General features: G+C 48.7%; 5 protein-coding genes, 1 long non-coding RNA gene, 1 other non-coding gene and 1 pseudogene across 14 annotated transcripts; 3 read left to right on the top strand and 5 right to left on the bottom strand.

Annotated features, from left to right (window-relative positions):
* The first annotated feature begins 54,552 nt into the window (after nt 1-54,552).
* Nucleotides 54,553-62,127, top strand: Grpel1 (GrpE like 1, mitochondrial). The gene is given in 8 exon segments (XM_053743452.1): nt 54,553-54,614; nt 57,790-57,815; nt 57,818-57,886; nt 57,889-57,950; nt 59,426-59,474; nt 59,477-59,506; nt 60,531-60,788; nt 60,791-62,127. Coding segments are annotated over 8 exon segments (642 nt in total). The 3' UTR covers nt 60,877-62,127.
* Nucleotides 62,128-63,082: 955 nt separating this feature from the next.
* On the bottom strand, nt 63,083-76,662 carry Tada2b (transcriptional adaptor 2B). Its single transcript, XM_053743451.1, is given in 7 exon segments — nt 63,083-65,640; nt 65,643-65,813; nt 65,816-65,925; nt 65,927-66,094; nt 66,096-66,429; nt 66,432-66,576; nt 76,328-76,662. Coding segments are annotated over 7 exon segments (1,245 nt in total). The 5' UTR covers nt 76,598-76,662; the 3' UTR covers nt 63,083-65,593.
* A 471-nt stretch (nt 76,663-77,133) lies between these two features.
* Ccdc96 (coiled-coil domain containing 96) lies at nt 77,134-79,594 on the top strand. Its single transcript, XM_053743455.1, is given in 7 exon segments — nt 77,134-77,809; nt 77,811-77,949; nt 77,951-78,167; nt 78,170-78,535; nt 78,538-78,801; nt 78,804-78,866; nt 78,869-79,594. Coding segments are annotated over 7 exon segments (1,995 nt in total). The 5' UTR covers nt 77,134-77,168; the 3' UTR covers nt 79,174-79,594.
* A 3,858-nt stretch (nt 79,595-83,452) lies between these two features.
* On the bottom strand, nt 83,453-184,447 carry Tbc1d14 (TBC1 domain family member 14). Its single transcript, XM_047566317.1, is given in 15 exon segments — nt 83,453-86,044; nt 88,560-88,808; nt 95,790-95,799; nt 96,953-97,063; nt 98,988-99,115; nt 99,768-99,839; nt 103,918-104,012; nt 105,863-105,943; nt 110,708-110,814; nt 114,779-114,896; nt 116,416-116,498; nt 118,105-118,223; nt 138,800-138,920; nt 174,371-175,109; nt 184,291-184,447. Coding segments are annotated over 14 exon segments (2,082 nt in total). The 5' UTR covers nt 175,093-175,109; nt 184,291-184,447; the 3' UTR covers nt 83,453-85,978.
* An 8,375-nt stretch (nt 184,448-192,822) lies between these two features.
* LOC124995157 (small nucleolar RNA SNORD104) lies at nt 192,823-192,888 on the bottom strand. Its single transcript, XR_007110633.1, has one exon. It is a non-coding gene; the product is annotated as a small nucleolar RNA SNORD104 (small nucleolar RNA).
* Nucleotides 192,889-196,593: 3,705 nt separating this feature from the next.
* Nucleotides 196,594-279,815, bottom strand: Kiaa0232 (KIAA0232 ortholog). 8 transcript variants are annotated; one of them, XM_047567614.1, is made up of 9 exons: nt 279,565-279,740; nt 249,537-250,036; nt 231,895-232,032; nt 219,732-219,798; nt 218,533-218,614; nt 213,343-216,667; nt 205,144-205,252; nt 201,002-201,099; nt 196,594-199,017 (listed from the first exon to the last, which is right to left on the bottom strand). In XM_047567614.1, the coding sequence occupies exons 2-9, from the start codon at nt 249,678-249,680 to the stop codon at nt 198,832-198,834; spliced, it is 4,149 nt and encodes a 1,382-aa protein (XP_047423570.1). In that variant the 5' UTR covers nt 249,681-250,036; nt 279,565-279,740; the 3' UTR covers nt 196,594-198,831. The 8 variants fall into 8 exon arrangements, with proteins under 8 accessions (XP_047423570.1, XP_047423573.1, XP_047423571.1 ...); XM_047567617.1 differs by having other exon boundaries at nt 213,385-216,667; nt 279,565-279,737; XM_047567615.1 differs by lacking the exon at nt 279,565-279,740 and adding an exon at nt 278,727-279,250.
* On the bottom strand, nt 207,247-207,341 carry LOC124995137 (uncharacterized; annotated as a pseudogene).
* LOC124995111 (uncharacterized) lies at nt 278,906-287,416 on the top strand. The gene is made up of 4 exons (XR_007110613.1): nt 278,906-279,102; nt 281,742-281,839; nt 282,156-284,406; nt 286,754-287,416. It is a non-coding gene; the product is annotated as an uncharacterized LOC124995111 (long non-coding RNA).
* The last annotated feature ends 942 nt before the right edge of the window (nt 287,417-288,358 follow it).

Below are 288,358 nucleotides of genomic sequence, written 5' to 3'. Positions count from 1 at the left end.
CAAATGACCCACAATAGCCAAAGCAATCCTGGGCAGGAAGAGTGATGCAGGAGGTATCACAATACCAGACCTTTAACTCTACTATAGAGCAATAGGGGCTGGGGAGATAGCTCAGTCGGTAAAGTGCTTGCCTTGCAAGCATAAGGCCCTGGGTTCAATTCCCAGCACCACAAAAAAGAGAGAGAGAGAGAGAGAGAGAGAGAGAGAGAGAGAGAGAGAGAGAGAGAGAAATATTAACAAAAAGGACATGGTATTGGCACCAAAATAGACAGGTAGACCAATGGTACAGAATAGAGGACATGGAGACATACCCACATAAGTACAGTAACCACATACTAGACAAAGGTGCCAAAAACTTACAATGGAGAAAAGATAGCCTGTTCAACAAATGGTGCTGGCAAAACTGGAAATCCATATGCAGTAAAATGAAATTAAACCCCTATCTCTCACCCTGTACAAAACTGAACTTGAAATGGATCAAGGATCTAGGAATTAGACCTGAGACCCTTCACCAAATAGAAGAAAAAGTAGTCCTGAATCTCCATCATGTAGGCTTAGGACCATACTTCCTTAACAAGACCCCCATAGTGCAAGAAATAAAAGCAAGAATCAATGAATGGGATAGATTCAAACTAAAAGCTTTTTCTCAGCACAGGAAACAATCAATAATGTGAAAAGAGAGCCCACAAAGTGGGAGAAAATCTTTTCCACACACACTTCAGACAGAGCACTCATCTCCAAAGTTTATAAAGAACTTAAAAAACTTTACACCCAAAATACAAAGAACCCAGTCAGTAAGCGGTCTAAGGAAATGGGCAGATACTTCACAGAAGAAGATATATAGGTGATCAACAAATATAGGAAAAAGTGTTCAGCATCCCTGGTAATTAGAGAAATACAAATTAAAACCATCCTAAGATTTCATCTAACTGCAATTAGAATGGCTATTATCAAGAACACAAGCAATAATAAGTGTTGGTGAGGATGTGGGGAAAAAGACACACTCGTACACTGCTGGTGGAGTTGCAAATTGGTGCAACCACTCTGGAAAGCAGTATGGAGATTCCTCAGAAAACTTTGAATGGAGCCACCATTTGACCCAGCTATCCCACTCCTCGGTTTATACCTAACGGACTTAAAATCAGCACACTACAGTGATGTAGCCACATCAATGTTCATAGCAGCTCAATTTACAATAGCTAGATTGTGGAACCAAACTAGATGCCCTTCAATTGATGAATGGATAAAGAAACTGTGGTATATATACACAATGGAATATTACTCAGTCATAAAGAAGAATAAAATTATGGCATTTGCTGGTAAATGGATAAAGCTGGAAAATATCATGCTAAGTGGAATAGGCCAAACCCAAAAAACCAAAGGCTGAATGTTTTCTCTGATAAGTGCATAACAATATATAATGAGGTGGGCTGATGGGGGGAAGAGAATAATGAAGGAACTTTGGATGATGTAGAGGAAAAAGGGGTGGGAGGGGGTGGGGATGGAAAAACAGTAGAATGAAACAGAGTATTACCCTACATATATATGATTACATGAATGGCATGAATATACATTGTGTACAACCATAGAAATGAAAAGCCGTACCCCATTTGTATACAATGAATCAAAATGTATCTGTAAAAATAAAAAATATTTTAATTTGAGAAGTCTCACTATTTAAAATAAGACACACACACACACACACACACACACACACACATATAAAAAATCAATAGTTTTCCATCAAGAAATCTCCAGGTGTAGAGAGTATCAAACATTCAAGGCACAAATTATTCCTGTCTTATTCAAACTCTCCCATTTCTGAACAGTACTATTGGATTATTTTGTTTTCCATTGCTATGATAAAATACCTGAGGCTGAGTAATATATAAAGAAAAGATACTTATTTAGCTCATGTTTTGGAAGCTGAAAGTTCAAGGCCAGATGGCCCCACTGACATGGTCTCTGGTAAAGGCCTCATGGTGGGTGACATGGTGGAGGCAGGGTTCCAGAGTGGGGGAGCGCATGGCGAGGCAGGCAGACCGAGAACAGGGAGGGACTTGGGTGGCCTTCCATCAGAGCCTTCTCATGAGAACTAACCAGGGTCCCCCCAGCAGTACACTGACCTTCCGAAGGCAGCCCCCAACAACCTCGCACAAGGCCCCGCCTCCCCATCGCTACGCTGGGGTGCAAACCTTGGGGAGGCAAGCCCCACTAAACTGCAGCGAACAGGAGCAGCAGAACCAGAGAGGGGGACTCACAGCCTGAGTCACGCACGAACGAAGATGCAGAAACACAAGCAAGAGAACAGCCAGCGGAATCTGGCCTCACACTCAAGAGGAACGTGAAAATGCCTTGCCGTCAAGAGGGTTCATCCTGGGCGTGCAGGACAGCGTCCGTCACCCAGCACGATGGCCTCCCACGGTGGCAACACGATCAGAGCGCGACCATGCGGAACCAGGACTTGGCAAAGCTCGAGAGCCTTGTTTAAAACAGAACACTAGCGTCGGTGGGAACGGGAGACCCGTTCCTGACTCTCCTGCCCGCGGAAACCTTCAGCAGGCAGCTTCCCCCGGGCAACTCCAGAGGCTCCCTCAGCCAGGACCCAGCCAGAGAATCCCTGGCTCCTCAGAGCCAGCCTACGAGAGGTCCCAGCCTGTCACCGGGCAGGGAAAGGACGCGGAGCCTAGGACAGAGTGCGCCTCGCCTCACTCACCAGCAACAGGCTCCGGAGGAGCGGAGAGCAGGACGCTCTCAGGCTCATCTCAAGCTCCTCCCTGCAGCAGCTACCAGGGCGAATGGGAGCCAGAGGGAAAGCGCTGCCGAGAGCCAGACCCAGTGACGCGTGGAGGACCTGCAAGGAGAGACGCCTGACGAGCCGTGACACACAGTCAGACGCTCCCTCGCGCACAGGGCCGGGTCCCGACAGACACGCACAGCCCGGAGCCGCCTCGCTGAGGACGGGAGGGTCCACAGCACCCCGGAGCTCCCCCGCGGACCCACCCGGAGCCCCTGCGGGGCCGCCTCCTGTGCACTCAGTGGCATGTGGAAGATTCTCGGGAGGACACTGTCCTAGACCAAAGGCCGGGCCAGGGTCGTCGGGGGCGACGGGGCCAGATGCCCGGGGAGAGTCCCTGTCCTGTGTCCCTGTGGACAAACCGCGTCAGCACCTCAGCCCCAGGGGACGGGCGGCCCTCCCACTCGGGGGACTTCTCCAAGCTCCCGCCCGGCGCCCCGGGTGGCTTCCAGAGGCAGGAGCAGCGGGAGACGGGGAGGCGAGTGCGGAACCCTGGGGACCTAGGAAGCACTCTGGGGCCCGGCTCCAGCGGGAGGACGAGGTAGGGAAGCCCCAAGGCCTGGCGCAGGAGGGAGGGGTCGGGGACGGGAGCATGCGGCTGGGGCCAGCGGTCCAGAGGCCCTGGGCGGGGTGGAGGCCCTGGGCGGGGTGGAGGCCCTGGGCGGGGTGGAGGTCTCTCCCTGGTGCTCCTGGTGCCCGGCTGACTGCACGGCCAGATCCTGGCAAAACCTGTGGGGGCCGAGCTCCAGTGGGAAGCTCCCAACCCGAGCTTCCCACTGGCACCTCCCGTGTCCCCAGGCCTCCCCTCAGCTCCTCCCTGGGGCGTCACCTCCGTGCCCAACTTGGGTTCCCAGGCTGCATGGTGACGGCTGGACTCCTCTTGTCTCCTGACCAGGCCGTGAATGTCGCCCGGGCAAGATGGAGCTGGGGCCCAGCCCACTGTGTGACCCGCCCCGGCTGTGCCAGCCGCCTCGTCCATGAAATGCAATCAGCCAAAGCGCTTAACCTACGTGCCTCACTACGGAAGGCTGAGTGCGTTCAGATACAGGTTGCTGTCAATCTCTGTGCTCCCAGTCCCCAGGATCTCAGGCACACTTGGTGAAGGAATGACTGGCCAGAGGACTATGTCCCTTGGTCACCTCACCATGGACTCACAAGGCTGAAGAGTAGAGACCCTGAAACTGACTGCCAGGTTCAACTCCCAGCCTCCCTGACTCTTTGCTGTGTGACCCCAGGCGACTCCCTCAGCCTCTCTGTTCCCCATTGTAGGTGTGGTCATGTTTCATCCTCCCTGCTGGGGTGAACAAATGATTCATAAAGGATACATGATGGGCTCTCCGAAGTCCCTGTCTCTGTCACCATTCCTGGCACATAGTAGGTTTCTCATAAAATAACTTTCCTTCCTCCCTGCCTCCCTTTGCTGTCTCTAAAGGCTGGAAAAGGGAGGCAGGAGGCTTCAAGGTCACATGGAAAGCCAGGAGGACAGCAGAGTGATGAAGCCAGGGTTGGCCCTGTCAGGAGAAGCTGAACAAAGGAGCCAAGTCCAGGGAGAATCCAGCGAGTTGCCGTCAGCTGACTGGGGAGGAGGGTGGGGAGGAGGGAGGCAGGTGCCGCCAGAGGAAGGCAGCCTCCAAGGCCGGACCTCCCTCTCCCCGCAGCACGGCCAGGCTAGCAGGCGGGCCGGCGCCGAGACCCGGACGGGGAGAGAGCACCTGTGTCCCAGGCCTTAGCTTTGGGGACTTCCCTGCTGGCATGTAGTGGCCCCCAGGGAAAGTGGGGCGGAGGGACGGCAGACCCAGGGACACCCCTGAAGGCAGCAGTCCCAGTCCGGCAGGTGACATCCGCGGGGAGAAGGAGCACGTGCTGCAGCCTGGCTCCGGGGGCCCCTCGGTGGGAAAGCCACAGTGAGGGTCCCAGGACCTGTCTAGCCAGCCCTGCTCCGTGCGGGCGTGAGGGGCTGCAGAGGGCACAGTCCGCGTGCTGGGAGGGCCCGGCCTCGGCCAGGGAGCCCAGAAAGCAAGGTGGGTGGGGAGAAGCTCCCCGGGGCTCCCGGCCATCGTCCCGGATCCAGGACCCGGGGTGCGGCGGGGCGGGAGGCTGGGATTGGAGCCTCCCATGTCCAGCAGGTGCTGGGCGAGCCAGGCTCGCAGGGACCACCGTGGCCCCAGCCCCAAACATCGCGCAGGCCCACAGCGGGCAGCTCCAGACCAGCGAGGGGCGTGGGCCTGGAGACACGGCCGGCCGCCGAGGGCGCTTGGCGGGGCACGGGGCAGGGTCCCGAGGGCAGGGGAGGCGGGCACTCCAGCCGGGGCATGCGACCAAGCGCCAGGCCCCCAGTGACCCCAGCCGCACCCCTCACGGACCCCCAACGGGCCTGCAAGGCCATGGTTCTTATCCCCCTTGTACTGATTAGGAAACTGAGGCACAAAGAGGCTTTGAAATTTGTCCAAAGCACCTCTGCTAATGAAGTGGGGGGGCCGGAGTTTTACCCCCAAACTCCAGCATTTTCACCCTGGCACCGGGGACTGAAGCCAGGGCGCTCTACCTCGGAGCCACACCCGACAGCTTTTATTGTTTGACAGGGTCTTGCTAAGTTGCTTAGGGCCTCACTAACTTGCTGAGGCTGGCCTTGAACTCACAATCCTCCTGCCTCAGCCTCCCAAGTGGCTGGGATTGCGGGTGTGTGTGTCATCACCACCAGCACTGACCTTGAACCTGAGAGCCTCCCTCCTTAGCCTTCCGAGTGGCTGGGATTTCACACCAGCACGCTCCACCACACGCTGCCCAGTGCTCTCAATGAAAATGCCCTCTTACCCTTGGGCAATAGGGAGTCTCTGAAGGCTACTGAGTGAGGGAGTTGCTCTGAACGGGGCTGGGTGAAGAGATGGTGGGTGCGATGGGAAGTGAAGAGCTGGTCACGACGCCCTCCCACAGCAGCAAGGCGCAGTATGAGGTGGCAGAGCCAGGGTGCCACGCGGAATCTGCAGCAGTGGCAACAGCCGTGCCCTCCGGCGACGGGGTCTGTGAGCCTCCTCCACCCGCACGTCTCCTGCCTTTGGCAGGGCAGCCTTCTCTTGGCGTGGCCTCCCAGCCTGGCCAGGCCTCCAAGCCCCACACGGTGCTGCTGCCTCCCACTGCCGGCAGAGCCCCTCCCTGGGCCCCACGGCCAGGCCCGGGCCGTGCTGACCTGCAGGGCTCGCTGGCAGGTGCTCCCAGAGCCCCGCTGCCGGGTTCCGTGGCACCTGGCTGCACAGACTGGCTCCGGGCCTCCCCGTGCTGGGGTGATGACACGCGGGTGGCGCGTCCAGAGACGCTCTGGCTGCCACGGCAGGGACGCTTCCTGCACCCATGGCTGGAGGCCAGGGGTCCTGCAAAGCCCCGGTGCACAGGGCCACCCCCAAGGAGCCACCAGCCTGGAGCATGGACGTTGCCCAGGTCCTGAAGGCCGCGTCCGGCGAGACGCAAGCAAGATGAGCGCAGACACCCGGGTCACGGCCCGCACAGGGGCACCGCGCCCAGCTTGGTCCTGCGTGGCTGGGGTGCAGGGAGAGGCAGGGGGGGCGCGTGAGGCCGGGAGCTCAGGAAGGAGGCCAGGCCGGACAGTCTCCACCTCAGCTCGCCAGATGTCCACCAGCCGTCGCCAGCTGCAAGGTTCATCTCAAGGATGTGCCTGGGCCGGGCGTCCAGGCCCAGAGAGGACGGACATCTTCTGAGTCCCCACTGACCAGCAGCGAGCTGCTCAGCTCCGGCCACCCCCAGGCCTGTGGAGGGGATGAGCCTCCCTTCCCAGCTGCCCGGCCACCCTGAGCTGGGCCGCCCCACGGCTCCACCACTTAATTCTTAAAGCCCAGCGACAGCGACCCGGTGCTAAGGCTGCCGAGGGAGGCTGGGGAGGCTGGGGAGGCTGGGGAGCGACTTCCGGCCTCCTTGTGCTGCACTGACTCAAAACAGCTTTGCCAGCTGAGGACCTGCGTCCCCTGAGATCAAGTGACCGGGACCCTCCAGGCACTGAGGAGCGGCAGAGCGCAGCCCTGGCTCTCAGGAGGCTGCAGAGGAGGGTCCCCACACAGGCCACCCAGCCACGCCCGCCATGAGCCTCTTCCAACCTGGGCAGGGGGGCCCTCCCGGGGAGGTGCTGCCCTGACAGCCCCCATCACACGGGTGGAGCCAGGCCCGGTGCTGGCACTGCTCAGCTCGCGGGCGGCCGCCTGCACCTGGCAGGGCCCTCGGATTCCCCGCCCGCCTCCTCTGGTGGGCACAGGCGGGCAGGTCCCAGGAGCCTCTCTCGCCTCCCCATCCGCCTTCCTAGATCATGGCCGCAGCCGTCCCCGGACACAGCACAGCGCAGAGGACACTCGGGCAGGGACTGGTCTGCACAAGAGGAGGACGGAGGGGACATGTCACCAATGCCGGGACCCCAAAGGGAACATCAGGTGAGAATGACGTGTCCACGTCGGCTCCCTGCTCATGAGGAACGGCCACTCTGTGACGGTGGGGGGGTGACGTTGGGGAGGTGATGGGGGGTGACGTTGGGGAGGTGATGGGGGGTGACGTTGGGGAGGTGATGGGGGTGACGTTGGGGAGGTGATGGGGGGGTGACGTTGGGGAGGTGATGGGGGTGACGTTGGGGAGGTGAGGGGGGGTGACGTTGGGGAGGTGATGGGGGTGACGTTGGGGAGGTGATGGGGGGTGACGTTGGGGAGGTGATGGGGGGTGACGTTGGGGAGGTGATGGGACGGTGATGTTGGGGAGGTGATGGGGGGTGACGTTGGGGAGGTGATGGGACGGTGATGTTGGGGAGGTGATGGGGGGTGACGTTGGGGAGGTGACGGGGGGAGGTGACGTTGGGAAGGTGATGGGGGAGGTGACATTGGGGAGGTGATGGGGGAGGTGACGTTGGGGAGGTGATGGGGGGTGACGTTGGGGAGGTGATGGGGGAGGTGACGTTGGGGAGGTGATGGGGGAGGTGATGTTGGGGAGGTGATGGGGGGTGACGTTGGGGAGGTGACGGGGGGAGGTGACGTTGGGAAGGTGATGGGGGAGGTGACATTGGGGAGGTGATGGGGGAGGTGACGTTGGGGAGGTGATGGGGGGTGACGTTGGGGAGGTGATGGGACGGTGATGTTGGGGAGGTGATGGGGGGTGACGTTGGGGAGGTGATGGGGGGTGACGTTGGGGAGGTGACGGGGGGAGGTGACGTTGGGAAGGTGATGGGGGAGGTGACGTTGGGGAGGTGATGGGGGAGGTGACGTTGGGGAGGTGATGGGGGGTGACGTTGGGGAGGTGATGGGACGGTGATGTTGGGGAGGTGATGGGGGGTGATGTTGGGGAGGTGATGGGGGGTGACGTTGGGGAGGTGACGGGGGGAGGTGACGTTGGGAAGGTGATGGGGGAGGTGACATTGGGGAGGTGATGGGGGAGGTGACGTTGGGGAGGTGATGGGGGGTGACGTTGGGGAGGTGATGGGACGGTGATGTTGGGGAGGTGATGGGGGGTGACGTTGGGGAGGTGATGGGACGGTGATGTTGGGGAGGTGATGGGGGGGTGACATTGGGGAGGTGATGGGGGAGGTGACGTTGGGGAGGTGATGGGGGGTGACGTTGGGGAGGTGATGGGGGGTGACGTTGGGGAGGTGATGGGGGAGGTGATGTTGGGGAGGTGATGGGGGGTGATGTTGGGGAGGTGATGGGGGTTGGGGTTAGGGTGACGGGGTGACAGATGTGGTGGGGCTGTGCGCCTGGGGCACATCGGAGAGCTCTGCACTGCCTCCGAATCTCGTGTGACCCTAACACTGCTCTGAAAACCGTCTGCTGGACCCTCCCGCCCAGGGCTCCTGCCAGGCCGACCTCCGCCTCACCGGGAAGCCGAGCTGGAGGAGGCTCAGGGACGCGGGGACTCCCTGGAGGGTTCGGAGGCTGCGTGTCCGGAGTCCTTTCTTCTCGGAAAGCACCTCGGGCTGCCAGCGGCTATGCGGCGCCTCGGACCCTTGTCCTGCCCCAGCCTCCGCCCCAAGCCCAAGGCCCTCGTGGAGGTGCGCCAGGGAGCCGGGAGGCTGGAGCCCCGGGAGGAAAGCGAGGTCTGGGAGGGAAGGAAAGGCACGTCCCTGCGCAGCGGCCACACTCGGTGCTCCTTGAAGCAGAGGAGGCTGCAGACCTCCTCTGGGCCCTCCAACGCCAAGAGCTCCTCCTGTGAAGCTCCGCAGACCCTGCCACGCGCGCCCACTTCGGGGCCGCCCTGAGCAGTGCTGTAATTGGATGTAATGCTCCAAATCCCAGGTCTGCCCTTTAGCTGGCCAACATGAATAAAGCTCCTACTATGTGCGATCACCACTCGGACACTTCTGCACCTGCCACCGAGCAGCCTGCATACAAAACTGCCTGAAGGAGAGGACCCAGACCCCAGCTCTGCCTCCCAGTTCGTCAACCACGCTAAGGCACCTACTACGCACACAACGCTGCCCTGTGTACTCGGGCAAAGGAGTTAAACTTGTGTGACTCATTTCCCCGTCAAGAGGATGAATGTATAAATGCAGTCAACTGTCATGACGACTAATGAGAGCAAATAAGATTAAAAGATTTTAAGAAGAGAATGAATTTCCTTCCTGTTCTAGAAGAGTCATTAGCTCGGAGAGACTAGCCTAGGAGGCATACGGGGAAGAGTGTCACTAACGAAAGGCCTTGGTGGACAGCCTGCTGCTTGGGAGGACGGGAGCAGGCCAGCCAGGAGCCCCAGCGCCCAGGGTCAAAGAACATGGGCACTGTTCTTCACTGACATGAAGTCCACACGAGACTCCAACACCAGCCTCAGGAAGCCGAAGCCAAGCAGAGCCGCTGGCTCGTACACTGTGCCAGAGTCGGTCCTCGGCCCACGGCCTGGGCAGAGTTGGCCAAGGGCCTGCTGCAGCCTGTAAAGCGAGCAGGGGCCTCTGACACACCTGCCTCGTTACACATGTCCTGTGGCGCTCTGGTGAGCTGCCATGATCTGCCCCAGAATGAGACCCATCAGACACCTGAAACCAACTTAGGCCAAACTCTGCTGACCCCGGCCTAGACTGCTGAAGCCATTCTAAAGACCAGGGAGGGAGAAAACAGGTCACCTTCCTATTATCAGCCACTAAATTTTTAGAGTAATTTGTTACCCAGCATTACTGCAGTGATGGCTGACTGATACATACTGACGTCGTGGAAAGTAATGGCCTTGTTAGAGGCACACCAGACGGGCTCATGCGAAGGCCCTGGAGAGCAGGAGCAGCCTCTGGGAGGAGGTGATGCCTGCACTGAGCCTTGAAGGGCACGTGTGAGAAGAACGCCAGGCCAGGTTCCCACAGAGCCCAGGGAGACAACGAGCTTGCAGAGGAGCCGACTACAAAGAGCCCAGGATGCCGGGGTCCAGGGACCGGATAACCTGAAAACAGCCCAGCCAGAGCCCAGCAGAGCTGGGGACGGACACTGATTGTGACAACTGGATCCTGAGCAGGCAGCTGAGCCTCCTCTGTCCTGTCGTCCATCGTCCCTGGGCTCCGGCTGGGTGGGGAGGGGCCTCCGCGTGTCCATGCATCTCCACAGCCACCAAGGAGTGGGCCCTAGAGACAAGGTCCTCCTGGGCCACACACCCTGCTGCCTACCTGCTCCAGGGCAGGCTGGGCAGACCCACAGTGGGACGGCTGTGAGCTCAGACGGGTTCAGAGCTCCCTCGGCCACCCGACTCCCTCAGGAAGTCCTTCCCACCAAATCCATGCACAAAGTCCCGTCAACACCACACCCCAGCCTGGGCTCTGAGCCTGCATGTCCCAAAGTCCCAGAGTATCTGTGCTGCTATGCCTGCTATAGCAAAGTGCCCCAGACAGCAATTTGTAAAGGACAGAAATTGATGTCCTCCATATGCTCCTCCCAAACTGAACCAGGAGGACATACACAATTTAAACAGATCAATATCAAGCAATGAAATAGAAGAAGCCATTAAAAACCTACCATCCAAGAAAAGCCCAAGACCAGACGGATTCTCAGCCGAGTTCTACAAGACCTTCAAAGAAGAACTCATTCCAATACTTCTCAAAGTATTCCAGGAAATAGAAAAGGAGGGTACCCTACCAAACTCATTCTAAGAAGCTAATATCACCCTCATACCCAAACCAGGCAAAGACACATCAAGGAAAGAAAATTTTAGACCAATATGCTTGATGAATATAGATGCGAAGATCCTTAACAAAATATCGGCAAACCATATCCAAAAACATATTAAGAAAATTGTACACCACAATCAAGTGGGGTTCATCCCTGGAACGCAAGGCTGGTTCAACATTCGTAAATCAATAAATGTAATTCATCCTGTCAATAGACTTAAGGATAAGAATCATATGGTTATTTCAATTGATGCAGAAAAAGCGTTCGACAAAATACAACACCCCTTCATGCTCGAAATGCTAGAAAAAATAGGGATTGTAGGAACATACCTGAACATTGTAAAAGCTATTTATGCTAAGCCCATGGCCAACATCATTCTTGCATATGCTAGGTGAGTGCTCTCCAAGGGGAGCCATCTCTTCAGCTTCCAACATCATTCTTAATGGAGAAAAACTGAAACCATTTCCTTTAAAAACAGGAATAAGACAGGGATGTCCTCTTTCACCACTTCTATTCAACATTGTCCTCGAAACTCTAGCCAGAGCAATTAGGCAGACTAAAGAAATTAAAGGGATATGAATAGGAAAAGAGGAACTTAAGCTGTCACTATTTGCGGATGACATGATTCTATATTTAAAGGATCCAAAAACCTCCTCCAGAAAACTTCTAGACCTCATCAATAGACCTCATCAGCAAAATGGCAGGCTATAAAATCAACACGCATAAATCTAAAGCATTTTTATACGCAAGTGACGAAACAGCTGAAAGGGAAATGAGGAAAACAACCCCATTTGCAATAGCCTCAAAAATAAAATAAAATACTTGGGCATCAATCTAACCAAAGAGGTAAAAAATCTCTACAATGAAAACTACAAAACATTGAAGAAAGAAATTAAGGAAGACCTTAGAAGATGGAAAGATCTCCCATGTTCTTGGATATGCAGAATTAATATTGTCAAAATGGCCATACTACCAAAAGTGCTATACAGATTCAATGCAATTTCAATTAAAATCCCAATGACGTACCTTACAGAAATAGAGCAAGCAATCATGAAATTCATCTGGAAGAATAAGAAACCCAGAATAGCTAAAGCAATCCTTAGCAGAAGAATGAAACAGGGGGTATCGCAATACCAGAACTTCAACTATACTACAAAGCAATAGTAACAAAAGCAGCATGGTATTGGCACCAAAATAGACAGGTAGATCAATGGTACAGAATAGAAGACACGGACACAAACCCAAATAAATACAATTTTCTCACACTAGACAAAGGTGCCAAAAATATGCAATGGAGAAAACATAGCCTCTTCAACAAATGGTGCTGGGAAAACTGGAAATCCATATGCAACAGAATGAAACTAAACCCCTATCTCTCACCCTGCACAAAAATCAACTCACAATGGATCAAGGACCTTGAAATCAGACCAGAGACCCTGCATCTTAAAGAAGAAAAAGTAGGTCCAAATCTTCACCTTGTTGGCTTAGGATCAGACTTCCTTAACAGGACTCCCATAGCACAAGAAATAAAAGCAAGAATCAACAACTGGGATAGATTCAAACTAAAGAGCTTTCTCTCAGCAAAGGAAACTATCAGCAATGCGAAGAGAGAGCCGCACCCTCTGGAGGGAGGGACACTGTGCCTGCGTGGCGGAGGGGCAGAAGGGCCGCAGGCTGCATGAAGCCTCTGTATAAGGCCTTAGTCGGTTGTGGCCTCATGGCCTCTGGAGGCCCCACCCTCAGGACCCACACGCTGGCCATGTGGCCTCAGTAGCTCAATCTGGAGGGGACGTATTCAAGCCATCGTGGTCCCGGCCCAGCCCGGCCTGTGTCGAGGTGACTGACACCAGTTCCTGAACGCAAGCCCTCCCTCAGTCAGTTGGGCGGTTGTTGGGGGACAACCATAAATGTATGTCCCCCCATACATGTGGGGACAGCCAGGGCACCAGCCCCACCCCTCCGCCAGGGCATCGCCCCACCCCTCCCCCAGGGCATCGCCCCGCCCCTCCCCCAGGGCATCAGCCCGCCCCTGCCCCAGGGCATCGCCCCTCCCCTCCCCCAGGGCATCGCCACGCCCCTCCCCCAGGGCACCAGCCCCGCCCTTCCCCCAGGGCATCGCCCCTCCCCTCCCCCAGGGCATCGCCCCGACCCTGCCCCAGGGCATCGCCACGCCCCTGCCCCAGGGCATCGCCCCTCCCCCAGGGCATCGCCACGCCCCTCCCCCAGGGCATCGCCCCGCCCCTGCCCCAGGGCATCGCCACGCCCCCAGGGCAGGAAAGCACTGGTCTTTCTGCTCAGGAAGGCCCTAAGGGCAGGACGCTGGGGACTGGGACTGGACAGCTGCAGCAGGCAACTCACTCCCCGGCTCCTAGACGCTCCTCTCAGGTCACACACCTCTCTTGGGACGTCTCCAAAGCAGCCCCGGGGCCAGGACCTGCCAGTCAACATTCTGATTTCCCTCCACTCTCCGCACTCTGCGACCCATACAGCCCACGGTCATTGTCCCAAAGCATAGCAGGGGACACCCAGATCCATTTTTGACCAATGCGTGACGTGGGCCACCAGCTTTCCAACCTGGGGAGTCCCACTCCCCCCAGCCGTCTCTGTTTGGGGTTTGCTACGTTTTCTGTCCATCATCTGGAATCCACATCCTCGTCAGCCAGGGCTGCACTTCACGGTCTGAGCCCGAGACAGGACTGAGCAGGGCTGTCACCCCCCACAGCACCGTCCCTGGGGCTCCATCCCGGAGGAGAGAGGGCTCTGGGGGGGCGTCCCTGGGGCCCTACCACGGAAGGCAGAGGCCTCGACCCCCACTCCTCAGGGGCGGCCCCGGCTGCAGCTCCCTGCAGCCAAGGCCGCTCTTCCCTGGAAGCCACCGTCAAGGGCTGGCAGGCAGGGAAGAAGGGCTGGGCGGGGGGCCTTTGCATTCTAGAACTCTCTGTGGACTGGCCGAGGCTGGCCGGCCGCATCCCTCCCAGGGACCCTGCGCACTGACCCATGGGCGCTGGCTCCCAGAGCACCCAGCCAGAGACACCCAGACGTGACTCGGCAGCCCAAGGGGTGTGGCGGGAGCTCCCGGCTGAGCATGGGACGCTGGAAGAAGGGTGGGCGGTAGGGACAGACCCGACAGTCCTGGCTCGTGGAGAACCACACAGGTGACCACTGGCCGGTGGGCTGCTCTATCGGCCCCTCCAGCCCTAGAGAGAGAGGCAGGGGGCATGAGACGGAGGCCGGCCGCAAGGCGGTGGTCCCCGTCCTGCAGGACCACAGCCCTGGCTGGCGGGCGCCCCTGCTGCCGATGTCCCCTCTCCCTCTCCTGGGCAGCTGCCACGTGCCCGGGCCGGGCATCTGTGCCTGGAGATGAGAGCCCAGCACACCCCATAGAGACTCTGCCAGCCGGCGGGGGGGGGGGCAGAGGAGTCCGAGGGGCTTCAGGTCATCACGCGGGCAGCGAAGACCCTCAAGGCCACGGAGAGGCCGGAGGGTAAGTGGGGCTGGGAACAGGCTGAAGGCTCTGAGCTCAGCCGAGAGGCTGGGAGGGCAGCAGGCACCCACCCCTGGACTCTCACGCAGGCTGTTTCCTCCCTAGAAGGCTGCAGAGGCTCCCCCACTGCCCTTTCTCAGGCAAGAAGCAAACTAAGCAGCGGCAGTCCCGGGCTCCTTCAGAGGCTCCAGGGTGTGTCCAGGGACCCAGGCTTTTCCTACCATCTTGCTCTGGGATCCTCAGCATGTAGCTTTTCTCCTTATAGTCACAAGATGGCCGTCCAAACACCGTACATCACGTCGCCATTCCAGTCAGAAAGAAAGGAAAAACCAAACATAAAGAGGTTTCGAAAGACCCACCCAGAAACTTCCACTCATGTTTTGGGAGCTAGCACTAGGTCCCATGGCCCCCCAGGCAGGGAAGTCTGTTTTATTTGGGTACAACACTGCTCCACACGAAATCATCCCCCTTTTACCTGTGTGCACAGATGGGAAGCCTCAGAACAGAAACATGAGCTCAGGGAGGAGGAAGCTGGTCCCGATGAGAGGCCAAGGGCAGGGAGGAAGCCCCGCCCGTGCCTAGTCCTCAGGAGGAGAGAACTGGAGAATGCGCCCAGCAGCCATGTCCGCAGGGCAGCCCGTGCCCAGGCCTGTGGTCTCGAGAAGGCAGAGGGAGGGGGGTGGACCCCGTGCGCCCCATGGGCAACCTTCCCCAGGACCAGCGGCTGGCCGCACTCACGTGGCACCCAGAGTCTCTCTGCTCTCTTTGCCACCTGGGCCTCCCTGCCTCCCCGGATGCCCTCATCCTGGGAACCTCGAGGCCAGGTCCAGGGAGGGGCTGCAGCGGAGCAGGGGCCTCCCTCTCCTTGCGTGGGATTCCAAGTCAGTCCCCAAGGAGAGGACAGAGGCCGCGATCTCTGGTTTCCTGTGGGGTGTGGGTGCCACAGGCTTTGCCGACGCCCCTGCCTCAGACGCGGCTGTTTGGGGGGCCCTGGCGGCCTTGGTGTGACTGTCCTCCTGGACTGTCTGGTGCCACTTTCACCCTCGGGGCTCAGGCCCTGACTGAGACCCCCACGGCTGCAGCGAACCCGGGGTCCCCTGCGGGGCGTGAAGGTCAGCGGCAGGGTCGGGGGAGGCGCCGGGTCCTGGAGAGGGAGCGCTGGGCCCGGTGGCCTTCGGGTCCCCTGACGAGAACGGGCCCTCCTTCTCCAGGACCCCGCGCCTGCCCCACCCCGCACTGACCTTCACGCCCGCAGGGGCCCGTGCTCGCTAGGCGCTCGCCAGCCACGGTGACACACGCGTGTGCCCAGGCACACTCTTGCACACCCACACCCACAGACACCCCGTCCTGCCCAAAGTCACCAGCTCACATGTGCACGGACAGAGGCCTCGCCCGTCCACGTGATGCCGCATTGAGGCCACCAAGCCCAGAGGGGGCCCAGAGGGCTGGAGGACCTGAGGTATGACGCTCACAGGGAAGAGGCCCAGAAGAGGCCAGGGCAGCAGACGAGGCTCGCTCACTGGTGCCAGGCGAGGGAGGCGGGCTGACCATGGGAAGAGGGATCCAGGGCGAGGGCGGGTCCCCGCAGGGTGCCCCGAGGCTGCCCGGCTAGGGCGCAGCACCCCCGTCGCCCGTCTCCAGTCTCTCTCCTGACGAGTAGCCCAGAGCTGCTGGGGCGCAGGTGCCTGGACCCCGGCTCAGGCGGGGAGGGTCCCCGGGACCTGGGCGAGGGGCTGGGATGTCATGTCCTCCCAGCAAGCCGGCAGAGCAGGCCAGTCTCGCTGGGCACCTCCCTGAGGCCAGCGCACAGTCCGCGGGCAGGAACGGGGAGCGGGGATGGCCGGCTCCGTGTGCGGTTCACATCGTGCTCCCCGCGGGACCCTCCGCTGGCCTCCTCCTCTCCTGGGCAGAGCGCAGGGTGCCCGGGACGTCGGCTCTCAGGGCCAGGCTGCCCATGCGTGCCCGTGGGCTGTCCGGGCTGCTGCCTGCCGTGACTGGACCTGCGGCCTTTCGCTACATGGAGAGGTGGCGACGCACCCAGCAGGCTCCTGCTTGGGATCTTGAATCTGGTTTGCTTCCCGGGCTGGCAGGAGTGCCACCCTCTCGGGTGCCGGCGGCACTACCAAGCTGCAGCTCCCAGTCAGCCACCGTCCCTACTGTGCACTGTGTTGTCAGGCTGGGACGTTTGGTGGCTTGAGGGGCAAAATGCATCTCAGTGCATCCCAACCCCACGATGGTGCGGTTCGGATGGCCGTCTGCACAAGCCCCTCCGTACAGCGTGGTCCAGGGCTGCGGCCCATCCAGGGAGGTGCTGTGGGCCCGTATAGGCGGGGCCCTGTGGGGTCCTCAGCGCCCTGGGGGTGGGGCAGCTGCCCCTGCCTCTTGCTGTGACCACAGGCCAGCCAGTATGGTCACCCGACCTCAGACTTGACCCTCAAAGCAGGACAAAGCTCCTCCCTTCACAAGTAGCCTGCTGACTAGAGGCGGCTTGTGAGGACGCAGCCCCCACCGCGAGTCAAGGAGCACCTCCTGAGAGCCCTCCTGTGCAGCGGGCTCAGAGTCCCCAGGGGTAACCCGTTCCCTGCAAGGCCGCTGTGCTGGCGGCTGACCAGAGGGCCAGAGGGAACCCCCCACTGACCACGGCTGTGTCCCAGAAGAGATCTCGGGCCAGGGCCAGCGGAGAGGGAGACCGGCTTCTCGGTGCGCACCTTTTGTGATCTTGGATTCGGACCACGTACAAAATCAACTACCTAATTTTTAAATAATTATTTCAAAAATGTGACTGAAAACATTAGAAGAAGCTGATGTTCAGGTCTTCCAAAATTATCATAAAATTAAACTTAAAAGTAAATTCCGCAGTGAGCCCACAGCCCAAAGGCAGGTCCCTCTGAGGGCTTCGGGTCCTGGGTGCTGGCTTTCGCTGAGGGCCGACCCTCGATCCCCTCCGTCACCAGTGAGGAGACCACGCCCTCTTTCTTCTTTTCATTTCTTGCTCCTGGGGACGGGGCCCGGGGCCTCCCACGTGCCAGGCTCCACAGTGAGCTACGTCCTCACCACTTCCGTTTTAATTTGCGACAGGGTCCTGCTGGTTTGCCCAGGCTGACCTCCTGAGTGAGTGTGAAGACAGGTGTGGACACGGTGCCCGGCCCGCGGAACCACGAGCTCTGAAAGGGAATACTGACCTCAGCTGGCTCATTTCTCCTCCCCGCAGCACAAAGCCACGGATGAAGACTTACGCCTACACAAACACTTGTACACCCAGGTTCACAGCAGCACCTTCACAATGGCCAAAATGCAGAGACCACCAGTGTCCCCCATGGGAGAGCAGGTAGACACAGTGTGCTCCATCCACACAGTGGAATACTACACAGTCAGAAAAAGGAGTGGCAGTACTCCGCTCCAGGTGGAGGAAACCTTGGAGGACTCGTCACAGAGGACACGAGTCCCATGGTGCCACATGTCCAGCACAGACAGATCTCATGAAGCCAGAAAGGAGAAGTGGTTGTGGGTGCTGGGGGTCCAAAGCTTTGGGGTGGTGAAAACGTTCTAAATGGCTGCAAGATGGTGCATACGCTGCAGACCGCGGAGCACCCCGTAAGTGGGTCCGTCATGCGCCACAAGGAAACTCCTCAAAAAAACTGTTTAAAAGTTAAAAGCAGGGACAGGGCGCCCAGCTGGTGTCTCCCATCACCCAGCACAGGAGGAAGTCCTTCCAGCCCACGTGGTCCAGCCTCCGCCCTGGGCCTGCCCGGCCTGCAGCCCTGCTGGGAACCTCCTGCCTTGCCGTCCCTCCTGCGGGAACGTCGTCAGCTGAGGCGCCTCTTGCAGCCCTGGTTCTCAGGGCCCTTCGGTGTCCTGGCCCCAGCGTCGCCCTGCCCTGCCCCTCGCCCCCCACCTGCCCCTCACCACCCACCTCCATGGCGCCTGTTCTGCGCACGGCGGCTGCAACTTGGCTCGGGTGTCCTGGTCCCTGGCTGTCCTTCCCCCGCCGGGGGCTGGCGGTGCGCTGGCTGCCAGGGCTCCCGTCGGTTCGGTGTGCGACCTGTCCCTGGCACTCAGGGTGGCACTGACAGCCTGTCGGGGACACAGAGGAGCTGGCAGGAGCGTTGGCAGCAACAGAAGCCGGGTCCTGAGCCCCGAGGGCGGGCGATGACTCACCGTGCCCAGGGCATGACGAAGGCCCCTTGGCGCCCGCCGGCATCTGAACTTGGCTGGCAGCGTCGGGTGGAAGTCTGGTTCCTTCCCCGAGTCGGGTCCCCGATGGTGCGTTCTCAAAAGAATCGAAAGCAGGGTCTCGAAGACACACGGACGCGTTTGCAGGCCTCTGTTCACACAGCATGGGGGACGGTAGCTTGGGGGACTCGTGTGAAGGCGCGGGGCCTCTGACACAGGCCATCGCGGATGGGCCTCAAGGACGTGCTGCGCCCAGGGACGGCGTGCCCCAGGGCTGTGTGAGTCCACCCTGGGAGGCCCTGGAAGGGGCAGACCCACGGGACAGCACGCAGCTGGGCGGTGGGGGCTGGGCGCGGAGCTGGTGTCTACTGGGGTCAGAGTCTCAGTTTCACAAGCAGAAGGGGTTCTGGAGACGGACGGGGGGACGGTGGCACAGCAGCGTGAACTTCCTTACACCACCAGACACTTGGAGACCGTTGAGATGGAATTTTTAGATGGAGCATTTTACTGCATTTTTTAAAAGTCGCCTGGAAAGCTTGGCTTGAAATGCACCAACTGGCTCTCGCGAGCGACTTCAGCAAACCACCCAGGGAGCCAACTCGGGACTCATTTGCCAGGAAAACTGCTCTTGGAATCCCGGCAGGAGCCTTGGCCCTTGGAAAACACCAGCGGGGAATCCAGTCGGCTCAGCAAAACCCCCGCTGTGACACCAGAGCAGCCAGCAGAGGAGGCCTGGGCTGGGGTCCTGGTCTGGCCTGGGAGGGGGCGGCGGGCCTCCCACTGACGCCGTTCACCGGTGACGGTGACGAGTTCCGCTCCCTCTAATGTCGAAGTCTGAGCACTAGAGAACCTCGCGAGGCAAGCCTATGAGGCAGGTGTTATTTAAAGGTGATAATACAGACAGCTCCCGGGAGGGAGAAAGGGCCATGGCTGAGGTGCTAGAGTCCCAAGAAGTGAGCGCATCCTACATCTTTTATAGGCTGAGGTCTCTTTTGCTCTCCAGTTCTCTCCCCCTTTATCTCTCCTTCCTACCTATGTGACTAGGCCTGGTTTTGCATTAAGTGAGAAGCCATGGGCAGGGGAGGGCCAAGGTGATTCAGGCAGGTAAGGGCCCAGGGGGCATTAATTAGCAGCTCCTTCCCTGCAGTCCTTCATAAGGGCAGGTAAATTTGGTAATCAATGGGCTCCAGTGATCCTTGACATTCCATTCTTCCAGGGGCTGTCTCCAACTTCCAGAGGCAGGTGGCTTCATGGCTTCATTTCCTCCATTTGACCCGATCCCCCATTTCTACACTAACTGCCTGTCCTTAATCTGGCTTCACCACCCCACTCTAAACAGGAGGAGACCTGGACTCCCCAGGCTTCTGTGCCTCGCCAAGAACGCAGAGCCAGGGCCAGCTCCCCGGCCTGAGCTCCACACCTCCCAGAAGCGGCCAGCATGAGGCCCGGAGAGCCCCGAGTCTCTCAACGAGGGTGTGGTTCGACTTTTTCCGAAGCGTGAGTTTATTTAGTTCTGTAATCTTCTTCAGATGGATAAACAGGAGCATCTTACTACATGAGAAGGTCGGGCCCAATAAAGCAGAACTGCTCAGTGTCGATTGCCAGTCTTACGTGGGCGCCATTTTCATTTAGTGTTCAAATAACCCTTTTCATTTAGTGTTCAAATAACCCTGGGAGGGGCACGTGGGCTCATCCTAGAGATGGGAGGGGGCCGGCGAGCTTAGGTCATTGTCCAACCCCGAAGCAGGGAATTAAAAGGAACCAGGGCCTGGCTCCAGGTTCAGAGGCGCCGGCAGCTCCACCTCCTTGTCGAGACCCGGCCTCCCACCCCTGACGTCTCACCGCTTGGTGCTCCTCGCACCCTGACAGGCACCAGCAGGCCACCTCTGGAGCCCTGCTTCCCTGAGACCACAGCACAAGGACAAGTGTGGGTCATTCAGCCCTGGGCCACCTAACCCCAAGCCCAGGCCTTAACCAGTGCTGATGGGGGAAGGGAGGGGGGTTGGGCAGACAATTGTCACACGGTAGGGGCCGGAGTGAGCCTCCTGGACTGGGGACTCCCAGGAAGGGACTCTGCATGCAAATTCGTAATGGCCAGTTTGGGAGCATGACCTTCATGGGGGACGCTTTGTGGCCATCAGCAGGAGAGTGGACAGAGCGGCAGCCCCACCAGAGAGGCCTATCCTGGCAGCCCCTTCGGATCGCCCACCCAACCCCATGCGGAGCATGACCGTGACACTTATCGTGACTTCTGGTCCCCACACACGCTTTCTCTCCTGCAGACATCCTAGGTCACAGACTAGAATCTCAGTAGCTTCTGCCGAGGACTCACCAGAAGGTCCCTGTCAAGCGCTGGAGACTGGAGTCGTATCGAACAATGTAATAATGGGACGAGAGTGCCAATAGTTTGGAGAGACCCCAAAGCAAGGTCCCCAAGACTTCACCAAAAAGATTGGCATGACTGGTGCTCCGGAGCTGGTGGCAGCTGCATAGTCTTTAGCTAAGACCTGGGCTACGATTCCTGACTCACCGACGTAGAGCACTGCCCACTCATTTTGCTGTAGCCCACGTTCCAGGCTGGTGGAGTTTCTGGGTCCGCAGCGTGCGCGCGTGCACAGGAGGCCGTCGGGTCCTGCTGAGGTTTCTGTAAGCCCACAGCCGATCCCAGGCCCACCAGATCCCACTCTCTGGGAGCTTTCCCTGAGGTCTGTATCACACCTCCAGCTTCAGCACAAAGGACAGCAGGGCCAGGAACGGCCCAGAACAATGGCATGGTCCCACAGTTACCTGGTGGCCCAGCGTCTGGTTTTATCGGCTCTGGAGGGCGCACCACTGCTTGCCTTCTTCCCCCTCCTCTCTCCACGGCCCCACTGGCATTCCCTGGGCTCGTCTCCCATCTCCAACTTGCCTCCCTGCCCCGGCCTCTCTCCCCTAACCCACCTTCCATGCGGTAGCCAGAGGCCACTTTCTAAAAGGCAGGTCAGGCCTTGGCAATTGCCTGCTGGAACCTCCGATGGCCCCTTTGCTGTGGAAACAACCCAGCCTAGTGTGAGTTACAGGGCACTTCCGGGCCTGGCTGCTCTTTTCCTCTCTGAGCTCAGCTCTTTCCTGCCTTACTCCCGAAATGCCACATGAATTGGAGAGATTTTGACCCTGGACCAACTTTGGGCCCTTTCTGAAAACCCATCGACTTTGCTTGCACACAAAGCTTTGTCCCAGGGTCGGCTACCGGGGACCCCACCTCAAATGGACTTGAGTGAGACAAGAGGTGAGGCACTCAGCTGCCCCTGGAGCCTTTGCGTCAAGCCCTGGGTCAGAGGCGGGAGTCACCTGAATGGCAGCATCCTTTAGCTGAGCTGGGGATCACGATCCCAGGGGTAGGTGAGGACCTTAGGCTCAGGTGGATGGACACACGCCAGGAAATGGCAGGCTGGGTGGCCCTGGGAGCCTCCTCCCCGCTGAGCCCAGCTCTCAGCGCGTCCTCTGTACTGAGAGGGAGGGAGGAGGCCGGCTGTGCAGGCCCCTGCAGCCCAAGCCTCCGGGCCTCTCGCGGCAGGGCGTGGGAGCGGGGCCTTCGGCCAGGGCTCCATCTGCACTGTGAGCTGGCCAAGGGAGTGTGGCCCACCCGCGCTCTCTGGCATCCTCAGGTCTCGGCTCCCTGTCATGTCCTAGGGCTGTTGGCAGAAGAGCCTGGCCCTGATTGGACCTTGGGGTCCAGGACACGTGTTGGCGGAGGGTCTGGAAAAGATGGCGGATGTTCATTTTCTCTCCCCAAATGAGCAACCGTGGCTTTCTGGCCTACCTCGGGAAGAAGCTGGCCAGCCTCTGCACACAGCACCCCTGAGAAGGGCCCTGCAGCCCCTCTTCAGACACCTGGGTCCAGGCTCCGCGTAGGTGGGACATGGGGGGAGGCTGAGGGTGAGTCTTCGCTCAGACCCGCCGTGGTGGGCCAAGGATCGTCGACTGTTTTGCTCTTCAGTCTGCAATCTTCTTGGCGGATCACTACAGGCCCTGGAAATTCTCATGGTGTTTTTTTTGTTAAGAATCTTTTATAACTTGAGAGAGAAGTGGGGGTGGGAGAAGGAAAGAGATGGATCAATCTTCCAAGACACCCTGGGATCTGTTCACGGTCAAGGCCGCAGGGAGGCTCACAGGAGGGGTCGGTAGGCCCAGGTCTCCCACTAAAGACAGTGAGGCCACAGCAGGAGGATGGCTAAGTTCAAGGCCAACTGGCACGGTCAGAACCTGTCACAAAATAAAATAAAACCCTGTCAACAGGGTGGAAGATGTAGCTCAATGGCGGAGCACTAGCCTGGCGCCCACTAAGCCCTGGGTCAGGTCCCTACCACTGTGGGAGGAGAAGCCCAACAGCACACCCATGGGCTTGGCAGACTTACCCAGTGCCTTGGCCCTGCCCCAGGCACCCCAGAGCACCCTGCAGGGCAAGGGGCTGAGCTGAAGTACGCCCTACAACCACAGCAGGCCAGGGAGCCAACCACCTTGCCCCATGCAGAGGGAGGAGCAGGTCGGGAGCAGGGGTGGGCTCCAGGGGCACCCGGCCTGCTCGGAGCTGCTCTCCCCAGAGGTGGGCACTCCCCTGGGCTCTGTAAGAACCCAGAAACCACTCCGGACACAGGAACTCACATAAGAGGGTTTATTAAGTGTCTCCCTGCAGGGTAAGAGAGAAAATGAGAGGAGAAGAAAAATGATAATGGCCATCAATTACATCATGAGAGAGTGAGAACGAGAGGGGCAGAGAGGAGAGGTGAGACACCCTTTGCTTAATAAACCTCGGATGTGAGTTCCCGTGTCCAGAGTGGTTTCTGGGTTCTTACAGGCTCCTCGCCCACCATCCCACCAGGCTCACCTCTTTCTCCCCACAAGCCAAGAAGCACTGTCACCCCTTTACCCAGGTGGCCCAGGTCCCTGGGGAGGCCCGAGTGCTCCGCTGGCCCCGGCGCCCCGTTTCCCTGTGCTCCACGTTGTTTTCCTTTGAATATTTCCAGGTTATGACAGCGACCCATGTCTGACTTCAGACCACGCAATATGGAGAAGTGCGTGTGGAGCCAGCGGGTCTCCAGCCCACAGCCCACCTCCTGCACACCAAGTCCCCTCCCTGGTCACCAGTGTCACAGCTGGACCTCGTGGAAACGCCCTGGAGCGGAAGGAGCTGGGGGACGCTGCTCTGCAGGACACCATCACCAGCTCAGCCATCGGGCCGCCGGCCACAGCTCCGGGCCGGCCCCTTGCCACCAGGAACCCACGCAATCGTTTTTCTGCCTTTATTTTTTCTGATCTCATTAAGTTCCCCAAATGTCATGGTCACCCCTGGGAATCTTGGCACGTGCCTGGCCCTTCCTCCCCCCAGCTCCTCCTCTCGGGGACCTCGGTGCCTTTCTTTAAGCTCTGACACTAACGAACACTGTGCGCACACACACACAACCCACCCACTGGAGCATCACCTGGGCCAGGCAGGTGCCGGGGCTGGTCCTGGGGCACCTAGAGGAACGGCAGGTGCAGTTCTCTGCACCCTGGGGACAGAAGGGGGCACATCCCAGCTGTGCCCTCCTCTCGGGGGCATTTGCCATCTGCCTCTTTTCTCTCTGTTGAAAAGTTTGCTCCAGACCCAGAACCAGAGCCACCTCTAGGGAAGCCACCCAAACACCCCCATCAAAATCCTCCTCCTCCTCGGGGCTCCCCAGGCCGTGCCACACCCCAGCAGCTACTCCCTGCGACACAGGCTGCAGCTGGGCCAAGCACACCTCCCAGACGCCATGCAGACTGCCTCGGGAAGCCTCCTGCGCATGGAGCCTCCAGAAGCATGGCCCACAGCGTCCAACACAGCGTCCCCTCGCCAGGCTGCAGGCAGAGCTTAGTGGCTTCTTTCCGGGTGACATTCAGGTGTTTTGTCGTTTCTGCCACACCAGCTGCCACAGACTCCCAGCCTAGGGGAGCATCATGACCTCCACCTAAGCTTGGTGTCCTTAGGCCAGGCTGTTCTGAGACCCGTAGGGTCCAGTTCTTCCCTGAGACTCTCCTGCCCAGTGACCAGAGCTCCTGTTATGGGGCGCAACTTAAGAACAGCCCGATCACCACTGAGAATCCAAATTTGAGAGTCTTTATTAAGCTGGTCGCTGACTGTCTCACACAATGCCCCCAAAAATGGCTATTGGGAGAACAGCCCCGACCACAGGGTTGTAGGAATTTTTATACCAAAAATCACATCAATCATAAGTGTCTGTTGCTATGATTCAAAATTATAAAACATCATGAGATCATCGACAGAGGGGGAGGTGGGTCAGAATGACCCTTACCTAGGTACAAACTAAAGAATGGTTGCTGACATCCACACAATCACCGTTCACATGGTACATTGTCTAGGAGCAATAGGAATCAAAAGAGAGCAATTCTTTAATAGGAGTTGCCATTATATATTACTAAACATGTCACACCACGTAACTGATGATGGGCACAGAGGCGGGTGTTCCCATGGGAGAAGCTTATTTCCTACATAACATGGGATCTCAGAGCAAAATGGAGTCTGTTTAGCCATTTCCCTTAGAGTCTGGCCTAGAACATTCTCGAGGAGCAGATCTGTCAGCCCATCGCACTCCCAGCCACTCCCCATCCCAGGTTAAGGAAGGAGAGAAGGGATTCGGGGGCCTGCCAGCCCCAGGCAAGTGGCAGTAGGCGAGCGCAGCTCATTTGCATCTGCCAAGGCTCCAAGGACGGGCAGAAGGTCCCCTCTGGGGCACAGTGCAGATCTCGGCCCCCCCAGAGGGCTGCCCTGGGCCCCACCACACCCGCTCCAAGTTGCAGAGAGCAGCTTTTCAAATCCAGGAGGTCGCAACCCTGCCTGGGGCTCTGCTCCTCCAGGCACAGGTGGGTTCATAAAGCCTCAGTCCTGCCAGTCTGGAGGCTCCTGTCCATGTAGAGAAGCCACCAGCATCAGGGACAGAGCAGCATGCAGGGCAGAGCCGGGAGGGTGCAGGAAGCACACGGGAGGCCCGAGACATTCATTCACCACCAGCCCCACCGGGTGACTAGTACGCACACCTGCCAGGCCCTGGGGATCCCACTGTGGCCAAGTCACCCACCTCACTAGCTGACATTCCAGTGAGGGAGGGGATCAGGTCAATAGCTAAGCCAGATCTCAAGTGCAGCCCCTGCAGAGGCCGGGAAGCAAGCCCAGTCCCCGAAATGCAAGCGCTGGCCGGGCCTCTGCTCCGCCACGGGTGGAGTCTGGAGCAGGTGAAGCCAGTTCCATCTGCATGCAAATCTCCCCCAGGAAGGATGGGCACATGGGAGGGAGGCAGGGAGGCCGGCGGGAAGCTACTGCAGCCGCCAGGAGAGAGAGCAGCAGCGGGGAGAAAGTAGGGCTGGGTGGAAGCAGAAGCCAGGCTGGTGACACCTGGTGCTGCCAACACGCACCCTCCTCCAAGTCAGACACCCCGGACTGCCACTGCTGCCTCCCCTAAAGGACATCCCCAACGGCACCCTGTCTTCCTCCTAGCCCGCAAAGCACGGGTCAAAGGTCAAGGTTTAGAGCAGCAACACTCAAAGAAAGAGGTTCTAGAGAGAAAGTAAAACAAAGATTTTTAAAACACAGGAAAATCCTTTTCTTACCGTGGTGGCTCCGTCCAGCTGTGGATAAACAGGAGCTGTGGTGTCCATGACCCTGGGGTGTGGAAAGTGGAAATGGCAGCTCAGTCCACCAGAGCTGAGGTGCCTGGAGGGGCCGTGCTGGCTTAAAGGGAGGATGAGGGCCAGCCGTGGGGTGGCAGCCAGGAGGCGGCAGGGCGAGGAGGTGGAACCTGCTGCCAAAACAGCTGCTTGTCCCACGTCCCACAAGCAGGACCACGGCCTGGACCAGGTGATGAGCATGTGCCTGGCCTCACTCCCACAGGACAGGTGCTGCTCTTCCCACCTCCACCTGACCTCCCCTGACTGTCACCCACTCACAGGGAGGGAACAGGCTCAGCCGAGCTTCTAAGCTGGCCAGGTGGCCTCACTGGTGAGACGCAGACGGGACCAAGCGCAGCTGGCCCTCAGGTGGAGGCACAGCCCTGCGCACCAGGGCACCGTCACCCATGCAGGAGGACCCAGGAGGCGCAGCCCACACCTGGTTAGCAGGGCACGTGCAGAGCCATGTGCATGGCTCCCCGGAGACGCCCCACACAGCGGTGCACTCACGTGGCACGCGCGCGTGAAAACTCACATATCACCTAGCACACCCATGCACACTCACACGTGCACCCCAAACCAGAGAACAGCAGCTTGTCACAGGGAGTTTGGCTGGGAAAGGAACTGGGGAGGTAGATCCAGGAAGCCACTCTGGTCCTAGGACAGCGGCCCCCAGGGATCTCCGAGGTGCTATGCCCACCTCCCCTGGAGCCTGCGCCTGCCCCTGCCACTGGGGCTCCAGCGCAGCATGTCCCGCTGTCTCCAGGGTCCAGCAGAAGCCAGCCCCAACCCACTGCATCTCTGAGGGGGCCTCCAGTCCAAAGCACGGAGGGACAGGGTCCTAACTAAGGCTTCTTAGGAACCAGAGTGGGACTGAAGAGAAAGGAAGCCACTCTGAGCAAGGGGCAAGAGCAGGGCAGCCAGGCACCGAGCGGACTGGCACGGAGTGCGGCCTGAGGCTCAGGACCCAGCAGAGGCCAGGCTGCAGGAGCAGGGTGTGGACTCACTGTGGAGCAGGACACAGGGCTTGGGACTGGGGGCTCGGAGGTCATGCACGAGGGGAAGGGAGAGTGGGGCATATGGGAGTATCTGAGCCCCGTCTTCTCCAGAGTCCTGCCCAAGTCCCCCAGCACAGCCTTAGGCTGCTGGTGCAGCACCTGAGAAGGGGCGGAGGAAGGGGGTCCTCAGCACTGCCCAGTGCTGCACGGTCCAGCGGACACGGCGCCCCAGAGAGGGAGACCTGGTGCAGGGACCGTCTTCACTGCAGATGCTCCCGCGCCCAGGTACAGAGAGCGGTGAAATGGGGGCCTGGACGCATTGCTCCTCAGCACCCCGAGACATCCCCAGAGCCACCAGGGTCCTCCAGGGGTGCGCGTCTGCCACAGACGCCTTCCCAGCCAGGAATAAAAATAGAGGGACAAAAAAAGTCCTTCTCTTCCAGCATATTGAATGTGATTTCTTGCACTTCTCTTTCTTTCCTTCTGTGACGGGCTGACAGATCTGGTGCCGTGGGGATGTTCTAGGCCAGACTATAAGGGAAATGACTGGACAGACTCCATTTTGCTGAGACTCCATGTTATGTAGGAAATGAGCTTCTCCCATGGGAACTCCCCGCCTCTGTGCCCATCAGTTACTTAGTGTGACATGTTTAGCAATACAAAATGACAATTCTTATGTGATGAAAAATTGCTCTTTTGATTCCTATTGCTCCTAAACAAAGTACCATGTGAACAGTGATTGTGTGGATGTTAGCAACCGTTCTTTAGTTTGTACCCAGGTAAGGGTCATTCTGACCCACCTCCCCCTCTGTTGATGAGCTCATGATGTTAGTCTGTAATTTTGAATCATAGCAACAGACACTTAAGATTGATGTGATTTTTGGTATAAGAACCCTACAACCCTGTGGTCGGGGCTGTTCTCCCAATAGCCATTTTTGGGGCATTGTGTGAGACAGTCAGCGGCCAGCTTAATGAAGACTCTCAAATTTGGATTCTCAGTGGCGATCAGACTGTTCTTAAGTTGTGCCATAACACTTCTTTCTTTCTTTTCTTTTCTTTTTTTTTTTTTTAATGGTACCGGGGATTGAACTCAGGGGCACTCGACAACTGAGCCACATCCCCAGCCCTATTGCTTAGCGACTCACTGCTGCTGAGGCTGGCTTTGAACTCGCCAACCTCCTGCCTCAGCCTCCCAGTCACGGGGATTACAGGCGTGCTCCCCTGTGCCCAGTTCTTTGACACTTTTTGAGGAGGAGATGAAGGGAGGGGGCTTGTCACTGCTGGTGGACTCTAGGGCTGCCCTGGATAGGGGTCCGAAGTGCTGGGCCAGGGTGTGGGGGAGCAAGGGGGTCAAGGAGGCAGAGAGGCAGACCCTGTCTAAATCCCAACAACCCGGAGACACAAAGGGCTTCAAGGACCCCTGACAAGTGGGCCATGGCGACTCCCCTGGGGCTGCACAGGGTGAGAGGGGCCTCGCGGGGCCTCACGGTTGTGTAAGCTTCAGGGTGAGGCCTGGCCCGGGGCAGACTCTAGCTACCCAGCCCACCACTTCCAGCTGGAGGAAGGGCGGTGGGATGGACTAGGAAGGCCCCTGGCCGGGAAACTAAGATGAAGAGACGCGGTCCCTGCGGGGACCTGTGACAGGGGTGCCGCGGCCCAGAGCGCCCCTGGCTCCGGACCCAGCTCTTGCCCTCGGGCTCCAGCCTGTGGTCACTCCCTCAGGAGGCATTCCTGGACTGCCCAGGTGTTGACGGCCCCTCTGCGCCGTCCTGATCACGCAGATGTCTGCTTTCACCCCGGCTGAGGACGGAGGGCTCCCAGGAGGTCTGAGGCTGCCCTCTGCTCCCTGCCCTGCTGTTGAGCTCGCCTCCTCCTTGGCCCTCTGGGTTTCCCACAGACCAGGATAATTGCCCGACTGCCAAGAGGTCACGCAGTGCCCTGCCGCTCCTGCCACCCCTGCCGCAGCCTCCTCTGGGTTCCTCGCCAGCCTTGATTCGCGGGCACACGGGGCTGGGGTGCAGGAGCCTTGAGGCGAGCAGTTGCACCGTGGCGGTAAACGTGGGGCTGCAGGGCTGGGTCTGACTGCTCCCCCAACTCTGCAGAGTCCAGTCAAGATGGTTTCAGTGTGCTCCCCCAATTTGTCTTGTTCTGGAGATACCTCGTAGACATTATTTATGTTTGGAAAAATCACTGCAAGTCGGTTGTGGCGGCAAGGCGCTAAGCAACTCAGTGAGACCCTGTCTCTAAATAAAATACACAGTAGGGCTGGGGCTCAGTGGTCAGGCGCCCCTGTGTTCAATCCCTAGTACCAAAAAAAGGGGGAGTCAAAGAGCCCCTTGGAGAAGCTAGAACCACGAAACTCTTAGAAAACGGGCGGGGGTCCCTCTTCACAGCCTCACACTCGGCCTTGACAGCAAAAGCTCAAGAGACGAGAAAGAATGGAAACATCTGACTTCATCAAACTCAAAACACATGGAAGGAAAAAAAAAAGGTGGGAAGAGCCCCCAGGACGGGAGCGGGTTTCCAAGGCAGAGTCTGACCAGGAAGCTGCATCAGAAGAGGAGAACTCGGTAACTGACAAGAAGACAACCAGTTTAAAAACGAACGTCTAAACCGAGACTTCTCCAAGGACAATGTACACAGACAGCACAGGGAGAGAGCTAGGCAACGTCAGCCACCGGGGACTGCCAGCGGAGACCACCACGGGACACCACCTCCACCCACCGACAGGGCTGGAATGGAGCAGTCAGACCCAGCAAGCACCGGGGGCCACAGAGACGCCACCCCTGCCACCTCTGGAGGGGTCTGGCCGCCTCCAGAGGAATCTCCACCGGCGCCTCCGGGTGCCTGGCGCACCCCGAGCAGGCCAGCACATGGACACAAACGCGTCCACTCAGACATTCACTGCAGCGTGAGCCACATCTGGGCACAACCCACACGTGACGGGTAGCAAGGCGTGGTCCGTCCTCAGCTGCTCCACTCCCCAGTGAGGAACCGCCGGCCACCCGGACGCACAGCACAGGCCAGACGGCCTTCAGCACGCCACGCCTGCAAACGCAGCCACCACCAGGGCAGGCGTGACAAGATCCATTCGTGCAAAACACCAGAGCAGGGAGATCTACAGAGACAGGAGGTGGGCTCAGAGCCGGGCCGCCGCATGAATGGGAAGAGCTACGGAGCGTGGTTTCTTTTCTTTCCCATTTTCTTTTTCTTTTTTTCTCTTTCTTTTTTTGGCACCAGGGATCAAACTCAGGGATGCTCATCCACTGAGCAACACCCCAGCCCTTTTTATTTTTTATGTTGAGACAGGGTCTCACTAAGTTGCTTAGGGCCTCGCTAAGTTGTCCAGGCTGGCCTTGAACTTGCCATCCTTCTGCCTCAGCCTCCTGAGTCACTAAGGCCACCGGTGTGCGCCACCACGCCCACCTGAGTATGGTTTCTTTATAAGGTGAGGACAATGTTTTAAGATCCATCTTAGTGACAGCTGCACATATCAATGAAACACTAAAAACCACTAAACTGTACTTGAATTGTGAATTGTATCTCAGTAAAGTTGGTATTTTTTTAAGTTTAAAGAAATTTATAAAGGTAATCTGTTAACTTCAACCTTCACCTTAAGAAGCAGAAAAATAAAACCAAATGAAACCCAAAACAAGGAGAGGAGAAGAAATAAGAAAAATCAGAGTGGGAACCAATAAAATAGACACACAAAAAATCATAGTGAGAACTGATGAGCTCCCACCTGGTCCTCGAGGTCAACAGCACCTGCTCAGACAGATCAGGAAAAAGGAACCCAGGTTACCAGGGCTGGCACTGGTCAGAGGACGGGGGACACGGGAGTGGCTGGCCACGTCCTGTGGTCATGCTGTGTGCACGTGGAGTGCATAACAAGTCCCGCCGCCGTACAACCACAACGCACCCCTTAACACAAGGGAGACAGACCACCAGCATCGGAATGCGAGGAACAGGTCTGAATTCTACGGATGGTTTCTAAGCAACTGTGCCACAGATCTGAGTCTCAGGAGGAAGAAATCAGAGGTGACTAGAAATCATTCTACCTTTACAAAATTAAAAACCACTCTTGTGCATATTTCAGGTTGTTTCAGGGAAATAATTACAAAGTAGTGTACTGCTGAGTGTGGCGTCCCACCGCGGTGACGGGGATGAACAGGCTCGCCTTGGCTCAAGGTCTCTGAGGGTTCAGTCCACGGTCACTGGGCCTGGCTGCTTTGTGTCCGTGGCAAAACAACATCAGGGAAGAGCACGCGGCCAGGAGGCAGTCAAGGGAGGACGAGAGGACGGGAGGACGGGAGGACGGGAGGACGGGAGGACGGGAGGATGGGCAGGCCCACCCTCCTTAAGGACACACCCCCAGGGACCAAAGACCGCCCACTGCCCCCGCCTTGACTGCCGGTGTGGTGGTGCACCCCTCCTGCTGAGGCAGGAGGATCTCAAGTTAAAAGCCAGTCTCAGCAACTCAATGAGGCCCTAAGCAATATAGTGAGGCCCTGTCTCAAAATAAAAAATACAAAGAGCTGGGGACGCGGCTCAGTGGATGAGCGCCCCTGGGTTCAATCCCTGAAACACGCCCCCTCCATAGCACCCAGCTGAGGACCATGCCCTCAACACGCTGGGGGACACTAAGGTCAACCACAGCGTCTTACTCTGACGTCTCTCATTCCCGCCAGGCTCGGGTTCTGATGGATTCACCCCAGGGCCCCAGCACCAGCGGGCAGCATGTGCGGTGAGCCCTCAGTAGTGGCTGTGGGGCTGCAGCTCTAATCGGCAGCAGGGGCAGAGCGCCCTCTGGAGGCGACAGCCGTGATTGACTGGCGTGCCACCAGGCGTCCTGAGCACCTACCTGCCTCCCCCTGAGCGGCGGAGAGCAGAGAACTGGGAGTGTGTGTGGATGGTGCTTCGGTGCTGGAGTTCTCGGGACTTTAGGGCGATGGCGTTCTGCACATGGGAGGGAAGGAATGGGGTCCAGAGGGTGGATGTTAGGGGTTGACTGGTGCCCCCCAAAATGACAGGCCAAGGCCCCAGCCCTCTGCACCCATCCCTGTCAGTTTACTGGGAGTGAGGCCACCACAGATGGACTGTTCAGAGGCCGGCACCCTGGAGTACGGTGGCCCGCAGACCCACCTGGTATCCTTACAAGGAGACGTCAATCCGACCAGAGGGAGAAACGCGCCTCCGTTGTTTCAGCCACTGGGGTCCATTTGGTAGGACTGTCACAGCAGAGCACTGCAGACCCGGGGCTTCGACAAGACCCGGCAGCCGCCCTTCCGGAGGCCGCGCCTAACTTCAGGGTGTCGGCAGGGCTGGTTCCTCCCAGGCTGTGGGAACAACCTGCCCCAGGCCTCCCCAGTTCCCGGGGGTGCGGGTACCCTGGCGCCTCGGCTTGGGGAGCTGCAGCACACGCTGCTCTCGATGTCACACGGCCCCCCCAGGCGCACGCCTGCGCCCAGGCTTCTCTCCTTTAGAAGGACAGCAGCGTGTTGGATCAGGACCCAGCCCAGTGGCCACATTTTAACTTGATGGCCTCAGTAAAGCCCAGATCTCCAAATAAGGCCGCATCCTGGGGTGCTGGGGGTCAGGACACCGACACACGAATGGGGGCACCAGTCAACCCGTACCACTGCCTGACACCGGGGTCCTTCCACCTGGCTGAGTGGCGGGGGTCTGCCCTCAACCAGTGCCAGCCCCCACCAGAGGACGCCAGGCCGGTGTCCCGGACAAGAGAAGGGAGCGCCTTCTGCTGGTCACTCTCGGGGCCAGAGCCAACGGGCTTCAGGTGTCGTGTGCTCAGGCATTTATGTCCCTGTGCTGTTCAAGGGAACAGAGGGCACCTGGCTTGAGACGCAGGGCTGGCACTGGTTGAGGGTAGGACGCCAAGTTCTGGGGTGGCCATCAGGCCAGGAGTCGAGGCCGGGTGCTTTGCCCTTACCCTACGACCCCTGCCTCAGTGCCAGCTCAGGTTCCAAATCGAGTTTTCCATCCTAATGGTAGATTTACAACGTGGACAGCTGACAGTTGATCATGCTGTTTCCGTGAGAGGGATTCAATTTGTTGGTTCCAAGTAGTTTTTACTACTTGGAAGAAATGAAAATCATTCCTGCGAGTTCCCAAAGAGGCCTGATGGGCTTCCCTCCCAGGTGGTGGCCAGAACTGGCTCCCACCCACTTCCTGCTCTAGCAGAAAGTTGCCAAGCCCACTGCAGGGGTTTCTTTCACATCACTGTGCAGCGTGGCCACACAGCATGGGACCGGCATCTTCCACTTCCGGGCACACAGTCCAGCTGGGCACTTCCTCGCTGTCGTGCCAGCACACCATCCACCCCATCTCCATCTTCCCAGGAGCAGCTCTGTCCCAGCAGGCACTGAGCCCTCAGCCCTGGTGGCCGCCCTCTGTGGCTTTGCGGTCCCAGCACTTCACCTAAGTCAAAGCAGACAGCAGCTGCCCTCGCCAGTGTCCTCAAGGACGTGCTGCAGCCGGTGACCGTTTCTTCCCTCCCACGGCTGCGCCCAGCCATCGTGTGGTGCACACAGTATCCCCTCACCATCTGGAGGGCGCAGTGCCCCCTTCTTGGCGTGTGCAGCCGGCGCTGCTGAGCACGGGCGCAGGGTGGCTGCTGGAGCCTACTTGCAGCTCCTCGGGATCCACGCGGAGTAGGACTGCTCCTCAAAAGTCAGTAGCAGCGTGTCTAACTCCCAAAGCTCCGCAGCATTGGCCAAGGAAAGGGCAGCCCGTGGACCCCGTCTGACCCTGGAGGGCCTGCAGCCCCATCCCTGGGAGCACAGGATTCCCTGGGGACCCTGGGGAGGGCAGGGGATGTCCCTACAGCAGAGCTCACTGGAGGTCGGTGGCTTCAGTGCACAAGGTCAGAGTCCAGCCACTGGACTGAGAGCAGGCTGACTTCAGCTGGAACAGACTCAGCCACAGGGATGTCAAAGGAGAACGCGGGTGCAGAACAGGCAGGGAAGTCCCGCAGGAAATCAGACACGGATCATATTTGAAAAATAGAATCACACTAGGTGTGAGACCCCCAGCGAGGGTCACGCTCACAGACAGAGACACAGCAACATGCACAACGTCCACGCAGGGCTCCGTGACGTGAGGCCCCGGAGTGGAGGGGAGAGGCCACACCACACGGCTGTAGGAGAAAGCCCAGCTCCTCCTGCGGCCTGAGGAGGAGGCGTGAGCAGTGACAGCCATGAAGCAGATCTGGGGAGGCGGAGGCACACAGAGTAGGGCGTGGCTGCAGCCTCCAGTGGCAAAGGTGTGGCCTCGGGCCACCAGCCTTGGACCGCCGAGGCCGCAGCAGCCCAGTCCTGGCCACCTGCACACACAGCAGCACACGGTCACTTGCCACCGATCACTCGCCAAGAACTGCTGTGCACACCTCCCCGCCGGGCATCCAGGTGCGGAGGAGAGAAGTGAATACCTGCAGTCCAGCTCTGGGGACACTGGGAGAAGGCCTCTCCCACACCTGGACACCTGGGTGTGGCCAACAGTCCCCGCCCCCAGCAGTGAGGGCCATGGCTTGCTCTGGTCAGTGGTCTACCAGTGACAGCGACACGTGTCCCTTCTAAGGGAGCCTCCTCCCCCAGGGCCACCTGCCCTGACAGACCCTCTGTCCACTGGGCTCCTGGGTGACCGCATGGGGCAGAGCCCCAGCCCACCACTCAAGCAAGACACGCCCTCTGTGGTCGCGAGTGATGGAGCCCACAGGCCGGCCAGGGGTCACCAGGGTCCTCCTAGCACACTGGGTGCCTCACTCCAACTGCACAAGCATCATCCTTGTCTGAAAAGGGGAGTGTGACCCTCGCAAGGCTGTGGGATGGACCGTGCCGGGGGCTGGCAGGCAGCAGGCACGGGGCCCGGCACTCTCCTCTGCCCTCCGCCCTCTGCCCGGAGGTTCCAGAGCCCAAACGCCCCTGGAGGCCACAATCCCCCTGAGAACCCTTCGGCCGGGAGGAGCGACCCCTTTGGCAAGCCTGGGATAGAGGTCACTCTCCAAGTGTGCAGAGGCTGCTGCAGAGGACGCCCGGCCAGAGGGCCCGCTCAGGGCCAAGCTCCGCCCTGCGGCTGGGACCTGTGAGGACGTGGGTGGGCAAGGTGGGCGTCTTCAGGTGGGCTCCCGGATATGGCAGGGCTCCTTGAAGCAAGGGCAGCGCTGGGAGCCTGCCGGGCGCGTCTGTAGGTGCCGCTGAGCTGCACGGCTGTGCGAGTGTTCAGTTTGCTTCAAGGTCTCCGGGGCTGGGGTGGTGGCAGGGGATGAGCACTCACCCAGCACCATGAGGCACGGGTTCAATTCTCAGCACCGCGTATAAAGAAGTAAAATAAGGGTCCACTGACAACTAAAAAAACATTTGGGAAAAAAGGTCAGGTCGTTGCAACAGGGTAGACACACACTCTCGCTGCCAGCTCCAGCCCAGGCGGGGTGTGCGTCGCCAGACTCGGGCCCAGCAACACAGAGCTGTGAAAAAATCTAATTAAAGTAAAAGGCACGCCACCAACGTCGACCGGAGAACTCCAACAGGGCAGTTATTACCTGGCTGGCCCGCGAGACAACTCTTTCGGTTTCGCTGCATCTTAGTAGAGGAGACCAAGCCACCCCCCAGTCTGACCCCCATGTGCCCCATTCATCTTCTGAATCGCTCCTAAAACCCTTGCTGCCCCGCCTACCAGCTCCACGGGCCAGCGCCAGCACTGGGTCCGCTAGGTGTCCGGGCGGTCCTGGGCTGGAGTGGGGGCCTCCCATCACGGTTTTAATTTGCATTCTCCTTGGGACAAATGAAACTGAACGCTTTCCCAGGGTCTCGGCAATCTGGTTATCCTCCTCACACAGCACCCCACTCTTCCCATGGGGCTGTCCGTCTTTTCCTCAATGAGAACCTTTCCTCTAGTTCTCTACTTTCTGATGCAAATCCTTTCTGGAGAATTCTCCTGCTGAGTTTCTTTATACTTTTTTTAAATTTTTTTTTTTTAGTTGTAGATGTACACAATACTTTCGCTTTGTTTCTATATTTATTTATATTTAAATGCGGTGCTGAGGATCAAACCCAGTGCCTCACACAAGTCGGGCAAGTGCTCCACTACTGAGCTCCAGCCCCAGCCCCTCTGGACGCTCTCTTGATGGTTCAGTCCAACGTGTCCATTCTGGACCTAATGGCTAGCACTGTTCTGAAGAGTCACCACAAAAGCAGGAAAGCTTTACCTGCTCCAGGTCACAAAGATGTCAGCCCAGGCTTTCCCTGGGACACCACCTTTTCCACCTTGCACGTGGACCTGCGGTGTGCGGCGTGAGGCAGGGTAGGATGGGCTTTCCCAGCTGAGCACCCGCTCACCCAGTCGTTTATGAAGACCACCCCTGCACACCAGGGGCCTCCTTCTGGCTCCCACTCCACACGTTCTTGAGTGGGAATGTGTCGCCTCAGAATTCACCTGTGCACGTGTCCACACCAAGTGTGCAAAGGCAGAACTTTCGGACGTCCACTGTCGGGGTCAGAGTGAATACACCAGGGCTCCCTGGAGACAGCAGACCAGCACAGCCACAGAGGAAGACGAGGACGCGAGAGGATGAACGAGACACACACCACACAGGACCGCCATGCTACAGCACCCTGCGAGGTCCCGGGACACCAGGGGGTGGCGGGACGCGGCTCCCAGTGCAGCTGAACAGCCCTGGCGCTCCTCCTCCCAGGTGTGCGCACTGTGAATTAAAATACTTCCAATTAAAAGACAAACTGTCTTCAAAACATAGTGTATACCCATTGTATTTTTTAAAATTGAACAATATGTAGAGTTCAAAGAAGAAAATAAAACCCACCCCTGAGGCCCCTACCCACAGGTCACCACTAATGGCCTCAGGTGTCCCATGTCCCGGGCTCCTGATGCCACTGAAGCTCTGTGTGGGAACAATATCCATCCCACGACTTCCACAAAAGCACAGCGATGGCTTTCTGCACCAGCAGACACAGCCCCAGCCTGCTTCTCCACACTGGCAGCCTCCACTCTGTGCCGGGACCAAGACGCTCTAGAGAGCGGTGGGTAGGTTTCTGAGCGCCGCCCCACGCGCTGCAGGAGGGGGAAACGCACATCTTCAAGGCCCTGAAGGTCCTGCGTGCACGTAGACAGGCCTCGGAAAGGTCCCGCCAACCTGCGCTGTGGGCCAGGCAGCCCGGGCAGGAGCAGCTGCCACTGGGCAGCAGAGGTGGCAGAATCCCAGGCAGAGTGGCCACACAGGGCCCCATATGCCCACCCTTGTTGTCCAGGCACAAAGGTGGAAGGAGGTTGTTCTCACACCCGCAGAGCATGCCACCTCAGACCTCGCAGAAGCCGTCACACTGCAGCAAGACGGAACAGCCAGACCGCGAGAAGCCTAAGAAATCACTGCGAGTACACAGCTGTCCCGGCAGCAAGTTCCACTCACCCTCCCAAAGCAGCGGGTTCGGGCAACTGCTCCGTGCATGCAGACGCTCCGGCTCCCCCTGCTGCTCGGTCACAGAATTCCTTCCTTGGCCCAAACCCTCTTCAGTCCCCTTCCCTTCCCAGCAGGTCCTCCTCAGAAACAGCAAGCAGCCCCCTCATCCGGCTCATCCCAGCCTCCACCCTGCCTGGAGCCTTGCTGTGCTCTTTGGTAAAAGGAACTTGGGTTTTACACGTGGTGTGAGGCAAAGCCCTGGCAGGTTGTGAGCATGAGCCAGGTCTGACTGATGATCCTATGAGACAACTGGAGCTGGGGAGGAGGAAGCTGTCAGGTGCAGAAGAGCCAGAGGAGATGAGAGCTTGGTGCCTTCGTCCCTCCAAGAGAGGCCAGTGGAGTGGAGTAACGCAGCAGCCCTGGATGTGCAAGAAGTGAAGGGTCTTGGCCTTAAATACTGGGAGCCTGCAGTAAGATAGGAGAAAACTATGTGCAAGACAACAAAACCTTTCCTAAGAAGAACTTTTACAAAACAGTAGAACTTTCAAATTAAACCCAGTGAACTCAGGGACAAGGCAAAGATGACAGCCATCACTGCTAAAATTGGACATTAATTAGGGGAAGGGGAAGACTGACTGACGCATACTCAGTTACAGTGAAACAGCAAGAAATAAGTACTGGTGCTCTATTGCACAGCAGGGTGACCACAGGTAATAATTCAAAAAAGCTAAGAGGGTGTTGAATGTTTCCACCACAAAAACTGATAAATATTTGAGGAGACAGGTATGTGTCCCCTGATTTGAATGTTACACAATGCGTACACATATGGGAACTTCACAATTTTTATGTGTCAACCAAAATAAAGAAATAAAGATTTCTAATCTTTAAAAAATTAAACATTAAATCAGGGCAAATGCAATAAGACAAGAAAATGAAATGAGATGGAAGCAGCAGAAGGGAAGATACAGAGAGCAACAGTTGACTACATAGTTCCTTGAAAAGTAAGATGACCTGCCTGAAAATGGTTTAAAATAACAAGAGGATTCACAAAGTTCTATTGCATTTAGCGATCTATGGACTTACCAAGAAGAAAGGTGTGACCACAGGGTGGCAGTAGCACAGTGCTGTATGTGGGTGGTGACTGGGCTGGGAGGGACTCAAGCACCAAACCGAGAGGGGAGGGGGACATGGAACCTGGCTGCAAAGGAGAACAGTGAGGGGCTTCAGGTACAGGTGAGTCCCTGGGCTAGAGCACCCAAAGGGCAGCAGACACAGGGTCTCTGACAGGCCTGGGCTCTCTTACCTAGGGTAGCACCTGACTGTTGTTTTGGGGGCAAAGCAAGCAGGCTCTAATGGTTACAAATACACTTCTTTGGGCTTTACTTATTTATTCATTTATTTGGGGAGGGGGGTGTCAGGGATTGTTTAATCACTGAGCCACATCCCCAGACCTTTTTTATTTTGAGACAGGGTCTCCCTAAGTTGCTCAAGGCTTCACTAAGTTGCTAAGACTGGGTCTGAACTTGGGATTCTCCTGCCTCAGACTCTGGAGCCACTGGAATTACAGGCATGTGCCACTGCACCCAGCTGAGCTATATTTAAAGCAAAGGTGTGTAAAAGTTTGATTTTGCTGCTGGCAGACTTTGAGCTATAAAGATTATAATTAAGACTGCCGTGAAGTCAATAGCACAGGGCCAATATACAGGGCCACCTTTACCCCGTTTAAATAACTTGAGGTGACCGGGTGTAAGATAAACATGCAAGTACCAAAAGACTCCCTATACACCAGCAACAACAAACCCAAGGGGTAATGAAGCAGCCAATTCAAAAAGGCACAAGACCTAGGTCAGCCTAGGGCAAGTCCAATGAAAAGCATGTGCAAGAAGACAGCAGAACCTTCCCTAAACAGTTTTTTAAAAAATCTGAATAAAGGACAATGGTATCATTTTTCACAAAGAAACTACTTCATATTATAAAGATGCCAATACTCCCAGTCAATAAATTCATTTAATCCTGTAATAGTCAGAATTCCAACAAATTTTCGCAGGACTGAGAAACTGGCCCTAAAGTTTACCTGAAAGAGAAAAGAGAAGGTGTAAGCAGAAGTTTGGCTTTCATGCAAGGAAAAAAGGCAACAACCTAAACATGCTCATCAACAGAAAAATGGCTAAATCATTCAACAGGATTTACAGGCATGGAAACGAGGGTTTTTTCTTTTTTCTTTTTGTCTTTTGGAACTATGTATTTTTTAGAAACAAAATGTAGGACAATGGAATAAAATGACAAATCTACTTATCTACACGTGTGTGTGCACATACCCACGCGTGTACATGGAAGCCATGGACACTACACAAGGACTCCTACCCTTTAGGGAAATGTTCAGGGCCAAAGGGACAGTAAAAATACAGGTCCTCTCTTAGCAGCTGACATCCAACAATGTAAACAAAGGCTAAGAAAATACTCTGAGAACCCAGACAAGTTTGTCAATGGGTTTCAAACTCTAACAATGGCCTTTGGCTTATCCTGCAGGTGCGTTCAATTACTTTGAGAGTGAGCTGCACCCTTCTCAGAAGAGTGAATCACTGGAGCAGCATGCAGGCAAGCCGATGAAATCAGCTGCACCCCAGCTGGATGACCTGGTCTCAAGCTATCCCCGCCAATTACCCCAACTGAGGCGACGACACTCCAGCAGGCGTGACAAGGACAAGCCCTCTTGGTGGGAATGAAAAGACATTAACAAGTTTGTTAATTATGATAAATTAAGAAGTGTTAGCCCAGGAAAAGCAAGAAAGTCCGGCAGCCTTTTGTGATCAGCGAGAGGAAGTTTTCCCAAAAGTATAACAACAGAGACTCTTCTCTAGGGAAGTGGCTGTGTTATTAGATCAGCATTTCCTCAGTCAGCCACAGATATCAGGCAAAATGTCAAAAACTCCAGATGGGACCCCAGACTAATAGAAACCAATGATTAATTTCTGCCTTTGTGGTCTGCAACATCAGCAATCTGAAGGATGGTAAGAGGGACCAGGAAAGGCAGCAAGCCCACATTTGGCAGCCATGATTGGCAGTGACCTTGGAATCTACAGGACATCTCAGAAACTGGAGAGGCCATGCTGACGATATAGCTCATCTCGCTTGCCTAGCATGTGCAAGGGCTGGGGTTCGAATCCCCAGAGCCCCGGGATGGGGAGAAGAAAAAAAAAAAAGAAACTGGAAAGGCCTCAAGAAAGACCTCTTGCTTTGAGTGCAAAGATACCAGACGCTGGCCAAGGATTCCCTTGATGCATATGTGAAAACCCCTCAGACAACCCCCGGCACTGGAGGACTGACTGCCCTCAGTCTGGAAAGGGGACCAGTCAGCTAAGCAACTGAGGACACTGGGGTCATTGCCAACGTCCCCCTGAAGGATATCATCACCACCTCCAAGAAGCCCTTGGACATCCTGGGTAAGCCAATTCAATTCCTTCTAGACACGGGGGCCACTTACTTGGGTCTAACCACTTAGGCAGGTAAGCCTTCCTCCTGAACCATCGTGGTGGTAGGCATAGATGAAAAAAAAAAAAACTAATTTTTTTACTCTCCCTATATCATGTCAATTTGGGGGAAAAAACAAAACTTTTCATGCATGAGTTTCTAATAGTTCCAAACTGCCCAATCCCTCTCCTGGGCAGAGGCATCATGTGAAACAGAATCATCTTAAAACCTGGTTAGAGAACTCAAGCTACTCTCCTAGCTGGAGAGAGCACTTCTGTGCCAAGAGTCACTGACTTACACGTAAATCCACTGGCCTAGTATAACAGGAAGGGCAACCAACGCCCACCCAGGACATATAAGGGAGCCCAGTCTTAAAGGAAGAAACCAAAAAAGGATTGCAAACCATCGTAGATGAGCTAGCTAAATATGGACATCTTAGACCTTGCCAATCTCCCTGCAATACCCCCATTCTGCCTGTCTTAAAACCCAGCAGGGGTCAGGCACAGTGGCACACACCTGTAATCCCAATGGCTGGGGAGGCTGAGGCAGGAGGATCCCAACTTCAAAGCCAGCCTTGGCAAAAGTGAGGCACTAAGCAACTCAACTCTGTCTCTAAATAAAATGCAAAATAGGGCTGGGGATGTAGCTCAGTGGTGAAGAGTCCCTGAGTTTAATCCCCAGTACCCAAAATAAATAAATAAAGCCCCAGCAGGGAATACCAACTGGTGCAAGACCTGAGACCTGTCCAAGAGGCTGTGGTCCCTGGACACCCTTTGGCTGCTGACCCTTACAACTTACCTTCCCAGACAATAGGAGGCACACCTAGCTCACTGGGTGGAGCTCAAAGACACTTTTTTTTTGGTCCCAGGCACCCACTATCCCCACACCTCTTTGCTTTCCACTGGGAAGATCCTTTTAATGAGGAAAACCAGCCATATACATGGACATAAACTCTCCCTCAAGAGTTTAGGAATAGCCCTCATTTCTTTGCCTGAGCCCTGGTAAGGGACTTAAGGGATCACAGTACAAGCGGGGTAGGATCCTTTGGTATGTGATGACCTGCTGGTATACAGTCTAGCAGAAGTCTCCAACCATAATACTAGCAGGTATTTAATTTTCCAGCAGAAAGGGGATTCAAGGTATCTAAGGAAAAGGCCCACATCTCCCAAAAAAGGTGCCAAGCTTGTGGTATATACTAACCCCATGCAGCAGGCGCCCTTCCAGAAAGGACAAAGGCCATTTGTGAATCAGGGCCACCTTCCGCCAAACACAACTGCACTATTTTTTGGGTATGGTAGGTTTTTGCAGAATCTAGATTCCCAACTTTAACCTCACTGTAAAACCTCTCTATGAGGGGACCAAAGGACCAGATCTAAGCCTACAGAGCAGGACTCAGAAATCAATATGGGTCCTTTAAATCCCTAAAACAGGCTCGAAGCCAGGCTTCACCCCCAGGAATACCTATTTTGACAAAAAATTTTTATCCTCTATGTGGCAGAAAGAAAAGGAAGAGTTTACCAGGGTCCTAACTCAAAATCTGGGCGACCAATCTAGACCCTTAGCTTAATTATCAAAGAAACAAGATGGAATGGCCAGGGGGCTTACAGAGAGCAGAGACCACGGTTCTCTTAGTGGGGGAAGTCACTAAGATTTCCTTAGGACAGCCCCTTAAGGGTCCAACTCCCCATCAGGAAAAGTCATTCCAGAAACAGGGGGATTCTCATGGGTGACTGCAGAAAGGCTCACACAATACCAGGCAGTACTCCAAGATAATCTGGAGGTCACTGTCAGGACTTGTACACTCAACCTGCCTACCAACCTTCCAACCACCTGTATAAGTGGTTTTCTTTATTTTTTTTAATTTATTTTTATTGTAAACAAATGGGATGCATGTTATTTCTGTTTGTACATGGAGTAACAGCATACCATTTGCATATTCATACATTTACATAGGATAATGATGTTTGATTCATTCTGTTATTTTTTCCTTCCCCCTTACCCCCCCACCCCTCTTTTCCCTCTATACTGTCCCTCCTTCCTTCAGTCTTGCCACCCTCCCACCTCCCATTATGTGTCATCATCTGCTTATCAGCAAGATCATTCGTCCTTTGGTTTTTTGAGATTGGCTTATCTCACTTAGCATGATATTCTCCAATTTCATCTATTTACCTACAAATGCCATAATTTTATTATTCTTTATAGCTGAGTAATATTTCATTGTGTATATATATATATATACCACAGCTTCTTTATCCATTCATCAATTGAATGACATCTAGGTTGCTTCCACAATCTGGCTATTGTGAATTGAGCAGCTACGAACATTGATGTGGCTGTATTTCTGTAGTATGCTGATTTTAAGTCCTTTGGGTATAGGCCAAGGAGTGGGATAGCTGGGTCAAATGGGGGTCCATTCCAAGTTTTCTAAGGAATCTCCACACTGCTTTCCAGAGTGGTTGCACTAATTTGCAGCCCCACCAGCAATGTATGAGTGTACCTCTTTCCCCACATCTTCACCAACTTCTATTGTTGCTTGTGTTCTTGATAATTGCCATTCTAATTGGGGTGAGATGGAATCTTAGTGTAGTTTTGATTTGCATTTCTCTTATTACTAAAGATGGTGAACATTTTTTCATATGTTTGTTGATCGCTTGTAGATCTTCTGTGAAGTGTCTGTTCATATCGTTAGCCCATTTGTTGATTGGGTTATTTGTATTCTTGGTATAGAGTTTTTTGAGTTCTTTATATATTCTGGAAATTAGTGCTCTCTCTGAAGTATGAGTGGCAAAGATTTTCTCCCACTCTGTAGGTTCTCTGTTCACATTGCTGATAGTTTCCTTTGCTGAGTGAAAGCTATTTAGTTTGAATCTATCCCGGTTGTTGATTCTTGCTTTTATTTCTTGTGCTATGGGAGTCTGTAAGGAAGTCTGATCCTAAGCCAACAAGGTGAAGATTTGGACCTACTTTTTCCTCTATAAGATGCAGGGTCTCTGGTCTGATTTCAAGGTCCTTGATCCATTGTGAGTTGATTTTTGTGCAGGGTGAGAGATAGGGGTTTAGTTTCATTCTGTTGTATATGGATTTCCAGTTTTCCCAGCACCATTTGTTGAAGAGGCTATGTTTTCTTCATTGCATATTTTTGGCACCTTTGTCTAGTGTGAGAAAATTGTATTTATTTGGGTTTGTGTCCGTGTCCTCTATTCTGTCCTCTATTCTGATCTACCTGTCTATTTTGGTGCCAATACCATGCTGTTTTTGTTACTATTGCTTTGTACTATAGTTGAAGTTCTGGTATTGCGGTACTCCGTTTCATTCTTCCTGCTAAGGATTGTTTTAGCTGTTCTGGGTTTCTTATTCTTCCAGATAAATTTCATGATTGCTTGCTCTATTTCTGTAAGGTACATCATTGGGATTTTAATTGGAATTGCATTGAATCTGTATAGCACTTTTGGTAGTATGGCCATTTTGACAATATTAAATCTGCATATCCAAGAACATGGGAGATCTTTCCATCTTCTAAGGTCTTCCAAAATTTCTTTCTTCAATGTTTTGTAGTTTTCATTGTAGAGATTTTTTACCTCTTTGGTTAGATTGATGCCCAAGTATTTTATTTTTTTTGAGGCTATTGCAAATGGAGTTATTTTCCTCATTTCCCTTTCAGATGTTTCATCGCTTGCGTATAAAAATGCTTTAGATTTGTGTGTGTTGATTTTATAGCCTGCTATTTTGCTGAATTCACTGATAAGGTCTAGAAGTTTTCTGGAGGAGTTTTTTGGATCCTCTAAATATAGAATCATGTCATCAGCAAATACTGACAGCTTAAGTTCCTCTTTTCCTATTCGTTTCTCTTTAATTTCTTTTGTCTGTCTAATTGCTCTGGCTAGAGTTTCAAGGACAATGTTGAATAGAAGTGGTGAAAGAGGACATCCCTGTCTTTTTCCTGTTTTTAAAGGAAATGGTTTCAGTTTTTCTCCATTAAGAATGATGTTGGCCATGAGCTTAGCATAAATAGCCTGTACAATGTTCAAGTATGTTCCTACTATCCCTATTTTTTCTAGCGTTTCGAGCATGAAGGGGTGTTGTATTTTGTCGAACGCTTTTTCTGCATCAATTGAAATAACCATATGATTCTTATCCTTAAGTCTATTGACATGATGGATTACGTTTATTGATTTATGAATGTTAAATCATCCTTGCATTCCAGGGATGAACCCCACTTGATCGTGGTACACAATTTTCTTAATATGTTTTTGGATATGGTTTGCCATATTTTGTTAAGGATCTTCGCATCTATATTCATCAAGGATATTGGTCTAAAATTTTCTTTCCTTGATGTGTCTTTTCCTGGTTTGGGTATGAGGGTGATATTAGCTTCTTAGAATGAGTTTGGTAGGGTACCCTCCTTTTCTATTTCCTGGAATACTTTGAGAAGTACTGGAATGAGTTCTTCTTTGAAGGTCTTGTAGAACTCAGCTGAGAATCCGTCTGGTCCTGGGCTTTTCTTGGTTGGTAGGCTTTTGATGGCTTCTTCTATTTCGTTGCTTGATATTGATCTGTTTAAATTGTGTATGTTCTCCTGGTTCAGTTTGGGAAGAGCATGTATCTAGAAATTGTCAATGTCTTTGGTAGTTTCTATTTTGTTGGAATACAGATTTTCAAAGTAGCTTCTCATTATGTTATGTATCTCAGTGGTGTCCATCATGATATTTCCTTTTTCATCACGAATTTTAGTAATTTGAGTTTCTCTCTCCTTCTCTTTGTTAGTGTGGCTAAGGGTTTGTCTATTTTGTTTACTTTTTCAAAGAACCAACTTTTTGTTTGTCAATTTTTTGAATTGTTTCTTTTGTTTCAATTTCATTGATTTCAGCTCTGATTTTAATTATTTCCTGTCTTCTACTACTTTTGCTGTTATTCTGTTCTTCTTTTTCTAAGGCTTTGAGCTGTAACGTTAGGTCATTTAGTTGTTGACTTTTCATTCTTTTCTGGAATGCGCTCCATGCAATGAATTTTTCTCTTAGTACCGCTTTCATAGTGTCCCAGAGATTTTGATATGTTGTATGGTTGTTCTCATTGACCTCTAAGAAATTTTTTATCTCCTCCCTGATGTTTTCTGTTATCCATGTTTCATTCAATAGCATATTATTTAGTCTCCAGGTGTTGGAGTAATTTCTGTTTTTTATTTTGTCATTGATTTCTACTCTCAGTCCATTATGATCTGATAGAACACAAGGCAGTATCTCATATTTTTTTGCATTTACTAAGGACTGCTTTGTGGCATAATATATGGTCTATTTTTGAGAAGGTTCCATGTGCTGCTGAGAAGAGAGTGAATCCGCTTGTTGATGGATGGAATATTCTATATGTCTGTTAAGTCTCAGTTATCGGTTATGTTATTGAGTTCTATGGTTTTTTTGGTTTGTTTTTGTTTGGAAGATCTATCTAGTGGTGACAGCAGTGCATTAAAGTCACCCAGAATTACTGTGTTGTGGTCTATTTGATTCCTGGAATTGAGAAGGATTTGTTTGATGTACAGGGATGCACCATTGTTTGGGGCATAAATATTTAGGATCATTATTTCTTGCTGATTTATGGTTCCCTTAAGCAGTATGAGATGTCCTTCTTTATCCCTTCTGACTAACTTTGGCTTGAAGTCCACTTTATCTGAAATAAGGATGGAAACCCCCGCTTTTTTACTGAGTCCATGTGCGTGGTAGGTTTTTTCCCATCCTTTCACCTTTAGTCTGTGGATGTCTTTTTCTATGAGATGAGTCTCTTGAAGGCAGCATATTGTTGGGTCTTTCTTTTTAATTCATTCTGCCAGTCTATGTCTTTTGATGGATGAGTTTAGGCCATTAACGTTCAGGGTTATTATTGAGATATGATTTGTATTCCCAGTCATTTGGGCTTATTTTTGGTTTTTAACTTGACTTGGTTTCTCCTTTGAATGGATTTTCCTTTAAGGTAGTTCCTCCCTTTGCTGACCTCCATTGTTGTTTTGCATTTCCTCCTCATGGAATATTTTGTTGAGAACATTCTGTAGTGCAGGTTTTCTATTTGTAAATTCTTTTCACTCTTGTTTATCATGGAAGGATTTATTTCATCTTCCAATCTGAAGGTTAGTTTTGCTGGGTATAGGATTCTTGGTTGGCAACTATGTTCTTTCAGAGCTTGAAATATGTTGTCCCAGGCCCTTCTAGCTTTTAGAGTCTGGGTTGAGAAGTCTGCTGCTATCCATATTGGTTTCCCTCTATATGTAATCTGATGCTTTTCTCTTGCAGCCTTCAAAATCCTATCTTTATTTTGTATGTTAGGCATTTTCATTATAATGTGCCTTGGTGTGGATCTGTTGTGATTTTGTGCATTTGGTGTTCTGTAAGCCTCTTGTATTTGATTTTCCATTTCATTCTTCAGGTTTGGAAAATTTCCTGATATTATTTCATTGAATAGGTTGTTCATTCCTTTGGTTTGTATCTCTGTGCCTTCCTCAATCCTGATAATTCATAATTTGGACTTTTCATGATGTCCCATAGTTCTTGGAGATTGTGTTCATGGTTTCTTACCATTTTCTCTGTTTGGGCTACTTTATTTTCAAGATTAAATATTTTGTCTTCATTGTCTGAGGTTCTGTCTTCCAAGTGGTCTAGTCTTTTAGTGATGCTTTCCATTGAGTTTTTTTATTTGTTTTATTGTTTCCTTGATTTCAAGGATTTCCATTTGGTTTTTTTTTTTTTAGAATTTCTATCTCTTTGTTGAAATGATCTTTTGCTTCCTGCAGTTGCTCTTTCAACTGCTTATTGGTATTATCATTCATTGCCTGCATTTGCTTTCTTATCTCATCCTTTGCTTCGTGAATCATCTTAATCATGTATAATCTGAAGTCCTTTTCTGACATTTCTTCTAACATACTGTCATTGGATTCTACTAATATAGAATCTAGATTTGTTTGGATCATTTTCTTCCCTTGTTTTTTCATGTTGTTCATGTATCTTCCCCTCTATCAGTGCAGATCTGGGGTATTGCAGATTTCCCCCTATAGGTTTATAGTGGCCCTATAGGTTTCCAAAACCTTTTCTTTAAGGGGAAATCAATATTAGCAGTGCCCAATTCAGACACTATGCAATCCTAGACCAAATAGCCCCTATGAGGACAATAACAATATTGTTATAATAAACAGAGTAAGTTCAAATATTATCTTCAGTAAAACAAACAGATTTGCAATAAGGTCTGCAGTTTCTAATGGAGGATAAAGAGGATGCAGAGGGATGTAGAATATAGCTGTTAATGGGATAAGAAAAGAATATACAGAAATTCTAGATAATAGAAAGGGTGAGAGTGTAATCAAGAGAAATTGGATGTTAGCATGCAAAAAAGGGAGAAAGAGACTCTGAGGAAACAGGTAAACAAAAGGAAAAGAGAGCAAGAAAAGTAAAGAAATACAAACAAATTTTTTCAATAAGGAGAAAAAAGAAAATCTGCAGTATAACAGTCATATAGTAATGAAACCTCCCAGTGTTCAGTAGCCTGATGCATGAGAGGTACCTGACAATGAGCTTCAAGTCTCCAGCAGGTGTCTCAGGATGGGATTTGCCCCACCTAAAGATGGGTGCTACAGCTTCCAGGATTATCCAAGATGGCTGCTCTGGCTTCCAAATGTGTTGGCAAATGGGGAGTTGCAGCTCAGGGTGTGGACATGGTCAGCAGGAGGTCCTAGAGGTGGGATGCAGTTGGTCAGGCAGGGGTCTTGGAGGTCGGGTGTGTTTGGTGTGGTTGCGGGATCCCAGAGGCCAGGTGCAATCAGTTGGTCTGGGGTCCTGGTGATAGGGCACAGTCAGTTGGTCTGGGGGTCCTGGTGGCAGGGAGCAGTCAGTCGATATGAGGGTCCCGGAGGCAGGGAGTGATCAGTCGGGCTGAGGGTTCCTGGAGACAGGGCTCAGTCAATCCAGCCAGGGGTCCTATGGGGCCTGGCTGTTGTCTCAAAATGGCGGCAGCCACATGTAATCAAACCTGCAGGTACTGTAACAGTGAACTTCCAGGCAACAGCAGGCAGCTGGTGCTCTGCTGGCAGTCTGCGATCAGTTTGCTGACTGTTGTCAGATGATTGGGAGGTGAACCTCATGCATTGGGTGATGGATAGGTGCAAGGCAGGCAATGGACAGGAGAGAGGCAGGCAAATGCGGATGATACGTGCCTGACAGTGAGCTATCTGGACTCAAAAAAGGCGTCGATATGCTGGCAGACTGCAGGTGATCACAGCAGATAAATGGGGTAAACATCAGGGGATCAATAAGCAGCAAAAACTGCCTCACCAAGAAACAGATATCCTCTCCTTGAAACCAGAGTTACAGAGTGACAAGGAACGCAGCCTCCCTCTAGTCCGCCATCTTGGATCTCCAAGTCAGCTTTTTCACAGCTGTGACTAAAAGACCTGACAAGAACAATCAGAGGAGACAAAAGGGCTCATGGCTGCAAAGGTCTCAGTTCAAAGGCAGCTGGCCCCATTCCTCCAGGCTCAAGGAGGCAGGACAAGAGTGTGGTGGAGAAAAGTGGCTCAGGAAATGATCAGGCAGGAAGAAAGACTCCACTTACCAAATACAAAATATAGACCCCAAAGACACGCCCCCAAGAACCCACCTCCTCCAGCCACACCTTACTGCCTTCAGTTACCACTCATTTAATCCCACCAGGGGATTAATTTGCTGATGGGTGAAGGCTCTCACAACCCAGTCCTTTCACCTCCAAGGCTTCTTGCACCATATCACATGTGAGCTTTTGGGACACACCTCACATCCAAACCACAACACAGACTGTGCGTGCAAACAGGCTGTCTTTAAGACCATGCCATCTACTCCGACTTGCCGGACCAACTCCTCCCTAAACCAGAAAAGTTTACTGATGGTAGCAGTTTTGTCCAGAATGGCCTGAGAAGGGATGCATACCCCGTAGTCAGTTTAGATAAAGTCATTGAGGCTCGCCCTCCGCCTCAGCAACTTTAACTCGGAAGGTCAAACTGATGGCCTTCACGCGACCCCTCCCTTATAAAGGAACATGCCACACTCAATATGTGCACCAACTCTCAACACGCCTTCACAGCGCTTCATACCTGCTTCATGCCCGCAGCCGTGTGGAAGGAAGGGGCCCCTGACCCCCAATCAAACACAAAGAGCAGGTCCTACAGCCCCGGGAGGCAGTACGCTTCCCAAGGGAACAGCGGTCACCCACTGCCAGGGCACCAGGGAGATGCAACAGAAACACCCACGCCAACGGAAAAGCCGCTGGAGCAGCCGGGCTGGCAGCTTGGAGGAGGCAACAGTCTGGCACCACCTTGATCCCCTTTCATGGAGAAAGGCTCTGCCCAGTCCACACTCCTGAGGAAGAGGATGCCGGGGTGGTCAGAGCTCAGCGACATGGGGTGAGTGGAAGAAGGATGGCCTACTGGACCTATCTTGTCCCTGTGAGGGAAGGCCCTTGAGGGCCTACATGAGTCCTTCCAGAGAATCCACTCTTAATAGCCACTCAACAAAATAACAGATACACGAAGAAAAATCTGTAAAGCTTGTATCCTCTGTTCTTATCCTAACCCCGGCCAAAGCTTCCCCTCATTAAACCCATTCAGTGCAAGAAGCCTACCCAGGCAAGGACTGGCAGCTAGATTCCACCCATGCGCCCACCTGCTAAGGGTTCCGGGTTTTACTGGTCCTGGTGAAAACTTGTGCTGGGTGGGCTGAAGTTTTTCCAACAGGGGCTGAAAAGGCCATGGGGGTGGCCAAGGCCTTATTGAAGTAAATGCTTCCAAGGCTCAGGCCTCCCCAAAGCTGTACAGTGATAAATAGACACTCTATCATGTCTCAGATCCTTTTAGGGATTGTTAAAGCTCTTAAATGATTATTTACACTGTGCTTGGAGTCACCCGTCATCATGAAAAGAAGAAGGAGCAAACCAAACTCTAAATCATACCTTAGCAAAATTGCACCAGGAACCCTCTGAGACCTGGGTAACGATGCTACCCAGCACTTACCAGGATTCAGAAAGCACCCAGGATTAGACTAACTGAGTCGCTATGAGATGCTACAAGGGTGCCCTTTCCTATCCAGTGACTTATGGCAGGCCTCCCCTGGTCTGTAGGAATAGAATTTTCAATGGGTAGTGGACCACTAGGGACAGACTACATTTCTAAGCCTCCTCTGAGGCTGGGTATAGCCACATGACTGAGTTTTGGCTACAGGATATAGAGACTGCCTCCTGCACAGCTCCCAGGAAGGGGCATACATACCATGTCCATTCCGATGCTTGTTTCACGGGAACTGAGACTCACCTGGGGCAAGTGCCACAAAGCCCTTGCTCTTCACAATGATGCAAGTGTCACTGGCACAAACACAAAAGACTGGGATTCACAGAGGTCTACTTCACCTCTGCTCATCAGCATCACCCAATCCAGTTCCAGGTCTGTGACCAAACCAAGGGCAGAAGCAAAGAGAAAAAGAGCACCCAGGGGCAATGGGTGACAAATGTGACAAGTCCATTTTGGTGCCAAAGTCCAAAATAAGGATAAGATAAAATGGGGAGAATAAAATAAGGCCTGCCTCACAGGATTATGATGTGGTTAAAGTGAATGAAACCAGTTCCCACTCTGGGTCTCACAAGGTCAAAATCAAGGCGGTAGGTGGGCTGGGCTCTTGCATGTAGGCCCTGGGGAGAATCTGCTTCCAGGCTCTTTCCGGTGGGTGGTAAAGTCCAGCTCCTGTGGCTGCAGGAATGCAGGCCTAGTCCCCTGCCTTGCTGCCAGGTGAGGACTGCTCTCTGCTCCTAGGGACACCCACAGGCCTTCTCACATGACCACTTTGAATCTTACTTTGCCCTCTGCTGCCAGCTCAAAACTCTCCCTGCTTTTAAAGGCTCAAAAGGTCCAATCCACCAGCTCATCTCTGAATCCCAAGGTCAACCGACTTGGGACTTTAATTCCAAGTTCAAAGTCCCTGCACCAAAGCACCTATACTAGTGTTTGACTAAGTAACTGGAGGTGGGGCTGTAGGGCTTACAGTCCGGCTGTAGAATCTGTCTGCCACGCCCATTGAACCCATGTCTTTCTAAATTTACTTACTTCGAAGTCCAATGAAAGGACTAATACTGATGCCCTTCTGAGAGATCACAACACAGCTCCAGCCAGCAGCCAACACCTACAGGAGAAAGGCTGGGTCAATGAGAAGCCTCAGAAGCTCTGTCAATCCCTACTGGCATCACTGTGTGCCAATCACCTAACTGGGCTCAGCTGTCATGAGCATCACACCCACGAACAACATGTGGCCAGTCATCCACATGACCTTTGCCTAAGGACTGTTTTTCTTTTTAAACACCATCCCATCCTTCCTGGGGCACCCCAGGCTGTTTAGTTTGCTCTTCCTGTACACCACCTCCACCCACCCTGCCGGGCCACCCATGCCAGCTGAAGGACATGAGCCCAGAATGATGACCCAGGAGTCTTCTCACACAGGATGGACACTTCATCCCCAGCTATCGTGAGTAAAGATAACTCAAATTGTGAGGTTCCTGACCTCAGAAAACAGCTCCATTTGGAACAATTCCTAGTGTGGCCAAGAGGTGGCAGTAAAGGCAAATCTCAGAGTAGGGGAATCCCATTGCTTTGGGTAAGGATACAGGTCATGGCTGGGGAGCTAGCTGGCCTGGACTGAGGTGGTTCAGGGTACCCCAGTGTGACAGAACCACCAGGAAGACCCCTTCCTGTCTGTCTCAGGACACAGTGGCTATAACTCTGCTGATCCTTCTCTACACTCTAGGATACCCACCTGAGTCCCATCTCTTTTTTAAACCTCACAATAAATAAGATTCCAGTTTTACAGGGAAGCAGATTCAGGATGAGAGCAATTAGGTGACTTGATTATAGTCAATGAAAAACACACATTTTAAGTTTATCCCAGAAAATTTTGAACATATTCAAAAAAAAAAAAAAAAAAAAAAAGAGAGAGAGAGAGAGAGAGAGAAAAAGAGAGAAAAGTTACAACCCTCATAGTATCCAGCACCCAGTTCTAACCATTTTCCCATATTTTCCATTTGTGGTTTCTCTAACCTCATTTTTTTTTCTACTGGAGTATTTTTAAAGCGAATTCTTTGATGTCAAGGACATGTTTTCAGGTCATCAGGTCATTATGATTCCTTCACAAAAGTAGCAGTAAACACAATATTATCATCTAATATCCATCCATATTCAAATTCCCTCATCACTTCATAACGTCTTTTCTACAGATTTGTTCTATCATCATTCGAATAAGTTACATACATTGAATTCAATTATGCCTTTTAAGTTCATTTACTAACAGTTCCCCCACACACACCCAAATTAATTGACAAATAGAATATCCTGCATTCTGGATTAGGCTGTTTGCCTCCATCTACAGGTGGCACAGTGCCAGGCAAACAGTAGGTGCTCAAACAGCATCAGCTGAACGAATGTTTTCAATGAGAGCAAAGGAAATGAACAGCGGTGGTTCTCAGAAATGGAGCACGGCAGGCAGTACTCTGGGTGGGAGGCCGACCTCGCCTCCTTCCTGGGGTCCTAGGTCTTGGCACTGAGGATGCACTGAAGAACAGGTGGTGCGAAGCAGAAGTCAGGTAAGAGCCTCCGTTGGGCCACAAGCTTAACGCACAGCAAAAGGGATAGTCCTCGCCCAGCACCTGTTTCTGAGACTCTTCGGGGGGTGTGGCAGAGCAACACCGGTATTTGAATTTATGAGCCTAGTGGGTCCCAAAAGTTTTCCTGTATTTTTCCTATTTTATGTTTGTGCCTTACTGAGAAATCAGAAGGTGACGGGTTCAAAACTAACACCTGTAGTCCCGACACCCTCCCTTTCTCCCCCACCTCCTGGATAGGCGCGCCAGGAATGCGCCTCCCGGCTTTGCATGGCCTCACTTTACGAGCCTCCCTGCCTCCTTCAGCTAGCGGCGCTCTTGGTGCGTCAGCCACAAGCCCAGGCGGCATTCCGCGACCACAGACAACCAGTATGGGAGGACTGGGACACAGGCAGTGGCTCGGGCGGAAACGCTCCAGCGACCCAAGCGCGCTCCGCCCGGCCCTCCGCCCGGCCCCGTCCCCCTTTCCCATTGGTTCTTCCCCAGACTTGCCCCGCCCACGGAGAGGCTCCTCCTCTTGTTCTCTTCACCTTTCACCTCGCCTTCCGGGGCTCCAGCGGGAAGGGGTTCAGACCCCGCCCACCACGGGGGGAAGTTGCTGCGCTCCGCTGTGACTCGCAATTATTGGTGACTATTGTCTGTCAATCACAGCAAAAGCGGCCTAGGATTGGCTAAAGGGAAATAGGGGCGTGGAAGTCGGAACAGCCCCTCGGCGCATGCCCGGCGCGTGCGTGACGGAGACGGCATCGGCAGTCATGGCGGCTCGGTGTGTTAGGCTGGCGCGGCGCAATTTCCCGGCTTTGGCGTTTTCTCTCAGGTAAGGGGCGGCGGCCTTCCCGGGGCTGAGGGAGCGCGACTTCTCAGCGCCGCCTCTGCCGCTCCGATCCTGACCCTTCTGGCTTCATCCCCACCGCTGGGGTCCCCGGGCCTGTGTCTCTGGTGCGGGACGCGGACAGCCCCCGAGGCCTGCTCTGCGGCCGGGGTGTGCCGACACTTGGCTCGGACACCGGGAGCTCGGACACCCGGCCCCCAAGCGTGGGACTTTAGGGCTCCGGAGCTGCAGTACAGAGGGGTCCTGGCCGAGGGCGTCTGGAGTGGAAGGCTCGGCGGCCCTCCTGTTCGTGTGGCCCAGGGCCCGCAGCGACCTCGCTTAAGTCTGCTCCCACCGCTCACAGGCACCCAGGCAGCCTCAGCTTCTGCGGTTGAAGAAACAACCAGAGAAACCCGATACTTGCCCAAGGTCACGCAGCGAGGCACAACCCAGCCGTGTGCGACCAGTACTGGGACTGTGGCTCGCCCGTGCCCATAGCTGCAGTGTGCAACTCAAAACTGGCACTAGCTCAAGAAAGTTTCGTTGCCCGACTCACGGGCATTTCCGTTCTGCCTGAAATTTTCTAAGCAACCGAGAAGTCTGAGGTCAAAAGAGCAACAAAAGCCAGGCGCGGTGGCGCACGCCTGTAATCCCAGCGACTCGGAGGCTGAGGCAGGAGCATCACGAGTTCAAAGTGAGCCTCAGCAACAGCGGGGCTCTAAGCAACTCAGTGAGATCCAGTCTCTAAAATACAAAATAGGGCTGGGCTGGGGCTCAGTCGAGTTCCCCTGAGTTCAATCCCTGATACCAAAATAAATAAATAATAAATAAATAAAAGGAGCAAGAGCCTGCCCTGCAGTGGGCAGTTGGTATAGACAAACAGACCCCCTGCAGGTCAGAAGAGCCAGCACTTCCGCTGTTTTCCTTTTAGCCTGTGGCTTTTGGTTTTTGAAAGACCCACCTCAAAAGTGAGTCTAGCAAATATATAGATTTTTTTCTCATCCCTTGAAAAATTTTCCTAGAAGCAAATTATCGACTAAGTCAACAACTAAGTCCAAACCTTGGGTAGAAGCTGAGCAGTGTAAGGACTGGTCTTTTTGAACCAGGAGCTCCCTCACCTGGTGAGACCAGCCAGGTGAGCTGAAGATCACTGCAAGTGACAAGGACTGAATGCCATATTAATAGAGATAAAACACCATGGGAACAATGTGTCAGGCCTCCCAGAATACTTCAGTAAGAAGGCTTTTTAAAGCTCAGGACTTTGTGGTTTTGTGTCTGGAATTGCCAGAAAAGTCCCACCAAGTCAGCATCATTTCTGTCTCTGAAATTGTGACTTTGTGGAAAGGTGTTCAACTGGAGAGGCAAGAGAGCTGAATGGTGATCACAGCTCCCACAGTGACTCAGTTTTCTGAGACACAGGCCAGCTTCTACTCTGGGCCCTGTGTCTTTCCTTCTCACACATGGTGGTTGGACCCTCTGTTGGCATCAGGAAAGGATCTGCACACAGCAGAGTCAACCTGTAGAAAGGCATTGAGACTGTCACATTCAGGGGACAACTCAGAAGGCAAGCTTCACAATAGTACCCTTACTCTATAAATTCCTAATATTTTAAAATTGGAAAGCAAACATGTAATAAAGAGGCCATTGCAGGCTGGGGTTGTGGCTCAGTGGTAGAGCACTTGCCTAGTGTGTGTGAGGCTAGGTTTGATCTTCAGCATCACATATAAGTAAATAAAATAAAGATCCATTGGCAACTAAAAAAAAAATATATATATATATAAAGAAAAAAAGGTTATTGCTTTCCCCTGTGGTAACAGTCTACTATGGACCCTTCTACTCCTTTCTCTGAGCATAAGAAACATGAATACACGTACAGCATCTCTAGTTCCTCTTTAGAAATGTGTTTTGTGTTCATGCACTGCACAACTTCCAGTGAGTGACAGACCTCATACAGGACAGTGTTCTTTTCTCAGGATGTATCCTGTCTTTAAGTGATGCATGAAGTTGTATTTCTTATTTAATAGAAGGTACACAAAAGCATCCAAGGGACAGCTATTTAACTCATCTTTTAGTAGCTGCATGATGGTTCAGATTGTGGAAGCAGCAGTTCATTCAGTCACTTGCAGCTTGTCCCTGTACAGTGTTGCCATAAACATCCTTTTATGTATATCCCATGTACTAATAACTTTACTATTCATGGAGGTAGTTTTCTTGAATCAGGGAAGAGAGTTCAGTGTAGTTTATTCTGATCAGACTGTGGCATAATTAGAGCTTCTACTGATCCTGGTGAAGAAACCTGGGTTTTAAGACTGTCACTAATGGCTTTGTGACCTTAGGCTTGTCATTGAACCTTTTCGTGTGGAGATCAGATTGATAGTACCTTAAATGTCCTCCAGGATTTGTTTCAGTCCTTTCTTTTCCCTTGTACATGTCTCACGTTCCTACATCCACACCTTCATCCAGACAGTGCCTGCTTCTTGAAGTGCCTCTGTCAGTCCACCCGGCTCTTGTGTGTGACTTACTTATCCTATAGATAAAGGCTTTTCTTCTCCAGTCTTCTGAGTCCCTCAAAGCACTCAGATTTTTATCACTTTTAAGCCCCAAATTATAATTCTTTGTGTGCAGACATCTTACCTTTTTTGCACAATGGAGAGTGCTTTGAGGTAAAATCTCTGCCTGGTCCATCTTTGTTAGTGATGTCAGCAGTAGGTCTCACCTCTGACAGTGTTTGCTGTATTAAACAGGTGGGACCTTAGTGTCTGGATCTCAGAAGACACCTTAGAATGCAAGACAGGAGGTTAGGTACACATGTCAGTTTAAGGATGTATCACAGTTGGTCTTACATAGTCATGGGTCACTAAACAACAGGAATACATTCTAAGAACTACATCATTAGGTGATTTCCTTGTGTGAATGTTATACTCAAGCATATGATATAGCCTACTACACACATAGGCTATATGGTATAATCACTGCCACGTGTGCGGTCTATTGTCCAGAATGATGTTAGGTGGCATATACTTATATATGTGTATATCATTTGTAGTTTGCCTTTATTAGGTCTGAGATAGGTTTACTCCCAAAACAGCAAAGAGTTCAAAAGTATCCCAAATCTCTAATGCCCTGTGTCTGGAATCAACAAGCAAAACCTGTCATTTCTGATGTGTGGACTTTTCTGCAGGCCCTCTCCTCGGTTGTTGTGCACAGCTACAAACAAAAGAACAATGGCCAAAGCCTGGAAGAGGACATGGGTCACAATGAGCAGAAGACAGAGCCTCCTCTACAGACAAGAACCTCCTAGAAGAGAAGGTCAAGTTGGAAGAGCAGCTGAGAGACACCATGGTGAGGATGCGTGGCTCTTGTGGGACACGGGCGCTCCTGAATTGTTTCTTGTGTGGTCCACATAAAAGGTCCCGTATTTCACTGGTGACAGACCCAAGCCAGAGCATTCAGTCTCTTGTCCGCTGCCTGCAGTGGGCTGATGCAGCAGGTTACTACCACAGCGGAGAGTAGAACCACATCTTGTGTGGCTCCACTTCTGACGTGACAAGAGCCTTCACATGCTAGATTTATTACCTTTAGAAGGCCTTCACAGATGAGGAATGCTCGATGTGGTTGAGCAAGTTGGGGTGGGTGCTGCTATCACAGGGAGGTAGGAGTTGTGAGATAGCAGCAGGCGGGATTGTTACTGCTGAAAAGCACAAGTAGCAGTGTCAAGTTCGGTTTTTTTTTTTGTTTTGTTTTGTTTTTTAACATGCATATTTTTTCTTTAATTCACATATATATAATTGAAAAGTATAAATCAATGATATTGATATAGCTTAATAAATGTAGAAATAACATCTGTCATGATATGGCTTTATTTTCAGTTATGTATGTTACTGAATGTATGTATGTATCAGTTATGTATGTATGTATTTTTAGTTATGTATGTTCTTTATGGTGAAATCCATTCATATGCAAATCAAATTCTTTAGAAATTTAAGATTGAAACATCAAATATTTACACGCAGGCACTTTTACATGTTCTTAAGAGTAACTGTTTACAAGTGAGGAGACTAAGGCACAGATCAGCTCCAAGGGAACACCCTAAGCTCACTTGCCTGCAGCTCCAGAGCCAGGGCTAAACGGGGCAGGTTGCCCTGGACCCTGAGCTCTTACAGCCTCTGCTCTGAGACTGTCTGCAGCCTAGGCACAGCCTGCAGTGTGGAAACCTGCACAGAGTCCTTCAGTACATGTTAGCAGAAGGCACTCGGAGGTGGAGAGCTCATGGGAGGGGTGATAAGAAGTGAGGGACTTCCCCGAACTGCCCTGATTAATTATTAAACAGTGAGCATGTGAACGGAAGTCCTTTACGCAAACTGGAAGGCACAGAGGTGCATCCACACGGTCATGTCCCCGTGGGATCAAGGCCTCAGCTTCACACCCAGTCCATCCTTGCCTCTCCTGGAAGCCATGGGACTGGGCATAGGTACGCTCATCCCACCCACAATCAAGGCTTAATATTACCTGAGGTTAGACATTCTGCTGGGGAGACTAGTGTCCTCCTTGGGGGTGAAGACTTTCCTCCAGTCTTTTCACCTCTGTGCACTTAGCTCGTGAGGGAAACCCTTCCATCACTCCCTACTTGTTGAAATGCTGACCCAAGTATAAATTGATCTAACTAAGCTGTCCTGGTTTTGTCTAATATCTCTAAAAGTAATGACAGATTTTATTTGTATCTTGACTTGGAGTTTGTATATAGTCATAGTCAATTCAGGATGACTTTCCTACTATTTGTTCCATATCTGATTATGTAAACCTTTTTCCTTCTTTAGGAAAAATATAAACGAGCTTTGGCAGATACTGAGAACTTGATGCAGAGGAGCCAAAACTGGTGGAAGAGGCGAAATTATATGGTAATTTTAAACATTTCGTGGTATTGGTCCCAGGAGGAACAAAACAGTGGGAGAAGAGGGGTGTGCACCTGTATCAAGAACAAGACTGGGTGGCGGGGGGCATCTTGAAAAACCTCTCTGGTTTTCAAGATGAGTGAGTCAGTAAAGGTGTCTATGAAGAAGCAGAGATCATGCAGTTGTGCCAGTGTTTAGAACTGCGAGTGTGGTCCACACAGCAGGAGTCTTTAGCACCCTCCCTGTGCAGACCTTGGGGAATCTATAGCCAGCGGCAGACTGGCACACTTGCTGAGTGTGTCTCCTTCACCATTCCTGAGCAGCGGTGCCACTTCAGAACTCCTGATGTACAGCCTGCACTGTCACCATTGGTGTTTTTGTTACTGCCTTCCCACTTTGTAGTTGAGGTAATCGAGGCTTAATCACAGAGCTGTTAGTCATGGCACCAGCATCATGTCCAGCACTTCCAGCTCTGGACCTAAGGCTGCCATAGGAGTACTTGCTGTGAGTCACTTCAATAACTGGCAGGGTGGTGTCCTCATGTTATGGATGAGGAGCCAAAGGCTCAGCTTGGGAGTTCCTGTGGTTGCCCAAGGACAGGTGGAATGAGGGACCAGATGGAAGCAAGAGTGCTGCACTCAACACAGAAATGCAACCCTCCTGGGAATACTTTTTCTTGGGTCACCTTGGTTCCTGGTATTCTTCCTCCCTTTTGGGTTCCCCTTGGCAAACTTGCCTGGCCTGAGTACCAGGCCTCTTTCCCCTCTGGCCTGCACACTAGGGGACTTCCACACTTCCACAGGTTTAATGGCTTCCACGCCCAGGTCTCTGTTCCAGCTCAGTCTCTCTCCTGAGTTTTAGTCCCTTATATCCTGCTTACCATCTTTGCTCAGAAGTCTCAGAATATTTTAAATTTAGTCTTCCCTTCCACTTGGCTTCCTTCTTCCTCATTGTAGTAAGTGATACCAGCCTGTGCATGAAGCACACGTGAGTGGATAGGAGTGTGAACCACCTTCTTTAAATTTGTCAGGCATCCAAGGCTTTTGCAAGGACTTGCTGGAGGTTGCAGACATTCTGGAGAAGGCAACACAGAGTGTTCCGAAAGAAGAAATTCAGGATGACAATCCTCACCTGAAGAGCCTGTACGAGGGGCTGGTTCTGACCGAGGCTCAGATTCAGAAGGTGTTCACAAAGCACGGCTTGCTCAAGCTCGACCCCCTTGGAGCCAAGTTCGACCCTTATGAACATGAGGCGCTGTTCCACACACCAGTAGAGGGCAAGGAGCCGGGCCAGTGGCGCTGGTTAGCAAGGTTGGGTACAAGCTGCACGGGCGCACCCTCAGGCCTGCCCTGGTGGGGGTGGTGAAGGAAGCATAGCTGCCTCCCACAGGGCCTCTGGTTTTTAAGTCACTTGCTATAACTCCTGAAAGGCTGGTCTGTCTTTTCTCATCTGGGAGCCCAGCCTTGATGGAAAGCTTAAGTGGCGACACAGAATCAAGCTGGTTGCAGTTGCATTCAGGAGCTCTGGTTCGGGAGTCTGGTTTTTTAGTACCACGTGTTCAGTAGCTCCATATCTTCCAGAAGAGGGCAGACGGGACCTCTAGAGTATCGTGAATAACACTGTATCTGCTCAAACTTGTGGTTACAAAGTACTTTAAAACAAATAAAGGTCTTCAGGAACTGCCTGGCTGCCTGGCCGCCCATCTGTGCCATCCATCACCTGAGGCTCACCACAGCACTGAGTCCTGGCACCCTTGGCTGCTGCTGGGTTCACTCTGCGAAGAAAAGGCCAGAAGGGGAAACATGTTTCCTGCTAAAAAACAAATTTGATGCCTACCTTTGCGAACATACAAGTTCATTATAATTAGTATCTAGATGCCAGGAGGTCGACCTGGCTTTTCTGTGGAGATGGGAAGTGAGCATGTGAATTTGAACCTTCTCACCACCTTATTTTTCCAAGTGAATTTAACAAAAGTAATTCCTTTTCCCCTGTTTTGTTCGTCTCAGTTGTTTAAATCTATTCAACTAGTTACTAATGACCTCAAGGTATATTCCCTATTAAGATGGACCATCTCAGTGAGAACCGCATGCCTGATATACTTAAAATGTTGCTGTTTAATTTTTAAATTTTATTTAAGAGGATTAAGCTTAATATGTTTATTTTTCCTACTTTCTGGTAACAACGTGGTCCTTTGGTGGTGACCCTTGAGCCGAGGCAGGCGTGACTTAACTCTCCCCTTTCTCCACTCCATCCCTAGAGCTGGCTGCCTGGTGTGCAGGTGCTACCATCTGGGAAAGGAGCAGCCCTTCAGGCTCAGACCCTGTCACCAGAAGGCACACTACAGCAGGGGCTGCGACAAAGTACTCCAGAGCTGTAGTCACACACAGTGACTCTAGCAGAAGGGCCTCTGTTCCTCATTTATATTAATGTCCAGATCTTGGAGGAAGGTTGAATGACTGGGGCATCTCTTAAAAACAAAAGGAACTGACCTCTTACCTTTGTTAGCTGAAAGGGCAATATTGGTAAATCCATTTCCTGTGTTTAAAAAAAATGGGGCATAGTTTATATATTTTGCTAGTAATTTTGAAAGGCAAAAGCAATAATCCCATAATTAAAATCTCAATTTTTCCTACCTGCAAACAATGTTTTCCTCCTTTACCTGAAGTTGCTTTGTGTTACTGGTCAAATATATACCTGGGAATGAAGGCAGCCTAACACCGGAGAGAACCCAGGCCTGGATCCACCCGAGCCTGTTTTTATGCTATATAGCTGTGTGCTCACCATCCACGAACTCCTGCAGAGTGAAGCCTGACTGACAGACAATGTTCAGACTAGTCTCTGTGAGTATGTGCAGCTCCTCTCCCTTCTCAGCTACAGCCAGACCTACTAAGAAGCACTAAGCTCATGCCCTAAGACATGCAGTCAGCCCTGTGTCTGTGGGGGTCACACTCCTCAGGTCAACCAGCTGAAGAACAAAAGTACTGAAACAAATTCTTTCTGTGCTGAACACACTTCTCTTGTCCTCATTTCCTGCACAACAGTCTGTACGAGCATTTACATCATACTGGTATTATAAGTCACCTAGAGATGACATAAGTTGGTAGGAGGGTGTGCATCGGTTATATGTGAACATTACTTAAGGGACTTGAAGTCCTCAAAATTTAGAATACTGAACATGGTGAGTGTGGGGCATCCTGTAACCAACCCAAGGGATGACTGTAGCTCAGATACAGCCAGGTTGTCTTCAATAGTTGATTCAGTCATCCACAATCACACTAATGGGTGATTTAATGACGAACTTATTCACATTGGAAATGAGAAATTTGTTCAGCTCTATTCTAGTAGTGTTTGCAGCCTGGGCTGAGGTGTACAGTGCAGGCATCAGAATTGAGTTCACAGCAGACCCATTATCAGCCCAGCTCCCATTTGGGAGTGGAGGGCTGGCTTGGTACCAGAGTACACTATGGACATGCCAGGTGCACCATGCCCACAGGTGCATGCTCAGTGTTGGCTGCATTTAAGGCTCTGCAAGGATGCGGGCGCGGAGGTTCGAAAAACAGTAAGAAGCAAGCAAGGATACTGTTCTGTTCTCAACTTGTTTAATTGTGTAAAAGGGTAATAAAACGGTAGTCAGAGTTGTAGTTTTTAATACATTCTTGGAATGTTGGCCTCCCAGCGAGCATTATTTCAGATAGCTGAAAAATTACCTATCTTTTTGGACTTTGGTAAAGACAAGTTTGTGTAAATTTTGAAAGATCTACTTCATAGAATTATGATAGCTAATTTATTGTGAGAATTAAATATAAAACGTCAGGCTCCAAACTAATGCCGAGGTAAGAACTAATGTGACAGAGACAGCTGGAGCAGATGGGAGAAGAGTGCAACCATCCTAAAATTACTTTCCCATTGTAAACAACATATTAAGACTTTGACATAAATGAATTATACATTCATTATGGTGTTTTAAACAGTCAAGCCTAACTAATTCTTCATACCATCAAAAAGATATACATATATATATATACTATGTATATATACTACAAAACCTGCTTAAGCACAAGGTTTTCATTGGACAGCTCTTGGCCTGGGTCATCCACATTTACAGGATCCTCTGCTTCTAAGCTAATGTAGGTTCTATCATTTTATATAAACAAATAAGCCAACTTAACCTCACAAACTAGGATTCTGGTGGTGCAGAAATCAACAAATCAGACACCAGGACAGCTAAAGCCAGTGGCTGTTAAATAAGCTCCCATCCCAGTAACAGAGGGTCTGACAGATAGCTTGCTAGTATGCACCATGGAATTCCAATTCAGGAGGACCGTGCTGGGTCCAGAGTCTGCATTTATAACAGGTCCCAGACCCATGCTCTGAGAACGTCTGGTGGTGACGCTGTGAGGACTCAGCACCATCCCGTCAACTGTTCTGTGAGTGGCCTCTGGCACCGCGCGCAGCCAGCTTCTGGAGCATGCCATTGCTCAGCATCGGCTGAGAAGCCTGGTCTAGCTAGTGGGCGCTCCTCTGGCAGTCTGCAACGTACTTGCAACTAAAGCCATATACAGTGTATTTGAATGTTTTTACTTAATGCTGAAAACTCACCCTATGGGACAGAGGATGTAAAAAGAAAGGAAAAGGCACATAAGTCATCCTTGGAAATGAGTGTGTGTGTTTTGTTTTTTGGGTTTTTTTTTTTTTTTTTTTTTTTTCCTTTCAATAACTTCACTTTAATGTAACTTCAAGCCCAATATTCTGGGAGGTAACAGGCTCTTGTGCCTACAGGGACACAGGGCAGGATGAGCTCAGGGAGAGTGGGTCTGTGGTCATCCAGGGACTCTAAAGCAGGGTCTGGGCACGAGAACCCTGAGCAGCCGGAAGACAAGCGACTTCCTCAGTTTAAAAGGAAGGTACCGTGTACATCCTTGAAGAAGGCCCCAGAAACAAGCTTTTCGTTTGGGCTGGGAAGGAGCCATTTCTGAGTTGTATACAAGACAGCGAGCAGGAAGCAGTGCACAGTCCCAAGCAGAGCCAGGGTACCTCCACAGTTGCCAGAGCCTGTACGAGCTGGTCCTGTGGCTCTGCCAGGCCAATGAGTGTCGGCCTGGCCATGCCCTAAATAATCTGCCTAGCAGACTAGCATGGTCATCGTTTTCTAAGAAAAGGGGACCTCTAACTGGTGGGAATCCTGAGGAAGCCAATGCCAGAACTCAACACCGAGCACTTGACCTGGACTCTCTAACGTGGAGTCTTCCAAGGTAGTCAGAGCAGCAAAGGGCACCCCAGGAAGCCTGGCAGTGCCCACCAGTCCTATGACCCTCCCATTCCCGGCACTCCCATCCTCGGGATGGATGAGGATACACCCAGGGGGCATCCCCAAGTGGGTAGCAGGCTGGGTTCAGACTAGGAGGAGGCAGGGTGGCTTGGGATTTGGGAGTTGAAAATTCACACTTGGCTGCTGCTGACAGCTAAGTGGAAGCTCACGTGATCAACTGTGTAAACAAGGCTTCTTCCTCAAATGTGTAAGGAAATTGTCCTGGTGTTCTCTGGCCTCATGTTCTTCATCTGTTACACAGGGGCAGGTCTGTGTCCCATGGGCCTCTATAAAGTGTCGCATGCCCAGGGCCAGCAGTGGGCTCAGAAAAGGGGCGCCTACAGCAGCCCTGCCTGAGAAGAGCTTGTGTCACAAGGAAAAGCTGATGGGTGGCTGGCGGCCCAGCAGGAAAACGTCACTCCTGGCACCCACAGCTTTGCACCCAAAGGGAAGGCGGCTCAGGAAAGAAAAGGAAATCATCCCAATTTCCTAACAGTCTCCAAACGAACACGCAAAGGCCAATCGTCATCTTCAAGGATTACTTTTAGGACTAAGTAAAATAGACACATATTTGTATCCCCCATGATCCAGTATAAGATTGTTACTATTGCTTCTTTCAGAGGACCGTGAAAAGATTTTATACCTTAAAAAAGGAACTCACTTGTTTAAAAGAGCAACAGGGGAAAAGGCGCTTCCTCTCCCCTCCCCCCACGCCATTGGCTCACCAGCTACTTGAGCATCACTCTGGCCTTGGAAGCGTCTGGGGACGCTCAGGGTGCCCTTGTTCAGAAGCACCCTGGATATCCACCCGCTTCTGTGAGGAAGTTTAAATCCTTTTCTTTAGGACTTTGTCCAAGTAACTAGGAAGGCGACTTTTGGAGGGGATTCCCTGTCGCTTCTGGAGGTGGTCTTTGATTATAATAGTCTTCACAGTCACGTAGCGTGCTGGACTCAAGTTCAAAGAGCTACAGAGCACCTTCTCTCGGTCTGACAAGAGCTCAAACCAGGAAGGTTCTCGATGGCTGCAAACTCGCCGTCTCTGCCCTCCTCCTTGCCCCTTTTGGAACCGGCCATGTTCTTGTTCTCCTTCCTTCGCTCCCGCTGTGCCTGGCTGCCTCATCTCAGCTGACTCCTCCATCTTGGTGATTCCATTTCGCCGATACCGCTGCAGCTCTCTGATTTTGGCTCGCAGCATCTTCTCCTTGTGCATGTTTTCAAATAAGTCATCGAACTCCTTGCATGACATGAACTGGTACAGTGGCCGCAGATTCAGTCGCAGCTCTTCTCCTCCTGGTGATCTTGCGCTTCAGTGCCTTCTCCTTCTCCCTCTTGTCCTTCCCCAGGAAGGCGGGCACCAGGTTGTAGTCACGGGCGATGTTCTTCCGGCGCTGCCGCTCCTTGAGCTTCCGCACGTACATGTCCACGTGGGCGCGCTTGAGCTCGATCTCCACGTCGTCGTCGTCATAGTTCACGGACAGCCCGCTGATGAGCGTCTCGGCGTCCTGGTCGTACTCAATCTCGTAGTCATCACGCAGTGGCATGTAGCCCAGCTGCTGCTGCTCAGCCACAGAGATGTCCAGTGGGGGCAATGGGGTGGTGAGGCTGGGTGAGAGAGGGCCTCGCTGGGGCAGGTGTGGTCTGTTCACCCGGTTGGGGATGCTGTCAGGATGCAGGCCTTCCCCAGGTTCCCGTGGATGTACATGCTCACGTAGTGCTCCATCACTTCCTGGGGGGTCCGGGAAGCACCCACGTGAGCAGCCATGTCTTCCTACAACAGTGAAGGTCAGAGGTTACTCCAAAGCCAGCCTGTCACACGTGTTTCACCCAAGTCCATCAACATGCTCACAAAGGCTCACCTGGAATACTTCCTATCTCCCCACCCTCTCAAAGACAGGTCCACATTCTCTCCAGGTCCACACTGAAAAGAACCTGGACTGACTTTGTACCAAGAGGGTGAAGATCCAGAGAGGTGCAACCTGTCTAAGGTTATGGGAGTTTCTGGTGGCACAGCACAGCCCAGGGACTGACCCACTGTACAGGCCATTCCACTATCCTGCAAACCCTGGGAGACCAAGTATCCCAGGACACAGGTGGGTAGGAATGAATGGCTGGAGACTGGTAAACAGATGCACCCATGGGACAAGGCCAGGCCATGACTCAGGCCTGACTATAGGACACTATTCACCCATGTGCCTGGCCTTCTAGGAAAGAAAGGGCCCGGACACTGCCATTAGCACTTGCCCCAGCATAGAGCTCCAAAGAGCTAGCCTGTCCCTTTCCTGGGGGTGACAGCTGGTGACTGGTGCGGGCCTTTTGAGGGAGAGGGTGTTGGTTCACAACAACTTCCGTGCCAGAGAAGTCAGTGGGCGCTGCTGTAGGCCGGGAGCATGCACCCCCGCGAGCAGGGAGCCACTGTGCAAGGGTGATTAATGGGAGGAAACCGTAGAACTCCTTCAATCTTTTCCTTCTGCCAAGAGGCCTCTTCCTTAAAGTCAACCACTAAAGCCACTTCAGAAAGTAACTAACTGCCCAAAATATACACTCAAGTCACCCAGCCACTCCCTCACTGCCTACGCATGCCTGCACTCCATGGAAGCCCACAGCCACCCGAGAGTGGACAGCTTGCTCTGTACCCAGCTGGCCACCAGCTCCACCAGCAAGCCTGGCCTGTCTCCACCCCTGAAGGTTCTGCCAAAACCAAGAACCAGTCAGTACATTCAGGCTGGCGCTGATTATAAGCTGGGTGGCACAGGGTGGGAAGTCTTCCTGGGCCCTCTATCCCAGGCTTCTCTAGGACAAGTTCCCACGAGACCTGGAAGTGTCATGAGTGTGACTTAGCAGAGCAGGAATGAGGCAGGCAGTCCTGAGACCCAACTATGAGGTCCCTGGAGAAGCAGGAAGAAAACAGTAAAGTTACAGCAAGACAGATTGTGGTCTTATGAGGATGAATTACATGATTCCTTCTTTTTAAAAACATCACTAGTAGCATCAAATAGGTTCATTTTGTTTCAGGGAGCATTTAGGCAAGACAAACACCACGTCAGGACTACCCACTACTGCAGAACTTACCGCTCTGGGTGGCCTAGACTGCTGGAGGCCCTGCTGAGCCTTCAGTCCTTCCCAGTGAAGCCTGCACTAAAGTGTGGAGGCTGCCGACTTCCATGGTGGCACAGGTCCCCATGGACAATGCCGCCAAGATGAAGTTGCTGAGGCCTACACTGGCCTCTAGATGCAGAGCTCTAACTAACAGAGTCCCTGACCCTGCTCATGGAAGAAAAGACCATGCTGGATGGAGAGCCCTGGCAGGCCTCCGCACAGGACATCTGGAAGCAGAACCGCTAAGTCCCACCACCTGGTGGGCAATGGGCAGCAGAGCTAGCCTAGGCCTGGTGGCTTCTCTGGCAGTGAGCACTAATCCCATTTTGTCTGAGGCCAGGAGGAGGGACAGCCACATCCAGTGCTATCCAAAGAGGGGTTCCCAGACCAGTCAGGCTGGTGGATCCCAGTTTTCCCAGAGGCTCAAAGGTACCAGGTCTCTTAGGCACGATTTCATGGCAAGTAACTCTGAAGTGGCCTGCAGGCTGCTCCTTGCAGTAGACTTTTGGGGTTTTTAAAAAAATAAAACCCTTACTTGGCAGATTTTAAAGTTAGCAACTCTAGGTCAGCCTCCAAAAGTTCTGACTCTTGACAGTCCGTGAAACCTGGAAGACACAGACCCAAGGGGTCAACCAGACTCCCTGGGGTTCCTTTGAGCCTGTGGGACCTGTTCTTGGTCTAGCCTGTTCTCCTCACAACTTCCCAAAACCCAGCAGGAAGCACTGGCCCAGCCACTGGAGATGCACCTCCTCATGTGCACGGGCTCTGGGCCTGGTTCCACCCCAGCTCTGTGATTGGACAAATTATAGGACCGCTCTGTGTATTTCCGATAAACCCTGTTAATAATAACAGGCCCGTCTCAAGGGTGGTAGGAGAGCTGGAGGCTGCTATGCACAAGACCATGTAGCCTGTGCTCCGTCTGCCATTGCTGCCCCCTAGAAGCCATCAGCCTCACTCCTGCAACTTGTGTTTCATCCCCTCAAGACCCAGGTCCTCTCATCCCGGAAGCCTTCAGTGACCCTGGGGCTGGCATGCATCCTGGCCCATGGCTTCTGGCCTCTCCACCCCTGCTGTGGCCTGGTCTGTGACTCTCCTCATACAAGTCACATCAGATAAGAAGACGATGAAAACGAGAGAAACGCGACGACAGACACCATCCTGCCAAGTCCTCACACAGCCCTCAGACAGCAGTGCCACCACGGCTCATGTTTAAGTCACATCAGATAAGAAGACGATGAAAACGAGAGAAACGCGACGACAGACACCATCCTGCCAAGTCCTCACACAGCCCACAGACAGCAGTGCCACCACGGCCCATGTTTTATAGATCAGGACATCAGCCTTCTGGTGAGCTGCGGCCAGGGCACAAGGCCAGGAGCACCTGCGTCTCATAGCACAGGGCACACACCCTGCCTCAGACGATCTCTGATGCCATAACAATGGCCCCGGGCTGCTACACTTCCTCCCAGACCATGACCTAGGCAGAGCTGGCCTCCCGAGGGGCACACTGGACACAGGCCTGCATGCACCCAGCACCCTGGCTCAGGGTGAGTAACCTTCCGTCCACTGCTCTCCATAGGTCTCAAGGCCTGCTGTCCTCCTCCCCAGGCACCTGAACTGTGAGGCACAAGACAGAGGACAAGGCTGGGGTGGGTCATGGCATAGGGCATCCTTTCCAGGTGGCACGGGGCCAAGCTGTCACTAAGGGGAGGCCCAGCTCCTGCTCCTCTCTCTTCAAATGAAGAAGCATCGGAAGGGCCAGAGGCCACCCGAGACTCTGCCTTTCTGGAGAGTGGAGTCGGGGGGGCCCCACCAGGGGAGGGAGCCTGTGAGCAAGGCCACCCACAGGGCCAGGCAGAAGCAGAAGATAGGAAGTGGAAACCACTGCTGGATATTCTTTGCCCTTTGGTGCTGGCCCAGGCCCCTGCACATGGGAGGCGGGCGCTGCTGCACCGGCAGCCAGCCCAGCTGCTGATTCTCAGGATGGGAGGGGGTTGTGGCCAGAGGGAAGAACAGGGTACAAAGCACACTGGTGGCACCCTGGAGGTGCCCACATACAGTCCCACTCGGTCACTCCTCACCCCCACATCAGTGCTCTGGCACTCATGCTGGCTGTGCCTCCTGATGGTCACCACCTGGCCACTGCAGGATGCGCAGGAGACCCAGGAGGTACCCACAGCTGGCTGCGGCTCCGCTGAGCGGAGGCTCCCAACTCAGGAGCTCTGCTCACCACCTTCTTTGCCTGGTTGGCCCAAACGTGCACTCCGACACTGGTCCCCAGGCTGGACAAAGCTTCCTCATCCTCTCAGCCCTGCCATCACCTCCACAGCTAAGCTACTCCCTATGCCACAATCTCAGTTCTCCCTTCAACACTGGCCTACAAGGACACTCAGCTGGCAACCCCCAGGCCCTTCTCACAGGTGGCAGCAGGACAGTACAGCCAGATGAAGGCAGGTCGGGACGTCAACAGTCCCCCCAGCCTATCATGAAGAGGGACGGCCCCTGCACACAGCTCTGCCTTCATCCAGGTCCAGTGAGCTACCCGCCTTGCAGGGCACAGCTGGCCCTTGAGGCCACAGGCCTCAAACTGGCTTCAGAGCTCATCCCTCCAGGGTATCAGATGTCCCCAAAACCCCATCTTCCCTGGCCACCACTCCTGGGCTGTGAAGCCTCAGTTCTGGGTCCTCGTCCTCTCCACACTGGAGGACTCACCAACAGACAGGGCTGCCATTAGTGCCAGGTGATAAAAACCTGGGTCAGAGGCCACCTGTGACAGAGCTGGGGAGAGGGCGTGGCCCTGCAGAACAGAACATGTCAGCTCCAAGAAACCAAGCCTAGAATTGGACCCAGCGATTCTGCTCCAAGGTAATGACCTAGAGCACTGAAAACGGCCTGGAGGGAGCAATCCGTGCACAGCTGACCAGCCTGCAGACACCACGGGCAAAGTGAGGTGTGGCACACCGTGGACTGCCACTGGCCAGTGAAAGGAAGGGGGCTCTGGCACATGCTACAACAATGAAACCCGAGAACACTGTGCCCAGCCAGGCATGGTGGCAGCCACGCCTGTGATCCCAGCCATGGGAGGCCAAGGAGCACAAGGTCAAGGCCAGCCTGAGCAACCTCACAAGACCCTGTCTCAAGAAATAAAGAGGGCTGGGGGTGTGGCTCCAGGGTGGAGTGGCTGCTGAGCATGTGCAAGGGCCTGGGTTCCAGCCCCAGCAGCAGAGAACACACCGTGTTAAGTGGAGCAAGTCAGTCAACAAAGGACAACTATGATGATTCGAAAGGTCCTACAGTGGCTGGATTCAGAAACAGACAGCACGGTGACTGCCACAGGCTGTGGGAAGGATGAGGAGCGGAACTTCCACGGGGAAGAAGCTAGTCTTAGAGGTGGGTGTGGTGACAGCTGCATTGCAATGAAAATGCGCTCAGTGCTGCTGCACTGCACACCAAAGAGGCTCAGGCGGCTGGTGCAGGCGGACAGCTGTCATCCCAGCAACTCGGGAGGCTGAGGCAGGAGGACCTCAAATTAGAGGCCAATCTCAGCAACTTAGCTAGACCCTGTCTCAAAATAAAAAGTGCTCTGTGGCAAAGCACCCTGGGTTCAATCCCTGGTACTGCCAAAAGAATGGGAAAAGGTTAAGATGATACATTTTATATTATATATACTTTACCACAATAAAAATAAATATTTTCAAGCCAGGCACAGTGGCAAGGCACTAAGCAACTCAGTGAGACCCTGTCTCTAAATAAACACAAAGTAAGGCTGGGGATGTGGCTCCGTGGTCCTTGAGTGCCTGAGTTCTTCCCCATACCCAAAATAAATAAATAAATAAATAAATATTTTCAGTAAAAATAATTACCAGGTTATATTTTGGTACCAGGGATTGAACCCAGAGGCACTTAACCACTAAGCCACATCCCCAGTCCTTTTTATTTGAGATTGGGTCTCAATGAGTTGCTGAGGCTGGCTTTGAACTTGCAATCCTCCTGCCTCAGCCTCCTGAGTCACTGGATTCCAGGCCTGCACTGCCTGAACTACATGCCCAGCCTAATAGGTTTTTTAAAGAGATACATCTTCCAATTCCATCTTGATGGGGGTTTTGCTTTTTTTTTGTTTTCTGTACTGCAGATTGAAACCTAGGGACACTCTACCATTGAACTACATGCCCAGACCTTTTTTAATTTTTGTTTTGATACAAGAGCTTGCTAAGTGCTGAGGGTGGCGCCAAATTTGACAGCCTCCTGCCTCAGTCTCCTCAAATCACTGGGGTTACATGCATGTGCCACAATACCTGGCTCAGTGGCTCTTAGAGAAGGGTTGCTGGCCAGCCTGGGAAGTTGTTGGAAACACTGCTGAATCAGAAACAGTGTGTGGCATGAGGCATATTTAGCTGGACTCCTGCGTGATCTGATGCACAAGGAAGTCTGGACCACCATTCTTGGACCCTATTAATTCTACCCAGTTTCCCCATCCAGGCTGTTCTCTCTAGCGCTTCCTTAAAGTCCTACAAACCCACTGTCAGGACGCTGTGGGCTGGACACCTGATCCCAAAGCAGTCTCTCTGCCCCAGTAAGAAGTGGAGGGTCCCAGCTTTCAGCTCTCAAATTCAGCTTCCGGGCTTGCGACCTGCTGCCTCAGAGCTCCTGTGATCCTTTTGGTAACTACTGTAGATGTCCACCTGACCCCTGGAGATGCTAGGTCAGCATCCAGGCTGGGCTCTGGGCTTGGTGGGCCTCTGGCTGTGCTGTCAGGGAAACCACCGAGCAGGGAGAAGACCTGGACACAACTCCAGCTCTGCCCTGTCCTTCAACACTCACAATAGTTACCTTGCTTGTAAAGGGGAGAATCTGGCCTCAGGGTGGGGTCAAGGGGAGTGCACATCAGCACGTGGATTCAGGCCTGCACCTCAGGAGCAGGAAGCAGCTCCAAGATCCCAGCCATACCTTCAAACCCTAACTGCACACAAGCTACCTGCCTTCCTTGCCGGCCCCATGGGGGCAGTCTCCAACTCCAGGCCTCCCTTTCAGGCAAGCTGGTTTCTTCCTGGCCCCCAAATAAATCTGACTGCTAGAATGCAAAACAGCTCCTTCCACCCCACTACCTTTCCACCTGGCCAGCCTTCTCTTGTCCTTCTCAGCTCAGGACAAGGAGTGCACCTCACCCACACAGCCCCTGCAAGGTCGCAGCTGTCTGTCACTCCTAGCAGTGTTTCTGGAGAAGCTGACACAGTGGCACTGAGCATGAGTGTACAGCGGTGAGTGAGTGAGTGTACAATGCCAGACCCAGCACACCCGGGCAGCGCCCAGCAGGAAAGGCAAACACTGCTGACGCAGGACGTCGTGCCCGCCTCCAAGGACAAACCTGAGTGCACCACACAGGCCCTTCACAGCTGCTCATCTCACTGAACCCAAAATCTGCAGAGCCAGACTGAGCCCCCTTTCTCAAAGCCCCCTGACCACAGTCCACAGAGGAGGGGTGTCCTCCTCAGCAACAGCTCAGGGACTTCGGGACTACCTAACAAACCAAGTGAAGTCTCCTTACTATCTGAAATGTTACACTTCTGCATCTGTGTTCCAGGGGGGTCCCTGTCCTCCAACCTCTGAACCTGTGGAACCACCAGCTGCCTGGAGACCTTCAGTACCCTGTGGACCTGGGTCACTGGGTCCCATGGGTCACTGTCTGTTGCAGTTCTACCCCACTATTGCCAAGGTCCCATCCCTCATCCCCTCCCTCTCACTGCCCCACACATGGGTACACCCGTGCCAGACCCTGGCCATGCTGATCATCCCCAAGCCCTCCTGGGTCCAGCAGATACACCCTGCTCCCTTCAGGCCCCATGCCCCAGCACTGGCATAGAGTGACTGCACTGCTGCCAGACTTCAGCAACACCCAACCTGGCCTCCTTATTCAACCCCCAGGAAGTCCACACAAAGCACTGTCTGAGGCTGTCTCACCACTTGCCATCTGAAACCAGAACTGAACAGGTGTCCTCTTCACTCCATGCTCCTGATGCCCACACACCCCAGGCCCCAGCCCCTGGACCTGCTCCTACCCTCACCCAGGCACCTCCCCCACTCCATAATCTATCCCTGAAGCAGGCCCTGATCTGGCTCCAGAACAGCCCTTCCAGCCTGTCCACACCTCCAGCCACAACAGCTCAGTGCCTCCGACCCACACTCACTTAATGCTCTTACACCATGGCAAGGCCCTGGCTGCAGTCAGCAGGCCTGAGCTCAACCCTGGTCCTGTTGCACGCAAAGCTGAGGACTCCTGGGCAAGCAGCTTAGTCTCGCAGTTGCTGTCCTTCAACTGTAGATTAGGAGTGAGAACTGTCCCCACAGGGCTGCTGTTCAGACCACATGAGCTACATACAGAAGAGCCCTGTACAGAACTGGCACGGCCTACTCTGTCCTGAGTGCAGCATATGACTTGTGTGCATGGATCAGCATACATGCTCGAAAGAGAACCACACATGCAAGCTGTGGAACAGCCTCAGATGAAGAAAATGAAGCCGAGAGGGAAAACAGACTAAGAGGACGCAGCTGAAGAAATAACGGAGCCTAACTCCAGTGCTGGACCAGTGCCATGGGCAGCACCTGTGCCTGTAGCAAGGCAGCACTTCAGGCCTGTCCTGAGCCTCCCACTGGCCCAGCAGGTGGCAAGGCCAGGCCTACACTAAGAACAGCAAGGCCTTTCCTCCTGGGCTAATAAGAATGCAGACTGCTCCACTCAAAATCTTCATTCTAACAGGCTTCCCAGTGCATTAGTTTGAAAAGACTGTTAGAAAAGAAGCCTCCCCACTTCCAGCCCAGCTTCTCCCAGACACCATGAAGTTTTAGTTTCAAGGTGCTGTATCTTGTTTCCCACAGTACTGCAGGGAAGGCCCAGTTGCACCGTCCATCCCAAACCTCTGGCCTCAGGCTGTTGAGATTTCAAGAGAGACACACAAAGTGCTCAGCTCAGTGCATGCACTCTGCAGCGCTCAGTCCCCGCCAGCTGCAAAGTGGCAGTCAGTGCTGGAAGAACGCCGTGGAAGGGAGGGTTCTCTCTGAGGCACTCACATCAAGTGGACAAGCTCAGTCGTGAGCCACCACTGGAGGTAGCACACTCCATGCAGAAGAAAGGAAAATCGGTAACCAGCGGGACTCAGCATCCACGGACACTGGACGGTCTTGGGGACTGAGATAAATCCAAGTAGACCTGGAAGCCACCGGAGCCTATGAGAAGTGACTCCTGTTTAAGATATCACTCTGACTGTGGTGTGTGAGAAGGAATGAGAACGAAGCAGGAAGACAAGCAGGAGTGGTAAAGGCAAGAGGTAAAGGTCAGGTTGCACTAGGGTCACAAGCATGGGTAGGTTCTGCACATATTTTGAAAAGTGGGCTGCTGATGAACTAGACGTGGAAGATGGTATTCGGGATGGATGTCAGTTGCAACCCTGGGTAGTGAGCGTGGTGCTGAGTCCAAGTCACTGTGGAGGTCAGGCAGGGAACAGAAGGCAGGAGTTTAGGAAGAGCTCTGGGCCCAGGAGCAAATGAACGCAACACCATAAGCTCCCTGAAGGCAAGGGTGAGGGCTTCTCCCCTTCAGGATCCATCACCCAGTGTCTGCTCTGCACAAAGCAGATGCTCAGCGTGCAACACAAACAGCACGTAAGGATAAAGTGAGGCGGAGGTGTCCCAGAGGGTGGTGATCACGTAATAATTTGTAGAGTAGCTTCTTTCCTAAGGAGTTATGAGGAGAACAGATTCCAGGGCTGCAGAATGGTCCTGAGGAAAGCAAGAGATGAAAGGAGCAGGTTGGGAACAGGAGGGGCAGCACTGTGGGGGAAATGGCAGCAAGATGAAAACCCAGCTCAGAGAGGGAGGGGAACTACTAAGGGTCCAGTGTCGCTTCCCTACTTCTCAGAAAGCCTGAAAATGGCTGCATATGGTTGGTGGTTATGGGGACAATGCAGCCAGAGATTTTTATTCTTCTTTTCTGATAAGACAGACAGCCCCTTCAAAACCCCCCAAGGAACAACTCTGCTCTCCCCAGGAGAGACTGGCACATGACGGCCAGTGTAAATGAATCTAGCCCAGCTCTCGCTTTTCTCTCAGCATCTCTGCGGAAACCGACCGATCAGAGTAGACCTCGGGGCCCAAGCCTGCCAGTGCAGGCGCCTTTGTTCATCACTACTGGCCACCCATCGCACAGTGTTCCTGGGTGTCGAGGGGCCCACAGTAAGTCTGAGCACTGGCCGACGCGCAGGGCACCCGCAGGCACCACAGGGCGCACACGGGCCCAGGACCGGACAGGCACCGGAGACAGGCAGGCCCGCGCGGCGCCCAGGACGCCCGGGCCGCCTGGCCCTGGAGGCCAGTCCCGCGCACACCTGCCGGGAGCCCAGCGTCCCGCCCGCCCGCTGGCCTCCGCTCACCCAGTTGCCAAAGCCGAACTGCTCGATGGCGTCCAGCAGCAGCTGCTCCTCGCGGCTGGTCCAGCCGCCCTCGGCCTCGGGCCCCCAGAGCGTGAAGCGCCCGCCGTCCACCAGCTGGTAGCCGTGGTAGCGGCGGTGGTGGCCGATCTCGGCGCCCGCCGAGAAGCACTCGGGGCACAGCTCGATGTCCTGGCACTCGGTGCAGCGGAAGCGCAGCGGGCTCACCTCGGCCAGGCAGTACACGCAGTACTTCTTGCCCAGCTCCGCCATCTTCCCCCGCTCGCCCGCCCGGCCCGCCGCGCCCCCGGCCGTCAGCGCGCCGCCGCCCGCCGCGCCCGCCGCCGCGCCCGCGCCCGCCCGCCGCCGCCACGGCCGCCCCCGCCCAGGCGCCGCCCGAGCCGGCCAGCCGGGCCGCGTCCCGCCGCAGCACGCAGGCGCCCTCGGGCCCCGGCCGGCCGCCGCCCGCCGACGCCGCCGTCGCCCCGCCGCATCGCGCAGGCGCCCGCGCGCCCCCGCCGGCCCCCGGCCCGCCGCGCTGCGCCTGCGCGCCCTCGCGCCCGCCACCACACCCACGACGCCCCGCCCTCGGCCGGGCGCTGGGCGGGGCGAGGGCCGGAAGCGGTCAGGGCGCGCCACGCCCCCCGAGGCGCCGGCTCGCGCCCGCGTCCAATCAGCCCCTCTCGCGGACTCCCATTGGCCAGCGCTGGCCGAGAGGGTGGCTGGAGGGGCAGGGCGCCGACTAGCGTCTGGCCAATCGCGGGGTTCAGCACGTGCGCCCGGTTGCCCCGGGAAACCTAACAGCTTTCTGCCCGGGTCCCCCGCCTGGGCGCAGCGGTCGGAGATGGACGGGGGCTCCGAGCACGCTGGGGACTCTCTGGATCAAAGTGGAGATGGGGAAAGCCTCGCCTCCGCTCTCAAGAACACCTCGGACCTCCAGATGCCCGCCGAACCCTCAGAGACCGAGCCCGAGCCCGAGCCCGAGCCCGAGCCCGAGGCGGCGGCGGCGGCTGAGGAGGTAGAGACCGAGGAAGGAGGCGCCGCCGCGGACGAGCAGGCAGTCACCGAGGCTGAGGGCGAGGGACGAGCCCGGAGAGCCGGGGAGACAGCCAGAGCCGGAGCCCGAGCCGGAGCCGGAGCCCGAGCCCGAGCCCGAGCCGGAGCCCGAGCCCGAGCCCGAGCCGGAACCGAGGAGGCAGCCCAACCGCAATCCGAAACCAGGCCCGAGGAACAGGAGGAGGCCACAGAGGAGGAGGAGGAGGAGGAGGAGGAAGTGGAGAAGAAGGAGAAGGACAAGGACGAGGAGGCGGAGGACGAGGAGGAGGAGGAGGAGGAAGAGGAGGAGGAAGAGGAGGAGGAAGAGGAGAGAGCTGCAGCGAAGAAGAAGAAGAAGACTAAGAAGAAAACCCTGTCCGGGGCGCCTCTGCAGTTATCCACCACTGGCGAGGATGCCGCTCCAGCCCCGGAGGCCTGAAAGAGAGGGACCTAAGCAAGAGGAAGAGGAGGAGAAGAAGGAAGAGGAGGAGGAGGAGGAGGAGGAGGAGAGCAAGGTGGAGAGTGGTGAAAGACAAAAGGTGGAAAGCAAGGAAGGGCAGAAAACCTTCGCTACACGGCTCAGTGGATTACCGCGACAGTGAGTGGCCGGAGGAGGTGCAGAAACTGCACGAGCAGCAGCTTCGCAAAGAGCTCTTGGAACCAGTACCACCAACCTGGTGGTTAGAGCGGAACCGCTACCAGCGCTACAATGTGTACCTGCAGCAAAAGATCTCCGAGGCGCTGCGCAAGAAGAAGGGCCTGGAAGCCGTGGAGGGCCAGATTAAGGGCCCAGAGCCCGCGGCCCCCGATAAGAGCAGGCGTACTTGCACTATCTGGCCATGCTGGAGGACCTGAAGAAGCAAGAGGCTGATGACCTGGAGTGGTACCACCAGGAGCTGGCCCAGCTGGAGCAGCAGTGCAGGACAAGGTGGCCAGGGTAGAGAAGAGTGGCACGTTTCCAGGTACTCAAAAAGCAGGTGGTGATGCAGGCCATGGGCAGCTGCCGCATGCGGGGTGGGCGCCAGGCTGCCCTGCGGGAGGTGGAGCAGATTCAGGCCTTGGAGGATAAAAAGGAGAAGGAGATGAGCGCTGTGCGGCTGGAGAACGTGCAGCTGAAGCAGAGCCTGGTGCACTTTGAAACCAGAATGAAGGCCCAGGAGGACTTGACTGAGGGGCTGCTCTCATCGATTTTGAACAGCTTAAGATTGAGAACCAGACCTTCAACGAGAAAGTCGAGGAACGAAATGAGGAACTTTTAAAACTGCGCAACAAGGTGAACAACAATGTGCAGATAATAACCCATGTGAAGGAAAAGCTGCATTTCATGGACATGGAGAATGCATGCAAAAAGGCACAACTTTTGGAAATTGAGGCTCAGGTGGCTCTAGGAAGGGACATCCTAACCAAGACGAAGCAAGCCCGAGACAGCCTGAGGGGTGACAACATAAGCTGAACCAGAAGTGCGGGCTTCTGGGCAAGGAACCACTCCTTCGGGACCTGGAAGAAAGATGGACAAGACTGAACAGCTGAACCAGCGCCTAGAATCCCTCAAGCGCCATCATGCTGGGCTCACTTTGTCCTGCAAAGGCATGAAGCAGAAGATCAGGGAAGCCAAGCCTTCCTCCCGCCCTGATACGGTGGACAGAGTTGGCAGAACATTGTCAGTGTGGTCCACTTTTACTGTCCTGTTGCCATCCTTAAGAGGCCTAAGGCATCTGGTTAGGAAACCATGTTTTTATAATTTTTTCAGCTTCAAAACTAGTGCTGACCACAAAATTGGGTTAGCAGTTTTATATGGGATGAAGCAAAAATAGACCCAGAGAAACAAAAATGGAGTGATTTAATGTAACATGACTTCTCAGGAAAATCTAAAAACTTAAGAGCTGAGCAATCCCATAATTCAGTAACTTAGTACCAAAGAGTGCCATTCCTCTTCTATGTGTAAGTAGGCAAAGTTCAACAAGTGAGCAGATTACTGAAAAATTCTGTGCTTAAGCAAATTATTAAATTCTCTTTGGGTTTATTAAGTTGTAGTCCTGAATTACTGTCTCACAAAGTCCCCTTAATCTGTTTTGTCTCTAGCCAGTACTAGCTTCAAGAGTGTAAATATATATCTCCAGGAAACAGGAGAGAGGACCAACAGCAGAAAGGAAGCTGGTGCTTGGTCATCTTTCTTTTCTCAGTGGAAGAAAACTCAGTCCTTGCCACCATTAATGTTTCTGTCTTAATGACAGTTTTCCATTAGAATCAAACTTTTTGGATCCTCTGAAAAAATGTCACTGATATGTTAAGAATAAAAAGTATTTTTTTTTCCCAGTGGAAACAAAACAGCAACTATGTGGTTTTGCAGGTGTGAGCCTATGGAGTGGTGACTGCTGCCATCACAGATGACAGCCTTCTGCATCCAGCTAAGCATTTCTCCGACAGGAACAAGGTGCTCTCTCGTTCCTCAACTTAGTGGGTCATAGGAAGACCATCTATCTTTGGTGCTGGGTGCCTCTGAAGAATGGTAGAACCCCCCTTGGTGCAGGTGGCTCATGGCTGAGAATGTCATGACTACTGTCTTTTGATGACATGATTTTGTTTTATAAAGTGTATTCCCTTTGAGGTTGAGGCAGTTAAAACTCCTAACTTACATGGCTCGACCACAATTTTCTATGACATCACACAAATGTACTAAGCAGGGAGTAAAAAAAACCCTACAGCTGTTCTTCCCTTACATGATCTATCTTCCTTCTACCCTGTCCATCAAGGCCAAGTGAAGCATTTAAATCTCTGCCAACAGAACCTTGTTCTCCATGGCTCCAGCTAAAAGCTGTGCAGGCCCACTGGACTCTTCTGCAGCTAGGGAAGTCTCCAGGTGAAGGGTCAGTAGTGCTCCAGTCTTGACAAGTAGTGGCTTCCATGATAATGGTGTCCTTTATCTCTCTGGTTCACTGCAGAGAGAACAGGTATCCTCAGCTGATTCTGAACCAACAGTGATTCCCAGCTAACCCTGTGGCAAGTGGATCTCAGCTCAGTTGCCCAGAGTCTGAGGAAGCTGGCACTGCTTTAGGCTGCAAATGACCAAGTAATGACTGCAGAGTAAGTCCCCAGTGTTCTCTTAAGTGGCAGTCCCTTGTGCTGGAGAGGTTATGATTCACCAGAAGACAGCCGCCTGTGGAGCACCTCCCGCTGTGGTTCTAAGAAGATTAGCGGGCAGTGCTTGACCACGAAACACCCAGGCTGCTTCCCCAGGGTAACTAGGAAGAAATCCAGAGACCCAGGCACGCTCGACCCCCAGCACGACATGGCAGTGCTATCTGTGGCCCATCCAGCCGTGGAGTCCCTGCTCAGCAAGCGCCTAGTTTTCTTTACCCCACTGAAATTTAAGTCCTGGAAACAAAGACTTATTCCATCATCGTGCCTAGCGGCCAGCAGTGTAGCACTTAAACGTGTTGGGTGAATACATTAGCATAATGCCAATCTCCTTCACTTTCTAAAAACAAGCGGTAGTTGAATGTTATGTCTCAGAAACAGCTAAGTCCCATGTTAGATTCAGAAATAATTATTATAGAAAGAAAAGAGGATCTCTAGAAAGTAGAACCAAGAGGGGAGTATGGCAGGGGCAGGTTTGTAAGTCAAAGCAGGAAACTGCAGACAGTCCCCGTGCAGATGCTCCACAGGACAGGACCGCCACTGTGGTTATTTCTATGAGTGTTAAAGGCCTGGGCTGGGGCTGGGACTCAGTGGGGAAGCACTCACCTGGCAAAGGTGAGGCCCTGGGCTCCATCCTCAGCACCACATGCAAAGGCCTTTCTTCTTGTCAGAGTGCAAGGCCTGAGAATTGAATACATTTGAGCAAGATACTGTATGAAACTAGATGTTGATAGACTTTATTTTATTCATTTTTATGTGGTGCTGAGGACGGAAACCCATTACCTCACACTTGGTAGGCAAGTGTTCTACCACTGGGCCACAACCCCACCCCTAGACCTTTATAATAGGTATAAATTGCAAGTACCCCCTTCAGTGTTACAGGATAGTTTTGTGAATCAGGTGCCCACCCAGGCAGAGGCCAAGGCATCTGAGAAGGAAGCACTTGCCTTTGGTAAGTGGAAGTCATTTTTGGTGACTTACTGCATAATTTTTACATTAGGTAAGTGTAAGAGATTGTTTGCAGCCATAGTTCTGTGTTTGCCCTGGTGTGGGATAACTGCCCATAAGAAAACAGCAGTTCTGGTACCTTAACTGGGTGCTTTTCATGTTCTAAGCTTCGGGCTAGCACATTGTGGTAAGTCACACAAATGCAAGAATGGAAAGGACCACGTGCTCATGGGAGCTGCGCAGCACTTTGGCTACTTCTTTTCAAAGGATCCTCTAGTTTCTACTTACATAGCAATGACTTCATCTGAGCACATTTTAACACATAAGATTATACTCCCTCAAGGTTGCTAGGGATGAACACAGGTCTATGTAGAGAGACCCAGCCTGGAGCTAAGACTGAAATCAGGCCAGCCTGGGACACTATTCTCATCTGTAAAACAAGGGGAAAAAAGCAGACTAGGAAAACTGTCCCTTCTCTGGAGGAAAAAATTAGAGAAATTTTAATTTTCTTTGTGCTTTCCTGTATTCCCAAATTTTATACAATTAACATGGATTTAAATTGGGAGATAATTTCAATTTTTAAAAATTCATAAGTTTAAGAGTGTAATATACTAAAAGTTAACGTTAAGGGCATGAGTCTAGCAACCCACGGTGATGCTTCTGGGGTTTTTATGATAGAATTAGTTCAGCCTCTTGTTTTTATTCATCTGCACAAGCCAATGGATAGGAGCTGGGTGCTCTTCAAACCTTCAGTGTGGAAAAAGAAAATGAGGATTAGGTCACAGAGCTCCTAAATGACAATGGCTGGGTACGAGATTTAACCCCAGGGTCCTATTCTTAACATCTAGCCAAGCCGCACCTCAAGGTCAGCTTTAGTTCTGGTTGGAGCATTTTCTCCATGGCTGGAGCCATAGAGCAGGGAAGAAGAGGAACAAAGCGTAAAACACAAACTGAGGGTCCAGAGTCAGGCTTCCAAGTCCAAGGGTGGTCCATTTTGTTGTAACGTCTGCGGAGAGGATGGTTCCCCTCGCTGCACAGAATGCCCCACAAGGCATAGGCACTCTGGGAAAGGGGATTCGGCTGGTCCAGGGAGGCGGCCTTGGCGTGAACCTGCCCAGGGGATCAGCCATCCATTCCAGAGCAGGCTGGCTACAGGGAGTGGTGCTCAGAGGAGCCTCGGAGCAGGAGAGGCGCTAGATGGCGCCTTGAACCTCTAGAGATGTCTGGACATTTCCTCAGCCACATTCCAGGCAAGGGCCTGAATAGCATCTGCAAATGTTTAAGCATGCATTTGGCACCATCCAATGCAGATCTAACGATTTCCCTGAAAGGGACAATGATCTTCCACAAAGCTGCTGTGGAGATTAAATGAAATAACTGACCAGTGGTGCTTGGCCAGTGCCTGCTGTGGCCAGAGCAGCCAGATAGCTCTCAGCAAAAGTGACTGTTGCCCATTACCTTGCAGTCAGTCAGCCTGCCACAAAGCCTACGGGAACAGAGGCCCAGAGTGAAGTCCCTGGCTCAGTGAAGGTGGACCAGACATCAGGGTGACTGGATATGCCTCCTCCCCCAGCCTTCTGCCTGGGTGTGCCCTCACTCCGTCTGGGCCCCAGTGCCTCCTGGGCCTTTCAGCCCTTATCGCCACTTTGAGAGCAGCATTATTGACCTGTGCCCTCTACTGCGCTGCAGCACCTGGCTCACAGGCTTCTGAGAAGGCTCCTGAAGGATGGCAAGGAGCACTTGGCCCAAGGGCTGGCACATAGTGAGCGCCTACTGCATGCTGCGTGAGTGGTGATGTGCGGAGTAGGGGTGAAGTCACAGGCATGATGGCTGAGGAGAGGGGCAGCACACATCCTCCAAGGTGGCACGGATGAACTCTCCACTGTACCATCTTCTTGTTTTATGAGCCTAGACGTGGATTTCAAAGCAGCATGATGCTCAAAGTCAAATTTCTGCCATGCTTCAAGTGAGAACCTCAACTTTAAACCAAACTACAGAGCATCTAAGTAACAATTTTACATGACTTTTATTTAATAAAACCACATATTTACAATTCAAAAAGTCCTGGTTGATACACTTTACTAAATAAAGTCAGAGAGTAACTGTACGGAGCCATTAAAACATGATCTGCAGCAATGTCATCAGGATTTCCTATCGGCAGCTCTTTAAAAAAACTCAGAAGCTGAGCAGTTAACAAAGTACCTTTGAAGTGAACATTGTTCCCAAATGAGATCTTGCTGACTCAGGAGGTGGCTCTTGGCTCTAAAGTACAAGCGCCGCTGACCCTAAGCCTGAGGGGCAGAAAGTCCCTGACCCTTGAGATGGACAATGTAGACTTCCAAGGGGGCAGCACATCAGTGTTCCACAGAGAAGCAGGACACTGCGCTCACTAACAGCCCTCGACCCAGAGGGGCCATGTGACCCTGGACAGGACTTGGAACTCTGTAACCTCTTAAGAGGAATTCAACCTCTTAAGCTTGGAACTCAGTGATCCCTTGACTGGTGGCCCCCAAAACCCCATATGGACCGAAGATGTGGCCAATGCTCCAGACTGGCAGGGAGCCCGGTCTGAAACCTTCATGCACACTGCAGATTGATGTCGGACTGTTCGACAAGTGATGGCGAGGGCGGGGCTGGAGCCTGCTGCTCACCTTTTCCACGACCTCAGGAGCATCTTTATGTACAGTAAGAAAATATATACATCTTCAAGAACAGAGGGGCCCTCATCACGCACGCCACTGTGCATGTCTTTGAGGAAGGACAGTGCACAGGGCCGGGCAGCGGCTCCCACAGGCCGCTGGGCCCACGCTACATTCAATACCTCCGTGTCAGGAATGGCTGGGTCTGGAGGCCGCCCAGACCACCAGTGAAGACGGCGCCTCCTCTGCGAGGTCAGGCGAGGCGGCCTTCCAAGGCTGAGGTGTTGTGGTATCCCTCGTGCTCTAGAACCCTCCTGGAGACTCTGATGGGAGGAGGAGGTTCCAGAAGAGGAACGCACAGAGTGGGACAGGGGGCGTGTGCATGACCCTGGCCTGCTAACCTGCTGCGGCACCTGAAATATGGCAAGCAGGCAGGGCAAATGCAGAAAGTTCATCTAGACAGGCACCACCAGGCTGTCTTCCACCCCCAGCCCAAGTCTCCCTGCTGCATGTGGTCCAGCACCAGGGCCTCCCTCAACAAGGGGCTGTCCCCTGGGGTGGGAGGAATGCCTGAGAAAGGCATGAGTGCAGACCACACCAGCCCTTCCAAACCCCTGGCTATGTCTTTGAACCTGGCCTATCTGCACCCCAAACAGCCAACATGCTAAGGGGTTACCATGTGGGAACTTGTTTCCACCTCTCCTTGGACTATTCCATGCAAAGACTGTTCATTTCTGTGAATTTAGAAAATCAAATTTCTTATACAAAGGTCTCAAAGTAGTCAAGGAAAAGCAAGAACAAAAAAATTTGCCAATGAACTTGGGAAAATCAGTTAAAATGGGAAAGGGGTCATGGTCCAGACAATGAGAATTCTGACAAGACTGGGTTTTAAGTACTTTTTGCTCACTCCTCTATCTTTATGGTGGTTTGTAAAACGCCTTTGAAAGCCAGGTGTGTAGGGGGATCCCTGGTACTTAGGAAAGTCCACTATTCAGGTGACAAAAGTGAAGAGAGACATTCTGTCAGAGAACAGGAGCGAGCCCCCCTCACACAACCTGGCTTCCAGTACTGCACAGCCATGCTTGGTCTTCCTGGAAACAAGCAGGTGCAAGGGTCATCTCCACAGTTTCTTCCCACCCTTTTCCTTAAAGGAGGCTGTTCACAAGCTCCCCGGGCCGTCTCCATTGCCACAGGCTGCCTGTGCACAGTGTCCCCTGCTCCGGCTCCCCACCATGGCTCAACAGACACAGGGAGCAGTCTCTGGCAGAGCAGGTTCCCACGGGACTCTAGTGTGCATTGTCAGACTTCCTTCTATAGTTTGTCAAGGCAACATGGTCGAATGTTAATGTGAAGGTCAGGTGGATTCCCAGGGAGCCAAGAGCAACAATCCCCACGGGCCCATCTCCTGTAATGCTCTTTGGTAGGCAGGTTTCAAATACATGGCCTCCAGCTCTGGAAAGATCATCTCAATAACTAAATCAGCAATTCCTCTCATTTAAAATATGAGCCAGTAACATCTCTGAGATCTCCCAAAATAATATTTCTCATGCATCATGGCTAAAAAAATTGTGATGTACTTTCCAGCAGCTGGCATAATAGCATTACAATTTAATTGACTTTTGCTGAAATAAAGGAGGAGGAGGGGGGTCAACCACTGCCCTGTCTTTGACCTGTGCAGAAAACGCAGTGGCTGGCTGCAGCCCCCAGGGCACCAGCCCATGAGCTGCTTAAGGCTAAGCCTGGGTTTTGCTGTGTTTGTTTAGGCCAACTCCAGTGCCAGGAATCAACGTGAAAAGTGTGCCTGCTCCTCTGCTGCCACTGCCAGGTATGGGTCTAAAAGCACACAGGTGCCGCCTGAGATCCGCCTCGGTGCTACGGAGCCACGTCTGCAGCCTCAGTGTCTGAGGGATGGGCTTCCTTTCTCCATTTCCCGGCTGTCTTTCTGCAGCGCAGCCAGCACCTGGAGCACAGAGAAGACCACTGCGGTTAATCCATGAGAGGGGCTGAACCCAAGATACCAATGAGAGCAGAGAGACAGCAGCCCCCTCTGGGCAGTCCCTCTGACTCACTCCGCACTCTCCCACCCTCCGGGTCCTCTTCCTGTGAGCCGATCAGCCATGGAACCAATGTCACAGGAGGACCATGGGTGGGGCTTGTCTCTTTCCTCAGCTCCATAGGACAATGCTGCTCCTGCCGGCTTGTCCCCTTCATCACCAGGAAACCAGCCCTTTCAGGGCCTCCCCTCAGATGCCTCCAGGTTTGGCCCAGATGCCCTGCTCCCTCCACTGCTCTCAATGCACTGCACCGTGACTACCCAACAATGGCAGCGACAGCACACATGGAAGGGTTAAACCTCTTATTTTAGGGCTAGGCAGAATCTATTGGTTGAAACTACGTTGGGGGTATTCAAATAGTGGGGCATGTGTGCTCACTGGCGGAGCAGGTGAGACCCTCTTTCACAGAAAGCACAGGGAAGGAAGTTGCAGGAAAGACCTGCAGGCCATGACTGCATGAGTTGGGAAATCAGGTAGGGACAGCCTGCCTGTGGGACAAAGGTCATTAAGAAAGGCCCTGGCTGGGAGAGTGGCACATGCCCCAGAATCCAAATGACTCAGGAGGCTGAGGCATGAGAACTGCAAGTTCAGAGCCAGCCTTGGCAACTCAATGGGGCCCTAAGCAACTTATCAAGCTCTGTCTCAAAAAATAAAAAAGAAAAAGAAATGCAGGTGTAGCTTAGTGGTTAAGCACTCCCAGATTCAATCCCCAGCACCAAAAAACAAGGTCCTGACTTTTCTGTTGAGACTTTAGAAAATCATGGAAGCACCAAGTCACAGAAGGTTCCAAAGAACCTCCTCACACACTCAGCCTCAGCCTCATGGGTGTGCGGCCTGTGTCGTTGCTCGCTCAGTGCTCAGGCAGACCCTGTCTGGTCTACGCTCTACAATCAGGTCCTGAGATTCCTGGAAATGTTCTAGTCACGGCCCTTTTTGCACTCACACTGTCCATCTGCTTATCAACCAGAGAAAAGTGGTTTCCTGACCTGATGCCTGATGCACTACAGCCAGTCCTGCTCGTCACCAGCTGGGCAGGCCCTCAAACAGCTTTACTGAAATGCAATACACTAACTACTGCTCACCATTTAAAGTGTGCAATTCAATGGTTTTGAGGATCTTCACAGAAATGTGCAGATATCACCAGAGTTAATATTAGAACACTTTTGTCACCCTCAAGAAGAACTTCTGGGGCTGAGGATATAGCTAAGTTGGTAGAGTATTTGCCTCACAAGCACAAGGCCCTGGGTTCAATCCCTAGCACCGAGAGAAAAAAAGGAAACCTCTATACCCCTTAGTCATCACTGTTTTAGAATGACCAAGTCCAGACTCTGGAAGTGCTGTAGGACGAAGGGCATTTGTCCTCCTTACAAATGAAGGGTGGGGAGGACAGAAGAGAAGGTGGAGCTGCATAAATGTGGTAAAACAAAGATCTTTGGGTCAATCAGGGCAAGGTCCTTATCTGGATCTTCATTCAAACAGACTGTGGAGCCACTTATGCCAGCTGAAACAATTAGAACCTTGATTCTAAGCACTATATCCTAATGTAGGAAGTCAGGAAGGGATCAGGGGCTTTCTGAGTGACAGCAGAGCTGTAACCATTTATGTTCCAAGAGCCAGCATGGTTGGGAGACAGGACACGACTGGACATGTTGCCTGGGAACCCTGCAGAACTCTGGGGGGCACAGGTGGGGTATCCCCTTCACAGGTACAAGGTTAATGCCTGGCACATGGGGTTCACTATTCCAGTTTTGTGACTATTTAAGTCATCTACTTACTAATAAGAAAGTTAGATCCAGAACAGGCATTGCTGGCACATATGGAGAAGTATAAGGCCCACAAATACCCACCACTGACCTGGTGCTCAGATAACCTCGAGAATCACAGGCAGTTGTTGTTTTTCGTTTTTTTCCCTTCATTTTTTCCTGTTTAATATGCTAAAACTTGGAGCCTGACAACACCCATCAACTCCACCAAGGGAAGCCCTACATGGGAGCCTGGAGGAATGCAGAAGCAGGCCCAGAGCAGAGCAGCTGCCAGCAGGTTAAAGCAGCACATCCAGAGGAAGACTGGGAGGGACCAGGCCTTCTCAGGCAACTGTGACTTCTCAGGTTTCAGGATCTATAAGGTGCAACAAGCTGCACAGGGCAAGCCCAGGTGGCCCAGTCAGTCAGTCCCTTTTGCTTTCTGTTTAGGGCCTTATTTACAAAATGCTTTGGGAGCGTGGAGAGCACTGTGTGGCCCCCAGAAGCTCTGAGCTGGGGCAGGAACCCACAGAGCATCCCTGAGGCAGAGCCAGGCGGCCAACCAGCTCTCCTCACCAGCAGCCTGAGAACCATTTCTCAGCACTGTGGGCAGCATACTCCCTAGGTCCCACTGTAGTGCCAGCCACACAAAGGGAAGGAGAGGGAGGAGACTGCTTACCTGTGCCCACTTCTTGTTCCGACTCTGCATCTGGACTGCAGAAATGGCCGCAAACACCTCGTCTGCTGGCAGGTCCTCGGGCAGCCTGGTCAGGAACTGGGCACTATGGATGAAGTCCATCCTAGTCAGGATGTCCTCGAATAGTTTCAGGATGCCCAGGGCCGTTCGGAAGATGAACTCCTCCCCATCCCGACAGAACACGTCCCAAATGCGGCAGGCCAAGTCCAGGGGCAGAGACTTACTGTATAGGTGAAGATCCTGGGGAAAGTGGGAGAGTTTCAAGTTTGAGATGGTACAAAGAAAGAACTCTGAATTCCAGCCTGAACTGTGACGAATGCCCTGAGTTAGTCCCTATCATATAGAACGGGGACAGAGCCCAGCCTGAGTTCACTGTGCAGGCTGACCTCACCTTCCCAAGAGCACAGCACGACCCGTTGCACACACTCTGAAAAGCCACACAACTGCACCACAAATGCCAAGTGTGCCTGCTGTGGGGACTGGACAGGGCGGTGAGGCACCCAGGACAGCCTGCTCAATCAGAAGGGACCAGACCTGACTGCGGGAGGCTTCCTCCCAGCAGGGGCCGGCAAGAGCAAAGTGTTTCCCAATCAACTTGACTGAATTACGAAATACTGATCTTACACTTGTACAAAGAAAACCCTCAGATGAAGAAGTGAAATAAAGGTATGTATTCCCTTAAAAATTATGATCATTAGTCAGGCGTGGGGTACAAGCCTGTAATCACAGAGACTCAGGAGACTGAGGCTGAAAGATCAGCACTTGGAGGTCAGTCTCAGAAACTTAGCAAGACCCTGTTTCAAAAAAAAAAAAAAAGGATAATCATAGTACAAATTATGTAACCAGACAGTCCTTGGTACCAACTCTATAACAACCTTTCTAACCTGGAAGGGGCCTATGTCAGCAGGGGACTCCAGATGGCCACTCTGAAGCTCAGGTGCAGCATGTTCTGCCCTCCCACCAGCCCTCAGCACCTAGTGCCGTCTCTAGCAGTTTCTGCTGAGTGTGAGTGGGTGGACCAAGCCTGCCTGCTTCAGGATTCTCCAAGTGTTGGTGGCACTCCATACCTTGCCACCAGCAATAGCACCTCTGTGGGGTGATTCCCAGGTGGGTGGGGAGACCTCCGACCCCGCTCCCACTACAAGTTGCTTTCCTGCAAGTCCCAGAATGGACCCAGACCCCTTGATGTGCCTGGACTGTAGGTGCTGAATGCAGCCTGAGGCCTTACTCCGGCAGAAGGAGTGCCATTAAACCTCTGCAGTGCAACTGAATGTTGTGATAACAGTCCACCAGAAGATTCCTCCACACTGCAAATCTGCTCAAATCTCAGGACCAGATCCTCTGCTGCAAACTACAGGATGCAGCTGGCTTTGACCCCATGCCCACCCCGACCCCTGCAGGGCTCTGCCCAGGATGCAGAGGAGCACCCAGTCAAGGGCAAGCATCCAGCACAGCCATGACTGGGAAACTCACCAGGAATGTTCCAGCCTATCCATCAAGTCCCTGAACACTCTCGGAGACTCCGGGAAGACAGACACAACAACTTAGATTTCTTTCCACTCCGATGATGTGCAGGAGGCAGAGGGCACAGGAAACCCCATATCCTGAAGACAGCAGAGCTGAGGGCCCTCTTCATGTCTGTGGAGTAAGAGCCTGTCCAGGGCACGTGGGATGTCCCCTGCCCACAGCCTCATCTGTCTCACTGGCAGCACAGACCTCCAACAAGTAGCCCTGACCCAAAGCCCCACTGCTGTCTGCTGCACCATGCACTGCAGGGCTCCTGCTGCTGCCACAGTGTGAAAGTGACAATCAGTCCTGTCCTGAGCTTCTTACCATCACAAAAACAGAAAACGGCTTCATCACTGGGTCTAGAAAGCACAGCTCAAGAAAGAGCAGCAAGACCTTGTGTTTCCTCAGTTTGCAAACTGCTCTCAACTCCATTCAGAAGAGACTTGTTAACATTGTATTTTAAAAAGTGAGAACGGTAGGGCAAGGTGGCACATGCCTGTAATCCCAGTGACTTGGGAGGCTGTGCCAGGAGGATCACAAGTTTGAGGCCAGTCTCAGCAACTTTGTGATGCCTGATCTTAAAAAAAAAAAAAAAAAAAAGGGCTGGGAACATGGCTCAGTAGTGAATCACACATAGTTCAATCCTCAATAATGACCCCCAACCAAAGGCCCTATGCTAACCTTTTTTCATTAATCCATTCGTCTTCAACAGTTCAAGCAAGTGAAAAGCTATGCTGAGGACACTAGAGCTCAGAGTAGTTACCTGTTTGCCCAAGGACACAGACAGCTGAACTGATTCAACCCAAGCCTGGCAGATCACAAAGCCTGTGCCTCTAACCAGGATCTTCAGATGCTCAGCTGTATTTTAAATCACATTTAACTCAAAGCCAGGAGCGCATGGAACTGAAGCACTCAGAAAGCAGCTACGACAGCAGCCATCGTCTGGCAGTCTCAGGTAGGGGGCCACTGGGCTGGGGGCCACAGCCTGGGAATGAGATACCAGGTTCAGTTCAGGTTCCACAGAAGCCCTGCCAGGGGAGCTGACCCAATGAACTAGAGGGCTGATGTCCACACACAGGCCCAAGTTCCTCTTCCCCCATCACCTGGCCTCAGGCCCTGCCTAGCTCTGAAGGACTGTGTGGGAACAGGGATGAGCTGGGAAGCCCTGGAAGTCTGCCGGGTCCTCTTGCTGCTGTCCCACAGCAGGAAGAGAGAATCCAAGGATTTCTGTCTACCAAGAAAGTCTGTTCCCCCACCCCACCCTGGAGCACAGCATATTACTGTGCTGTATATCAAAAACAGTACGCTCAGATCCAAGTAATGTAAAACAATGGATTTTGTGTTCCTAGGTCAACAGAGTGGCTATGGGCTTATTAAAAAGGCAGCACCACCAAGCCCATGTGCACCCGCCTCCCCACATGTGTGGAGGAAGGGTAGACTCTCCTGTGGAACCCTCACAGCGTCAGACATTCTCATCCAGCCACACCTCTTCTAGCTGCTTATCTGATTTGTAGGAGGAAAAGGGAGCCCCAGGAAGTGGGGGAAGGAGTGCAGGCCCACTGCCAAGCGGCTGTGGGGCGAAGGCTCAGGAGCCAGCGGTAAGGACGGCACACAGTGTCCTGCAACAGAGGCACCCTGGCCTACCGCAAGCTGCCTGGCTGCACAGGGCAAGAGCCTGCCTGCTGTTCTGCTGGGTACTGCCCCACATCTCCTCCCCACAATCCTTTGAGGAGGCACAGTTCTCACCTCTACTTAGAAGATGAGGAAACTGCCAAGAAAGGAAGGTGGTAGAAAGGCAGGTTTCAGCTTAAAATAAAAGGTAAGCAGCCTCAGTTATCATGAAGCCACACCGAGATGGGGACCTTCAGGCCCTGATGCCCCGGTATTCAACTGTACCCTGGTTTCATTCTTGGAGCCCTTGCCCCCACTGCACCCGAGGTTCTCTGTGTTCCTAAGAAACCCAGGGAGCAGGAACAGGTATGCTAGGGAAGAAGGGGGACCACTCAGCCTCAGCAGACCAAGATTTACACAACAGCCCTCCCGGCATAGACTCAGCACTAAGCAACACCCAACCTGAGATGCCCCATCTGGTCCTGAAGGCAGTGCAGTCCGCATTACCCCAAGCCCACGAACTCTCCTCTCTGCCCTAGCACCCAGCAGAACATGAGGCCTAGCCAATGGGCTGTGTGCCGTCCCCAGGCAGTGTCCTACTCCTTCCCCTTGGCCCATGACCAGCCTGGGCCCTACCACCTCCTGCATACTGGAGGTTCCATTCCTCTGAAGAAGGCTGACCGCAAAGCCGTGCCTGCTCTTGAGGAGTCCCAGGCAGGCCTATGGCTCAGAAGTCATTCAGGAACCCCGTGAAGGACACAACAGAAATCTCCTGGCAGTCACTTCCCCTGCACCTCCTCTGTTAGGTGGGAATCCATGTAACATCAGGCTTTCTAAGTAAACGTCATGCCCAAACCACAAAACACAACATGGAATGAATTCCTCAATACTTTGATTAAATCAAACTACCCAAAATCCACTATGTCTCCAAATAATCCTGCCACTGGGCAGCAGTGGGAGTATTTTGCAAGTTAAATGACCTTGTGCTAGTCCTCCTAGAGTGTGGATCCTTGACAGCTGGCCACTCAAAGCCCTGTAGGAGGATAAAGACAGGTGACAGGCCTGGCTCTAACCTCCACATCCACATCATAAAGAGCAGCAAGGTGCACCTGGGTAAGAGCCTTCACTAGCAAGGCCACTTCCCTGCGAGCTTCAAGGAGGAGTGCAGGCAGCTGAGTGGGGCTTCACCAGGCTCCACACCTAGGAAGAACAGGTGTGCCTGTGCCCCGGGACACAGAGGCAACCCACAAGGTTGACAGCTCAGTGTCTGGTACTGGGAGGGAAGGGAGTGAAGCAGGCTCTATGGACAAACATAGGGGAAGGGCACTGCCACCACTCAAACTGCAGCATTCTCACCTGAGCATTGCAGAGCACACCTGGGATACTTGAGGTCACACTACCCGGGCCCCTCAGGCCCTGCCATGGAGAGAAGAAAAGGGATCTTTTGCCCCAAGCAGTCGGTTGCTCTAACCCCCGGGTGGTCACACCACACACACAGTGCCGACCACAAGGCACAACAACCAAGACAGGCCCAGGGCTTCCAGGTGCAGACATGGCTTCAGGAAGGAGGCATGATGGAGGGGGACGCAAGGCTGAGTCAGACAAACCTGGGCCACATGTACGGGGAGACACAGGGGGACTGGGCCTCAGGGACCTCTCTGGGCTCCATCAGGATGCAATGTGCACTTCCCACAAGGCCAGGCCTGAGCAAGGTCTGCCTTTACCTTTGCATCCTCCTCACTGCCCACCTGCTTTGATGGAGCTTTCTTTCACCTAATCACCAGCACCCAACAGACAGCCTTGATCACTGTGGACCATGGATACATGTTGACTAAAGAAGTCATGAGCCGGGCCTGTGGCACATGCCTGTATTTCCACCAGCAGCTCCAGGACTGAGGCATGGGGATTATAAGTTTGAGGTCAGTCTCAGAACTTAGCAACACTCTGTCTCAACTAAAAAATAAAAAGGGTTAGGGATGTGGCTCAAAGGTAAAGCACCCCTGCGTTCAATCCCCTGTACCAAAAACAAAAAAAACAGAAGACGACACCATGAATGTATGTGTCCTGTGCCAAGTTCAACCTGAACACAGTTTTTACTAAGGACTTCCTGTGTGCCCAGCACTGGCACTGCAAACAGATGGCGCAGATTTTGTCAAGAATAAGCTGGGCCCTGTAAGGGCCTCATGCAGGAGCAGCAACCACATCCCAGAACAAAAGCCTCAGCTCTGAAAACCCTTGGAGCTTCCTTTTCATGTGGACACCTGGAATTACCACCACCAATGGGCTGGGACAGGAAAAGACAGAGCTGTCCTCTGGGCTGTGCTTTTCCCAGCATCAGGTATGACCCAGCCAGTCACAGTGAACTGCAAAGTCAGCGAGGGCCAACTATCAATAAAAGAACAGAAGGCTTTGGAACGCTCCCCACGTGGTCAGGGCTAGGTCACTTCATGGAACTCTTGTTCTTGGCACGTACACATTAAGTTTCTGCACACAAGGTTGCACATTAGGTCACCATGCAGAAGTACTTCCTAGCAGGGTGTGGTGTGCACACCTCTATTTCCAGCTACCTGGAAAACTGAGGAAGGAGAACTGTAGGAAACTTAGTCAGACCCTGTCTCAAAATAAAAATAAAAAGGAATGGGTAGGTAGCTTAGTGGTTAAATGCCCCTGAGTTCAATACTCAGTGACCAAAAAATAAAATAAAATGAAATGGAATATTTCCTTTTGCAATCAGGGTGAAAAAAAGTTTGCTAGACATTTTTTTCTTTCAGTATATATCTCTTTAGTTGTCGATGGATCTTTATTTATTCATTTTTACATGGTGCTGGAATCAAACCCAGTGCCTCGCACATGCCAGGCAAGTGCTCTACCACTGAGCCACAACCCTAGTCCCCTACTAGACATTATTGACCCCCAGTCTAGAACCCCAAAACAAAGTTGAAGCCTTCAACTTGACTGGGTAGATGCTGAAGGATCTGGGCCTGTCTGGACCCTCTCCCCTTCCAATACTCTCTTCCTGTCCCAGTCCTGACCCAGGAAATCAGGGTGTGGAGGGGTGGAAAGGTAGGGGTTTACTTACATGGTCAAGTGAACAGTATGGGGATGGCAAGGGGCCTCCTCCCAAACATTCAACATTCAAGGGTGTGGAGAAATCACCATTTGTTGAATGAAGGTGCCCCAAACACTTCCACCCAGCATTAGCCAGACAGGTCAACTGAGCATCCTGGTCTGTGGTCAATCCACATCCTACTGCTATTCTGCAGCAACACTGGCCCCTCTAGCTTCAGCTGTAAGTTCCAACCTCCAAAGCCTCATGCACACAAAAAGTGAGCAGAGCCAGAACAGTCCTCAGTGTTAAAGACAGAAGCAACACACACCAAGAATTCCACAGGCTCATCCTCACGGTGTAGACACGTCTGCTCCATCAAAGGGGTTTGGCTCATTATGGATGATATTTGGATTGCATTTTCTAGAAGGCCTCTTGCCTCCTGAAGAAGTGAGGGGGAGGTGTTAGCTTTTCATGGCTGTGACTAGTACACCTGGCAAGGACAACTTAAGAGGAGGAAAGGTTTATTTTGGCTCATGGTTTTAGGGCTTCAGTTCATGGTGGCCAAGTTCACTGCCCTGGGCCCAAGCTGATGCAGAACATCATGGCAGAAGAGTATGGTGGAGAAGCACTGCCCTGCTCATGACAGCCAGAAAGCATGGAGAGGAGAGAGGCTGCAGGGAGGATGAACCCTTTCAGCACACGCCCCTGGTGACCCACTTCCTACAGTCACACCCCACCGGCCCACATCACCTAACTGGATGGGCTCATGAGGCTGCAGCTCTCACTAGCCAATCATTCCACTTCAGAGCATCCCTGCATTAACAGAAGCTTTGGGGGGGACACCTCCAGTCAAATCACAATGTCAGGGGAGATCAAGCCAGACACACTCTGTCCACTGTGGCATCTTTTCTCCTCTGCAGAGTTCTTTCTCCGAGTTGGGGGTGTCGCCTTGAAATGCCCTTAAAAGTCAATCACCATGGGTTCCGCATGGGCCAAGAGGGGCATGGAGGTGTTTCATAGCCATCGCCTATGCCACAGGCAATATGGAAAACCCTGGGGGCTTGGCAGGGGCTGCTGGATCCTGATGTATGCTCCCTCCCTTCACTCAGGTCTTCTTACCTGGCCTGCTCTCTGGGGCAACAGACACGCCCTTTCCTCAGCAACTACATTCCCCTCTGTACACAACTTGGCCTCATGTATAGCTCCAGCAGAGAACTCTCTGAACCTCTCACTGTGGGTCTCAGGAGGCTTCTATTAGAAGTCCCACTGATGCCTCACAATTCCTGAATCCAACCCAGATCTACCCATCTACGTTTCTAATCTCAGCTCTGACACTTAGGTTGGGACCATGAGGGCTGCAAACCCTCTGACAAAGGATTTGGAAACCCACCTGGAACCACCCATCTCCCTGCTCCTCTCCACTTCCACTGCCCTCTCTGGTCTCTGGGCCCCAGAAGCTCCTGCTTCCCAAGTCACTCAAAACTCATTGTGCTCCAACACAGGTTTCAAGTGCTCCCAGGACCCCCAAATCCTGCCCAATCGCTTAGCATGGCCTCTGAGACCCACTAACGACCTGGCTCCCAAACTCCCCCTGCCATCCCTGGCCCTCTTCGGTAGGTCCAACCCCACCAACTCACCTGCTGCTGCTCTGGGACCCCACATTGCTCCTCCCTCATGCTTGCTCCAGCTCCCACCTTTCCTCAGTGGACTCTGACCCCTAGGCCAGGTCCAGCACCTCCTCCTTCCCTCCCCAGACAGCACCCACCGCTGCTGGATAGTGCTAGCTGTGACCTAGGCCTTTCCGGCAGGCAGTAACTCCTTGTAAGTGGGCAATGCATCCTGCTCACCACCACCTCAGGCACTTGGCAGAGGGCCCGACACAGCCCTGCTGCCCACAGACATCTCATTTGTTTATGGAAACTTGGAAAACAAACAGGTCCAAGAAACTGTCTCTCCCTGGAAGAATTTGGAAGGGTCAGACAGAGTCCCATATGGTAGTAAAGGAAGCCCACAGTGCCGAGAGATGACTGGCAGTGCAGGGCCCTGGAGGACAGCAGGTACCTCCCAAGCAGGGCGGAGGGGAAGCAGGGAAGCAGGACATGGGGATTCAGAAGAGCACCAGAAGAAGCTGACTGTGAGGACAGTGGAAAACAGGTGAGCGGGAGCGGGGAGAGAAAAGACTGAAAACCACAGAAAACAGTCTTACCAATCTATTAGGTAGATGTCTGGAGTTAAGTTGTTTTTCTTGAAATGAGCAAATAATTTCGGCAAATTTTCTTCAAAGAATACCTCAAATGCAGCAAAAATAAGTCAACATCTAGGAAGACAATGTGAAATACACTAATAAACTAATTATCAATACAAGTTTTCAACCTACGAAAGAGTCAATATGTTTACACCTTTAGAATCTAACCATTATCTTATGAAATTGCTACACATTTTAAATGGAACTATAGATGCTATCCAGGCAAACTATGAATAAGTACCACCTCTAATCTCACAATAGCATCACTAGCTACATCTTATTTTTCTTCAGTTTATAAAAAAGAGAACTGAATCCAAGAGCAGTCACATCACTCGCCTATGGCATGGAGCATCATTAGTGTACGGCAGAGCTGGGACCCAGACCCATGCTGTCCCCGTGCACAGGCTGAGCCTCACAGTCTCACTCCTGTCTCAGACCACCTGAGAAAGGTCGGCAGCACTACCTGTGAGAACCCTGCCATAAAGGACGGTCCCACTCAACATTGTGATTCTAGAATTTTTCCTTAAAAATACAAGATAAAATTACTAACTACAGTTTTATTACATGTTTACAAAGAAAAAGCTGGAATCCTCAAAGTTAGCAGAAATTTGAAAGGGATCATTTATTATAAGGATAAAATTAAATTTATATCAAAAGAATTCTTCCTCAGAATTAATTTCAGGAACAACATCAAGGCAATATGTGTTAGCACTGATGAGTTGTCTCAGGTAAGAATCTGTTCTAAAGATTTTTTGAATTTCTGACCATTATTTTTCTTGGAAAGGTAAGTTCTTACCTGAATGATTATGAAAGCAATACCTGTAAATGCTCAGTGGAGAAAACTCAAGACAATACATGCATTCTACTGACCTCTGGCTCCCATCACAAACACTACTAGCTGTGCTCATGTCATTGTTGATCAAATACAGTCACAATTATAGCATATGTTCTATTTTACAGACTCTTGAAATATTAGTGTCTTACTTTCAGCACTCCCTCACATGACAGAGTATCACTGCTGCACTGGGTGTAGCCCAGATGTGAACTCACCACTCACATTCCCTAAGCCCCACTTTAAACTGTTTCCACATTCACAATTATGAATCTATGTGATGACCATCTCTACGCACAATGCTCTGTCCATATTTATGACTTTCCCAGAACTGGCTCTTACCAGCGAACTGCACACTAAGGCTATGAAACTGATACCCATTCCAAGAGGACTCTGCTAGTTTTCACTCCCTGGCAGCCTCAATGTTGCAGCATTTTCTGAGTGAGGAGTACCCATAAATCCTCATGCTACTAAGGAAGAAGCACTCCCCAGCTGATCTCAACTATTGGATCACTGGGTCCTGGAACACTAGCGACACCTCTGCACATTGATATGAGGCTAAATGCTGAGGGATTCACGAACTGGTGAGTCTTCTTCTAGGCTACATAAAGAACAAATGCTCAGGAACCAGAAAGGATTCAAGTCTCAGCTCTTTCACATAACAGATGCGTCTTGAACAAGTCGCTGCTCTCTTGAACCTCTTCCCTCATCTGTACCAAGCAGAGGATTCAGCTGCGAAGTATGTCAGGGCCACCAGGCCACCTCTGTCAACTCTTTCCCTTTGTTCAGCATGGTGAAGACCATCCGCAGCAGCATACTGAACTAACTGCTGCCTTGTTTTATAATAAAGAGGCATGCTCTTAAACATGCCTCCTTTTTCCCATGAAGGAGCACATTTCAGAGACCCCACGTGACTAAGATGGTAGCACTCCCCCCCTCGTTTAAAGACAGAATGCACTAATACACTCATACGCATGGCCCCTGAGCACCTGTTTCCATGCTTATCTCAAACATGGCCAGATAATCTTCCATTCCATAGTGTTCCTTGTTCTCAATATCTCTACATGGAGGAAAAGTGCATTCTTTTTTCCCCTGAAGATTCACAGTGATTGGACAACTCCATAAAGACACAGCACCCAGAGCACATACACAGAGCATACTCACAAGGCCATGGTCCACTCGAAAAACGCCATCTGACAGGGTTTATTCAAGAGATTAGAAAAAGCAATAAAGGCATCTGCAGTGTCGAGGTTCAAGATCAACACTGCCGCTATGAAGGACATGCCCTGAACCTGGGAGGGAGAGAAAGTGTGTCAACTCATGGCAGCTTGTCCTCACACCACAAGGATCCATATGGCCACCCACCCACCACCACCACCACATGAAGCTTAACTGCTGACCCCGCCCACTCTGACCTGTCCTCTCAGAGCCACCACTCTGCCCAAAGGCCACCTGTTCTGCTCTTCATTAGCACCCCACTCCTCCAAATGGAAAACCATAGCCAACTTCCCTTAGGCCTTCGCATCTGAAATGCTGCTCTCTAGTAAGTCCCCCATCCTGGGGCTACAAACATGCACATCTGACTTAGCATGTTTAACACAGGACCATGCACACACACATGTGCTAAGTTGCAAAAATGCCAGCAGCATACTTTTCAAAAATGGTCACTGCTAAAGGCTTTATTGAATTAATGTTAGGGAAAAAAAATCACATGCAAAAAATGGACATCAAACCCAGTTCAAGCATGACTAACGCCAGAGAAGCCATGTCAGTTCGACTTCTTTATGAGGAGGTCGAGTCAACTCATTCGCCAGGAGGCCTTTCATCTTCTTCAACAAAAGACAAAGGCATGCAACCTGGCCCCAGCCGCTGAGGTGTTCTGGATAAAATCTCAGCTTTCTTTATAGATTATAACATTATAAAATACTGAATAATTTCACTTACATAGCCCACATCCGGTCGGTAACAAGTATAAGCGCCCAAAATACTGTGCAACATGTCATGATACGGGCCACCCTAGAAGGAGTCAATAACCAAAAACAACACGTGTGTAAGTACTGTTAGTGCGCAAAGAGTGCTGGATGCTACTGGTGCCACCACCAGTCACTCACTACTTAGAGGAGGAACTTGCCAAGCACCAGGCGACAGCTCTACATGCAGTATGCCGTTAATAAACGAACTACCACTTGCAGTTAACAGGGAAAGTGCAACTCAACCCTGAAGCTGCTCTGAAAAGACTGGTGGTCAGGAGTGAGCACCTAGCACGCGCCCTTCATTGGGCTCCTGCTGAATAGCCACATTCCCTTCAAAGTCAACATGTGAGGAGGCAGGAGTCTCCTCAGGCAGTCCTCCTCCTGGTCATGCAGGCCTGCCTCTGCTGCAGCCTAACCCTAGATAGCCCCCATCCTGAGGGTCCTTCCTGCCTCCTGCCTGCGCCCGACATTGTCCTTGCTTCTTCTGCATCTTTCTGAAGGACAGGTCTGGGGAAAGCCTAGGTGCTCGCAGCTGCCACTTTATTGCAGTTATTCTCCCAGTTCCCCTTTCAGTTCAAGATTTCTGTTTGCTCCTTTAACTGCTTCCAAATATATCAATGCTAGCATTTTTTCCTGATGGAGCAGAGCAGAAAGTCCAGAGCTGCCTCACACTGTTGCTGGTATGCAGGAAGACACATGAAGGGACTAGCTGGGCCCAAAGCAACACCTCCCATCCATGTCTGCCGTGTGCCCATGGCTGACACAGGAGTAGCAACACTCTGGCATGTGACAGAAGTCACTCCACAGGTAACCTTGGGCACCTCACATCACATGCTGATCCATCAAGAGGCTAAGTAAAAGAGGAGACACCTGGAAATCACAGAGGGACAAGAGAAGGAAAAATAAGCACCACAGGGCCAAAAGGTGGCATCCAGGCAGGTACAGAATCAAGGCCAGCACAAGACCTAGTCACAGGAGTGACCAGAGGGAGGCTTTACCTGTCCTGGTTGAAGGAGAAAGCTATTCTGCACTCTTGTGAAAGCTGCATGTTCTTAGGGAAGCACCATCCACCCTTGTGATCCCACCCTTCTCCCTCTAGTGGCAGGAGGTGGCAGCTCCTTCTTCTAAAGGCGCTTGACTAGCTCTTGGACATCTGTCCCCACTCCCCACTGCTTTGTATTAAACATTAGCTCTTCATGAGATGGAGTACCTTGATACCAAAGGCTGAGGGGGACTTGCTTGCACAAAGCAAACCCAGAGAAGAGGCAACCTCTCCACCACCTGCCCCCACCTGCCAAAAGGGACCCCACAGCTCCCACTGCCCCCTTCCTGGTCCACCCTCCACCCCCAGAGAGCCACCCAGGGATTTTCCAGCTCAGCATTTCTGAAGCCAAGTCCCTGGTGGTATGCCCAGGGAGATGCTCTGGGGCCCTAGGGCCAGGGAATGGAGAAGCTGGGTCTGGGCTGCTGTGGGGCCTTTGCCGGCTCTGAGGGCTCATGGCACCATGGTGCAGACATGTGGATCCCAGAACTCTGAGTGTGCCAACAGCAAGGAAGGCTTCAGGAACGGTTTTAGGGAAACCTGCCCCAACTGTCATCTGAGATCTTGCTCCCCTCTCCTCAGTACAGTCCTTCCAGAAGTTTCCCTTCCTTTTATCTCTGCTAATCAGAAAGGTTACTAAGCTCCCTCTGTCGGGGCTAAGGATCCTCCTTCACTGTAGGGAAAGATTAGGAAGGCAAGGGCCTCTGGCCTCAGTCGGCCTACCACACCCCTTCCAGGCTACCTGGGAGGAAAGGGTTTCTTCAGTTGATGGCAGGAGTCAAAGATACTAATAATAACCAGCAATGAGGGATACCTGTTATGTACTCCAAGTACTTTCACTAGCCCCGTTAGGTGGCTGTGAGCATCCCCAGATTATAGATGAACAAGTGGAGGCTCAGAGGTGAAGGGGTTTGCCCAAGGTCACAAGCTAGCCAGAAGAGGCAACCTCTCCATGGAATGCAAACCCAAATCTGGTCTGAAGCCCTTTCCACAAAGCAGCACTTCTTGGCTATCAGGCAAGGAGGGATGAGGTGTGAGAACCCTGGAGTGGAGTGGGAAGCCCTCAGGATTAAGGATTCTGAGAAAGACCTCCTAGAGTAAGAGAGCCAGGGCCAACTCTTGAGACCTAAGGAGGGGCTGCAAAGCCTGGTGTGCCCAGAGGCCTCAGAACCGTCAGCTGGAGGGAAGAGCAAGGAGGAGGACTATCAGCGGAGAGGGGAGAGAATGGAGACAAGGCCCAGTTAACGCCTGCCACCAAGCCAAGGCCATGTTCACAGAGTTCACCAGCCTGACACCAAGACCAGGCCCCTGGGTAGCTCTGCAGATTCTCTCTCTCTTCTCTCCCTCTCCAGGAAGGAAAGACCCTCTGCAAAGATTTCTTTTTTTTTTTTTTTTGGGTGCTGGGGATTGAACCCAGGGCCTTGTGCTTACAAGGCAAGCACTCTACCGACTGAGCTATCTCCCCAGCCCCTCTGCAAAGATTTCTGAAGATCCACATGGGATTGTTCCTGGCTGGATTAGAACTGGGAGGAAGCAGGAGAGTAAGAGCACCCCTTGAGGCACCAGGATGCGACAGGTGGGAGAAAGAAGACTCTGGACAACTGTGTCCACGTCGAAGACCCTCTGCACTCAGGCTCTTATGACCCCTGAAGTCACTCTGACAATGGCAACTGCGTCCTGTCCCTGGAGGCCAACACCTCTCAGCCCTCCCTCCCAACCTACTCAAGCACCAACAGTCCTCAGTGTTGCACCCACACTGGCTGCTCCCAGTGCCTAGTCACCTGGGGACCTCTGCCTGCTGTCCTCAGCCACAGACCAGTGTCCCAGAGCTCTGCCTTGGCATGTTATGCTCAAGTTTGGAATCAGTCCTCCTCAGTTCCAGCCCAACACCCACACCTGTTCCCAGCTCAGAACAAAGTAACCACTGCTGGGAGGCTGGAAACAACTGACCCGTGTCCTCTGTCATTCAGGGAACTGGGCATTCCTTGAATGACTGGCTGTCCCAAGATCCCATCCTACACCTGCTTCTGCCTGGAATGCTTTCCTGCCTTTTGTGACTCCTTCAGCAGAAGTGCCTCCTCTGAGCCGTCAGAGGACCTAGATCCAGCAACATTCCTGGCAGGCCCTCATTCTGCAGCCATTTCACTAATCTGTTCTATCTCATTCTACCATCATTTACTGGTAAGCTGTGTACAAGGCACCATGCCAGGAACCTGAGCACAAGGGAGTCAGACTGGAGCATCCAAGGCTGCTCTGGAGGCAACCAGGTGGATGGAAGGTGGGGGAAGAGAAGAGAGATGAGTGGGGCTCACATGACACACAAGAACTTGAAATGACAAAGGCAGTCAGCATGTGGAAGGGACAGATGCAAAGAGACTGTGGAATAAAAACTGACAACACGGCTACCTTGGTGAGGGAGAGGTCCCAGGGACCTAGGGATGGATGTCTGCTGACACACAGATTAGAAGGTCTCCAAAGAGCTCTGCTCAGAGGACTCCAAAATCCACACCCACAAGGAGGCCCCACTCTGCTCCCACTGCCACCCAGAGAGAACAGCTGTCTCATCCTGTCTCCAACAGCTGGCTTCTGTTCCAGAGGGGTCCCATCCTCCTGGTCCACCTGCTCATAAGCCCCACACCTCTGCTCAACACCCTGCCAGGCTACACCAAAGCTGCCAGGTCTCCCTTTGTCCTCCTGTCCCTGACTGGCTGCACTGGACTCTGAAGTCACAGGGCCACAGCCTGCTGAGCACAGGCTGGTGTGTGCACTCCTAAAAACAGAAGAGCCTCTGGGAAAGCTCTGACAAAAGAACGGCCTGTGGGCCCTTCTGCGCCACCCAGAGGCTCAGAAGCATGCATGTCACAAGGAAGGACTCACCATTAAAGCAGAAGTACCCATATAGTCATATTTGTTGAAAACAATCAGTTACACTTTTTAAAAAATGTCCAAATGTATTAACAGAAGTACCCACCCTACCCCCAAAAAAACCCCTAACTTTCAAACTTGATTACAAATACATGCAGCTTGGCATTCATGAATTTTAGACAAAATACACTTGCAACAAATCACTATGACTTACTTGCTGGAAAATGCAGAGATTAGGAAATGTTCTAGAAATGTCCAGTTTAATAAGCTCCAGACTGGCCTCTTTGTCAGCAGCTGAAAACCCAGCATCTGTCAAAAAATCCAGAGTCATTGCACTCCTTGGAGCAGGAGGTTGGGATGATGTTGAGGCTCTGGAGTCCTGCAAGCAGGCTACAGGAAGCTCTGGGGAAGCCCACCTCAGAATGCATGGCAGGTGTGGAGTTTCTCACTTTAGGGAACAAAACACCTGTGGTACCAGCCAAGGCCACAGCATCATCAGATTATTTTCTAGAACCTGAAATCAACATCTAATTTGACTAATCTACAACTACTGGGGAGTGGGGGAGACAAGTAGGGGAATCCAACACAAACACACTCCAGGTACAGAAACCACAGCAAAATGTCATTAGTTGATCTCAAACATCATTGGTACAGATTGAGTATATGTGGCCTCAGACAATGAAACTACACAGGATCCATCATTCCCACTACCAAAGAAGACAAGATCAGTCAAAGACCACCTGCACTAGGTGTTCACTGCAGCACTGCTCACAATAGCCAAGGAGTGAAATCTGCCTAGTGTCCACTGGTGGACAAGGAGATAAAGAAAATGTGCTGCCGGGTGCAGTGGTGCACACTATAATCCCAGGGGCTTAGGAGGCTGAAGCAGGAAGATCGTGAGTTCTAAGCCAGAGACTCAGGAACTTAGCAAGGCCCTAAAGCAACTCAGTGAGACCCTGTCTCTAAATAAAATATAAAACAGGGCTGGGGATGTGGCTCACTGGTTAAATGCCCCTGGGTTCAATCCCTGGTTAAAAAAAAGTGGCAAACATATACAATGGAATACTATTCAGCCATTAAAGGAGGGGAAATCGTGTCATTTTCAACAACATGGGTGAACCTGGGGGACATTATGCTAAGTGAAATAAAGTAAAAGTCACCATTCTGTCCTCTACTTCTATGAGTTAGTGAAACATCAAAGAAGCAGGGGACAGAATGGTTGGTGACTGCCAGAGGCCGGGGGATAGGGGGTGTTTAGTCAAAGGATACAAACATTTAGTTAGATGGGAGGAATAAGTTCCAGAGAGCTATTGTACAACAAAGTGACATCATTTATTTCACACTGTCTTATTGTTTTGCTTTTTGCCGTGCTGGGGATTGAACCCAGGGCCTCATGCATGTTGGCAAGTGCTCTACCACTGAGATATTTAACCCCAACCCTTGATACTGTCTTGAGAACTTGACTATGATATAAACTACTCCTACTACCAGGAACACTAAGATCACGAAAGACAGTGCATGGTAACCAGCTAGGCTGAGTCAATCCATGTGTTCATCAACTTCAAAACACTACACAGCAAAGACATTTAAAAAATAAGTTAAAATAAAAAATTTAAATGCAGAGAACAGAGGGAGCCACTGCAGCATACATTCACATGTAAGACACTTGTATAATATTCCAACAACTTTTCATGAATAACTTGTTTTATATTTTCTGAATTCCAATGCCACACAGGCAATATTTTTAAAGGCCATTTAAAAACATGCTTCTTAGTCAGCAAAATGGTCACCCTTGTGTGCTGTGGACAGTTATAAAGGCACAGTTCAGCCTAAGTGTTCTCTGGAAGCAGTCCCAAGCTCCTCGCTAAGCTAACGCTCAGCTGATCCCAGCACAGCCTGAGTTCCACGAGCAGCCTCCAGGGAAATGATGCACTGTGAGCAGCCCTCCTGTGGTGGGTGCAAACACCTCTCAGGAACTGGGACACTATTTCTTACAGGAGTTATTTACCTTCCATTTTTGCTTCAAAAGCCCCCTTTCCCCTAGAGCTGAACATGCACCCATGTGAAGCAGTACCACAGTCAAGTCAGCTCTGTTTTGTAACAGGAGAGGGTGTCCATGACTGACCGTGGCCGCACTCAGACTTCAGAATGGTCTGTACCTTCACTCTCCACGTCTGAGCCTCCTGAGCTGAGGGACCGCCACCGCTCCTTGGCCCGGGCAAGACAGATGTCAAAGAGCTCTGGAAGAAAAGCCTCTGGGTGAGTCTCACGTGCACATCTTCCTCAAAACACCTGAGAGTGGGCTGGGGAGATAGCTCAGTAGGTAGAGTGCTTGCCTTGCAAGCATAAGGCCCTGGGTTCGATCCCCAGCACCGCAAAAAAAAAAAAAAAAAAAAAAAAAAAAAAAAAAACCACCCGAGAACACACAACTATCTCCTTCACAGACAACCCCCATCTTGGCTTGGAAGCATTCTCCTGCTTAAAGACACAGCGACATGAAATGTAGGGACACAGCAGTGCCATGCTGGTATCTCCTCCTGTCACAGCCACCCATAACTATTTGCTCTGATCCACTGCAACTGGTCTAACGCCCCCACGAGACTGTGGCAGCCTCTCACTCATCTCTGTATCCAGACCAAGCAGAAAGCCTGTCTGGCTTCAAAGGGGTTTGGGCCATAATACCAAAAGGAAAAACAACCCCAAATGCCATAATCCTGAAACTCAAACCCCCAAAGATGAAAATCCCTAACATCTAAGCTCCTGAAAATAGAATTCTAGAAAAAATAAATTTAAAAATTCCTTAAAAGACACCTATTTACATTTTTAAAAGGGGACTTACTTCAGAAACATAAAAACATAACAAAACACTTCATAGGTCTTTTTAGACAATAGAATAGAAAATAACATTTTTGAGAGCAAAACACTCAGGAATACTGAAGACAGCTGGGTGAGTAAAAATGAGTTGAGTCAAAGATCTACATCCATAAAGGCTGGAGAGTACAAAGGTACTTCACTGTGGCTGCTACGTGCCTGTATCCAGTTTTATAACTGCACTCATCTGGAATACTGTCCAACCACTTAACTCTTGACAAGACTAAGATTCACTGTGTATGTAGTCACCCATAAGCCAAGACCCCGAGAAACGTCATCCTTCACAGATCACTACCAAGTTTCAACACACACACTCACCAGGCTTCTGCCCTACATGCTGTCGCAATGCACTTTCAAGGAGCAAAATTTGCAAAAAAGACATAAAACAAACTTTAACTCTCCAAAAGTCTTTACACAATTCATATCTTCAGTTTTGGAAATAATGTGAAGATAAAGTACATAGCATAGCCAATTGTGTAAAAAAAAAAAAAAAAAAAAAGCTGAAAATCTTAAAAAGTGGAAAAAAATTCTAAGAGAGAGTAAAAAAGACAGTTTGACACATGACAAAGCATAACCAGAGATGGACCATGGGCAGGGCAGTGCAGAGGTGACTTCCGCCACCCTACACTGTTCTGAATCCTGCATGGTGGTCAACAGCAGCTTGCTTTTTTCAGGTGTGGCCCTCCGGGCAGAGCAAGTCCACATGCATGTCCACATGCATTTCCACATGGTTTCTGACTTGGCACATGCTGATATGAACACCCCTATTCTATTTTCCCATTTTCTGAGCCACCCTTCTATGCTGCTTTATACATTCAGATGCGCATTCCACTCAAACTCAAACTCAAAACACACATTTATGGAAACAGTACAGGTGATCAAACAGCAAGACTGTGTCTTCTTGTCCCACCAGGAACATGATTATTTCAAACCAATCAGTAACCTTCTTGGCTTCTGCAAAAAATGTAGCTTTAATTCATTAAAAGCTCTTGGAATTTCTTTCAAGGGAAGGAGTGCCAATGACAACTTTTCAACTGCAGCTTTAGTTCTTGCCAAAATGCATGGTCAATCCCTTCATCAGAATTCAGGTTTCTACCCCTCTTGTATAGCCTTTCTCTCTCTCTCTCTCTCTCTCTCTCTCTCTCCCTCCCTCCCTCCCTCCCTCCCTCCCTCTCTCTCCCATGGGAATTGTAATTTTTGGAATATCAGTTTTTAGGATTTCAACCTGTCAGGACTGTGATTTTGGGAATGAGGATGGACACTGTTTTCACATAAGCACATGGTAGAATTGCCACCCACATGGCCCAGCTTGTATTCTGCTGCAGGAAGTAGAGTCGGGGGTGGGAGCAGGGGTCCAGGAACAGGCAGAGCTTTCAAAGAACAAGAACTCTTGCTGTCAGACAAGTGTAGTCTCCAAGCCTCTTCCATATTTAGAACCCACCTTTCAACAGCTCTTCTCTTGGGAAGTTCGGTGATACTTAGGTAACAACTCATGCTCACAGATCTCACTGGTATGCACAGATGGCCTGGGTATATCTGTACCCCAGGTGTCTTCAGAGGACTGTGCTTCTCAGAGCCAGCTCCACACCCATCCCCACCAGGCACGTCTTGTGCCTCTGGCTTTCCCAGCTCCCAAATGTTCTAGGTCACTAGTCTGTCACTGGGACTAGTGAAGCTACCCACAGAATTTTTATCCCTTTATTTTTTTTCTCATCAATACTTTGGAAGGCAATTGCCTTCTGGGCAGTATGTGTTATTTTCTTAAAATGAAATGTGAATTCTAGGAACACTTATAATCCACCAAGTAAAATCCTGATTAATGATCCTATTTTGGCCTTGTGAAAGCTCTAACAAAATCTATGCTGTCTGTCATGGTGGGAGGGCACGGTCATGAAATAAAATTTCCCACCACCATTATCCAGAAGGGCAAGTGTTCCCAGGACAAACATGGGGGTATCCTGAGGTGGTGGGCACCTCTGTCTGCTCTAAACTCCCACGTGGTTGGCTACACTGCTGTCATTTGGCAGTAGAGGGGTGAAAACAGCTTTGTGACCACCTGGAAATCACTTCCCACGTGAGGAGTTTGAGAGTTGAGGCACAGAGGCTGTGGCCTCAAGGCACAAGGGGTCACAGTGTTAGTGTTACAAAGTCTCCTCCATGGCTTTCCCAACATATACTGGAGAGCAGGGGTTAGAGCTCTACACCTCCTACCTAGACTGCCCAGTCCCAATTTTAAAGTCAAATTCCCTAAGAGTGAAGTCTTAATAGTACTATTTGGTCAACTTTCAGTAAGTTTCCAACTGCACAGCCACAAAAAGAGCAAAACTGGGGCTTCCCAAGGCAGAACATGGCCTTGGTATCAGCCAGGGCTAGAATGAGAATCCAGGCTCACACACACAGGCCACGGGACCTGGAGCACAGTGCCTAGCCTTTTCAGGATGCTGAACTTTCTTAAGAGGATGGTGAGGTCACTAACACCTGCCCAACAGGATCACTGTCAATGCTGAAGTCTCCTAAGCAAAGAGCCCGAGATGGTGCCTGGCATTCGAGAGTCCAGGATCACTGTGTTCTTATGCTGGTTTGGATATGCAGCAGGGTGATGTCAAATAGGACCCCATAAACTGCACCTATGTACCTAATAGACATTTCAGGGCCTGCCAAGGGCAGAGGACTGGGCTGGGCACAGTGACAGAGCAGGGAGTTGGCAGTGGGGCCCCAAATTACTGAGCCCATTCCAGCACCCTGAAACAGCTGATCACGAGAGTCACAGCTGACACAATGTGAGCCAACATCAAGGCCAGAGGAACGGCTACACCTAAGTGATGGTGGAGTGGCTGCTGAGGCCATCCACCATGATTCAGTCCACAGAAAGTTTCATTTAAATAAAATCCACACAGGCATCAGCGAGAACCAAATACCACAGTAAGACCCAAGTAATGCGTGCTACATCCAATTTGCACAGACAGGGATGTTGACAGAAGTTAGAAATTTTCAAGAACATCTTGAACTGAACATTTCAAACTGAAATAAACATCTGGCAACTTCTCCAAACCTCACCTTCTGAGGACACGTCTTAAAACCACTTCCGCAAGTTAAATGCTATAAATCTTCTCAGGCAAATATGTTAGAACAAATTTTTGGCAGGTATGGATTAAGCCAGGAAAGGAGCTTTGGGGAGTTCCCTGCCTTGATGACACCTCTTTAGGAAGGGAGTCACCATCAAATGGCCTGATGCACAGCTCATGGTGGACACAGTGCTTGGGGCAAGGCTGAGATTGCGTCAAAGGCCAAGCTGACAAGACAAGGTAAACGGCCTCACTAGAGAGGGAAGGCCTTGCACACCAATCTGCCTGAAACTCCACAACCTTTGCCAGAGTAAGCGTGCTGCCCTTAACTGCATAGGCAGCTAAGGGCCTCACAGAGGCGAGCAGGAGGGCCTGCTTTCCTTCCACAGCTCAGACTGCAAATGTCAGGGAGAGGAGTGAGGAGCAACCCCCCATGAAGACCACGCATTCAGTCCAGCAGCTCTTGACACCTGCTTCCTTTGGACAGACAGAGCCTGCAGAGCATTCGACACACTGACTGAGAAGTGAGCCTGGCCCAGTGGGCAGACTCACGTGCAGCCTGAACAGGTGACACAGCGTGACACATAGCATAAGGACACCGAGTGACGGCCTCACTGTCTCCACACTGACCATTTACACCCTCAGGACCCAGTCCTAGCACAAAATTCTGTCCCCCTAAGGCTGCCTGAAAAAAAATGAAAAAGAAAATCCCACAGAACACCAACAGGTACCCCCAGTGCAATCAACACATCACCATGTTCACGTCTGGTGGAGACCTGCCTTCCACAGGACCCTAACAAGGGACCCTACTGCACCTAACCCTCTGAGGCCCTTGTGCTCTAACCCGTCCATTCAGGGCATCTGCCCCAAACGCAGGAACCTGAAGCCCAGCCTGGCAACAGTCCCTCTCCTGGAGGAGAATCATCCTGCCTCTCAAAGATGCTGCTCCTTGGTAGGGGCTGCATCCTTCCTATCAGAGCAAAGGGATGGAAGAGGCCCTAGCAACAGCCCAGCTCAGCCCAGGGCCCCAGGTTAGACTCCCGGGCCTAGGACCATGCAAGAACTCACCGTGGGTAATGTTCAACTCGTTGCCGATGGCTAAACTCCAGACTTTGCCTCTCACGCTCGGAGGGATTCCTTGCCACCACAGGTCTCGAACCTTCCTAGAGCACCACCTGCACAGGACAGAACAGGAGTTCCTGAGCATGTGCTCCAAGGAGAAAGCCTAGTGTGTCTGCATGTGCCCTAACACACACCACCAGCAGTGAGGGTGGCACCCCCGACCTTGGAGAGCCTCATGTCACCTTCCAGGGGCACTCGCTGAGACAGGTACTGAAGGGCATAGCGGGAAGCACCACAGAGGACCACACACCTTCCAAACCAATTTCTGAATGACCAGATTATGCTCATGAAGGATAGGAAGGACTTTCTGAGCAGAAAACAGATACAAGGAATAACCTGGCCTCTTGCAGGACCACATACAGCTGAGCCTGGGCACAAAGAACAGCAGCCCTGCTGCAGAGCTGGAGGTGGGAGGCAGGTCCAGGGCCTCTCAGGGAGAGCACTAAACCCTGATGGCAGAGTAACTCTGCTAACCCAGAACATTCTGCACAGTGCAGTTGTACAGGTCTACTGGTCATGATGAACACATATTGCCGAAGACCAGATAGTGTAAAGGCATGCAACTCCACGGTGCTTCTGAATGCAGCACAGCCAGAACAGCACCAGCTCAGAAACTACAGAAACAAGGCTGCATCCTAATTCAACCGTGCCTTGTGGATCCAGAGATACTTAGTTCTCCTCTCTAAAATCCAGAGGACATACATTCCTAAACATTATAAAGGCAATCTACGCTAAGCCCATGGCTAATATCATTCTAAATGGTGAAAAACTGAAAGCGTTCCCCCTAAAAACTGGAACAAGGCAGGGATGCCCTCTTTCACCACTTCTATTCAACATCGTCCTTGAGACTCTAGCCAGAGCAATCAGACAAACCAAAGAAATTAAAGGGATACGAATAGGAAAAGAAGAACTCAAACTATCCCTGTTCGCTGATGACATGATTATATATTTAGAGGAACCTGGAAATTCCACCAGAAAACTTTAGAACTCATAAGTGAATTCAGTAAAGTAGCAGGTTACAAGATCAATGCTCATAAATCCAATGCATTTTTATACATAAGTGATGAATCTTCAGAAAGAGAAATTAGGAAAACTACCCCATTCACAATAGCATCGAAAAAAATAAAATACTTGGGAATCAATCTCACAAAAGAGGTGAAAGACCTCTACAATGAGAACTACAGAACACTAAAGAAAGAAATTCAAGAAAACCTTAGAAGATGGAAAGATCTCCCATGTTCCTGGATAGGCAGAATTAATATCGTCAAAATGGCTATACTACCTAAAGTGCTATACAGATTCAATGCAATTCCAATTAAAATCCCAATGATGTACCTTGCAGAAATAGAGCAAGCAATTATGAAATTCATCTGGAAGAATAAAAAACCTAGAATAGCTAAAGCAATCCTCAGTAGCAAGAGCGAAGCAGGGGGTATTGCAATACCAGATCTTCAACTCTACTACAAAGCAATAGTAACAAAAACGGCATGGTATTGGTACCAAAATAGACAGGTAGATCAATGGTACAGAATAGAGGACATGGACACAAACCCAAATAAATACAATTTTCTCATACTAGACAAAGGTTCCAAAAATATGCAATGGAGAAAAGATAGCCTCTTCAACAAATGGTGCTGGGAAAACTGGAAAACCATATGCAATAGAATGAAATTAAACCCCTATCTCTCACCCTACACAAAACTCAACTCAAAATGGATCAAGGACCTTGGAATCAGACCAGAGACCCTGCATCTTATAGAAGAAAAAGTAGGTACAAATCTTCAACTTGTTGGCTTAGGATCAGACTTCCTTAACAGGACTCCCATAGCACAAGAAATAAAAGCAAGAATCAACAACTGGGATAGATTCAAACTAAAAAGCTTTCTCTCAGCAAAGGAAACTATCAGAAATGTGAAGAGAGAGCCTACAGAGTGGGAGAATATTTTTGCCAACCATACCTCAGATAGAGCGCTAATTTCCAGAATCTATAAAGAACTCAAAAAACTCTACACGAAGAATACAAATAACCCAATCAACAAATGGGCTAAGGAAATGAACAGACACTTCACAGAAGAAGATGTACAAGTAATCAACCGATATATGAAAAATGTTCAACATCCCTAGTAATAAGGGAAATGCAAATCAAAACTACCCTAAGATTTCATCTCACCCCAATTAGAATGGCGATTATCAAGAACACAAGCAACAATAGGTGTTGGCGAGGATGTGGTGAAAAAGGAACACTCATACATTGCTGGTGGGGTTGCAAATTAGTGCAGCCACTCTGGAAAGCAGTGTGGAGATTCCTCAGAAAGCTTGGAATGGAAACACCATTTGACCCAGCTATCCCACTCCTTGGTCTATACCCAAAGGACTTAAAATCAGCATACTACAGAGATACAGCCACATCAATGTTCATTGCTGCTCAATTCACCATAGCCAGATTGTGGAACCAACCTAGATGCCCTTCAGTTGATGAATGGATAAAGAAACTGTGGCATATTTATACAATGGAATATTACTCCGCAATGAAGAATGATAAAATTATGGCATTTGTAGGCAAATGGTCGAAATTGGAGAATATCATGCTAGTGAGATAAGCCAATCTCAAAAAACTAAAGGACGAATGATCTCGCTGATAAGCGGATGAGGACATATAATGGGGGTGGGAGGGGTTAGCATTAGGTTTAGGGTTAGGTTTAGAGTTAGGCTAAGGAGAGCGGTAAGAATGAAGGAAAGAAGGACTGTATAAAGGGAAAAGGGTGGGAGGGGTGGGGGGAAGGGGAAAAAAAAGAAACATCATTACCCTATGTAAACGTAAAAAAATTAAAAAAAATAAAAAAAATAAAAAATAAAAAAAAAATAAAATCCAGAGGACAAACCTCCCCACAAGGACTGCAGTGAAGGGTAAATGGATAAAATACAAAGTGCCCAGCACAGGGCCTAACATAGTCAGTGAGCATCTGGACCACCTTCAACACAGGGCAAGGGCACAGTGGGCTCGGCCACCATGAAGGCAGACATCAAGGGTCTGAGAGAGAACCTCAGCCCTTGGCACTGGGTTCCATTTAAGAAAGAGCCTTTAGTGTTGCTGGCAGCATCGAGTCTTTGAGGGCCAACACCTAAAAAAGCAGGTTCTCAGCACAGCATCTTCTCCTAGTAGAGCCCCTCAACCCAGCCTCTGGCCCCTATAATGAGAATTACACCAGGTCAGAGTCAGAATGAGCCTCTAGCATCACAATATGCAAGAAACGAGCAGAGGCAAGCTGGCCTCCAAGCTCCCCAACAGCCTCTACATGGCCCCGCCCTAACACGACTGTCCCCATGTGTCCCAACCCAGCTGACTACACAGGAAGAAAACAAGACGTACAGCTGACCCTCAGAAAGGATGCTGCAGCTGCTGTCTCTGCTGGAAGTGCACTCTGCACTATCTGTAGGTCAACATGAAAGACAACCTGGTCTCTACCCTCAGGGAAGAAGACAGAAGCTTGAGCAGACAGCACAGGGCACCCCAGGGAATCTTCCACAGATACCTAGAGCTGGAATAAGGACAGGAGAGTCTTTCCTGGGAAGACTGAGCTTTAGAGAACAAACAGCAATCAGTAAGACAGGAGGTCCAGGACACGACACACCAATGAACCATCGAAGGCCCTGAGGCCAAAAAGCATCAACTCTGGGTGGGGGCCCCATAGGGACAGGGCCAGCCCCAACTGAAGCAAAGAAGAGGGTGAGACGCAGAGGCGGGGGGTCCTGTCAGCTAAGCTATAGAGTTCAAATTTAACATTGTGCATCAGAGGAAGCTACTAAAATGTTAAGAAGGGAGGACACAGGTGTGCTGAGTACCAGGTAAACTAGAAGGGGCTGTCATAGCATCCAGGCAAGAAACCACAGGGCTGGACCAAGGCAACTGATGCTCATCCACCCAAGGCTTTGCTACAAGCTCAGTGACCACAGTTGTGACCTGCAAGCTGGAGGAATGGCCTACAGCACAGCATCACCCACAGAATCAAACCTTACATGGTTTCCCAGTTGGGCAAGATCTCATTATTCCAGGTGAGGACGGCGTTTCCAATGCTTTCTTCTACTTTGCATCTTTCCTCCAGTTGCTTTTTCCTCCGCTGGGCTTCCTTAAGCTCTAGAAATCACAATTAAAAGGAGGAAAAAAACATCTATTAATTAACACACACCATGTTCAAGCTGGGTGATTTTTCTCAAAGAGTCAGAATGCAAGAAAATCAGGAGGTCACTGCATTAGAGTGAGTGAGCGCTCCCAGGGCTCATTTCACACCCCAGGACCTGGTCTGCACAGCACCATCCTGCTTTAGTAAGAGTATATAGCACAAATCCAACTCAACCAAAATCACTGACACATCATCCATCAGAGCAAACTCAACCTGCTATGCTCCCTCCCCACCTCTTCCAAATGTGACCTCTAGGCTCACTTCTAAAAGTCCAAGCATCACTCAGTTACTTAATGTGTAAGTAGCAACTCTGAAAAAGACCCTTTACTTAGTTTATCTATACTCCATAGCAATCTACACAACCATGAGGTCTGCATCCATGGATTCACCCCACCAGAGAAAGAAAACACTGGGGAAAAATATCGCATCGATACCACATATGTACAGACATTTTTCCTTGTTATCATTCCCTAACAATAGAATGTAACAACTAGTTACAGGGAATTTACATTTTATTAGGTAACCCACACATGATTTACAGAATACAGGAGGATGTGCATAGGTTACATACAGATTTTACATGTGAGACTTGAGCATCTGCAGATTCTGGTGTATCTGCAGGGTATCCTGGAACCGATTCCTCAGAGATACCCTGAACAACTGTATTGTATGTATGGCAAAATACACATAACATAAAATCTATTTTAGCCATTTTGACATACAGCTCAGTGGTATTAAGCATGCACACTGCTGAGCAGCCATCACCACCACTCACTCCGTGTCTTCATCTTTCCCAAGCCCCTTCCCAGCCCCAGCAACCACTGTCCTCCTCTGTCTCTATGAATCTAACAACTCTAGGGACCCCAGAAGTAGAACCATGAACAATCTGTCCTTTTGTGACTGGCTCATTTCACTTAGGATAACATCCTCAAGGTTGCTCCAGGTTGTGCCTATGTCACAATTCTTCCTTTTAGGGTCACATAATGTTCCACTGTATGCATACACCACAATTTATTATGGGTACTTTTTTTTGGTAGAGCTGGGGATCAAACCCGGAGCTTTGCACATGCTAGGCAAGTGATCTACCACTAAGCCACATCCCTAGCCCTAATATATATACCTTTAAAATATCCTGGAATCACAGATTTTCAGGAATTGCAAGAGATTTTGTCAAATCCAAATCCAATTTTATTTACAAAGAAAATTGTAAATAAAGAAAACAGATGTCTGCACATCGCCACTGGCTGAGCTTTCTACTGTGGAACTCTTACCTATGCAGTCTCTTCTTAAGTGTTACCATCTTAAATAAAGTTATCAGGAATGACTAGGAGAAGCATACACCATGTAGTTTTATGGAAAACTACAATTTCAGGATATCAAAGCACTCAGCAAAGTTCAGGTTCTTGAGATCCAAAAGGCAAAAAGAAAATAACAAGGGAGACACAGAATCTGGTGCCCATGACCACACAGTACCTCGCTTCTTGGCCTGTACCACCATTTCTTCATACTGCTGCCTGTGCTTCTGGGCTTCTTCAGCTGGTTTTGCTGGGAGGTTTCTTGACAGGAAAAAAAAATGGATTTTTACCATTATAAATACCAAATAAAACTCTTGGCAGGAAAAAACACTCCCCTTACCACTCCCCAAAAATTAAAGCCCAAAGATCTAAAGCTAAATTTTTAAAAATTATGGTTCTTTCATAAAATAAATGTTTCTTTACAAAAGCAAAATGCTCACTGTAAAACAACTAAATTATAAATAGTCCACAAAAGAAAATGTCAAGGGGCTGGGGTTGTGGCTCAGTGGTAGAGCGCTTGCCTCATACATGGGGCACCAGGTTCAAACCTCAGCACCATGTAAAAAAATTAAAAGCATTGTGTCCATCTACAACTAAAAATTTTTGAAAATTTAAAAGAGAAAAAGAAAATGACAATTACCCATAGTTGCTTTTTCACCCCACTCTCCAAGAGAGACACTTTGACATAACCACAAAGCTAACTGCTGCAGTCAACCCTGCAGGGCAGGCCTGCACAGCACAGAGAATGCGCGCACACACGCGCGTGCACACACACACACACACAGGTGGGTTGTTAAGTGTGTGAGTTTCCTATCAGCTCTGCAGCTCCTTCAGCATCTTTCATACACAATGTATGCCACAGCCGTGCACCTCTTATTTAAGATAGTACAATATATGCTCATTCAGAAACGTGTGTGGATGGAGCCTGTCAGGATCGTGGGGCAACAGCATCTGGCCTGTGTGCTCCTAAAATGTGACCCACATTCCCTGGAGAGCCTGCATCACTGCCACTGGCTGCAGAACGTGGTCAGTCCCTGCCCACACCTCACAGCACTGAAAGGACTGGCCTTCACAGCACAGCAGCTTTGGCCAGTGGCCAGTGGCCTATACTTGATTTTCCTGCCCTCTACTTCAGGGTCTTCCTACACCTAGTTTCCAAGAACTAAGAATTAATAATACAAGACACATTCTTTAGACTTGTTTTAAATTTCAGGGATGGGCAGGAGCCTTAGGAATTAACTAGACTAGTATTTTACAACCCCTTTTCTTCCTTCTTTTTTTTAGCAGGGGACCTTCTACTCCAACACAATGTTCTATAGAAAACTCAGTACTTAATGACCTATCAGTTGTGATCTGACCTGATGGAGCAATGCCTAGTACCCCAGGAGGGTCTCCAAACAGGTTCTCCTCATAATGCAGCAGGAAATCCGAGGCCCAAAGAGAGGGGTCCTGCCTCAGATCACCCACAAAAAATGCTCAATGCAATACCAAGGAACCCCATACGCCAGCCCAGGAATTATCCTGCAATACATAGGCACCTCCAAAACACCACTGGACAGCACTTCTCAGGGCATCTCGTATTTACAGACCAGCTCAACATTTATAATATCTAGTTAACTATTAAATACTAAATTAAAAAGGGTAATCACCTGAATGGAAAATCCTGGTCAAGATATCTATGCTAAAGGGTACTTTTCCAAGTCAGCCATACGACACCATAACAGAACATATGTGGACATGGACCATAAGCGCTTATGGCCTACTCTGCTCCTGTCTTGTGTCCCTCATTCTTCTTTACTGAAAAGGAGACCAGCACACTGCCTTATCTACTAAAACAGACACCACAGAGGCCCTTCCCAAGACTCACGCTGGTCTATCTTCAAGGATGAGTGCAGTGGTGGAAAGTGGCTCAAAATCAAGATTCTTCCTCACATTCTGCCTTGGAGAGGGTGGCCTGCTAGGTCTTCCAGCTTTGTCTTCATATTCCTAGGACAAAGAAATGAGCAATGACTCTGGGTCCAGCTATTTCTGATATTATGAGTCCTTCCAAAAGCAACAAAGTTGTTTTGTAGTGAAAGTGCTTTAAGTTGATTCTGAGGATGTGGCACTGGCCTTCCTGCACTGAGAAGGAAGCACTATGTTGAAGGGATCCCATAGTTCTGCAGTCAGGTCAGTGCTTCATGATGCAGGAAGTTGTGAAGGGTCCTAGTATCAAAGAAGCCCCTTACAAGGACCCACCAACTCTGATTCGGGTCTACACTCCTCCTGATGATAGGCTTGTCTGCTGTCTTCTGAGATCTATAATATGTAACTGATTATTGAATGGCCACTGGGAAGTCATGGCAGCACACTGTTATTTAAGTAATTTTGCCAATGCCCTGAAAAACCTAAGTGCAGCCTCCATGCCCACTGAGTCACCAATTTGTTCCATGGACTGCAAACACAAAGGCTTAGTCACACCTGGTGACCCACATTCAGACACTCAGTCAAAGGATTTAGGACCAGTAAGTTGATGCTTCTGATACGGGGGTAGAAGGCACCCTTGGCTCCCTGCAACATTAGAAAATGGTATAATCCCATTGCCATTACAGACAAGGCTCTCAAGACCGTCCCTTAACAGAAGACAGTCTAGCTGGGAAGACAGGCAAACAAATGTGGAACTAACCTAGACTTCAGCACGCATTCCAGATGGCAAGAGCAGCACTGACATGAGGTAGCAGTGCACTACTAAACGAATCTTACTGACACCAGCTGTAAAGGGATGTGACTGGTAATATTATTTTGCAAGCAATTATTCTCTCAGCCAGCAGGGCCTATTGAGGCTTGTAGAAAAGTAGAAAAGAAAAATTGTTTTCTCAAAATATGGAGGTTATGGGAAACAGGTGAGCAGTCAGTTTCTGTACACCCTTCCTGCTCAAGGTCAGATGTAGGCCCCTGCTTGCCTTGCCTTACCATGGTTCCACTGAAGTACTGAGAGAACAAACTTACTAGCTCGTGGGTCAATTTCTGAGTAGACATCCTGGGCAGGCACAGTAGTGACAGTGTAGCACTAAGCAGCAGAAAGCTTCAAGCTCCATGTCTGCAGATAAATCTTCCATTTCATAGGAAATCTACCAAAAGCTGCATGCTATGAAAGATCCTGAGACATATTACGTTCTGACAAGAATCAGTAACAATACCCATAATTTGCTATTTACTGGCTATCTACTGAGCCTGGTCTAGTGAACTGGATGCCAATGCCAAAGATGCTGGACCCAACAGTCAGATGTTCTAGAATGTGGCTATCTGTCCCATGTGCTCTGCGTGTCTCACTGTGTCTCCATAACTTTCTGTGTGGCAAGTGTCACCCACTCTTCACAGAGGGCAACTGAGGCTTGATGTACAAGCTGGCGTGCAGAGCCATTTACTCTGCCACTCTGAGCAGGCCCAACCTCCTTTAAGAATATACTCAGGGGCTGGGGAGATAGCTCAGTTGGTAGAGGGCTTGCCTTGCAAGTACAAGGTCCTGAGTTCAATCGCCAGCACAGCAAAAAAAAAAAAAAAAAAAAAAAAAAAAAATACACTCAAACACGTGTGGAGTTGCAGAGGGAAAAGGGATAGTTCTCCTTGGGTCAGTTGTGGCCTCTAGAGCTAGATAGGCTTGGGAGCAAACTCAGGTCCACCAAGCACCAGCTATGACTCAGACAGAGTACTGCCAAGGAATCCCAGAGCCTTGCTTCCACATCTACAAAGTGGGTACAGGCACTACCAGAGCAGGCTGCTAGAGTACCAGGACAAGCTTGCCTGCACAGAGTGCCTGCAGTGCACAGGGCCTGGGCAGCAGGTGCCACTGCCTGTCTCCTCCCTCAGACCTGAAACGACCCTAGGAGGCAGGGAAAATACTCCAATGCCAAACAACAACGCAAAGTCTGCAACAGCAGATATGAAAAGTAGGAGTGAAAGGGGATACATGCCTAGATTCATGACCAGAAACATCAGATCTCCTCAGTTGCCACTGCTTACTATTATCACGAACAATAAGCAGTGGCAGCTGACAAGGCTGAAGGGTCAAGCACTTTCCAAGGGCCTTACACACACAGTTAACTCAATTTAGCCTTCCCAACAGTTCTCTGTAGAGAGAGGAGATGCCACCATCCCCACCTCCAAGATGGCACTGTGGAAGCCAGAGACATTAACAACCCAACCAGCGGATAAGTGGGGAAGCTAGGTCAAATGCCAAGCATTTGGTTCTGTGGCCACGTTTTTCACCACAGAATTCCTCTAAGCCACTCAGAGACAGGAGTTGAAGTCATTTCATCATGTTCAGCCCGAGTAAAGCTTCCAACCATGACAGAACCTATGACACTGAATTAAGTGCACAGTCAGCGAAGACAGAGGGTCAGACACAACCGTTTAATCACACAGAATGACGCATGATTAAAATAATGGAGGAGGCCTGGCCTGCCCATACTTGAAATCTCAGAGCCTTTGCAAAGCCCCAAGCAGCATTTCCAAGTACAAATGGCTTTTGGAATAGTCACAGGTCCTGCTCCAAACCTGGGTGTCCTCCATGGTCACAGTAAGCTTACTGTCCTAGCCAGACAGACCAACTCCAGAACAATAAGAAGACTATACCCACTGAGGACCCTGGGAGGGGTGAAAAACAACTTGACTGAGGAGTGTCAGCATCAGGTCAGCACATGATATGGCAGGTACTGAAGTCTTGGAAGCAAAAATAACTAGTTCTAAATTTGGGCTTTGACCTTAGGCAAGTCATCTGGACTATCTCAGCCCCCTCACTACAAATGGTAGCAACTGTGAAGCCCACTGTGATAGTCAACCTGGTCCGGCAGCCTGCTAGAATAATGAACCCTTTCTGTGTGCCAGGCAAAATCAATTGAGTCCCTGCTTCAATCCAACTTACCACTCCAAAGATTCTTCTGCAAGGGACCAAGTCAGAAGTCTCTTGGTTTAAACCAAGTAACAATGCTCTGCATTGCTGGACTCATCAAAAGTCCTGCAGGTTAATCAGGAAAACAAATTACCCATCCAGGTCAACTGCTGCCTGGTCCACCATAGACAATGGCACAGAGAATTCAGAACAGAATTCTTCATAGTCCTAGGGCAACTCTGTTCAATTGGTCACAAAAGCATTAAAAATAAATAAATAAATAAAAATAAAAATAAAAAAGAGTGCATAGGCTGGTGTGCTAGCACATGCCTATAACCCCAGTAACGCAGCAGGCTGAGGCAGGAGGACCACAAGTTCGAGGCCAGACTCAGCAACTCAGCAAGACTCTGTCTCAAAATAAAAGGGCTGGGGATGTAGCTCAGTGTTAAAGTATCCCTGGACTCAAACCCAAGGACAAATTTAAAAAAACAAAATAGAGTACATTTAGTGAGGGCAGTTTGATTCAGTTCTATACCTAGTTATATCTGGGCACCGAGTCTTGCCTTGAATTGTCTAATGGGGTCATTTCAAAAAAAGTTTGCAAGTCACTCATTTAAAAGTTCCTGCCCTGAGTTGTCTAATGACTCCTGTAGGGGAAGACAAGACCTTGACAGCCCAATAGAAGCAGCACACAGAACATGTGACCCTTAACCAGGGATGAGGTTGCAGGTGTAGTCAGATAATCAAGCCCACAGGGAAAGGCAAGCAGGGGGGCAAGGGTACCTGAGTGGGGCCTCAGCTCCTGGCAGATTTAGCAGGCTGGAGAAGAGAAGGGGAAACACATAGAAAAGAGAAGCTTGTTTGTGAAGAGGCCACATGGGGCCCAGCTCTTTAGAGCCCTCAGTCCCCAGCTTTGTATAGCTCTCTGCAGGAACAGTAAGGTGCGGGTGGAAGATAAGGCACAGGGGAGAGAAGAATGCAGGAGGACAGAACAACAGGTGGTGGGAGGACAGAAGGAACCAGGGCAACAGCCCATAATGGGTGCCATTTTAGCAGAGACAGGAAAGGTCCAGGCCAGATGCCAGAGGCAGAAGGGGCACCCAGGAGCAGACTGATTTGTGGGTCAGCACGGGCATCCTAAATGGGCAACAGTGATGAGATAAAGTTGTTCTATCCAGAACAGATGGACCGGACAACAGCTTCCTAAAGCTCATAGATAAAAGCCCCCATAGCAGGAGACCAGGCTTACAGTGGGGCCCGAGGGCAGGGTGCGAGTGTGATGCTTACAGTGATGCACCGCCAACAGCTGGACCTTGTCTGCAGAGGCTGCCCTGGGTCAAGGGCCAAGAGAAGGGCAAAGCCTGCCTCAATAGACATTCGTGTTAAGGAGAAAAGACCAGGATTCTCAAACAATGAAAAGGAACTATTCCAAGCAGAAAGAAAAGATGGGTTGTCAATGCTACTTACAGAACTGGAAAAGTGCTATAAATACAGTCAATCATGCCAACACCCTGACTAGTAGAATGCCCCAGCTTCTTGGAATCTATTTTAGCCAGGAGAAAGGTCATCGATCAGAAGTTCATGTCTCTGACTTGGCTGTGACAGAGTCAAGACCAGTCTATTAACATAACCTCAAGGGGTTTTGGGAAGGATTTTGACATAAAAGCCACCCTCAGGTGGACCATCCCAGTGGTGTCTTGACCTGCCAGTGACAGCACAATCACCACACCTGCTGCGCCTGGTGTCCCAGGCCGAAGACCTGGCAGCCTGCAGGGCAGCGCTGGGGCTAGACAAAGCTGCTGGGAGCACTTTCTCTGCCCTCCATGCCTGCATCCTCCTCTGCTAAATGTGAAGATGAAATGAGGATGAGTAAGCCTCGACATGCAGCCTCCATGGTGCCCAGAAAAACGATGGGAGGAAGGCTACCACTCTATTACTGTAAAATTACCTTTCAAAGGGGTACTTAAAATAGAGTTGTGGTAAAGATCAAATGAGATTGAAGTGCTGTCACAGGGCAGCTGGTTTCACACACTGCCATAGTAACAAGGGGTGGGCAAAGGAGCCCTGCTCTACAATCTGGGGGCTGTTGTGTCATTTGGGGGATGGGAAGAGTGGCCTGTACAGGTTTTGCAGGTGCTCAGTCCTCCAGAGGTCAATGCTGGTGACCACAGCAGAGGCAGGGCCCACCAGGAACACCTGTGCTGCAGCTCCTCTGCAGGTTCTCTGGTATAACTCCCACACAGCACTCTCACAGAGGCATTGTCTAAGTTACCCGGAATGCTGGCATGTGGAGAAGCAGCTCTCAGGAGACCTTTCCTAATCATCAAATTTCTTACAAAGCATCAACAATGTGTGTCCTGGTGAGTGGAATATACTAACAGCAGCATTCTGGGAAGCCCAGTCCCTCCTGGGGTCTGCCCACCTAGCTGGGCCTGGGGCAGGTGCAGGCTGATCTCCCCAGACTCCCTCCAAAGGCAAGACCACCCTGGGGCCTGAACTGACCTGCTCCGGAATCAGGATGCAACAGAACTTGGGGTGGCAAGAATGAGGGCAGGAAGGATGTGTCTGCGTTAAAACCGGACCTGGGAGAGGTGTGGAGCAGACACAAAGGATGGCAGGAAGAACGGGCACCGCAGCCCCATGCAAGCCTGGCCGGTGGACGAGGCACATGCTACGCTGTGCGCACGCCTGCACCGGGCCGGTGGGCGCGCTCACACTCACACTCACACGCGCGCGCGCACCGCAGCCCCAGGGCCAGCAGGGCAGGCGGGGGCGCCCGGGCGGACTCACCATGAACGCCGGGCCTCACAGGCGCGCGGCCGGCCGCCCCATGCCCGGTGGCGGCTCCCTCCTCCTGCGGCTGCTCGGCGGACCGGGCGGTGCCGCTTCAGACCGCGGCGCGGGGCGCAGGCCGCTCAATCGCGCGCAGATGGGCGCTGATCGCGCTCGGGGCCTCGGCGCTCGGGCTGGGCGGCCTAGCGGCGGGAGCCGTGGCGGCGGCGGGCCCTGCAGTCGCACCGGTGGAGTCTCCGGCTGGCGGCCTGCTGCACCGGGCCTGGTCAAGTCGCAGAGGGGCGCGCCTGGGGCCGAGCTCCGCCCTGCGAGGCCATACGGAGAGCAGCGCTGCGTCACCAGAGGAACTCCACAAAAACGTCAACGCTGCAACTTCTTGGTGGTGGGTGACTATGGGCTTTTTTCCCCCTTTCTGGTGCTGGGAATGGAACGGAGGCCTCCCTCATGCCAGACAAGCGGTCTAGCACGAGCCACACCACCAGCCCGTTTAATAAGGTATTTATTTTTGAGGGAGGGCCTTGCTCAGTTGCCCAGGCTGGCCTGGAACTTGGACTCCTCATGTCTCCGCTTCCTGAGTCGCTGGGATTACAGGAGTGCACATTTTATTTCTTATGCTGTACTGTGGTTCATACGTTTTCTACAGTAAGATTATTTAAAATCTCAGGGTATGCACAAAAAAATGCACACTTGACAAAGCATCATGTTTGCTTCTGGAGGCACTGCCTGGGAAGGGGCATAAACTTTTAGGGGTGACAGATTTGTTATTTTGATACACATTCGTGGAAACTAAAGAGTAGATTTCTGATCAAAGCCTGCATAGGGTCAAAACTGTTTCTGGTCAGCAGTGGGCAACATTAGGCTCTCTGCCTTGATGGACTCTCATATAAATCCCTTCATCATGAGTTCAAATTGCACACCCGCCTGGGACCCAGTAAAGTTGCCTGAACTACCAAAATGCCAGCAGAAATTTCTTCACTCAGAAGCCTATGACATACCCACCAGGAAAATCAAAAGAAGAATGACAAGTGATGGCACCCATGTGGACAAGCTGGAATTCTCACAAATCCTTGGGAAGAATGTAAAATGGTACAACCATTCTGGAAAAGAGTTGAACGTTTCTTATATAATTCAACATGCACCTACCACTCCTAGGAACCTACCCAAAAGAAATACATGCACAAAAGACCTGCATTCAAAAATTCATGGAGTTGTTCATAACCAAAAACTTAAATAATCCAACGTCCACCAACTGGGGAAGGAATAAACAGCAATGAAAAGAAACAAACTACTGTCACACACTGCTAAGGGATGAATCTCAACACCATTACAGCAAGTGGAAGATGCCAGACGAAGGCAATTTACATGGTTTCACTGACGTGAAAATTTCTTAAAGGGCTGTGCCTGGGCCACCAGAGCCAGGCCCACCACCAGACTGTGTGGGCCTATGCCCAGACACAGCACCAAGGCCAGCTGAGGGCCCAGTGCCTGGAGAACAAATGCAAATCAGTCTGGAAGTGGGAGTAGGGACTGATTGCAAACAGCATGAAATTGTTCTAAAACTCTGGATGATGAAAATCTTCTAAAACTGGATTGCAATGATAGTTGGGTATATTCTTAATAAACTGTTCAAATTTATTAATGCGTATAATGAGTGAGTTTCATGGTATATTAATTGTACTTCAAAAAAGTCATTTTTAAAAAGTAATAGATTAAAAACACTGGTTGATCCTGGCTAGTAGGATTAGGGAAGGTCTTGTTAAGAAAAAGTACCCAAATCTGGAAAGAAAGCAAAAGCACAGTCGGGGATCCCTCAACTTGCACAGAGCATCTCTGACACCCTGCTTAAAGGTCACCTAGCCCTATAGGGCAGGTCTTGTGCTACTTATTACTCCATTAAAGCCCAACCACTGTGGAGTTACACTTTAATATATAGATTTATGTTCAGTTGGAAAGATATTGCTATATTATGTTATGTTGTCTCTGCCACCTAGTTTGTTGAAACCTAATCTAGCAATCTGGTGCTGATTTTTTCTTGGCTTTTATGCCCATCTATATAAGTCTTTACATGCTCTTGCAATCAGTTTTATCATCTTATTCATCTCAAGGCACAAAACAGATCTTTGGCCCATGGTCATTAAAAAAAAAAAAAGGTGACTATGATGAAAAAAAAGGTAGAACTTTCAGACAAAGAGAATTAAGGGAGGGGCTCAGTGCTATAGAACTTGCCTAGAATGCAAAAGGCCCTGGGTTCCAGACCCAGCACCAAAAAAAGGGAACAAAGGACATACAGCTAATTAAGGTCAATACATAAACCCACTGGATACTGGTTCAAAACACACACTTTAGTACAACTGAGGAAACTGGAACAAGGCCAAGTGAAGCACATGGCAGAGGAGACACTCAAGCACCTGTGGAAACAGTGTGCTATCACATATACTATGTGCTATTACATATGGAACATGATCTATGCTCTTATGGCATTACTGGCAATCCTCTCAGATACAATTTCATGATTCTATACAAGAAATGTCTTGATTCTTAAAAGCTGGATGCAGAAGTGTTTAGGAGCAAGAAGATTTCATGACATCTTCAACTTACCTTCAAATGGTTCAGTGTTTCAAAAATACAAGCACAATAAGGTACATGTGGCAACATGTCAGCAACTGTTGATCCAAGTGTGTATATTCAAATTATTCTTTGAAATTTTTCTTGAAACTAGTAAGAAGGCTGGAGGACAGTCCTTCAGGTCTCATCTTCAATACCCATCTTTGCAGAAATGCTCCCTGCCCACCTCATCCATAGCACCCTCTCTGTTAGCACCAGGCTCTGGTTTGAGGGGCACTCATTTGTAATTGCACTATTATTTGACTCACATTACCTCACTAGACTGTAAAGCCTTTGAACTGGCTGAAGGCCAAGTGAAGCACATGGCAGAGGAGACACTCAAGCACCTGTGGAAACAGTGTGCTATCACATGAAGATAGCTGTCCTTCCATCCATCCAGCAAGCACTTGAGTGCTTTCCCCCTAGCAATTAGAGAAATGCAAATTAAAACTATGCTGAGATTCACTTCACTCCAGTCAAAATGGCAAACTATCAAGAATGTAAGTAACAATAATTGTTGGCCAGGATGTGAGAAAAGGGCACACTCATACATTGCTGGTAGGACTGCAAATTGGTGCAACCACCCTAGAAAGCAATATGGAGATTCCTCAAAACACTTGGAATGGAACCACCATTTGACCCACTCCTTGGCATATACCCAAAGTATATGCATACAGCATCCTACAGTGATGCAGCCATATCAATGTTTATAGCAGCTCAATTCACAATAGCTAAGCTAAGGAACCAGCCTAGGTGCCCTTCAACAGATGAATGGATAAAGAAAATGTGGTATATATGCACAATAGAACATTACTCAGCCTTAAAAAAGAATGAAATTATGGCATTTGCAAGTAAATGGATGGAGCTGGAGAGTATCATGCTAAGTGAAATAAGCCAGTCCCAAATAATCAAAGGTCCAATGTTCTCTCTGATATGCTAACACTATCACACAACAAGGGTGGGGGACAGAACTGAAGTTCAGAGGATTAGACAAAGGGGAAAGAAGGGAAGGGAGCAGGTAACAGGAATAAGAAAGACAGTGAAATGAATCTGACATAACTTTCCTATGTACATATGTGAATACAGCACAGTGAATCTCACCATCATGTACAAGTCTGGGATCCTAATTAGAATAAGATATACTCCATGTTTGTATAAGTATGTCAGAATTGACTGTCATGTATAACAAAAAAGAACAAATTAAAAAATAATTTAAAAAAAAAAATAGTGCTTGGCCCTAGAAATAAAGAGGAACAAGTTCCCTGTCCCAAGTTGCTCATGGACCTGTGAACAGACAGATCTGCTCAAGGGAAAGCTGAGAGGGGAGGGGAGCCCCAGGAGGCGCTGATCTAGCCTGGGAAGTCAAGGGTGACTTACTGGAAATCATGCCTGCAGCTGGAAGAGGGCTAAGCACTATGGAGTTCTGCTACAGTCATCACCCAGGGCTCCACACACTTGAGAAGTATGCTCATGCTGAGAAGCCACAGATTCAGTAAAGTTAATGGGGAGAGGGGAGATGCCCTGAGAATGTGTTGAGTATGCATTAATGTATGCTTCCCCGTGGATAGGATGGCACATGCCTATAATCTCCATTACTCAGGAGGCTGAGGCAGGAAGATGGCAAGTTCAAGGCCAGGTTGGGCAATTTAGCAAGACCCTATCTCCAAAAAATAAAAAGGGCTGAGGTGTAGCTCAGTGATGCAGCACTGAGCAATTCCTAGTACTGAGAAAAAGATGTGCTTCCCCAAACACCCTGTACATGTTGCTGTCCACCCAGCAATAATTTCTATCTCATATTTTACTTATTATTTTTTGTGGTGCAGGGGGATAAAACCCAGGGCCTCACACATGCTAGGCAAACACTCTACCACTGAGCTAGACCTACACCCCCGCCCACTATCTCATACTTTAAAACTGAGCAGCATCCCCAAGTTTGTTTCTACAGTAGTGGGAATTGAACCCAGGTCCACACACATGCTAGGCAAGTTTTCTATCACTGAGTTATATCCTCAGCCTTTTTTATTTTAAACCTAAGTTGCCCAGGCTGGCCTAACACTTGGATCCTTCCGCCTCAGCTTCCCAAGTAGCTGGGATTATGGTGTACACCACTGTGCCCAGCAGCAATGTTTAAACTATACATCATACCATGTGATGACAGGCTGACTCTACTAAATTTGAAATTTAAAGCAACAACCTAAAGTTAAGATCTTTTGTCTATCTCAAGCTAGCACTGAATTTCACATCTATTTTAGTCATGTAAAGGGAGTTTCTCCCTAAAGTTTTCTGAGTTAACCAGAGCTAATTCCCAGACTTCTTGCATCTCCACCTGCAGACTGGGTCTGTCTGCTGTGTCTATAACATTACCATCTCCACCCTTGAGGTCAGGAAGGCAAGATTGATTCATTTGTTCACTGCGGCCCCCCAGCAAACTACAAACCCAATCTTACTGCATGCCACCAGAAGTCTCAGGGATCAAATACTTATTGAAGGAACAACTTAATTTAGAGGACTGGTTAGTAAACCATGAGATAGCAACCCCAAAGATCATTATTTAGTAAGTAGAAATGAAATCATGGGAGAATATGTAAGCCTATAGGGAAATGTATATGGTGCTACAGAAAGAAGAATAAAACAATATCAATAAAATGGTATGTGGTAGATTCCAAATTAGCCATTCTCTACAGCCAGGTATTGACAAGAGACAGGTCTGGACCTAACTCTCCTGACTACGTGCTGCTGGGCTTGAGAGACAAGCAGTGAAGCAGCAAGTACATGCAGGATTTCAGTGAAGAAAAGTGCTGTGTAGAAAAGACCCAGAAGCCTGAAAAAGACTGAGCATGTGGGCATGGATCCCTTTAGACTGGGTGCTTAGGGGAACCTGAGAAGATACCAACTGAGCTGAGACCCATGACAAGGAGTTGGCCCTGGGAAGACCACGCAGAAGGTAGGACAGGGCAAGGGCAAAGGTCTGGGGCAAACAGCAAGCTAATGAGGCCAAAATGAAGTGGGGGCAGAGGAGAACTGAGGGGACTGACCACCTGTGTAGATCTTGTACCAGCATAAACTTTCATTTCTCTGTGATACAATTTGAAGGTACAGTCAGATCTTCATATCTGCAAGTTCCAAATCAACCAGTTCAAACAAATGCCAACCAAAAATATTTTTGGAAAAAACAATGCATCTGCACAGTATTTGTCATAATTCCTGAAACAACATGGCCAAAAATTATTTACACAGCATTTACATCGTATGAGGTATGTTAAGTAATGTAGAGATGGTTTAAAGTCTACAGGAAGAGGTCAGGTTATGTATTTAAGGGACTTGAGTGTCTGAGGATTTGGGGATCTGCAGAGGGCCCTGGAACCAATTTCCCAGAGATACCAAACAACGCATATACTTCACTCTCTAAGAAACATCTGGCTGGGCACAGTGGCACGTGCCTGTAATCCCAGCAAGTAGGGAGGCTGAGGCAGGAGGATTACAAATTCAAGGCCAGTCTTGGCAATTTATTAGCAAGGCCAAGTCTCAAAATAAAAAGGGTTGGAGATTAAGCTCAGTGGTATAGTGACCCTGTGTTCCATCCCCTTTAGATTTTCCAAACTGTTCTTCCAGAGTGGCTACACCACCGTGCACTCTCACCAGTGACACATGAGCTTCCAGTCAGACTACAGTGAGAGCTATTTTTGCAGATGTCCACTATCCAGTTTAGGAGGCTCTTTTCTATTCTCCTTGCTGAGAGGGTTTATTGGAAATGAACACTGAATTGTATCAAATGCTTTGTTTCCCTCAACTGATAGGCTCATGTGGTTTTCTTTAGCTTAGAACTATGGCAAATCATACTGACTAATGTCAAATGCTGAGCTGGCCTTGCATTCCCAGGATAAACCTGTTAGTCATGTGTATTGCTTTTTTAATGTTTTCTTGGATTCACTTTGTTAATACTGTATTCAGGATCTTGTGTGTGTGTCTTAAGAGATGCTGGTCTGCAGTTTGTCTTTTTAATACTGTATTTATCTGGTTTGAGTAATAACAGTCTATCATAAAATGAGTCAGGAAGTGTTCCCTCTTCTAAAATTGTTATTTTTTTTTTTTCTTCAAATGTTCAATAGAATTCACCAGTGAAACCATGTGGGCCTAGATATCTTTTTTGGAAGGTTTTTTAACTACTACTTGCTTTTTAGTAATTGAAATATCATTCTGGTTAATCTATTTCATCTTAGATGATTTATAATTTTCAAAGAAATGGACCATTTCATGTAAGCTGTCAAATTTATATACAAAGAGCTATCCAAACATTCTCTTATCTTTTTAATTTATGTGTGGTCCACAGTGGTGTCCTTTTTCATTTCTTCTGATAACTTGGTTCTTTTGTCCATTACTAGAGTTTGATCAATTTTACTGGTCAATTCAAAGAACTGGCTCTTGGCTCCACTATCATTTTCTTGCCTTAAACTCGTTATTTCTGTTCCTATGTTTATTATTTGCTTGCGTTGGGTTTGCTCTTTTATGGCTTCTTAAGATAGAAACTTAGATTACTGGTGTGAGACCTTTCTTCTTGTGAGTGTGTGTGTGTGTGTGTGTGTGTGTGTATATATATATATATATATATGCATTTTAATGCTATCAATTTCCTTTCCAAACACTGCATCCTAGAAGATGTGATTTCAAACTACTTTTCCTTTTCACTCCCTCATTAACCCATAATTTATTTAGAAGTTTGTTACTTGTTAATCTCCACATTTTTGGAGGTGTTCTTGCTATCTTTCTGTCACTCTCTCTAGTCTAATACCACTGTGGTCAGAAAACTCAGATTGAAGCATCTCATTTCAAAATATTCCCGTTTCTCTGGCCTATCCTAGTGCATGTCCATGTGTGCTTGAAACATGTGCTCTACTGCTGCTAAAGGCTGGAATGACCCTGGGCCAGTAAGACCCAGCTGGCTGTTGGTGGCGTTCAGCTCTTTCCGTGTCTGGAGAGGAGCACTGATGGTTATCTTACACTTGAAACCCCACACCACACTATGACCTTTGCTTCCAACCAGGCATATTTTGTAAAGAACTCATTAAAGAATAGTCCAGGGCTGTGTTTGTGGCTCAGTGGTAGAATACTTTTCTGGCATGTGTGATGCACTGGGTTCGATTCTCAGCACCACATAAAAACAAATAAAATAAAGGTATTGTGTCCATGTACAACTTTTTAAAAAAAAAAAAAAAAGAATAGTCCACATTTATCCAGAACAATGTACATTTTTCTTCCTGATATTCCAAGTTCCCTTCTAGTACAGGTCCTTCAGTCTGAAATATTCCTTTAGCAATTTCTTCATAGCAGGGCTGCTGGCAACCAGTCCTCTTGTAGTCTTTCACCTGAGGATCCCTTCATTTCACCTTCATTCCTGAAGGGTATTTGTGCTGGATACAAAATTCTGAGTTGACTGTTCTTTTCCTTCAGTAGTCTAAAAATGTTTTTTCATTTCCTTCTGGTCTCTGTGGTTTCTGATGAGAAATTCAGTCATTCCAATTTTTATTTCCCAATAAGTAATGCATGTTTTTCTCTGGCTGCTTGTTAAGATTTTTTTCTGAATTTTCAGCAGTTTGGTTATGACATATCTGGACATGGGCTTTTTAGGTTTATCCTGTTTGAGTGTCACTTTGAGAGTCTCTTGAACCTGCAGGTTTTATGTCTTTTGCCAAATTTGTGACATATTTAGCCACTGTTTATTCCAATATTTTTCCTGTATCACAGTCTCTCATTTTCTTCTGAAACTCCAATGACACAAAGTTAGACTTTTTAACTCTTCCATATGTTCTCTAGGCTCAGGGTTTTTGTTTTTGTTTTTTCTCTGTATTGCTCAGACTGGATAATTTCTATTAATGATCTCAAAATCCACTCCATCTTTTCTCCAGCACGTATATCCTACCAGTGAGCTTGTCTGGTTGGTCATTTCGGTTATGTTTCTCAGTTATAAAACTTCTACTCAAGAGTGTGTGAGAGGGTACTGGGGATTTAACTCACAGGCACTTTCTCACTGAACTATGTCCCCAGCCCTTTATTTATTTATTTATTTATTTATTTATTTATTTATTTTTGAGACAGGGTCTGGCTAAGTTGCTGAGGATCTCACTAAACTGCCCAAGCTGGCCTCAAACTTACAATCCTTCTGCCTCAGCCTCCCAAAGTCACTGGGATTACAGGCTTGTACCACAGTGACCATCTACACTTAGTTCTCAAATTTTCTATTTCTTCACTGTTATTTTCTATCTTCCCATCTCAAGAGTAATTGCTTTTCCTTGCTGAAACATTTTTATAATGGCTGCTTTAGCATCTTTGCTGATAATACCAACATCTGTGTAATCTTGACTTTTGTGTATATAGATTGTCAAAAGATAATTGTAGTTCATAAGCCAGGTAATTCTGAACTGCCTTCCAGATGTATTGAATATTGTATTATGAGACTCTGGGTCTTGTCTAAATGTTCACATTTTTTATTTTGGTAAGTGAGCAATCTAACTGGATTCCAGACCCAAGTTCCAGCTAGCTTCTCAGGGTTATGGTCACAAACTCAGCCACATTCTTAGTTCTTTTTGAATCTATCCCACATGTGCGCCACCCAATGACCCAGTTATCTGCGAAGTTCAGTCTTCAGTCTATGAATTCTACTTCAGGTGGGAAACACATTCCCACAACCTGGAATTCCAGGAGTTCTAACAACTTTAAAGGGTCACTTTCCTGTGCCTCTCCTCTCTACAATCCCCTAGCAGTTCCCTAGGTCTCCTCTGTCTGGTATCTAGCCACACACTTATCACAACTGTGTCTTCATCAGGGCCAGGTGGAGGTAAGACAGGATAATGTGCCAGAGCTTCACCCACTTTCTGGGGAAGAAAGCTCTTCTCATTAATTCCCTGTCCTAAGAGATCCAGTTCCCATGCTGCTTCCTTAAGACAGACTGGGTGCTGGGGTACAAGAGCACAGGGAAAGGACAATGACAAGCAGGGCCTCTGCCTGAGCGTTAGGTGCCTCTTCAGATCACACACAAGAGCTCCTTCTGGTACTCTGCCTACCTTAGTACCCCTTTCTGGGTTTGGGGCTGCCCAAGTTCAGGCTGGGGAATATCAGAGGGGAAAAAAATCAGTGAACTCAGTATCACTTCCACAGTGCTGGGAATTCTGGTCTTCCGTAGTCCACCAGCTTCCGTGTAATTCCTAGCACCCTTAACTGCTCTGTTCAGTTTCCAAGCTGCCTTCATTAGGGAGGCAGATTGAATACCCTCACTCCACAGTACCTGGAACTGAGACCTGCTCTGTCTCTGTAAACTCACTGAAATCCATTTTCCAAAGGCGTGAGGGCTGATGAAAGTGGAATTAGTTTTGTTGTTTTAGAGTTCACCTGTAGGTCCATAGCTAGCTACCCACACTGACCACTCTGATCAATGCTATCTGCAATTTGTGATGTTCTGTGACTTTCTGAGTCACCCAGACTTCTCAGAACCCAGGTGAGAATGAATGTCACTTCAAGCTCCCTTGGATTTGCTGCCTTCTGAGGTTCTCTCTTTAAGATCTAAGAGCTGACCTGAAATTCCAGAAGGCCATCCAAGACATTCCCAGTCATATGAGCCCAAACCAATAGGCCATGTACTCACCTCTGCTCCAATAAGAGTCAGATGCAGGTTATCAGAATCTATCAGCCTGTCTTTTTCTGCCGCCGTCACTGCCCCATCAGTAACTATCTCTGAGCCCTGGTCAGCCTCATCTCCTAACAATAATGCCCTTTCCTTAAACCTGTGTACAGAGTTTTGTCTAAAAGATTCATAAATTCTGTTGACTCACGTTCTTAACCTCGAGCCTCTGACATCTGTTCAAATTACAAAGCTTCACATTTACTTTTCAATGGTCTTCTTATAGTCTTTTAGGCAGCTGGATGCCTGGCTTTGGAGTTCAGGGGTAGAATCCTGACTGAAGACAAGAACAGGGCTCCTGTGTAGGTCTGCAATGAAGACCCAAGTCTAGTCGAGATGCCCTAGGGAGTGACTACGGACTAGAAGTACCTGAGAGGCGGTGCTCCAACACTTACAAGATTGGGAAGAGGAAGGACATAGCAAAGGAAATTGCAAAAGAGGAAGGATGGGACATCTGAAGGGGCAAAGGAGCGGTTAAGCTGAGGCAGTGCTGTTCATGAGTCCAGGAAACAAGGACTGAGAACTGACCACTGCACAGGGTCATTGGCAATTACTTGAAAAACTTGATTTTTGAGAAATATGCTTGATGGTACAAAAACTTCTCTGTGATCACTGCACTCTGGATTTCTTCACGTTTATCACAACTGCAATTAATTATCTGTTAAAATGTCTTTTGTTTGATCCAATGAAAGCAAGGGCAAGTAAGTCCTGTACTTCATTTTAATCCCAGGATGGATCTCCTCAGTGGCTCTGAACTGTACAGCAAATCAAAATACCAAGGAATCCAAGAAAGAAGGCCCCCTTCTGTTCACAAAGAAAAGGACAACACTTCAAGGCAGTGCCACCACCCCTGACAATCTGGCCAGAGCCCAGTGCATACAAACCCCAAGGTTGGAAACCTGAAGGCAGCTCTCTTCAAATGCATGCTCCCTACCTTTATTCTCAAGAACTCCAGTTCACCAGCAGTTAGCAAAATCTGTATGCTAGTGTGCTCTGGGCCCTTTAGCCCAGAGCTAAGTAAAGGTGAAAACGACTTATTTTCTTCCCAAATTCAACATTCCCTTCTTGCACAGGAATGGTTCTTAGATTTCAGTATGCATTAGGATTACCTGTGGGTCCCAACCCAAGAGTGTGTGTGTGTTTCAGGGCAGGTAGGAAGTGGCTGAAACCTGAGAATCTGCATTTCTCACAAAAACCAGCTAATGATGGCACGCCTTGTCTGGAGCCACACTTCAAGAACTATGGCTTTCAGGCTAGGGTTGTAGCTCAGTGGTAGAGCACTTACTTAGCACATGTGAGGCATTAGGTTCAATTCTCAGCACCACATAAAAAAATAAATTAATAAAGTTATTAAAAAAAAAACTATGGCTTTAGTGTGATTCTCTTACCACTGCAGAGTTTTGTTTTCCCTACTAAGGAAATCTCTCTGAAATCTTAATGAAAATTGATAGAAAACACAAGTTTGAAAAATTTTTATGAAATTTGAAAAGGTAATTGAAAATAACACATTAACATTTCCCCAAAAAACTGAAGTCTGTAAGGCCCAAGTCAGGAGACCATAGCCCAGTTAGAATGAGATCAGGTGTGCCGAGGGACAAACCACATACAGCATCTATATCACAAATTGAGTCTATTTATAAACTAAAAGTTGTGAGAGCTACTTCTTGAGTAATTCTGGGCAAAAGTTAACTCTGTGCTAGACTCTGGGCAGAAATGTATCACATACACTCTCTTAAATCCTAGCAATCTAATAAGTAGGTGTGGTAAAGCCCATCTGGCAGATGAGGAACCAAGAAGAAACAACTTGTCAGGTCATACAGACAAAAACAGGTGAACCTAGAAATCAAGTCCAAAGCTCCTGGCTGGTGCACACCCTTCCCTCAGCTCAGCCTCAGGCTCTGGAAGCACATCAACACAACTGCTTCCGTGTTCCCAGCACTCCAGGCAAGAAAGAGATGGCCCTAAGAGGCCCGGTGTTTACAGAAACGGTAAATAAAGGGCTCAGGCTCCTTCTCACACTGCGTTCCACTTTCTCTTGTTTGTGGCTATCTTGTCATGAGAAAGAAACACTGCTCATGACGAATACTTTTCGTTCATGATGTTCTGAGTACACGATGTATATTTACTAATCTAATCTCACCACCGTTGAGGTAGGTTATTATTTTTCTCCCAGTTCTAGAGATGAGGAAAATTAAGGCTTGAAAAGGTTAAGTAATTTGGCCAAAGTCACAGTTCAACTGTGGCAGTGCTGGGATGCAAACTGAACAGTCTTACCCTAAAGTTCATGTTCTTAAATCACCATGTGATGCTACTTTTCTCAAGTTAAAAAAAAAAAAAAAAATCCAAAGAAGGAAAAGGAATTAAGAGTTTCCTGAACACCTTATGTTTATTTTATGCTTTAGATCTAAGGTATTACTGTCTCCATCCCGGACCACAAGTGTCGACGCTCAAGGCCCACCCTGCCTCTCCACAGTGGAGCTGAGTGAGTTGACACCTGTAACAGCAGCCACTCAGGCCCAGTGCCCAGAAGCCTCCTCACAGCAGCAGGCCCTTCACCCGCACCCCTCCCAGACTTTGCCAACCTGGAGCAGGGCATGAAAGATGAGAGACCAAAGACACAAAGCACAAGCAAGCAGGTCCCGGGCAGGGCTGGATGACTCATGCAGGTACAATGACATTCTTTATTATTGATGACTGAAGCCAGATGGTCTTCTCTGAAGTACGTGTGTTACCACATCAGCTGGCCTGATCATTTCAGTTCACAAAAAACAAAACAAAACAAAACAAACACTTTGAGGTCAAGAACATGTTCTTTAAAAACAAAACAAACAAAACAAAAAAATCAATAATCCACGTACTAAAATAAGAAAGTCAAACATGAGGCAACAGATATTAAAAGTGACAGGAGATTTGTATAACTTACATTTTGTTAAAGTGCAGATTTCTTCAAAAACCTTACAATAGTGTTGCTACTTAGTGTCCTAAGAAATTTGCATCTGAGTTTCGCATAAAATCTCATATTTTAATTTTATGCTTGCTTGATAAGCCTACAAAATGATTCAAACTGAAACACAACAATCACAAAAGTGAATTCCAGCACCAACTTACTGAGTCTCCCTGGTCTAGACAATTAACACGTGGAACGGCCGATAACATTCAGGACAGTTTGCTGAAGTGTGACTACAGGATCCCAGTGCTGGGCTGCACCACCGCCTCTCCCTGCATCCAGCAGATTCTCTATCCACTTGCCCAGTACTCACAGAGGCTATCCTCTACACCCCACCATGACCTCACACTCGGCCAGACCCTGCCTTCTCTCACCTGGACTTGCCAGGGTAAGTTCATCGTTCCTTGCCCTCAGAGAACCCCCAGGTAGGAGGCAGGCAACAGGCACACCAGCACTAGGCACAACCTCCTCCTGATGCTCCCCCAGTTCATGCGGCTCACTGCCTGCCCAGCCCTGCCTGCACTGAGGCCCTGTGCCTGAATTCCGGGGGTCACATTTCAGCTCTGCCACTTCCTAGCTACACGGTCCTGCATAAGTCACCTGGCCCCCATGTCTCAGTGTTTCTTTGGTAAACTAAAGATAACAATCCTTCTTCACAGGGTCAATCCCAGTTTTAAATGAACTAGAAACACAAGTGTGGAACCATTTAAAACTAGCACATCACAATCATTCAGTACTCAGTCCCCAAAACAATTCTGTCACACCTCTGACTCTGTGCCTGTGTGGTTCCCTGGAAGGCCCTGCCTCCCTCCTACACATCTGAGTTCCTCAAAAACCTGCCCTGGGATCATTTCCAGAGGACTGCTCCTGTGCACAGGTGCCTGTCCCTTCTCTAACCCCAGTGCCAATCATGAGCCCAGCACTTAGTCATCCTCAACAGTTCTGCCTCCACAAATGTCAGGCTGGAAGAAGAAAGTGGCTGGGGACAATGTCAAGGCACTGGGCCAATGGTAGACTGTCAGGATGCCAGAATGGCCGTGTTTGGGGCCTGGAAGAGGTTGCAGGGCTACCGGTCAAGGTTACCCAGACCACAAGCATGCCATGTCTGTGCAGGAGCCCCTCCCTGCAAAGATGAACACATGGCTGCAGCTGCTGGCATGACTCCTACAGTGAGGACCAAGGCAGCAGGGTGGGGATAATGCTGCAGGCTTAGCCTGATCCTAACACAGAAGTGGGTAACTTCAGAGTGAGCAAGGGAGGGGTCCTATCAGAGCCCAGGAAGATGACAGCCTAGACTTCCATCCCAGAGCAACACTGGAAAGATTTAAGCCCCAAGAAACCCAGGGAAAAAATGTTTTAATATCAAGCCAAAAAATCTGATGATAAATAAGTTTGCAGCTGTTAGTGAAAAACGTGATTCAATTTAATCAAGTTATAAATATCTAAAGCCCAACTCTGTCCAGTCAACTTCCCTATGTGCATGTGACAAGCTATAAGAATTTAAAAGGGTGAAATTCATCCACACTCTAATATAGACTTAGCTTTTTTAGGACCTTGGCATGCAAACAATACGAAGATTTTTCTGATTTCCGAGCCTCAGCAATAGTCGTTTCTGCGGGGTTTGTGAACATTTGCTGTACACACAACAGCCTGTTTCTGGGTTGAGTCTGGTGTACCTTTTGCATTCTCTTTGGCTCTCTCTGAGCATTCTCTCGGAGTGGCACTTTTCCAAATAACTTCCATCCCGAGTCATTTTGTTTGTCAAGTCGTGCATTTTGTTTTCTAGCAAGCAAATTCCTATAGGAAGAAATAAAAGGGTTAGGAACTTCTGGGTATTTAAAAAGACATTAGGACAGCCAAATCACTCTGATTAAAAAAAAAAAAAAGTCAAGTTTTCTTGGAGAGGGATATGTGGTAAGTCACATTAACTCTTCAGACGAACAATGAAGCAAGAGAAAGACCTGAAACCAGCAATGAACTTTTTGTTATTTAACTGTTAGGTGTGTATAGTCTACAATTAGAGTGGGAAACGTGTTATATGAATTGAATTAAAACCCTGGCTCAACCATTCATTAACTGTGTGACTCTGGACCCATATATTAACCTCTCTTAACCTGTTTCTTATGTTTAACAAAGGGACACCAGCCCATGATCAACAAGGCTGTTGAATGAACTGGAATTTGAGGTGCAGAATGTATCTAAGAATAGCAATTGCTTTAGTACTTAGCCTCTAGCGCAGTTCAGTTCTCTACAAGGTTAATCTGTATTATCTACATACAAAGTTGTCAAGAATCATAAAAGGAAAGGCACTCATGTAATGGTCATGTTTTCTCTCCCAAGAACAGCAAACAAAACTCCAAGAAACACAACCACCAACTGGTAGTCCACAAAAACCATGTTTTGGAATGCACTGTGTTGGTGCAGTCATTAAAACGAACCTTCAAGGCCTCTCTAGAAAGCGGTGTAAGAAACATGGGCTCTAAAAGAAACAGCAACCAATTTAAAGGGGCCCCTACTGGCCAATTCTGGAACAGTTTAATCATCAAAATAATGAGAATATGGATTAGAACCCATTAAAACAGAAATTCATGGCCCAGAGATATACAAGTAAATAAACACAAATAACAAGGGGTCTCTTAGAAGGCCCTTAATCATGAGCTAGTGGGGTCAGGAAGTGAACAATGGATGCGAAACTACTGGTGAAATTTGGATGAGGAATGGGATCTTTACATAGATTGAAACATCTACAAATTATGAATTACAAAAGCAAAAACAGTTCATATTATACTGGAAAACCTAGGGACACCACCTTAGCCAAGTGCTCAAAGCTGACATCACCAATGTGAGGACTGAGACCCTGGCACCTGATGTGGTGCTCTGAGACCACCTGATATGCCAACACACAGCAACCAAGGGTGTGCCCCAAGCCCACCAATCCACACTAAAGGCTTCTAGGGAACAATGGATCTACATTCCAACAACACATGTCATGAGTGACAGAGGCTAGGAAAGTGTTCCAGATCAGAGGAGAACCAGAGAGATGCAACGAATGCAAGCTGTGATCCTGGGATACATGCTGGGCCATGAAAGAAGAAAGGGCTGATTGTGTTTGAAAACTGCCTTGGATTAATGCCTACTTTCCTGATTTGATACCTGTAGTATGGTTACGTAAGAGACTGCCCTTGTTCTTAGGCAAGAGGCTGATATATTTAGGAGTGAAAGGACATGATATCTTCAATTTACTCTTCTAAGGGTTCAGGAAAATATGCATATAGGAGAGAAATTGATTGCACAAGAATGGGGCAAAATGTAAACAGCTGGTAAATCTGGATGAAGGTTATCTTGTATTTTTTTTTCCTAGCAACTTCTTGTTAAGTTTGAAATTGCATCAAAATAAAACTACAAAAACTTATGCAAAAGAAAACAAGTGTTTTATTGTTTTCTTCCTTGCATTTATGCTGTGGTTATAATGGAACTCATTTCAGAAATGCTTTCATGGTCTAAGGCAATTTATATCTACATTTATAAGAAATCAACTTTGAGCTGTCAGGAGAACCAATCCCTTTAACGCCTGATTTTGCCATCAGTGGGGGACTTAAGCAATCAAACCAGGTAACAACCCCAGGTACCCAGAAGATGCTAAGAATGTGGTAACAGGAATTTGAGTTGACAAGGTTTGCTGAAGAAGAGCTGCATGTCTCTGGGGAAGCCAGCTGGCTGGCACAGGGAGGAAGGGTGGGAAACAATGCTCTCAGGAGGGAAAGCCCAGAAGTGAAAAGGCACAGAGCTGCAGAGGGTCTAGGGAATGGATCGGATACCTACACAGAAGCAATTGGGTATGAGAATGTGAAAAGGGAAGTTTGGGTGACTGGCTCCCAGATTTGTGATTTGAGAGGCTAAGCACAAAAGGTGCTCCTCACTGAGACAACAGGGACCAGCAGGATAGGGGCAGGCACCGAGCATCCTCAGTGCTGCCTGAGTCTGCATGAAAGTGGTGCAGACAAACACATCGAAGTCCAAAGCTTACCCTCACATGACAGGCTGTGACTTTTGACAGATTCAAAAAAAAAAAGTATCTTGGATACATTATCTTTTGTAGATAAGAAGTTAAAATCCCCCAAACAAGTCACTACAAATAAAAAAGGAGCTGCAGTTAGGGGCTCTGAACCCAAAGAAGCCTTTCCTTCAGGATAGCAGGTATGGGAAGACTGAGCCTGGCCCAGCTGGCAGCTGGATCCAGCAAGGTCTGCTTGTCACAGGAGCAAAGCTCATTCCCAAACAGGCACAGTGAGAGCTGTGCACAAAGGGGCATAAAGCTGGATGGTGTGGAACCCATTCATTCCGACCCTCTGGCCCTTTAACCTGATGGGGAATCTGGAAGCTCCCCTGGCACACGTGCTTTAGGACCCCCCACACATGTGGCATTGTTCCTTCCTGAGTCGTATAACCTGATGAGTCAGCTCAACCCTCAGCCTTGAACACTGGAGCATGCAGCAGCTGCAGTCACAGCCACCTACAACCACCCTCTGACTGTCAACTGTCATGGGACCAGGACTACTGGAATCATGCTTCCTCTTCTCATGAAGACACCAAAAGTCCTCAAGCTTGTTCAGGCCCAGCTCCCAGTGCTATCTCCAGAGCATTCACTGCTTTATTCTCTGTCTTCAGGGTAAGCTCTGTCCCCTTACCTTTCCTCTCCTCACCAGGAGTGCAGGGGCAGGCAGTAACTCCACACTCCCAAAGCCTTATCCAGTATGCAGTAGGCACTCAATGCACATTTTCTGGGCAAGTGGAGCAGCCACCATGTGTGTCTGCAGGAAGGCAAACGCTGGGGGACGAGGAGGCACATGTGACACAAAGCCATCGGCACAGATGCAAAAGGCAGGAGAGGACAACCCAGAGTGTGCTCAGGGGAGGTAGCCTCTGGCCAGGGTGGGATTCCTAGGAAAGAGGGGCAATGGAAAGTGGGGGCTCAGAGCTTGGGGGACGAGGGGCATCCCACCAAGTCCTTGAGGAGGGCAGGGAGCTGGGGACAGCCTGCAGGGGTGGGTGAGTGCCTACATGGAGGAAGCGCCTGAGGATGCTTCCCAACCAGCCTCACAGAAGAACGAACTCCCTTGTTTTGCATCTCCAGTACAGGGCCCTTCAGCCGGAGAATAAGCCCCTTTGTCAGAAGGAGGAAAAGCACTCTACTGGCAGCAATAGGGACAGGCAGCTGTTAGCCTCCGGGCAGTGTCTGACCCAAGAGAGACCCAGCACACTGAGCAAAGGACAGTCCACCTGCAGCTGCCTGAGTCAGCCCCCCAATGCGAGCCAACAGTGCTGTGCCTACGTCCCCTGCCTCCAACCTCAAGCAGTCTCACCACCCACTTCCCTTGTGCAGGAACTCAGGACAACCTCAGGTTCTGGATTTCTGCACACCCAATCACATATGCCAACCTGGTGCACATCAGCCCACCACCCCATCTGCACAGGCGGCCCAGTGCCAACCCATCACACCTCACCACTCGCTTCTGCCCATGTGCCCACTCCAGTCTTCCTTCAGCTGCAGCAGGCAGGTGTGTGATGCTGCCGGCAATTTCCACAGACCACGGACAGCAATGCCTCCTTCTGCAAGGCAGGAAGCTCTCTGCAGGCCCCTAGGAGGGGAGGTGCCCTCATAGTCACCCAACAGGCCTCATTCCTATGGTATTTCCCAGGGCCCTTAACCATACCCACTGACACAAAAAGCATCCTCAGGTCCCAGGACCATCTATGAGAGTCACCTTTTGAAGGCACAACTGGATCACCTAGGCTATAACCCCAAATCCCTCCACAGACTTACAACTGGTTGTGTGGCATGCAGTCTGGCCCCATACCCTTGAGCTCCTGCCACCTGCCCAAAAGGCCCATCAGAGGCTATCCCTCAGTCATGAAGCACTCTCCCAAAAGGGAGACGTGAGGATTAAATGAGGTGATTGAGTCCAGGGTTCAGCCCAGTCACACACTTGGCCTTCGAAGCAGAGCTGCTCCTCCACCAGGCACCTCTCTACTGGAAGGGAGACTACACCCTGAAGAATAGGAACTGCCCTCGCACCAACCCCTTCATCTAAACCAGCGCTCTGTCCCTCCTCCCAATGGCACAGAGAGATCTGAGGAGAGGGACCTGGTTTGCAAGAATGGGAGCTCCCAGGAAAGGTGACATAGGTGTAGCCTCACCAGGATGTGCACAAAATGTTACTCAGTGGCATTTAAAATCTTGTTGAAACAGCCTCAGCCTTCAAAAGAAAGCTGGGGGTTGTCCCCGATAAAGCCATGCCAATACAAAGGAAGAGTAACTCTAGAGGCACGGGTCCTGTCAGGGAAGGGAAAAGGAGTCAAAGTTTCACTGTGGCATTTATCTCTAGCTTAGAAAGTGATCATCTCACCTCAGTAGGTTCTGACTCAGGAGACATGAGACATCAACAACAAAAGAGTATTAAAAACAGTGGTGTGGGCTGGGGACTTAGATTAGTGGCAAAACACTCACCTAGCACACACAGGCCCTGGGTCAATCCCTGACCCTGGGGGGGAAAGGACGTGTCAGTGTCTGCCATCCAACTCTTCTGTGAAGCCAGAAAGAAGCTCACAGGTTCAAGGTGGAGTGCCAGACCTCAAGCACAGGGTGTTCGTTAGGAGCAAGGTGAGTCACTGACACGTGGGACCTGCAGGGTACCAGCAAGAACGGCCAGGTATGTGAGTGCACCAACACTGACCTCCTCAGCTTCCTCCACTCCCCCAATTACCAGGCTCTTTACAGTCCCAGTTATGTCAGGTACCCTGGTAGGCAGGAAGTAGACAAGAGCTCACCATCTGCAACGAGGCAAGGAGGACTGGGGGACAAGGGCAAGGGGGGACAGAACACCAAACCTACAGAGAATCAACATCCCTGTGGACAAAGGGATTGCAACTTTACTGTGCAACAGGAGAGTCACTGACTACTGTGCTCACCAGGTTCCTAAAATGCAAAAGCCATCCTGTTGAAATATGTTGGCTACATGCAATATAACATTTTTTTTTTTTTTCTTTTTTGGGTGCTGGGGTTCGAACCCAGGGTCTTGTGCTTACAAGGCAAGCACCCTACTGACTGAGCTATCTCCCCAGCCCCGCATTTTTTAAGTGCCATAAAAAGAAAACCCAAGAGTTCATGTCACAGGATTATGCAGCTTTAAGAAAGACGAGAGACATTTTCTTAGAGACAGTGTCCTACCTGTTGTCATAGGTCAAAAGCAAGTCAGGCATGGTGGCACACATCTATAATACCAGCAGCTCGGGAGGCTGAGGCAAGAGAACTGCAAGTTCAAAGCCAGAACTCAGCAACTTAGTGAGGCCCTGAGCAACTTAAGGAGAGCCTGTCTCATATTTAGAAAAAAGAGGTTGGGAAGGTGACTCAGGGGTAAAGCGCCCCAGGTTCAATCCCTGGTACCAAAAAAAAGAAGGAGGAGGAGGAGGAGGAGGAAGAAGAAGAAGAAGAGGAGGAGGAGGAGGAGGAGGAGGAAGAAGAAGAACAGGAAGAACAGGAAGAACAGGAAGAGGAAGAGGAAGAGGAAGAAGGAAGAAGAAAGAAGAAAGAAGAAAGAAGAAGAAGAGACAAAAGCAAGGTATGAGACAGTAGGGAATAGGCCACTTGGTACAGGTGGCTGCCTTTGTATGTCCAGTCCCCCATTCTCCAGAAGAATGTGAAGACTGGTGACACTCACTCCTCCAGGATAGGTCACAGGGTGGTGAAACACAAGTTTCCACCATAAATTCTGTTGTACTTTTTGAATTTTGAAAATATTACCTCTTTTTAGCTGGGCACAGTAGCACACATCTGTAATCCCAGTGACTTGGGAGGCTGAGGCAGAAGAATCACAAGTTTGAGGCCAGCCTCAGCAACTCAGTGAGATCCTAGGAAAGTTAGTGAGACCCTTTCTCAAAATAAAAAATAGAAAGGGATGCAGATGTGACTCAGTGGTTAAGTGCCCCTGGGTTCAATCCCCAGTTCCAAAAAGAAGAAAAAAGAAAAAGAGAAAAGGTATAAACTCTTTTTTAAAGATCATAAAAAATTTTAAGAAGCCATTGCAAAACTAGGTATTTCTGCCACTAAAAAATGAAACACTTTTGTATCACTCCCACTCTCACCCTTCAGATCAGAAAGACCTCATCAAACCCAATGAAGTACCTAATGCTTCTGCTCACATAGCAAGGCAGCTTGCAGAGTGCAGGCAGCTGCTGCAGGCTTGGTGCAAAGTGCTGTGACAGGCAAAAAGCTAGAGGGATGAGGCGGCTACGCAGTGATGCTCCTGACACCAAAAACAAAAGAAAAGTGAAAATGAATCTATTCACCTGGACTAGTGTAATCACTTTGAGTCCAGTAACTGTGCTCAAGCATAAGCAATTAATGCAATCTACAGGAGACTACAGGGAAGGGGACTTCGTGGACAGCTGCATCCACTTTCTTGCTCGTGGTCTGCACTCACTCCACTCACTCTTTGCTGAGCACCGCCTGCTCTGTGCTTCCCAGAGACCAAGTCCCCACTTAAGCTGAAAGCAGTGGCAGTGGCAATAGGACCACAGTTTTCACATTGATCCTAGAGGATCGCTAGGCAAGGACCAGAGGCGAAGCATTCAGCACAGCAGAACCCAGCAGGCACACAAGCTTCTGATGGCAGGCAGGGGTGCATCTGCATCCTGGCTCCACCACTGGTAGCCATTTCTTCTGAACCTCACTTCCCTCTCCCAGGATTGAGCGTGGCCAAGGAGGTTATGAAAGCACCCAGTGCTTACTGCAAGGCTTTCAACTCAGTTCCACACACGTTTGGTGAGTGTCTATGGTGTCCAAGGCCCAGACCATAAAACAGGTGAGTTAGGAAAGTCATCAGCCTTCAAGAAGCCCACCAACAAACTGTCTACTGATGTCAGGGTGGGGAGACCTTGAGAACCAAGAGGAGGGGTGTCCAGTCTTGGTGAAGTGAGAAAAGAAAGGACTGAAGGTTGAAGGCATCCCAGGAAAGAGCATTGAAAGACTGTTCAGCAGTGTGTGTGTGTGTGTGTGTGTGTGTGTGTGTGTGTGTGTACTGGTGGGGACCACCTGTTAGCACCTTACTCCATCACCAACTTCCTGAAGCCACTGAAGTCAGGATGCTCAAAGGCATCCTACCCAGACTCGTCACTGATATGAAGTAGCAAGCCTACTGGAAAGACAGCTGCAGAGCAGCTGCAGGCTCACTCTCACTGCAAGCCCCTCAGCGGGCAGCAGTGTGTCTCAACCAGACCTGCACCATGCCTTGTGTTCATTTGCTGGTGGGACACAGGGTGCGGTAAGCAGCTTCTGCCCCAGGGAGCTCAGAACCTGGGAGCAGAGTTACATGGTCCAAGGTGAGTCACACTTAGGCAGCTTTGCGGGCTTGACATCCACTGAGAGTTGGAGCACCCCAACAGGAGGACAATAAAACCATCCTATAAAAGTCAGCCCCCAGGGCTACGGTTGTAGTTCAGTGGGAGAGCACTTGCCTAGCACATGAGAGGCACTGGGTTTGATCCTTGGCACCACATAAAAATAAATAAATTAAATTAAATATTATGTCTGTCTGCCACTAAAAAGGTAATAAATAAAAAATTTTAAAAAGTCAGTACCCTTTTAAGACCAAACCCATATGAGTTCCCCTCCCTGGAACGGAACACAGACTGCCTCAGTACCAGCCCGAAGTCCTCCCCCACGCAACGGCCAAAGAGACCAGACGGTGAAAGATGGTGAGCCAATGCACAAAGAGGAGGAGTTAGGGCACAGCCTTAGGAGCAGGGAGACAAAGGACCTCTGCATAGCAAGGAGGTGCCACATTATGCCAGCAAGTGCCACCCTCAATTGTTCAGACATCTGTTGACCTAGAGTTGTTATTTGTTCAACTACACTAATTCTTTCAAACATTGTTCTAGGAATGGAGCTCCTGCCTTAAGGAATTTACTGTAAACATTATCCACAGCTTCAGTGTGAGGCTGGTGACAGTATTCCAAGGAAGATGGCCAAACAGGTAAGTTCCCAAGGCCATCCACCTGGGACACGAACACAAGACTGTCAAGTGCCAATGGGCAAACAGAATCTGCTCCACTGAACTTAGCCCACAAACTTCTCAGTTTCCTACCATTGTGAATAAAGTGGTTGGCCACCAACCACCCTCAGGGAACACGCAGGCAGCATGGATTATAGTGCAGACAAACACACTCACTCCTGTTCCACTCCCCAACTTCTCCTAAGGAAGAGCAGAGCTCTGGTAGTGGAAAGGGGACATGAGAATGGTTAACTGCAACAAGGACAAAGTGGCCATAGGCAACCCACTTGCTGTCCACAGCCTTCCCGTGGCTGTCCTCACTCCTGCATCACCTGCTTCCAACAAATCCAGGAGTGAGGCAGAACTGGCCTTCCTGGTGCAAAGGCCCCCAAACCTGAACTGGGCCACATCCACCAGTGTCCTCCACCAGTGTCCTCAACTCAGGCAGCTCAGTCTGCATCAGAAAAGCCACAAGCAGAGAAGTAAAGATGGGGGGGTTACACAGAAACCAGCTCCCATGCTGGTCTGCCCTTTCACAGAGCAGCATCCCTGAGCAAGTAACTACCATCTCCAGGACCCCTGTGTTCCTCAGCTGTGAGTGGAGCTAACACTAACTTCTTCCGAGGCCCTGAGAGACCCATGTGGGATAATGTTTAAGTCACCCAACACTTAAAGAGTTCAGTGCAGTTGTGGCAGGTGCCCAGGGTCATCAGAAGAGGGGACAAACTGGGAACCTGGGTTCTGTCTACCCGGTGTTCTTCAATGTGAATTATTTATAGAACATTTTTTAAATCCATAAGTTACAAAAAAAACCTGAGTTTCCGGCTGCTTGGGCCACAATGGGTCTAGACTCCTGCAGGACAGCAAGCCTAAGCTAAGCAGTAGCCTGTGGCTCAGTTCTGTAGTCCCCAACCCCTGTGCTTCCATACATCTGCGACCTCAGTATTTCTATCATCTGTTTGCAGCAGCTGATTCAAGTTTTGGAGGTCCCTGAAGCTTATACAATTTCCTCTTTAGGAAAAAAATTTAATTATGATCACAAAATTAGGAACAAATTAGGGGTCCTGAAGGCTAAGTGTCACTAACACGTCTTAGACCCTGTCCTGATCTGGCGTGTGAAACCTAGGCGTCGGAAGCTGATGCTGCATGCTCACAGGTGACAATGTTCCAGCAGAACTGAGAGCCAAGTCCCACCTCTGTCCTTAGACCAGGGACTGTGCAGCCAATGTAGCAGATCCCCTTACTTCTTAGGCATTGTCCCCCACTAACTTAACCTTGTGGATGTTACTGACGTCAAAAGAAGGCGACTTTCAGGAGTCATTTGCAAAACTCACTGACAACAAAACACTATGCTGGGCTACATATGAGTCCCTGCTGACGGGTTTCTAAGCACTTGCCCTGGAGAGGGACACTCACTGACAGCAGTGGCAGTTCCACCGTGTCTGATTTGTCCACTCCACCAGATCAAACAGCGCCTGGGGCGGAACACTGTCTCTTCACTCACTGCTGTGTCTCTCATACCTAGAACAGGTCCTGGCATAGAGCACTCAAGCACATGCTCATCAGAGTTACATGAGAACTGCCGTGGTGCATTTTAAGTAGAGGGAGGTAGATCCAAAGAGGGTGAAGAGACCCTCCCAAAGACACCCAGCTAAGCCACATGGAACTAAGAGTCAGAATCAAGCACCAGAGGCCACCACTTACTACAGCAGGTAGAGGACAGCTGAGCTGGAAGGACACCATCCTCCAGGCCCAGTAGAGCAGGTTCCACTGACCACGAACTTCAGAGGATTCTCAAGCTCCTCAGAGTCTACGCAATAAATCTCAAAGTCCTCCTTCAAGACACTCCACCTCTGAGCTCCATCCGTAATTCAGTAATTTCTTGGGGATTCCTGCTCGTTCCCTGCTTCATTTCACTACAGAAACTGTGAGCAACTTCCAGTTCAATGCAATCAGAAACAAGCTGGACAGCGCAGCCATGGGTTGCCACCATTTTGAGTTATATCTACCTATTACAGGTCACCCATCAGATGCCACAACCTAAATCCAACACTTCTCCCAAAACCCTACGTGCAGTCACCACTGAATACACAGGAAGAGGTTAAGAAATGTCCTGTTGACAGCACAGAGACCTTGGACTCATCAGGGTTGAGAAGGCAAAGGTACCAAGACTGCCCTAATGCCTGATCACTAGGTACATCCCACCCTCAGACTGACTCGCTGACTCACACTAGAGCCATGCCTCCCGTGTGGTAAAATCCCACCTGCTCCACAGCAGAAGGGACCACACTGAGGCTCCATTACTGTGTCACAAGCACCAGCTACACGTGTGCAAGCTCAGAGCACACAGCAAACCCTCATAGGACAGGACCTGTTTTAAACTGAAGGCCACCTGCGGAACACCTCTGACTGATCAAGAACAGTGGGCTGAACCATATCAAAGCCTCCACTCTCTGGAGAGACCCTGCTGCAGCTGTCTCCAGTTACAAAAGCAAGAAAGGCAAGGCAGTGGCCACCAACCTGTCCATGAACAGAAGCACAGGGGAGATGGCCATGTTGTCTACTATGACCACACAGCAGCTCTGGGGGCCAACCACAGAAGCACTGACCCTCCTGTTACCACACTCCTACCAAGCTGCAGTCACAGTCCCAGGGACACACCGCAGGGCCCTTCCTGCTTCCTCCTCTCAGTCTGGAAGGTGAATGCACAGGATGGAGCAGACTAGCTGGAAAGGCAGGGGAGGGAAGGGAGGAGTGGGAAGGCAGGTTCGTCCTGAGTCACAAGCAGGGTGGGGCAGAGGGTAGGGGCAACAAAGTCTGCATGCCTGGGTTCCTGGGTTGGGCCACAGCTCGGGCACTCTGCCATGGAACTCTGACAGGACAGGCTAACTGGCCACAAAAGACACTGGCACTTCAGACCTGGAAGCAAGCAGCATGCCATGAAGCCCCAACCATGCAACACTCCCTGAGCACCTGCCACGTGCAAGACACTGTGCTTTGTGAACAAGCAATCAGACACATAGGTGGGTCACAGATGCAGCTAAGGAGTCACTGTCCAAGTGCCTGTGAGAGCCTTCCATACAGGGACCCAAAAATTCTCCCTCATTTGTAGCTTCAAATGATATTTTAAAAGGTAAAACAAGCCGGGCAAGGTGGCACACACCTGTGACCCAGCAGCTCGGGAGGCTGAGGCAGGCGGATCGTGAATTCAAAGTCAGCCTCAGCAAAAGCGAGGTGCTAAGCAACTCAGTGCGGGTCCGTCTCTAAATAAAATACAAAATAGGGCTGGGGACGTGGCTCAGAGCTTGAGTACCCCTGAGTTCAATCCGCGGTACCAAAAAAGCAAAACCAAATCACTCAGGCCTGAGTCAACAATCAGTCCTGGAAAATAACCCTCCCCCACATCCCCACATCCTTTCTTACTTTCTTTTTTTTTCCCCCCTTATTTTATTTTACTTATTTATTTATTTATTTATTTTTGTTTCCAGAAATTTAGTCCAGAGGCACTTAACCACTAAGCCACATCCCTAGCCCTTCTCATTTTTTTTTTTTTATTTTGCCACAGGGGCTTGCTAAGTTGCTAAAGGCCTTGTTAAATTGGTGAGGTTAGCTTTGAACTTGTAATCCTCCTACCTCGGCCTCTTGGACCTCTTCTGGGATTACAGGCATGGGCCACCGCATACGGATCAGCCAGGGCCTCTAACAATCACCTCCATCCCCAGTCCTTTAACAAAGAATGCCCCATCTGTGTGCTGTGTGTTTGCAACTGCACCGAAAACACCTGCTGGAGACAGTCTGCCAGTGGCCACATCTGGGAAAAGGAAGTAGTAAGGAGCAAAAAGGAATGCCACTTTCACTTGACACACTTGTGAACTGTATTAAAACAAACAAGCATATACTACTTTTATAATTAAAAACTAAAAAGACAAGGATGGGAAACAGTTGGCATAAAACTGGTGATCTGCACAGTCCATACCAGGCCCTTAGGATCAGTGGACAAGATCCCTGACAAGATCCCTAGCCAGGGAGTCAACACTGGGAGGGGTGGGATGGGGAGCTCTGACCCATGGTTCTCAGAATGGGGTGCCCTGGACCCACAGCAGCATCACTAGTGAGCCTGGTAGAAATAGAGGAGCACACAGAGGACCCATGGAATCAATGTTCTGGGCCAGGTGCAGGTATTGGGTTCAACAGGCCCTTCAGCTACTCTGATAATCAGCGTTCAGAGCCACTGCCCCATTCTATTCATACACTGCACATGGCCATTCCCACCATCTACTTCCATCTCCCATTCGTTCCCAAGACCCCAGGCAGCCGAACCCACCCACATTTCTTGGTCTAGGTCTCTGCAGCTCAGGGAAGGCCAGAGTAATCAACTCCATAAAGGAGCAGGAACAATGAAGACGAGGATGAGGACACACTGGCCAAAGACCCCCGCCCCCTTCTTATGCTTCATCTCCAGTGTCCTTCCCAAGACCCCTTGAGAAGTTCCTCTGAGATACAGAGTCTACAGCTTCACAATCCCACAACTCTCCAAATTCTTCCTCAACCTTTTAGATATTATACCTCTACAGCAACAAAAAATTTAAGCCCATAATTTAAAAACTCACAAAGAAAATTCCAGGTCCAGATGGCCTCAATGGTAGAAGTCTTCCAAACACTGAAGGAAGAAATACACAAATGCTTTCAGAGAAAGAATCTTTTTAGCCCTCCCCTTCCCGTATCCATCCCAGGAAATATATTAGATAACTGGATAAAACAATTTACTGATATTTACTAAGATAATTTAGCCAGAACTTTTTGAAGTTCCTCAGAGGGTTTCTCTGACATGGACATGGGAGGGGGGTGAGTATGGCGGTGTGTGAACACATTTTTAAAATTCTCCTGTTCTACAGGCTTTTGCAATTATTATTGTTTATTCAGATACAATAAAACCTGACTTATTTGGCATATCATTCTATGAATTTTATGACATTATTAGGTTCTCCTAACTATCACGGAAAAATTTAGTAGAACTTCTTTGAAAAAACGAAAGAGGAACTCCCCCAAGTCACTGTATGAGGCCCAGAATCAAAAGGAAAATTAAAGCCCACACTCTAGGAACACAGACAGAAAAGTCCTAAACAAAGATCGCAAATCAAATCAGCGATGAGTGTAAGTACACCATATCATAAACAAGTTGGGATTATTCTGAGAGCGAAAAGTCAGTTTAACATTGGGAAAATATATTCTTCACACTAAACAATTAAAGAAGAAAACATAACCATCAAAAGATATAGAAAAAAGCATCTGGTAAAGTGAAAACAGTCTTCACTTTTAAAGACTTAAAATTAGAAATGGGAGCGACCAAGTGAGGTATCTGAGATCACCCACAGCAAGCACCACACTAATGGGAATCCAGCAGCCTGCTCTACCCAGCACAACCCACAGGTCCTGCAGGGGCGGCTGCCACTTGAGGCAGCACACAAGCAAAAAGAGCGGGGAAAAGGACAGGAGTCAAGCTCACCCACAGAATCATTTTCTACAGAAAATGCCAAAAATTCTATCAACCAACTATCAAAATTAGAAGCAAAATTTAGCAGGATTCAAGTTCCACACTAGAAATTAACTGCACTCTCAATGAATGCTAACCAAGGAGTCAAAATCAATGTTTTCTGACAATGGTTAAAATAATCAAAAATAATATCTTAGAATCTTAGAATAAATTTAATGAAAGAAATATAAGAACTTTGCATTAAAAAAGATGAAGATACTAAGAAATAGAAAAAAACTAAATCAATAGAGGGATATATCACATTTTACTTCATGTAGTAAAAATGTATCTGTAAGTTCAATAAAATCCCAAACAAACAAGAGCCAATTTTTTTGTAGAAAGTGTCAAACTGAATCTAAAATTCATATGGAAATGACAAGGACCAAGAATAGCCACAATATTCTCACAGAACAAAGTAGGAGAGTGTACTCTACCAGATATCAAAACCTATCATATAGCTATAGTAACTAAAGGATTATTAGTGAAATTAGTGGATTCGAAAAAGAAGAAACAGAACAACAGAATACAAGGGTCAACTGATTTGCTTCAGAGGTGCAGTGGGAAGGATGACCTTTACAGTAAATAAGCCCGAACTGTTTCCTCACACCATCCATAAAATTCCAGATGGATCATAGATCCTGTTGATAATGGCAAAACCAAGTTTCCAGAAGATACCAGTATTTTCTAAACAGGATATAAAAAGGCAATAACCACAAAGGAAAAGATATATGAACAAGAATTCATTTGAATTTAGAAATCATGATGCACAAGGCCCTGGGTTCAAGAAGAAAAGAAAAACTGCAGTCATTAAAGCCAGAGAACAGGGGCTGGGGAGATAGCTCAGTCAGTAGAGTGCTTGCCTTGCAAGCACAAGGCCCTGGGTTCGATCCCCAGCACCGCAAAAAAAAAAAAAAAAAAAAAAAAAAAGAACGCCAAGTGCCAGGACACAGGGTGTGGGGCAGGAGGCTCGCATGTTCCAAGGCCAGCGTGGACGACTTAGCAAGACCATTTCTCAAAATCAACAGAGAAATAATTACAAGGGCTGGGGATGCAGATCAGTGGTAGAGTGCCCCTGGGTTCAGCCCCTAGTACCACAGGGGGGAAAAAAGATATGAAAAGATGCATCACATAATTAGTCATCAGGGAAATGCACATTGAAGACAAAATACCCCTACCCTGTCAGCAGGATGGCAAAAAGAAAAATAAGCAGAAAATACCAGCATTCAGACAGGATGTCAACGAAGCAGAATCTCATTCCTGCTAGTGGGGGTGTGAACTGTACAGCCAGGTCCTGGAAAGCGCTCTGCAGCAACCATGTGGAGCAGACACAGTCATCTCACCCAGGTACCTGTGCACCAAAACACGCCTGAGTATATGATGATCTGTGTTACCCCTCGGTGTCAAACCTGATCAAACACCCATCCACAGGAGCACGGAGTGATGAGAAGACAGCCCGACCCAAGTACGCTGCTCAACTCCATCAATCCAAAAGCCCAAACAGGCCAAACCAATCTATGGTGACAGATGTCAGAACAGCAGTCACCTCAGTAAACAAGGTTCTGCAAGGGAAGGGACCCAAAAGAGGCCTCTGGGGGGTTGGGAATACACGTTCTTTATGTTGACTGTGTGGCACTCAAGTGTGTTCGCTTTAAACACTTGATCTGGACACTCTACTGTGCCCTCAACACCAACAAATGAAACGGCTCCACCACCCTCCCCTGCACCTCTCCAGCTGGCAGCCTCCCCACAGCCCCCTGGGTTTCACAGTCAACCTTGACAGACCTGGAAGTACAGTGTTTGTTACCACTTTCCAGGGGAGGTGCACTTCCCACTCAGCCTGCATCCCCAAGGCCAGGCAAAAAACCTGTCAGATATCACAGGTAACTCATTAACTAACCCTGAAATGACCCCACCATGCAAGATGCCCCCAGCCAGTACACAACCAGACCATGTGCTGTGCTGCACAAGCTCTTCGACTCTCCTCCCAAATTCTTCAACATACAGTGAAGAAGGGATCTCCATACTACAACATCAGTTCAGGTTTTCCCAGAAGAGAGGAAATGCAGAGCAGAAAATGCCTATGTAACTTAACACAGACTGTTACTCTACTAAGGAAAAATACTATTTATTCTTAAACTTCAATAGAATACTAAGAGGAAAAACAGTTGCTAGTTAACAGTTTGTTTACATCAGTGATCATGAGCAGTCTGGGGTCTCACCCTTTCAGAGAATAACAAAGGTACCCTTCCACACTAGAAACCTTGAGGAGTAAGATCTGATGGCAGATGGAAAGGGCATACCTGGGATTAAAACTGGCAGAGGCGGGCTGGGGATATAGCTCAGTTGGTAGAGTGCTTGCCTTGCAAGCACGAGACCCTGGGTTCAATCCCCAGCACCGGGGGGAAAAAAAAAAAAAAAAAACTGGCAGAGGCGCCAAGTCCCAGCACTCCAGCCAGCTGCCTGGCCATGGGCAGCAGAGGTCTCCCTAGCCTCAGCACTCCCACCCATAGAATTGGGGGCACCACAGAGTCCCCACAGCATGTGTCTCTGGATGGCCTTATTAGTTACGGAAGCAAGCAGCTCACCTTAGTCCTCACCATATTCATACAAGCTTTTTTTTTCAGCAAATACATGCTCAGAATCAACTACATTCTAAACACCATACCAGCAATGAACATAATCACTGATAACCACCCTAAGGAGGTTAGGCACAATTTACCTTAAAAATGTATGATTCTCCCCAAAGATGAGGACATTCAGAGATAGACCCTTGTCCAAGGCCACACAGCAAACAGAAAAGCCAGGCCTGGACTTAGTCCACACTTCCACAGGTAGTCTCCCTTTTGGTTTCATACCAGAATTATTCAGAGGGGTTCTAAAACTTCCAGTGCTCAGGACTCATCCAAACCAATAAAGATCTGCCTCTGCAGGCAGGTATGACCTGAACATTAATTTCTTTTTTAAGGGTCTCAAACAATCCCACTGTGAAGCTGGGGTTGAGAACTTTGCTCCTTAACTAATAAATGTTTCCTTTCTCAAGCTTCTCATTTCTTTAACATTTATGAATTTAGGACCATGCCTCTCCAGCAGTTTCCATGAACTGCAAGTTATTATCTTTTAAACTTTGATTTAAACAACTCCAACACTTGTACTCACTAAGCACAGTCAAAACTGCAAATGGCCTGCCTTATAATGTAGGCCTCCTAGCACCTTCAAGTTCCCTACTGACCTAACCCCAGTGGCTCCCAGAGCCCAGAAGATATGCCACTGCCCTCCACTCCAGCAAACCTGGGTCACTTCCCCACAACTTGGCAAACCTGTCTTCTCTCACATGAAAATGCCTGCCACACAGTGCCCCTGCCAAGGAGGATTAAAGAAACCCCTTACATCAGCTCCAGGAACATGAGTGCACAGCATACCTGGAGAGAACCAAGGCATCAATTTTCTGCTGATGTGTTGGGATCAATGAAGAACACCAGTTGTAGTAATTGGGGATCAGGCCAACCAAGCCCCAGGCCGTCCTTGAGGAGGTCATAGGAAGAAAAGGCCCAAACACTCCGGGTGCAGGAGACAGAGCACAGTACCCTAGTGGGGCTTCAGAGAAGGGCATCAGATGTGCTGGGCCTTAAGGTCCTTGTCATCAACAGAGGGGACATGATGCAGAGGGAAGGGAGCACTTCAGGCAGAGGCAGGGAGATGTGAGCTCATACTATGCCCAGTTAGCCCCAAAGAGCAGAGAAGGCCAAAGTCATGCCAGCAGGGAAGACATGTCCTTCCCAATCTCAATCCAAAGCAACCTAAGCCTGAGCCACAGTGAACTCTAACAACCTGCTGGCCACTGCTGGGGGCAGCCTCATTCACAAAACAGAAGCTCACTCCAAGGCAGATGGTGCTGGCGGTGCAACATCACAACCTCCAGAGGACAGGTTAGAACTGGCCAGGGAGCAGGGACAGGGGTCATAAAGCAAAAGTACTTCAGGGACTCTGTCCTGAGGACATTGTCTGAAACGCAGACAAAGCACCAAAAGAGCACATACTGATCTCAGAACGGAAACAAGACGTTTCCTTATTGTTGAGCAGTGAATGATTCACAGGATGGACTACCACAAAGACATTAATGAAAGTATGAACAATCCTTAACTCTCTGGGAAAATGTTTCTAAGTGAAAAAGCAGGACACCGAACTGTAGAAACAGCACATATTTTACATGTCTAGAATTCACAGAAAGTCTGTAAGGAAATAAAATAAGAAGGGAAACTCATAGTAGGTGTAAAAGTAGAAAGAACAAGAGTAGAATGCTACCAGACCTTTTCCCCCTACTGTCAAACAAAGAGACGCTTCAAGAAAGCATCTATAGTCAAAAAGGTCTACCAGGAAGAAACAAAAAAAAAAGCAAGCAAGACCCCTCTACAGATCTCAGCAGTTTCACAGACCTGTGCGAGGAACACACACAGTATGGCTGTGTGGGCTGACATCAGGAGGGCATCTTCACCACCAGAACAATAATATAACGGAAAAGGGAAATATTTAGATTTAAAAGTTGACTGTACCAGGTCTCTTTATTACCTTTCTAGATTGATGTCTACCCTTACTCACTCAAGGTTACGTACTGCATACCTGAACTGGCAAGAACACTTGAATCAACTAGACATGGTCTGGGCCAGCTCACAGGGAGCAGGGGAGTGACCATTGCTGTCTCAGGACTTAAAAGGACTGACCCACATGAGGGTCTAGAAAAGATTCAGGTAATCAATGAGTTTCCAGAGGTGGTGTCACTGAGGCTGAATCATAAAGGACAGACAGAAATTTCCCAGGAGAGGCAGGAGGCTCAGCACGCTGGCTCGCGGACGACCAGCAGTGAGTGTAAGGTCTGTGGCCATGGCACAGAATGAAGAATGAATCTGGGGCAGGGGATGTGAGCAGAGGTGGTACCAGAGCACACTTGTGCCACAAAAGGTAGTCTGAACTCCAAGCAGGCCGGAGTTAATTCAGGAGTTACGGACTCCAAGAGTGGTGTGGCTGTTTCACATGCGCCTGGCCCAAGAAGAACCCACACAAAACCACTGCACAATCTCACTGCAAGAGCCTGGTGGAACTCCAGCAGGAAGCACACATCCTCCACACACAACTCAGTCTGCGACAGTAGCGGGCATCCACCTGACAAAAGATACTCATAGTATCTGCCCCATGAATTATGACCACCACTCCACTGCTTCTGCTTTAAAAATAACCTCTACAGGGCAGAAACCTGGTCACAGGCCAGGCACGCCTGCTATCCCCAGCCCTCGCCTGCTCTCCTTCCCCACACCCAGCTCCTTCCACCTGCAACCAACCTCTTAACACTCCCTCTCACTAGGTCCCCTATCTCCCTGGGAGGAAATGTGTTTCACACCCAGATCTGAAAACTAAATGGAGATTAGAATTTAGATCCAAAACCTTTCAATACACCTGGAAATGTTTATTACTCTCTGAAACATTCTATGCACATAGCCTGGATTTTGAAAGCCTCTTTCTGGAAGCTGAAATTAACAGGAAAACTGGACTACTGTGGGGCCAAGTTCGCCATTCCACAAATCTGGATGCTTCTCTCTCTCCCACTATAGCACCCTCATAGGAGATAAAGCCCAGCTCTTCACGAAGGACAGCAAAGCTGGAACTGAAACCACTTGGTTTCACTCAACATAAATAGGAACTGATTAGATGTGGATGTGGCAATCTAGTCAAACACAGCATCCACACACACACACACAAAAAAAATACAGGAGGCATAAGAGAATTCAGTGTGAGCTATACAAAAACCTCATGTTCTAAAAACAGAATAAATGTGTACAGTTTTTAAAAGCACCATTTCAAGGTGAAAAATGAGATAAGGCAGTTTTAACTGGTGGGTTATGCACTAACATTTGCAAAGTAGAACAGATTCTCTACCCATCTGGGCAAAGGGAAGTCAATTTCTCAGCAGAAAGTAGCTGGTAGCTGCAGAACTGCTTTACAGGAAGGGGCTTGCCTGTGGTTTCCCATAGTTCACAAAGTTCCCTGCACTCTGTCCTGAACCACCACCTCCCAGGCTGACTGTAACCTCACTACCGGTGGAAGGAACAAAGGTAGGCAGCATATTCCATCACCAAAGAGTGCCCGCACTTGTGAGGTGTGCCATAAACCCAGGAAGTAAATGTATCCTGCAAGGAACAAATTCATTTTCCTTTTCCCTACTCCCCAAACTACCTTGCTAGCGGGAAATTTCTAAGGACATCAATACCACTTTCCAGAAACCAAGGCCTAAATACTCATGAGATGTCAAGAGTGACTTGTGAGTGCTTTGAGGAACACAGCCAGCTACTGAATTTATGAATGAGTGCAAGCTGAAGTTCTGTTCAGTACAGTCCCTGCCATTCCTGAATGTTACTGACTTCCATGCTGCACAGTGGAAGTGCCGGCCCACCCTACCTGGGGAGACAGGAATGGCGATGTTGGCATCAACATGAAGCAGCTGGAACTCAAATTTGCTTTCCTCAGATACAGAAAAGTCTCCCAGTCCACCACGGTAAGGAAAAAGATCGTCAACCCCTGAGGACACAGAACACACACCCAGATCAAAGAAAAACCAGTCAGTGGTCTGTGCTGAATCAGGTCCACCCTTCGGGACCTACTGTATCCTTTGTCCCTCTCAAGTTCCCTTCTTTCTGCTCATCTCTGGGCCAGTCAGCACTTAACTGTCATTCAATTATTCATTCATGCAATAAGCTGGGATGGGACCCCAGTGCCTCCTAATAAGAGCACGGCCCTGAATGCTATGCCAGGCACCTGATGTGCACTGCCTGGTGTGGACATTTCAGAGACAAGGAATCAAGGTTCAGGAAAAGAAGGCTACTCGTTCAGGCACTCAGCTAGAAAGACAGAGTACACATTTCCATCTTTGGCTCTAGAAGCACACTCTTTGAATCCCACCAGGTTTTCCATCCCCACACTAGAGGCACATCTCTGAGAGCTCTAGACCCCTCCATGTCCTCCCGACCTTGGTTATTTAAACATGCACCAGAATTCAAGGAAGCATCATATGTGACCTGGGAATCCCATCTTTTCAGACCCAAATCCCTGTATAGAAGAAGACAGTCAACAGAGGGACTCAGGGCAATGCCCCTCTGCTGTGGCCTCCCTAGCATGCTCTGGCCCTGGCCCAGGAGGTGGTCCTTTTGCAGGATTCTCTGGGCATCATATACATTATGATTCATTTATTAAATCACCACCATGGGTTTTCCTCTAGAACAGCAATGGAAACAACTTCCCACGGGAATGAAAATGTACAAATCCAAGCTGCCCGAGGGAAGCCACTAGCCACATGTGGCTACTGAGCATCTGAATGTGGCTAAAGTGGCTAGTTATGGAATTTTCCATTTCATGAATTTTATTTAAATTTACACGACTATGTGTGGCCAGGCTAGCACATTGGACAGCAGCACAGTGCTAAACTCTAACATGAGCACCAACCATGCCCTGATAGAAGACTCCAGACAACCCATAAGATGCTGGGGGCAGGGGACAAGGAGCAGCCAGTGCACCTCTCAGGAGCTCCACACAGTCCTGAGCAGCCAAGACACAGACTTGTGAGGGACCAGGCCCGCCCCACCAGCCAGGGAACCTTCTTCCCTGCTGTGTCCTTGGGAGGCATCTTCTGCCTCACGCCATTCACACCTTTACTCAAATGTCACCTTCTCGGTAAGGCACTCCCTGATGCTGCTTACAGGGACCCTCTCCAGCTCTGCCACCCCCCCATCTCTCTGACACAGAACATCTTTCACTATTCATGGCAGCATGTCTTGGGTGAACCACACACACCAAGCAATGCTCCATGTGGGGAGGTGGGAGGTGACCCACACCCGGGATGTGACTCCAGGAAGGCCCCTCCTGCTGCATGACACAGCCAGGGCTGACTCTCCATCTACACACAAGGAAACCATGCCTATAAAGCACTTGCCCTGATGCCAAGAGAGTGGGTGGCAGGGTCAAGGTGACCCCCACTGCTGCTGAGGCAGCAGCCTTCACTGTTTCTGTAGCCTTCCCAGGCATCACTCCAGGGGAACGCACAGCAGCCTGGGATGGTAACTGCTGCTCACTGCCACAGGACCAGAGCTTCTCTCCTGCAGGCCCACGCTATCCTTCATGGGTTCCACCCAGGACAAACACTGTGGGATGCTGCTGCAGAGGAAGTACCCAGAGACCTGAAGCACAGGATACTGGGCCCACCAGGAGGGCAGCCAAAGCCACAGGACTCAAGTGGCTGCAAAACCAGCATGTTCCCCAAGCTCACTTGTGGGAAGGTGGATCCTGAGTAACACAGAAAGCCTGCCAGGATGGTCCTCACACTGAGGCTACACAGGGCATGCTGGCCATGGCTAAGCGTTTGCAGAAACAAGTCAGGAATGCAGATCCTCAGATAAGCATAGAGAAGGTGTCCCTGAGTGAGCAAGTGCCCTCTCTGCAGGGCTGTCCTAAGGAGGGGAATGCCAAAGAATATCAAGTGACAGCAGTCAGTTGGGAGCGAGGGTGGGGCCCCTGTAAGGGACCAAGAAATGAAGAAGAGGAAGTGGCAACTTAGGCCCACATGACGTATGTGTTCCGTGTTCTCCTCAGACATTTCTTCTTGGTACTTACTTCCTCACTTGCTATCCTAGCCTGGCTCTCTCCAGAGGATCATGTCCAGCACCAGGGTCCCCAGTGAGACCCTGAAAAGGGGAATCCCACGGCCTACTATTCAACAGTTCTCCCCAAGTCCTGGCACAGGAAACCTGGACCGCACACCCTCCTCTCCTTGAGGTCTACCCACCAAATCAGCACAAACTAGAACTAGGCCCCTGGGATAGTACTGCCTCACTCTGCCAAGCAAGGAAGGCACAACAGCTCCTTCCCAAACTTCCCTGCACACAGCCTCCAGACACAGCCATATGTTGGTTGAGCAGAGTGGCTGACCCCCAAGTCCCCACCCACTGGTTCCACATGGGAAGGCATTCCACCAAGCCCAAGCTTCCGCCAGGGACTCCTGTCCTCCCTCCTTCACTGCCCTCACCTGTCAGGCCACCTTGCCAAATACAAAGGCAGTACCACCACCGTGACCACACTCCTGCATACAGCCTCCACCCTTCTCTCCCTCTCTTCACCATTCTCAGAACTAGGCCCACAGCACGTCTCTCAGGGCACATGGCCGGGAAATAAGCAAGTGTGCCACTGGCCGCCCCTCATCCAGCAGGACCCAGCAGTGCTGCCCTCTCCATCCTTTCTCCCACTCACCTGGATCATCTCCCACCTCGTCACTCCTCCAACCCAACTTTCCATCCACATGGCTATGGTCTGAATGTTTGTGTCCCCACCCCCACAAAAAAAAAAAAAAAAAAAAAATACTTGTATCAAAATCCTGATCCCCAAGTTGAAAGTATCTGGATGGAGGACCTCTGAAAAGCGATTAGGTCATGAGGACGGAGTCTCCATGAATTAGACTGGTACCCAAATAAAGAGGCCCCAAAGGCTGTCCTGTCCCTCTACCATGTGAGAACACAGTGGAATGATGGCTGTCCTGACTAAACCATCATCAATAGCTCACCAGACACCAAATGTGCTACCACCTTGATCTTGAACCTCTGGCCTCCAGAACTTGAGAAGTAAATTTTTGTTGTTTAACAGGCCACCCAGTATATGGTATTTTGTTTCAGCAGCCCAAACAAATGAAGACACTCACCCATCTGAGGACCCTGCTTCCTTCTGCACCAAGAAAAACAGAGTGTAAGAACAAGAACACCTGATAACAGCAAGGTGAGGATGTGGAGCAAGGGACCTCTTATCCACTGCTAGCCACAGGCTGGTACAGTCACTTTGGAAGACAGTTTGGTGGTTTCTTCAAAACTAAACACATTCTTATCATACCTTCCAGCAACCATTGTACTTCATATTTATTTCCACCTCATTAAAAAAAAAAAAAAACCCTGGCTTCTTTCTCTTAGTGTGCATGTAAGTTCTTCCACATCTTCTCATGGCTCAGCAGCCTAGCAGAAAAGGCTGCATACTATACAATTCCAACTACATGACATCCTGGAAAACCAAGCTATGATGGCAGTAAAAAGATCAGCGGTTCCTGGGACTAAGGAAAGGAGGGATAAAAAAGTGGAGCAAACAGGATTTTCAGGTAAGTGACACTCCACTGTCACTGCAATGATAGGCACGTCATTATACATCTGTCTAATCCCACAGATTGCACTACACCAAGAGTATATCTTATGCAAACTATGGACTCCTGTGGTAATGACCTCAATGTAGCGTCATTGATCATAACCATGTACGACTTTGTGGGGATGGTGGCAAGGGATAGGACAGAGCGGGTAAAGAAATTCTGTATATCTGCTTAATTTTTCTATGAATCTACACCTACCCCCCCCAAAATAAAGTTGTTGTATGTTGTTGTTGATTGAACTCAGGCCACTTTACCACTGAGCTACACTCCCAACCCACTAAATTTTTTATTTAGAGACAGGGTCTCACTAAGTTGCTAAGGCTGGCCTCAAACTTGCGATCCCCCTGTCTCAGCCTCCTGAGTCACTAGGATTACAGGCAGGCACCATCACACACAGTTAAAGTCTATTTTTTAAAAAGGTAAGTATGTTGTAATTAAATGACAGAGGTTATTATAGTTTGCTTAAGAGAGATTTGAAAAAGGTAAGTATGTTGTAATTAAATGACGGAGGTTATTATAGTTTGCTTAAGAGAGATTTGGGGGCAAAAACTCAGAATGGTGTTTACAGTGCTACAAATTATACTAATGGAGCTTTGGAAGTAATTTTGTGTCTGCTGGTATACAGACCAGTTTTGGGACTGGCAATTCAACAGGGACTTACCAGAATGGTTATGATAGCACTCAGGAATACGGAAGTAATGTTCCAAATATGCACAATGGTATGAACCAACAACAGGCATCTGCATATCCTGCTACTGCACCTGCACCTATGATTGGCTATCCAATGCTAACAGGATATTCTCAATAAGGCTTTAGAAGTATATGTAAATGTCTGTTTTTCAAAATTGCTCTTTATATTGTGTGTTACTTAGATGATGGTTATTTCAGAAACATGGGAAATGCAGAAATGACTGCAGTGCAACAGTAATTATGGTGCACTTTTTCACTATTTAAGTTGGATATTTCTCTACATTCCTAAAACAATTTTTAGGTTTTTTTGTACTAGAAAATGCAGGCAGTGTTTTCACAAAAGTAATTGCACAGTAATTTGAAATAAAATAAATGAAAGCAATGCATGGCCTTCCAATAAAAGATATTTGAAGACTGAAAAAAAAACCTATATTTATACACACACACACACACACACACACACACACAAAGAAATGAAGCAACTTTAAAACAATAAGGTGACTGGCGTGCACTGAGAATGAGCGGGAGCATGACACCAAGAGACAGAGGCTTCCACAGAACCCACAGCCACACCTGTTTGACCTGTGCCACACCCTTCACCCAGGTACCTGCTACCTGGTGGTTTCCCCAGCTGGACCGAAGCTCTTCTTGACTCTGGCTCCAACACTACAGATAGAACTCAGGGACAAGGTTCTGGTGATCCTCTTCCTCCCTGCTATGTTCAAATTTTTTTTATATATATATACTACATCATCTCAACAGTAAACAAATAACTGTCATTTCTCTCATCTTGAAAAAGAAGCAATCTCACCTCACTTTCTCCTCCACCTGGCACACCATTTGATGTGCAGTAAACACATCAAAAGCCTGTTTCTGGGCTAAGGATATAGCTCAGTTGGCAAGTACAAGGCCCTGGGTTCAATCCCTAGTATAGCAAAAAAAAAAAAAAGCCTGTTTCTGCTCATCATTTCCAACCCCTGCACCTTTCCCAGTCCCTCCTAAGTTTACCCCAGTTGTGCTTTTGCCTGCACTGCTCCACTAAGCTTCAGTCAGTGCTGCCAATGGCCTCCTCACTTATAACCAGTCAATTCTCAGCCACCGCTGCCAAGCCGACCTTTGCCTGGCTTCCACAAAGCCATACTCTGCTGCCCTTTGACCACATGGCCACTCCTTGTCATTGTGGTTTCCTCCCAGATCTCAGATCACTCCATGGTCCTCTGCTCTGGCCATACTCACCTCTACGCTGACTTCACCCAATACCAAGCCACCTACCATGCCAACTCCCAGCTTCTGCCTCCTGCCCAGTCCTAACTCCTGAGGCCAGGCTTCCTGCTACTGCACCTACGAGAGCAAATCATCTGCTCCTTTAACTTCTGATAAAGGTCTAAGATGTCTCAAACCAAATCTGACAACTGTCTTCCACTGACTGAGGCCAAAAATCTTAAGAGTCATCTCTGACTCTTTTTTCTTCCCCACACCCCACTGCAGTTTCTCTTAAAATCACAGTTACTTCTCATCCCCGCTGAGGCTACGATCACCTTCTGTCTGGACTACTGCAACAGCCTCCGCAGGGCCCCTGCTTTGCTCACCACTGCCCAAAAGCCACTCTCAGTAGAGCAACTAAAGTTTTCTGTTTCAATGAAATTGCTACTCCTGAAATTGCAGAATTCCAGATGGCCCCTGTAAAACCCCTTCCCTTGAACGGGGGCATAAACTGAACATGATGAGACAATTGCTCCTGACCCGGAGTCAAATGGCACAGACGGTATTAAAAGGGGAGAGTCTTCCCAGTGGGTCTTACCAGACTGGCAAGTCCTTGAGAGCAACCAGGGCTTGTCCTGGCAGCAGAGAATCAAAGGCAAAAGGATTCCATGCCAAAGAGCATCACTGCTATGGCTGTGAAGGTGGAGGACCATATGACGAGGAGAATGGGCAGCCCCAGGAGCGGGAATAGTTACGGTTGTCAGCCGTCAAGGAAATGCGGAGCTCAAGTCTATGGGCACAAGGAGTTGCACACTGCCTGCAATCTGAATCAGCCGGGAGCAGACAACACCTCAGAGGGGGCACAGCCACCAACACCTTGGTTTTGTGCTTGTAAGACCATGCGAGCAAACCAGCCACACCATGACAATACTAATCCTGTTGTTTGGAGACATCAAATCTGCACAAAATTCTGCAGACGCTCCCCGTTGACTCATTTAACCATGAGTCAAAGCAACATCTTGCAATGGCCCTCTGTGCATATAGGATCCGATCCCACAGACCTCGCTCCCCCTCCATAATCACCTCTCCAGGTATCTGCCTAGTGAACTCCCCTACCCCTTCAGTTTTTGCTGAAACCTCTCCTCACTTGGGCTGACCCTGACCAGCCTAGTAACTGTGTAACCTGCCTTCCCCAGCTATTCCAGCACCTCCTGCCACTGTACTGTTTCCCCCACTGCACTTATTGCTGCCAATGCATCCACTTTGTTTACTTACGGTGTTTACTACTGTCCTCCTTCACTAGACCATAAGCTCTTGAAAGGTAGGGGCCTTGAGTTCCCAAATGAATTCCAAGCACTTAGAATAGTTGTTATGGCTTGGATGTGAGGTGTCCCCCAAGAGCTCACACTTGAGACAATGTTTCCAAGAAAGTTCAGAGGAGAAAGAATTGGGTTGTAAGACTCTTAACCTGGGCTGGGGAGATAGCTCAGCTGGTAGAGTGCTTGCCTCAGAAGCACAAGGCCCTGAGTTCGATCCCCAGCAAAAAAAAAAAAGACTCTTAATCGGTGAATTAATCCCTGATAGGAATAAGTGAGAGGTAACTGGAGGCAGGTGGGGTGTAGCTGGAGGGAGTGGTTCATTAAAGGCATGGCTATGGGGTCTATATTTTGTATCTGGAAAATGGAGTCTATCTCTCTCTTGCTTCCTAATCTCATGTAAGCTACTTCCCTCTGCCACATTGTTCCGCCATGATGTTCAGCCTCACCTTGAGTCCTGAGGAATGGAGCCAGCCTTATATGGACTAAGACCTCTGAAACCATGAGCCCTCGAACTTTCTCTCCGCTACAGCTGTGCTGGTCAGAACCTTTAGTCACAGCAGCAAAGTAGCTGACTAAGACAGTAGTGCCTTGGCAGATGCTTGGTAAACTTTTTTTTTTTTTTTTTTGCGGTGCTGGGGATTTGAACCCAGGGCCTTATGTTTGCAAGGCAAGCACTCTACCAACTGAGCTATATCCTGAGCCCCAATATTTTTTTAATGTGTGATAAGAAACACATTTAAGGACCTAGCATGATACTTGTTTGGTACACAGCAGCCACCTGGTAAATGAAATATTACAGCTGTGATTTGCTGCCAAAAGAAAACAAAGCCCAGCAGGGTCCACGGAGGCAGCAGACCTGGGCAAGTTCTGGTGTCCCACCAATACTCTCCATGTGGTCTGCAGCAGCAGCCAAACAGCCTGTGTGTCCAGCAGAGATAGCCAGCCTCCTGCAGATTCTGTCACCTATGCCTACACAGTGACACTATGGGCCACATCTGTGGTAAATGCCAAGGAGAACTTCAAAATGGAGTTCACCAGGATTTAGAGAAACATCTCCAGTATAGGTCACCAAAGGCCTCCCAGGCACTGCACCAATGGCTGGTAAGAGCTGAGCTGTGTACACCTGTGGTTGGAAAAGTGCAGACATTCTGCAATCCTGAGGATGGAGCTGTTGAAGATCTACCTAGTGCAAGAATTCACAACTGGGGAAATTAAACCCTTGGAGCAGGGTCCAAAAAAGGGTCAGAAGACCTAGGGAAAGTGTGTGTCCATGAAAACACTTAGTTGAAAGGAAGGACAGTCTTCTGACTGCCGGAAACTCCTCACAAGTCTTTGAGAACACTGGGAACCACCACTCCTTCCTTGTGTGCTAAAATCATTCCTGTTCTCTTGCTCCCAGCCTCTAGGAGGCACCAATATTGATGGCACTCTGCAGCCCTTCCCACCTCCGGAGCTGGCCGGCCAAGAAGGCCATCAACCAACCCAGTGACAGGCCAGAGAAGCAAAGCTGAACGTGGACTCATGCCCATACCTTCAGAGCCTGTGGAAAAGGCCTTCTCTACCTGCTCGCCCTCAGGGGCTGGAGAGGGGACTTTACCCTCCTTGAAGGAGAAGCCTCAGTGCCCTGATAAAGACATGCAGGGTCAACCCTCTGACCTGGGCCAGAGCTCCCCAAACTTCTTTCTACCCCGCCACCAGTACTGTCCTACAACACCCACACTGCACCTGCCTCTCGTTTTCTCTCTGCTCTCCAGCCAAGCTCCCCTTCTTTCTGATCAGGGTGCACATTACTAGAGGCAGGGTAGTGTCTTTGATGGACTTCAGAATTAGCAAGTGAATATTCAGACCACAGCTACTTAGGGTGCACAGTGAGTCTCTCCAACCTGCCTTCGGTGGGCTGTGAAATGCCTGAGAAAGAATGTAAAGTGGTGAGCAAGGTAAAGCTGGACAGCCTCTGCCCCCAGCTCCACAAGGGGAGTTGCTATCTTGGAGGATCCCTCCAGCTAACCAGTTTAACCCCTCTTATATCAAGGCAGCTCCTCCGCCCCTGCAGGGGCCTTTATCTCACCTTATCTGGTCCTGTTATGCTTTGAGCTGCGGGTCTCCTCATGACCTCCAGGCCCTACCCTCAGCGTCTCCCTGCTTTGTGCACTTCTCTCTCCGCATCCTCATCCTGCTGCAGAAGGACCTACACAGGGGCTGTGGCAAAAGCCTATTCGTGTTGGAATCTTTCTGCTCCCCTTCTGCCAGCACTTGGAGCTCAGCATCTTGATCAGACTGCTCCCTTCATCTTCACAACCCTGTAAGGTGAGAACCTCAGCTCATTCTGCAGACAAGGACACAGTCCCTGAGATGCTGAGTGATGGTCCCACCCAGCCCATGGGTCAGCATGCAGCTAGGTAAACAGAACACCACCTGGGACTCCTCCCCAGGCATGAGAGCAATGCACAAGCTCAGGCACACAGCAAGTGTTTTCTATCCATCCTAATTCCAAGTCAAAGTCACCAGAAACATTAATAGATCTTGCAGGAAAGCTATAGTTAAAATGTTACAGCTCAATTCACTGGTTCTAATTCTAAAATGGTCAAAGCAGTAGAAAACAAGTCGGGCAACATAAAAAATTTAACTAGACATGACAATGCCTGCCACATGCCTGATATTTCATGTTCAGATACGGTCCCTCCCCAACTAACCTCAACAATCCTCTGAAGTATGAACTTGTTCCTACTGTGCAGATGATAAACCTAAAGGTCAGAGACCCAAGTCCTTGGCAAGCTATTTAACCACCCCTGACTCAAGTTCCTTAATGTAACAAGAATTAAGAGTAGGTTCCTGAATCAATCAGCTTCCAGTGCAAGACACAAACACCATGCTAAGTATTTTAAGCAGAAAGAAACTTAACTCAGGAATCAGATGATTTGAAAATTGTAGGAAGGAGTCAGCTCTGAACCAGGCTCCAGGAATGGCTCCCTGAACAACACAGAAGGGATGTGCCAGGGGAACTGCCACATCGAGGGCACCAGAACTGCTGAATCTGAGGAGTGCCACTGGCACCAGAAGGAGGGCTGCAGTCTCGCTCCCTCTGCAGTGGCTTTCAAAATCTAGGAACTGAAAACAGACATAGGGACTACACTGCAGGAAAGTCTCTCCGCTCTACCACACCCCTAGGCAGCAGAAAACAGTCAAAAGAAGAAAGATGGTCTCCTATTCACTTCTGTCCCAAATCTTTCACAAGTGGGAGAATTTTAATTTTTTTAGTTGTTGATGAACCTTTATTTTATTCATTTATTTTTATGTGGTGCTGAGAATTAAACCCAGGGCCTCACACACACCAGGCAAGTGCTCCACCACCAAGTCACAATCCTAGCCCCAAGTGGGAGAATTTGATGGTGCTAATTCACATGCAGAACCCTAGCTGCAAGAGACTCTAGTAAGACATTTGCTGCCCAGCTGCGGCATCCAAGAAGACACACTGGAAGGAAGGTGGCCTGGAAGATAAGCCAGCAACAGAATCCCACCCCACGCCACCTCCTATGGCTGCAAAGCTTAAAAAAGGCAGTTGTGTAAAAGCAGAGACACTAAATGCTGCCTGTGCCAAGGGCACAGGTCCTGCCTTACCTTGAAAGCACACCCCCTTTTGTTAAGCTAACTCACCCCTCAACAAGAAAGAAAGAGGCACGGCTCCTCCTCACACTGCTCTCACCCTCCAAAGGATCAGATCCTGAATCCTAGATTCATAGGGAAACTAAGACTGGTTCGGCACTTTCATATCAAGTCAAAGTTCCCACCTGAAGAATCTTCTTAAGCCAGTGGTTGCAAATTTTCATATAGCAGAATTTTTTTTAATAAAAAAAAGCCAGGTGCAGTAGCACATGCCTGTAATCCCAGCAGTTTAGGAGGATGAGGCAGGAGGATCCCAAGTTCAAAGACAGCATGAGCAACTTAGCAAGGCAACTTAGAGAGACACTGTCTCCACATCAAAAAATTTTTAAGAAGGGCTGGGGATGTGTCTCCATGGTTAAGTGCCCCTGGGTTCAATTCCTGGTACCACAAGGGGAAAAAAAAAAAAAAAGCCAGGAGCAGTGGCACACACCTGTAATCCCAGACATTCTGGAAGCTAAAGCAGGAGGATCACAAGTTTAAAGCCAGCCTGGGCAAATCAGCAAGACTGCCTCAAAATAAAAAAATAAAAGGGTAGAGCATCCCTGGGTTCAATCTCCAGCACAAGGGGAAAGGGTATAAGTGTAAGTGCATGAAATCTCACATGAAAAACTGAGAACAGCATGAAATACAGTCTGCACAAAGGTATGTGGTCTGCCTGGAGATTTACATGTATTTTCCAATTTAACCCTCACATTAGCTCTTCACAAGAGGTACAAATGGCCCAGTGTCACCCAAGTACATACTGAAGGCCAGAAAGGTTAAGTGACTTTCTGAAGGTCACACAGTATGAAATGGCAGATCTGAGGATCAGACTTAGGTCTGAGCAGTCCCAGTTCTCAACCAACACACTCCCCCAGCTCTGTCTTTAAATTACAATTCAAAAGGGCTCTCAGAGACACCAGGAAGCAGGTGCCTTGTGCCGCTAGGCTGTCCAGAGGCTGTCCTTCTGTCTTCACAAGAAACTTCTTTTGGCAAGTTCCCCAGATCCTCCAAACACAGGTCAAACCTTTTCCCCCAGCAAAGAGGCCTCCATCACCAGCTCGAGAACTCAATAAAGAACTATGTGAACAGTGTCGTGTGTAGCCAAAGCTAATGACTGCCTCCCAGGTCAGTGCCGATCCACGGAAGCCACGGAAGTCAACCCAGCTCCTGAGGAAAGGAAGCATACAACTACTGAGGTTGCTCTCCTCACTTGCTCGCTCACTGTGGGTTTCTAGAGGAATACCACCCTGGGCTCACGGGAATCCCTCAGCACAGCCCCTCCCCTCCTAACAAGAGGAGGATCCTGCTTAAATTACATTATAAAATTTCCATCAGGGAAGCAATTAAACACCAAGAGTCACAACCTGCTAGCTCTGCCTTCTCAAAAGCTGAATGAGTCTGTGGGCTACCCACCTCCTGTCCTGCCCTGCCCGGGACATCCAGCAATGCCTGGAAACATGGCTGGGCATCTTGTTTGGGTAGAGCCCCTGGAAAGGTCAGGGACAGAGGGTCAGGGACACTGTGACACATCCTCTGGTGCACAGGCTAGTCGCCCGCAATAGAAAGCATCTGTCCCAAAATACCAGACGTGCCAGGGAAGAGGTACTGCACTAACTTACTTGGCAATGGGTTGACTTGAAGTAAGCAAGGTCTGGGGTTAGGAACTAGAGAAAACTTTAGGAAACAAAACCATACGACATTAGCATCACAGACAACTATTGCTCAATGTTTTGTCGACTTGATCTCTAACCCTACACAGCAGTGTTCCCCCATTTGAGGTTCAGAGAGTTAACCTGCCCAAGGTCACACAGCAATTAAGGGGGGAGAGCTCAAGTGAGCCCAGTTGGTGTGACCCCTGAACCAGCACTCCTAACTGCAGTGACACCCACAATCTCACCCCCAGATGCTGGTCTATCTCCCTAACCAGACTGCAAGCTGTGTAAGGACCAGAACTCCCTCTACAGCTCAGGGTAGAGTCTGGCTCAGAGGTGTGTGTTAGTGCTGGGGAAGAAAGAACAAATGGCAGCTGGGCCTGTGGCTTCTATGGGGCAGTGGCCAGGCCAGCCAGTCCTCCTATCACTCCTCTGCTCCTGTCTCACCCAGGTCACCTCATCGAGCTCTGCTCCTTCCAGTCACAAGCTCCCTGACCATCTCCACCCCTTCCTCTGAGCCATGATCTTCTAGACCAGCCTCCCACAATACCACCCATGTGGCTTTCTACAGCCTAGAGAACAAGGAGAGGCACAAGGCAGGGGAAGGGGCAGGAGGAGAGGCAGATGTCAGAGGCCTGGGATCCACAGAAGGCCAGCTCTAGCCCTGGTCCTGCTCTCCACAAAAGTTGACAGTCCACACTTGCTGGAGCACCTGCTACAGGCCAGGCCTTGGGCAGGCTCTGGAGCACTCTCTGTAACTCCACTTACCCACCTGCAAATGTTCAGTAGGCTCCACACACATCAGGCCCAGAACTCCCTCATTCCAAGTCACTCTATGCTGAAGCTCCTCAAACACTCTGAGACTCCAAGACAAATACCCTAGACTCGGTACACATTATCACACATTTTGACTCACTGTTGCCATATTCCACCTGCTTCCAAAAAGTACTTTAGCCTGGTTGCCAGTAACAATGTCACAGTCATCAAAACAAGGGTGAGGAGACAGCAACCAAGGAATAAAACAAAGGGGACACCTGTTTTCTGTGGTCCACAGCTGAGGAAAGTCTTCAAGAAACAGCAGCTTTGGAAAGGATCTAGAAATTGAATAATCGACAGGGTTTCCCTCAAAAAGGAAGAGGTTCCAACAGACAATTCAAGCCCTGCAGGACAGCAGAGCAGGGCAAGCCATGATCATCCCAAGTGACAAATATGTAAAGCTTTCCATGTGTCAGGACCCACACCAAACTTTGCACATTAACCCACTTAATCCCACCAGCCAGGTGAAGAAGCCCAGTCCTGGACACAGTGATGCAGGAGACAACAAGGGTGAGGGCAGAGCAGATCAACAACATAACAGGCACTCTGTGCTAGGCTCTTCATAACACTGTTAGGGATAAGACAACTGACTCAGACAGGTGAAGTAACTTGTTCCAGGTCACACAGCTATGTTGTGGATTCAGCCTGCTGAATTCTGAAGTCCAGCTCTTTCCACATGCTCTTCTCCTAGCCGCCCCACTTCAAGCAATTGTTCCTAGATAGACTAAGGACCCCGGAACTTGGAGGCCTGTCTTCCAGGCCCTTCCCCAAGACCCACACTTAACAGACACCTATGGTATTCATAAATGGGGAAGGCAGAAAACAGCCCACCAATGAGAATCACACCACAGCATGGCACCTGCCTCAGAAGGGATGCTGAGTTCCCCCAGAGTTCAAGGACCCCCACCCACTGAGTAACCAAGTTCTGAGACCAGAGACTCTACCGGTGCGGCAGGATACCTGTCAGCACGTCAGAGAAAAAAAGATGGCTAAAATCACAGGCCAAATGGAGATTGTTTCACTAGGGCTGGTCTCAGACTCATGCGATGACCAGCATGGAGCTTAATGAAACAACTGAGGCAGCGATAAGGACTGTGTATGCCCGGTGAGACGCCTCCAGCTAACTCCAGTCAGCAAAGCTCCAACATGGGCTTTGCCAGGGGCATGTGCACAGCCAAGGTGGCCACAAGTGCTCCCATCTGTAAAGCCCTGGGCCCAGAGGTCCCGTAGGGCACCTGTGAAGCTGATGGCAGTCCTGCACATTCTCCAAGGCTCCATGCCCTTCCGCACAGCACTGCAGTCTGGGAGTTCAGACTAGCTGATGTGATTGACTGATGTGTCCACTCTCCCACCCCCAGGCTGCAAGCTCACCCTCCATCATAACCTGAGGTCATTTCTATCACCACATTACCCGACACGACCCACCTAGAACAGGGCCTCGAACACAGACACTTACTGAACAAAAGCATGAGAGCACAAGCAAGAGGCAGCAGCTGAAGCAGCTGACTCACAGAGCTTTGGGGACAATGGGCACACCAGCAGGCCTGTATGGTAACTGGGGACAGGGTGCCATGAGGAGGGTGTACAGGCCAGATCCAATGGGGAAAGGAATACACATGGCTGCAGTGCAGTGACAGCAGGACCAAGCATGGGCACAAGCACCAGTGGCAGGACCACAAGTGGGACCCCCAGACAGGCCAGCCTGGTCTCTCCAGGGCAAGTGTTAGGAATGTGAGTTATAACCACTGAAGCCACCATCATCTGCACCCACCAGGTGACCCAAGAAACAACTCATTAAGGGCCCCATCAGAGCATAAAGCTGTCAAACCATGGCTGCTGATTTGGTGACAATGACCACCTATGAGCTACCCAGAGCCACAAAAGGCCAGAGGCCAAAAAGTGACAGCAACCGCGAGTAAAGCCAAGGACACAGGAGGAACAAAAGGTAGAGTCGCCCGTAGACCTGACCCACACGACTCCACAGGACCCCAGCTGTTGGGCAAGGCATGGCTGTCTGTAGGACACGGCGCCTGCTCAAGTAGGACACACGGCACAGGTTACACCAGCACAAGGCGACTGGTCTGCAGTCCAGCTCCTCTACAGCAACACAGACAGCATTACCTTGTAAAGAAGCTACTAAGTGGTGCCAGTATCCTCAGTTTACTCCCCTCCTCAGTTCCATCAGCCCAGCCCTGCTGGTGTAGATCGCTGCTTTCCTTGATGGAGCTCAGGGTGACATCAGTAAACTGTGGGTCATCGTCATTCTCCAGGGTCACAATGGCACTGGAGCTGCTCGTGACCATGAGGTCCAAGATGTCCTCATTGCTGACAGACAGCGTGGTGGACAGCTCTGTGCCAAGACTAGACACACTGCAGACGGAGACATCATCACTACGATTCAGGGTTTTGGAGGTGGGGCTGTAAAGCTTCACTGAGTCATAGCCTGTCCTGGGAAACGTGGAGGACTTCCGCACGGTCTGCTCCCGCTCCGTACTGGTGGGAGTCAGAGGCGTGCAGGATGGCAGTGGGCATGCACTCTGGAAGGCCCGCTCAGGGACAAGCTCTGACTCCGACTGCTTCCTCTTCACATGGGTCACACTGCAGGGGACAGGTTCTGGGTTGCCAACCTCTAAGGTAGGAATGCCAGAGTCCACAGACTGAAGGCTGTGCCGGTCTTCCGAAGCAACAAGTTTCAGCTTGGGCCCATGCTCAGGTGCTGAGAGGGATCTGGACCCTTTGGCATTCACTTGTTGCAGGTTCTGAAGGGGCTTTCCTTGATGACCATCCAGAACGTCCATCAAGGCTATGCTATTTGTGGAAGTAGAAAGGTTTCCATCAGTCATCTTGGTCCAAAGATAAACTAGAAAAACAAAGACATGGAAATGAAGGTGAATATAAGACCCAAAGATGCCATTCCTCAGACACAGTTCAATGCTATGACATCCCTTCTAGAGGAGGATGCCATGCAAAGTCCCACATACCAGAGTTTTGATTCAGAACCAGAGCAAGAATTTTAACATGCACAATCATGACATAAAATAGCAGGAAAATAACCTAAACAAAGAGCAAAAATCACCATCTTCATCATTCTCACCCCGCCCCTCAGACACACCTCTGACACTCAAGACAGCACTGGGGGGAACCTGAGGACTGTGCTAGGCAGAGAGGAAGTTTTCTTATTGGGGGGGCATACTATAATTTGGATTTGAATGTCCCCAAAGGTCCACGTGTTGAAAGTTTGGTCCCTAACCTATGGCACTTTTGGGAAGTGGTGGAACCTTTCAGAGGTAGGGCTATGAGAAATAGAAAGTCCAGTGGTCCATTTTCAGAACATAGTATTTATCCTGAATTGAGATGTAAGATCTAATCGTAGCCATTTTAACTATAGTCCTTCCCTCTGCCTGCCCCAATTTTAAAATTAGCCAATTCTGTAGACTGTAGCCCTGAGCTCCTCCTATCAGAGCAAGGGGCAGCACTGCATTAGGGATAGATACAGCACGATTGCTAGCCAGGTCTGGTAGCACACCCTTCTGGCAGAGGTAAAGTTTGCCTTGCCAACCCACTTCTCAGAACATGTTTGATTCCCTTTGGTAGCCTGGTTATTTCTAACAAGGCTCAGTGGGAGGAATCTGGATCACTGGGAATGTGCCTTGAAGGTGATATCAGGACCCTTCCTGTTGCTCTTCTTACTTCCTAGCAGCCATGAGGGGAAGAAGTCTCCTCCACCATGTGCTCCTACTACAATGCACCATGTGGCCCCAGGCCCAAAGCATTAGGGCCAAGTGAACATGAACTAAAACATGAAACCATCAGCCAAAATAAACCTTTCTTCCTCATAAGTTGTTGATCTCAGGTATTTTGTCACAGTGACACAAAGCTAACACAGGGGGGACAAATGATAAATAGGATACTGCTGTCAAACATATATGAAACTAGAACAAATAAAAAAATGTTTAAAAAGCCAGGCTGGAATCCCAGTGGCTTGGGAGGTTAAGGCAGGAGGATCGTGAGTTCAAAGCCAGCCTCAGCAATTTAGCAAGGTGCTAAGCAACTCAGCAAGACCTGTCTCTAAATAAAATATTTTAAAAAAAGGTCTGGGGATGTGTCTCAGTGGTTAAGCGTCCCAGGGTTCAATTCCTGGTACCAAAAAACCAAAAATAAATAAGTAAATAAACATATATGAATTTACAACCCACACATAAGGCAGGGTTCTACTCATTCCAAGGCAGCATAAAAATTAAGATATCTTCATTAGGACAGAAAAAGAGCAAAAAGAATTACACAGACCATCTGCAATGGGACTGCACAACCACATCTGAGCTGGCCATTCTTCTCCATAAGTACAGCCACACTTACTCACCTCATAGGCAGGGCATGCCATCCCTTTTCCACAGTGGAAACCAGGCATCAAGAGCTAAGAAATGGGCAACGGATCCTACTGCTACCTAGAGGTAGAGCTGCAATCTGTGGGTCCCAAAGTGGGTCTTGCCTAGTTTAGAACAGCTAGTGTAAGGTTATAAAACCCAAGTCAGAAGGCTAGCTTAGCTAAACCAAAACTAGAACAAGAGTCAAAAGCACTGGTGCCACACAATGCTCTGGCCTAAAGTGAGGGGCGGTCAAAACATGAAACAGACCAGCCTGGAGAACACAGCCCACAGCAGACTGCCAACCCTAGCCTGTGTCAGGTTACCTTTTGTTTGCCTAGAAAATGCAAAACTAAGAATTCAGTCAGTGCAGGGGGTGGAGGGAGGCATATGCCTGTAATTCCAGTGGCTTGGGAGGCTGGGAAAGGAAGATCACAAGTTCAAGACCAGCCTCAACAACTTAGTGAGACTGAAGCAACTTAGTGAGACCCTGTCTCAAAAATAAAAAACAAAAAGGGCTGTGGATGTGGCTCGGTGGTTAAGCATTCCTGGGTTAAATCTCCAGTACAAAAAAAAAAAAAAAAAAAAAAACAACTAAGAATTCAGATGGTACACTGAATCCACACCCCAGAGTAGAACAGAATAAAGAATGGAACTTTGCACTCAAGACATTCCTGGATTCTGGTCCCAGCTCCATCAGAGGCCTTGGAAGAAAGGACTGAGCGGGCACATGGCCCAGAAGCACTTTGCTATCATCCGGGTGAGGCTGAAGGCTCTGCAATGGAGAAGGAACAGTGGCAGCCAGCCCCAGGGTTGTTATCTTGGCTCCTGAAAGTTCAGGAAGTCAGTACCAAGACAGAAGCAAATTCATTACAGGCAGAAAAGGGGGAGGGGAGTATCCGCCCTCCCTTCTCCCTCCCAGAAACTGAAGGAGCTGCTCAGACAGCACAGCACAGGAGCAAAAATAGAAAAGTGAAGGAATGAATCAAAAGGCAGAATTCAGAAATAGACTGAACCACATAAAAACTTGAAATGTGACCTAGTGAGTAGGAAGGATTATTTAATCCCAGTGTTGTACTAATTAATTACCAATTTTTCTTAGAAGGTAACACCATATTATACTACACCAGAATAAACATACAGACAACATTAGAGATGGACACAAAAGTGAAATTAATAAGCTCTGCAAAAAATAAAATATTCCTTAAACCCTCCAAAAGGATCTGGGAATCATTTCACCAGGCGTGAAACAGTGCAAGTCTGTGCAATGCTGACAGCACTCTGAACTTCTACCCTAAGTCTGTAGCCCTGTGTTCCCCTAAGGCAACGCCACAGCGCATTATCTCTGTGTTCCCTGATCTGGGAAATGCCCTCAAGTTGTCATGGTATGAACAACAGGATTCACAAAAAGAAGATACAGGTAGATTCAAACATACATACATTTGAAAGTTGTACTTTTTTTTTTTTTGGTACAGGGACACTTAACCACTGAATTACATCTATTATCTTCTATTTTAAGACAGAATCTAAAGTTGCTTTGGGCCTCATTAAGGGTCTGAGACTGGCCTGGAACTTGCGATCCTAATGCCTCAGCCTCCCAAGTCGCTGGATTTACAGACTTACACCACCACACCTGGCTACATTTTCCTAACTAAAAGAAAAATACAGGAAAAAAAAAAATCACACAGTTAAGAGCTAATCTTTGACAAGGTCAAAGGTAATTAAAATTATCAAAATACCATCAACACTCCAACAAATCAAATTGGCAGAGAGCCATAAACAGAAGAAGAAATCCTGACACTGCACAGGGCTGAGCACCTCCAACAGGCCCCGCTGCAGTTCTGGCTCTGCAACTTAGGAAGTGGGGCTCACGGGTACTGCCCCTTTCTGCATCTTGCCTTCCCTCCTCCCCCGCAGAACAATGGGCAGCAGCACACTGTTCACAGGCTGGTCTAAGTTGAAAGAAATAAGGTCTAGTGAGAGCCCAGTCAGCCAGCAGCAACACACAGTAGGTGCCCAGAAATGTGCCATTCCCTTGACCATCGAGCCACAGAAAGAGCTGTAGCACCTGCAAAAGATGGATCTAAACTGTTACAGAAGAGATGTGAGTTTTGCCCTGATGCTAGAGAGGATAGGAACGTGTAGCAACTCTCTTTCCCAGGAAAATCACTGCCTGGGCAAACAAGGCAGCCAGAACTGGAAACTGGTTAAGTAAAACAACAGCATTTAATTCACTGCACTTCAAGGACCCCTTCTCAGAACCTCACCAAGAGGAAAGTACAGGGAAGAAGGAAGAGGGGCTGAGAGCCCAGAGTCAACTGGTGTGACCTCTACCCTATTCCCTTCTCCTCTACCATGGGGGCTGGGGACAGCAGCCCCAGCGTCTTACTTCTAGGGAGAAGTCTGCACGCAGCCCTTTGAGGCCTCTACTGGTCCCAAGTCTGGGTTAAGTTCTTTAAACCTCCGGACCAGGGTGTCAGTCTTCAGGGAAATCAACCTAAAAGGAAAAAGGTATCTCCTCTTACAACACACTGCAAGACAAAGGCCACCTGGTCTCAATCCTTTTTGCCTGGTGCCATAAAACCAGAAGCTGTACTCCAGGACACCTGCCTATTGCTGGTGCCACACAAGGGGGAGGTTGTACAAACAAGGTGCATGCCTGAGACAAGGCTGCAGGGTGGACTTTGGAAAGTGGCCAGAGGCAGGCGGCCTGCCTCCAAGTCACATGCTTTCTAAACACTCAGCCTGAGTTCCCTGAGTTGAGCAAGCAACAAGCCTTCCCACTAGCTCTGCCTGCCTCCCTCCTGTGCACCAGCATCCTCGTCCCCAACATCCAACCCTGGGGGCCACTCCCAAGTGCACTCTCCCTACCCAGGCCACCCGGGTTCTCGGGCTCCAGCAACGTGTGGCACAAAGAGCCACTCTCAATGCCTGTAAAGGACACCTCCTCTGCAAAGCCCTCCCCAACTCTCCCAGGAGCTAAAGGATCTCCATACTCCTGGCTCCTTTTGGCTGCACCCTACCTAAAACAACTAGATTTTATGCCATTTTCATGTCTTTCCACTGAATTCCAAGCTTCAGGCAGGCACAGTCCTTCTCATTTCTGGATACCACTGCATGGTAAAAACTTAGCATAGATTAAGGATTCAAAAAATGACTTGATGAATTAAATATTACTAACAACTAAATTCTTCAGTGGGCATGTTTCAGGGACAGTCCCAATCAAGCAAACTCTTAGAAAGTTGGGTTATGTTCCAAGAACAAGGTGAGCACAAGAAGCAGCAACAGGAAAAAGAAAATCCTTGCCAGGGGGTTCTTGGCAACGTGCACAGACAACAGACACATGCAGCTGAGCCATGGCCATCCATCTGTATGTCATGTTGGGTACCAGACCTGACAGTGAGGCACCACTGTCCATAGTGGATGGTCAGGAGGGTGAAACAAAGTTCCTCCTATCACATTTGTCTTCCCAAGTCCAAATCCCTAATTTCCCAGCAGCACATACAGTGGCCTAAGCAGCCTCATGAGCTCAGTCAGCTCAGGGGGTAAGGAGTAGCCGCTTCCAGGGAGGCATTTAACACAGGACTAACAATGATTAGTCACTTTCCGGACAAGAGAAACACATGCAAGATGTGAAGCACGGATAAGAGGAAGCCTGTGTTATTCCACTCAGCAAGGCCATCTGAATTTGATCTGCCTGCCCCAACACTGAGCTCTGCAAGAGGCAAAAAGGAAAAAACTGCCTAAGGGACTAGAACAACCCTCACCGAGGAGGTGTCTTCAGTTTAAAACAAGTCAGGAAGGGGACAGTGACTCTGCTGGTGACTCTGGACAGGGCTGTGGGAAGCAATACCATCTAGAAGCAATGGTCTGATTTTCTCCTCCTTAAAAAGCAGTGAGACTAGGTATAGATCAAAGTCTTCATAAATAAAAAAAACATTTATGAAGCCCAAACCCAATGATTCAGTATGTCCCCAAAGAGGAAAACATGTACTCATGGGCAGCTTCAGGGAGAAGTCTGTTGCCACATGTGCTGACATATTCCAGCACCTTGCCCAGGACACATGTCCTGAGCAGCCCTTCCTGTTCTGGGCTCCTCTCTGGATGCTCCTGAGAGGAGCATCCTGCTTGTGCCCCAGCAGCTAGGGGTTGCACTGCTCTTTTTTACCCTCAAATGACGGTGGACTCACCCTGGCTGCCAAGACTCCCCCAACCCAGCCATGTTGGATTTCCAGATCCTCATTCTTAAGGGTCAAGCATGCATAGACCATCTCTACTCAGTCATGGCCAAAGGGCACACAATTCACAGAGCCAAGGCTGCAGGAAAGCAGGACCAGGACGGTACATCAGACACTACACTCAAATATCACCATGAAATTACAATTTGATGAGTCCTGGGCACCATCCTCAACTCTGACTATACCATCCTGGCTCAACCCTATGAGTTAAGTAATATTCCCCACTGCACAGAGAAGGAAACTGAGGCATGTGGCTTGCCAAAGTCCACGCTGGACTCAGTTCTGTAACTCCCTGGCTCCCTGGAAGCTCTGCTGCTTACAAAGGCCATGTGTAGACAGCAGGAACTTCCTCCAGAGCTTACTACAGCCACATGGGAGACAGTAGACTTCATTTCACACAGAGAACACCACCCAGCTGAGCCAGATGCGTGACCTACCCTAGGTCTCATGGGCAGGCCCCTCCGGGTCTTCTGTCCCCAACATGTGCCTCTGGGGGTCCTCTGTGTTTCCTGGGGAAGGATCTGGTGGCACTATCAGCTTCCTCCCAGAGTGGCTGCTGTACCAGACCTACAGCTCAAGCCCAGGCACAGGACCAATCCGAAGAAATGGTCAACTCAGTCAGCCTCTGACATGAGGAGAACCACAGTCTGTGTGGTACCTCCATGTGAATCTACGTGTGTACAGAGCTCACATGCACCAACCAGCAGTGAGTCTCTCTTCTTGAATCAAAGTGCTGGCTGAGGCAGAAAGGGCCAAGCTGGTCCTAGAACTCAGTAATTCTACATTAGCAATTAACACTACCTCTGTCTTCCAGGAACACATGACGCCTGGGGCCCTGTGCTCAAGGTTCACACCCATGATCTAGGTGACCTCCATCACCACCCAAAGAGCTTTGGGTGTTGCTAGCACATCACAGCCTTTAGACTGCGGAGAACATGCTGGGCTAGCCCAAGCTGACCGAGTGTGCACTCTCTCCACTGCCACACACGATGCCTAAGGGAACGAATGGTTCAGTGTGCCTTTTGCACAAAGGAAAGGCAAACACAAACACTGGGTTTGTTTGTTTGTTTTTTTAAATGGGTTATTCTTTAAGATAAAAATAATCCTAAAGTTTTTTAGCTAGCAGCTCATATATTCCTTTGGAGGGTGAATGGCAACTTCCAGGCACCCCCCAGGATGCTGTTTAAACAGGTTTTCATCCCTGAACATTCAACAGACCAGGCCAAAAAGGGGTTAAACTGTTGAGAGTCTCCAAAGGTCCCTTCACAGCCCTACAAAACAGACACACTGGTCTCAGGTGGTTATGTTTAAAAGTCAAAAATGGGACACTTTAAATTAAGGACACTGAACATATGGACTGCTCTCTCCTCTCTAAATGTCTCAGCTACATTTAGTAAGTGACCAAACCCAACTGTCATAAGTATAAGTACCTGTGAAGTGACTTGAAGGCAACTAACAGGCTAAGAAGATATTGAGACCACCTATTAAAAGCAATATAACTTATTATTTTAATTCTTAACAAATCATCAACTGAGCATTACCATGCACTATACATGCTAGGAGCTATCACATGTTCTAAACATAAGCCTGCAAAGAACAACTAAAGAACCAGACTCAGAGAGGCTAGGTATCTCATTCAGGGTCATAACAGCAAAGAAAACTGGATTCACACCAAGTCTAACACCAAAGCCCATACGTCCGTGACCTGTGGAGTACTTAAGAATACAGGCTCTAAACTTTGTGACAATCGAACTGAAAACAAGTTTTATACTTTTCTGTATATTAGATTTAAACAGAAAAGTTTTAAAAATAAACAGGGGAAAAATAATGCAGGCTCTAGAAGTAGACTGCCTGGGGTCAAATTCCCAGCTCCTCCACTTACCAGTTGTGTGACCCTGGGTTAGTTTCTTAACCTCCCTGTGTCTCAGTTTCCTTGTAGTAAAGTGGGAACAATATCAGACCTACCTCATTAGGCAGTGGGCAACATTAGGGGAAGAAACCCACATAAAGCCTTGAGAACTATGTCTGGCATGAGCTAAGCCTAGAAGCTATTGGCTGGTGTTATTCTTCACTGGGCACCAGACAGGGCCAGCCAACTCAGCCCCACTATTTTAGCAACACATTTGCATAAGCAGCCCAGAAACAGCCACTCTGTGCATACAAGCCTCACAGTACAGCTTCTTCCAGCTTCTTCCTGTCGCTAACATTTCTTCTTGCACCTGCTGCACGGCTCTGAGCTCTGCACCTCAACTTCCCCACTTGTACAATGCAGTGACAAGTCAAGCAAATTAACTCTTAACCTTAGTTCCCTAATTTTTCCCAAAGGGTGTGTCCACCAATAACCCTGAGTACACAGGTACATGCCAGGTTCCCTAGAGCTGGGTCTCAGTCAGAGTGTAGAGTTCACAATCTCAAGGGTCTAGAATACATAAAAACTAAGAAGGCAATTAAGAGAGGTAGAGGGAGATGCCATATCCAAACTTGAGACTTGGGTTGGTTCTGTCCTGATAAGCTGGTCAGCAGGAAGTGTTCCAATTATGCTGTAAGGACCAGTCCAGTTCCTGCAAAGCACCTTCCTGTGCCCAGCAGGCAACCCATCCGTAATAAAACGGCCAAGACAACTATGTACTAACATTCTACAGATCGGGGTGGGGGACCAGGACAGGGCAGGAAGGACAATGCTCAGTCCCCAAGACACTATTGTGACTCCCTGGGGTCTCTAGCAGCGGCAAAGTGCATGGGTGCATACAGAACCTTCCAAAGCAACTTCCAAGTTCACGTGGGAGAAAACGGTGCCCTATGCAACTTTAAGACAGAAACGCTTTCACGCAGCCTAGTCACCAGGTCTCTGAAATGGTCACTGAAATGCCCACAGCCTGGGCTCATTCTGAGGTCCCCAAGGGCCAATCCTCCAGCTCCTGGCCAGCGTCCCCATCGTGGCCGCGCCCCCGCAGCTATGACCGCCCTCCCTACAGGAGACGGCCCCATCTCCGCGACCGGGTAGCGGGGCGCGGGTGCTCGCGACTGGCCTCCAGGTCCCGGCCCGCGCAGCGCGGAGGATCTCTGCCCCGGGCTCCGCGGCTGGAGAGGAGGCGCCCCGCCGAAGGGGGCTCTCGAGGGGTCCTGCGCGCCGAGTCGGCTCCTCTCGGCCGGGAGCCCCGCGCGCCCGGCGCGCAGGAGCGCAGTGTCTGAGGGGAAAACTTTCCGCCAAGTTCCGGAGGAGCCGCGAGCCACAGCGCAGTCTCACCGAGGGCCGCAGCGCCGCCCCCACCCGGGGCCCGCCGCCGCGCCCGGGCAGCCCTCGAGCGGAGGGCGGGCGCGGCGGTGTCCGGGCGCACCGCGCCTCGGGCTGCCTCGCTCCGGCCGGCGGCCGCAGCAGGTGGCGGCGGCCCCCGCCCGCCCGCTCTCACGGCCCGGCCCCCGCGGAGGCCCTCAGTACCCGAGTCAGCGCAGCTGCGACGCCATCCCGGGCCGGTGGGCCCGCAGCCCAAGCCCGGCAGGACCCGCAACTCGCTGAGCCAAGACCGCCGACGCACCACAAGCAGCGGGTCGGAGGCAGGTGCGCGCGAACTGCCCGCGGCCAACAGCCGCGCGCCCTCGCCACGCCCCCACGCGCTCTCGCCACGCCCCGCACTCCGTCACCACGCCCCCTACCGGACTGCGTCAGCTCCGCTGCTGGCGCCGTCGCCGTCGCCCCCTACCGTGCATCAGCCGGGCTGTGAGCTACACGCCCGCGGGCCCAGCCGCCACGCATCTCCGGAGCGTAGTCGCGGACGCTTTTCTATTGCAAGGACCTAACGAAGCTGCGAGAGGAGCTCTGAGAGGGCCTTTGTGTCTGCAGAGTCGCCGCAGACGCCCGACAGGGGCCCCTTACCTGATCGGCTCCACCCGCGGCCATCTTGGAAGTGGGAAGCAGCCGGGAGGGGGAAGGGGCACAAGCGGGCAGGGACCAGGCGTGGGGAGCCGAGCGGCGGAGCGCATCGATGGGAGCCCCTGCCCTGCAGGTGTGGGAGTGATGGCCCGGGCCCTGACAAAGGAGGAGAGGAGGTCTTTGTGGAAGACCCGGGCTCACGTCCGGGATCTTGACTCCGGAATGGCGCCTTGGCACCCTCCCCGCCCGGCCTTAGCCTCTTAATCTGTAAACGGACTTTTCTGATTGCTCGCTCACTACGCTTTCACTCAAGTATCTGACTTAATACCCAAACCTGTCTGCCCTTTAAACCTGAGTCTTGAAATTCCAGAGCCAGGCAGTGCTGCAGGCCAATTAAATCACAGCCTCCGGAGACTAGCAGCAGGCTTTGCAAGTGCGTTTTGAAAGCTGTGTTAGGTGCAGACAAATTGGGAATACTGGCCTAGCGTTTATATGCATTATCAGCGTTGTAAAATCTCCAGAGGCGTAATCTATGCTCAAGGCCATTTTACAGAGCGGGAAATGGCTCAGAGAAGTCCTCTGGATGGGTCAACAGCTGAGAGGAACTATGCGAGACCCTAAATGAGGTAATGTGTAGGAAACCTCACAGTAATTAATCTTCATCCCCCCCTATAGAATATAGGCTCTGAACCAAACTGAGCTCATCTTATTTGCTGCTGTCTTCCCTGTGCCTGGCAAATACTTGATACTTGAGTATTTGTTAGATTGTCATTACATTCAGAGGACATCATAGCCAAAGCAAAGACTTCAGTGGCTGGAGCTGGAAGGAGTGGGTTTACATTAGGAGTCCTGAGGGTTGTCATACCCTGCATCATTACCAGAAGGGAAACTCCAGAGAGTACAGCTGAATCAGTGGGAGGATGAAAGACCAGCCTCAAGAAGTCTGAAAGCATGCAGTGGGCCATTATCCTTAGGGATGGGCCGAGGAACCCCTAACTTGTGTCTTTTCCCCCAGTCAGAGTTCTAACAATTCAGAACCTATTCCCCTAGCAGGAGAATGGAGATTTGAAAAACAGTCTCAGTAGAATGCAAGAGAGGTCTCATGGACATTCCTCAGTGTTTGGTGTATAATGATTAAATTTCTGATGGTTTTAAGCAAAAACAATACCAGGTCTCTCAAGCCTCTGCCCTGGTTTTGAGCACTAACAGGCACACAGACTCGCCTCAGCCCTGCTCGGTCCTTACAACCTGAACTTAGGATGAGCCAGGTCTGCTTTGATGGTGTTCCTTGAGCCCCGGCTCCCTTCCAACCTTAATTCTGAGTCTCGGGGGTTTTAAAACCCTACAGTGACAACCGGCAATCGTCCTGAATCCAGAACCAGAGTTTGTGGTGCACAGGCTCATGTTCAGCGCCCTGTCTGCCTTGCCCCACCCTCACAGCCTCCTGCCAGGGTCCAGCCTCTGGGAGCCCATGGCCACGTACATTGGCCGTGTGGTTTGTCCAGCCTTGTGTTATCAGAGTCAGATGGGTGCCAGGTAGTCTCCTTATGACTTGAATCCAGCAAAATCAGAAACAGCAAACAGCACTCCGCCTCTCAGCAGCTTAGTTCCTCCCCACCTGCCCAGTGCCTCAGAGAAGACACCTCAGGGTGAGCCCAGCAGTACCACCCACCCCCAGTAGCATAAAGTATGTTGGCCAGCTCACCACCATGAGGGGAGACCCTCCAGCCTGACCTCATCCCCCCGACTCAGAGGAGGTGAGAATGCCTTTGCTGGTGACCAGTATCCATGGGAATCATCCCTGAGCACTTGCCAACAGCCTCAACAGCTGCCCTCACAGTGCTCCCAGGACAGACAGATGTACACTTTGCGAATGCAGCCTTGTCCTCTTCTAAGGAAAATGGTTAGCCAGCGGACCTCAGGAGGCATACCGGGGCACCAGAGCTGGCAGGACCCTCACACATCCTGCCAGCAGTCTGAATATGGAGAGAGAAGGACAGAGGGCTCGGAGTTGAGTGAGGCAGGAGGTCAGCAGCGGGCCAGAGGCCTCCTGCTCTGACAGGCCCAGCATGTCTCCAGGGAATCTCCTTTCCCTAGCACATGCTTGTGCCCCCCTTCCCTCCCTCTAGATGTGGCCTTCATCCATAGGTGTTGACTGTGGGATCATGTTCATGCTTCATCTGCACCCAGAGTCAGCCCAAGTGCCCCGGCTCTTCTGGCCACACAGTCTCCATAACCTGCCAAGCTGAGGCAGTGACTCATATCTGCAAGGCAAGGCCATTCCACCCAGGTCTTGCAGCTCTACCCACTCACCATCCTCCCTCCCACCTGACTCCTGTCGTGAGCCACCAGGGTCCATAGCATGGATAAAATTAATAGCAGCATCACAGTCCATGCTAGGACTCAACTTGGTTCTGGGCCCATGCCCAGGACAGAGGCCAATGGAACATTTATTTTCTCAGAAAAGCTTCCCCTTGGTCTAATGGCTATCAGAACTGCACCAGAAAACTCATTTTAAGGACCCAATCCCTAGAATTTGCTTGTCTCTGATCAGTTCTGGAAATTGGGTAGTATTAGGAATTCCTGGATAGCTAGAGGTTAGCGTTTCAGCAACCTGAGGCACACACAAGACAAACTTGATGGATCCACCACGAAGCCCAGTCCTCTGCTTCAAGGAGTTGCCCTAGGCCCCTCACAGCAGGGCCGTCAACTAGAGTTTTACTCAGTTTTATCAGGGGCACCTGTTTTCTATCCTGCAGGAGATTCAAGCAGTGAAGGTATGGAAGGAGGACCCATGAAAGGGAGAAGCAGAGGAGCATGAAAAGGAAAAATTCCAGCAGAATCCATTTGGTCCCATGGTACATTTATGGGCGTGAGCCTTATAAAATTACCCCCAAATTCAGGCAGGCAGTTCTAACAAGATGTTCACCACAGTGTTGTCTACAACAGTAGAATGAACATAATATAGATGTCCAGCGATAGGGAAGGCTAACTAAATGGAATAACAAATGCAGCCATCACAAAACCTTTAGGGGTGTAGTTGGTTAGGAATAATTCAGTGTTCTGTAGCACATAATAAGGCAGCTTTCATTGAGAAAATTGTGTATTTCAAAGTAGCTAGTAGAGAGGATTTTTTAATGTTCCCAACACAAAGGAATGACAAATATTGAGGTGATGGATATGCCAATTACCCTGATCTGTACTGAAAATCACTATACTCCATAAATATGTACAATAGAATATTGTATATATTGCAATATTATATATACAACATATACTATATACACAATATAAATTTACACATATATTTGTGGGGCACAATGTCAAAAAAATTCAATATATTTTAAAATCTTAAAGTAATCATAACCTAGAGGAAGAGTTTAAGTACCAAGACATGCTGAGTATAATCAAAATATTTAAAACACACCAGCCACAGGAATAAGACGAAGAAACAGCAAATGGAGCATGTGAGCTTCCTGCCCATCTCCTGCCTGTGTATGTCTGATAACTGAATCTTCCCCACAGTGACCACATGCTGCTTTCATAAGGACGATGTGCTAATAATAAGCTGGCTGGGATGACCGCAGACTCGGAGAAGCACAGCCACCTGGAGCCAGAGAATGAGGGCTCTCAGCCCTTCTCATCAGAGTCCTGAGTTAAGCAAGATGAGCCCTAGCCAGGAAGACTCCAGCTCCCAGAGGCTGTGGTCTCTGTAAGGCCTAACACTTGCTGCTGTTGGGGGTGGGGATAGTAGAGGCCTATGACTATGGGTCTGGATGACTTTCTATCTCTGCTGCATTTCTTTTTTTTTTTTTTTTTTTTAATATTTTTTAGTTGTAGATGGACACAATATATTTTATTTCTTTATTTTTATGTGGTGCTGAGAATCGAACTCAGGGTCTCACACATGCTAGGCAAGTGCTCTACCACTGAGCCACGACTCCAGTCCCTCTGCTGCATTTCTAACTGTCCTAGGTACCCCATGGTCATCCCTGGTTACTGAGAGCCTTGATCCAGGTTAGGCTGGCTCACCTGTTCCCAGAGCATCCCAAGTGTTTTGACTAGAAGAAAAAGTCACAATGAAATAAATGGGTCTTCCAAAGCCTGGGGCCATGGCCTGGAGTGGGGTGGGAGAGGACTTGGATCTCCTGTGACCATGGTTCATTGATCTTTAAAAGGTACCAGATTGGGGGGGGGGGGCAGGAAAGTGGTGGAAATATAGAATGAATGATAAATTACACTACATGCAGGTAATTTACTGGATGCCACCTTTATGTATAAAGCACCAATTAAATTATATAAATGAGTGCAAGGTAGACCAGTAGAGCAGAAGAGGAATAGGAGAAAGGAGGAGGGAAGGCAAGGGAGGACCTGGGACTGAAATGGAGTATATTAAATTCCATGCATGTATGATTACATCAGAACGAACCCCACTTCTATGCAGAACTGTCATGCATCCATAAAATCAAAAGAAAAAGAAAAAGAGGTACCAGATGCTGGAGGTGTCCAGGCTCAAGTACTAAGAACACAGAGCTCCTGGTGGGCTTGGAGTCACAGTGAGCCCAAAGTGGAATTTTCAGAGAGGCCTCCCCTAAAGGCATTGCTTGGTTGTCTGCTGCCACCACGGGCAACATGCAGCCTGATGCAGAGGCCTGCAGACTCAGGTCTCACGTGGACCCTCATGGGGGCAAGTGGGCAGAGATGGGCAAGGGATGCAGGCCCAGCTCCTGGCCCACCTGCCGTCGCTGTGGGGGACCCTACCTGTGTAAGGCCTCTGCCACTGACCAGGCTGAGGTCCCCCAGGATCACAGAGGGGTCCTGGGAAGCACCTGGAACTCCCTCACAGGTGATATACTAGGGTAGGGACCTCATGCTTGTCTGGGGGCTGGGGGAGGGTGACATGCCAGACGGAAGGGACAGATACCTCCAAAAGGCTACCACTCCATTCCCACTCACCTGAAAGCCACCAGGACACTTCATCCAGCCATCAGCCTTAAATGTTACCCCCTTCCAAGCTTGGCTCCAGCCTGACCCTATAAGACTATCCCCTCTCCTGCTTGGGAGATTCCAAGTGCATCAGTCCCTGGAGTGTGGACCACAGCCTGAACAGTCTGTTCCCTCCCCCTGGGGCTCCTTCTTGCCCTCTCTGGGACCCTGCCTCCTACCTCCCACCCCAACTGCCAGCACCTGGCAGAGCTAACTATTCCCCGATAAGGGACCACAAATCCCCTTGCACATTCCTTGTGCCCCTCCATGGCTGGTGGTGACACCAGAGTTAAAGGGCTCCCTGCCCCAGGGGGGCCTGGTTAGGACTCAACAGAAAATATCTGCAGAGTGTGGGATTCGTGCTCTTCCCAGAATGTGAGGGGATGCCTTTAAAGTCCCAAAAGGGCTAGGTTTGCCCAGAGTCACAGGCTGAGGGTGCAGACTAAGGGGCCGGTGGCGCCTTGCTCTCTGGCCTCTGCTTTTCTCCCGGGACCTCTCTCTTCTGCCTCTTCCCCATTAGTCTCCACAGGTCTTGTCATTGCCCTCTGGAACTGTCTCTTCTTCTGCCTCCTCACAGAAGGTACTCAGGACAGTTTGAGGATGGCTGGTCTCACTTCCATACCACAATCCCAGAAAGCCCAGTCTTCCTGGGAGATTTGAGCCTCACCCAACAAGCATGAACCACCCCTGCCCGAGATGAGAGCCCAGAAGAGACACACCTGGGGTGCTGGACAAAGCTGGGTCTTTGCTTACAAAAGGAAAGAAAGAATTGCTCACCTGACCTCCATCGGGGCCTGCCAGGCCCTGGGCCTCTCCCGCAAGGCTTGGGGAGGGCAGGTGGCTTGCCGAGGACATATCTGTAATTTTGTTTGTTTGTTTGTTCTTCCAGGGATTGAACCCAGGGATACTTAACCACTGAGCCACATCCCCAGCCCTTTTTGTATTTTATTTAGAGACAGGGTCTTGCCGAGTTGCTTAGTGTCTCGCCAAGTTGCTGAGGCTGGCTTTGAACTCAAATCCTCCTGCCTCAGCCTCCCAAACTGCTGGGATTACAGGTGTGTGCCACACATCCATATTCTATGTGGAAGCTCTCTGTTATTTAGGGTGACACAGACATTCAGATGGTGGCAAGGTGGGAGCAACAGTAGGGCTGTGTGAATGGAGCCAAGATGAGCTCAGATTTGCACTTTGTCAAGACCTGCAGTCCACCATGCAGATACTGGTAGGTGCCTCGAGAGTACTTTCCCACCGTCCCACGCTCCATGTGCTGGCTGTAACGATGGGTTCATCCCACAGTAGGGCGACCCACTATATAAAGCTTGCAATCGCTTAGCTTCATAATGAGACATCTTCACGGATGAAGTGCTTGCCTCATGGGATGTTCTGGAATACCATGGCAAAGAAAAACCTTTAAGGGAAACCTCATGATTTCTTTCTGTTAGGTCGGAATTTGGGCGACTGTAGGAGGGAGAGCAGAGCAACTGAGACGAAGGGCAGCGTGCCACAGGGTGATCAATCAAGGGGACGAGAAAACTCCACTGACCCTTACCTCCACCTGTTGACCATTAACTCCACCTGCTGACCCTTAACTCCCTTAACTCCACCTGTCACTCAGCAGGATCCCCGCCCATTCCGGCCTATAAAGACCCTGGGCAGCCAGGGCTGCAGGAGATTTTCTCCAGCTCCCTACCCTGACCTGTACCCCCAGGGGCTGGGAATTTCGCCCAAGGGCCAAATTCCAATAAAGCCTGCTTCCACTGCTTTCTGCCCAATTTTATTTGGCCACAGACCATGTCCTGAGCTTACACTTTCTTTTCCCCTGAGCCACACCCCCAGACCACATTACTCCTTTTAATCTCGGGAAATAAAAGTTCACTTGTACAGATGAGGCCGCTCAGTGGCCTCAGTGACTGATTTGCTGGCACAGGTGGGAGTTACGTCATAGGTGGGAGCTGGCAGTCTGGCCCACACCCTGGGCCCTTCGTGCTGCCCAGGGCTTCCCCTGCTCCCCCAGTGCTTGGGGTGGCCTTGGCCTAGGAAAGGGGAGGGAGACTTTCTTGTCATCGACAGCGCCTCCTTCCACACAGCACTGGACTCCAGTCTCAGGGAGGCTGTGCCCAGCTGGGCTTCCGCTGCTTGCTTTGATCTGCACTGCTCACTGGAGAGCCAGATGCTGCCCACAAGGAAACACATGTCCATGACCGGTCTGCAGAGGCATGAGGTGGAAAGGACCCTCGTATGTCTCCTGGAGATGAAACCGGCAACCCATCCTACAGGAAGGCAGGCACACCTCCTTGGGTATGTAAAGTCGCCTATGTGGGGCTGGGGAGATAGCTCAGTCGGTAGAGTGCTTGCCTTGCAAGCACAAATCCCTGGGTTTGATCCCCAGCACCGCAAAAAAAAATAAAAAAAAATAAAAAAAATAAATAAAGTCGCCTATGTGCCCACCCCTCCTGTGAACTCCCCAGGGATGCCCCACGGTCTTGGCCACCCAGCTGGCCAGAGCAGAGCTGGGGCCAGCATACTTCACTCTGTACAACCAGCCAGCTGACTTCACAAGGTTCCTGAAGGGCTGCCAGGCAGGCCAGTAAGGGCCAAGGAATGAAGATGGCTGTGCAGGCTGGGCGGAGCCCCCACTTGTTTCTCAAACTCCGCTGGACCTAAGGGCCGTCCCAGGCAGGCTGGGGAGACTGAAGTTTACCACGGAGACTAAAGAGAAGCCGTGCTGCTGTTCTCACCATAGATCCAGGTGGAAGGAGCTCTATTGGTCCAGAAGAATAAAGGTCATGACTAACACTTTAGGGTCTAGCACAGACTAGGTCCCGGACTCATGAATTGAATGAACTGACATCGCCAGTCCCTATATGCAACCTCTCAGAGTCTAGACATACAGGGTTCCATGGTGACTCCATTTCACTCCTTTTCCTTTGAGGAGCTGGGGCTGGAACTCAGGTCTCACACGTACAAGGTGATTGCTCTTCCACTGAGCTGCATACCGGCCCTTTTGGCTTTGAGACAAGGTCTTGCTAAGTCGTCAAGGCTGGCCTTCAGATGCTGGGAACACAGGTGTGTGCCACCATGCCTGGCCCTGTTCTTTTCTCATTTTTACAGCCACCTCAGACCCCAGGTCTCATCAACCATATCAGCAGTCTACCAGGAGCTTTAAGTGGAATGTCATGGTGGCTGCCAGTCACCTGCCTCCTACCCTGCTCCTGGGCCCAGAGCACCAGCTGGCCCAGTCAAGAACTTACCTCACCTTGCTGGCCTTGCCAATGACAAAAAAGCCACTCATTCCGTGTTCTATGTTTTATGGGGGCTTAAAACTACCACCTGCCTTGTTAGTACTGCTGGAAGTCAACATTAGTAGCACACCTGATGGGTGCACGGTTGGATTTGGGGACTGCTCAGTTGTCTGAACGAGGACTTACATCTGTCTAGGCGGGAGGAGTACCAGGCAGCTTTGGGCACGTCACCTCTCTCTCCACAAACACTGGCATTCGATGCCAGGCCTGATGCCACACCAACCTGGATACCTCCAGGAATCCTCCCTGGGGAGATCCTCTCCCTGAATGGGAAGCAGTCCAGATCTCACCGGTGGGGAGACCGAGTCCAAGAGACTTCTCTTTCCTCCTCGTTAGCAGCTTAATGTCAACATGAAGACAACCTTGGCCCCCAAACAGCTCAGCCTGCTGTTCCCATTCCACTGTGATGACTGTGAAAGTCAAGGTCAGTAGGAAAACCAGGCTTGCTGCCCACCAGCCCTGTCCATGCAGCCTGACTTCCGTCCACATGGGATGCCACCCAGGCCTGGCAAGAAGTGGGACCTGTTTGCAGGCAGAGGAACCTCCCGGGGCCGGATTCCTCCAGGTCCTCCCCAGCCTGTGGCGAGGAGGTAGTAGACAGTGAGTGGGGCTGGGGAAGCAGGAGGGGCAGGAGCACAGAGAGCCCTTGAGGTCCCCACCACACCAGATCCCAAAGGTGGGAAGGAGGCCAGGCTCACCCAGCACCCCGGGCAGGCTTTGTGGTGGCAACAGGGCCGCCAGGCAAGCTTAGGTTTTAAGGAGTGGGCACTGAGGGCAGCTCAGGCATGAGTGACCAAGCAGGTCACAGGCAGCACCACTGCCAAGATCTGGGGTCTGTCACAAGTGACTTGTCACCCAGGCGAAGGTCCTAACTTCGCTGTGCCACGTCCACATCTGTGGCCTGGGGAGGGAACACGGGCACAGCCCCAGCACATCAGGCAACCGCCGGGGTGGGGGTGGGTCTGCAGCTCGGGTCTGTGGGAGGGCCTGCTGGTTATGTTTGACGTTCTGACCACCGGGAACTGGATCCTGGGGAAGGCCACAGATGGTGCCCGCAAGCCCCTGACAAGAGTCCTGCCACTGATGCTTAGGAGCTGAGCCCAAAGACCTGTGAGTACCAGTTCGAGGCCTCACTGAGCTGGGGATGTCCCTGGCTTGAGCGTGGGGTTTGGCAGAGAGCCCAGATCTCTCTGGACTCCTCCTCTTCAGCACGGGGAGGAAGCTCCTGGCTGTGTCCACAAAGCTGACCAGCACTGGGCATCTAGTGCAGTCTTCCTCAGGTCCTCACCCTGAGGAGGGTCCCATGAGCATTGGCAGTGTGCCCAGCTCTACAGTTGACTCAATTGTGTAAGCAGGCCTGGGGGTCACTGTAGGGCCCTTCACTTGGGACTCTGATGATCAACGACAGCCCCCAGCTCACCACACTGGTGAGGGCTCCAGACCAGCCCCTCGGACTCGGAGCCACAGCAATGGGCACCCTGGGTTTGCTGGGGAGGACCCCCAGGCGGTGAGCATGCAGCAGTGCTGTCCTCCGGAGCCTGGGAGGCGCAGCTGGTGGAGAGGTCTCTTCCCACTGCGCCTTCTCAGGTGGCAACGAAGGGGAAGAAGAGCCCCACACACATGGCCCTAGGCTCATGGCCTTGGTCTATTCTTGAGGACCAGCGTGCAACATGCTCTCAGTTTTGATGGTGGCCTCATCTAAGCCTTGAGGTCATCTAAAAGGGGACACTGTCCCCATCTGTAACAGGACCTAGGGATGGCAGGTCAAAGGGTGGGTGGGGTCTATTCTATCCCCTTAAATAGGCCTGACTCCTGGGACTCGGAATGGTCCCCAGGTGTGATGTGAGGTACAGGACTGTGCTATTGTCTTCCCCCATAGATATGGTGACCTGCAGTCCCTTGGCTCAGCGCTGATGAACACTTGGTTCTGTTGATTCCCCTTGATCCCCACCTTCTGGCCCAGCTACCACAGGAGCCAGGGACTGCAGAAGCTGGTTTGCTGCCTCAAAAGGCTAGCATGTGACTTCATTTCAAGGTGAGAGGGTGGTTTCAGTAGTCATAACATGGTGACATTGACTGTGGTCAGCACCCAGCCAGCACAGTGGTGCATGGCCTCTGTGGGGCCTGGAGCCACAGGCCCGGCGACTGCTCTCAAGGGCTCCTACCACAGGGAAGGAAGGAAGCCTGCGTGGCAGTCTGAGCAGTTGTGATTTTCTCCAGTTACTGGACTCATGTGGCAAACTTCCCCGTTGCATGTCCACCTGGCTGGATTCCTGCCAAGGGCTGCAAACCCAGGGAGGGCAAAGGCTAGACAGCCCATCAGACAGGGATGTCTGGTTGACCTTTGCATTCTAGCATCTACGAACTGTCTTGTCCCTATGACCAACCCTGATGAAAAGTTCCCATTATGATACCCACTCACATGAAGGTGCACGGTGGTGGGGTGAGGGGGGATGGAGTCAGGGTGATGGAGTAGGACCCTGGGAAGTGACATCCTGCCAACAGGTGGGAAGTACCTAACACGGGTTAGGAAAAGGCTACTTGGCAAAAGCAGAGGGTACACACTCCCCCACACACTATTTGTAATTCATTGGATTTTGGTGAGCCCAAGGTTTTAGAGTATCAAATGAATTCTGCAATCACAAGACCCAACAGCTCATGGTACCTCAGTTTACCCGTCTGCAAAGAGGGCAACTATACTTGCCTCACAGGATGTTGGCCAAAACCAGAGTGTGGAAGACTGTGTGCTAAGGAGCCCCAGCTTGTGTCAGCTGGTGCTGTTGGCACCACTTGATGTCAGGTGGTGGTGACGTTGCCTGTCACTGCCGGCCTGGCAGTGTGAAGCAACCATCCTGGAAATGCTGTAACTACCCACACCAGTGGTGTAAGGCCAGCAGCGGCTCTGAGGCAACAGTGCCAGCCTGGGAGGTCACCTGAGAGATGCTGGGGGCTGGGCTTCCTGTGTTCCTGGGTGTGGTGCAGGTGCAGGCCTCCTGGGCTCTTGCCACACCGCTCACTGTGTGCCTTGAAATTTCCAGGTGGCACCATGGTGACAGACAGCTGCATCAGCTGCAACAGCAGTGGCCTGAGTTCTTTGGGTAAGAGGGTAAAGCAAGGCCTTTCGTGGTTCCAGTCCTGTGATGTCAGAATTCCTGGGGATAGGAAGAGGTCAGAACCTGGGTGACAGGCCACCTTGGCACTGGCCCTGCCCTTGCAGGTGCAGGCATCTGGAAAGCACCTTGCAGACAGTGTGTCAGAACCCAGCAGAAGCGGGCGGGCAATAGTTCACACAGCCACGCGGGGGACCAAGGCAAAGGGACCGGAAGGCATGTTCAGATGTGACCCAGCAAAACGCTGCACCAGCTTGGCCACACCTCCTGGCAGACAACCCCCGTGCCCCTGTGTAGGGGCCGATCCGGCCTGCTCTGGCACGGCCTCTGGGGCCTCTGGGGAGGTGTCTCTGGCCCCAGTGCCCCCAGAAGGCACTGCTGATGTTTGACGAGGCCACTGCTAACTGCTCCACAAGTAGGGGCAGCGGCTGGGAACTGCGTGAGGGAACCTTTGAGATAATAAAAACAACAACTCTTTTTAAAATTTTTTTATTTGGTGTTAACTCCACAAGAAAACAAAACAAAACAAAACAAAAAAAAAAATCAGTTACTCTGGTGTACGTGAAATCAGAACAATACAACCACGGGAAAAATCTCAGCCCAGGAATGGAAACTGGTACTTCAGGGCCGTGGAGACGCAGTGCGCTTCAGACCACAGTGCGCTTCAGCGATCGCCAGCTCTAGTTTTCTTAATGCTTTTTGTGATCATCCATTCACAAAACCAAAAACCACACCTTCAACTCTGTTGTTGAAAGCCTCTGAGCTTTAGTCACTTAACTATGAAAACAAATAAATACCGAATTTGTTAAGCCCTTGGCCCATTTATAATCCATCCCCATTCCCTGTGGAAGGTGCTCTACCATCCCACGCCTGAGGAGGTCGGCACTCTGCCACCTGGAGCCTTTCCTGATGAACAGCAGCTGTCCAAAACCAACTGAGCTCAAGGTTGTGTCTGAAATCTACTTATTTGGTCTCTGCTACATAGGCAACGATTTCTAGGATCATCGTTGCGGCAGTGATTTTAGGAATTTATAACTTTCAATCCTTTTTTGCTTGCTGTTAAATTATATTTCAGTGCAGATGCTAATCAATTTTAAGGAAGCTCCAGAAGAAAGAAAAATACATAAAAACTTATCTGATGTCTGTAAATAAATAATAGCAACATAAATCCTCACACATGCACACACGCACACACAAACCCACTGTAAAGTGTCAAAAGATGTGCTGTATAAAGACGACCCCCAGGTTGTGAGACAGCACCCGAAGATCACATCGGGCCTCTCACGGTGACTCCACAGCCTTCCAGGGTGTTTCTGTGTCATTGGGGGAAAAGGCAACAAACTCACATGCTCAAAGCAAGTCAGGTACTTCACAGGCAGCGGGGCTCCAAGCTAACCAACCATCGGTGCGTCTGCTGCCTGCTGAAGTGAGTGGGAAGCCGCCAGGGCCCAGGCAAGCTTCACTGCTGTTCCCCATATTACAGATGCTAAACCAACTTCACAGATGAGGTGTTTTTAAAGTGACGCACTGATTAAAAGAGAAAAACAACCTAAAATGTCCAGCTTTGCAGATGCTGCCCCTCCTAGCTTCAAACTGCTGGGCTGTTGAGAGCCCGAGAGGCGTCCGCACACAGTGCGACCTATAGGAGGTGCGCTGACTCCGGGCTCCCAAGGCACTGCAGGGCAGGTCACATGAGGGCCATCAGAGCAGCAGCCACACAGGCACGTGGGAAAACTACTCTACCCACTCAACCCACTGCACGCACAGCTCATCCAGAACCTTCTCTCCAACACAAGATGAGAAACAAGCTACACTACATCATAGCCATGAGAGCAGCTAGCTGCAGCAGCCAAAGATTTCTTTGGGGTGATAAGGTGGCCTTTATCGCATGTCAAATGTTTACAACTTCAAGTTTTGGGGGCTTTGATTTTATGTAGTCACCAGAAAATAAAATTTGCAACCAAGGTCCTCACTGTGTGCTGTAGACTCACCACAAGGGCCCTGGTGGGCGTTCTGGTGTCCACACTGCAACACCAGCATGGAGCAGGCAGGGCGGGGTCCTCACCCCACTCTGCCTCACCTACCACCCCACGCCCCAAATCCTTGGCGTCTCAGTTAGCAAGAAAGTCACAAACCACAGTATCTTCGTGATACTCTGGAGTGGGGATCCTAAGATAGAAAACACAGTATTCTGTAAGTCTCTAACGCACACCTTTGTGGTTTCTACTTGGAAGGTACAGGAGATCCTACTGAAGGGAGACCGTGGCTGAGCCACCCAGGCTTCCCCCCGCCCTGGGGAGGCCTGACCCAGAGCAGGGCAGGACACATCTCCCAGGGCCTGGGAGCAAGCCGCGTCTCTGCTCAGCAGAAGTGGCGTGGACGCTGCGATGCTACAGGAGTGGTGGCGTGACTGCGGTGGGGGCGGGGCTGCAGGTGGTGCGCGCAGGGCACCTCCGGGACAAGCACATGCACACCCATCTGGACCACAACACAGGCTAGTCTACTTCACACAGCCAAGAATTCAACAGCTGGGAAAAAATCTTCAACAGGACAGCTGTCCTCAACTCTAAAATAAGCAAGAAGAGAAAGATAATTACTGATCTGAATCAGTTAATCGAAGAAACCTATTTGTTGCTTTAGGTTAAGAGGCCTCACAGAAGGGCAATTCCCATCACAAGTCGTGTAAAAATAATTAGAACTACTCTGCAGGATTAGAGGTGAGTGCGGGAAAAGAGCCCCTCTTGGCGGGGGCCCACCCACTCGCCACCGCCTTCGGAGCCCGAGTCCCCCGAGCTGGCGCTGGCGCTGGTGCTGGTACACGTCTTCCTGCGGAGGCCGTTTGGCTTCGCCCCAGAACCTCTCTCTCCTGTGCATCTGGCTTCACAGACAGAAGATACCTGCGAGTCAAGAAACAATTTTCAGCAGATCAAACCCTGATTTTGCCTCCCAAGGGCGGACATGCTCTTTGTTCACAGAGATGAAAGGATGAGCCCTGGTGTTGGCTGTGCCGCGGGCAGGAGGAGATCCTCTGCCTCGGAGGGGCCTTGCCCTCAGCCCACAGAGGACCCCGGCCCCGCCTCGGCACAACAGTCACTTGGACATGTGGCTCTGGTGGGGTAGGACAAAGGAATTCCTGAACTTCCAATGAGGCCTGCGGTTGCGGGCTCACGGCAGCTGGGCCTGGGACTCCGGGGCTCATTCCGATGGAGAAGACCAACACGCAGACCAAGACATACAGCTTCAGATGCAGATGCACAGCATGGTGGGGGGACTCGGCACAGGAGTGGCCATAGGCGCGGCTTTTGAGCAGAGCGTAAGCTCACGGTTGCCTCGAGGCGGTGCTCCTGAACTGGGTCCCATTGTTATCAATGCTGTTTGGGCACACTCTTTGTTGTATGGGACTGTCCCCCACCAGATGGCTAGCATCTCTGGTCTCCAGGATGCTAGGTGGAAGTGCAGCCCCTCAGCAATCATGGCGACTAGCAACACTCCCTTCCCCGTCCTCACAACTAGCACCGGCCCCGGCCCACCTCCAGATGGCAGCACTGCCCTGTCCTGAGAGCCCAAGGCAGGAGCACAGAAAGCCAAAGAGCGAGGAGAATGAGGGACAGGAGGGCAGAAAGGGCAGAAAGGGCAAAACGACAGGGCCTCACAGCACGTGGGAGTCTGGATTCTGTCCCAGTACAGCAGGTAGAACGTGGGTCCTACAGTCAGACTGCCGGGGCTCACAGCTCAGGTTCACACGGAATCAGTGTCTCCACAACCTTAGATATACAGCACTTACTTGGCTTTTTTTGTTGTTGTCTTTTTTTTTTTTTTTTTGTACCAGGGATTGAACCCAGAGGCTCTTAGCCACTAAGCCACATTCCCAGCCTCTTTTAGTTTTTATTTTGAGACAGGGCCTTGCTGAATTGCTGAGGCTGGCTTTGAACTCGAGATCCTCCTGCCTCAGCCTCCCAAGCTGCTGGGGTGACAGGTGTGGCCACCTCACCAGGCTGTGTGTACTCGTTAGATGCTCTAGTTTTCTATTCTGCAGAGCCTAGGGCACAAGGGAACATTTGGAGAGGGCAGTGGAAGCAGGAAGGAGGAGACGGCATGGGACTGTTGTGGACCGGGAGCAGTGTGGACCAGGTGGGTGGAGTGGGAGGTGAAGAGGCTGCAAGGCAGACTGCCGGTGGAGGAGAGGCAGTGGTGAGGAGTGAGTCCTGATTCGGTTTGGGGGCTGGGACTGTTGGGGTAGGCGACATAAGCTGTTCACCGAGGCAAAACCCATGAAGAGCCCTCACAAGCCAGCTTTCCCATGCCAAGTCTGACAGGTCCATGGGACCTACACCACAGGGCACTCCAGGAGGAAACTCCTCACAGGACTTGACCTGACACTGAAGACCAGCACCGGGAGGCAGAGGTTTCCCGAGGCCTAACTGCAAGACTCGACTGAACCAGGCAAAGGCCTTGCTGCCCCTGGTGCTCACAGGTCTATCAGGGAGGTAGAGGTCAGAAACGGCAGTCAGATGCCAGGATGCTACATAGGGTGTGGCGAGGACTCCCAAGAGGCTGGGCGACAGGAGAAGCCCCTGGAAGGGCTCCCCTAGGGCATGCCTTGAAAGGTGAAAGGGGCGCCCCTGGGGGGTTACGGGCAGCGGTGCACTGAGAAATGCCCTGTGGCAGTCTGGGAAGGAAAGGTTGGGAAAGTGGGCCCTTCAGGAAACCTGGCTGGGGACAGTCAAGGTGGGCCATGAGGCAGACCACAGGCCCAGAGGAAGGGCCAGAGAGGAGGAGTCTGCACCTGGGGAGGGGGTGGCATGTCCCAGGACTCCCAGGTTCTACTAGAGAGATGGGGGGATGGTTCTGTGTTGATAACGAGGAGGGCAGTCCACTTACCCTATTAAAATCTAACAGACGCTCTTCATTACTGGGTATTTCTTTAACATCTGGATACTCTTCTATACCATTCTCTCCCTTGGCATTTGTATAACATTCTTAATCATTTTGAGTGGAGAAGGGAAGAGAGGGAAAGGGGAAATTCCATTAAGTCACAGTTATGAAACACACATTCTTCTTCCATTTTTGCTGAAAAATTAGGTCTCCCAACCCTCTGGAGATTTTAAGCAGTCACTAAAAGCACAGTTGGCCAGGTGTGTCTGAGAAAAACGCCGTACCAACTGCAGCTTCCTAGACCGGCTACTCCAGTGCGTTCTTAAACACAGGCCAGCATACGCGCACACTCCTGCTGCCCCACCATGAGAGCACGCTCCACAGGCACTCAGTGAAATGCCGTCACGCCTGCAAAGTGACAGCCCTGGGGACACAGGACAAAAGGACCAATGAGGTCCTTGCTCTCATGAAGGCACGTGGAACGAGGAGACAGACAATGCACCACGGATATGCTCATAGAACACATGAACAGAGGAGTCCCAGATGGAGGGAGGTGCAGCAAGGACACAGCAGGGCAGCGTCCTGTTTGTCCCTCCTGACTCAACACCATCCTAGCACGTGTCCACACCATCTGTGGGACTGGGAAGGAAGCCAGGCTCGAGTGGCCTGCTCGTAAGTGGCCCGCTAGATGGAAAGGAATCAAACCCAGGGAGGGCAGCCAGCCGTTCTCCACCGGGGCTGCACGCCCAAGTCGCTTGGGGAGCTCTGGTCTCCCTCAAGACGGCCTCTCTGGAGCTGCTCTCCAGCAGCGTCTCTGTCCCTGACTCCCTGAAGGTGGCGGCTGTGGCAGAGGCACAGTGAAGGGCAGGGAGCACTCTGGCAGGGCTGGGTTTGACCTGTGAGCCCACTTGACCCTGCCCTCCCGGAGTGCTCCCATGAGGCATCAGTGAGAGGCTCTGACCCCACCCTGCCACAGAGACAGGGTGGGCCTCGAGAAGCACTGTGGGGCACCTGTGCAAAGGCAAGGACACAGGGTCTGCCAGGCACTTGAAGTTGCTGGGTCAGGTCAGGAGAGCAGCCCAGGCTCCAGACTGGACAGGCTGCAGCTGATACCACGCTGAGCCACCGGCAGGCAAGGCACGTCGGAGGGGTGCAGTGCTGCAGCTGGCACCACCGTCACACTCACGACAGCTGCTGACCAGCTCTGGGATGGCTGCAGGGAAGGCCACTGCTCTCTGATGAGGCTGGGGACCCCCAGCTGACCTCTCCTAGCTAAGCGCCACTCACCCTCCACTGTTACGCTCTAACATAATCCAGAGCCCTCCCCACTTCCCTTCCTGCGGCCATTAGGAAAGGGCAATGCTGGACTGCTGCCCAGGTTTTCTTGATGCTCACAGTGGTAGCTACCAGGTTTTGAGTGACAAGTATGTGTCAGGCACTGGCCTAGGTACTGGGTCCTCCACAGCCCCCGGGGAAGCATTACTTTTAGCTCCTTAGAAATATGGCAGTGGAGGCACAGCAGGCCTAGGTACTGCCAAGGCTGAGCAGCTGGGCACAGTGGCACTGGGCTCCGGCTCAGTCTGTGTCATGCGCCTGGCTCTGGCCACTGTCTGTGCTGCTCCACTGCAGGGCCACCTCCGAGAGCTCTGGAGAGGGCCCTCCTCTCAAGGCCCTGCCCACTGCTGGCTGGCCGCATCTCACTATACTCCTGAGCTGCCCTCTCTGGCAGCCACACTTTTGCCTGGCCTCTCTCCTTGTAAAACTCCAGCTGTAAGTGATTGGCACCTGTGCCCCCAAGTCCCTGTTTGGAAGGTCCCTGAATAGGAGAAGTGGGACAGTTTGCCTGTGTTCCCAGAGCCTGGAGCAGCATCAGCAGAAGAAAGCTGTACATTTGCAGAGTGGAAGCACCCACCAAGACAAGGGGACGTGGGCAGGGCAGAGTGCCAAGGGCGTGTGCTCTCAGGCTTGATGGGTGCCAGGACAAGCAGCCTCACCTCCCAGCCCATCTCTCCACCCTACTGTAAAAGAGAACAATCCCCCTTCCCAGCAATGCTGAGAGCTCCGGGCCAGCCACTGGCCCAGAGTAGCAAAAGCCTGCTATTAACCATTTGCAACACTGGAACAGGAGTCCTTGGCTGCTTCTGCTGAGTGGGTGAGGAGCTACCTGTCTTCTTAGCTACCCCCCTCCTAAGGCTACATGTTCCCATCCTGTATGCTGAAAGAGGGGTGCTTTATAATGTCACTGCAGAGCAAATGCATGAGATTCAGCTCCACCACTATCTGTCTGCTGAGCGTCTCTCTATATGCCACCTCGCACACACACAAACATGAGAGAAGCTCATCTGCTAGCAGCTACGAGACATGGTGCAGATGACCAAGGACCCAGAGCTGAGAGGAAGGACAGGACTCCCATTAATGATGGCAGAAAACTGAATGCAAGCAAGAGAAACGTGAGCTGAGTGTGTTGGAAATCACTACATGACGCGGTCTCCCACAGTGAGGCAGTAAGCACCCCTCTTCTCCTGGCCTGCCCTTTTGTGCACAGCTCTGGCATTTCCCACCTGCAGTCCAGATGTTCACAAAGGCAAGGTCTGTGCTGCCCCAACCCTGGTGTCCAGTTCAGTGCCAAGCACAAATAGTTGTGGTGGTGGACAAAACTTCTGGACCACATTATATACAACCTGGCCCCCGTCATGCTTGACAGCTGACCTGCAAGATCTGGGCAGACTGCCCAGGTTGATACAGCTTCCTCATCTGGAAACTAGGCACACGATCCCGCTAGGCTCCTGCGGGGCTAGAGCAAAGACCAGAACAGTTTGCCAACACCGAGGCTGCCAAGTCACTAGCTAACACAGGAGCGGAAGCAGCTGCCACCTTCAAGGGTGCTCTGAAACAATCAGACACCATGCGAAGACTTGGTCCTCTGCTTTCCTTGGGACCCTCTGGGTCTGGAGAGCCACCACAGCTATAGACCAGTGAGAAACAATCACTCCCAAAGAAGAGTCCCAGTGCTAAACTCTGCCTTCGCCCCATCAGCTCCGTCTAGGCCTGGGAAGAAGGGTGCATGGGCAAGTGTGACAGATGCGAACCTGTGAACACACACGAGAGCATCATGGCACTGCAGGGCTCTGACGGGAGACTGGTAAGGAACCAGGCAGGCAGGAGCCAGGCGGGCTCAGCTGCCTGACCTCATCCACACAGATGCACCCTCAGCTCCTGTGTCTCCCCAGATTCCAGGCAGGAATGTCTTACAGCTCTGCATAGGTCCACCTGGAGGCGTGGATGGTTCATTCAAAACAATTACCAAACTTGTGACCTTCTGCACCAAACTGGCTCCTGCCATCCCCTCTCCACCATCTCACCCAACCTCCTGGTGACCACTCCTCACAGGAAGTCACTTGACAAATGCATCTCTGCAAACATCTTGATCATGTTCCCCTTTATCCAGCCACTGCCACCACCTCAGTTCACACCTTCCTCTCATTCCCCACACCTCTGCCACAGCCAAGGCACCCTGGCAGATGCCCTACAGGTCAGTTCCATCTCCACTGCTGCTGTAAGTGTCTTGACACACACCTGACCTTGACACTTTCCAAACTGAAGTCCCTCACCTGGCCCTCCTACACCCTCAGCTCCTGACAGCTCTTCCCTATCTGCCACAGCCCAGCTGAACAGAGTGGGTCCCTGCTCCTTCCGCCTGCCCCGGCTCCCTTGCCTCTTCTCCCCAGGCACTGTCTCATTACCTCTTCCTCCATGAGTCCAGGTAGCTTGTACACGACAAAGGCTGGACCTTTTATCAGTCTTCCCATCCTTTCCCTCCATCAGCCCATGGCCGTGTTCAAGAGCAGGGTCCAGCTCTCACTCATGTCTGTGTCCCCAGAGCATGGCAAAGTGCTAGCCACAGAATCCCCTAAGAGTCTTTTGGACTAATAGTCATAGCCAAAAGGCTTACTTTTTATTAAACTTTTTTTTTTTCAGTTGTTGATGGACCTTTATTTATTTATTTGTTTATATACAGTGCTGAGATCTGAACCCAGTGCCTCACACTTGCTAGGTAAGTGCTCAACCACTGAGCCACAACCCCAGCCCCTGGAAAACTTACTCTTCTTTATTATTAATGCATAATAAATAAACACAGGCCTCCTTACCTTCACACTCTGATGCAGGGAAGAGAGGAGAATATAAGGCTTTTTCCCACCAGGTCTGCTTTTCTTGACTTCTATTCATTTCTTGTACATTAGTGTTCAATACAGGAAACTGTTCAGATTAAACCAAATATAGAAATTGTTGATAAACTTTCAGGATAGAGGTAAAAACATGCGTTATTAATTATGGACTCAACACCCAGGACTGTGTGTGTGTGTGTGTGTGTGTTGGTGGTGCTGGGGATTCAACCCAAGGCCTTGCGCCTGCTAGGCAAGCACTCCATCCACTCCACTGAGTTATACTCCCAGCCCCAAACCCAGGGTTTTAAAATTAATGAATTTTTTACTGTTCTAGATTTGGTAACAAAAAAAGGCCAACGTGTTCACAGAAAACAAAGTGTTCTTCAAAGCACTTAGGCTGTAAGTGGAATGATTATCTTAGCAAACCCAGAGAATTCTTACATGGTAAAACCACAAGAGAACCAGAAATACTCCTAAACTAAGGCAAATTTCTTGAATTCAGCAGTGCACAGAGATAACAGGCACCTTCAGCCTGAGGTGTCTAAAGAATTGGGCCTCTTCCTCACATATCCAGGCAGGAGATAACAAAAGAAATGGAACAGAAGGACGATTCTCACAGGCAGAGTTACTGACCTAAATGTTTTTCTTTATAACAAAAATTATTTGCTTAAGTGAGAACTCAAAAAGAAGCTGGGACAAAAAGAAAACAAATTACAAATGCAAAACACCAAGCAGCCACCCAAAAGCCATGAGGGAACTACTCCTGAAGAGCAGGGGAACTCATACCCTATGTCCCTTGTGGCCATGGCAGAATAGAAGGCTGCATAGAAGGGATCCAAGTTGGAGCCCAGTCTCCAACTCTCAAAGCCCAGCAGGACCCTACCCACCCGCCTAGGCAACGAGGCAGTGTGGCTGGTGGTCAACAGCAGCTCTTCTTAGTGATCCAGGAGTCCTCGAGAGTGCTCATCAGAAGACGCCTGGCCAGCCTCAGTGGCACATGCTCCCTGGTGGCAGGCCTCCCATGTGCCTGCTCACGCTCTCCCAGGGTGAGGCCTGGCCTCTGTACCTTCACATTGCCCAGGGCCCTACACTGTGCTCTCAGTAGAAGTCTGTTCGGGAACTCCGCGTGAGTCTTCACTGTTTTAAGATAAGCCGTTATGTGTTAACGTTATGTGTTCTGAACTGTTTTAGTAACTAACGAACAACTAACTCTCCAGTAGGATTCTGTTATGCTTGTAACTGTACATTATTTTATGGGTCTAAAACTGCTTGATTCAATAACATGGCTTTTACCACATAAGTAAATGTTCAACTTTTCGTTTTTATTTTAGGTATCATTTTTGGACATATTCCTCAAGCGGGAACTGAAGGAGAACCGTACTGCCTTCCCAGGTCAGCCAACCTTCACTATTTACTCTGCAGTGTATCCTAACAATAAAAATGAGTCCTGTTTTTGGATAAAAGCAGCCCAGGCCAAAGGAACAAAGCCCCACCTAATGCAAACAAGGTGAGCAACGCACAGGTCAGCAGTGAAAGCATCTAGCACGCCATTCCCAGCACCCTGTAGCTCTTGGCGAGAGCTCACTGTCCTATGATATTACTTGGTGCCATTCAGGGCAGCAAGGAAGACTCCCTTGGCCAGAATCCTATCATCCCAAGGCACTACACAGAGAAGTGCATCTGGAGATGGCAGCTCCGATGTGAGTGCCTACCAGCTTTACGAGGGTGAGTTCAGTTATGCTGCTTTTCTCTCTCTCTTTTTTTTTTTTTTTTTTTTGTGGTGCTGGGGATCGAACCCAGGGCCTCATGCTTGCAAGGCAAGCACTCTACCGACTGAGCTATCTCCCCAGCCCCTGCTGCTTATCTTTCAATCCTGAGATGGGAAGGGAGGCAAGGGCAAGAGAGGGAGAAGTTCATTGTGAGGACGTGGTAGAAAAGCAGGCCAGACGGGCCAGGACACCAAGGGGCTTGGAGTCCCAGCCAAGACAAAGCCAGATGCCAATGGAACCACACTGAAGTTTTTCAGGTGTACTTTTTTTCCTTTTAAACATTTTAATGTAGTTCAAATCAACCTATATGGTTCATAAAAACAAGGAATGCGTCATGAATTTGTGTGCCATCCTTGTGCAGAGGCCATGCTAATCTTCCAATGGTCGTACATGTGCTGCCGAAGCGAGCGCCCTACAAGCTTTCTAAGGGCAGGCCCGTGTCTTACTCATTGTCTTTGCATCTCCAAGCACAAAACAGATTCTTAGTGTCTACAGAGCTGAACACCCAGGTCTAGACTCATCACCAAACACAACGCTTCCTTTCCCTCCTGTTGCACCACTGCTAAGAGCCTACCAGTTCCTACTATAATTTTAGGAGTCTTTCTGCATCTTCCTTTTGGGTGTCAATTCCTATGGCAGGTACCTGATAGGGTCAGGTGACCACTGACTGAAATCTCTGAAACCATGAGCCAAAACTTTTGTGTGTGTGTGGGGGGGGGGGGGAGTTACTGGGGATTAAACCCAGGACCTTGTGCTTACTAGGCAATCTGCCAGCTGAGCTGTAACCCCAGTACTAAAATCCTTTTTTCCTTTTTGGTGGTACTGGGGATTGAATTCACCGGCACTCTACCACAATTAACAGGTATATGCCACCATACCCAACACAAACCAATCTTTCCTAAGTTGGCTTTTTCATGTATTTTCCCATCAAAGCAATGGAAAGCAAACAGAAAACTGGTACTGAGAAGTAAGGTCATTTCTGTGACTAGACTAAGTGATGTGGTTCAGAAGCCTTAGGCACTGGCTTGTGAAAGGAGTTTGGAAAAGTTTGGAGGAAAGAAAGGCTGGAATGCTATAAGCAGAGTTAGTGGGTGATTCTGGTGTGAGATCAAAACACCAGAATGCTGATGGGAATATGGAGAGTAAAGACTGTGCTAATGAGATTGCAGACAGAAATGAGGACTCTACTGGGAACTGGACTTGAAGCCAACCTTGATACATTTTGGAAAAGAGCTTTCTACATTATGTCTATGCCCAGAGTCTTTGTGCAAGGCTAGATTTAAAGGTGATGGGCTAATTAATCTGGTAGAGAAAATTTTAAGGCAGCACAGCATTCAGGTAGTGGCATGGATACTGCTGGCTACTTTTAGCCAGGTTCACTGTGAAAATGTGGAGCAAAAAGCAGAGTGGAAAAATATGAAAACCTTGCAGTTTGACCAGAAAAGGAGTGAAGTCCCAGTCAAGAAGACTGCAAATGCTAGAGACTGGCACCACTAAAAATAAGCCACCAGGGCTGGGGATGTAGTTCAGAGGTGTTTGCCTAGCATGCAAGAGTCCTGGATTTAATCCCCAGACTGCAGGTGTATTTGACCGGGACAATGGAAGCAATGCCTCGAGGGCACTTTAGGAATCAGTAGGACCCCACCCATCAGACCCTAGGCTGCTGTTTGAGAGCCCCAGGGAGAGGCACACTGTTCACACAGGGTCACCCAGGCAATTCTCCCCAGGACGGATTCCGAATGTTTGGTCACCAAGGCACTCAGAATGCTGCTTGCTGGCTCAAGTTCAAGCTGGTGGTAGACCCTGGCATCATCTATGTGACACTAGTTTTGTAGACCTGCAGACTCCAAGAGTCACAGGGTCATGGAGGCTGCCACTTGGATTTCAAAGCAAAGCCGGGGAGAGGAGGTAAGGCAATGCATGGCAGGTCAGGAGTCCCTGCAAGCATTCTGAGAGGGTGATGTGTGAAGTTTTAAGAGTAAAACTGAAGCTCCAATAGAGACCTCAGCAAGTTAGAGATGCCAGAAAGTTGGGTGGGCTGCCAAGGCAAGTAGCAGGCAATGAGCAGAACCAGCCCTACAGTGTGTCCATGTGGGTTGCAGTCAGCAAGGCTGTGGGGTGGGGCTGCCCAAACCCTTTGGAGCTTACACCACAACACCACAGTGCCCTGGAATCATGATTTACTGTTTACCCTGCTGAGTTTTTGTCTCTTTGGTCCAATTCCTCCTGGTTATCTTCCTGTTCCTCCCTTTTACCCTGTGCCATTGCATCTTGAAAGTATGTAACTTGTTTCTTGATTTTTATAGGGGCTCACAGCTAAGAGTTTACTTTGGACCAGGACTTTTGAACAATGATGGTACTGTTAGTTACGACTTAGGGGTTCTTGGAGATGGACTAAATGCATTTTGCATTATGGCGGAATGTTATGGTTTGGATCTTAAAGACCCCCAAAACCCATGTGTTAAAGGCATGGCCACCAGCCAGTGGCACTATTGGGAGGTGGTGAAACTTGTACAAGGTGGGGCCTAATGGAAGAGGCTAGGTCATTGGGGGTGTGCCCCTGAAGGGAATATTGCCACCTCAGCCCTTCCTCTCTCTGCCCTAAGCCACCATGCGGTGAGCAGCTCTGCTCTACCATGTGCTCCCTGCCATGATGTTCTGCCTGGCCAGAGGCACAAAAATAATGGAACCCAGCGGCATAAAAACAATGGAACCAGTTGACCATAAATGAAAACTCTGAAACTGTGAGCCAAAATAAGCATTTCCTCCTCTAAGTTATTTTTCTCGGGTATTTTATCACAGCAACAGAAAGATGACTCACACAACAAACGTGCATCACTTCGGGACAGCTTTCCACTCAGTTGTTGCCAACTTTGAGGTTGCAAGGCAAAGACCACATCCTGCTCATCTAATGTCTGTTTAACATATTAACTCAACTTCCGGTTTGGTTGTGACTGAAAAGAATGCAGAAAGGACAGAGGGAACAGGAAGCAGAGCAAAACTGCCCAGAGGAGATACACCTGCCTGCCTCTGGGTGTCTTCTGGGCTCACTTGCTCACTCCAAGTCCTTCCTCAAACAGAAGTTTTGAAAGGAAGCCTGCCCTGATTACTGACTTAACCTGGCAAGCTCCACCCAGCAGTCCTAACCCACCACATGCCTCTTCCAGTCCTTTTCCTCCTTTCGGATGGCTTTTATATTCTAACACAGCACACAACTTAATATGTCTGCTCTGAGCTTCCCAAGGTTACAGGGAGTTATAGGGCTCTTTGCTACTTAATCCCAGCACCTGGCACAGGAGGCACTTAACACATATTTGATGAATGAAATGCAACAGTGGGGGTGCTGGGAGAGAAAAAACAGGCATGAGCTTAATCCCAAAGCCTGACCATAAATGTTTTCAGCCAGACATCATCCTCAGCAGTTCTGTTCTGCAGTGCTGGAAGTGGAACCCAGGAGTGCTCTGCCACTGAGCCCTTTTTATTTTTTATTTCAAAAAGGGTTTTGCTGTGTTGCTGAAGCTGGTCTTGAACTTGTCATCCTCCTGCCTCAGCCTCCAAAGTAGCTGGAATGATAGGCATATGCCATTGTGCCAGGCCTCCATATGTTTTTAGAGGATGGAAATCAGGCAAAGGAAAGAGGCTTCACAACCTTAAATTCTCACTGGCTATCTGAGTTCTGAGAGAGAGAGCTGCCAGGGGAACCATGAGCCTTTGTCCCTCAGCTTGCAAAAGGAAAGGAACCCTTCTGAGGCCTCTCTTTGGAAAAGAAGAAATGAAATGTGAACAAGGAGATATCAGAGGTGCCAAGCCCCCTTCTGAGTCTCCCTTTGCCCAGCACAGTGGGAAGAGCTGTGGCTCTGTCCCTTCTGTGGGATCTGGGCAGGCCACCCACTGCCCTGAGCCTGCATGTCCTCAGCAGTCAGGTGGGGAAATCAATCTGTCTGGCCCCGGCAATGGTGAGCTGGGTGCCACACCACCCAGACGAGCCCCACTCCCTCTCTGGCCTCCAGACTTGCTGACCTTCACAGTGCAATGTCTGCAGTGGCAAAAAGATCTCCCCTGAACTGAACTGGAAAGTCCCAAAGACAGAGGACTAAGACTTCTGCTGCTTTTCTGTGCTTCAAATTAACGTCAGACACCTGTGCCACAAATCTGTGCACCAACGGACACCTGCAGCACAGCGCCGCCTCGGCCACTCCTGCCCTTCCCTCCACACCTGGCCCTGAGCTGCCTTTGCCCCATGTGCTTCCGAGGTGCAAGCCCCTGCCTTGCCACGCCTTCTGCTCCACACTCTGCCTCTCCCTCCTGACCCTGCACACCCAGGTGTATGCAAATAGCTTTCCTCACCTCTCAGCCTGGGAGGATTCTCCAGAGGTCCCCACAGCCTCCTGGGCTCACCTACCACATTTCCAGAAATTGTGCTGGCCCTAATGCCCTGAAAGATAAGGAACTGGCCAGTTAAAGATGGTGCACCCATCGAGTGGCACAGTATGTAGGCAATTAAAAAAGAAAGGTGATTATAATATGGTACCAGTTTAGTTAAAATGGGAAAACAGGAGGAGGTAAGTGAACATGTACTTGTTTATCCATGCAGAAAGACCCCAGTGGAAAACCCAGTGGCGCTCACACGGGAGGTGGCTCCTGTGGAGGGCTCTCCAAGTGCCAGCACCCACTGGCAACTCCTGCATCCCAACCAGACATAAACCAGAATTAACTGCTTACAAATTGGTCTTCTTTCCTTGTCTGAACTCCTCATGGGCAAGGACAAAGTCTTGTTTAGGGCTCCTACCACACTGACAGGCCTGTGACGGGTGTCCAATAAACGTCTGTTGAGTTGAACTAAATGACTTAAAAAACAAAAATCTTATGCTCCCAGATATCAATTCTATTAGAAACCCTGTGCTTTCATCCTCTTGCTCTGAAATAGATGGACCACTAGCAATCTTTGAGTAGGGCTCCTGAGCTGACCAGGCAGCGCGACAGGTCCCACACCATCCTGCAGGTAACTCTCTCCAGCTCTTGTCCCCAGCTGCAAGCACTGATAACAGCTGAACTCTCAGACACTCTCATGTCCTTTGAAGCTAAGACCTTTCACGGAAACCCAGAATTCTGGTAGCAGGTAAACGCATCAACATACTAGACGGCGGAGGAGTGTGTTGTGGAATCGAGCTTTCTTCCTCCTTTTCTTTCTTCCCAGTCTGGAACCAGGTGAAATACAAAGTACATAAAGGAAAATTTAGGGAGGAAAATGGGGCGATCAACAGCAAATAAAGGCTAGCAACATTACTGGTTTTTCCTTGGTTCAGACTTCAGTGTTTCGATGGGATGAAACTTACCCCTTGGGGATCTCCAAAAAAACTGACTAGAACACTAATTCTCGAGTCACTTGGGGGTTTCCTGCCATCACAGGCAAGCAGCTGCATACCTAAGCACTGACTCAACAAATAAGCAAGGCATGGTCCACAGCCACAGGGGCTGACAATCCAAGGTGAGGGAGAAGGTACATACCTCACTTGTGAAACACAGAAGTACAATTACAGAGCCACAATGTGCAGGAAAATCAAGAAAATGGAGAAATTAATTCTGATGCAGGGTGTGGTGGGGTGGGTAGGAGAGAAGAGGAATTAGGGGCAGTGAAGAGGGTCTCACTGTGTGGGTGGGACTAGCATGCAGGACAGACAGGAGGGAGGCGATGCCAGCTGTTCTGCCTCAGGTGGCACACTGCTAGGGCCTCCAACTCTGCCTGTCCAGTAAGCGGCCCCTGGAGAAGGGCCAGGCACTGCCGAGTCCAATCGCAGCTGGAGGAGGCAGGCTGCTAGGCTTTTCTGGGAAACAGGTTACCACTTTAAGTGTTAATTCTGGTGCAATCAATTTAACCTCAAACTGTGTTAAGGAATGTGGCCAAGGGGCTCAATGATTCCTATTAACAAAACTGCCACGGGAAATCTCCCTTGACAGACTCAACACAGCTTGCAGGCTTGCTCAGAAAGCACCCCCATCACTGAGCTACGTCCCACCAACACACCATGCTTCACTTTTATTTTGACACGGGGTCTCAAAGTCACTCAGGCTGGCCCAGACTTTGCATTTCTTCTGCCTCTGCCTCCCAGGTGCCTGGGATCACAACCCTGGCCACCACTCAGCTGTGTAGGTTTTTGTTCTACACAAAGAACATGTATATTAACATAAAAGAATCCCAAATCCTGTGATTTGTTGTAAAATGTCTTTCCTTTGAAGGAATATTTGCTGTCTAGTTCAAATTTATAATAAGATCCATTTTCCGTCCTTAAAGGTAAAGTTGTTAGAACAACAAATTCTTAAGACTTAGGCTAGTTTCCCCAGTAGTTGAACCCTATCTTTTGTTGTCTGATGCAGCTAGTCCTAGTAGTAAGATGGACAGTGGTGATTATACCTGATCCAATCCTTTGCCAAATGCTGACGTGCACAGACATACCTCCTCCAGCTGTCCTGAAGAAACTGGATTATCTTCGTAAGCAGGGAACTGACAACCTGCTTTGCAACTGCAAAAATTATTAATTTCTTCCTCACATTGTGCCATTATTTTACAATTTGCTTCTGAGCTTTCTAAATCTATTTCCAGAGATTCACTCATGCTACATTCCAAACACTGATTTTGCTTTCCAACTGGTAAAATCCCAGTGGATTCCTCCTGGGAATCCAGTGATGTCTGAGCACTCTTTTCCATTCCAGATTTCTTTAATCTTGGAAGGAATTTTCCAGACTCAAGTTCTGATTTTCCGTAGTAATGGCCTTCTTTCTCTGCATCTTCTTCCAGAGGTTTGAGATCTGCTTGTGGATCTTCAAATACACCAACTTGAGAAGGAATGGGAATATTTACTTCATCTTTCTCAGATTCAAATTCCGACTCGCTTCCTCCTCCTGGGGACAGTTCAGATGCAGAAATTGGGCGAAAGTGAGTCCTAGGAGAGATCCGAATAGCCCTGTACTGTGTTCTGTCAACACCACATATCCTAGGGTGGAAAACTTCACTGTCTGAATCAGAGCAGAGGATTGATTTCGGTTTAAAACTGGGGCTGAAAGACGCAATTCCTTCAGGTTCGAATGAGCATTCTACATGAAGGACTTGGGAAAATGGATTGCTTAAGTCAAAGGAAGAGAATGAATATTCAAGTCCAGGATCTTCAACTTGAAAGTTACTGCAAGCTCCTAGTAAGTCTTCATGGAAGATAAAAGAAAATCCCTTATTTAATCCATTTTCCCCGCTCTTCGGCTGATCATTCTGCTCAGATGACATGAAGGGTTTCCATAACTGCCTATGACCAGGAGCAAAGCTGTTTCCCGGGGTCATGAAGACATCTGTCCCAGCTATTGTCACAACATCAGACGCTGCACACTGTAACAAGCTTCCTTTTGTGTGACCCGGTGGTACAACTGCCCACTCCCCATCGCTGCTGAAAGTTTTGAGTTCTCCATAAACCCCTCCGAGAATGAACGCGTTCTCTTTATCTTGGGCCACGTCCCAAGGTTTAGAGGGTGTAGTGTAATCCCCACCGTCCACCTTTGACAGCTCACTGGAAACAAATGCTCTCTTCTCCAGATTTTCCTTCTGACCCTCCCAGAGATGGTACTCGGATCGCTGCACAGCCCTACGAGGCTCCTGAAGGGTCTCCATCTTTGCTTCAGCATCCAGACAGCAGCAGTAGTTATTTACATCGGTCGAAAACAACTCGTCATCAATTCTTTCCATTTCTACTGAAGTCGCAGAATTTTCATCTGCCATCTTTGTCCAAATGTCTTTGATAACCCCTGAGCTGTAGCCATCTCCATGTGGACTGCTTTCACTACATACTTGTGTAGTTTTAAAGTTTTTGTTTTCTGGTTTTTGTTCTAGCTGAATACCACAGACAGATTCTAGCTTAGATCTTTTTTTGAAAACTAATGTAGGAATTTCTCCTGAAGTTCTACTGTTCTGTTGGCAAGTATCATCTTGCAAAAAATCTAGAAGTTCTTCATCTACATAATTTGATGAGACTCTAGGAACTACATAATTAATATCTTCTGCATTAAACTGTGTGGATTCCTCAAATTGAATGTTCAATGTCTCATTGTCTGAACGTGTTTCTTCTGAATGGGACCATGGACTACAAGTTCTTGTTGAAAGATTAGAACAGTGTTCATTTTCTTCAAAGGCACTATTTTTGGTCCATATTAGTAATCTAGACTGTGTTTTCCCAAGCATATTAGCACTAGAATCTGTATTTTCATTTCCCAAGTTGAGTGTTTCAAAAGAAAATGGTAAAACAGAATTACTGCATTGCACTTCAAACACTGAAAAACAAGAGTTTATACCAGATCCTTCATTAATATCTGAGAAGAGCTCTTGATTGCCAGCAAGCAAGTGTGAATTGAGCACTGTGCCATCCAAGATCGGAGAGAGTCTAATTGGAGAGTCTCCTCCAAAGCTCTCCCCGTCGGCATCACCAGAGCTGGATGAACAGCACTCCCAAAACTGAGCCAGATTGCCAAGGTCTTGCAGGAACAAGCCCTCGGCACCCACAGAGCTGGTAGAATCTGTCCATATTGCACGTTCCCCTTGCAACTCCATACCATCTAACACTATGCAACATTCTGCCTCAAAATCTGTATTCTCTTTGCTTTTTTGTCGAATCATATTCAAAATCCGACTTTCTCCTTGCATGGTTTCTGAGGCACCAGGATCCAACATGGATTGATCAATATCCACTTCATAGAAGTGTGTTAATTCTGATAGATGAATATCATCTAGGTATTTGTTGTCCTCTGGTAGAGAACATAATGAGGTCCCAGTGAGGTCAATATCCTCATTTATAACTGCAGGCATTTCTACAAAGTGACCATCAATGAAAGTACCTGCTGCGAGGTATGTTCTGTGAGTATTATTGTTGCTGATACACAGACCATGCACTGACTCAGACAAGTCTTCCACGGCCTCTGACGTCAGAGCACTTGATTCTTGCCTGTTTCGGTATGTGGTTTCTAGTTTGCTTTTTCTGCTCAAAGGAACAAAATATTCAGCAATTGGTTCGGTGTACCACAACGGCTCCTCTTTATATTCCGTGTCGTCTCTGCTCTCCGCGTACAGGTCTCGCCCTGCAGTGCTGCTAGGATCTCTCCTGCTCGTCTCTCTTGTGGCTCTCTTACCCCGCTTGCACAGCTGCCTCACTGACCCGCTGCTGCTGCTGCTGCCGCCTGCATGTATGCTTCTCTCCGCCTTGTCGCTGTGCTTCAGTGACAGCCTGTTTTGCCCATTCCGCCCTTTTCTGTTTCGAATTTCTCGTGCCTTGTGTCTTATTTTGACATACTTCATGGATGCTTTTAGTTCTCCCTGATTCCCGCTTGAACTTGAGCCCGCTTCACTGGAGCCGGAAGACCACGAGCGAGGGCGGCTCTTCCCCTCGGGTTTGTGTCGGATTTGCTTTTTGTACAAGGCAGGCTTTTCTTCAGCAGTGCCGTTGTTCAGCTTGCTCTCCTTCTCATGTCTGCTTCTGCTCTGGGTTTTCTCATGCGCAGCAGTGGGCACTTCAGAGCTTCTTTCCTTGATGGTCTCGCCTTCGCTGTTGCAGTCCTTGGGAGAGGATGTGTCTGTGCTTGCTGGGGGCGCTGTGGATGAGGAGGAGGAGCTGGAGTAAGAACAGGCTTTCGACTTGTTCCACACAGTCATGATTTCTTGCAGGCAAACTGGCTTCTCAGAAAGTGGTGGAAATGCTTCATAGTACCTGGAAAACAGTCAAGAGTTCGAAATGAGCACTTTGATGTGTTACATGCAGTAAAACAACAGTGCCAGCCAGGGAAGCGGAATATTTTAACAGAGTCAACACTCACATCATTCCTGAACCACTAACTTTAAAGTACACTGTACATTAAAATTAGCCTCATGCGTCAAGTATTTTCTTTGTCAAGCACTGTGATAAGCACTATAATATGAAGATACTTAAGTGGACAGATTTTATCTTCAAAGCTCAAATTTTAATAAGTAAAAATGACAAATATGACATCGTAAAAGAATACAGTCTTTTTAGGAGGAAATGTCAGAATCTGAATCTCAGGTCAGTCACTTATGCTTGTGAACTTAAGCTCATTATTTACTATTCTGGTCTATATCCTTAACTGTAAACTGGTGAGTGCATGGCTTACCTCACCAAGTTGTATGAGTGTCACACATCTACATAGCTGGAAGGCTGGATGGTACCTGAGTCAAGACTACGAGCTCTAAAGCTACATTCCCTGAGGTCAAATCCTGGCTCTGCCACTCACTAGCTGTGGGACCTTAGACCAGTTGTTTAATCTCTCTGTGGTTCAGTTTCTTCACCTACAAAGTAAGGGTAAGAATCGTGTCTGCCTTACAGAGAGGTACTGCTTAAGGGGCTGCTGACCTCGCTACTGTCCCTTTGTCTCAGGGTGCCAGTTCCATGCCTGGCCATTGAGGGCACTGCTGTTCTGCAGGCAGCACTCAAGTCACACAGGAAGTGGCAATAAAGCCATGCTTTCAAGGGCCTGGACTTGACTCTCCTTCCCATCTGTACGAGAGGCGCACAACAGAGACACACTATGTCCCACATGTTCTAGCAGTCATAGTAAAAGGGTAAGAGGAAACAAGTGACATTAACTCTGATAATATATTTTATTTAACCAAGTAAACGTGATATTACCATTTCAACATGAATATCAATCTAATGCCATATTATATACACTTTTTTATACTGTTTTTGAAAGCTAGTGAGAATTTTATATTTAGAGTACATCTCAAGTTGAACTAGTCACGTTTCAAGGACTAACAGCCTCCTACGGACTGTGGGTTTGTTTTTGTTTTGGTATTGGGGATTAAACCCAGAGGTGTGTAGCTACTGAGCCACATCCCCAACTCTTTTATTTATTATTTTGAGACAGGGTCTCACTAAGTTGCTTAGGGCCTTATGAAATTGCTGAGACTAGCCTTGAACTTGCAATCCTCCTGCCTCAGCTTCACAAGTTGCTGGGATTATAGGTGTGTGCCACCACGCCAGGCTTGGCTGTGGTTATTCTGTTGGACAGCATGGGTCTATACAAACCAATTAAATGCAATTTTTTCTTAGGTTTTAGAGAATCAGAAGATTAAAATAAAATGTATAACAAGGAAGTCTGCTTATAATGCACACTACAGTAACGCTATTTATTTACAAAGAAAGAACTGCAAGTATAGGAAACAGGTTTGGTTAAATCAGGGGCCTGCTCATGTTCCCGTTGTAAAAAGAATACTGGGAACTCAGTTTTCTTGTATGTGGACAAGGATAATCATAATTTCTTATAGATACCTCAAAGAACTGTTGTGAGTTTTGAAGGTAGTAGTACATAAATGGACTCTACTAGTGACCAACCACCTTCTGTGTTTCATTCATTTCACAAATATTTGTTGAACATGCATGATAAGCCCAGAACCACTTTGTTCACCTTCGAAGATGTGTTAAGCACTTAGCTGCTCAGCAAGTGTAGCCTAAATTATGAAATTAAACAGAAGATGACAAACCAAAAATGGAAACCACGCAGCAGTTATCAGTCCGATTGTAACAAAAGCACACTTTATACTGAATACAGTCTTACATACATTTCCACTTGATCCTTTGCTGTAGGGGATAATTCTGCCTCTGGAGAGGGAGACCCCTCTAACTTTTTGTGAATCTTCTCTTCTGTTATGAAACAAAAATTCAGAAAGATTTGTCTTATATCTAGTTAATAAATGTCCATGCTGTTAACTTTTTTTCAAGTAATTTTAAACAGAAATGATATAGGCTTTTGTGGCTTAAAAAAGAGAACTTCAGAATAATTTGTCATTTTGATAAAAATCAGCTGCTTCAGTGTACCAGAAGGAATTCTCTGGCTAAGACACTTTAACATCAGACCAAGAGGTGAGTTGTTCATCTCGTCACTGATACAGTGTTCTAGAGGCACTTAATTAAGCGGCTGAAGTCCCTTTTTACTATTAACTAGACCAGATGGGGAGAACATGTGTTTCGATTCCAAAAATACTTTCTCACAAAATTCTGACTCATGGACTTTATATTGACTCATTTTTACTAATACTAATCTGTAAAGAAAATTCTTCTTACAATTAGCTCTGTTACTGTTCACAGTGGTGAGCCAGGGCTGTGTCTCAGCTCACACAGAAACAGAGGGCTGTCCTCAAAGCTGAGCTTAGGTTAAAATCCACCGAACTGAGCCTTCAGCAGAAGACTTGGTGCACACCAAGGGACCATGAGAAGACCAGGAAACAAGAACCTTGGCCTTCAGCACGAAGCTCCCCCTCAGGTCTCACGCAGCCATCAGGAAAAGCAGCACGAATTCCCATAACCAGGAGACCTGCCGTGCTCGCCAGGTCTGCCTGTCCAAAAAACTCAAGTCAAAGCAGAAGTCTCTCCCAAACCTGAGAAAACTAGTGTCCCCATCTTTAGAGTCCTCCCTAGCAAAGGGCAGATGGTAACGTGGGGTGAGGATGGAGGAGGGGATGGTGTCCTGGTCTCTGAGTGTCAGTGCGAAGACACATACAGAGGAGGCTCCTATACAGGAGGGCACTGGCGGATTAAGCCCCGCTTCTCTTCTGGGAGCAGGGATCTCTACAGATTGGCTGCTAGGGGCCATGGCAGAAGCCACAACAGGGCTGACAATAGGGCAATATGCTGGCTTGGGGGTACATGATAAACACAAAGGTTTGTTTCTGCCTTTTTTTTGATTCTACGATTTTCCTCACTCCAGATTCTGGGGCTACCATCCCAGAGAGTGGCCTCTGTTCGTGTACTACATGCTCACCTTGCTCACTCTGCAGGTCTTTCAGTCTGCAGCAGAGTTCTTCCACCAAGGTCTCGATTCCAGAGCTCTGTGAGATGACAGAAGGACCACTGGGTTACCTCTGGGTGCTGCAAAGCACGCATCTGTACACTTCTGTTTAGTACAGAGATGTGCAAATCTCCCACGTTCCAAAAGAAATGCATCATCAATACTTCAATGAATACCAGAGTTTAAAAATTACACATCTGCAGATTCAAACTGGTATTTTTACAACTAAAAGACATCAAGTGGAAATTACTAACAAAATGTGGAGACATTAATGTATTTCCCAGAATGGCTTTGCTCAGTAAGACAGATCAAGGGCCTAAGTGCCCAAAGTCAGTTACCAACAAAAAGAATCTAACTGAATCAGATTAAGAACATACATGAAACTGGGTGTGGTGGCTCATGCCTGTAATTCCAGCAACTTGGGAGGCTGAGGCAGGAAGATAAGAAGTTCAAAGCCAGTCTCAGCAAATTAGTGAGACCCTGTCTCAAAATTTTAAAAAAGGGGGTGGGGAGGCTGAGGATATAGCTTAGTAGCAGAGCACCCCTGGGTTCAATCCCAGTTCTGAAAAGAAAAGAAAAGAGAAGGAAGGAATAGAATTGAATTTATGTGAGCACAGCCTTGTGCAAACTCAATGCAAAGAAAATAACAAAAACCCCATCATGGTCCTCCATGAGCTCCCAGTCCAAAAAAATGAGCCGTTTTGTTTGGTTTTTGTTTTTAAATGTTAATTCTTCGTGACTGCCACAAAAAGAGCAACATAGACCAGTGGATGCTGTGAGCGAGCATGAGGACCCTTGTCCTGTCTGCAGGGGGGGGGACAAGGCACAAGCAGGATTTAAGAGTGCAAGGAGGAACCTGGAAGTAAGAGGACAGGAGGAGTCAAATTTCACAGAAAAGTGCATGCTGGACACACAGGCACAGGCACATCTTTCACTGTGATTTCTTGATTTCTCACAAGAAAGAAAAATCTTTTACAACAGACAAAAAGGTGAACGTATTTCTTAGGAACTTTTGATTTGTTCAGTGGCCACAGTCCTATTTAAGTCGGATGGAGTCTCTTTCGGTGGGCACAATCAAACAGATGCACATGACCCAGCCTCGGCCTTCACTGGGCCTAGAGAAGCTAAAAATAGAACTTTGCCCCATTCCCGCAACCCACAATGACTCAGCACAAGTATTACAGATACCCTAAAGGAGAAACCTCCCAGTTACATAGTTTGAGCAGCAAGAAACAGTTTTCATTGAAAAGGCCAACTGCAAACATACAGCTACACTCTAGCCATGTCATGCCAAGATCTGACCCAGAGACAGCAACGACAGGCCAGACAAGAGCTGCCGTTCCTTAAAAAACACTCCTAAAACCCAGGCCAGATGTTAGTCACAAGCACAGGTCAGGTCCGCAATTCCATCAGAGAGGGTCTGCTTACCATGACGTTCAGGTGTGACGAGGACGGCAGTTATATTCCCTCTCCTGGATCATGCAACTGACACCGGGTCAGCTGACCCGCCGCACACCACTTGGAGCTGCAAGCCCATGTCACTGTGCTGTAAACCCTGGCTGTCTCCAGTGCAGAACACTGAGCCTCCAGGGACTGTGCTAAACTTCTTTCAATACTAAAATGGGCTGCCATGAAACACGCTAGCACAAAATGACCACAACCCAGGGGCTCTGGGAGGTTTGTTATGCTGTGTCTCAGACACCAACTACATATACCATGTATATTTGTATATAACGAAGGTGTATACACATACACACACACACACACACACACCCACAGACTGATATGTGTGTATATATTTGTTTTAAATAAGTAAATATCTATGATGCTTTCATAAACAAACAGCAAGAGACAAACAATTTACTCTATACCCTGAGTGCAGAAGTAAGTTTTACCAACCAGGTTTTGCTTTTCTTTCCATAACTACCTGCAGTATCCTATTTACATTTTTATAAACAGTCATTAGGCCACTAAGTTATCATGATAGTAAAGTGAGAAAGAAAAAGAAATCCAGGGGGCTGGGGTTGTGGCTCGGTGGTAAGAGCACTTGCCTGGCATGTGTGAGGCACTAGGTTTGATTCTCAGCACCGCATATACATAAATAAAATAAAGATCCATTGACAACTAAAAATATGTATATATTTTTTTAAAAAAGGAGAAGAAAAGAAAAAAGGAACCAGGGCCAGGTGCAGAGGCACACGCTTGTAATCCTAGCAGCTCAGGAGGCTGAGGCAGGAGGATCGCAAGTTCAAAGTCAGCTTTCAGCAATGGTGAGGCATTAAGCAATTCAGTGAGATCCTGTCTCTAAATAAAATACAAACAAAATAGGGTTGGGGATGTGGCTCAGTGGCACCCCTCCCTTGCAAAAAAAAAAAAAAAAGGAAATCAGAAACTAGCACCATCCTCTGTTATATCCTGGAAGGTAAAGTGTTAATTCAGACCTGTTATTGTGAAATTTCACTTGCTTTCCTAATTATGCCATAGATACTGAAGAAGTTTAATATTCATATGTAGTAGTATGCTGCATCCACAGGGGCATTCAGGAACCCTCTGAGAGCCTGCAGCATCCTAAGAAACAGGAAGATTCAAGTGTGCGGTCACAAGTAGCAACTCTGAGGGGCGCGGGCTGTGGGGACCCTAATGGCCTTGCTGCTAAGCTCACTCCTTGCTTTCCCCTCCGCGGTGGACAGGGAGGAGGCCTGCCACGGGCGCGGACCCAGCAACACGGATCAGCACACTAAATCAAGTCACAGAACTCGAAGCCTGCGAAGTGGCAAGCTCTGCTCGGGCCCAGCAAGCTCCCAGAGCTGCTTCAGGAGCGCCTGCAAGAGCAGGGCGGCCAGGCCCGCCCACCAGGCCCGCCCACCAGGCCCGCCCACCAGGCCCGCCCACCAGGCCTGCCCACCTGCTGCACGCGTGCTCCCGGTCCCACAGCCAGGTCGGCTGCGTGGAAGACAGGAGCCTGCCCTTCCGAGTTCACAGGCTGCTCACTTCCTTCTCTGGGAGCAGGGCCAAGTGGACTGCGTTTGGGCCTGGGCTCCGCAGACCCGGGTCTGAATGCCTGCCTTGCCAGGCTCAGAGGAGACGAAGAGCCTACATGCACCCCCGTCTCCAGACTCACCTGGGTAGGCATCAGCCCCATCCCCTTGCTCACTTCTAGATTTTGTATGTCTTCCACTTTCCAGAATTTCAATTTTGGATTCATTCCTTCAAAAATGCCTTCAGTTTCTCCTGCTTTGAGTTTGGGGTGTGCAGAGCAGGAACAGTAACCAGATGCAGCTCAGCACATTCCTCTGCATCCCGCCTGGGCTCCTCGGCCTGCTGCTTTTCCCTGACCAATACTGGGTCCTTGATAGTGCCCACTCTGCTCTGCAGTTGCAGGCGAGGTGAAGGACACTGACATGATGGAGACTAAGCCTGGGCCAAAGGTGGCTCATGTCCTGTTACTTCTGGAGATTCTTATTGTTCCTGACTCTTCCTGTGGTTTCCTGTCCTGCAACATCTCAGTGGTTCTCCATCTGCTGCACACTTCTCATCCTTAAAATTCATGACCATAATTATTATGGCAATGGCCTGCTCTGCTCATTATCTGTCCTCTGCATACCCAAAGGCTTCTGCTGCTGCGGGAACCTGCCCACAGTTTATCTTGCACAGAGTGTTCATTTGGACTGAATATTCCCTATGTGCTGGACAGTGCCCCCACCCTCCCCTGTGACCACTATCCAGTACAACACTCTGGCACGTAACTACTGGTTCTCTTTCTGCTGGAAAGTAGAATCACAGAGATACAGGTCTGAAGCCAGGGTGAACCACACTGATCATATGTAAACCAGGGACCTACTGCAGCCTCAGTTTTCCCATCTGAAATGACCACTGGCTTTTGGTAATGGTCCCCTGTTTCTTTTTCTCCCCTGTTCACCATTTCTTTACTATTTTAGTTCTACTTCAGATATACATTCCAAAACTTCAACTGCGTTTTTCATGTCTGTTATGATCATCTTGTCTCTTGACTGTTTCTTCTTGAAAGCAACCTCTTTGTCAGACAGCGACCCCACTCTCCTATCCCTGGACATATATCACCTGTCAATAGCTAGCAACCAGGGAACAGAAAGGGATAGGCGATCAAAATCAGTCCACTGACCTCATTTTCACTGTGGCATGTCTCGTGTTTTCTCTCAAGGGTGTCTGCTTCTCAAAGTCCAGAACCTATCCCTTCGATCTCTCTAGAGAGTAACTGCCAGGAAAAAGTCGGCTATTTATGGTGTTCTGGTGAACCATGACTGCCAGCACTCAGCCCTGGCGAGGTCCTCTTACGCCATGATGGGGCTTCACAAGCAACTGTTAGCAAGCCAGACACACACCTGCTTGGAACGCTGGGTCCAGGGCTCCATCTGCCATGAGAGCGGGGTCACGGCTCCAAGCCCTGATGCTGCAACACCAGTTCCATAGGGAGGACCATCCCACCATCTCACCGCAGCTGCATGGACATCAGGACCAACAGAAGAACTTTCCAGCTGAGTACAAGCTAACCCATAAAATCAAGAGCAAAGGCAACGGGTGCTTAAAGCCCCCACGTCTGAGTACTCTGTCAGGCAGCCACACCAAGGCATAGGCTTCCAAACAAGGCTTCCCCATGGCACAATGTGACAGTGTTTCAGAACTTAGACTAATTTCTGAGGCAGAGCTGGAAGAAGTGGAAGCCCACTCATGCTGAAGGAATGATCACTGACGGCAACACACTGGAGAGCAAATGGTGGACTCCACACTATAATGATTAGCTTTTTTAATTTTTAGATTTTATTTGTTCTAATTAGTGGTACATGACAGTAGAATGTTTTATACATTTTGAGCTTGTTAAAACTTTTAGAACTAAATGTTACTGTTAAGCCAGTAAACAAGAGCACCAAGAGAGGACTGAGAACAAGACTAGGGGTCCTGAACTAGTGCCTTCAGAGGCCAGGAGAGGAATACCAAGATCAAAACTCCCCAAACCCAAAAGCTATTTCTGCTAAGCCCCGTGTACAGGCTGTGATTCCCATCCTTGAACACAGGAGGCCTCTAAACCCTGGCCTGTCTCCAGCTCTGACACCCATTTGCTCTTTAAAAAGCTTCTGAGAGAGGAACAGTGCATGCCAGGAAGGGGTGCAGGACATAGATACTTCTGGAATGACAAAGGAAAGAATGTTGGAAGTTATGACAAGAAGTAGAAAGTGTCAGTGTGTTATTAGTATGATAAAATTAACATGATCAAGGTTTAGAAAAAGGTAACTATTTTGAATCAGTCTTAGCTGGGTAATCTACACAAAGAGCATCTTTGCCTGATGATCTGGACTCATTAGATATCCTGTGCTGTGTGAGGCTGGACAAGTTACTTAACTTCTCTGAGCCTCTATTTCATCATCCACAAAGAGAAGAAAACACTTCAATTTGAATTAAGTTCTTCAAGGTTCCCATTTCACTGTAGCATCCTGTTGACATAAGCAAACCCTATTTTTTAACATACGCAGGAAATTGCTCCACTTCTTACTTAAACATGGATATAGCAGCCTCTCTTCCCTTCAGATAGCTCTGTTCCTCCAGTAAGAATTAAAGTCCCTGAACAAGACTCAAACCCAAAGGCTTGGCTCTGGGTTGAGGGTTTGGATATTCCTTGTTCACTTAACAAGAAAGGTCAAGTTCTTCAAACCACAACTTAGAACAGTTATTTTTAATCCAGACGTATGGCTCTGAAGGAGATCCCTAATGGGCATATGAGAAAAGAAGACACCAAGAAAAGGTCGTGTCTGTTCTTCTGGTGAGGTCCCTAGTTGCATCAAATACTGCAGGCTATAAGGCTTTAAAATGTTTCTAGAAGCTAGGTGTCGAGGCACACTCCTGTGTGCCTCCTATTCAGGAGGTTGAGGCAGGAGGATTATATCTTGGAGACCAGTCTAGAAAACGTAGTGAGACTGTCTCAAAATAAAATAAAAAAGGCTGGGGGTGTGGCTCAGCAGTTCAGCATTCGCCTAGCAGGTGCAAGGCCCTGGGTTCAGTCTCCAGTAGCTAAAAAATAAAAATGTACAAAACCGATTAACTTCAATCCAGCAATCTGACAGGCTAGAAAGAGTACTGTGGGAGCCCTGTGGTGGGGGGCACTGGGTTCCTCTGCTGCACACTTGGCCGGTCAACAGCGGGAAACTGGATGACGCTTTACTAAGAAACAGACGGACACTGCACAGCTTCACAATGCACAACTAGGAATGAAAATAAATCACAAGAGTGAATACTAACAGATAAGTTTTTAAAATGTTAACTAAAAGAAGAAAGTTGCAAAAAATATATACAGTGTGGCACCACTGAAATAAAAATATCAACATGTGAAACAGTGCTACATATTTGCACACAACTTAAGGCGATATTTAGTAGAAATAAAAATGTAAGCAGGAGAGACAAATGCCAAGTCAGGTGGTGGCGACCCTGAGGGCTGGAGGGCCAGCTGGGCACGGGGAGCGCACCGGCCTCCCACCCGCCCGCCAGGCCTATGTCCAAGGCCTCCGCTCCCCACTCTCGCTTCTGCAGACGCTGCCCCCACCTGTTTCATTTCACATCCTCACTTTCTAACATTTGAAAGATCAGGAAATTTCCTGGAGAAATTCCAATTTTCCACCTTTTCCAAAGGGAAAGCAGAAGCTCTGGGTTAGATGAACAAGAGATGATGAAGGCTCTCGGCCAACCCTGGACACCCACAGGCACTGTCTCTTCAAAATCCCACCTGTACTCCCAGCTACTCAGGAAGGAGGCTGAGGCAGGAGGTGGGGGGGCAGGGTAGGTGAGGGAGTCTGAAGCCAGCTTGGCAAGTTAAGACCCTGTCTAAAAACAAAAAGGGCTGGGGTCATAGCTCAGTGATGCCGAGCATGTGTGAAGCCCCAGGTCACTCTTCAGTACTGTTACGTCCACCTAGCTGCCTCATGGAGGCACCTCATACTTAAATCGTATTTGTGCTCACCCTCCCACAAACATGCTCCTTGCTGAGGATCCTGCTCCCTACTAAATGGAAGCTCCAACCTTGCACCTGCTCAGACCTGACCACATTCCACCACTCCTTTTTCTCTATCTCATACACAATTCTGTCAGCTCTGCTTCAAAATGTATTTAGAGACCAACCAGTTTCCACCTTCCTCTCCCTCTGGGTCTCTGAACTGGTTCCCCCAGTCTTCCTGTGTCCGCCCCCACCCCCTGCACCCAGCCTCACCCACCCTGTCCAGTCTCCATGCAGCAGAGATGCACATTTGCACCAGGCTGCACCACCCTACCCTCTTCTCCAAACCCTCCAATGCTTCGCAGGGCCTTTAGCTCCATCTACGTGCCAGAGAGCTAAGGCCAGGCTTTCCTGGGCAGGGCTGGCTAGAGCTACACAGCAGGAACGTGTATAACCACTGGCTGCTCCTCAGGGGCCTGGCCTGAAGAGGGAAAAGGCAGCACCTCTCCCAGGGTACAGGACAGGTGCACACAGGGTGCCCCCACAGCTCAAGTGCTCAATAAATGCCTCCTATCATTGTTTTGGTGTTCTTATCTCATAAAAAGAATTAGATCAAAAATCCTCACGCCAACACTATACATGGTCAAGATTCGCCATGAAAATGAGCGGCCAGGAGTCACTCCTCGTGCTTCTCCCATAACACAGCCCTGCGCGCACACAGACAACATGTGCAAACAAAGGCGAGCTCTGCGCGCCTGGTGGCAAAAAGCAGCTCACGGTGAGCTCAGCCAGATGCGGGAAGCTGAGCAAGTGAAGACAGAGCCCTGCGCCCAGGGCGTAGGTGCCCCCGAGGCTCAGCCAGTCACCAGAGACCTGGTCTGCAGCCTCAGCAGTGGCTCCGCCGCGCTCAGGACTAACCTAATGAACTCAGTGACAGCGCATTCAATGCTATCTACCTCCCAGACAGGGCCTCATGGTGTCTCTACTCTTCTAACCTCCCCAAGAGGAGATGATGGGCCAGCTGCGACTAAGCCTTAAGTGGCCTGATAAAAACAGAACAGAAATAAAATTAATCATTAACAACAAAAGCAAACAAACAATATAAAAAAGCCCTAACTTTGGGAACAGGGAAAAGAGAACCAAGTAAACTTGAGAATTCAAAAAACAATAGCTGGGGCATACTTGAAAATTCTGTTTCATAGTTTTTTAAAGGGGGAAAGGAAGGGAGGCCTGCAATGTTCCCAATTTCAGGCATGAGCCACACCCACTGATAAGAGAGACACCAGACAGTTGGCACAACCTCACTTAACAAACCTATGACCTGGCAGAGGGCTGGAGTTGTCTATTACCGAGTCACAGCACCAGTCCTCTTTTAACAGACCCTAGCATTAACCACAAAGCAAATGCAAAGTGTGTTACAGAGAGCGAACACCCAGAGACCTGCACGTAATCTGCAGGTATAAATGAGAGGGCAATAGGCAAGGGCAGCTTTAGCTGGGACCTAAGGACCAAAGGTCCATCAAAGGTCATGACCCCAGAGAAGTGAATATTTACCAAGAGCTTGAAGAGCCCCACAGGTGCTGCCAAACTCTCCTCCAACTATAAAATCCATTTTTGTTTGTTTGTTTTGTTTTGTTTTGTACCAGGGATTGAACTCAGGGGCACTCAACCACTGAGTCACATTCCCAGCCCTATTTTGTATTTTATTTAGAGACAGGGTCTCATGGAGTTGCTTAGTGCCTCACTTTTGCTGACGCTGGCTTTGAACTCTCAATTCTCCTGCCGCTGTGATTACAGGTATGCCACTCAGCCCAGTTATAAAATGCATTCGACACACCTGAGTTGCCATGCAGTTCCAGTGATGCCTCTCAGATATAAAATACTGAGCCAAGCAGGTTAGGAAGTGCACTATGAAGTGGGGTATGACTTGCTTCAAGACAAAGGGAGGCAGAGGCGGAATCACACACACAGGGGTGAGTGAAGTCAGACATTTCCCTTAAACCACGACACAGTCTGTAGCAAGTATGCAAGTGCAGCGGTTAACCACATGCAAACACAGTGAGATAGAGCCTTGCTAAGTTGCCTAGGCTGACCTCGAACTCATGGTCCTCCTGCCTCAACTTCCTGAGTATGTCATGAGCATTTTAATCAACGAGATGACAAACTTGGACTGCTAGTGGGTTTCGACTGTGGTCAGCTGGCAGGGACTGTCTGAAGAGTGAACTAGGAAGAGCTCAGAGAGGGCACCTGGCCTGGATGGGAAAGCAGGGCACAACACCATGGACACTGCCGTGTTCGGTGTGTGAATGAGCCAAGGCAACATGCAAACACTGGTGGCAGTACAATAAACGTCTGCACTGTGATTTCCTTTGTAGGTCCTCCTTTCTCCTTTCATTGCACCAAAGCCTAGAGATTCTGAAAAGACAGCTAGGAGACACACAGACAGCCTACAAAGGTGCCACACTGGTTCTTTCTATTGCTACTAAATAAAGAGTTCTTTTCTTTTTTGGTGGTGCTGAAGATTGAACCTAGGGTCTTGTGCATGCTAGGCAAGCACTCTACCAACTGAGCTATGTTCCTAGCCCCTTCACATTCTTTTTACTGGCTCTCCAAAAGCCCTAAGAGCAGTTTCCAGGTTTACAGGTTGATGCACAAGAGGGAGCATGTGGCTCTGGGGCAGGGTCCCATCCTTGGGGCCTCTCTTCACTCTTCCCATAAGGTGTAATTGAGCGCATGGCACATGCCCAGCACATTCATTTCCCCTGCCAACTTCAAATTAATTTGATAAGACTAAAAGGAATTATTAGAAAAAGCAATAGACTAATTCTTTTATAAAAAAGAATGAGAAGGAAAGACCAATATAGGGCAAGTATGTTTTATTGAGGTTGAAATAAAAATCCCACTTATGACAACCAGGCAAAGGAAAGCACTTCTCTAGAGCAGTGACCTAAGGCAGCAAGGACCCTCGCAGGACACTGTCCTTCGCCTGCACTGTGTTCACCTGCCAAGTTCTGCTCAGCCAGCATGGATTAGGCATATACTGAACAAGATGTAGAAGGGTTGTGGTACAACTTTCTTCTATTCTTCCTCTTCTTGCAGAAGATTTCAGCTGCCCTGGTTGTTCACGCAGCTCAACCAGAGTCATTTCTCAGTAACACTGGTCCAAAGGAGAAATGAGATCTTTTCCCAGATTAAAGCTCCCAAACATGACTCAGCAGCTTCTTTGGACTCCGCTCAAAGCATTTACCTGAACTAACCTCACTTGTAAAGATCATCTGCGTTCTGAATCCCTTCACAAGTGCCAGCTGGCTTACCAATCTACTCCCTGGGTGTCATAAGGAAAACACATCATGGGTAACTGCCTGAATGCATACCTCTTTGCAGATGACCCATCACCCACAGACCCTGATGAAGTGGGTGGCATTCCAGGCAGCCCTGCCCCTTGCCACAGTTCACAAAGTTAGGGATGGATACCTGGCCCAAGCACAGTCAATCAGAGGCTCTCTCTGGCTGAATGGTGTTAGATTCTAAATTTTGGAAGTCACACTGGGCTGGGGCTAGAATGGCCAGCAGAATTCAGAAATAGGGAATGACTGGGAGCAGGGAGAGAGCAGGGTCTATGCAGGAGTAAGGTCATGATGCAATGGTCTTCTATTCCTCCTCCTCCTCCTGCAGTGGATTTCAGCTGCCCTTCTTCACTCAGCGTACCTACAGTCATTTCTCAGCAACTTTGGTCCAAGGAGAATGGCAAATAAGACCACAGCTCTTAGAGAAAGTGACTACCTGTCAAGCAGAGCTTCCAGTTCAGGTCCCTCCCCAACCCTACTCCTGCCCTTGCTTGTAGTGTGGAACCCCTGCACACTTTATGGACATTCAATTTTTTTCTTAATCTAGATCAATTATGTTCCTACTTGTGTGATAAAATGGTACCCAACTAACCATGTAAATAATACTTCCAAAGTTCTATCCATTTGTGTATAAAGCAGCAGGTTTAGACAATTCAAAAGTTTAAAAATCAAAAGGGATAAAGGGGAGAAAAATAGTTGGAAAGAGAAAAAGGGATCTGATGGAGGGGAGGTTCTTAAAAAATAGGCACTAGATTCAGCTCAGGAGAAAATCAGTAACTTCCACAGGCAGGCAAACACTCTGCTAAGCACCAAGGAGCATAAAGCAGACAATGCACCATCCTTGCCCACGAGGGGCACAGCCAAGCAGGTGCAATGAGGATGCCAGGGCTGCAATGCCCAAGGTACACACAGGCGCCCTGAGCACAGAGCTGGAGGGACTGGCCTCCAGGGACAACTCAGCAGGGGTAAACAATGAGCAGCAGGTGTCCCAAGGCCTGTGCACTATGTGGCAGAAGTAAAGCTGGCTCTCCTGAAGACCACCCTGGACTCCCTGGTCCAGGAGGAAGTTGGAAGGTGGGAATCCCTCAATTTTATCTTGCATCTTAAAAGTATTGAAACCACCTTATCTCAAACAGCAGGGTCAAATCAAAACCACCTTTTAAGAAGTTCTTATCTCAGAGATAACACCCTAGAGTGAGTAGTAAAATAAGAATTCATAATATTAATTTAAATAAGGAAGGATCATATTTTAAAATTATTTTATTTCAAGATGCTAAAAGGTATGAGGAATATTTTATATGTACTAAAAGCAGAATTTAAAAAATCTTATGTTTTCTTAAAAAACAAAAAAATATAAATCATAAGCAAAAAGAGTATTCTTACAGTGTCAGAACTGCTATCCTACTTCTAGGAATATATCCGGAAATAATGTGAACTATGGATAAAACCGCACGTGAAATATTTTAGACAGCACAACCAAAAAACCAAGAGCAGGCTAAATATCTGATGAGAATGATTATATTAGACTGCTTCAAGAATATTATTTGGTGAAATACAATTTAGATACTAAAAAGAGTAAAGATTAGGTAATAACAGGACTAAATATACGAGGTTAAACTGAAAAAAGTGAAAATTTTTGTATATATGCTAATTAGAGTAGCACATACAAAAGAATGTATTTTATAAAACAAGACATGAGAACTTTCACAAGGAATGGTAATGTTCACATTACAGTGGAAGGTAACGAGTACTTTATTTCTAGGTTTTCCGGGTCAAGCTGTTACATTTGCCAGTTTTTCTGATGTTTCTGTTTGAAATAACGTGAGCTCACCTCATCAGAAGCCGATCGCAGGCACTGGACAGCAGCCTGTTTCTTCATCTCCTCCAGCGTCAGGTCAGAGCACCTCTTCTTACTTTTCCCCCATTTCCTAGGAGCTCCTTTCTCCCAGCCCAGGAAGATGTCATTCTCCTACAAGAAGAAGGCACCTGGTTCAGGGACCAAGGCTGAACAAGCCTCAAGAACCATTCCACCTCCTGTCTCTGGAGTCGCTCATGGAGGAGACCCCAGAACACCAGCAGCAGGATGCTCTGAGAGACTACTGACTACTACTACTGCTATTTAGACGGCTCAGGACACACCATTTGTCAGTCACAAAGCTGCCCACTTACATCCTCCTGATGTTTGTGTGTGAATGAAACAGAAATTTCAGTATAAATTCTAAATTATTAACAAAATTAAATGGTCCCTTTTTTATAATTCCTACTCTTCAATAATGGGACTTCAGGTTATTATTAGATTTTAAAACTTAAATGACTCAACCCAAATATCTATATCTTATAGTTTAAAACAGCAACAGGTATAAAACATTTTGTTAGGATTTTAAGATTTTTTTCCCTTGTTTATATAAGCCAATTATAAAATTCTAAAGAAAAGTTCAAAAAGCAGCAAAAAGGAAAAAAAATGATCTGTGCTCCTACCCTCAGTCAAAACTAAAACAACTGATTATGCTTCATTCAGTCTATTTTACATGCTTTTTAAAAAACATGCATGAACTCACTCAACTTGTACAATTTTGCATCTGACTTCCTGTACTGCAAAGCTTGCCCTGTGTGGGTGCAGTTTTCCAAGATGCAGGTTTCGTAAGTATCTTCCTAGACAAACACTTTCAGTAAGACATTTTATTGCTTTGCTATTTTGTTATGCCTTTTAAGCCTTTCACCTGAAAATTATGGTGAAAACAAGTGGAGAAATATGTTGAGAGACAGACAGACAGACATACACACACACACACACACACTAGAAAGAAAGGCAATGGAAAACTACTACCTAGAAGAAAGCCTAGCCGGCAGGAGCCCCTCAAGAAAGAGCCAGGTATGAATGAGTGAGATGGAGGAGGAGGAAAGGCACTACAGCAGCATGCTCGGAAGATCTTTTAAGACCAAATCACATCCCACCGACTGCCTGACCCAAGTTTCACTTCGATCCAGTACATGAAGACCACTTTATGCTACTAGGTAAGATGGAGAAAGAGCCCACCCCTGTACTTGTCATGGCAGCATCCTTTAGAACAATTTCTTGGGCATGGATTCAGATCTCATAAGCTTGAAAAACATATTCTTCGGCTGAAAGGTTTTATTTCCCTTTCCAAGGGAATGAGAACTCTCTGCGCTTCATTGAACATGTTTGCTAGCTGGACCCCACCTGGGCCTGCCACTCCTCCTCAACGACTCCCTCTAGAGGCAGAGTTCCGCCTGTACGGGAGCAAACTGTCCACGCACAGCTTCTTGGATGTTGTAACTTCCTGTCATTCATAGCATATAAAAGAACAAACACGGGAAAATTATTCATGAATTATTGAAAACACAACTCATTTTTGTCTGGGCTGTTGCATCTGGCTTCTTACTGAATATTATAACTGAATATTATAACTGATTACTGTTGTATATCATAACTCAGCAGGGGTAACAGACACTCAATAATCCTAACAAACTTGTGTTATAAAGACAAATGAGGCTGGGTTGTGGCTCAGTGGTAGAGTGCTTGCCTGGCATGTGTGAGGCACTGGGTTTGATTTTCAGCACCACGTATAAATAAAATGAATAAAATAAACGTCTAGCAACATCTAAAGAAGTATTTTTTTAAAAAAAAGACTTTCAAAATTCAGATTCAGTCCTTCTGGAGCTCAATTTGGCAATACATATCAAGCACCTTAAACATATACATGTAATTTTGATCCAATAATTCTACTTGCAGGAATTTATCCTAGGGAAATAATCACTAAGTGTGCAAATATTTAACTGTAATGATGTTGATTATATTGCTGTCAGTAATGGCAAACATGCAGAGTGCCAACCTAAGTGCCAAATGAGAGGGTATGGTTAAATAAGTCGATTCATCCAGGTGATACTCAGCCACTAAAGTGGAATTATGAAGTTATGAAGTGCATTTATTAAAACAGAAAGCTACTGACAATAAAAGTACTCTACACGATTTCATTTTTCTGTAAACACACATACACACACATATACAATTTATGTGCATTAAAAGGTCTGAGAAAAAAATGCCATCAAGAGGTTACCAAGGAGCTTATCTCTTGGTGAGAGTAGGCTATTTAGCTTTTTCTTTCTTTCTTTCTTTCTTTTGAGGTACTGGGGATTGAACTCAGGTGTGCTCTATCACCGTGCCACACCCTTAGCCCTTTTTGAGACAGGGTCTTGCCAAGTTGCCCAGGCTGGCCTTGAACTTGTAATCCTTCGCCTCGGTCTCCAGTCACCGGGATTACAGGTATGCACCACTGTACCTGGATAGATTTTTATTTTCAAGTTTTCTTATAATCAAGTCATATGTCCTTAATGATCAAAAAAGTTTACTGTTTTTTAAGTAGAAAACTTCTAAGAGAAGAGAAGAGGTCTTGCAGATTTTCACTGTAACAGGTATCTGACAATACTGCTTTCATTTCCTGTCTGGTGACCCGTTGTTTATACTTAGATACAGATTCATCCATTCATCCAGAAATCAGGTAAGAAAGAGTCTTCCTAGTGACATTAGAGCCCAACAATGAGTACAGACTGCCAGAGGCGCCGTCTAGTGGGGAACACAGGCACGCCAGCGGGTGCGGGTGACCTGTGCTGCAGCAACCACAGCCCTCCACAGGACCACTGAGGAAACAGACGCAGAAGAACTGTGGCCTCCTCTTGGCTTGAGTGTTAGCACAGGCTTCCTGCAGGAGGAAGGGTCACTAACTGCAGTCTCTGTTGTTAACTCCCACCCCCTGTTGTGGGAAGAATTTATTTGGAATTCAACTTTAGTTTTCCATTCATTTCCTCTCCTCTAACACGCACAGTCTCAAAGAAAGAGAAGTTTGGCTAGCAGGCGCGGGGACCCAGGCAGAATTCTGAAACAGTATGCTAACGCAGGGACAGCAAACCTTTTCCATAAATACAGTAAAGATTGTAAGGTCGATAAATCAAGAACATACAGGTAATTCAACAACAACAAAAAAAAAAAAAAAAAAAAAGGAAGTTCCAAAAAATTTCATTGTGAAGACTTAAAACTGAACTCTGTACCATTCTGTTATACAGCTCTACTAACGAGAAGAACGTTATTTTTTCTGGAGGAGATGACGACATCTGATTGAAGGGGTTCAAAGCCTGGTTTGGTGACACTGAAGCGGGAGGACTGCCTGAGCCCAGCGGTTCAAGGCCAATCTGGGCAACAAGGTGACACAATGCCTCAAAAAAACAAAATCAACTACAAATATTCAACTTTTAATGCTGATTTTTTTCTTTCCAACTTTTTAGTTGTGGTGGTGGTAAAGTAAAATATGCATGAAATGTGCCACCTCAGCCATTTTTAAGTATATGTTTTAGTGTGAATACTGATTTTTAACAGTTTTGTGGACCTACACCATAAAACCTACTTTGGGGGAAGGCGCTGGGGATTGAACTCAGGGTCTCACCTATAAAATTTATTTTTAAAGTAATAATTTAGGGTTTTAAATTATATTTGCAAGGTTACACAAGAGTCACCACTACCTAATTTAAAAACATTTCATTGCCCTGAAGAGAAACCCTGCACCTGTGAGTAATCATTTCCCATTCCTCCCTGCCAAGCAACTGGAAACCACTAATCTGACTTCTCTCTACAGCCCTGCCTATCCTGGTCATGTCAAACAAATGGAGAGGCATAATGTGTGTCCTTTCAGGTTGAGCTTCTTCCACTCAGTACGGTGCTCCGAAGGTCCATGAATGTCGCAGATATATCAGAACTTCACTCTCGCTCATGAGCAAATGACATTCAAGCATGTGGATGTACTCTGTTTTGCTTGTTCATTCATCTGCTGATGGTCATCTTATCTGTTTCCACCTGTGGGTATTATGAATTATACTGCTATGAAGACTCAAGAAACATTTTTGTATGGACACATATTTTCAGTTCTTTTGGGTACGCACCTAGGAGAGTTGCTGGGTCATACGTTAACTCTACGTTAACCTTCTGAAGAACTGCCAGGCTATTTTCTAAAGCAACTGCTTTTACAACCACACCAGCAGTTTATGGGGGCTTCAAGTTTTCCCCATCTGAGTTGAGATCTGTAACTGACTGTTTTATTTCAGTCATCCCAGTAGATATGAAGGGGAATAGCAGGGATTTCCTTATCAACAAATGATGCCAAGAATCTTTCCATGTGCTTAATGACCAATTGTATATCTTTTGGGACAAGCTGGGTTTTCTTTCCATTGCTGAGTTGTAGAGTTCTTATCAATATGGATACATGTGTCTTATCAGATATTATGACCTGCAAACATTCTGTGGGTTTTTTTTTTCACTTTCTTGATGATATCCTCTGAATCACAAAATTTTTTAATTACAATAAAGTCCCATTTATTGTATCTTCTTTGGTTGCTTGTGCTTCTGGTGTTGCAGAAGTCACTGCCCAACCCAAGTTATGAAGATGTACTCCTATGTTTTCTTCTAAGAATTTTATAGTTTTAGTTCTTACATGTAAGTCTGTGGTCCATTTTGAGTACATTTTTGCATGTGGCCTACCTTCACGTACTGCACAGAGGTCCTCAACTGAACAGATAAAAAGACTGAAATGCCTTTGCACTGTCAAGGTGTGTAAAGTGCTACTAGAACTGCAGCTTAGAAGTGGGCAATAGAATCACTGTGAATTTGTGTGGGAACAGACATTTTGGTTCATGTTTCAGCTTTTGACAAAATGGAAATTGTATAAAGCACTTTGATATTATTTATGAATCAAACAATTCCTTATTAAGACAACTTTATGACATTTAATTTTTTTTTTTTGTGGTACTGGGGATCGAACTCAGGGCCTTGTGCTTGCAAGGCTGAGTTAACTCCCCAGCCCCCATTTAAAATTTTATATACAAGTGCTGTTACGCCATGCAAGTTTTAGGTGGAATTCAGTAAGAAATATCAAATCTGCAGTAAAACTGCATGAACAATAGCATGGTACTGAGTGCATTTTTGGCATTCTGTTCTTTTAAGCGTCTTCTCATCCTATTTTTTTCTGGCTTCATGTTACAGTGTTAATTAACGTAACACGACTTATTAGCCAACATTTAACTACAGAACTGCAAAATCAGATCTTAAGAGAGCAGAGTATAAAAAGATCAGAGATATTTCTACTTTATTTGTTATCTTTTTAGCTTCCTGTGCTGTTCTGAAAGTCAACTGACACGTTAACATAAAATATTAGGCATGTGTCAAAGTCAATAGAGTAAAATCAAATATAGCTTTCTAAATTCCTTAATCTTTTTTTTATAAACTATTTTATTACATTTATATTGAGAAGTGAGAAGCCAGAAGCGCAGTACTAATGTATTGCCCCCTTGTTGTTTTTTTTTTTTTGGGGGTGCTAGGGATCGAACCCAGGGCCCCGTGCTTGTAAGGCAAGCACTTACCCAGTCCCTAAATTCCTTAATCTTGATGACAAAAAAACAATTATTAAATACCAAAAGCAGAAGTGGCAAAATAACTTCCCAGAGTGAGCATCTATTTATTACCAGGTACATTTTGGACAGTACTGTGAGGTAACATAAAGCTGGAGTTTTGACTGACTTTCTCATGCTGTCTTCTATCAAAAAAGAGACCAGGAACTGGAGGAGGAAAAAGAACACAACATTCTAAAATACAGCTGGTATCACTGACGTTTGCTGTTAGCTGCTGAGCACCCGGCCCTGCCTCCCACACCTTCCTGCTAACAGCTGACAGCCTCCGGGAGAACAGCGTCCTGATGCTGAGTCCCAGAGTGAGACTCAGGCCACCCGCCTGCAAATCAGCACATCGCATGCCCTCGGCCGCAGGATGGATGAGAGAGACAGGAGAGCTGTCAGAAACATGTCCATGGTGGTTTCCAGGGGAGACTTGTGAGAATACCATGCTAGAAACACATGCACTGTCATACCCTCTGACCACAGGAGCTGGTTCAAAACCAAGTCGCAAGGAGGCAGACGGGCAATGCAGAAGCCCCAGTCACCAGTGAGCACTCAATCAAGTCAGGCAGGACAGTCCTTCTGAACCTTCAGTCATGAGAGCCTTTTTCCCTCAAGCTGATTTAGGCCACATTTTTGGTAGCTTGTGAATGATGAAAAACGCAGCCACAATTTGAGGAAAGGACTCAGTAATAATCCACTGACATCTCACTGTTCACAAGAACTGCTATTCGCCTCTAAAAAACAAGACGCTCCAAGCACACAAGCATGCACTGAAGTTAACTACATCCTCTCTTCTCCTCCTAGGTCCATAGCCCCAATCCTATGCCCATCACTACACTGTGGTGCTGCTGGCTAGCAGGATGAGAACATGACCCCACACGGCAGGTCCCTCTCCCATTCTCCCCTCTCCTCCAGCCTCACACAGCCCCTTCTGTTCTGGTGGCCCTGTACACACAGGTCCTCTCCCCTCCCTCAAGGTGCTTCTGCCTTATCTCCTCTGGGACTCCCACTGTGACCACCCCCCACACACTGCCAGCACAGGACATTTAAGGGCAAGCTGCATTCCTCGCTATCTCTGTACTCCTGGTGCCTGATAATCAGGCAAGACCTGGGCCTTCACACTGGAATAAAATAAGCAAAATGTGGAATTTTTAAAAAGCAATACTTGTACTCAAAATTTCTCTGTTCTATGAAAAGATTTAACACACAAAAATGTTAATATGATTCCTTGGGCAGGATGTGGATATGAGTTTGTGCACACACCATCAATATTAATTCTTAATGACTATTTTCATATTCATTATGCATAAAACTTTTATACATTTTGCTCATGCAAATTAATTCTAAACCTAATGGGAATTTGTTTTAAACTTAATTAGTCCTCAAAGAAGAGCCAAAGCTGACAGTATTTATTCAAGGTCATTCCTCAGAGTTTCAGAGGGGAAGTCTCTTGTTTTATTTATTTTAGAAGTATCAACTCATAAACTGCAAAAAATGTACTTTAGCCATAAGCAACCCTTATAATAATTTTGAAAAGACTTTTGCATTTAGATTTCTTGGTTAATTTCATTATAAAAATATTAACAGTAAATATAAATATGTAGAAGTTAAAAAATGAAAACAAAGCCAGTTCCACCTACTGTCAATCCCTAGAGGTAATAACTGGCATATAACTAGATGTTTTTCGATTGTTGAATCCGTCCCATGCACCAGAGTATATACAATGTTGGTGCAGAGGATTCACGTCAGGCTACTATCAGACCTAGAACACTCCCAGCAACCTCAGAAGCCTTCCCATAGCTATTTTTGTTGACCCTCATACTCAATAGCCTGCATAAGACCTTAGATTGGAAACAATTTTCCTTAAATCTGCAAGTCAATGCTCCTTTACATTCTCAGAAGCAACACCAGAAGTTAGAAGTCCCAATTCTTTAAGGTCTGTTTTTTCTCTATGGAAAACTGCAGGCTCCTCTTCGTCCTTGGTGGTCTAAAATGTCAAATCATATGCCTGGGTGGAGAGGCAGGTCCTCCACTAAGAGGAAGAGCAAAGCCTTTCCTCTCTGACTAGTGCACACGACCAGTGATACTGTGTGACTTCCCCAGAAGCAGCAAAGTTGATTGTATTATTCAAGGTCATGGCCTCCCATCCACAGGAAGAGGTAGGTCTGTCAGCAACCCCAGCTGAGCCCAACCTTCCAGCCTCTCTGATGTGACAAACTTCACCTTAAGGCCTCCAGGACAGCCCATCTACCAACTGACAGCAGTGAGTGACTTGAGGTAAAGCCATAAAGAGTAGAATTATCCGCCTAAGCCCTGCCCAAATTCCTGACTGACTCACAAAATCTGTCAGATTTATAATAAAAGGATTTTATTTATTTAGCTAATAAGTTTTGTTTTTTTGTTTTTGTTTTTTTTTTTTGTGGTACTGCGTTGAACCCAGGGGTGCTTTACCGCTGAGCCACACTCCCAGCCCTTTATATTTTTTAAGCCAGGGTCTTGCTAAGTTCCTGAGGCTGACTTTGAACTTACAATCCTCCTGACTCAGCCCAAGTCTTCAGATTATAGGCATGCACCACCACACCTGGCTAGCTATTAGGTTTTAGGCAGTATATTATGCAACACACTCTTATGCCAAAAAAAAAAATCTGCCTTAAACTCAAGAGAAAAATCCCCTAATCCTCCCACTACAACTTTGGGGAACAAATTCAGATTTTTTCTATCTACCTGTGCCACCAAAAGATTTTACTGTAGCTTCCCAAAAATTTATTATTTTTTAACCTGATCATTATTTCACAAAGAAATAATAGTAATTGCCACCAGAATCTTTAGTCCTCAATTTTAAAAAAGCTTACCTTTTCAAGAGACCCAAGTGTGTCAAAGGTAGCAATTACATCCAGAAATACTACAGTACCCATGTTTTTTCCCATAACTAGGATACATGTGTGGCCGAATATTTCAAATTGAGATCATACTGGAAAACGCTGGAAATATAGTATTAGGAGCTTAAGCCTACTTTAATACATGCAGCCCACCAGCTTAAAGATGGGTAGTTAAAAGAGGAAAAGCCACTTGACTGGGAGATGAAAAGGTCCTGCTCTAACTACAGTGTCAGTATCTAGAGTGATGCCTAGCAGCGACGCAGCTCAATACACACAGAGAGGACAAGTCTTCTCTAGTCCTCAACAATGCCATCCAATGCTGCATGAGGCATGCATCGCAGCAGTGAAGAGAGGGGCACAAAAATGGAGAAGGTGGCATCAGAAGGCAGGTCTTCAGACTCCACAGCTCAGGTTCCTGTTTAACTACGTGATACTGAGAGCAAGGGGGAACCTCAAAGGTGGAGAGGAACTGGAGGCTGTGGTTATCATCTGGGATAAATGTCTTGGTGCAACAAGCACAAACTGGGATAGGGTCAGTAGTATGTGGCTTCACCCTATAACCCCTCCCACACCACCAGCTTAATTATTCAGGAATAATCCAAAGAGGCATACTCTATAGCACACCCTCCCAGACCAGAATACTCCTGTCATTTTTTAGAGTCAATGTGAACACTGGCAGGCACCATTCTTCCATTAGGAGTAAGGGCAAATCTTGGGAAGGTTTCAGGGCTAGGAAGACACTTCGGGCTTCCTTCCTCAAACTCTGAAATTTAGACATGGAAACTACTACGCCAACTAGGTACATTTAAGCAAATAAGGCAATAAAGAAGTGTTCTTTGAATGCAAATGTCAATGCCTGTCATGTAGAATGAATGCGTAGTGAATGGAAGGTTGCTGAAATACTGCACAGATGCTCAACTTACGAAGTTGCTACAAGAGGTGATAAACCCATTGCTAAGTTGAAGATTCCCTATGTCAAACAGGTATGGTGGTGTCTGCCTGGGATCCCAGGAACTCTGGAGCCTGAGGCAGGAGGATCCCAAGTTTCAGGGATCCTTAGCAACTTGGTGAGACCCTGCCTCAAAATAAGAAATTTTCAAAAGGGCTGGAATATAGTTCATGGTAAAGTGCCATGGGGTTCAATCCCTAGTACCACAAACAAAACAAAACACTCCCCCAAAAGAAAATACCCTCAGTCAGCAATGCACCGAATACACCCCATCTACTGAACACTCCAGCATGGCCTAGACCATTTAAACGTGCTTGGAAGACTCACATTAGCTTACAGCTGGACAAAACTATCCCACAAGGCTGTCTTTATGATAAAGGTCAAACATCTCATATAATTATTGAACACTATACTGAGAGTACACAACAGAATGGTCAGTGGGTACTCACCAATACTGCACACAGCTCAAAGCATCCAGGGCCTGAAGAATATTTGAAGCATTGAACTAAAATTAACTGATGGATGATGTGATAGTACAGCAACAGGGTCATCAATTTCTGTGGCTTGCTGCCACTGCTCAGCATCATGAGAAAGTAGCATGCCAACACATCACTAGCCCAGGAGAAGATCAAATTCAAAGTATGATTTCCACTGAACGTGTACTGCTCTCACATTATTGTAATGTCGTTAAGCTGAACCACTCCGTATCTGCAGTAAAACACCTGAGGAACCCAGGATGGATCCAATTTTTGTAGTTCCTACTTTAAAGACTAGAATAAACTGTACAGGGAAACACTGCAGATGCTAGTTTTTCAAAGTAGTGAAGTGCTAAACTAAAAGAATATACTGTAAATGTATGTTACAGATGGGCTGAAAGAGCAAAGAAGCTTTGTCGAATGCAGCAGAGAAGTCTCACCTTGTAGTCAGTACTGACATCATTCTTATAGAACGGTAAGCAAATACAGATGATACAAACATCCAGCTACAGTTCTAGAATGATAGACTCAGAGCTGAAGACACAATCAGAGGATTTCAAAGAAACCCCAGGAGCTTCCCTGAAAGGCAGGCCCAGGTGCAGAGATGAGAGCTGCAGTCGGCACAGCATGGCTCCCTCCGGCGCAGGTCACACTCCTGAGAGAGACACACCCAGCTATTCGCTTGTTCAAGAAATACCCAAGCATCTTCCCAGAAACTTCTAAAGGACTGGGAATATAGCACAAAAGATGGAATAAGGTGCCTAATTTCGTGAACTGTATATTCCAGCAGGGAGACATAGAAAGAAATAAAAAATGATAATCATTTAATTTCAGGTTATAACACATATTAGGAAGAAAAATAAGGTGAGAGAAAGTGAGGCTTCTATCTGAAATATAGTAGGTCAAGGAAAGACTGGTGAGAGAACAAAATCCAAACTAAGGAAATAAATAAATGCCCTCTTTAAAAAAAGTAAGTGGCAGCAGACCAGATCTCCTCTCCAGATCAACTAGAAAAGTCAGAAAAAATATAAGAAAACCAAACCTGTACTCTGCTCTGGAGTATCAGACTGTGAGACACCTGCCTGGTCCATGCAGGCCAGGGGGGGGTCTGCAGGACGGGGCGCTGACATCTGGGGAAATGAGCCCATCTGGGCCCAGGGAAAGAGACTAAGAAAAAGATGGCCCTTTCACCAGGCAGAGACAGCAGAAGTGCGCACAGTGACACATGCCTGTAATCCCACTGACTCCGGAGGCTGGGGAAGAGGACCACAAGTTCAAAGCCAGCCTCAGCAACTTAGTGAGGCCCAAAGCAACTCATCAAGACCATGTCTCAAAATACAAAATAAAAAGGGTGTGGGGGTAGTTCAGTGGTAGAGCACCCTGGGATCCACCCCCAATACCAGGGGAATACAAGCACTGGGGGGGGGGGGCAGTATAGTTTGAGAAAGTATCTGGGGTCCAGAGAGAAGAAAACAAAAAAACAAAAGAAAACAAAACAAAGCAAAACAAAAACAAAAACAAAAACAAAAAAAACCCTACAGATGCAGGTGCCAGGTTTAGGGGAGAAGGACGGGTGAGAAGCAGGCCACTCACTCTGCTGGATTCCCCTCTGGACACAGGACTTCTGAAGGGAGGTGGGACACAAGGGACTTCTAAACTGCCAGCAAGATTCTCTTTTTTTTTTTATTGTTTAATATGTTTTAATTAGTTATACATGACAGTACAGTACATTTTGATACATCATACATAATGGAGTATAATTTCTCATTCTTCTGGTTGTACATGATGTAGACTCTCACTGGTAGTACAGTTACATATGTACACAGGATAATAACATCTGATTCATTCTACTATCCTTCCTATTCCCATACCCCCTCCCCTCCCTTCAATCCCTTCTACCTAATCTAAAGTAACTCTTCTTCTCTAGCACCCCCCCCAATCCCTAGCCCCCACCTTATTCCATCTTTTCTGCTGTATTCCCAGTTCTTAAAACGGTTTCTGGGATACAGAAGATGTTTGGATATTTCTTGTGAATTAGCATCCCTATATCAGAGAAATCGTTTGGCTTTGGGTTTTTTGGGATTGGCTTATTTCACTTAGCATGATAGTCTCCAGCTCCATCCATATATTGGCAAATGCCATAATTTCATTCTTCTTTAAGGCTGGGTAATATTCTATCATATTTATCTGGGCAGTGTTACATGGATATGACCTTTGTGGAAATTCCCCAAGTTGTACATTTTTCTGTGTGCATTTATGTAGGTACACCTCAATAAAGTTTAGGGAACCCACCCCTCTCATTCTTGGACAGCATTCATGGTCTCCATAGCTGAACTGCTCATGAATCCTGGCACTCCTGAGATCTAAAAACCCCAGCAGCTCAAGAACACCTTAACACTGTCACACAGACTAAAGATATCATGGAAAGACTGTGGGAGAAGGTCTATGAAGGTCAGACTCCTGCAGGAGGACAATGGTTTATTTGTACTTAGAATATAGTACAATTTTAGGAGCATTTCCCAAAATTGAGCAGAAACAGATCATAAAAAGGAAGAATAACCTATACAAAGGAATTTAGAGAGGACCTCCACTCCGAAGGTTCAGCACCTATCATTCCAGCTGCCTCTGGAGGACCCTGCTCTCCAAATCCTTGTCCCTGTGGCTCCAGGGGCACAGAGCCCAGTCACTCCAGTCCCCTCATCACCATGGCCAGGCCAGGGACCAGCCCATAACCAAGTTGATCTGCGAGGACAAGAAGTCTCATCGTTCTGCTGGATGCACACCAACAACATGTGAGCCTGAGCCGACAGCAGGCAGGAGAGGGACAAGGCTTGGGAAAAAGGCCAGAGGAGACCAACTGAAAGCTGGGCAGGGGTCTGAGTCTCTGGATCAGGCTGCTGCTGAGGTCATCCTAATCCGTGGATATTTTAAGTTTTCCAAACCAGTAAATGTTCCACAAATTACTTAGCTGCGCTACCTAATTTTCTCCACTAACACGGGTAACTGCAGTAGCTCTGGGACTGTGTTACTGTCAAGGGGACATCAGTGCACACAGCAGCGGCTGGCACACTGCACAGGGTGCACATGTTTGGTTTTACTGTTACTTCTGTTTAAACCACACTGACCTGGGTCTTCTGTTTTAAAGACAGACTCCTCGTAAGAATAGGAACAGAATTCACAATGAGGAAAACCCTAAAGTCCTGGGTGGTAGTTCTAATTCAGTTAGCTATGAAGGAATGTCAAGAATGGTTGGGGGGGCTGGGGAGATAGCTCAGTCGGTAGAGTACTTGCTTTGTAAGCACAAGGCCCTGGGTTCGACCCCCAGCACCCCCCCCCAAAAAAAAAAAAAAAAAAAAAGAATGGTTGGAACTGTAAAATGAAGTCCTGAAGAACAGCCCCATCTTCCTGGACCCCTCCCTGCCTGCAGACAGTGAGGGCTTGCTGCCCCCAGGCAAGCCCCTCCCACCTGCAGGTTAACGTTTTACCAAGTTCTCCTTTGAGCCACTTCTGAGCAACACTGCAGAATGTTTTCAAGGTACACAACACAGAATGCAGGCCCCAGGGCCCAAGACTCCTGGCACTCACTTTCACACTGGGGGAACTCGATCCTAAGACAACTGTCAACAGAAGAGACAGATGCACTTCCCCGCCTCTAAAGGTCCCTTAAAAAGCAGTAACCTAATTCCACCTGGTCTCTAAAGCATGCCCTGACAGTAGAGCCTGCCATGTATTTGACAAAGATTTGTTACATACGTAAATTTTAAAACAAAGTCATCTGGTATAAAAAATGGCTCTAACAGGAACAGATTGAAAGAATCCCATATCAATAACCATGTAGCTCCCAGAAGATCCTCTAACTGCTCTGACTTACATCTCTGAGTAAGTAAAACAAGGAAAATCATCTTACCTTCAAGGCTTACCCCGAGAACAAAAAAGGCACTTCCTTCAGGAGAAACAGCCAGCGCCGAATCTGGTGCCCTGGAGTGCTCCCTGTGTGACCTGGCTACTAACTTTAAAGAGGAAAAGGCAGGCCCAGCAGAATGTAAACCACAAAGCAGAGGGGAGAACGGAGGTGGGAAAATCACCACCTCCAACCACCGAGGAAACAGCTGTCGCAGCGAGACTCAGCATGGACTAGAGACTCTCAGGCTTCAGCACAGGCACCTCATCACAAGCAGAGGGGTGCTCAGCTCTGCAGTGAGGCGCTGGTGGGCAACACCTGAAGCAGAGCCAGCCTCGGCCAGAAGGCACAGACTGCCACCCAGCACATGCCATCTCACCGCACACATGAGAGAAGGGAACACCATCGCTTAGGTAACAGCACTGCCATAACCGCAGGAACTGAAATCAACATGAGGAACACGCAACGTCCACACTGAGGGACACCTTGGAGAGCAAATGGCCTGTACTCTCCAAAAATGCCAATGTCATGAGACACAAAGGAATGATATCAGAGATACGACTGCTAAAACCAATGCATGACCTCACTGGACACCAAGGTAAGAAAAAACTGCAATGAAGAACACCACTGGAACAACAGACAAAAACTGCATGCTGACTGAGTCTGGCATGCACACCGATATTAATTTTTCTGAATTCTATAATCGCACTATGGCTGTCCAGGGGACACACTGAGGTCAGGCTTGGTGCCCATGCCTGTGAGCTCAGCTCCTCAGGAGGCAAAGGCAGGAGGATGGCAAGTTCAAGACCAGCCTGGGTGACTCAGCAAGATCCTACCTTAAAACAAAATTAAAAAGAACCAGGGATGTGGCTCAGAGGCAGGATGCTCCTGGGTTCCCTCCAGCACGCACACACTGGGGCATTCAGGTGGTGGCACATACAGAAGAACAGAGATGCAGCAAAGGGCGAAGGCATTACCAACAGCCTGAGTGACTGCCAGAGTCTAGTCTGCACACTATTCCTGCTGTTCTGATGTTTGAAATTACTCTGTAAGGAAAAGTTAAAATCTCCTGAAAAAATCAAAGTGATTTTCTGCCCACAAGGATGTTGGAGCTGACTGTGAAAGAGAAGACATTCCAGCAACCAAAGTGAAGAGCTGCACAGCAGTGACACAGTCACGCATGGTCTAAGTCATTGCTTTTGGGAAGAATCTAAAAGTTTCAAAGAAAACATGACGAGCTTTTTTTGAAGGATGAGGAAGAAAAGCAGTTGATATCATCTGAAAATGATACACAGGGAATTCCTGTCTGAGAATATACTTACCAGAGCACAGCAATCCCAACCAAAGAAAGAAGGAAAGCAGAAGCCCATAGAGGTGAGATCCCTGCCAGCCTCGGCACCTCCACACAGGAAGGAGCTGTTCACAGCCACCCAGCAAGCTGCCAGCACCACCAACCAGAGGGGCGAGTATCCATTTCAGGTGTTCAGCCCTCACCAAGACTAGGGTCTTATCAGCCTCACTTCTTACTAATCCCCCTGGCACAGCTGACCCCAATTCATGTACAAAATCTTTTGGGAACTCAGGAGCTTTTGTGTCTCTATTAACCAAGACGGGGCAAAGTAAAGGACTGTCCAAGTCAGTCAGAGCTAGCAGGTGGAACAATGGCTTTCAAACTTGCCATCTGTAATTCAGGGCTAGAATGACTGGAGACCGACTACAGGGCGAGGCAAGATGAGCTAACAGACACCTGGGAGAGGAGTAATATGGCCCACATGTGAGGGGCCAGGTCGCAGGCCACTGTAAGCTCAAGCGAACCGGAGGTCAGGAAAGGGGGCGCTGGCCTCAACTAGAGCAAGAGTCGTGAGTTCCAGAATCCAGAAGCCAAGCACAGGCGCCTGCATTCTCCTCGCTGCTGCTGAAGACACCTTCGCTGAGCTCTGCACCCCAGCGCTCTTCTTGGGAACCGTGTGCACCTCCTCCCATGAGTTAGACGCTTCTGCCACCTTGACAAGGAGGCTGTAACTGCGGGAGAAGTACTGCAGGGGCTACCTGAACCCGAGTCGCCTCGTGTTAATCAGGTGTGGTTTTTAAGCTGAACTTCTTCATCAACACACAACATGGCAGGCTCTGCTTCCCAGGCTGTGTGGAGCAGTGTTTTAGGGTCTTTTATTTCCCTGTGGGTCCTCCTTGTAACTGTAGATACACTGTTTTCACCAACATGCATGTCATGCCCTGATGATGAACCACAACTGAGCAGGGAGGATCAAACCCAAGCAGATGCTCATGTTCACGTCCCTGACCGCATTCAGCTGCAGCTCATGGAGACACCAGAAGGTTCACCATCAAATCTGACCAGAGATGTGTTTCATTACAATCTTATCAAGAACAGTTCTGTTTTATTCTAAATGTCCTACAACCCTTAGCACACGAACACTTTGGGCTGTTAAAGGTATTAATTTGAGCTTAGTGAATTTATTGATTTGTTGATTAAATATTCTAGGCTGAGACCGCTGACATACATCTCTAAGAAATGCGATTAAATTTCTACTAAAAACTGATTCATTCCCACATAAACCTGAGTATATGTTACAAGTATGTGATTTTTTTAATTATGAGAAAGATCTTCCTTACTTCTGGAAGGTTCTTCCATGTTTATAGATTTTACATTTTACTTGTTCCTAGTCTATTCTACATTTGCTACAAAGATGGCGGCAAATCAGGACGCTTTCGTAAGGAAACTACCAAATACTGACCCAAACCAAACCCATCTGCTGATCATCAGGTTCTGAGTCAACCCTCTGGAAACCTTGCTTCCCCAATTCTCTCTGGCCAAGGCCATAAGCCACCTAGAAGTGATGTGTCCAGGGGGACACGATGAGACACCCACAGTGAGAGGCATGTCTGCCCAGGGACAGGCAAGACACGTGAGGAACCCAAGGAGATGCTCTGTACACTGCGCTTACAGGACACTGAAGCTCTTGTGGCTGAGAAGGGCAAAGCCAGTTTCTTCTGTCAATGAAACTTTGTGCTTTCAGTGTTAGTAACAATGGCTTGAAACAACAAAGTGTCCACAAAATAGCCCCTTCTTTCCACTAAGGGTCTACAAAAACCTGGAGTTTATGTGAAATTTGTAGGCATAGGTCACCCAGAGCCCCGCGTCCGCAGCCAAGAACTATGCTTCCCCTCGGCAGGCCTCACTGTAGGAGCTCATCCTAGAGAACGAGACTGTGGTTGAGGGTATTTTTCAAGAACCCAGATTTGGTTGGCTCCTCACTTTAAACTCAACACCATGTCAAGTAAAATTCACAATGTCTGAATTACAAGGTGACACACAGTGACTTCTGGCAAAGTGATGAGCTTTACAGAATTTTAAGTCTACTGATTTGTCACACTGTTTAACATCACTCTTGCTGATTAAATCCATTATGAAACTTTGGGGTAGTAAGAAGTGTAACAGAAACAATGATTAAAAATCTAGTTGTAATGTACAATTGTCCTGAACATAGAAACCAAGGCCCTAGAACTGTGCTGCTCAAAGATGACAGATCATCAACCTATTGGCAGTCCAGGCAACATCTAGAATGTAACTAACATGGAGAAAGGCTACAAAGCAAACAATGGAACTAAACAGTGTGCTGAGTGTCAGAACTCGTTCACGTTCTAACACAGCCTTGTCATCTCATCCCCGAAGGTTAGACACCACACACAGACTAGCCCTGTTCTGGAGCGTGGAAGCACTCCTTTAAGAACACACACATGCAAATACAATCGTCGGTTTACACAAAACATTTAAAACACATAAATAAATACCTGTTCCTGCAAGTCGTAGTCATAGCTGTCATGCAGCAGGAGACTGAGGACGTACCGAGTATAAATCATGGCATCAATGCCACATTTCTCCAGCTCTTGTCCCAGCCAGGTCTGCACTGGGCCCAAAGCATGAAGCAGAGACATGTCAGAAACAGACACAGGGCCTGGATAGAACTCGAGGAGCTCTCAGATGGCAAACCATCCACAACAACTGTACAGACAGGTGCATGAATTTAGGTTGCTGACATCCTTAAAATGCAAGGCATTTTCTGCAGTTGATGTTCTGTTGGTCTCTGGAGGCGATTTTCACTCCAGTAAAAAGGAGAGATGCTTGACATCTAGGACAAGCATTTACCCTTGCTGGCCATCAGCTCTCTGGAACAGGACCTCCCTCTTCAGGCATGATCACTGAATCAGCATCTTGACAGCAACAGACATGTACATGCAATTTTCTACTTTCATTTCACATTGAGGTCAAACGTTTAAGTCTCCGGCAGAACCTGCAAAAATGAGAGAAAAAAGGTATGTATTATATATAAACTAAATTATTTTATCTTTTGAAAAAAAATCAAACTGCTCCTCTTTATTAAAATACCTTTGATCTTAGAACACTGTTTTCCCACTGGAATCTTTGACACTTAAAATTAAGAGACACTGTAAACTTTTAAAAGCTTACTATCTTTTAACAGGAAAACTGATAAGTTTCTGTTCTGTTTGTGCTCAATTACACTGATGTTCATTTTGTTATCTCAAGAGACAGGACTAGTAAATTTCTGTTTATATGTAACATTCAAAGAATTTACTAACAACTCACTAGTTCACATTAAGTATAACAAAAATAAGGAGTCAAATATAAATTTTCTTGGAACACTGGCAAAAAGAATTAGTCCTCTAAATTTAAGTTTCATACAGGTGATCAATTCTTTCATATGGCTAAAAACTTCAGAACTAGTCACTGCTTGTTTCATACAAATTAAGGTGAAACACAAACGTTTTTACACCATGCCAGGCTATACTTTATACCTACTGTAACAAAATTTTCTTATATACTTAGGTTGAATTTCTGATTACTGTGATAGATGACACTCTTAATTTGAAAGCATTTCCCTTCAACATATTTTAATATGTGAAACTAATCTTAACAATGGGTTTATAAAATCATAATGTTCTTTGTGGCAGAGTGCTGACTGACTTACACAACAGCATATAACACCAACATAGAGAAAGGTGAAGCTCACCAGCTCAGCTTCTGCATGAACTTTAGTAGACAATAAGAAGGCTACAGAAAATAACTCTCAAAGCAGTCTTAGTGTTCAGTGTTAGTAAAAGCATCAAGCTAGAAAGATAAATACTCTTCCCCCAAAGATTTAAGACTGAGTTTCTTGCACTTCATCTATAACTACATAGTAAACTTTATATACATCAAATCTAAACAATTTAAAATCCACCACAGGACTAAATTGCTGGATTAATGTATCACTAATGAGCATTTTGCTGCTTTAAAAAATCCCTTGCTACTGTGTTATCTTTTATACATTATCAAAGCTAATTAAAGGTTTTCTATAACTTTCACCAGCTGAACTTTTCCAGCTGGCTCTTTAAAATTAAAACATTTTCCATAACTCATTTAACAACCCTCTGGTCCTGAGGATGCCAGACAGATCATCAATTTAAAAATCTGGGGATGTCAGATGTACCAAGTTGACAAGTTGCTTATCACTGAAAATCAACCTAGATGAAGAGGAGACTTGAAGCAATGGCTGAAGAGACTAGATGGGAATCTAGGTCACTGGATTCACAGGAAGAAGTCTGAGAGGCTGCAGAGAGGGAGCATCAGAGACTTGTGCAAAGGGTCGTCTACAAGTGTTCACCAGTGTTCATGGGTGTGTGAGTAAAGCGCTAACCCTGGCATGGGCAAGGAGCACCAGGAAGGGCAGGAGGAAACAGACCTCCTGCTCAACAGGTGGGGCAAATGCCACCGGTCAGGCTGGAGAACCTCAGTGTATGGGACACTGGTTTGAACCCTCAGAAGGATCTGGCATTTGGGGTGGGAATTAGTCCTAAATAACACTCTGTCCTGCCTGACAAATCTTAAAAGACCCCAAAGGACCAAACTATTTCCAAAAATTCACTGGGGTCCCAGAACAAAGCTCAAGGTATTTACAGGAAAACAATAACATCCAAAATGGAATGATTACTGTCAGAGAATTGAGAGGCAGAGAAGACATTACAACAGTTATTGCAACTGTTCAAAGAGTTGAGAAGAGAATGGAGGGTAACAGAAAAGATGTACAACCCAACTCCTGGAGACGAAGGCTACCATGTCCCCGGAGAGAAACGCAGGCAACAGCTGACACAATCAGTCACATTAGAAGAAAAGATCATGGAACTTCACAAACTGCAGAACTGCAGGATGGAAGAAAAACTATCTGAGAGCAGAAGCAGAGCACGTGAGCTGTGTGCACCCTCAGAAGCCCATTACAAGCAACCCAAGTCTGCAAGGAGGTGGAGGAGGCAGATTAACACTTAAAGAATCAACCCCTGAACAATTTCCTATGCTGATGAAGCCTTAAAAAACCTCACAGATCCAAGGCGCTCGATGAACTCCAAGCCCAAGAAACATGGAAGTCAATGACGCTCCATAATAAAATTACTGAAGCCTGAGACAGAGAGAAAACCACAGAGCAGCCAGAAAGAAAAGGAACAGCGGGTGTAAGGAAGGTAATGATGAGAGTCCCTGAGAGTCCTTGCTGGAAGCAAGGGGAGTGAGGGAATGTCAGAGGAAAACCTTTAAAACGCTCAAAGAAAAACCCGTTGACTCCAAGTTCTACACTCCTTAAAAATCTCTCTCGAAACCACGGCATGGGGCTGGAGTGTGGCTCAGAGGTAGAGCACTGGCCTGGCCCGGGCGAGGTGTGGGTTCCATCCTAGCACCACTTAAAATAAACAGACAAAATAAAGGTATGGTGTCCATCTACAACCGAAAATAAACAAATACATAAAATAAAAAACAGGCTGAAACAGACTTTCTAGACAGGTCGAGACTGAGGGACTCACCAGCAGAGCTGCGCCATCACAGCATGAAGACGGAATCAAAACGGCACCAGAACAGAGTGCGGATCGCTCAGAGCTGGAAATGGTCATTAAGTTTGCTTCATTATTTGAATATCCTTAAAAGATAACTGATTTTTTAAACAAAAACGACAAAATGTGGGGTTTGTAGCACACATATCAACAAAATACAGGAAACGGCAGCACGTGAGGGGCAGAGGGGCAGTGCCGCTTCCACAGGCTCCTCTTTCCTTCAGTAATTGCAAAATTTATTTATTTATTTTTATTTTTGGTACTGGAAATCAAACTCAGGGCTGCTCTACCATTAAGCTGCATCCCCAACCCTTTTTTCTTTTGAGATGGGGCAGGGGTCTCACTAAGTTGCTGAGGCTGGCCTTCAGCCTTGAAACTGTTGCCTCAGCCTCCCAAGCAGTTGGGATCACAGGTGTGTGCCACTGTGCCCAGCGACTGCAAGGTTCTTACAGAGGACAGGAAAGGGCATTCACTTGAAGACAGACTTGGATGAATTAGCTAGTAACAAATATCTTAACACGCTGATTTAAAAGGCAGAGATAGACTAGATTTTAAAACAGCAAGACCCGACTATGTGCTGCCATTTTATTTTTTTTAATATTATTTTTGGTTGTTGATGGACTTTTATTTTATTCATTTATTTAAATGTGGTGCTGAGAATTGAACCCAGTGCCTCACGCATGCCAGGCAAGCACTCTACCACTGAGCCACGACCCTAGCCCTGTGCTGCCATCTTAAATATAAAAATGCAAACGTTCCAAGGGAATGGGTGAAAGAACAGAGACCATGCTACGCTGACAAGACGAAAGCTGAAAGTCCACACTGTTACGGTTCAGCAAGGTCGATTTCAGAGCAAAGAGGTCAGCAGAGACCAAGGCCAGCGCGTGCAGACGAAGGCAGACGTGTCCAGAGGCATTTAGCAGCTCTACAGGGCACACCTGACCACAGTTCCAAAATACATAAAGCAAAAGCTGAGAGGACTGAAGGAGAAACAAAGTCACAGTGACACCAGGGGGTTCTAATACCCCGTTCTCAGCACTGCAAGAGGCACAACACAGAAAAGCAGGGCAGAGGTGAGACCATCGCCCACCAGCTCGTCCTAGGGCGGTCACAGACAGCTGAAATGATTCAAGTCACAGGAGTACACTTCCTGACCACAGAATTACATTAGAGACAACATAAAGATGTATGGAAAACCCCCCAAATATTTGAGAAATAAAAAATGTATTTCTAAACATCCAACAGGACAAAGGAGAGAGTATTTTGAACTGAATGAAATGAAAACAATGTACTGATGCTTTTAGAATACCACAAAAGCAGTGTTTACCTAGGAAGAAACTTGTAACACTAAACACCTAACACCTATGTTAGAAAAGGTCTCAAATCGATGATCTGAGGTTTTCACCTTCAGAAACTAAAAAAGACTAGAAAGCAATGAAATAGAAAGCAGAAAAACAATGACCTAAACCTGATTATTTTAAATAAAGTGGTGAGACTCTAGTTGGACTGAAGAGAAAGGAGAGAAGGCAAATTATCATACCAGGAAGGAGAGAGGTGGTGACTATTCTTTTCTGCTGACATGAAAAGGACATTAGAAAAACTCCATGCCAGGGACAGAGCTTGACTAGCGTGCAACAGGCCCTGGGTTCACTCAACTCTACATCACCATATTCAACAACTCAGACAGAGTGGACGAGCTCCTTGAAACAAATGACCAAAAGATCACTTGAAGATACAATGAATATCTCTGTGTCCACAAGAGGAGCTGAATTTATAGTTAAAGACCCACAAATCTCCAGGCCCCAACAACTGAGTTCTATCAAATATTTAAGGAAAACATAAGGCCATTCTATTCATATTTTTCCAAAAGTGAAGAGGAGGAAACACTTCTTGAATCATGTTAAAAGGCCAGCATTATACTGATAACAAAAGCAGACAAATATAGTACAAGAAAACTATGGAGCACTGGAAGAGAGACAAGATGCAGAAGTTCTAACTGAAATCTGAGGAAACTGAATCAAACAATATCATCAGACTCAGAGGAAGAATGCTGCTGATGAAATCTACAGTCTTCTTTGCCACCAAACCTTCAAAATGTTAGTTTACTATGAAAGCTTGGCTTACACTTGTTTACCTCATTATTTAAAAGGATAAAGGCCTTGAACTTCAATGCCATGAAAGACCTGGTTCACTGTGAAGATTGACATAGAAATATTATTACAATTTTTATTATGTCCACTTTAAAAGAGGATCTCAGCCCAAGCACAGAATGGAGGGTTATAAAAGATTGTTTCTTTAAGCCAAATTACACCCAGAAGTCAAGGAAAAATTGGCATGCAAATGCAAAATGAAGCAAATACCTGCCTCCCAGGACATCTTCCAGGTCATTTGTGCTACCAGCTCTTACAGAACTCTTTCTACAACTTGTTCAACAGCTGACAGCATAAAGTTTCAAAATAAATGCTCATAACCAGTGAGTCACTAGTGATAATAATCTACACAGCACAGACGGCTGAGGACCAAGGAAAAGAAAGAGAAGGCAAGTCTGGCAGCTTCAGACAAGGCTGCATGAACCTCTCAGTCCCTTTTCAACGGGTGCCACACAGGAGCACCAGTCACCAGAAGGCTCACTTCTTGCAGTTTCTGGCAGTTGGCGTTAGTCCTCCTGGCTATGAACCTCAAGTTACTAGCAGGTAACCAGGGTATAGAACACCAAGTGGTAGATTCCCTCTCCCTAAGGACCAAGTCTCCCACAGAGGGCGAACATCTGACCAAGTTAGAGACAAGTTCTAGCTGAGATGAACACAGAGACACCCAGGTAGGTTGGCTGGCTCATGAACTGTCCCATTAAAACTTTGTTCAGGTATGACCCACCCTGTTGAAACTTACCTCTAGCAGTCAAAGCAACGGGGCAGGGACCAGCACAGACAAAACCCATGTTCATCTACCTGGCAAGTTAAAGGACATAGCTGGCAGAATTTTGAATTCAGTCTATTCATCCCGCATTCATCTCTAAATGTGAAATTTAGTCAGTACAAATTTTTTCTTTCTTGTGTGGTGGAAGGAGTCGAACAAGGACTTGTGCCTGCTATGCAAGCACTCTACCACTGAGCTACCTTCCCAGTGCTGCTCTGCACGAAGCTAAATGCCAACTCAGGTTAACTCAGTTCTACTTTAAAAGTTCTAAAGAAAGAGCACCAATGTATATGCTCAAAAGTTTTCTGTTTTAAATTGTTCCTTCTTCAGAGGTTCATGATAAAGGAAAAGAACTTTCAAATCATTCTATCTTTCATTCAAAATTAACTCAAATTATTCTAGAGACAGGTTTCTATAAATAAATCTTAAAGGCCCCACAATGAATAATCTTATTTTATTTATATTGTTGTGATGCTGGGGACAGAACCCAGGGCCTTGCCCATGCTAAGCACAGGCTCTACCACTGCTCCTAAAGCCCTTATTCCAGAATGTCTTTTTTACTTTAAACTTTGGTTTCCATTAAGGATGTTAAAAAAAAAAAAAAAAAAAAAAAAAAAAAAAAAAAAAAACACACACACCCAAGATAGTTCAATGCCTGTGAAAGCTTTTGCACACCACTGGAATCTTCTCTAACTCACTGAGGTGGGCGAGAAGAGAAAGAAGTACAGCAGCCCCACAGTCAGAATACAGGGTTTTGGTACACCCTTGCCATTCAACAGCTGGGTCATGTGCCCATAGTATCTCAGAATCATTAGAACAGTGAGACATACTCACTGCCCCTTCCAACCTCTAGCCAGGCTGCTTCAGTGAGCAAATGAGAAGTATCTCCTGTGTCCTCTGCAGCCTTTGCATTTCACAAAAAGTCACACAAAAGGAGGGGATCATTATAAACTACCCCCCAATTGTTTATGTGTGATAAATCTCACACGTTCCTTCACTAATGGGATTATCTGAGTGGTAATTCTTTAAGTCAAAATATAGCTTTCTAGAACAAAAAAATCATTATACTTTTTAAAAGTACAGTTTCTTTAAAAATATACTTTATTATACTTTTCTAAAAACTATGAATGAACTTCATTTAAATAATCTGGTTCTCATCACAGACCTCCCTCTTGTTAGCTAACACTTTAGTTCTCTACTACAAGGTTCAAATGTGACACTGCAAAGTCCCCAAAGTGGCTAGCGGCAAAGGTACACAGATACAGAGATACACAGCCTCCCTCTGCTGTTCAGTTTTCTATTTGTTTTGGAATGCAGACATCTGCAAAGCAATCTCTGTGCATTTAAGCCACACTCTCCCCAACAGTACAGCACACAATATGAACATGTATTTTCAGTCAGATTTTTCACTGCTGTGACCAAAAGACCTGATTGGAACAACATAGAGAAGGGAAACGGTATTTGTCGCTCATGGCTTCAGAGGTCTCCGTCCACAGAGAGTTGACACCATTGCTCTGGGCCCAAGATAATGCAGAACAGCATGATGGAAGGGCATGGTGGAAGAAAGCAGCTCAGGACATGACAATCAGGGAGCAGGGACAGAGCTCCACTCACCAGGGACAAAATATAAACCCCAAAGTCACGCCCCCAGTGACCTATCTCCTCAGCTGCACCCTACTGGCCTATAGTTACAACCCGGGTAACCACTACCAGTGGATTAATCCAGTGATTGGGTTATAACTCTCCTCTAATCATTTCACCTCTGAACCTTCTGGCATTGTCTCATACATGAGCTTTTAGGGGACACCTCATATCTAAACCGTAATAACATGGTTCTGTGCCTGGCAGCCGGAGTGTGGTGGCATGACAGAAGAACAGCTGTCAGGCCCAGATGACACCCGGATAACCCTGCAGAGTTAGAATACATGCCATTCTCAGTCTTTAGGAGTCAGTGCCCAGGGCCTGCAACTTTATGCTCTTTCTTGGGACCAGAATAACAAAGCAGATTTTTGAAGCAAAGACACTGACTTCTTCCACCATTTAGTCTACATGCTTTCAGGGTTATACAATGTTCCCCAAGTGGTTTGGTCACTAAGGAAGAGATAACAGGTCTAACTACGTACTTAAGCTACTAACTGAGTCAAAGTTTTTTCAACAAACAGATAAAACATGATAATGTCACACATTTCAAATAAGTACTTTAATAATGAAGTGGTTTTTTGGAGGAGTGAGGGATCATTTTGAGGAAGTTCACAAATCTTTCAAAGTCTCATCCTTATGTGACAACAGTCTCATCTTTTTACAAGCTTTAAGCACCACATGTATTACTGAAAATAATTCAAGTTACAGCTCTTGCTAGAGTTTCGAGATAGTTATCTGGAGTGCACTACAGCAGCTCTAGTAAGAAACATACTGTCTATAGTTCAGTTTCTTCAGTGTTCAAATACATCAGGGGTGTAGTCAACTTAAATATAAGGTGCTTCTTTTTTTGCAATGCATTGTAAGTATTTTAGGTGTGATTACAAAACATGCAAATCACTGAAAAACACAACAGTGCATCAACACTGTGACCCGGGTCTTGACCACCTCCTGTGACAGCCTAACAATGGCACAGCACCTGGGAGGAGAGCTGTGAATCACTGGTCTGGGTAAAATGCAAGATGTTGCCCTCCAGGAAAAAGTTGGGTAGCTCTGTGAAACAATGTTTCCTATCCTGAAACAGCCTGTCAGTTGTTGGTCTCAGAGTGTTTCTTTCTGCTCAATTTGATCTTACAGGCTTTTTTTTTTTTTTTTCCCTCCCCAGTATTGGGGACTGAACCAACAGGTACTCTACCACTGAGCTACACCCCAATCCTTTTTATTTTGAGACAGGGTCTTGCTAAATTGCCCAAGCTGGCCTCAAACTTACAATCCTCCTGCCTCAGCCTCCCAAGTTGCTAAAATTACAGGCATGTGCCACCATGCCTACTTATATACTTTTAATAAAAGTTTTTAAAATATTTTCTTAAATATGAAAATAGAAGCACATATAGTTTTAGCACCTTGAAGTACTTCAATTTTTTTTTTTTAGTATTTCAACATGTTAAATAATAACAAATATTTTCATATTCTGCTTTTACCTAGCACTGCCACCCCATGTTGTTCTAGAGTCTTGCCGCATTGTCCAAAGTGGTAGACTCTAGTCATATGTGACTATTTAAATTCAAGTTAAAAATCAGTTCCTCAAAGGAGGGACTTTATAGAGGGAAAAGAGGGGTGGGAGGCGGGGGAGGAAACAATAACAGAATGAATCGAACATCATTACCCTATGTAAATGTATGATTACGCAAATGGTATGCTGTTACTCCATGTACAGAGAAACAACATATATCCCATTTGTTTACAATAAAAATAAATTAAAAAAAAAATTAGTCCCTCAGACACACTAAGCACATTACAAGTGCTCTGAGGTCATATGCACCTAGTGGTTACTGCAAATAGAGGCCACCTGTATCATGCACATGTTCTACTGGACAGTACTGGCTTTGACCCTCTCCAGCAGATGGCTATGCTGGGCTAAACAAAGCCTTGTCCATTCTTTCCAGCAGTTCATATGCTCCTCCCCAGGTGCCTGCAGACTATACCAGAAACTCCTCCTAGTACCCAGAAGACAGGGTGCTGACTGCAGGTATCCTGAGATGACACAATGTGCCTAAGAGAAATTGTGAAGGAACTGGAAAACATCTGTTTGACAGGACTCAAACTTCAACAGGTCAAATTTCATTAGTTTAATGTATCCATGGATGAAGGTTCAATGACAAAGTCAGACTACATGGGACAACAAGAACAGATAAAGCGACTGGGTATGTGGGGTGCACCTATAATCCCAGCAGCTCTGGAGGTCAGTCAGTAAAGGCTAGTCTCAGCAACTCAGCAAGGCTCTGAGTAACTCAGTGAGATCCTGCCCCAAATTAAAAAATAAAAAGGGCTAGGGATGTTGCTCAATGGTAAAGTACCCCTGGGTTCAATCCCCTGCACTGCAAAAACAAAAAAACAAAGATAGATTAAGCTTACCGACAGAGGAAAAGGAGTATTGAGAACCACCAGAGTAAGAGGCCACTGTAAAAAAGTTTTAGTTGAAACAAAGCACATTATACTGCAGAAACAAACAGCCCCCAAACTGTAGCAGATTAAAACAGTAGTTTATATCTTGGTCATGCTATATGCCCCTCCTGGGTTGGCAGGGATGCTCAGGACAATCACTCAACATGATCACTCTGGGACACAGGTGACAAAATGGACACCATCTTGAACCCTCTCAGTCCAGGGACCACAGAAAATAAGATCTGTACCCTGGACTGAAGGCTTTCTCATGGAACTGAGTTACTCACAGCTCATCAGTCAGAGCAAGTCTTCTGGCCTCACTTCGACAAGGACAGGCGTCACCAACCCTGAAAACCACTTTGTGGGACAAAATATGGGATTCTTAATAGGAAACAGCTAACATTTTTAAAATCAGAATTCTGGCACACTTAAATATCAAAGTACAGATTAATTAAAACAATGTAAAAGAAAAAATAATACATAAAAGAGAGACAAAAGCAATAAGCTCAGAAAGGTTCCAGGAGGCTGGAGTGCTGCTGGAAGGCTACTGCCCAACAGGCAGCATAGCGCGGCCTGCCCTGCCTCCGGCAGCCCTAACTCACACTACTCTCTTCTGCACACACAGGCTTTGTCTTGGGATGAGATCCATTCAGACTGTTCTCCAGCTACCTCCTGGGGATGGGTTCTTTCATGAAGGAGGCTGAAAGTTCTTTAGGCCAAACTAACATACTCCATGTCCCACTGAGCAGAATGCTTCCATCTTGGCAGGTGATTAGAACTGCAGAACTGATAATTTCCCAAACCTAAATGGAGACGAATAAATTTTGAAGAGAGGTTTGAGGAAAAAAATCAATACTAACAACACATGGAACAAGACTTCAACTCTGGTCCCAAATTCTGAGTCCATGAGTAGGGGGTGCCGTAACCTAGGAACTCCTCCTCATTCTTTCCCACTCACACGCACTGCAGGCTTCTTGTGTTTCAGGCACTATGCATGGTGTTTGGTAACTCTGACTTTTAGATGCTACTACTTTTTACCAAGATCCTAAACAGTACTTGCCTGGCAAACTGAGTGCAAGCACATACTAAAGTTCTTATATATTTAAAAATCATTTTTGCCGGTTACTCACTCTGGTGTTACAATTTGGACCACAAAGTATTGCTTACTTTCTTTAGTAGGGAGGCTGGTTCCCAAAGCCAATCTATGGCCAATCTATGGAAGAGGAGTTCCATAAAGAACCTGAACTGGAACTCACTGACAGTAGGAACCTCTGCTAAAAGCTGATCATGTAATCCCATTGACTCTGTGTATCTGAAAAAGTAGGCTGTGCAAAAACAGATCCCATTCTAGAAATGTGTCAAGTCCTAGGAAAAACGAATAAGGCTTATTTTTGAGATATTGTAATAAACAAAACTTGTGAGGGACCCGAATTCTTCTCATGAAAAGGGAGAACTGCACAAAGATTAAGACACTGCATCCTTAGCAGCCAAGGTATCAGAAAGGAACTACTAAGTACATGTTCCCCACTGATACAAAGAATTACTTTTATAAATATGGGACTGTTCTCACAGATAAGACTACTACTTAATAGTAACAAAATTATGAAGATTCTTAAAAAATTGCAGGCCTGTAACCAGACCTGGCTAATCTTTATGTTCAAAAAATAAGGAAAATAAAGACAAAAGGAAGAACCAAATGTATAATGACACAGGATAGGGGAAAGCAATCACTTCCATGGAGAATTAGCAATTTTCCATTAAAGCAAAATAAAGGACAGCCAGGTCACATTGACAGGACATGAAAGGGAAGGGCTTTCCATCCAATCCGGGTAAATTCTCCACTGACCATGCTACCAGCAAATGCTCACAGATCTGAAAGCTTTGGTGGGCCTTTCTGTCCTTATTGTTTGAACTAGGCCATTAAGGAGATAAACTGCTTAAGTAAAGTTGCACTGTTTTATATCTAACTTTTACTTGATCCCCAGTTACTGATGATCATACTCATCTGTGAGCACTTCTGGTTTGAAAAGCTGTACTGCCAGATAAAAATGGCTTGCAGGTTACTATGTATTAATAACCAATATAGTTCACTTACACGTGCTAGATGTCAGAATTCATTAGCAAGGCTACAAAATGACAGTTTTAATGCCTGCAAAATGAAATTCCTTATTTAAAAAATAAGTTCCTTATTTTTAAAAAAAAAAGTCCTTATGGGCCAGGTGCGGTGGCACACACCTGTAATCCCAGTGACTCGAAAGGCTAAGGCAGGAGGACTATAAGTTTAAAGCCTCAGCCCCTCAGCAAGGCCCTAAGCAATTCAGCGATATGGCTAAATTGGGGATGTGGCTCAGGGTTAAGCGCCCTTGGATTCAATCTCTGGTCCATACACAAAAAAGTCCTTAAGGGAATTTACAAAAATTCATTTTTATCCTAGCAGAGGCAAATTTCATATCAAACAGGTTACAAAATTTATAAAGCATAAAATATTTGGACAAAGAGATGGAGAAATGTACACATTCAAAATTAAAAGTTCTCTCTGCTTGCAAAATGCAACAAAACAGCTACCACACAATAGCCAAACAAAGTTCATTATTATGAAATCTAAGAGCTTTTGCTAGAAAAGTAGTAAATGAAATGAAATTTGTTGTAAAAGTAATGAAACAAATTTTAGAAATTTAAAAACTTCAACTAAGAAAATTAAAATTTATCTTCACTCTAGGAAATGAAAAATTTCAAAAATCCTAGGCAAGTTTATTTAGAAACAAATTAAAACAAGATTTTTAGAATTTTTGAAAATACAAAAAGCTCAAACATGATGAAAACCACTGTCAAAGCTGAACATTTTATCACATAAAATGCTAGATCACAGTGTGCCAAAATGATCTTTCAAAGTGATACTGCTGCTTGTCAACATGTCTGAGATAAACACTCTACTGCTTTCAAATACTAAACTCAGAACCTAAACAATCTACTTCTGGGTTCCAAGAGAGGGGGAAAGTGGCCCAAAATTCTCCAATTGCTAAGACTGTGGGTTTTTAAAAATTACTACAAAAAGCCATAAGCCAAGTGAAAATGTAGTATAATATGTTCCCCCAAATGGACTTAGGTAATACGCAACACTTCAACAATGTTTTAATATCTGCCAATAAAATCTCATTCAATATAAAAATTGTGTGAAGCTGCTATCTGAGGTAATGTGCTGGTTGGTATGGTCTTTGTGAGATTCCACCACGGGGTACCTGGCCAAGGCCAGAAGGTGATGGTGCAGCCCATCAACCTCACCTGCAGATACTTGTAAAACAGATTCCCCAATACAGGTGTGGCTCTAAGCAAGTGAGTGTGCGGGCAGCGGGCTGTATTACTGGTTTTGATGAATACATGAACCTTGTATTAGATGATGCAGAAGAGATTCATTCTAAAACAAAGTCAAGAAAACAGCTGGGTTGGATCATGCTAAAAGGAGATAATATTACTCTGCTACAGTATCTCCAACTGGAAATGATCAATGAAGTAAGAAGTTAGGGAGAGACCTACAATTTTTTTTTTTTACGTGTCCTTTGCTGGGAATATAGTTCTAAAACATTTGTTCATATTGTTTTGATTATCCTTGTGTTATTACCAGATGAAAATAAATGCTGTGGGACTCTTTACTAAAAAAAAAATTGTGTGGAGTATCTGATACTAGTTAGGAATTTCAATGGGTCTAAATGAAATTCTATTTGATTATACAAAAAGATACACACTGGAGAACTCAGAAAAGTACCAAAGTACATGTTCTAATTTTTCATCCATTAGTTATATGCTTCAAACCTTAAATCAAGTCTTCGGATATGGCTGTTAAGGTAAGTACAGTAATTCTTCTAGCCCCTAGAAGCTATTTAAAGGAACAGTGTTATCATTTAAAAGATAATGGGCTACACAGTCTTCTCAAAGTATATTCTGGACAACACAAAAAAATGTATTACATTGCCTTAGAACTTCATTTTGAATAAATTAGGAAAATACCAGAGTGAAAACAAAAACTGATTTATTTATTTGAGGACTTCTTGAAATTTTCAACATGTTAATGTACATCTGGGACCTCTAAAAAGGAAGCAAAGTAGGTAGAGTTTGCATGCTGGGTTATTTATAGACCCCTTTTTGCTTCCTTGGAACACAGTTTGGGAAACATAACCTCTAATCACAATGAAATTAACATTTTCCCCAAAGTCCAAGTTATAAGTAAGACATAGGCCACCTGAGATCCTTCCACTCTGAATTCTCTAAGACTGAAAAGTTAAGCTAATGGCATAATTTAGGAATAAAATCATTATGTGTATCTCTTCTTTACTTCCCCTCAAATAACTTGCAGAGTTATTCTACACAGCAAACCAACCAGCACTGCTTTTGATATGTATCAGACCTTCAGGTTTCCCCTCTCCCGGGACAGCCTCTGTGCTCACTTACTGTCTGAGTGCACCCTGGCGGCTTTCAGGTTCCCGGGCTCACTCTAAGAGCATTCTGTGAAGGGGCAAAGGCAGGCTCCACAGCGCCGCACCTCCCCCGTACAGGGCCCGCAGGATGTGCAGCAGCAAAGCAGACCCTTGGTGCCGGTGAGTACTCACATCCAGCAGTGTGATCCCAGGTTTCTTTAGGCTTTGTTAAACCATTAGTTTAACATCTGATGACAGAAGGTCGATGGCAAAGCCTCCAGAGTAATCAGACCCGAGGAAGGTACAGCAGAGTTCTGGACCAGAGGGAGAGATGGCACTCTAGAAGCTACTGGAGAAGGTGGGACAATGACAAGCATGTGCATTAAACAAACTACAGCCAAGTGTCAGGCACAGTTGCTAAGAGATTTAGAAATGCTCTGCCGCCGATTCAATGGCACTTGGAGGGACGCTTGCATCTGGGGAACACCCTGAGAAGCTGACTACACTTTAAGCCAAAGCTGAGGTCTACTGACACCTGGAGCTCGGCAGAGGAGCAAAGCAGGCTTGTTCCTCAAAATCCCACACACGAACACTTTAAAAGACTAGATATTTACAGTCCCAAAAACATATTTAAAATACTCAGTAAAGGTGACAAGGGTGAAACAGGTGAAACGCTGTGGATTGGAATTTTATACTAATTAAAATTCTTCTCCTCAAAAAATAAATAGAAATGACTATCAGTAGAACTCTACACAGGTCAAAACTCTTTAGATTTGACTGATCTGTTCAAATCATAAATATTATAGCCTTATAAGGTAAGTGTAAATGAGGAAAAAAGTAGTACAAATACATACACCATGGCTCAGAAAAACAAAGAGGGAAGAAAACCAGTAACTATCCAAACACTGAACATAAAAGTCGGCTAGGGATGTAGCTCGGTGGTAGAGTGCTTGTCTAGAATCCCCAGCACTAGGGGGGAAAATGTACTTCCAAATGACTCATGTTAAATATAAACTTGGTTACACCAAGCACTGCCTAACCCCCCACTGGGCTGGAATGCTGTTACACAGCTACTGATGGAGGCGCTGAAGACCAAGTTACAAAAGCATGGCACAACTCCCCGGGGCCTCACACCCAAGTCCACTTCTCCACCACTTGCCTTCATTCTGCCATCACCTCTAAATAAGACCAGCTGCACCTCAGACCACAGGTGCTTCTCTTCAGGGGCTCTGAACAATCTCCTGCCTGTGTGCAGCATGTCTTGTAGCACAGATTAACTCTACTAAAGTTGTAGTACATTTTATTTGTATATTTAAAATAATAAATGAAATTAAATGCAACTGGTTATTCCTTTCTTACAGATTCTGGTCAAATTCTCTAACGTGAAATATTTAATTTTGAGGCTGGTGTAAATATGCTACTCAAATGAATATGAGATTAGACAACTTCGGATCACCCTATAAAATATTCAATAAATTTGGGACTGGGATTGTGGCTCAGGAGTAGAATGATTATCTAGCATATGTGAGGCACTGGGTTCAATTCTCAACATCACATTAAAAAATAAATATATCATGTCCATCTAAAACTAAAAAACTAAAAATATAAATTTGGGTACTCACATCCACATGCATGTTCCAGGTGTTACTGGACTACTTGAACCAGCAGAGCGCGTCGAACCTAGAGACATGTTACAGAGCCTAGCACTCAGGTCTCAACAGCTAACATTCCAACAGAGGAAAAGATCAAGGGTGGTACATACGCAATGAAGTTCTGCTCAGCCATAAGGAAGAGTGACATGGCATTTGCCATCCATTTGTAAATGGATGGAAATAGAGATGCTCAGTGAAATAAGCCACAGTCTGAAAGTCAAGGGTCAAGTGTTTTCTGTAATGTGTGAAAGATAGAGCAAAATAAGGGCAAAAGGAGGGCAGAGGGGATTCCATGAAAATAGAAAAGAGGTCAGTGAAGTAGAGGAAGGGGACTGAGGAGGAGGAGGAGGACTTGAAAAGGCAAGAATGGTGGAATGAATCTGATCAAACTTTCCTATGTACACATACGAATATACCACAGTGAATTTCACCTTTTGTACATCCATCATGAATTAAAAAAAAAAAAAAAAATAGACCGGTTGGGTAGAGGAAAGGGAACAGGGGGAGGGAGGAAGTAAGGGAAAGGAGAAGTATCAGGAACTGAATTGGAATAAATTATATTTCATGCTTATATGTCAAAATGAACCCCAATAATATGAATAACTAAATCACACTATAAAAACACTATTGGAAAAAGCACTGACATTCATAATGGGCAATGTAAAAGTTTTGTGTAATTTATGCAGCCAGGCATGGTAGTGCACCTGTGGTCCTACTACCCAGGAGGCTGATGCTGGTGAATGTCTTGAAATCAGGGCAACACAGTGAGAAGTGGAGAGGGAGAAAGAGAGAAAGTGGGGTTGGTTGGTGTGATTTATGCAAACATCACCCCTTACAAATCTCTTTTTCCTGCCTTGTCTTCTCAGTCTAATATTTCCAGCTATACAGGATATTTCCATTTGAACTCAGCAAGCTTAAGAACATCCACACAAATATACATATTCAAAAGCACCCATTACCTTCCCTCCCACCTTCTGCCCTGAAAACCTCACATGCTAGTTGTTTTCATTCCTATGCTCCTCACATCACCACCTACCACACCTTGCTCCACACCTGACTCACCTCTGTATTCTACCCTCTTACAGCAAAGTCTCTTTTCTGCTTTTGTGCCACTGGGGAAGGGGTGAAGCTTAACTATACCTCCTATGAAGTTAGGTAACAGGTGCACTAGCAGGAAGGTCCTAGGAAGGAAATGCCAAGAAAGAACTAACTAAAATTCCTGGGCACAGTGGTGCACACCTGTAATCCCTGCAGCTCTAGAGGCTCAGACAGGAGGATCACAAGTTCAAAGTCAGTCTCACAACTTGGCAAGACCCTGTCTCAAAATTTAAAAGATGGGGGGCTGGGAATGTGACTTGGTGGTTAAGCTCACCTAGGTTCAATCCCCAATACCAAAAAAGAGAAGAATTAAAACAAGCATGTCCCCACCTCCCGCCCCATGGATCTGAGACACTTTCTACAAGGACAACCACAGATAAGCAGTAAGACAGCACAGCATTTCATTTCTTCTATCTGGAAAACCAGCAGTCCCACCTCATCAAGAGACCAGCCATGCTGTCATACAAGCTCAACATAACCACAGGTCTGTCTGGGATGCACCCCCACACCAACACCACACTTATCTTCGTTACTAGACCTTTACATCAAGTCTTGGAATTCTGCTTTAGGAGCACGTACCCTATTCTTGGCCTTTTCCTTTCTTACAATTTTAGAATTACTGTGTCACATTCTATGAAAGGCCCTCTTAGGGTTCTGATGGGGAAATGCATTACATGTATCAACCAATCTGAAGAGAACTGACTGCTTTACAGCACTGTATTCCTGTTAGGAATAAGAGCCATCTGCCCATTTAATTAGGTCTCCTTTTAAGTATTTCAAATAAGTTTTAAATTAAAAAAAAAAATGTTTAGTTGTTGATGGATCTTTATTTTATTTATTTATATCTGGTGCTGAGGATCGAACCCAGTGCCTCACATTTGCTAGGCAAGCGCTCTACCACTGAGCTACACACCCAGCCCCTAAGTTTTAAATTTTGACATCTAAACTCTGGCTGTTGGATTTATCCTAGATACTGGGTTACAGATTCTCTTTGGTTTTCTATAGATTATCATCTGCAAGGGACAACAATCTTGTTTCAGCATCCAGTCCTGTCTGTTGATACTGTCTTGTCACCGTGCTGGGGCACTCAGAGGGGCTGGCGAGAAGTGGCACCAGTGGGGCACCCTCCACCAGACTGCCTGATTACACAGATGTTCCCACACCTCCAACGAGACTGACAGGCATTCTCTGTATGGCAGGCTTCCTTAGAGCTTCTTCAAGGATTAAGAACACTTCCTCCTACTGGAGATTGGCAAGATCATAGTTATAGCTCAGTCAGCTCTGTCAAGACTTAGTGACAAAAGGCACTTTCTTCCTTAGGATATAAATGTAGTTTTCCTCCAGCAGCAAAAGCAGCAGCTCACAGGAATCCTCAACATGCAAGTTTTGTCCATGGATGTTCATTTCACTTTAACCACCCCATGAGGTAGATACTGTTACTCCCTTTTTGAAGACTTTAAAGAAACTATCTCCCATCAAACAGAGGAGGAAGAGCCCAGCAGAGGCACAGGCCCCACTGGGGCAAGCAGTCTTTCCCTGCCGCAGTGGCTCAGCCAAGGGCCCTTTTGGCCCCAAAGACTTCAGCAGCAATTGTTCCAAAGTGAACTTGGGTTTCCAGCATTTACTTTCTACTTTAACACAGTCCAAATGGCTATAGATTCCTTAAGAAGTCTTTCAAGGGACTGAGGCTGGGGTTCAATGGTGAAGCACTTTCCTAGCCCGTGTGAGGCACTGGGTTCGATCCTCAGCACCACATAAAAATAAATAAAATCGAGGTACTGTGTCCATCTACAACTAAAAACATATATTTTAAAAAAGAAGTCTTTCGAATCATCAAAGAAGGGCAAATTCAACAGGGGAGAGAGAAAGGGGATTAAATGAGGTGAGAATTTTAAGTTCACATGACACAGGTTTCAAATTTTGAGAATGAGTTATTGCTCCAAGGCCCTTCCTGCCACTTGTATCTGAAAGTATGTGTACAGATGGCTAAAGAGAGCCAAGACAACAGCAGGTTGAAACAGACATCATGTTAAATGACACGTTTGAGGAAACCGGTACATTTAATCTCGGAAAGAAGAGGTTACTGAGCACGACTCCTCTGTCATACAAAGCAGGAGCACAAAGAAAGGGGAACACACTCATTCCTGTTATTACCTATATTTCTCCTGAAGGCCTACAGTGAGTCAAATCAAATCAAATCAATCAAAACATTTCTTAAGAAAATACTGTTGCACTGTGGCAGACACTGTGATGAGTCACCCAGGACCCCACCTGAAAGTGCTGGGAGAGCTGGGTCAGCCCCTCAGGTAGCAACCCTGGCTGCACAGAACTAGCTCCAGGCAACTGCGAAGGCTCCCTGGGTCCCCCAAGCAGCTCAAGGGCTGCCCCAGGGCATGCCCTAACCAATGCTCCCCATGCCTCTGTGTTCAGAGAACCAGCAGGTGACACCTAAGGGAGAACTGGCTTTCCCTACACACTGAAGTACCTCTCACTGTCTTCAAACAGAAGCCACCATTTGGAGTATGTTTACTATGGGCAGGACACAGTGAAGGACACGGTAAGTTTAATCTAGAGGCAAAAGCAGCATGTACATGAAATGATCATCCTCATGGTCCGGTAACTTGTGCACTGTGGGCAAACCAGAATCCACAGTTCCACTCCACAAAACTGTTTTTCCTTTAAAAACATGGATACACCTGCTCATCCAGGTCCGAGGTACTGCAGCCAGTCTCAATCAGTAGCACTTTTTCCTTCTCTTACAACCACAATGCATTTCCAGTTTACCAGGGGAAAATGCCTCAGGAAGACAGAAGCAGAGATTGGAGTGATGTGCCTATGAGCCAAGGAGCACCAAGGGCCGCCAGGAGCTGCGAGTGCATAGACCAGGTCTTCCCTCTAAGCCTCCAGAGGGAACCAGCCCTGCTGACACCTCACATTTTGGACCTCTGGCCTCCAGAATTGTGAGAAAATAAATAGCAGCTGCTATAAGTCCCAGTTCATGGTACTTTGTCACGACAGTCCCAGGAGATGAATGAAGCACCTCTGACTTTTTCCTCTGCACCTGATGAGCTGCACTTGCACCCCAGTAAAAGCATGGAGGCTGCAGTGGGGAGGAGGGCAAAAGGGTGTTGTGTCAGATGCTGGTCCTTGGTGCTAGACGGGGAACAACTGATCAGGGCTATCCAGATGCCCCTCAGAGCACAGAAACAAACACATGAGGCAGATGAACATGGGACAGGTGAGGGTAAGGCCCACACACCAACTCCCTAACCCTACTGAGTGTCAGAAGCTGCTTCCATGGCATAAAAAAATGTGGAGCTAAGTCAACCCCCCATTTTAGGGATGAAGAAACCTAGACATGTATTCAGGGTCCCAAGGCACATCAAAACCAGGGCCACCACATGCTCTAGCTCCAGAGCTGGTGCCTTTCCCTCAAACTAAGACCCCCACCTCACCTGAGCACTTCCCCTGCCCGCTTCTGGAGGACTGAAGTAAAGCCTTTTAGCAGAGCCTTCTTAATTCAAGATTTTGGTTTGGCCATTACTGTTCACTATCCCCAAAGGCCTAAATCCCAAGAGAAAAGTGAGACACACTCTGACCCCACTTTAGTCAGTGGCAAACTGCAGGGTGCTACTTGCTTCTGCCCAATGCTATCTTCCACCAGTCCTGATAAGGCCCAAGCAAGGGCCACTCAGGACTTTTAATTTAGATGACACAGCCACGGAAAGTCATCAGAAACCGCTGCTCAGTATGCAAAGGGTTTGTTGTTTTTTGTAAATTAAAGAATGAAATGCGGAAGGGAAAAACATAACACCATAAGAAAAAATAACTGCCCAATACTAATACAGCTAGCAACATAGTAAAAAGAGCCCACAGGCTCCACTGGGAAGGCCTACAGACCAACTGTTGCTGTAAATGGCCGAAGTCTGTTTCTCTGCACAATGAGGACAAAGGTGGATGGGGTTCCCAAGGATTCTGGCTGAAGTGACCAAGTGGTAAACCAAAAAACCAAACTGTGAGATTCCACAAAGGAAGGACACAAAGCCCTCCCCCGCCCCTCAGGGTAGCCAATGTCACACTAGAAGCCTAACTCAACACTCAAAGGCGCCTAAAGAGCTCAGAACTAGCAGAGGGTGTCAACACAGCACAGTTTCACTGAGTGAAGACCGCAAGGTGAAACCCCTGTGATCAAAGCTTTAGGGGTTGTGAGAGCCACCTTCCTGCATTAGCTGTGTCAAACCCTACTGATGTGCGCTTTCTTTTCTACTACCATGACTGACTCCTCAGGCTGCAACAGAGCTTTCTCTGAACAGGTGGCATAAGACTCATTTTATGAAAAACAGTATAGGGAATACCTTGATCCTACAGATCATTTCCAAGGCTCTTTCAGGTCTATGAAAACAATCCCACCTATTTCGTATTACTCAGGCCTGGTTTCTCCCTGATACTTCTCTTTTACCCAATATGCTTGCTCATGCACAGACCACAGCTGCACACCACACCCCTGTGGCTCCGCTCGCCAGGGTTCCAGGCCCAAACTCAAATGAGGTGGTTTTAAATTCTTCTATTAGCAATATTAAGAAGAAACAGATGAAGTTAATCTTTTAAAAAAAAATTTTAGTTGGAGATGGGCACAATACCTTTTATTTATTTTTAAAATATTTTTAGTTGTAGATGGACACAATGCTCTTATTTTATTTATTTATTCTTTTTATATGGTGTGAGGATTGAACCCAGTACCTCACACATACTAGGCAAGCGCTCTACCACCAAGCCAAAACCCCAGCCCTCAGGTGAAGTTAATCTTAACAATATATTTGATTTAACCCAAAATATCCAAAATAGTATCACTCCAAATGTAATCAAGGCAAAAGACTGCTGAGATGTTTTACTTTCTCTTTTTCATACTAAGTCTTTGAAACCTGATGAGTGTGACAATTATGGCACTTCTCCATTCAGATCAGCCTTGTGCCAAAGCTTAAAGCTACATGTGGCTCCTGGCCACCTAACTGAGCAGTAAAATCCTAGCTGACCTCCTCCAGTCCTAGAATTTTACATAACATCTGTGTGGTGACTGCGCCAAACTGTGTCCACCCTCCTCTCTCCAGAATCCCAGAATTTTAATGCCATCAAGCTACCAGACAGGCAACTGGCTGACATCTCAAACTCATGGCTAAGACAACTTCACCTGTCCCACCAGGGGTTCCAACAAACCGCTTGGCAACTAGCTAATGCCAGTGGGTCCTCTTTCAACTGAGCCTGATGATAAACCTTATTTTCATTCTTAACTTACTTATGTTGTGTTTAGGGTTTGTTTGACTTCATTTTACAAAATGACATCTCGTCAGAGATGGACATCTCAACACTGTGAAACTTAAGTCCTAAAACTTTCAACTTCGATATGTTTAAAAACAAAAAAACAAAAAAAACAAAAAACATGAAACTGCAGTTTACTACCAACTTCTTACAACTAAGGTTTTTAGAACCTTTTCCCCCTTGAAGTCTGTGGCATTTATGATTTATTATGGGGTTGTCCAAGAAAACATACACTGTCTTTCCACAGATTTCAAATTAATAGTATGCTTGTTTTTATTTTAAAAGACTCAAGCATAGCATGGGACATTTAAAGAGACATTGTATACAGAGTCTCCAAGTAAATACATTGTTAATGTTAGTCATTATGGAAACAGGATTAGGAGGTGAGAGGATGGGGGCGGGGGTCTTACTTTACATGTTTTTTTCATGAAGTCTTCCAGGAATGATCACATAATTTGTAGGTCCCGTGGAGAATGATAATTTGGCTTCTGATTCAAAAATGACTTGTAGCAGGATTGCAGCAGGAGATCATTAAACCAAGAGGGGGTTGTATGTGACTCTATGGGAAGCAGGCTGAACCTGGGCCTTCACAAAGTTTGTTGACCTAGTATTCAATATATAACATAAAGAAGTTGTGTCTCCTCAATCATATGACATCGTGTCACAGGACTAATTCAGAGAAGAAATATCCAGCCTAATGTTCAAAATCATTAAAATAGAAAAAGATGAGAACTTTTGTAACACAATACATGATAATTCAGAGAGGTCAGAAGCTTGTTGGTCAATTTTTGAAAAAAAAAAAAATTTTTAGGGCTGCTTAAAGTGAGGAGGTTACTCATGAAAGTTCAGCAAGGTAAAAATACAGGAATGTTCACGACAGCACTGTTGCAATAACAAAAACACAAAAACTTACCCATCAACTGGTTAAATAAATTCTGGCTCATCCACACAATGGAATAGACATAGTTTTAAAGGAACATGGTAAGCCAGTCACAATGGCACAACACCTGTGATCCTAGTGACTGAGGAGGTTGCAGCATGAGGATCACAAGTTTGAAATTAGCCTCAGCAACTTAGCAACACCCTAAGCAACTTAGTGACAGTCTGCCTCTAAATAAAAAATAAAAAGGACTGGTGATGTGACTCAGTGGTAAAGTATCACTGGGATCAATCTCCAGTACCAAACCAAACCAAACCAAACCAGGGTAAAACAAATCCATGTCTTAACAGAAAAACCACTCCCAAACAGAAACTGTTTTTTTGTTTGTTTGTTTGTTTGTTTGTTTTAATCATAACACAAGAAAGCTATCATGATTCCTTTTATTAAAAAAAAAAAAAAAAATACAGGCAGTTTTCCTGATATCCAAGAAACTTATCAGTGATTTTCAAGGGAAGATGAGTATAGGAAGGGACAGGGAATAATGGAGGATACTTGCTTTCCATCTTATATTTACTGTATCTTCAGATTTCTTTAACTTGTACATCTTCTTCAAGCAGGCTTTCTAACAGCTACCTATATGTAAACAATGTCTTGGTAAATCACACCGCAGGAGAACCCAGAAATGGAGAGTGGCCAGCAGTGTGCCCTGCCCACCCCCCTGCCCTGGAAAGCCGCCACAGTGGGCCAGGGGCCAGAGATGCAAAGGTGGGGGCTCACTTGTCACTACAATGTGCACAAGAGCTACTGAATTTAGTGCTTGTCCTGAAGGGCTCTGAACTCTGCTGTGCAGTGATTACTCCTTTCTGTGTCCTTAGTCCTCCCTTTTGGAATAGGAATGTTTACCCCCTGTGCCTATTCTCCATTTTTGCCATTTTACCTTGGAAGTATGCAACTTTTTTTTTTTTTTTTTTTTTTTTTTTTTTTAAGTAGGGGCTCACAGGTGAAAGAATTTGCCTTGAGTCTCAGATGAGACTCTGGACTTAAACTTCGAAGCAATACTGGAACAGTTAAAACCTGGGGACTACTGGGGATGAAATGAACTCATTTTGCACTTGTGAAATGGACAAGAAGCCTGGACAGAATGCTGTGGTTTGGAAACGTCTGAGTGTACCCCAAGGATCCACGATGAAAACTTGGTCCTCAGAGCGGCAGTCTTGGTAGATGAAATCTTTAAGAGGTGAGGTCTCATGGGAGGTCCTCAGATCTCTGGGTACTGCCCTACAAAAAGTCAGGGTAGTTCTCCCAAAAGGGCTTTAACAAAAGGAGGAAAACTGACTTCTCCCTCTCTCACTGCTTTCTGGTTCAAGAGTAGTTGCTTACTCCTGCACACACTCCTGCCACAATGCAATGCCACCGGGCTGCCCCATCTTAACTTTCAACTTCCCAAACTGTAAGCTAAATACACCTCTTTTTTCATAAATGCCTATCTTAGGCATTTCAGTAGAGTAATGAAAAGCTGACTAAAACACATACAAAAAATTCTTGAATAGATTTAACTTAAACTTTAAAGTTCATAAAAACAAGAAACTCCTCTGGATGATCCTAGCAAAAGAGTATTAACAAAACTATAAAGCTGGGCACAACAGCACACACCTGCAATTCCAGCAATTTAGGAGGCTGAGGCTGAGGAAGGAAGATCAAGAGTTTAAGGCCAGTCTGGGAAACATAGTATGACCCCCCGTCTCCAAAAATTGCAATCCATATTCAACTATCCATGGTAGTGACCAAAGAAAGTGGTGGCAAATAACAGCCCAAAGCAGAGGATCAAAAACATGTCTATTTAATTTCAACTTTCTCTCCATTAAAATCTTCAGGGAAAATACTAATGAGGAGCAAAATGCTAATACGATACCCAAGAAAAGGCTAGTAACTAAGGAAAAAAAACAAAGGTTCAAATAAATTTCCAAAGTGGGCAAGCAACTTTGGAATAGTTATGTACCAGATATGAAGATTCCAAAGGTGCTTTGGTAAATGTAACGGAGTTAGAAACAAACTCCTGGTGGGAAGGGAGAACACTCTTTGAAGCGCTGTCTGACCAGGAGAGGGGATGAGACACAAGGAGGCCCCCAGCTCCACATGGCTCCCCAGGGATTCATCCTCCAGACCAGCAAGCTTTACGTAGCTATTGCTTGGCAACACCTGCCTCAACCCTACCATCACAAAGATGAGAGAGCACCTAGTTTCTCTTATGATCACTAGAGAAACACACACACACAGTGCCTGTGTGTTCTCCAAACTCAAGTTCCTCCACCACTCCAGTTGGAAATGCACACAGAGCAACATATTCTCAAGCATTTTTTGCAATTATTCATCTCTACCTGTCCTAATGTCTTCCATTTTCACTATAGACACTAAGAATATTAAGTTCACCACTGAGATAATCCCATCATGTGCAAATCTTTGACGCACGTTCTAAGAGATTTATTAGGAATATGTAATTTCCAATGACTGAAAAAACTGATACTTATAAATACAGCTAATATAAGTTAAATTGACATCAATATGTCTCTGGATACAACCTGTTCAGTTTGAAGACCTAAACAATCAGTAACACATCCAAACTTAAATACAGTAACTAAATATCAGAAGTTTCAAAATTAAATCCAGTCTTCCTCATAAACCTGCTCCATGTCCAGCCAGGGGGCAAGCCTGCTGACAAAACAGAAGAGCAGGTCTGCAAAAAACTTGGAGACAGGGAGGGGTTCTGGAGAAGATGTCAGAAATAACTTCCTCAGTCATTCTACATCCTACACAGGGAAATTTCTACTGTTCAATGAATAATTACAAGATGTAAAATTAAAATGAAAACATCTACTCTACTGAAAAAAGTTTACGTAAAATTTTGACAACCTCAATTTTCTATTACTTTCTTAAACCACATGCAAAAAATGCCTATGCACCTACAGAGAGGTTTGCTGCCTTCAGAATAATTCAGGACCACCATTACAAATCATGCCAAAGCCCTCTCCACTGTACTCCTAAGACTAGTGAAAAATGTAGGTGCTATTCGGAGAAGAGATGTTCTTATCTTTCCATACAAATGCCAGAAACAAATCAGTGAGCACTCTAAGAAAACAAACTATCATATAGAACCAAAACTCACCCCACCTCCAGGGTGCTCTACAGCTGCTCCACCAATGGCCAAAAGCTGCCACTTACTCAGCGGCTCCCACCGACTGTCCCTGTCATGTGGATTCAAAGTTCCCAAGAAAGACATTCCGACCTTGCCCCCTCATACTGAGCTTGCCAGATGAGGACCAGGTAAAAGACATTGCACACTAAAGGGAATCAGCAATGAATAAGATTTCCCCTCTTTCCTCAAGGAATTTAAGATCTAAGAAAGGCCTCCATGCAAATAAACTAAAAAGTCACATGGAAAAAATACCTGAGAGGCAGTATCAGTCACGTACTGTGTGGGAGAACAGTAATGAGGAGTTAATTCTGGAAATCAGGTTACAGAGTGGAAGGAGCAGTGCTGGTTTCCAACATTCTGACAGGAAGGGCAGGGCAGGAAGGGCAGTGCAGACTAAGGACGGGGGTCACTGTGGAAACGGCCAAGGCCTCAGTGACAAGAAGACCGGCAACGAGATGCAGACAAGATCTCAGGGACTTCCTGACAGTCACCTCCTGCTCCAGTGGCAGGCATGGGTGGTGGCACCCCAGGTGAGCCTGACCAACAGAACACCCTCAGTGGTGCCACAATGGGGCTGCTGAGACCCTGGTGCTGACAGGTACCTGGGTCGGGGCCTGGTGCACATTGAAGAAATGAGAGAACAATACGAAGGAGGACCAGAGGGACCAGAGAAAGGGAGACCAATTAGGAGGATTTCAGTAGCCATCTTCCTAAGGGATGGGAACCACCTCAGGGAGTGCGGTGAGGAACCAGGGAGGAGGAAAGGCAGGACAGAAGTGGGGGGCAGCTGCACAGACCTGGTACAAATCTGATCATCGAGGAGGGAAGTTTTTGAGGCCTCCTGCCTGGGTAAGGAGGACGAACATGCTGTGAAGCAAGACATCTTACCTCACAACTGCACAGGGATTGCAGCATGGTCTCACCACCCTAAGGGCTACAAAGCAAAAAGCAAGCGCACAGAACTGCCCTCATTCAAAGGACAATGACTGAAGGCCAAAGGCCAAGAGAGAATTAGCACATTGGCCCTCAGTGACCCAGGGTAAGAGATGGGCCAAGAAGCAAACCTGGGTCTTTCCAATCCAGTGCTAAATCCCCCCCAAACAATTACTATTTATGAGTATAATAAAATTTGCAAAAGAGGAAAAATACTTAACAAAAAACATGCCATCTTTTAAATTTAAAGAATATTTTAAAATTCATACTCTGGTCCCCTCTACCCAAGAAATGCTACAGAAATTCATTCAGTCATCCACTGTGTAGACCCTGAGAGCTCAGGGGAGATCGGAAGTGAATGGTTTCATTTTGTGTAAAATATCACTTATTATGAGATTATGTGAGGGGCCAAAAATAATAGCAAAGAAATATTTCAAAGAGTAACTATCTTCAACATTGTGAAACTATATTCCTAACATACTTGACAATGTAAATATATTCTTTAAGGTGGATTACCAAGTTTGATTTTACTTAGCGAACATCTGAGTACCTTCATATGTTTAAAAGGCGTTGGGCTAAACTGATACCTCTGGCACCAGAGTTTAATATAATTAACTTATAATATAAAATGATGGAAGTGAATAGATGACTAGGATTAGTAAATAGAAACAATAACGGAAGTGAAATGGAAAACCAGCATTGCAGTAAGGAATACCTCATTTTCACACTACTTCCAAATTGCTCCAGAAGACATATTTGACATGAACTTCTAAAAACTGAAGGAGGTGGGGGTGAGAGAGGGCAAACCAATCAGAGGAAAGAATATGAGCAAAGGACTAAAACGGTGTGATCAGAGAAGCAAAGGGTTGTATTATTTAGCTGGACAAAGTGGAAAGGGGTCAAAGAGGGGTCCTTAGATGTGATGCTCCTGTGTCTTCATTTTAAGCTTCAAACCACAGGTGCTCTTGGAAGCCTGCTGAGCCAGAGGCTGGCAAGAGCTGATCTGCCTTTAGGAAAGGGGAGCCAGGCAAAGTGTGCACAGGGAGGGGTGGAGAGAAGCCTGCAAACAGAATCAAAAGCTCTAAGCCAAGCAGAGGAATCTGAGAAATAATAGCAATGATCCAGTACTTAAAGTGTTTCAGTGTTGATGAAATTTATTTTATATCTTCCCTCACTGACCATCCCAACTATCCTGCGAGACAGGTGTCCTCATTCTTCCCATTTCACAGATGACAAAACTGGTTCCAAGGCCATTAACTGCTCCATGTCAAATGCTACCAAAACAGGGACAAAGCTCAGGTTCAGTACTTTTCCACACGATGCAAAATAAAAAACGATCTCATTGCTTTCAAAGTACTAAAAATCCATTTAATATTCTTAAATATTTGCAATTTGTATAATAATAGTTAGATTTGCCTTATGAAGTCATATTAAAAACCTGCAGTTTAAAACAAAGGAACACAAAAATACCTAAACCTGTAATTCCAGCTCCTATGGAACCAAAATCTTTAAAATATTCTCCTCACCCTTCAATATTTCAATGGCCAAACTGGCCCTTCCTTTAGTGAAAACAGGCTTCCCTAAAAACCATTATACCCAAAACTGAAGGAGCAAACTACTTACAGAATTATTGAAAATTCGTGATTTATCAAGTATGGCAATTGAATCGAGGATGTAAAGATCCCAAGTCCTATTTAAGAATGGTTCCGTCCAAAATAACTGATGGGCAAATATTTGACCTTCAGGATGCAAAGGGATAGGAATTCCTGTCCCTTTAAATTCGGCGTGTAGGAAATGGCCAAAGTGCTCCGGAATGAGTCTCACGCTGCATCGCGGAAGCCCCGCTCCGGTTTTTCACTGGATAAACAGCATTTCTCACCCAGCGTCACCTGCTATCAAGGCTGCTCGCCCCACCTGCTCACCAACATGCACCACCGTGCAGACCCAGAAAGGCGCCGCCGGTGCTCAGACCCAGGCGACGACGACGAGGACCGCACCGGTCAGACCCGGCGCGTCGCAGTCCCCCTCCCGCGGCTCTCGGCCCCGGAGCGAACCCGGAACGCACGCCGCGCGCCCCGACCCGGGGCGGCCCCGGCTCGGCACCCGGTCACCCGCGCCCGCGCCGCAGGCCACGCGCGGCCTCCCCGCGCCCGCGGCCGCCGAGAGGCCCGCCTCGCCCCGCCCGCCAGGCCGCCCCCCGCGCCGCCGGCCGCCCGGCCGCCGCCCGGCCCGGACCATGCTGGCGGCGGGGCGGGGCGGGCCGGGCCAGGGCCGCCCGCCGCCCGCCCCGCCCGCGCCCGCGCCCCCGGCCCGGCAGCGCCCGCGGCCCATTGTGCGCGCTCGGCGCCGCCCGGCCCTGCGCGGCCGCTCGCCGGGCTCCACCGGCCGGCCCCCGGGGCCCGCTCGGCCGCCCCGCGCCGCCACCCGGCCCGCGCCGCGCCCTCCCGCGCCCTGCCCCTACCTGCCGAGGCTGCCGGGCGGCGCGGCGGCGCCTGCTCGCGCTCCGGGGCTGCGGGCGGCTGCCGAGCGCCGGGCGGCCCTGGCCTGCGCCTTACGTAAAGCGGCGGCGGCCCCAGCGCCACTCGGCGGAGGGCGGGAGGCGGCGCGCCGCAGCCGCTCCGCCGCGTTGCCCGGCAACTGGCCTCAGCGCCCCGCCAGCCCGGCCGCGCTCCAGATCCTTCCGCCCGGCGCGGGATTACATCAGCGCGCCCCGCCCGCCCCGCCGCGGGGAGGCTGCAGGCCCGAGCCGAGCCGGGTGCGGGGCGTCGCCGGAGACGCGCCCTGCGGAGGGACGCGGGGGCTGCCGCGCCCAGGCCCCCTGCTCCCCGCCGCCCCGGCCCCGCCGCGCTGGGTGCCCGCTCCGCTCCCCGCCACGCCCCGCCCGCGGCGCGGCCCCCGCCCTCCCGGGCGCCGGCTCCACCTGTCCGCGCCCCCTCCTCGCCGCGTCCTGGGATGGCTGGAGTGGGCGGCTTCAGATGAAGGTTTTTTTTTTCTGGTTTTTTTAAGAAACCCAGAAGACAAGCTAAAGAAATGTGACATGGCTTTTTAAAATTGTTATTAAGTAGGCAAGAACTAAAAGACATTCTAGAAGATTCGGAAGTGGGAGCCAAAAATGTGCCCTAACCTTCTAATCAGTCTCTTCACACCCACCCACCTTCCCTAAATGTGACTCCTAGGCCTGCTAAAAAAGCAAATAATTAAGTGTTATAGATACCAGAAAGGAAGAAAACCGGGAGATTACCTGCTTTCAAAGAGGAAGCAGGTCCAGAGCGGGGTGTCTTGCTCGGTCATTTCTTCATCGTTTCTTTGTGGAGCGCGCCCTAGGTGCCAGGCACTGCTTTTCTGTTCAGAACCTGAGGTCAAACTTCCCGCACCATCTCCCAGGCTTTGTGGGAGGTGCAGGTTGAACCTAGGAAGTATTGCTCCACTAGCTAGGTTGCTGGAGGGAGGACCAAGAACATCAGTCATTTATACACAACCTACTAAGTGCTTTTCTGTAAACTTCTTTTGCTTTTCATGGAATCCTAAGATACAGCGATATCACCGCCCCCCCCCCCCCATTTTACTGGTAAGGGAGGTGAGGCTTAGAGAAAGTGATGTTCCCCCAAGCCTGACTGCTGGTGGGTAGGAGGCCATTTCCTTCCCTAGTCCCAGCCAGGGCTCGAACCCAGGTCCTTGACAGGTATTCGGAGTCTTTCCCTCTACACAGCTCTGTCCCTTCATGGGCTCCCTCCCAGTTCATTCTCTGCTGTTCATCTCAGTGACTGTCTCACCATAAGCACCCTGCACTCCACCAACATCTCCTAGGCACCTGTTCTGAGGCTGGATGTCCTGAGAGAATGGGTTCTGCAAAGTGGGGAGAGAGTGCTCTCAGGGAACCCGAGGTTCCCAGGGAGCAAAGGGGAGGGTAACTTGCTTCAGTATCTTGTTCCCAGGTGCCCCAGGCTCTGGGGTTCACAAACTAGTATTTTCCCAAAATATGGGAAATATGCAAAAGGTGGCCAACTCAATCTTTTCCACATTGGTGACATTACTGTCATCTCCATTCAGATCTTATGAAAGGGCATATTAACAGTAAAAATTTTAAGAATAGTAACAGTATATTTCAGATACTCTCCCAGGAAAGAAAACACAGTTGGCAACTCATAGCTACACACACCCACAGTTTATTGATCTTATTTTCATGGTTTTGTCCCAGCCAGTTTTTGTAAACCACGAACTAGTAGAACCTGACGTCTTCTTAGAAGACAGTTTTAAACCAAGATGGGATTAACTAGGATTAGTAGGATTTGGAGGTGGTGAGGAAAATTGAAGATAAAGGAATGAAATTCTCCTGGTTACTTTGTTTCCTTAGCAATATGCCCCCTAGGGTCCAGATTGTTTGGGGGAAAGTCCTAGAAAGCTTGAAAGGTGGCAGTCTCAGGACCTTTGCACTTGTTGGTTCCTCTTTGCAGAGAAACTTCTGAGTCTTTGCATAGCTCACTGCTTGTTCAAGGCTCAGCTACAACGTCACTCACCCAGAGACACCTTCCCTGATGCCCAATTTAGAGCAAGCAGCCTTCCCAATCATGGTGCCATCACCCTATTTCAGCTGTTATTAGTATCTGAAATTACCTGGTGTGTATCCTTTTTTGGTAGATAATATCAGCCTCCCCTTAAGACTTGCATCCCAGGAAAGCAGACATCTTGTCCCTGGAGTTCACCTTTGCATGTCCAGGACCCACCATAATTGGCAGGTGAGTGACTGGACTGTCTACATCTGCAGTGTAGTCAGAGTGGATATTCAGAGAGAAGCCATTCTGCCTGTGAGCAGTCGGGATCAGGGTTCTCCTGTGCAGACCCTGCACGCCCACAGCCTGCCCAGGGCCTTCCTTAAAACTCCCGGTAGGAGTCAGCCAAGTTAAACTCAGAGTAACAAGACCTTTCTCAGGCTTGGGCTGAGATGCCCAGGGAATGCACAGGAGACCAGAGACCTCTGTTTAAGAGAGTTTGGAGGTGGAGAAGGACACGGCCTCTGGCATTTTCTACAAAGCAGCCATCTTGCTTTCCCAGGTGCGTCTGAGATCATCTCATTTCTCCAGTCTCCGGAGCGCCTGCCACAGTCTTTTAACCACGGCACAGGTGTCGGGGGAAGATGACAACTCCAGGTGCCCTCTGACGTGGATGTCCTGGAGAAGCCAGCAGAGCCTGCGGTTTGTCGTGTGTACATGGTGAACAGGAGGCCCAGACTGCATCCCAGTGCTTTATGATGTCCACCAGCGAACAGACAGTTAGAAGGCAGGGCCAGATCTCCTTGGCTCTCAGATCTTGGGTGCATAAGCTTCCTTCTGGCCTCGGTTTCCTGTTCACCTCAGCAAGAGACTTGGGCAGGCAGATTTCAAAAGTCCTTTCTCCCCACTCTGAACTTTGGAAACAAAATTTTGATGAAGCGACATTTTGATAAAAGAATATGTACAAATCCTCCCCTGTCACCGATACTGACAATACCAGTTCCTGCTTTAGGACCCCAGCTGCCTTCCAGGTACTTTACTGCTACCTTGTTCTTAGCCCCCATGGTGGCCACAGGGAAAGGCAGTCCCTGCTTAGTGGTTAGGGGTCCTGAGGCTCTGGCCAGGTTAGTCTGCTTCCTCCAAGTCATACTGCTATTAAATGGCACTGCGAGGATGTCATTCCAGCCCTGTCCCTGCTTCTGTGTCACACTGTTTCATTAAATTCCTCCTGAGTCAACTCTCAAATGAGCAGCAGCCAGATAAGAACCACACCCAGAAACCCCCATCACCTCCCTCAGGACCAACACCTCATTGAGGATGCTGACTGCTCAGCTCGGCCCACAGGCCTTTGGTCACGGTGGTCAGTGGCTCCATCTTTGTGACATTCTCTCTTTATCTCCCCAGGCCAGTACCTCTTCTCATACCTGCTCCTCTCAGTCACCCTCCATGCCTCTTAGGGTTGTAAACACCCTTCCAGTGGCTGAAAATCAAGACACAACCTCTTAGTATGACCTTGAGTAGCTCGTTGACCTTCATGGAAGATGGAATGACAGAGGAATAATGGCCCCGTCCTACTCCTCTGTAGGTTGTATTTGGGGCCTAAACAAGCCACAGGTGTGTTGTCTTCTGCAGCCTCTACCATGCAATGTAAATGTCAAGTTCATCACTATTCCAAACTCCTTTCAAGGAATGATGACTTTTCCCCACTGCCACCCCAATCCATGGAAAAGCTAACAACGTTGCCAGCACCTGTCCAACCCAGAGGGAGGGTAGCATTGAGGCTGAGCTCCAGGCTGGCCATGGGGTCAAAACTGGCCTCCACATGTCAGCTTGGTTGACATAGGAAAGCTACTTTCCTAATCTGTAAAATGGCGTAATCATGGTACCATCTCAGAGGACTGTAAAGGGGTAAGTGAATCCATACCGCAGGTTCAGACCAGTGCCTTGCACACAGTAAATGCCAGGCCTCATGACCAGCCTTCCCTGGGACCCCATGTCAGCCCAGACCCTGCCCCACCTCTGGGTCGCGCTCTTCCCAACCCTTTCCAGTTTGCCGCTCCACCCCAGGCACTCTGCATGCTCCTGGGGCAGCCTCATTCACTCAGGAAGATGTCAGTAAGTTGGATGTGGGGTAACATCTAAAGTGTCTCTACCAACCTGGCCTTTGTCCAAGCCCAGCCCTGCCTCATGGACTCATCGACCTTGATGGGGGCCTGACCCCAGATGCTTCCTGGTCTTCTCCTCACAATCTGCAATCCTGGTGGTACAGGGGTTTGAACCTGGGGCCACCCTACCATTGAGCTTCATCCCCAGCCTTTTATATTTTGTGACAGGGTCTCACCAAGTTATTAAGGCTGGCCTTGAATTTGTGATCCTCGAACCTCAGCCTCCTAAGTCTCTGGAGTTTCAGGCATGCACCACCAAGCCCAGCCTCCAGTGCACATTTCTTGACTCATCTGCCTGGCAAATTAAGCCCCTCCCTGTGTTTGGGGAAACTCCCTCCCTTACTCTTGCAAGTCTGGGTATGATGCAAAACTGGCACCCCTGCACAGAGATGAAGGCCGGTCACTGACCACGCCTCCTTCCTCCTGGCCTGGGCCCCAATGACTTGTCGTCGTTAATAGCAACCTAAAACCACTCATAAGACTTCATCTGCCCTGGTTTGATCTTCCATACCCAGAAGAACCTGACATCTGTGCAATTAGCAAGTGAAGGAGGTAGAAATGATTTTAATCAATGTGTTGAACCATGAGCACAGCCTGCCCGCAACCCATCAACATCTAAACCTTGCGCAGAGGAGAAAGCGCCACCAGGTGAGACGGAAGGGCCTGGAGCAGGTGGGCAAGAGTTAATCCTCTCTTCTCCAGCGCTGCCTCACTGCTGTGCCGTGTGAGGCCTGGAAAGGCCCGAGAGTAAGTGGTGTCCCGAGAACCAGGTCCCCCTATTCAGAAACCTGGGTGGGCCTCCACCTTTTCCACTGGCCTCCAGATCTCGGAACAGACAAGTCCCTGCGACTTTCCTTCCAGTGCAAGGTGACAGCAGCTTGCTCCTTTTGTTCCATCTATAGGACTCTGGTGTGTATGGCTCACACCTCTGTTCCACAGGCAATCCAGGGCCAGCTGATTGCAGGGCACCCACATGCCCCAGACACCCATCCTTTGAGGTTATCCTCAATTAGTTACATCTGCATAGACCCTATTTCCAAATTAGGTCACATTCTGAGGTTCTGGGATTAGGACTCCAACCTGTCTTTTTTGGAGGATCATAATCCAACTTGCCACATCTGTGATATTCCTGGCCTGACAAATTGCACGCTCTGTCTCATTTAATCTTCCCAAGAAGGGAGGGACTATTATTATCTTTGCTTTACTGATTAGGGAACTGAGGCTTAGAGAATTGAAGTCATTTTCACAAGGTCACAATTTCAGCTGGTGTAAGCTAGCACTATTCAAAATGAAAAGCCAACCCCAAATCCAGTTTTCTTCCCCTTCATAATTCCACCCATTCATTCAGCAAGACTTGACTGAGCCTGTAGCAGACACTGTGCTAGACTCTCTGTAGGCATTGGAGAATGAAGCAACAAGAACTTAGGATCTAAGAATGAAAACTGACTACGAAATTTAAAAATATATCCCTGCTAACTATGAGAAGAAACAAGTGGCAAATCTAGCTGTGGTGTCAACAAAAGTTTCAGTGAAGAAGTGATGTTTAGGTTGAGACTTGAACAATGAGAAGGACCCAGCTCTTCATGATCAGGAGGGCTAGGCTGAGGAGAACATAACAGACATGGGATTAGTAAATACAAAGGTCCTGAGGCAGGAAAGTCCATAGTGCATTGAGGAAATGAACATAGTCGGGCATGGCTGGAGAGTTCCAGATGATTTTGGAGAGGCATGGGGGCTGGAGGTAACAGGGTACAGATCAAACAGGGCTTGTGTGCTATGGCAAGGAGTTTGGACTTTGCTCCGAAAGTTGATGGACATTGGGAACCACGGGCAAGTGTGCTGTGGGATAATCCACTTACCTATTCAACAGGTTTGGGTTGAGCTCACATGAGACATCGGTGCTGCAGCCGGTTCAAAGCTGAGGAAGTTCTGGCTTTGCAGGTGTTTGGGCTCTTGGGTCTTGGAATGTCCACTTGGAAAGGTCACTGTTCAGAGTTGTCTCAACCTGAGGAACCTTGCCTTGGCAGGAGGAGTGGCCGCTCTAGGTCTTGCTTGTTAAGTGACGCTGGGCCAGTTATGCCCCCTTCAGGACTTGCGCCTCCTCCCTTGCAGAGGAAGTGCTATGTGCTCCCCTCTGAAGGAGGGGGAGAAAGACAAAGACCATTTGGTGACATCTAACCTATCTTCAGCTCACATGAAGTTGTAAGTTTACATAGTGCCACAGCCAGACTCTGGCCAAGGCTGTCCAACCTTGGGTGGTCAGTGAGTCTCAGCTTCTTCGTCTGTAAAATAGGACTAATATTACTTAGCTGGAGCCAAGACTGGGCACTGAGAGCTGTTGCATCCTGGAACTGCCTTCCAGGCAGCTCTAGGAATGTGCACTGTTAGCTGTGGATGCTTCCACCACGCACCTGCTATGTGCAGGTACTGCACTGAGAACTTCCACTTACACCATGTGATTTCAACCTCCCCTGCCCCCCAGGAGGTCCCACTGAGGCTCAGAGATGTGAAATGACTTGTCCAAAGCCACTGGGCCCCCTCTGGCACTTTTCACCTTTGGACAGCCACAGGTGTCCAGAGCTGGGAAGGACATCCTCAGGGGTGGTGAGCAACTGTGTGAGTTGGGGTTTCCATGCAAGACCCAGGTCATCCTTAAGTGGCAACTGTGGGCGGGTGGAGGCGCTTCATGCGCCTACACAGGATGACCTCCAAGACCCTCCCAACCCTGCAGGTTGGGACTCTAGGACTGAAATGCAGCTTGGGTACATTTATGAAGCCACATCCTGGGGAGAAGGCAGGGAGGGTGGCAATCAGTCAGAACGCCAAGGATTTACAGCCTTACTTGGGTTGTAAAGGATTGCTACTAACAGCTAATGATGCTATGGTGTTTATAGGGGAAATGGCATAATTGCTATTTATTAAAATGGATATTATATTTATTTACATGCCATAATTATTTCAAAGGCTGATTACAATGCTTCACTATCCTTGGCAGGATGCTGGCATCTTCCAGAAAGAAGTGACTGTAAATGAGATGACCCCAGGTAAAGCACCCGGCACAGAGCCTGCCCGGAGCAGGAGAGGCAGGCCAGGGAGCTTCTCAGAGCCACTGTGTCCCACATGCAAGATTCGGCCCGCGACTGATCCTGAGAGCCATAGACCTGGGTGGTGGGAACACTTGCTGCCCTGCCTCTCCTGATGGCAGGCATCTGGGATGTCCACACTCAGCAGCCCCCTCAGGCTCCCGGACCTGAGGAGTTCCACTCATTCTGGGCCACCACTGGGGTGTGGATGTGGTTTGTGTGTGTCCCCCAGTGGTTTGGTTCCCAGTGTGGTAACGTTGAGATGTAGAAGCTTTCGGGCTCAGGGCCTGGTGGAGGTCATGGGGGAAGCTGCCTCTGAAGGGGTTAAGGCCGTTCTGTCTCTCTATGACTCTGAAGCTCTAGGGACCTCATACAACTGAAATCACCCAGGGATCCTTTTGCAACTCAAAGTTTGTCCATACTGTAGCATCGTCAGAATGCCCTTCCTTTTAAAGCCTGACTAATATTCCATTGTATGGATGTTTTCTCACATTGTTTATCTGTTCCTCTGTCCAGGCACTTGGGCTGCTTCCACTTTTTGGTTATTGGGAATAAAGCTCCTATGCTTCATTTTTTTTTTTTTTTTTTTAAGTCTCATTCCTTATTTGCAAAGTGGTGTCCCTGTCCTCATGTTCTTATATGAGTGACTCTGCTTGCCATTTGCTTAACAAGCCCCGGGGGCCAGGAAACCATGAACAAGGCCCATGTGGCCTGTACTCTCTGTGCCAGGAAGACTTCTGCAGACCCTATGTGGACTCATGCCTCAAACAACCTTAGGAGCACCCTTGCTAACCCATTTTACAGAAGCAGAGCTAAACAAAGACCTTGCCCAAGGTCTTGCAGCCAGGAGCTGGGAGAACTCGGCAGAGGGATCTGGAAGAGCTGGCTCATTTTGGAGTGTGCTTGTGACCAAGCTATACAGGCTGTGCCTGGGGCTTGTCCTGAGCATTCCTGCGTGGGGAATGGGCCACCATGAAGATCAGATCCAGTTACCCAGGGAGAAAGGGAGAAGGGGGCCTAACAGACTTTGCAGCTGCACTGGTTGACTGAAAGGCATCCCACCTCCAAAGGTAGACAGACGTTCCTCAGTCCCGTCTACTGAGAAACAGAACAAACCTACCACCACATAATTCCATTTGGGAATTATGTAGAAGCTTCTATTTCACACGTCTTTTTTGAAAATATGCTAGAAAAACACATTCTATCTAGTTGACGTGATCAAGAAGAGTATCAAACGATATCCAAAGAGAATCCTCCTCTTCATTTAAGGCAAAAACAAAGCAAAGCAAAATGCCAACACCCGTCACCTTGTTCATTTCCACCGAGCAGTGGAGAGGAGGCTGGCCATGCCACCATCAGGGAGAAACTGCTCTGGCCTCCGCGGCAGTCCTGCTTGTGGCTCTGCGTGCAGGTCACAGGGACCATTGGAATTTCTGCCTTGAAGCCATCTGGCCTCATACCCCCAGGTCTGGCACATGGCCTGCAACTGCTCCTGGTTTCAAGGTGTGGGTGCTCTT

Source organism: Sciurus carolinensis, chromosome 10 (genome assembly GCF_902686445.1).
Source record: "Sciurus carolinensis chromosome 10, mSciCar1.2, whole genome shotgun sequence".
In the NCBI taxonomy this organism is placed as follows: Eukaryota; Metazoa; Chordata; class Mammalia; order Rodentia; family Sciuridae; genus Sciurus; species Sciurus carolinensis.
The sequence above is the reverse complement of the archived record's forward strand: the minus strand, read 5'-3'. Positions and strand labels throughout refer to the sequence as shown.

What these genes read in the sequence shown, in the direction of transcription:
- Kiaa0232 (XM_047567614.1), bottom strand. Translation starts at nt 249,680, where the DNA reads ATGTCTCTGCTTCATGCTTTGGGCCCAGTGCAGACCTGGCTGGGACAA. An exon ending in ACTACGACTTGCAGGAACAG is followed by an intron (nt 232,033 to 249,536) that starts GTATTTATTTAT and finishes TTCTTCTTGTAG; the next exon opens with GAGAATGACATCTTCCTGGG. An exon ending in TGCGATCGGCTTCTGATGAG is followed by an intron (nt 219,799 to 231,894) that starts GTGAGCTCACGT and finishes GTCATCTCACAG; the next exon opens with AGCTCTGGAATCGAGACCTT.